Here is a 255,353-nt window from a genome sequence, read left to right as displayed (position 1 = left end):
AAACATGTATATACTGAGGTGAAAATGAGAGGTGTGAGGTGAAAATGAAAAGGTGTGAGTGCAAAATGAGAGGAGTGAGGGAAAATAGTGTAGTGATCGGAAAATGACAGATGTGAGGTCGAAATGACAAGTGTTAGGCGGGAATGAGGAGTGAGGGAGAAAATGAGAGGTGTGAGGGAGAAAATGAGAGATGTGAGGGGGAAAATTAAAGATGTGATTGGGAAAATGAGAGGAGTGATGGGAAAATAAGAGAAGTGACGTGCTATAACTAACCACAGATATTTACTATGCCCAGGCAACGCCGGGCTCTTCAGCTAGTATAATATATATATATATATACACTAAATGGTGGCCCGATTCTAACGCATCGGGTATTCTAGAATATGCATGTCCTCGGAGTATATAGCCCAGCCCACATAGTATATTGCCCAGTACGTAGTATATTGCCCAGCCACGTAGTATATTGCCCAGTTACGTAGTCTATTGCTCAGCCACGTAGTCTATTGCCCAGCCACGTAGTATATTGCCCAGCCTTGTAGTATATTGCCCAGCCACGTAGTATATTGCCCAGCCACATAGTCTATTGCCCAGCCACGTAGTCTATTGCCCAGTCACGTAGTATATTGCCCAGTCACGTAGTATATTGCTCAGTCACGTAGTATATTGCCCAGCCACGTAGTATATTGCCCAGCTACGTAGTATATTGCCCAGCCACGTAGTATATTGCCCACGTAGTACGGTATATTGCCCAGCCACATAGTATATAGCAGAGCCACGTAGTATATTGCCCAGTCATGTAGTATATTGCCCAGTCATGTAGTATATTGCCCAGCACAGAGCCACGCAGTATAGAGACTTAAAAAAAAAAAAAAAAACAACCAACATATACTCACCTATAGCCCGTTGAAGTAATGCTATACTTAGCCTCCGCCGCCTTTCTCGCTCCTCTCCACGCTCCCGGGACCGCTCCATTGCAAGCGGTAGCTTGCGGTCCTGTTCCAAGGCTGGTGTGAGCAGGACCTATGATGACATCGCGGTCACATGATCGACCGTGACGTCACGGCAGGTCCTTGTGTCACACCAGCCCTGGGATGGGAGCGGAACCTGCCGCTTGCAATGGAGCGGTCCCAGGAGCGTGGAGAGGAGCGAGAAAGGCGGCGGAGGGTGAGTATAGCAGTTTTTTTTTTTTATTATTATTTTTAACACGACATATTTTTACTATTGATGCCGCATTGGCAGCATCAATAGTGAATAGTTGGGGACACACAGGTTTAATAGCAGCGGTAACTGAGCGCGTTACATCGCGGGCCGTTACCGCTGCCATTAACCCTGTGTGAGCGGTGAGTGGAGGGGATTACGGAGCGGGCGCCGGGCAGTGAGTGCAGGGGAGTAGGGGAGGGACTAATCGGACTGTGGTTGTCGCTGATTGGTCGCGGCAGACATGACAGGCAGCTGCCGAGACCAATCAGCGAACGAATATCCGTGACAGAAGGACAGACAGACAGACGGAAGTACCCCTTAGACAATTATGTATATATATTATAACATATATATATATATATATATATATATATATATATATATATATATATATATATATATAAAGAAAAAAGGAACAGCACAAGATGTACTTATCTTCAAGTGCACGGCCCCAGGATAACAGTCCTTGTATCCAACTCTATCAATATAAGGCAAAAAAGAGGCAGCACTCCATATTTGCAATGTTCAACGTGCAGGATTTAATCAACCCACTGTTCAGGGCGACGTTTCGGCTCAGACTGAGCCTTTCTCAAGCAATGGGTGGTACAAATGAGTGCATATTTATGGTACTCTCACTAATAATTACAGCCAATACAAATCCATATCATACAGTGCTTAGTCTCTCATTACCATACGTTATAAGGTGCTAACAGTGCAAAGTGCTATGTGCTCCTGTGTACTTGTTTTGTAAACGATTGTTCCCCTTATCTTAATCACCATTTATCATTCATAGATGTTTTACACTTACTTCATAATGTACTGTGGGGGCTCATGTGCCGCATGGAGGACGCCATTCTTCATTCTAAGCGTCCACTGTTTCCTACTGCGCATGTCCGGAAGTTCTAATAGACAAAAATAGCCGATTGCAGATTACTACACCGTCATGGGATGCTGTGCGCTTGCGCACTGGCGCCACCAAACGCCATATTGAGGGTGGCATGTAATCCTGAAATATCGTGCAGTTGCGCACTAGCGCCCCAGACGCCATATTAAGAGTGGTATGAAATAGTATATTTCTGATTCCTAACTACACGGAGCATTCCTACTCCGCAAATAACCACACTTAATCATATATTCATAACTTTCATCTAGGCTTAAGGTTGTATTACACTACACTACACTACGGTGTAGTAATCTGCAATCGGCTATTTTTGTCTATTAGAACTTCCGGACATGCGCAGTAGGAAACAGTGGACGCTTAGAATGAAGAATGGCGTCCTCCATGCGGCACATGAGCCCCCACAGTACATTATGAAGTAAGTGTAAAACATCTATGAATGATAAATGGTGATTAAGATAAGGGGAACAATCGTTTACAAAACAAGTACACAGGAGCACATAGCACTTTGCACTGTTAGCACCTTATAACGTATGGTAATGAGAGACTAAGCACTGTATGATATGGATTTGTATTGGCTGTAATTATTAGTGAGAGTACCATAAATATGCACTCATTTGTACCACCCATTGCTTGAGAAAGGCTCAGTCTGAGCCGAAACGTCGCCCTGAACAGTGGGTTGATTAAATCCTGCACGTTGAACATTGCAAATATGGAGTGCTGCCTCTTTTTTGCCATATATATATATATATATATATATATATATACACAGCGCCCCAGAGATCTGGTCGTTGCAGTAACGTCGCTCTGCCACTAAGGGGAGTGATGGTACGTCTGATAGCACTAAAGGAGTTCTTTGACCAGGTATCACCAGCACACATTACACTTCACACTCCGGCCACTAGGGGGAGTAAAAGGCTTTATTTATTGGGCCACTCTTCACACTGGTAAAACTAGGGGTTGGATAGGAAGTTAGTCAGAAGCTGACTGGGTTGGATTCAGGCAGCATCCCGTGGCAGGGGGTGCTGCAGGGAGAAGATTCAGGGGGGTCCCTGTCAGGCGTGGGAACCTGGCAGGTACCTAGCGAACAGAACAGAACGTTACGGAACCGCGCCTGCACTACCTTGCGGCGGTATCCTAAGAAAGAGACACGAAGCGAAGGATATTGTGGAACAGTGAGAAACGAGATCAGCACAAAGGAGATCCAGTAGGAGTCATGCCCCGAGAACGGCAACATCCTACTGAAGCGCGTAGCCGGTGGCCGGAACACCGAGGAAGTAACTGACTCTATGCCTTACTTCAAACTCCGCAGGACAGTTAATTATAGGTTGGCTGTCTACCTTAAATTTCCTACGAAGATATAGGGGGCAACGCATGGAGAGGGGCGTCTCTAGGGTCCCGGAAGAGCTCCGAGCCTTCCCGTCATACGGGGGCGTCCTAGCCATAACATACCTGGGGGACGAGAAACTAGTAACATCTGGAACGAAATTGAAAGAAAGAGAAAGAACTAGAAAGAACGAACGTACTAGAACAGAAGTTGTGAGGACTATACCGAATGCTCAGCAGGGTAGCACTACAACACACAGGCGCTATTGGTAGGCAACGATTTCCACCTGTAAGGGGAACTCTGGATGTGCCATCGGACCGGCCGGTCTCAGACAGCCCTGTAAATCGTGCTCTGGATTGAGGATCCTGAAGTCTTCGGTAAAGAGACTGCAACCCTGTGTCCTCGTTATTGCCTGCACCTCACACCATCACCATCCACCTTACTGGGAAGCCCTGGGGACATACTTCACCTGTGGGAAGGTTTACCATCTAGCTGCCATCACATCACCCCAGTGGATCCCAAGCAGCGTCGGTCACCCTGACCGAACACCACAGGTGGCGTCATGAAACCTTGACAGACTCCTATCACCTTTTATTGGATGCCCCTTAGCAGGGCCACGCACCGGGTCCAGCCACCGTGACATCTCCAGAACTGAGCCAGCAGAGGACCGGTACCAAGCAACCCACGGCCCTGCGTCTGGGAGCGATCCAACTTGGCGTCACAAACAGGATTGTACTTAAGCCTGAGAAGCAGGTCATGTGTGCCTTGGAACTGTGATTGAATTGTGCTTAAACCGTGATTTATTGCAAGGACTGTGTATTACTGTCTGCTGCAAGATTCCCGCCAAAAGCGCCGCCATTACAGCGCCACGAGGAGCGCAGGAGAAGAAGAAGGGCGTGGAAGTGGGCGTGAAAGAATTGCAGAGCGCGAAAAGTAATGGCCGCCCAGTCTAAGTGTTGCTGCATTCTGAGGGCATGCCCGTCAGCCGCCGAGGTCCGCCTTCTCATCCTCTATGGAGGGTGGGGACAATGAGGACGGAGCCGCCCCCGAAAAAGAGCCCAGGAAGAAGATCCAGAGGAGGGGACAAAGATGGTGACTTCCAGGACCCCGCATGGTGATGTCCCGGCCCAGCGCGGGGCTACAGCACCCGTACCAGCCCCGAAACCACCGACGCTGCAGGGGTTGACAGTGGCGGAGCCGTCTGGAGAGATACCCGGCAGGAGGATGATGCCTGATGGCTGGGTGGCCGCAGCCGAAGCCCGGCGGCTGGCGAATTACCGAGAGGCCTGCACGCGTGTGAGTACCTGGTTGGGTCACCCGACGGAGATCCGTCTTTCGCCTGCGTCCCCTCCTTTACCCACTCCGACCGCGGCAGACCCTCGAACCCAGCCAGGGGATCCTGCCGGTGATGGAACACCAGCGACGCCTGGTGGCGGCATGGAGGAAGCAGCCCCGACCTGAAATCATGATTGACCTCACCGAGGAGGTGAAAGTCCCACCGTCGCAGTGGGGGGTAGTGATCCTCTTTAACCCCAAGGAAGAGAGGGCCGTCATCCAGGAGATCGGAGAGCCCCTGCAGGTCCATGTCACCTGGGGCGAGGTGGAGCCCTGTTATGGAGCAGTCGATGAGGACCGTGACCTGAAGCCTGGGGATGCCGTGACCTACACCTGATGGCAAAGGGGGACTGGCTGGATGGCCCGCAGCGTCCAGCGGTGCGCAGTCCTTCAGGTTGCCGCTGAAGATCCAGGAGGAGAGGCCTCCGCTGCAGACCACCAGAATGACCAGGCCCCTCGTGCAACTGTGGGATCCACCCGGTCCCGACCGAGAGGGGTGGTCTGTGAGGTAAAGCCGCAGCCTTCGCAGAGATAAACCTCGGAAGCCGGCAAATGTACATAGTTAACTCTTTGTTTTCCTTACTCTTCTTGCTGCTCAAACCCGCCCAGGGTTAACTCTTGGGATCCCTTTGTTTACCCGGGATCCCTCTTCCTTTTGTTTGTTCATCATTGTTTCCAAAGACTGCCAGATCATGAACAGTGAATGATTCCAAAACTGTTTTTGTATATAGTTCGCGCCTCATTAAAGGCGCCCTCTATTGGTTTTACATCGAAAGAAGACTTTGCGAAGAGACTACTTTGAGCGCGGCGCAGAAGGTCTTGCTTTCACACAGACTTGCAGACAGAGAGAATCTGCACTACCTCTAAGAGAACTTGGTTCCCTCTTAAAGGGAATGTCAACATGTTGCACTAAGTTATAATGTTGCTTTAATAAAGTTAGAATTGTAATGATGTTGAAATTTTGAAACTGTTGATAATGTTGCTAGAAATTGACGACAGGAAAGATTGAAAGTGAACCCGTAGGGGTTAGAGAAAGAGTCCTCCTGAGAACCGTAGAACGATGATTGGTTGCTGACAGAAAGACAATGATAGTAGGCCCAGCCAAGGAGCTAGGCGGTCCTGCATTGGTGAAGCTAGAAAGAAAAGAAAAAGTTGAGTTATCTTATAGTACTTTATAGTAGGCCTTTAGTGGGTTCAGCTTATACGCCCTTAAAGGAAAAGTTAAATTATTGTTCAGAATTTGCACTTATTAGAATACCCGGAAGGGTACCAGAAGTTATTTATAGTCAAGATGTTGTTTAAAAATATTTAACCTTGTTTTGTTTGTAACGTTCAAGTGTCCTCACCTCCCATAAAGGGAAGCATTGTTCTATTTACTTGTTTCAAGTATTTCAAAATGTTGTATGTCTTTTGCTAACATGTATTGTTGTTCTTCTTCCCAGTCCAGGAGTACTGGATTTAACCGGGGGAGAGTGCAGCGCCCCAGAGATCTGGTCGATGCAGTAACGTCGCTCTGCCACTATGGGGAGTGATGGTACGTCTGATGGCACTAAAGGAGTTCTTTGACCAGGTATCACCAGCACACATTACACTTCACACTCCGGCCACTAGGGGGAGTAAAAGGCTTTATTGGGCCACTCCTCACACTGGTAAAACTAGGGGTTGGATAGGAAGTTAGTCAGAAGCTGACTTGGTTGGATTCAGGCAGCATCCCGTGGCAGGGGGTGCTGCAGGGAGAAGATTCAGGGGGGTCCCCGTCAGGCGTGGGAACCTGGCAGGTACCTAGCGAACAGAACAGAACGTTAAAGAACCGCGCCTGCACTACCTTGCGGCGGTATCCTAAGAAAGAGACACGAAGCGAAGGATATTGTGGAACAGTGAGAAACGAGATCAGCACAAAGGAGATCCAGTAGGAGTCGTGCCCCGAGAACGGCAACATCCTACTGAGGCGCGTAGCCGGTGGCCGGAACACCGAGGAAGTAACTGACTCTATGCCTTACTTCAAACTCTGCAGGACAGTTAATTATAGGTTGGCTGTTTACCTTAAATTTCCTACGAAGACATAGGGGGCAACGCGTGGAGAGGGGCGTCTCTAGGGTCCCGGAAGAGCTCCGAGCCTTCCCGTCATACGGGTGCGTCCTAGCCATAACATACCTGGGGAACGAGAAACTAGTAACATCTGGAACGAAATTGAAAGAAAGAGAAAGAACTAGAAAGAACGAACGAACTAGAACAGAAGTTGTGAGGACTATACCGAATGCTCAGCAGGGTAGCACTACAACACACAGGCGCTATTGGTAGGCAACGATTTCCACTTGTAAGGGGAACTCTGGATGTGCCATCGGACCGGCTGGTCTCAGACAGCCCTGTAAATCGTGCTCTGGATTGAGGATCCTGAAGTCTTCAGTAAAGAGGTAAAGAGACTGCAACCCTGTGTCCTCGTTATTGCCTGCACCTCACACCATCACCATCCACCTTACTGGGAAGCCCTGGGGACATACTTCACCTGTGGGAAGGTTTACCATCTAGCTGCCATCACATCACACCAGTGGATCCCAAGCAGCGTCGGTCACCCTGACCGAACACCACAGGTGGCGTCACGAAACCTTGACAGACTCCTATCACCTTTTATTGGACGCCCCTTAGCAGGGTCACGGACCGGGTCCAGCCACCGTGACATCCCCAGAACTGAGCCAGCAGAGGACCGGTACCGAGCAACCCGCGGCCCTGCGTCTGGGGGCGATCCATATATATATATATATATATATATATATATATATATATATATATATATATATATATATATATATATATAACATACAGTATATATTAGATGCTCTTCCCAGGTCGCACAAGCATAGTCCTGGAGACCATCCAGAAGCCGGTCAGCCAGCATCTGGAAGGTCGCCGAGGCATTCTTAATCCCGAATGGCATAACTCAAAACTGGAATATGCCGAACGGGGTGACAAATGCTGACTTGGGAATAGCATCAGGACTAAGGGGAATCTGCCAGTAGCCTTTGCATAGATCGATGGTGGTCAAATACTTTGCCCCCGCCAGCCGGTCTAACAACTCATCCACACACGGCATGGGATACGCATCCGTCACCGTTTTCTCATTGACCTTACAATAGTCTACACAAAACCATGTAGTCCCATCCTTCTTGGGCACTAACATTAAGGGGGATGCCCAGGGACTATCTGACTCCTCAATGACCCCTAAACGCAACATCTCTTGTATCTCTTGTCGCATCCCTTCTCGTACAGACTCAGGGACGCGGAAGGGGGGTTGTCGCAGGGGGGTCTGATCCTGGATCTCCACCTTGTGTTGTGCCAGGTGAGTGTACCCTGGTCTCCCAGAAAACATCCTCTGTCGTTGCCTCAACAACGCCTCCGCCTGCTGTCTCTCCCGGGGACCTAGGGCTTCACCCAAGTGTACCTGGTCCCATGTTTTAGACTGAGTCCTTTCCCCTAAGACATCAGGCAAGGGAAGTCCGGCTAAATCCTCTGCTTCAGGTGCACAGATGGCCACTACCTCATCAGGGCGCTTCCGGTAGGGCTTCAGCATATTCACGTGGAACATGCGGATAACCCTGGGGTCGTCACAATCAGCGACATTATAGGTGGTGTCGGCTATTTTCCCCACTACCTGGTAGGGCCCCTGCCATGCAGCTTGGAACTTGTTCTGCCTAGTGGGCTCTAACACCAGGACCTTCCAAGGTGCGTTCTCTGGCCCTCCGATCGTACCATACACGCTGGCGCCGCTGGGCCACCTGCATGTTCCCACGTGCAGCCTGGGTCAGCTCCTGTAGGCGGCCCCAGAATTCCAGCACATGGGGTACAATAGGTACCCCTTCTATGATACCCTCCCCTTCCCAGTGTTCTAGCACTAAATCTAGGTGTCCTCTTACCCGCCTCCCGTATACCAGTTCGACAGGGAGAACCCCGTGGATTCTTGGGGCACCTCCCGATAGGCAAACAGGAGATGTGGCAATAATTTCTCCCAGTCCCTGTAGGTCCTGGTAAAAGTCCCAATGAGTTGTTTTAATGTCCCGTTAAAGCGTTCACACAACCCACTGGTTTGCGGGTGGTACGGGGCGCTTCTAATAGACTTTACGCCGCACAGCTTCCACAGTTGGTTGGTCACCTCTGCTGTAAACTGGGTACCCTGGTCCGAGATAATCTCCCGGGGAAATCCAACCCATGAGAAAACCTGGAGCAGGACAGCCGCCACCGTCTCTGCCAGTATGTTAGGTAACGCAACCGCCTCTGGATACCGTGTGGCATAATCTACCACTGTCAATATATACCTTTTCCCTGACGGACTGGGTTTAGCTAACGGCCCTATCAGATCGACCGCTACCCGGCTAAATGGTTCCTCCACAATGGGGAGGGGGCGTAATTTGGCCTTGCATCGATCTCCCCTCTTGCCAATGCGCTGGCAACTGTCACAGGTCTGGCAGTACTGACGAACATCATAGGTTACCCCCGGCCAAAAGAAGTTTTGTGTCAGACGATGCCTGGTGCGACTGACGCCGAAGTGCCCGGCCAAGGGTGTGTCATGAGAGATTCGCAGTAACTCCTGCCTATACTTCTTGGGAACTACCAGCTGTCGTTTTATAGTGGGGCTCGTCCCTGTGTGATGTTGCTCTGTGATCCGGTAGAGGAGTCCCTGCTTCCATACAAACTGTTCCCCTTCCAGTACCCCTCTCCCCTCCTGTGCCTTCCCACGATATCCCTCCAATGAAGGATCCTCAAGTAACTCCCTCTTAAATTCAGCTGGAGTGGCCCAAGAAATGTGTCTGGCTATGGGAATACGTGTAGGGCTGGGATGTCTTACCTGTGCCTCCTCTGAGTGTGATTCCGCCTCTGCAGCTCGAGCTTGTCTCCGGGTGGTCACAGGATATATCTCAGCCAGAGGGGCAACCGAGAAGGCAGACAACATGGGCCCCAAGTCATTTCCCAGCAAGACGTCTGCAGGCAAATCCTCCATCAAGCCTACCTCCTGGTTAGTAGTAGCCCCCAATGCCAGGTCAGCTTCGCCTTGGTAGCAGTGTACAGCGACCCGGCGGAAGGCAGCTGTTCCCGCCTTTGGCCACTGGGTATGCTGAGTCCAGTTGGGACATTGTCTTTGCAGGTGGCCCAGCTGATGGCAGCTGTGGCATCACGTCCCAGGGGGACTGTGGTAGGCCAAGTTTTTAGCTGGTCCCCCTACAATCTTCTGTGGTTTGGGGGCCTCCAGGTCCATGGGCGGACCCCTAGTGACCATCTTTGATCCGGACAGCTGAGGCCTCCTGGCATCATGATGTTCATCAGCCAGACGAGCGGCCTCCTCAAGAGCCATTCCTGTATCTCGGGGGTTAGTCCATTAAAGAATCGTTCTAACAAGAGCTGGAGGACGTCCTCCTTAGTGGTTGCTTGGCTCCCTTGTACCCAGTGACAGCCGTAATTTACAGGCCCATTCAGTGTGGGCATCGGTTACTCATTTTATAAGTCCGCTGAACTTTTGGCTGTATGCCTCTGGTGTCAGGTCAGTGCATACCGGGCCAAGATCACTTCTTTGATCTGCTCATAGTCCATGCAGTCATCAGGTACCGTGCGATAGGTGTCCGCTGCCCAGCCTGTCAGCTTGCTGGCCAGAATCTGAACCCGTTCCTCCGGCTTCACTTGATGAAGGGCACACTGCCGCTCAAAGTCCTGCAGAAAGCCATCAATGTCTTCCTCTGCCCCCCCCCCCCCCCCCCAACTGTCGGAAGGCATTATAGTGGATCTTTTTGTGGCTTACTGTTGAAGGTACCTGGGCGGAGGCCAGAGCTCCCCCTGCTCGCTGACTCTCCATCTTGGACGGCTCCACTTTGGTCCGCTCTGCCATCTCCATCTTGGTTAGCTCTATTCTGGTTCGCTCGGCCATATCTTCCTTCAGATCAGTACACACATCAGCCATCACCTCTCGTATGATCTCAACTGCAGGGTTTGGGCCATAGAACGCCAGTCTGTTCTTTACCTCCCTCTGGAATTCAGTCTCCTCCACGTTCACATTGGGGGGCGCTGCACTGTCGTGTTCCATGATGGCTGCTATCAAATCCGCTGTTTTGTTGCTGGCGATTAACCCTCAAGCTTCCACCAGATCTTTTAATTTAGTCCTCTTTAACCCCTTCCCGACCTTTGACCAGTGTATGCGTCATGAAAACCCGTGCCAATCCGACCTGTGACGCAGCATATGCGTCATGGCCAGATTGGGCTCCTGCAGGCCGGGTGAAAGGGTTAACTCCAATTTCACCCGGCCTTCAGGGACAGGGGGAGTGGTAGTTTAGCCCAGGGGGGGGGTGGCTTCACCCCCCCATGGCTACGATCGCTCTGATTGGCAGTTGAAAGTGAAACTGCCAATCAAAGCGATTTGTAATATTTCACCTAAAAAACTGGTGAAATATTACAATCCAGCCATGGCCGATGCTGCAATATCATCGGCCATGGCTGGAAACACTAATGTGCCCCCATCCCACCGATCGCCCCCCCAAGCCACTGATCCCCCCCCCAGCCCTCCGATCTGTGGTCTGCTCCCCTCCGTCCTGTGCTCCGCTCCCCCGTCCTCCTGTCCGCTCCTCCCGTGCTCCAATCCCACCCCCCGTGCTCCAATCCACCCCCCCTGCACACCGATCCACCCCCCCGCACACCAATCCACCCGCCCGCACACCGATCCACCTCCCCGCACACCGATCCACCCGCCCGCACACCGATCCACCCCCCCATGCTCCGATCCACCCCCCCGTGCTCCGATGCCCCCCCGTGCCCTGATCTCCCCCCCCTTATACTTACCGAGCCTCCCGGGGTCCGTCCGTCTTCTTTCCTGGGCGCCGCCATGTTCCAAAATGGCGGGCGCATGCGCAGTGCGCCCGCCGAATCTGCCGGCCGGCAGATTCGTTCCAATGTGAATTTTGATCACTGTGATAAAACCTATCGCAGTGATCAAAATAAAAAAAACAGTAAATGACCCCCCCCCTTTGTCCCCCATAGGTAGGGACAATAATAAAATAAAGAATTTTTTTTTTCCACTAAGGTTGGAGTTAGAACTAGGGTTAGGGGTAGGGTTAGCGTAGGGTTTCGGTATGTGCACACGTATTCTGGTCCTCTGCGGATTTTTCCGCAGCGGATTTGATAAATCCACAGTGCTAAACCGCTGCGGATTTACCGCGGTTTTTCTGCGCATTTCACTGCGGTTTTACAACTGCGATTTTCTATTGGAGTAGTTGTAAAACCGCTGTGGAATCCGCAGAAAGAAGTGACATGCTGCGGAATGTAAACCCCTGCGTTTCCGTGCAGTTTTTCCGCAGCATGTGTACAGCGATTTTTGTTTCCCATAGGTTTACATTGAAATGTAAACTCATGGGAAACTGCTGCGGATCCGCAGCGTTTTACGCAGCGTGTGCACATACCTTTAGAATTAGGCTATGTGCACACGGTGCGGATTTGGCTGCGGATCCGCAGCGGAATGGCTGCTGCGGATCCGCAGCAGTGTTCCATCAGGTTTACAGTACCATGTAAACATATGGAAAACCAAATCCGCTGTGCCCATGGTGCGGAAAATACCGCGCGGAAACGCTGCGTTGTATTTTCCGCAGCATGTCAATTCTTTGTGCGGATTCCGCAGCGTTTTACACCTGATCCTCAATAGGAATCCGCAGGTGAAATCCGCACAAAAAAACACTGGAAATCCGAGGTAAATCCGCAGGTAAAACGTAGTGCCTTTTACCCGCGGATTTTTCAAAAATAGTGCGGAAAAATCTCACACGAATCCGCAACGTGGGCACATAGCCTTAGGGTTAGGGTTGGGTTGGAATTAGGGTTGTGGTTAGGGCTAGGGGTGTGTTGTGGTTAGGGTTGTGGTTAGGGTTACGGCTACAGTTGGGATTAGGGTTAGGGGTGTGTTGGGGTTAGTGTTGGCGTTAGAATTGAGGGGTTTCCACTGTTTAGGCACATCAGGGGGTCTCCAAACGCAACATGGCGCCACCATTGATTCCAGCCAATCTTTTATTCAAAAAGTCAAATGGTGCTCCCTCCCTTCCGAGCCCCGACGTGTGCCCAAACAGTGGTTTACCCCCACATATGGGGTACCAGCATAGTCAGGACAAACTGCGCAACAATTACTGGGGTCCAGTTTCTCCTGTTACCCTTGAGAAAATAAAAAATTGCTTGCTAAAACATCATTTTTGAGGAAAGAAAAATTATTTTTTATTTTCACGGCTCTGCGTTGTATACGTCTATGAAGCACTTGGGGGTTCAAAGTGCTCACCACATATCTAGATAAGTTCCTTTCGGGGTCTAGTTTCCAAAATGGGGTCACTTGTGGGGGGTTTCTACTGTTTAGCCACATCAGGGGCTCTGCAAACGCAACGTGACGCCCGTAGAGCATTCCAAAACTTCACTACTTCACTTCCGAGCCCCGGCATGTGCCCAAACAGTAGTTTACCCCCACATATGGGGTATCACCATACTCAGGAGAAACTGGACAACAAATATTGGGGTCAAATTTCTCAGGTTACCCTTGGGAAAATAAAAAATTGCGGGCTAAAAAATCATTTTTGAGAAAAGAAAATTTTTTTTTTATTTTCATGGCTCTGTGTTATAAACTTCTGTGAAGCACTTGAGGGTTCAAAGTGCTCACCACACATCTAGATTAGTTCCTTTGGGGGTCTAGTTTCCAAAATGGGGTCATTTGTGGGGGCTCTCCAAACGCGACATGGTGTCCGCTAATGATTGGAGCTAATTTTCCATTTAAAAAGCCAAATGGCGTGCCTTCCCTTCCGAGCCCTGCCGTGCGCCCAGGGCTGCCACTAGAAATTTCGGGGCCCCATACTGGCAAAATTTTCGGGGCCCCCTTGAAACTCCGCCCAGGCTCCACCCCAGCCCCGCCTCCAGGCTCCACCCCACGAACTGTCCACAGTCCCACCGCTCTCTCTTGGAAAAACTCCACTTCTCACCTATCACACATTGACAGTTCCCATCACCAGATCACACATATAGCCGGCAGCTTTTGTTTTGGCCAAAAGATTTTTTAAGCCGCCACCACAACAAGGTAGACACTTTTGGCCGGGCCCTACTCTACTGTAACCTACTAAATATTTGTTAAAATATGCAATACAATTTAGGTATATTTTTATTTATTTTTCAATTTTTAAAATGACCTATAATACTACATACAAGGAACAAATACCACAGCACTATGACCAGATGACATATTACCACCACAGTGATCGAATAATATAAAATACAAGGAACAAATACCGCTACACCATGACCAGACCGCATATAACCACAAATGACTGAATACTACAATACTGATCAGTAATAAAAAAAAAAAAACACAATACTATCACCATCAGTGCCATTATACACAGGAGATCTGTAATTAGTAAGCAGTGTCTGTGTACAGGTAATACAGTGATCACTGGTGACATTGTACACAGGACCTCTGTATAGAGTATACAGTGTATAGTGTCAGTGTATAGGTAACACTGACTCACCAGTGACGTCTCTAGGTGAAGTCCTTCATCTTTCATCCAGCACAGACCGCCATCACTTCATCCAGCCAGGACTCGTCTCTGCAGGAAATAAAACAGTTATCTCGAGTTCCGCTTGTAGAACACATTACTTAATTTTCCCAACTTCTACATTACACCACATGAAGAAGGCAACATAGTATCACTCTACACAGTAACAGGACCGCCCCCCCATTTAAAACAGTATACTCAAAAAATAAAATAAATACATCACTGCAATAATAATATCCCTTAATTAGCCCCTATGGTAATATTCGCCATCCTTGCCCCCGTGTGTCTCATTCCAGGCTCCAGCCATATGTTCTCCCATCCTGCCCTCATGAGTATCCATTCTGCCCCATATGATCTCCCCATCCTGCCCCATCTGTCTCCATCGTATCCATCCTGCCCCATCTGTCTCCATTCTGCCCCATCTGTTTCCAATCCTGCCCCATCTCTGTCCAGCACTCTGCCCCATCTCTGTCCAGCACTCTGCCCCATCTCTGTCCAGCACTCTGCCCCATCTCTGTCCAGCACTCTGCCCCATCTCTGTCCAGCACTCTGCCCCATCTCTGTCCAGCACTCTGCCCCGTGTCCAGCTTTCTGCCCCCCATGTGTCCAGCTTTCTGCCCCCCCCCTGTGTCCAGCTTTCTGCCCCCCCTGTGTCCAGCTTTCTGCCCCCCCCCTGTGTCCAGCTTTCTGCCCCCCCCTGTGTCCAGCTTTCTGCCCCCCCCCTGTGTCCAGCTTTCTGCCCCCCTCCTGTGTCCAGCTTTCTGCCCCCCCGTGTCCAGCTTTCTGCCCCCCCCTGTGTCCAGCTTTCTGCCCCCTCTGTGTCCAGCTTTCTGCCCCCTCTGTGTCCAGCTTTCTGCCCCCCCGTGTCCAGCTTTACTGCCCCCTCTGTGTCCAGCTTTACTGCCCCCTCTGTGTCCAGCTTTACTGCCCCCTCTGTGTCCAGCCTTCTGCCCCCCCTGTGTCCAGCTTTACTGCCCCCCTGTGTCCAGCCTTCTGCCCCCGTGTCCAGCTTTACTGCCCCCTCTGTGTCCAGCCTTCTGCCCCCCCTGTGTCCAGCTTTCTGCCCCCCCCCTGTGTCCAGCTTTCTGCCCCCCCCGTGTCCAGCTTTCTGCCCCCCCTCCTGTGTCCAGCTTTCTGCCCCCCCGTGTCCAGCTTTCTGCCCCCCCCTGTGTCCAGCTTTCTGCCCCCTCTGTGTCCAGCTTTCTGCCCCCCCGTGTCCAGCTTTACTGCCCCCTCTGTGTCCAGCTTTACTGCCCCCTCTGTGTCCAGCTTTACTGCCCCCTCTGTGTCCAGCCTTCTGCCCCCCCTGTGTCCAGCTTTACTGCCCCCCTGTGTCCAGCCTTCTGCCCCCGTGTCCAGCTTTACTGCCCCCTCTGTGTCCAGCCTTCTGCCCCCCGTGTCCAGCTTTACTGCCCCCTCTGTGTCCAGCCTTGTGCCCCCCCTGTGTCCAGCTTTACTGCCCCCCTGTGTCCAGCCTTCTGCCCCCCCTGTGTCCAGCTTTACTGCCCCCTCTGTGTCCAGCTTTACTGCCCCCTCTGTGTCCAGCCTTCTGCCCCCCCCTGTGTCCAGCTTTACTGCCCCCGTGTCCAGCCTTCTGCCCCCCCTGTGTCCAGCTTTACTGCCCCCTCTGTGTCCAGCCTTCTGCCCCCCCGTGTCCAGCGCCCTTCTGCCCCCGTGTCCAGCTTTACTGCCCCCTCTGTGTCCAGCTTTACTGCCCCCTCTGTGTCCAGCCTTCTGCCCCCCTGTGTCCAGCTTTACTGCCCCCCCTGTGTCCAGCCTTCTGACCCCCCTGTGTCCAGCTTTACTGCCCCCTCTGTGTCCAGCTTTACTGCCCCCTCTGTGTCCAGCCTTCTGCCCCCCCCTGTGTCCAGCTTTACTGCCCCCCTGTGTCCAGCCTTCTGCCCCCCGTGTCCAGCTTTACTGCCCCCCTGTGTCCAGTGGCCTTCTGCCCCCTCTGTGTCCAGCTTTACTGCCCCCCTGTGTCCAGCCTTCTGCCCCCCCTGTGTCCAGCCTTCTGCCCCCCTGTGTCCAGCTTTACTGCCCCCCTGTGTCCAGCGGCCTTCTTCCCCCCCTGTGTCCAGCTTTACTGACCCCTCTGTGTCCAGCCTTCTGCCCCCCCTGTGTCCAGCTTTACTGCCCCCTCTGTGTCCGGCCTTCTGCCCCCCTGTGTCCAGTGGCCTTCTGTCCCCCGTGTCCAGCTTTACTGCCCCCCCTGTGTCCAGCTTTACTGCCCCCTCTGTGTCCAGCCTTCTGCCCCCCGTGTCCAGCGGCCTTCTGCCCCCTCTGTGTCCAGCTTTACTGCCCCCTCTGTGTCCAGCCTTCTGTCCCCCCCCCCCCCCCCCGGATCGCCGCTCTCAATAGAAAAAAAAAAAAAGTTCTGCTTACCTGCCGCGCTCCTGATCTCTCCACGCAGCTGCACCTGCACGCTGCGGCTGGCGGCTGTTAACTATTGACGTGCGGGCGCGGGCCCGCATGTCAATAGCGTATAGCTGCAGCGCCGGCCGCCGCTAAGGGCCCGATTCAGCCTGCGGCTGCCGGTAGGGGCCCGGTGAGCAGGTAAGAGGGGGCCCGATGCGGGCCCCCTCTGCTCACCGGGCCCCATACGCCAGTCACTTCTGTAATGCCCTGATGGCGGCCCTGCGTGCGCCCAAACAGTGGTTTACCCCCACATATGGGGTATCTGCGTACTCAAGACAAACTGGACAACAACATTTATGGTCCAATTTCTCCTATTACCGTTGGCAAAATAGGAAATTCCAGGGGCTCTGCAAACGCAACGTGACGCCCGCAGAGCATTCCATCAAAGTCTGCATTTCAAAACGTCACTACTTCACTTCCGAGCCCCGGCATGTGCCCAAACAGTAGTTTACCCCCACATATGGGGTATCACCGTACTCAGGAGAAACTGGACAACAAACATTGGGGTCAAATTTCTCCTGTTACCCTTGGGAAAATTGAAAAATTCTGGGCTAAATAATCATTTTTGAGGAAAGAAAAATTATTTTTTATTTTCATGGCTCTGCATTATAAACTTCTGTGAAGCACCTGGGGGTTTAAAGTGCTCAGTATGCATCTAGATAAGTTCCTTGGGGGGTCTAGTTTCCAAAATGGGGTCACTTGTGGGGGAGCTCCAATGCATAGGCACACAGGGGCTCTCCAAACGCGACATGGTGTCCGCTAAAAATTGGAGCTAATTTTCCATTCAAAAAGTCAAAAGGCGCGCCTTCCCTTCCGAGCCCTGCCGTGTGCCCAAACAGTGGTTTACCCCCACATATGAGGTATCGGCGTACTCGGGAGAAATTGCCCAACAAATTTTAGGATCCATTTTATCCTATTGCCCATGTGAAAATGAAAAAATTGAGCCGAAAAGAAATTTTTTGTGAAAAAAAAGTACTTTTTCATTTTTACGGATCAATTTGTGAAACACCTGGGGCTTTAAAGTGCTCACTATGCATCTAGATAAGTTCCTTGGGGCGTCTAGTTTCCAAAATGGGGTCACGTGTGGGGGAGCTCCAATTTTTTGGCACACGGGGGCTCTCCAAATGTGACATGGTGTCCGCTAAAGAGTGCAGCCAATTTTTCATTCAAAAAGTCAAATGGCGCTCCTTCCCTTCCAAGCCCTGCCGTGCGCCCAAACAGTGGTTTACCCCCACATATGAAGTATCAGCGAACTCACGATAAATTGGACAACAACTTTCGTGGTTCAGTTTCTCCTTTAACCATTGAGAAAATAAAAAAATTGTTGCTGAAAGATCATTTTTGTGACTAAAAAGTTAAATGTTCATTTTTTCCTTCCATGTTGCTTCTGCTGCTGTGAAGCACCTGAAGGGTTAATAAACTTCTTGAATGTGGTTTTGTGCACCTTGAGGGGTGCAGTTTTTAGAATGGTGTCACTTTTGGGTATTTTCAGCCATATAGACCCCTCAAACTGACTTCAAATGTGAGGTGGTCCCTAAAAAAATGGTTTTGTAAATTTCGTTGTAAAAATGAGAAATCGCTGGTCAAATTTTAACCCTTATAACTTCCTAGCAAAAAAAAATTTTGTTTCCAAAATTGTGCTGATGTAAAGTAGACATGTGAGAAATGTTATTTATTAACTATTTTGTGTCACATAACTCTCTGGTTTAACAGAATAAAAATTAAAAATGTGAAAATTGCGAAATTTTCGCCAAATTTCCGTTTTTATCACAAATAAACACAGAATTTATTGACCTAAATTTACCACTAACATGAAGCCCAATATGTCACGAAAAAACATTCTCAGAACCGCTAGGATCCATTGAAGCGTTCCTGAGTTATTACCTCATAAAGGGACACTGGTCAGAATTGCAAAAAACGGCAAGGTCTTTAAGGTCAAAATAGGCTGGGTCATGAAGGGGTTAACTTCTGGTAGTTGTTTTCCATTCATTCCTTTCCTCCTGTAGACTGGGTATCACATCCCGCTGTCTGCCACCAGTGTAACCGGGTCTGCCGTGCTGGAGTACCTCTTTCAGTACCTCCCCGTGTTTCAGGAGGTCCACTCTGCCCAGGGGCGCAGCCTATGGACTGATGCATTAGGGACATGAATCTCACCTGGAACCTATTATACATACATATAACTGCAGAACATATTCTTGGTGCGGTGGGGTTCCGAAACACTGTATAATGGCCACATATGATGCTCCATACTGTATAATGGCCCCACATGATGCTGCGTACAGTATAATGGCCACACATGATGCTCAATACTGTATAATGTCCACACATGACGATGCCAGTGTACAGTCGGGGCTGTAGATGTGTCCTAGCAGCTCTTCTTACAATGCAGGCAAAGATTTCACCACCTGTCGCTGTCCACACTGCTGCCTAACAGATCCTGCACATTGCAATGTAACCCAGCTCTGCAAACTCTGCATGCACTCAGACAACACCACTATCTACTGGCTCCACTCCATAACTGCTGTAGTATATAAAGGATACATATATGTATATACTGTGCCTATGACTAACTGGATTGCTCTGCAATACTGCCGCCACTACTCCTGGTTATAATGCCTTGTACTGTAAGCAGGTCCAGCTGCATGAATGTGTGCAGTGTACACACACACACACACACACACACACACACACACACACACACACACGGAGGGGGTGTGGCCTCTTACAGGGGGCGTGTCAGCTGCTTCTCCTGCTGGCTGTGCGGGACTGCGGGGCACAGCCTCAAAATCGGTACAGTACCGCAGTATGAGGGACGGTTGGGAGCTATGCTCATAGTAACAGCTAGCCGTTAGTGGTTGTAACCATGGATACCTAAGTTACCACAATGCTCTGCGCACATCGACATTGTGAATCAGAAAAACTATACTACATTTCTAACAGGAACTACTACACATTGGGATAGGATCTTAGAGATAGGAATATCCCTTTAAAGGGACACTGTCACCTGAATTTGGAGGGAACAATCTTCAGCCATGGAGGCGGGGTTTTGGGGTTTTTGATTCACCCTTTCCTTACCCGCTGGCTGCATGCTGGCTGCAATATTGGATTGAAGTTCATTCTCTGTCCTCCATAGTACACGCCTGCGCAAAGCAAGATTACCTTGCACAGGCGTGTACTATGGTGGACAGAGAATGAACTTCAATCCAATATTGCAGCCAGCGGGTAAGGAAAGGGTGAATCAAAAACCCCGCCCCTATGGCTGAAGATTGTTCCCTCCAAATTCAGGTGACAGTGTCCCTTTAAAGGTGTGTTCCTCCATAACATCTTGAAAGCTTGGGAAGTATATTTTAATGTAAAGTGATTTGGGTCATTGAAAAACCACAACGTGCCCCACAGAAAACAAACCCTCTTAAGGCTACATGGGCAGAACGGTAAAACAATGCAAACAAAGTTAGGAATGGACCTGTCAGACTCGCAAGGAAACAGTGACAGACAGTCCATAGCAACCAATCACTTTACCAAACCGTTCCCAATACTGAGAGCTGTGAGCTTCCTATTTTCTATAGTCACTATCATCAATCTCCCCAAATGTAACTTTATAGTCACCCCAAATAACAGCTTATCAAGCAAACTGGCACTTGCCAGCAGAAAAGATGGCAGCAAGAGCGGAACTTAACGTTTCTGCGCATCCTCCGCCTCTTCTGGTAGGGGCGTGCCTTAGCAGGAAGTCACGTGCCACCGAGTGTCACGGGGAAGCAGGCGGGCGGGGTCAGTGGTCATCCATCGGTTGCTGTGATGGCGACAACTACCGAAACCATTTCCCCGGAATGGGAGTTTGATCGCTTTGATGACGGTTCTCAGAGTAAGCATGTGACCGCGGCGGGCAGCCGGGTATGACCCCGTGGTGTGGGTGTACACAGAGCCATGCAGGGTGTGATGACTGCTGCTCCATGCCACCAGCTGCTTTCTGCAAAGAGTTGCGGAGCTTCCACTTCGCTTTTGTCCTCTGCTGCTATGTGAGGTGGGGTCAAAGTGACCACCTGGAGTGTAATAATGTGGGGGGGGGGGGGGTCAAGTGACCACCTGGAGTGTAATACTGTGGGAGGGTCAAGTGACCACCTGGAGTGTAATACTGTGGGGGGGGGGGGGTCAAGTGACCACCTGGAGTGTAATACTGTGGGAGGGTCAAGTGACCACCTGGAGTGTAATATTGTGGGGGGGTCAAGTGACCACCTGGAGTGTAATATTGTGGGGGGGGGTCAAGTGACCACCTGGAGTGTAATACTGTGGGAGGGTCAAGTGACCACCTGGAGTGTAATATTGTGGGAGGATCAAGTGCCCACCTGGAGTGTAATAATGTGGGAGGGTCAAGTGACCACCTGGAGTGTAATACTGTGGGAGGATCAAGTGCCCACCTGGAGTGTAATAATGTGGGAGGGCCATTGACCACCTGGAGTGTAATAATGTGGGAGGGTCAAGTGACCACCTGGAGTGTAATAATGTGGGAGGGTCAAGTGACCACCTGGAGTGAAATAATGTGGGGTGTCAAGTGACCACCTGGAGTGTAATAATGTGGGAGGGTCATTGACCACCTGGAGTGTAATACTGTGGGGGGTCAAGTGACCACCTGGAGTGTAATAATGTGGGAGGGTCAAGTGACCACCTGGAGTGTAATAATGTGGGGTGTCAAGTGACCACCTGGAGTGTAATACTGTGGGAGGGTCAAGTGACCACCTGGTGTGTAATACTGTGGGAGGGTCATTGACCACCTGGAGTGTAATACTGTGGGGGGTCAAGTGACCACCTGGTGTGTAATAATGTGGGAGGGTCAAGTGACCACCTGGAGTGTAATAATGTGGGGTGTCAAGTGACCACCTGGAGTGTAATACTGTGGGGGGGTCAAGTGACCACCTGGAGTGTAATACTGTGGGGGGGTCAAGTGACCACCTGGAGTGTAATACTGTTGGAGGGTCAAGTGACCACCTGGTGTGTAATACTGTGGGAGGGTCATTGACCACCTGGAGTGTAATACTGTGGGAGGATCAAGTGACCACCTGGTGTGTAATACTGTGGGAGGGTCAAGTGACCACCTGGTGTGTAATACTGTGGGAGGATCAAGTGCCCACCTGGAGTGTAATAATGTGGGAGGGCCATTGACCACCTGGAGTGTAATAATGTGGGAGGGTCAAGTGACCACCTGGAGTGTAATAATGTGGGGTGTCAAGTGACCACCTGGAGTGTAATAATGTGGGAGGGTCATTGACCACCTGGAGTGTAATACTGTGGGGGGTCAAGTGACCACCTGGAGTGTAATACTGTGGGGGGGTCAAGTGACCACCTGGAGTGTAATACTGTGGGGGGGTCAAGTGACCACCTGGAGTGTAATACTGTGGGAGGGTCAAGTGACCACCTGGTGTGTAATACTGTGGGAGGGTCATTGACCACCTGGAGTGTAATACTGTGGGAGGATCAAGTGACCACCTGGTGTGTAATACTGTGGGAGGGTCAAGTGACCACCTGGTGTGTAATACTGTGGGAGGGTCATTGACCACCTGGAGTGTAATAATGTGGGAGGTCAAGTGACCACCTGGAGTGTAATAATGTGGAAGGTCAAGTGACTGCCTGGAGTGTAATAATGTGGGGTGTCGTGTGGCCGCGTGGAGTGTAATAATGTGGGGTGTCGTGTGGCCGCCTGGCGTGTGGTAAAATGCAGCATCATTGCACTCTTCTATGGCTTCTGTGGTCTGGATACATGTGCAGTGTTCCTTTACAGCTGTCACTCTCTATACTCGTGATTGTTTGTGTGCACAGTATTCCCGTTACCTTCCATACCGGTGATTGGCTGTTCACGCACAGTATTCCCGTTACCTTCCATACTGGTGATTGGCTGTGTGCGCACAGTATTCCCGTTACCTTCCATACCGGTGATTGGCTGTTCACGCACAGTATTCCCGTTACCTTCCATACCGGTGATTGGCTGTGTGCGCACAGTATTCCCGTTACCTTCCATACCGGTGATTGGCTGTGTGCGCACAGTATTCCCGTTACCTTCCATACTGGTGATTGGCTGTGTGCGCACAGTATTCCTGTTACCTTCCATACCGGTGATTGGCTGTGTGCGCACAGTATTCCTGTTACCTTCCATACTGGTGATTGGCTGTGTGCGCACAGTATTACTGTTACCTTCCATACCGGTGATTGGCTGTTCACGCACAGTATTCCCGTTACCTTCCATACTGGTGATTGGCTGTGTGTGCACAGTATTCCTGTTACCTTCCATACCGGTGATTGGCTGTGTGTGCACAGTATTCCTGTTACCTTCCATACCGGTGATGGGCTGTGTGCACAGTATTCCTGTTACCTTCCATACCGGTGATGGGCTGTGTGCACAGTATTCCTGTTACCTTCCATACCGGTGATAGGTTGTGTGCACAGTATTCCCGTTACCTTCCATACCGGTGATGGGCTGTGTGCACAGTATTCCCGTTACCTTCCATACCGGTGATTGGCTGTGTGTGCACAGTATTCCCGTTACCTTCCATACCGGTGATTGGCTGTTCGCGCACAGTATTCCCGTTACTTTCCATACCGGTGATGGGCAGTGTGCGCACAGTATTCCCGTTACCTTCCATACCGGTGATGGGCAGTGTGCGCACAGTATTCCCGTTACCTTCCATACCGGTGATGGGCTGTGTGCACAGTATTCCCGTTACCTTCCATACCGGTGATTGGCTGTGGGCGCACAGTATTCCTGTTACCTTCCATACCGGTGATTGGCTGTGTGTGCACAGTATTCCCGTTACCTTCCATACCGGTGATTGGCTGTGGGCGCACAGTATTCCCGTTACTTTCCATACCGGTGATTGGCTGTGTGTGCACAGTATTCCTGTTACCTTCCATACCGGTGATTGGCTGTGTGTGCACAGTATTCCCGTTACCTTCCATACCGGTGATTGGCTGTTCGCGCACAGTATTCCCGTTACTTTCCATACCGGTGATGGGCAGTGTGCGCACAGTATTCCCGTTACCTTCCATACCGGTGATGGGCAGTGTGCGCACAGTATTCCCGTTACCTTCCATACCGGTGATGGGCTGTGTGCACAGTATTCCCGTTACCTTCCATACCGGTGATTGGCTGTGGGCGCACAGTATTCCTGTTACCTTCCATACCGGTGATTGGCTGTGTGTGCACAGTATTCCCGTTACCTTCCATACCGGTGATTGGCTGTGGGCGCACAGTATTCCCGTTACTTTCCATACCGGTGATTGGCTGTGTGTGCACAGTATTCCTGTTACCTTCCATACCGGTGATTGGCTGTGTGTGCACAGTATTCCTGTTACCTTCCATACCGGTGATTGGCTGTGGGCGCACAGTATTCCTGTTACCTTCCATACCGGTGATTGGCTGTGTGCGCACAGTATTCCCGTTACTCTCCATACCGGTGATTGGCTGTGTGCACAGTATTCCTGTTACCTTCCATACCAGAAGCTGCATGGCTGAGATCACATGAGACACAGGAGTGTGATACTGAGCGTTCCCAATGCTGTGTGTTCTTCCTCTTTGGCAGCTGCTCTTCCCGGTGAATAGGAGTCACATTGAATGGATTTAGAGGGGAGAATTGAATTACTGAATGGACAGACATGGTAGCAATCAGTGAGGCCTTCAAAGGGACGTCTTTGTGTAGAGCGCAATTGTGAAAAGAGTATAGATAACGTGCTGCTTATTCCTTGGTTTTACAAATTTTAAAGTTACTTAGGAACTTATATCTTGTGAAATCGCCATACACCCTCTGCGGAGAAAAGTCATCAGATCTTCAAATCGGCTGCTTATCCTTTCTCCATTGACTTCAAACATGATATATAGGACTTTGTATGTTCTCCTCGTGTTTGCGTGGATTTCCTCCCACACTCCACAGACATACTGATAGGGAATCTAGATTGTGAGCCCAAATGTGGACAGTACCAATATTGTCAGTAAAGTGCTGTGGAATTAATGGCGTTATGTGAGTACTATACAGTGGGTGCGGAAAGTATTCAGACCCTTTGAAATTTTTCACTCTTTTGTTTCATTGCAACCATTTGGTAAATTCAAAAAGTAATTTTTTTCCCTTGACAGCACACCTGAGAGAGGGGAACGGCCCAATCAGGACAGGAACCCTACTGAAAATAGGACGATACCTCTCCGTCGCTTCAGTTGGGTTTCCTGTCTTGACAGGGACCCTTGTGCTGAACATGGTGGAATATTTTTTATCTACTTACCCACTCCCTTCCCTTTTTATCTACTTACCCACTCCTTTGCATGTTTTAGCGCTCAAGTGTGCTGCCTTATTTACTTAACTATATACGAGTTGGCGACTCTAGGTTCAGCACCTGTTCACACTTAGTCTATGTTTGGATGTGACGGTCAGTCTTTTGAAATGTATTCTTTAGCCTTTTGACTGAGCACTCCGCCTCCTAGTCACAGGTGTTTTAATTACAGCAGGTCCATTACCCCTCCATAGAGAGAGAGAATTTTAGTCTAGGAAGAGGTTTCACATGTACCCATTCAGATGGAGACGTTTATTCTAAGCGAGGAAAGGCAAGTTTAGGACCTGGTATAAGAGAGATGCCGTAAAGTGGCTACCAGGTACACATAAAATTGGCCATTTTTATGCGCTAAACGCTCTCATTTTTCATATTTCTAGTGCAGTAACGCAGTTCAATTTTCGTGTTTCATGTTTGCATGTTTTAGCGCTGCAGTGTGCGGCCTTATTTATTTGACTATATATGAGTTGGCGACTCTAGGTTCAGCACCTGTTCACACTGAGTCTATGTTTGGATGTGACGGTCAGTCATTTGAAATGAATGCGGCCAAGTACAGAGATATCCTGAATGAAAACCTCTTCCAGAATTCTCTGGACCTCATACTTAGCCGAAGGATCACCTTCCAACAAGACAATGACCCCAAGCACACAGCTAAATTAACAAAAGAGTGGCTTCAGAACAACTCTGTGATATTCTTGACTGGCCCAGCCAGGGCCTTGACCTAAACCCAATTGAGCATCTCTGGAGAGACCTGAAAATGGCTGTCCACCAACGTTCACCATCCAACCTGACAGTACTGGAGAGGATCTGCAAGGAAGAATGCAGTGGATCCCCAAATCCAGGTGTGAAAAACTTGTTGCATCATTCCCAAGAAGACTCATTGCTGTACTAGCTCAAAAGGATGCTTCTACTCAATACTGAGCAAAGAGTCTGAAGGCTTATCACCATGTGATATTTCAGTTTTTCTTTTTTAATAAATTTTCAAAAATATCTACATTTGTTTTTTTCAGTCAAGATGGGATGCAGACTGTACATTAACCCCTTCATGACCCAGCCTATTTTGACCTTAATGACCTGGCCGTTTTTTGCAATTCTGACCAGTGTCCCTTTATGAGGTAATAACTCAGGAACGCTTCAACGGATCCTAGCGATTCTGAGATTGTTTTTTCGTGACATATTGGGCTTCATGTTAGTGGTAAATTTAGGTCAATAAATTATGCGTTTATTTGTGATAAAAACGGAAATTTGGCGAAAATGTTGAAAATTTTGCAATTTTCACAATTTGAATTTTTATTCTGTTAAACCAGAGAGTTATGTGACACATAATAGTTAATAAATAACATTTCCCACATGTATGCTTTACATAAGCACAATTTTGGAAACAAAATTTTTTTTTGCTAGGAAGTTATAAGGGTTAAAATTTGACCAGCGATTTCTCATTTTTACAACGAAATTTACAAAACCATTTTTTTTAGGGACCACCTCACATTTGAAGTCAGTTTACTGGGTCTATATGGCTGAAAATACCCAAAAGTGACACCATTCTAAAAACTTCACCCCTCAAGGTGCACAAAACCACATTCAAGAAGTTTATTAACCCTTCAGGTGCTTCACAGCAGCAGAAGCAACATGGAAGGAAAAAATGAACATTTAACTTTTTAGTCACAAAAATTATCTTTTAGCAACAATTTTTTTGATTTCACAATGGTAAAAGGAGAAACTGAACCACAAAAGTTGTTGTCCAATTTGTCCTGAGTACGCTGATACCTCATATGTAGGGGTAAACCACTGTTTGGGCACATGGTAAGGCTCGGAAGGGAAGGAGCGCCATTTGACTTATTGAATGAAAAATTATCTCCATCGTTAGCGGACACGTTTGGAGAGCCCCCGTGTGCCTAAAAATTGGAGCTCCCCCACAAGTGACCCCATTTTGGAAACTAGACCCCCAAAGGAACTTATCTAGATGCCTAGTGAGCACTTTAAACCCTCAGGTGCTTCACAAATTGATCTGTAAAAATGAAAAAGTACTTTTTTTCACAAAAAATTTCTTTTCGCCTCAATTTTTTCATTTTCACATGGGAAATAGGATAAAATGAATCCTAAAATTTGTTGAGCAATTTCTCCCGAGTACGCCGATACCTCATATGTGGGGGTAAGCCAATGTTTGGGCACACGGCAGGGCTCGGAAGGGAAGGCGCGCCATTTGACTTTTTGAATGGAAAATTAGCTCCAATTGTTAGCGGACACCATGTCGCGTTTGGAGAGCCCCTGTGTGCCTAAACATTGGAGATCCCCCACAAATGACCCCATTTTGGAAACTAGACCCCCAAAGAAACTAATCTAGATGCATATTGAGCACTTTAAACCCCCAGGTGCTTCACAGAAGTTTATAACGCAGAGCCATGAAAATAAAAAATAACTTTTCTTTCCTCAAAAATGATTTTTTAGCCTGGAATTTCCTATTTTGCCAAGGGTAATAGGAGAAATTGGACCCCAAATGTTGTTGTCCAGTTTGTCCTGAGTACGCTGATACCCCATATGTGGTTGTAAACCACTGTTTGGGCGCACGGCAGGGCTCGGAAGGGAAGGCACGCCATTTGGCTTTTTAAATGGAAAATTAGCTCCAATCATTAGCGGACACCATGTCACGTTTGGAGAGCCCCTGTGTGCCTAAACATTGGAGATCCCCCACAAATGACCCCATTTTGGAAACTAGACCCCCAAAGGAACTAATCTAGATGTGTGGTGAGGACTTTGAACCCCCAAGTGCTTCACAGAAGTTTATAACGCAGAGCCATGAAAATAAAATAAAAAATTATTTTCTCAAAAGTGATATTTTAGCCTGAAATTTTTTATTTTCCCAAGGGTAACAGGAGAAATTTGACCCCAATGTTTGTTGTCCAGTTTCTCCTGAGTACGGTGATACCCCATATGTGGGGGTAAACTACTGTTTGGGCACATGCCGGGGCTCGGAAGTGAAGTAGTGACGTTTTGAAATGCAGACTTTGATGGAATGCTCTGCGGGCGTCACGTTGCGTTTGCAGAGCCCCTGGTGTGCCTAAAACCCCCCACAAGTGACCCCATTTTAGAAACTAGACCCCGAAAGGAACTTATCTAGATATGTGGTGAGCACTTTGAACCCCCAAGTGCTTCACAGACGTTTACAACGCAGAGCCGTGAAAATAAAAAATCATTTTTCTTTCCTCAAAAATGATGTTTTAGCAAGCATTTTTTTTATTTTCACAAGGGTAACAGGAGAAATTGGACCCCAGTAATTGTTGCGCAGTTTGTCCTGAGTATGCTGGTACCCCATATGTGGGGGTAAACCACTGTTTGGGCACACGTCGGGGCTCGGAAGTGAGGGAGCACCATTTGACTTTTTGAATACAAGATTGGCTGGAATCAATGGTGGCGCCATGTTGCGTTTGGAGACCCCTGATGTGCCTAAACAGTGGAAACCCCTCAATTCTACCTCCAACACTAACCCCAACACACCCCTAACCCTAATCCCAACTGTAGCCATAACCCTAATCACAACCCTAACCCCAACACACCCCTAACCACCCCTAACCACAACCCTAACCTCAACACACCCCTAACCCTAACCACAACCCTAATTCCAGCCCTAACCCTAAGGCTATGTGCCCACGTTGTGGATTCGTGTGAGATTTTTTAGCATCATTTTTGAAAAATCCGCGGGTAAAAGGCACTGCGTTTTACCTGCGGATTTACCGTGGATTTCCAGTGTTTTTTGTGCGGATTTCACCTGCGGATTCCTATTGAGGAACAGGTGTAAAACGCTGCGGAATCCGCACAAAGAATTGACATGCTGCGTGGTATTTTCCGCACCATGGGCACAGCGGATTTGGTTTTCCATAGGTTTACATGGTACTGTAAACCTGATGGAACACTGCAGTGAATCCGCAGCGGCCAATCCGCTGCGGATCCGCAGCCAAATCCGCACAGTGTGCACATAGCCTAATTCTAAAGGTATGTGCGCACACTGCGGAAAACACTGCGGATCCGCAGCTGTTTCCCATGAGTTTACAGTTCAATGGAAACCTATGGGAAACAAAATCGATGTACACATGCTGCAGAAAAACTGCACGGAAACGCAGCGGTTTACATTCCGCAGCATGTCGCTTCTTTCTGCGGATTCCGCAGCGGTTTTACAACTGCTCCTATAGAAAATCGCAGTTGTAAAACCGCAGCGAAATGCGCAGAAAAACCGCGGTAAATCTGCCATAAATCCGCAGCGGTTTAGCACTGCGGATTTATCAAATCCGCAGTGGAAAAATCCGCAGAGGACCAGAATACGTGTGCACATACCAAAACCCTAACCCTAACCCTAGTTCTTACCCCAACCTTAGTGGAAGAAAAAAAAAATCTTTATTTTTTTGTTATTGTCCCTACCTATGAGGGTGACAAAGGGGGGGGGGGGGGTCTGTTGTGAATTCTGTTGTTGAACTCCCTCCTGTGGTCGTGAATGGTACTTCGGCGAGTTCTGTCCATGGACTCCCTCTGGTGGCTGTGACTGAAGCTGCTGCTTCTGAGGTTCTTTGCACAGGTGATGTGGTTTATCCTTTGGTTGGCTGCTCTATTTAACTCCACTCAAATCGTTACTCCATGCCAGCTGTCAATGTTCCTGTGCTGGTTCAGTTCTTGGATCTTTCTGGAGACCTGTCTCTTCCTGCAAGAAGCTAAGTCCCCGTTTGTTATTTTCTGTTCATGGTTTTCTAGTCCAGCTTGCTTTCTTGATTTTGTCTTGCTAGCTGGAAGCTCTGGGATGCAGGGTGGCGCCTCCGCACCGTGAGTCGGTGCGGGGGTCTTTTTGCACACTCTGCGTGGTCTTTTGTAGTTTTTGTGCTGACCGCAAAGATACCTTTCCTATCCTCTGTCTATTTAGTTAGTCTGGCCTCCCTTTGCTATACCTGTTTCATTTCTGTGTTTGTGACTTTCATCTTAACTCACAGTTAATATTTGTGGGGAAATTTCTCTGAGGCAAGGTAGGCTTTCTTTTCTGTCTCTAGGGCTAGCTAGTTCTTAGGCTGTGCCGAGGCGTCTAGGCCTGTTAGGTACGCTCCACGGCTATTTCTAGTGTGTGTGATAGGATTAGGGATTGCGGTCAGCAAAGTTCCCACTTCCCAGAGCTTGTCCTGTGAGTTTAACCATCAGGTCATTCCTGGTGCTCCTAACCACCAGGTCATAACAGGGGTCATTCAGTTTTTTTTTTTTTTTTTGATCACTGTGAAACGAATCTGCCGGCCGGCAGATTCGGCGGGTGCACTGCGCATTCGCCCACCATTTTGGAAGATGGCGGCGCCCAGGAAAGAAGAAGGACGGACCACGGGAGGCTCGGTAAGTATGATGGGGTGGGGGGAGCACGGGGGGGGGTGTGGATCGGAGCATGGGGGGGGTAAATCGGAGCACGGGGGTGGATCGGAGCATGGGGGGTCGGATCGGAGCACGGGGGGGTGGATTGGAGCACCGGGGGTGGATCGGACTGCAGGGGGGGTAGTTGGAGCACGGGGGTGGGATTGGAGTACGGGGGTGAATGGACAAGAGCACGGGGGGGAGCGGACAGGAGGACGGAGGGGAGCGGAGCAGTGTAAAGGACAGATCGGTGGCTTGGGGGGGCGATCGGTGGGGTGGGGTGGGGGCACATCAGTGTTTCCAGCCATGGCCGATGATATTGCAGCATCGGCCATGGCTGGATTGTGATATTTCACCAGTTATAATAGGTGAAATATTACAAATCGCTCTGATTGGCAGTTTCACTTTCAACAGCCAATCAGAGCGATCGTAGCCACGGGGTGATGAAGCCACCCCCCATGGGCTAAACTACCACTCCCCCTGTCCCTGCAGATCGGGTGAAATGGGAGTTAACCCTTTCACCGGATCTGCAGGGACGCGATCATTCTGTGACACAGCATACGCGTCACAGGTCGGATTGGCACCGACTTTCATGACGCATACGCTGTGTCACAGGTCGGGAAGGGGTTAAGGAGAAAAAAAAATAACTTTTTTGAATTTACCAAATGGCTGCAGTAAAACAGAGTGAAAAATGTAAAGGGGTCTGAATATTTTCCGTACCCACTGTAAATTGGGTGAAATCGGCTACCTTATGCTTGTGTAACACTTTCATATTTCACTGTGAGTTTTCTATAAAAAATCTGCAGGATCGCAGAAAAATCTGATCTTTGCTGTGATGCAGAAGTTCATAACAGGAAACCTCTGTAACTGTGCTGACCTGATGAAACAGTCCCCCATATCCTCATTTCCCAGTGACCTCAGCATTTTACTACAGTAGAAGGTCCAGTCTACTGCATGTCCTTATCACATCGCCTTGTCACCTTTAGAAATCTGCATGCCAATGACATTTTCAGAAATGAGGGCTGTACTTTCCTGCCTTGAAATCTTTTCTGTTTTTATTTATAACTAGTTGGCCCGTGTGAAATTTTCGCACATTGGTTGTCGGGGGGGGGGGCGCAGGCAATTTCAGGAAAATCAAGCTGGTCAAATGTAAATGTATTTAATGAGATGAACACAGAGAGGTATGTGTCTCACTGACATTTTGCAAGCCGGCAAGAAAATCTCGCCATACGGATGTCACACGCGAGAGAATCGCACCCTCGCACTGCACACGGATGACATACAGATCACTGTTCAGGGAACATTTCTGCGATTCTCGTCCGTGTAAAATGGACCAATTTTTTTCATACGTTGTGTGTGACTCCAGCCTAAAGTAGATCCCCCAACATTAAACATAATGATATTTTACTTAATGATCAGAAGGGGTCTGATTGTCAGGACCTTGCAAAAGAACAGGGGAGCAGCATTTTTTCCTCTCCACAGCAGCACTGCCATCTATCTGCAGTATAGGGAAGTGCAACACAGCCCTATGTATGTGAATGGAGCAGCTCCTTGTACAGCAGTGCCACTTTGACAGTAAAATTGATGGAGAATTGACCCCATAACTGAGCGTATTTACACCATTGTATAATAATTGGGAATATCCCTTTAAATAAAAGTAATATTTGCAGATTATTTTACCCTTTTTTCCCCCTACGGTTGAATTTTTTTTTTTTTTCAAAATAAAAAAGATTTTTTATTTTCACGGCTCTGCGTTAAAAACTGTAGTGAAACGCTTGGGGGCTCAAAGTTCTCACAACACATCTAGATAAGTTCCTTGGGGAGTCTAGTTTCCAATATGGGGTCACTTTTGGGGCTTTCTACTGTTTAGTTACATCAGGGGCTCTGCAAATGCAACGTGATGCCTGCAGACCAATCCATCTAAGTCTGCATTCCAAACGGTGTTCCTTCCCTTCTGTGCTCTGCCATGCACCCAAACGGTGGTTTCCCCCACCCCCCCCACATATGGGGTATCGGCGTACTCGGGATAAATTGGACAACAACTTTTGGGGACCAGTTTCTCCTGTTACCCTTGGGAAAATACAAAACTGGGGGCTAAAATATAATTTTTGTGGGAAAAAAAAAGGATTTTTTATTTTTACGGCTCTGCGTTATAAACTGTAGTGAAACACTTGGAGGTTCACAGTTCTCGCAACACATCTAGATAAGTTCCTTAGGGGGTCTGCTTTCCAAAATGGTGTCACTTGTGGGGGGTTTCAATGTTTAGGCACATCAGGGGCTCTCCAAACGCAACATAGTGTCATATCTCAATTCCAGTCAATTTTGCATTGAAAAGTCAAATGGCGTTCCTTCTATTCCGAGCTCTGCCATGCGCCCAAACAGTGGTTTACCCCCACATATGGGGTATCGGTGTACTCAGGACAAATTGCACAACAACTTTTTGGGGTCCAATTTCTTCTGGTACCCTTGGGAAAATAAAAAAATTGGGGGCGAAAAGATCATTTTTGTGAACAAATATGATTTTTTATTTTTACGGCTCTGCATTATAAACTTCTGTGAAGCACTTGGTGGGTCAAAGTACTCACCACACAACTAGATAAGTTCCTTAGGGGTCTACTTTCCAAAATGGTGTCACTTGTGGGGGGTTTCAATGTTTAGGTACATCAGGGGCTCTCCAAATGCGACATGGCATCCGATCTCAATTCCAGTCAATTTTGCATTGAAAAGTCAAACGGCACTCCTTCTCTTCCGATCTCTGCCATGCGCCCAAACAGTGGTTTACCCCCACATATGGGGTATCGGTGTACTCAGGACAAATTGTACAACAACATTTGGGGTCCAATTTCTCCTGTTACCCATGGTAAAATAAAACAATGACAGAGCTCAGAAGGGAAGGAGTGCCGTTTTACTTTTTCAACGCAAAATTGGCTGGAATTGAGATCGGATGCCATGTCGCGTTTGGAGGCTCCCTGATGTGCCTAAACAGTGGAAACCCCCACAAGTGACACCATTTTGGAAACTAGTCCCCCCCCACCAAGGAACTTATCTAGATGTGTGGTGAGCACTTTGAACCCCCAAGTGCTTCACAGAAGCTTATAACGTAGAACCGTAGAAATTAAAAATCATATTTTTTCACAAAAATGATCTTTTTGCCCCATTTTTTAATTTTCCCAAGGGTAACAGGAGAAATTAGACCCCAAAAGTTGTTGTGCAATGCGTCCCCCCCCCCATAAGTAACCCCATTTTACGAACTACACCTCTCAATTAATTCATCTAGGGGTGCAGTGATCATATTGACCCCATGGGTGTGTCACAGAATTTTATACCATTGGGTAGTGAGGGCAAAATAGCTACATGTTTACCACCAAAATTTAGTTGTGGCCAAAGATTTTACATTTTCACACAAGTGGGAAAAATTGCAAAAAAATGTATCCCAAAATTTCTAATGAACGTGGTAATACCCCATATGTGGCTGTACAGTGCTACTTGTGAGACACGGAGCATTATTTGCTTATTCGAGTGAATGGGTCTGTGTACATGTCATTGTGTTTCCACGGACCGTGTGTCCATGAGCGAAACACGCTGACATGTCCATTTTTTAATGTCAGCACGTGCCATAAAACGTCCCGCACTCGTGCATACATATAACACACAGATGTCATCTATGTGACACATATAAGCGCTGGGGAAGAAGCATTACAGTAAGCGCTGTTCCCCAGCGCCGGGTGCTACACAAGGCTCTCCTCAGTCTTCCCTGCTCTGCCAGCGATCGTCGCGATCAGGGTAGAATGATGAGAATTACATATAAGTAATAAGAGACAACAGGTGGTAGCTGATGGGACTATATAGGAGTGACGGATGGGAGTATTTATCTGCCGCTCCTGGGCTGTAAATAAATAAGGTAATTTAAAAAAAAAAAAAAAAAAGGCGTGGGTTCCCCCTTATTATTGATAACCAGCCAGACAAAACTCACAGCTGGGGGCTGCAACCCTCAGCTGTCAGCTCCAGCAAGGTTGGATATCAAGAATAGAGGGGTTGCCACGCCATATTTTTTCATTATTTAAATCATTTAAAAAAGCAGCCTTGCGTCCCCCCCATTTTTGGCCTTGCTAAAGCTCACAGTTGGGGGTGGTAACGGGGCATGGATATTGCCCAGAAAAGACACAAAAATTAGAAAATTTAAAATTCTGGCGTTTTGCCTGGCTTTTCGAACTTGCCCTGTAGCGGTGGCAAGTGGGGTTGATGTCATCGGTGACATCAAGCCCACTGCTTAGTAATGGAGAAGCGTCTATAAGACACCTATCCATTTCTAATCCTACTAGATGGTGGCCCGATTCTAACGCATCGGGTATTCTAGAATATGTATGTATATAGCAGCCACATAGTATATAGCACAGGCCACGTAGTATATAGGAGCCATGTAGTATATAGCAGACAAATACTACGTGGCCTGTGCTATATACTATGTGACTGCTATATACATACATACATACATATTGTAGAATACCCGATGCGTTAATACACGCCACGCAATATATAACACAGCCCAAACAGTATATAACACAGCCCACGTACTATAAAAACACAGCCCACGCAGTATATAGCCGCCACGCAGTATATAACACAGGCAATGTACTATATAACACAGGCCACGTAATATATAACACAGCCCACGCAGTATAGAACACTGGCCACGTAATATATAGCACAGTCCACGCAGTGCATAACACAGCCCACATAGTATGTAACACTGGCCAGGTAGTATATAGCAGCCACGCGGTATATAACACAGCCCACATAGTATATAGCAGTGTGGGCACCATATCGCTGTAAAAAAAAAAATAGTTCTATACTCACCCGCCGGGATCCAGTCCAGCGAAGCTCTGGCGATAAGGGCGGCTGCCGCCAACTTCCGTTCCCAGGATGCATTGTGAAATTACCCAGATGACTTAGCGGTCTCGCGAGACCGCTAAGTCTTCTGGGTAATTTCGCAATGCATCTCTGGGAACGGAAGATAGCGGCAGCCGTGCGCGGCTCGGCGGACTACGGAAGGTGAGAATAGCAGGTTTTTTGTTTTTTTATTTTTTTAACATTACATCTTTTTACTATTGATGCTGCATAGGCAGCATCAATAGTAAAAAGTTGGGGACACACAGGGTCAATAGCAGCAGTAACGTACTGCGTTACCCGTGGCATGACGCGGTCCATTACCGCTGGCATTTACCCTGTGTGAGCAGGCTGGGCGCGACCAATCAGCGAAGCTGGATTTAAATCCCGCGCCAATGTCAGCTGGGCGTGAGCAATCAGCAAAGCGGGATTTAAATCCCGCGCCAATGTCGCTGATTGGTCGCGCGGTGCCTTGCGGTCTCGCGAGATGATGACATAGTGGTCTCGCGAGACCGCCACGTCAGCATCCCGCGAGATGGCAATGCATGGAGCGGTCACTAGAACGTCGCGAGCCGCAGGAAAGGCCTGTTGTGGATTCGAGGGGCAGATGGACGGTTAGTATATAACGATTTTTTTGTATTATTTTTAACATTAGATATTTTTTCTAATGCATAGGCAGCATCAATAGTAAAAAAGTTGGTCACACAGTGTTAAAAGCAGCGCTAACTGAGTGTGTTACACCGCGGCATAACGTGGTGTAACGCAGCCATTAACCCTGTGTGAGGGCTGACTGGAGGGGATTATGGAGCGGGCGCTGACTGTGGGGAGGAGGAGCGGCCATTTTGCGGCCGGACTGTGCCCGTCGCTGATTGGTCGTGGGCGTTTTGCCACGAACAATCAGCGACTTGGATTTCCATGACAGACAGAGGCTGCGACCAATGAATATCCGTGACAGAAAGACAGACAGACGTAAGTGACCCTTAGACAATTTTATAGCAGATAGTTGTATAGTAAATAAAGACTCGGCTACTATAAAGTCAATTATTTGAAGCTAGAGGGTGGCCCGATTCTAAAGCATCGGGTATTCTAGAATATGTATGTAGTTTATTTATGAAGATTTTAGAATAATACAATGAATACACAGAATTCGGCTGGCTGGGTGCGACCAATTAGCGAAGCATGGTTCAAATCCTGCGCCAATTCGCGGCCGGAGTGCGCCTGTCGCTGATTGTTCTCGGCCGGCCATGTAGTATATACCACAGCCACATAGTATATAGCAGCCCACATAGCATATAAGACAGCCAGCTAGTATATAACAGCTCACGTAGTATATAACAGCTCACGTAGTATATAACACAGCTCACGTAGTATTTAGCACAGCCCACATAGTATATTGCACAGCCCACGTATATATCACAGCCACGTAGTATAGTGGACAACCCACGCAGTACATTACACAGCCACGTAGTATATTACACAGCCCACGTAGTATATAGCACAGCGACGTAGTATATAACAGCCCACGCAGTATATATCACAGCCCATGTAGTGTACAACACAGCCCACGTAGTGTACAACACAGCCCACGTAGTATATTGCACAGTCCACGTAGTATATTGCACAGTCCATGTAGTATATTGCAGTCCATGTAGTATATTGCACAATCCACGTAGTATATTGCACAGTCCACGTAGTATATAGCACAGCCCACTTAGTGTATAATAGAGTCCACGTAGTATATAGCATAGCCACGTAGTATATTGCACAGCCCACGCAGTATATAGCACAGCCCACGCAGTATATAGCACAGCCCACGCAGTATATAGCACAGCCCACGCAGTATATTGCACAGCCGACACAGTATATAACGCAGCCCACGCAGTATATAGCGCAGCGCATGCAGTATATTACAGCCACGTAGTATATTGCACAGCGACGTAGTATATTGCACAGCCAAGTAGTATATTGCACAGTCCACGCAGTATATTGCACAGCCCACGCAGTATATTACACAGCCACGCAGTATATTACACTGCCACGCAGTATATTGCACAGCCCACGTAGTATATAACACAGCCCATGCAGTATATAAAACAGCCACGTAGTCCCACATAGTATATAGCACAGCCAAGTAGTATATAGCACAGCCAAGTAGTATATAGCACAGCCACGTAGTATATTGCAGTCCACGTAGTATATTGCACAGCCACGTAGTATATTGCACAGCCACGTAGTATATTGCACAGCCACGTAGTATATTGCACAGCCACGTAGTATATTGTACAGCCATGTAGTATATTGCACAGTCCACGTAGTATATAGCACAGCCCACTTAGTATATTGCACAGCCGACACAGTATATAACGCAGCCCACGCAGTATATAGCGCAGCCCATGCAGTATATTACAGCCACGTAGTATATTGCACAGCGACGTAGTATATTGCACAGCCACGTAGTATATTGCACAACCACGTAGTATATTGCACAGTCCACGCAGTATATTGCACAGCCCACGTAGTATATAGCACAGCGACGTAGTATATAACACAGCCCATGCAGTATATAAAACAGCCACGTAGTCCCACATAGTATATAGCACAGCCAAGTAGTATATAGCACAGCCACGTAGTATATTGCACAGTCCATGTAGTATATTGCACAGCCGAGTAGTATATAGCACAGCCACGTAGTATATTGCACAGTCCATGTAGTTTATTGCACAGCCACGTAGTATATTGCACAGCCACGTAGTATATTTCACAGCCACGTAGTATATTGCACAGCCACGTAGTATATTGCACAGCCACGTAGTATATTGCACAGCCACGTAGTACATTGCACAGCCACGTAGTATATTGTACAGCCACGTAGTATATTGCACAGCCACGTAGTATATTGCACAGCCACGTAGTATATTGCACAGCCACGTAGTATATTGCACAGCCACGTAGTATATTGCACAGCCACGTAGTATATTGCACAGCCACTTAGTATATAGCACAGCGATGTAGTATATTGCACAGTCCACGTAGTATATTGCACAGTCCACGTAGTATATAGCACAGCCTGCCTAGTATATAGCACAGCCACGTAGTATATTGCACAGCCGACGCAGTATATTGCAGAGCCGACGCAGTATATAGCACAGCCCACGCAGTATATTACACAGCCACATAGTATATTACACAGCCCACGTATTATATTGCACAGCCGACGTAGTATATAACAGCCCACGCAGTATATAGCAGCCCACGCAGTATATAGCAATGTGAGCACCATATCCCTGTAAAAAAAATAAAAAAAAATAAAAAATAGTTATATACTCCCCCTCCGACGGTCCCCGGATCCAACCCAGGCCTTTCCTGCTCCTCGCGCAGGCGCGCAGGGCCTGTGATGACGTCGCGGTCACATGACCGTGACGTCATGGCAGGTTCTTCTCTCATACACTGCACCGGAACCTGCCGCTTGCATGGAGCGGTCACCGGAGCATCGCGAAAGGTGAGTATATAATGATTTTTTAATTTTTTTAAAATTATTTTTAACATTAGATGTTTTTACTATTGACGCTGCATAGTAAAAACTTGGTCACACAGGGTTAATAGCGGCGGTAACGGAGTGAGTTACCCGTGGCATAACGCGGTCCGCACCGCTGGCATAAAACCTGTGTAAGTGGTGACTGCGGGGAGTATGGAGAGCCCGCGACCAATGAATATCCTTGACAGACAGAAGGACAGACAGACAGAAAGACGGAAGTGACCCTTAGACAATTATATAGTAGATGTATCTCTCATCATTCTACCCTGCTTGCGCAGATCACCGGCAGAGCAGGGGAGAATCATGAGAGCCGTGTTCAGCACCCGGCACTGGGGAACAGCGCTTACTGTAACTCTTCTTCCCTGGTGCCGATCCTTTTGGTACTGATACGGCACACGCATGCCACCTGTGCCGCATGTATTACAAACACGGATTCTGATATCTCCGGTACTGGAAATATCAGGACGTGTGAAAGAGACATTATAGCTGGTTTTTATGTTTGGCTGCTGTCACACACTAAAAGACCGTTTTATTGCAAGAAATATTTTTTGCATCACCATATTTTGAGAGCTATCATTTTTTTCATATTTCGGCCGACAGTCATGTGAGGTCTCGTTTTTTGCGGGACGAGTTGACATTTTTATTGGTACCGTTTTCAGGCACATGACCACTTTCTATTCCGATGCTTGGGAGGCAGAATGAACAAAAACAAGCAATTCATGAATTTCTTTGGGGGGGCATTTATACCGTTCTATGTGTGGTAAAATTGATAAAGCAGGTTTATTCTTCGGGTTAGTACGATTACAGCAATACCTCACTTATATCATTTTTTTGTTTTGGCGCTTTTATACTATAAAAACTATTTTATATAAAAAGTTGTTTTTGCATCCTTTATTCTAAGAGCTATACCTTTTTTATTTTTCTGCTGATGGAACTGTATGGGGGCTTGTTTTTTGCAGGACAAGATGAGGTTTTCAGCGGTACCATTTGATCGTGTTATACCACCTTTTGTTTGTGTGTTATTCCACTTTTTGTTTGGCGGTATGTTGATAAAGCATTGTTTTTTGCCTTGTTTAGGGTTGTTATTGTTTAGATTTTTTTTTTCATTAAAATTTTTATTTAGAGATAAAATAAATATAGAATTTTTGTTTGTTTTTTAAAAAATATTTTTTACAATTATTTAAAAATTTTTGTATACTTTGTCCCACTATGGGACAATCATTTTTTGCAGGCTGATCGCTTCTATGGCATGCAGATGATGCAGCATCTGCATGCCATATAAGTTGTGGAGACTTGGTGATCATGCACTGCGAATGATCACCAAGTGTCCTAGCTCTGGTGACCCGGATGTCGTCATGACGACATCGGGTCACCAAAGCAACAATCAGGAGCCTGCGTCACGCAGCGGGGTCTCCGATGCAAAGGCAGAGGGGCTGTCCGCCCCTGTGCCGGCTTTCGGAATGCTGGGATCGTGTTCGATCACAGTATTTCAGGGGGTTAAAGTGCCGGTATCAGTCTGTGACCACTCCTGGCACCTAGTGCCAGGTGCCATCTGTCAGAATCAACTGACACCCGGCGGCAATCGGCCGCGCTTCCCCCGTGTTCGTGGCCGATCGCTGAGACGTATTATTCCGTCCATGGTCAAATTGGACCAGGTCACATGGACGGAATAGTACGTCTGATGTCAGAAAGGGGTTAAAGTGGACTTTAGACAACACTTTACATAAAGACAAACCCATACTCCGCTCTAATTTTTACGATCCTTTCTAAACAGACTGTAACCCTGTAAGTTAACTGCCCAGTTATAGCTTTCATATATCCATGTCTTGGTTATTGCCACTATGTCATGGAAAATCCTATAATTCTGTGACATGACATATAAACAAGAAGCTAAAGCTGACATCTTTATTCTAAGTATTGACTTTATCAAATACAATGAAAACTTCAAGTTGCAGTTAAAGTTTGGCTTATATACAAGTGTATGCCACATGGTGGAACAGAAGCAGTAATCAGCCATGTGCTTGTTACCGAACCAAATGTTCATTTGTTCGCTTATTTCTAAGGCCACGTTCATATGTTGAGTATTTGTTGAGTTTTTTTACCTTAGTATTTGTAAGTCATAACCAGGAGTGGGTAATAAATACAGAAGTGATGACGTGTTTCTATTATACTTTTCCTCTGATTGTTCCACTCCTGATTTTCACTCGCAAATACTGAGGTAAAATACTGACCAAATGCTGAGGTAAAATACTGACCAAATGCTGAGGTAAAATACTGACCAAATGCTGAGGTAAAATACTGACCAAATGCTGAGGTAAGACAGACCAAATGCTGAGGTAAAATACAGACCAAATACTGAAGTAAAATACAGACCAAATACTGAGAATGTGAATGTGGCCTTAAAGTTTAAGGGCACATGTCGTCAGAGTCATGCTGCCCAAACCACAGGCCTCATGAATTAGTCTGGCTGCGCAATCACAGCCAGGAATGAGTTTCCCAGAAGCCCTGCAGCATTTCGTGGAAAACGTGGCTCCAATTCATCAAAACTTTTACTCCCAAGAAGTGATGCAAGTTGGAGTTTCTCCAAAATGTTTAAACTTTTGGAGTTCAAACTCCTTTCTGCCATCGTACAGAATAGTACGTCCGATGGCAGAACCCCTGCTTTGAGGCGGGCTTTGAACAGCTGACATGAGCCTGCAATAGGCGCGGGCGGAATCGCGATATTCCCGTGCCTATTAACCAGTTTAATGCCTCTGTCAAGCTCTGACAGCGGCATTTAACATGCGCTTCCGGCCATCGGGCCGGAAATACGCGCACAGGTGACACCCGTCACGTGATCGGGGGTCGGCGGTGCGTCGGCATGACAACCAGAGGTCTCCTGAAGACCTCTATAGTTGTTGATGCCAGATTGCTGTGAGCGCCACCCTGTGGTCGGCGCTCATAGCAGTGCTGTAATTCAGCTACATAGGGGCGATCTGAGCGGGACAGGGGCTCGGCGGAGGCATCACACCACACCTTCTGTAATTCATAATAAGTTGTGTCATTCCCCAAAAATCTCACTCCGGTCCCTGCAGCAATGGAATGACATTTCTGATGTGTCCCTTTAGATCCCGGCTTTTCGGCCCTGATTCATCAGTATCAACAATTTTTCCCACTGATCTTGATGAGGAGGAGTGGGGAAGTCACACCTCAGTGTGTGAATAAGGGCAGACAGAAGGACCAGATCCCAATCTATGGACACCAGTTTGGGGAAACCTTTAAATGTAATTTCCAGCTCATGAAATGGAGGCCACGCCCCGGCTTGCACAGAATGCAAAAATACAAAGAAAACGCACAAAAATTGAGCTTGGATTATTATTACTCTATATTTTCCATCAGGCTTTTTCAAACTGTGTTTTTCTGAAACAACAATAAAAACATACCTGACAGCAATCGTGCAGCCAGGCTCTGATTCATGCTGCTCGTGGTCCTGGCCGCATGAATCTAATGACGGTTCCCTTTAAGGTACAATGGAGAGATTTATCAATATAAGGGCTTGTTCTCACTCACGTATACATCTTACTAGTGCTTTACCCGATGTTTTACCATATAGCACTCAGACTAATATTTGTCAATGAGCAGTGCTGATGACCGATGTTTTTTTTTTTTTTTTGCAATCAGATCACGCTCACACATTCAAGTTTGTGGGTGTTTGGAAATCATTGGACTGTACTCTGATGACATCTGAGCGCAGTCCAATTTCCATGGACTCACAGAATGGAGAAGATAGAGAATCAGATCACACGAAGCTGGCACTCTGATCAAACGCGGATCAGAGTGTCATTAATCCTTTTCTCTTGGATGAGAGAATCTATGGACTTCTTACGGTACCCTAAGGCCTCTTTCACACTTCCGTCGATTTTTGAAATAATTAAATTGCATTTCATCGCACAAAATAAGTGTTAGATCACCTACCAACCAGCAAGAACTCAGGCTCTCACAGACCTGTTAACTTATCTTTAAAAATCCCTCCTCTGCACTCATTACCTGTATTAATTGTTTGATGTTTTCTGTTCACACACTGAATCACACTCCAACCTCTCCACCATGGTCAACACTAAAGAGCTGTCAAGGGACAACCGGGAAAAAATTGTAGACCTGCAAAAGTCTGGGATGGGCTACAGGACAATAGGCAAGCAGCTTGGTGAGAGGACAACTGTTGTCACCATTATGTTAAAATTGAAGAAACACAAGATGACAGTCAATCTTCCTTGGTCTGTGGCACCATGCAAGATTTTACCAGATGGGGTAAGGATGATTCTGAGTTAGGTCGGGAATCAGCCCAGAACTACACGGAAAGAAAGTGGTCGATGAACTGAAGAGAGCTGGGATCACAGTCTCAAACTAAAATCTTGCAGGGTACGTAAGGTCCCCTTGCTCACGCCAGCACATGTCCAGGCCTGTTTGAAGCTCGACAGTGACCATCTGGATTATCCAGAGAAGGCCACAGAGAAGGTCATGTGGTTAGATGAGACAAAATAGTTTTTTGGTATCGAGTCCACTCGCTATGTTCGGGTTAAGAAGGATGCGTACAACCCCAAGAACAACGTTCCAACCGTGAAGCATGATGGGGTAACATTATACTTTGGGGGAGCTTTTCTGCAGAGGAGACAGGTCACAGCGTATGGAAGGGAGGATGGATGGAGTCATGTATCGCGAGATTTTGGCCAACAACGTCATTCCCTTAGTAAGAGTATTGAAGATGGGTCATGACTGAGTCTTCCAGGATGACAATGATCCGAAACGCGCAGCAATTTGCGGTCAGTTAAGGAGAGGCTCCGTAAGAACAATTTCAAGATACTGGAGTGGCCAAGTCAGTCTCCAGACCTGAACCCAGTAGAAAATCTTTGGCCGAAGATGAAACCCAGCAAACAGTCCTGAAACCTGAAAGATCTGGAGAAGATCTGTATGGAGGAGTGGGCCAAAATCCTTGCTGCAGTGTGTGCAAACTTGGTCAAGAACTACAGGAAATATCTGACCTCTGTAATTGCAAGCAAAGGTTTTTGTACCAAATATTAAGTTCTGTTTTTCTATTGTATCAAATATTTATTTCATGCAATAAAATGCAAATTAACCCCTTTCTACCATTGGACGTACTATTCCGTCCATGTGACCCGGGCCCTAATCCCCATGGATGGAATAGTACGTCTCATTCGATCATCCGCGCTCCTGGGGGGAGCGCGGCCGGGTGTCAGCTGATTATCACAGCTGACATCTGGCACTATGTGCATGGAGCGGTCACGGACTGCTCCCAGCACTTGAACCCCCGGGACACTGCGATCAAACAAGATCGCAGCATTCTGGTGGCATAGGGAAGCATCGCGCAGGGAGGGGGCTCACTGCATGCTTCCCTGAGACCCTCAGAACAATGTGATGTGATCGCGTTGTTACGAGGGCCTCCTACTTGCAGGCTGCCAGATCCAAGATGGCCGCGGGGTCCTTCTGGGTTTTGCAGGGAGGTGGCTTCTCAGTGCCTGCTGAAAGTAGGACCTGAGAAGCCTCCTGCACTGCATGTCAGATCGCTGATCTGACACTGTGCTGTGCAAAGTGTCAGATCAGCGATCTGACACTATATAGTGATGTCCCATCCTGGGACAAAGTTAAAAAAAAAAAAAAAAGTTAACGTGTAAAAAATATATATTTTTTTAAATTCTTAAATAAAGAAACAAAATATTGTTCCTATAAATACATTTCTTTGTGTAAATAAAAAATAAATAAAAGTACACATATTTAGTATCGCTGCGTCCATAACGACCCGACCTATAAAACAGTCCCACTAGTTAACACCTTTAATGAACACCGTAAAAAAATAAAAATAAAAAACAAGGCAAATAACAATGCTTTATCATCATACCGCCGAACAAAAAGTGGAATAACACGCGATCAAAAAGACTGATATAAAAAAAAATGGTACTGCTGAAAACGTCATCATGTGCCGCAAAAAAAGAGCCACCACACAGCGTCATCAGGAAAAAAAAAAAAAAGTTATAGCCCTCAGAATAAAGCGATGCAAAAATGTTTTTTATTGTATAAATGCGCCAAAAGATAGAAAAATTATATAAATTAGGTATCACTGTAATTGTACTGACCCAAAGAATAAAACTGCTTTATCAATTTTACCAAATGCAGAACTGTATAAACTTCACCCCCCAAAAGAAATTCATGAATTGTTGGTTTTTGTTCATTCTGCCTAACAAAAATCGGAATAAAAAGCGATCAAAAAATTGTCATGTGCCCGAAATATTGGGGTTGGGATTAGGGTTATGGGTGTGTTTGGGTTAGGGGTATGGTTAGGTTTGGGATTATGGTTAGGGGTTTGTTGGGGTTGGAGTTAGATTTGGGGGGTTTCCACTGTTTTGGCACATAAGGGGCTCTGTAAACGTGATATGACGTCCTAACTCGATTCCATCCAATTCTGCGTTGAAAAAGTAAAACTGTGCTCCTTCCCTTCCGAGCTCTGCCGTGCGCCCAAACGGTTGTTTACCCCCACATATGGGGTATCAGTGTACTCAGGAGAAATTGGACAACAAGGTTTGGAGTCCAATTTCTCCTGTTACCCTTGGGAAAATACAAAACTGGGCTAAAAAATCATTTTTGTGGAAAAATAAATGATTTTTTAATATTCTCGGCTCTACATTATAAACTTTAGTGAAACAATTAGGCGTTCAAAGTGCTCACGTCACATCTAGATAAGTTGCTTAGGGGGTCTACTTTCCAAAATGGTGTCACTTGTGGGAGGTTTCCACTGTTTAGGCACATCAGGGGCTCTCCAAAGGCGACTTGGCATCCTATATCAATTCCAGCCAATTTTGCATTGAAAAGTCAAATGGCGCGCCTTACCTTCCGAGCTCTGCCATGCACCCAAACAGTGGTTTACCCCCACATATGGGTTATCGGCATACTCAGGACAAATTGTACAACAACTTTTGGGGTCCAATTTCTCCTGTTACCCTTGGTAAAATAAAACATTATGGATCTGAAGTACCGTCATTTTTTTGTGAAAAAAGTTAAGTTATATATATACTGTGTGTGTATGTATATATATATATATATATATATATATATATATATATATTATTATTATTATTATTATTATTATTATTATTATATATATTTTTTTTTTTTTTTTTGCATTCCAAAATTTCCTGTCAAGCACCTGAAGGGTTAATAAACTTCTTAAATGTGGTTTTGAGCACCTTGAGGGGTGCAGTTTTCAGAATGGTGTCACACTTGGGTATTTTCTATCATATAGACCCCTCAAAGTGACTTCAAATGTGATGTGGTCCCTAAAAAAAAAAAACTGGTGGTGTAAAAATGAGAAATCGCTGGTCTACTTTTAACCCTTATAACTCCCTAATAGTGATGAGCGTGTGTACTCCTTGCTCGGGTTTTCCCGAGCACGCTCGGGTGACCTCCGAGTATTTATGACTGCTCGGAGATTTAGTTTTCATCGCCCCAGCTGAATGATTTACAGCTATTAGCCAGGCTGAGTACATGTGGGGGTTGCCTGGTTGCTAGGGAATCCCCACATGTAATCAAGCAGACTAGTAGCTGTAAATCATTCAGCTGGGGCAATGAAAACTAAATCTCCTAGCAGTCATAAATAACTCGGAGGTCACCCGAGTGTGCTCGGGAAAACCCGAGCAAGGAGTACACTCTCTTACCACTACTCCCTAACAAAAAAAAAATGTTGGTTCCAAAATTGTGCTGATGTAAAGTAGACATGTGGGAAATGTTACTTATTAAGTATTTTGTGTAACAACATATCTCTGTGATTTAAGGGCATGAAAATTCAAAGTTGAAATTTTCAAAATTTTCTCCAAATTTCCGTTTTTTTCACAAATAAACAAGTAATATCATAGAAATTTTACCACTATCATGAAGTACAATATGTCGCGAGAAAACTGTCAGAATCATCGGATCCGTTGAAGTGTTCCAGAGTTATAACCTCATAAAGGGACAGTGGTCAGAATTGTAAAAATTGGCCCGTTCATTAACGTGCAAACCACCCCTGGGGTAAAGGGGTAGATTATTAAAAAAATCATACGATGAAATTTTCTGTTTTTTAAATTCGGTATCACTGTTGAAGTGTACCTACAATAAAAATTCCATACCTCTCCACTCTTTGTGGGTGGGAAAACGTGCAAAACTGGCAGTGTATCAAATAACTTATTTTCCCCACTGTAGGTCTCATTATCTTTTGACATTAGTGAATCATCCTGCTTAATAGAAAAGTGTAGTTTAGACTGATCTTTTTTTGTACAGTCATTTATCATCTTGATCAATAAACCCTAACACATTTAGGATGGCTACAGAAATGCTATAGATGGCGGTGACGGGTATTAAGCATTATTCAGATGTCCAAAAAAAGGTCTGCAGCTTAACATTGACTTTGTCTTTTTGTACGTTTACAGAAATTCATGCAGAAGTACAACTTAAAAACTATGGGAAGTTTTTGGAGGAATACACGTCTCAGCTCCGAAGAATAGAAAATGCTCTGGACGATTCTATCGGGGATGTATGGGACTTCAGTTTGGACCCAGTAGTGCTAAAGGTTTGTTAGCTCTTCTGTTCACACTTGTATATGGGACTGTTAAGTCATTTCTGCCCTTTGTCTAATGTCTAATTAAGTAGTTACACAATTATTGTAGTTCTAGCAAAAACTGTCGGAGCTGGCCGGGACGAGCATAAATACGCCAAAAGCCGCAGTATTTTTGCACAATTTCGAGGTGCGACATTTCAAGTTATTTTATTCCCATACTCTGGTGAAAACATCTTGATTAATCAGGTTTGTTTTACTTTATTGGGAAATCCACATTGCTGTTCAAATTTTTTGTTACTGTGGTTTTGAAACCCATTGTCACTTTTTGGTGCAGTTTCTGTGCACATTTCACCTGTATATCATAGAAGGTAGCCACATGTGGCTTAGCCCTACTGAATGGGGCTAATCAATATACAATGCAGTTCAGGCTGCAAACCTGTAGCAGAAACTCAAGATTTCTGCCACGGGCTCCAGCACAAATATTGAGTTTTTCTACTTGAACAGTCCTGTTGGTGATCAAATCCCCCTAAGATTTTGTAGTCTTAGTCACAATTGTGTTTTAGGTGTAAAATTGATGTTTGTAAAGATCACCATGTGTTTAAGCAAATTATGTTCTTTACTTAGAACTTTTCTTTTGCTTTGGTTTTCACAAAAAAGTCTGAAGTGACACATGACGGCATAAAGCAGCAAGGAGCTATAATTCTCCTAGTTGCTTCCTTCACAGACATGTTCAAAATGCCTGAAAGAAAACCCCAAGATTTTACTATGCATTGCAGATGTAGCGCCAGATGAGCATCTTTTAGATTGACAACCAAATCCTATATAAGGAAGCATGGCCCCATAGACCTTGAAACCAGAAAGAGTTAAACCCCTAAACAAATAACTTGTATTAATATATTATTAAAAACATATATAACTCATAAATATTTAACACCTCAGCAACAAAATCTCTCCGGGCACTTCAGGGTCTGATCATGGTTAATCTAATGATCCCAAAGAGTGATATAGACAGACATATCAAGTCCCTAGTTGTCCTTTTCTCTTACCCTACCTGTCAGCAGAGGTCGGCACCCTAGTGTTGTGCGAAATGGTGCCCCCGCTCGACGTCTGTGTCCCTGACCGCCCTAATACATACCCTACTGAAGTTCAGATAGACACAGACAGTAAAGGAATGAAAGCATAGTAGAATATCTCTGCTAAAGATTCCAAATGACAGGCCAACTTATATACCATGTATGGAGCAGTCACCGTACCAAAGTTTCCGGTTCAGAACATGCTGAGAAAAAAACTATTATCTAAATCCCTTTGGTTCAATCCCAAAGGGATAAAAAACTAATCTCCGGTAACTAGTTAAAACAGATGGATACCATATGTGAAGTTGTCACTTTCAGTATTTTAAGTTGAAAGACAGTGGGAAAAATTATTACCGTATATACTCGAGTATAAACCGAGATTTTCAGCCCACTTTTTTGGGCTGAAAGTCCCCCTCTCGGCTTATACTCGAGTCATACCCAGGGGTCGGCAGGGGAGGGGGAGCGGGGGCTGTCTAATTATACTCACTTGCTCCTGGCGTGGTCCCTGCAGGTCCCTGCTTCCCCGGCGCTGCAGCTTCTTCTTGTAGTGAGCGGTCACATGGTACCGCTCATTACAGTAATGAATATGCTGCTCCACCTCCCATAGGGGTGGAGCCGCATATTCATTACTGTAATGAGCGGTAACGGTGACCGCTCACTACAGGAAGAAAATGCGGCGCTGGGGAACAGACGTGCAGCGATGGCGCCAGGAACAGGTGAGTATGACGGGGGCAGTGCGCGATATTCACCTGCTCCTTGTTCCACCGCTGGAACCTTTTTGTCTTCTGCAGTGACGCTCAGGACAGAGGGCACGGTGACGCGATTAGTGCGCGCCGCCCTCTTCCTGAACGTCGGTGCAGATGACGGGAAGACACAGCGGTGGAACGTGGAGCAGGTGACTATAGCAAGTGCCGGGGGCTGGAGAGGTGAGTATGTAATTTTTTTTATTTTTTTAATCGCAGCATATAGGGCAAATATGTGTATGGAGCATCTTATGTGACCAGTGCAGCATTATATGGGGCAAATATCTGTATGGGGCATCTGTATGGGGCCATGTGCAGCATGATATGGGGGCAAATATCTGTATGGGGCATCTTATGGGGCCATGTGCAGCATGATATGGGGGCAAATATCTGTATGGGGCCATGTGCAGCATTATATGGGGCAAATATCTGTATGGAGCATCTTATGGGGCCATAATCCACATTTGTGGAGCATTATACAGGCCAAATGTCTGTATGGAGCATCTTTTGTGGCCATGTGCAGCATTATATGGGGCAGTTATCTGTATGGAGCATCTTATGGGGCCATAATCCACATTTGTGGAGCATTATACGGGGCAAATGTCTGTATGGAGCATCTTATGGGGTCATAATCAACATTTGTGCAGCATTCTATGGGGCATATTTTGTATGGAGCATTATATAGGGCTCCTGATTCAATATGGATATTCAAAAACACTTAACCTACTGATGTCTCAATTAATTTTACGTTTATTGGTATCTATTTTTATTTTTGAAATTTACCAGTAGCTGCTGCATTTTCCACCCTAGGCTTATACTCGAGTCATTAAGTTTTCCCAGTTTTTTGTGCCAAAATTAGGAGGGTCGGCTTATACTCGGGTCGGCTTATACTCGGGTCGGCTTATACTCGGGTCGGCTTATACTCGGGTCGGCTTATACTCGGGTCGGCTTATACTCTGGTCGGCTTATACTCTGGTCGGCTTATACTCTGGTCGGCTTATACTCTGGTCGGCTTATACTCTGGTCGGCTTATACTCGGGTCGGCTTATACTCGGGTCGGCTTATACTCGGGTCGGCTTATACTCGGGTCGGCTTATACTCAAGTATATACGGTGCTCCAGGATATCTCAATTCCACTGGTTGATTTTCTATCTGTACTATTCCATATTGATGGAGCACCAGTTGCATTTGTCTGATTTGGGTCAGGCAGACTGTAACTGTAGCACTAAGGGAGCCAACCTCAGCTGTCAGTAGGGTGAAAGAAAGGACAACTAGGGACTAGAAAGGTCTGTATAATATCAATGTTTAGCATAACGAGATTAATCCTGATCAGATGCCGAAATACAAAGATTGATGTGTTCAATCTTTGACTTTTATATGTTTTTAATATATCAATGAAAGTTATTTTGTAGGGGGTCTAACTATTTTTCTGGTTTCCAAGCATCTTTTAGTTGATATCACATTACTCTGAACAAATGATCGGCACTCAATTCCAGTATTAATTAATTAAATCCAAGGTCCCAATAACTTATTTTGCACTTCAGGCCCAATTTTTAGGCTTAACGAGGTTATCCAGGCACAAAGAAAGAAAAAAAAATTAACTCCCCAAAACACCCTGTCTTTTTATTCCATTTTCTTAGCCTCCCTCCAGCACCCCCAAGCCATTCTTGTGGTCTATTACTGTTTAGATTCTGAGCCCTCCCTCTAGACTATTGTAGACAGTGTGCTCTGGCCTCTCTGCCAGAGCTATATCCGCCCCACAACTTCCTCACTCCCACCTTAATGCACTCCCACTCTACCTACAAAGCACCACCCTGAGACTCCTATACAGTCTCAAGATGGATAAATCACTGGACACATTGTTTTTCCCTTCTAACAAATTTTCCACTTATGTGCTATTCTGAGATTCTCCTGCAGACAATAATGTTAGAGATGCTGGTTCTGGCACCACAAAGGAGCAATGATTCATATCTTGTATTCCTTTATTACAATGTAATATAGCACTCTGGAAAGTCCAGCCCCACCCGCAGATGACCAGAGTCACTTGCTGATAGTGTTACTATAATGTGTGGAGCCTGCATTACTTTTGTGTCTTCTGTACTTCCCTCCCTGTACACATCCTCAGGCACTCTGAACTTGTGAGGAACATCACCGTTCAATGCTCACTGCCCAGAGAGTTGTTGGCTGAGACCTGCCTCCTGTGCTCGATTGATAAGCTATAATTTTGGCATTTTGTTATACTATTTATTTTTTGTATAGCCTTCAATACACTTTGATGGCCTTCTTTCAAACTGTGTTTCTTATTTTTTTTAAAAATGATATAAGTGAGAAATGCTGAGGCCCAGGCTTTGTGTGATAAATGATTGTCTTCCTGTCATGCTGGATGACATGACTGCTCACTATTGCATGATTTATACACTAGGAGAAAGAATCCTGTTTTCTTAGTGCATTAAGAGATTTCCTGTTATCTTTTTGTAGAAATAAAACTCAAATAAGAGGAGCCCTGAACAGAAAATTTGGGAGTGTGTCATGTAGTGTTTACCGTTTAATTGTATCATTTTAATTCTTCTTTGACTTTTGTTTCTATGGTTTAACCTATTACAATCTTGCCCCTATCTCAGCTTGTGCCATATGAACAGTCTTCCCTTTTGGAACTCATCAGAACAGAAAATAAGGTAATGCAACACTGCTGAAGGTGAATTCTTTTAGTTATATGATTAATCTTATGCTGGAATTAAGGATAGTTAAGATCCATACGGAATAAAGAAAAATGTTTTACATTGGCTGTATGTAACCAAAAATTGGGCACGTTAGAAAAATATGGAAACTATTTTCCGCTCTGAGGGATCCATGTGGTTGAACTTTTTTTTCCCACTATGTTCATCCATAGCAAGATGAAATGAAATTGCCACTGTCTACATTCTGAGATGTAACCTACCATATGTTAGATGGCCCGCCCTGTCGGCCCGACGGCCCGCCCGCCCTGTCGGCCCGACGGCCCGCCCGCCCTGTCGGCCCGACGGCCCGCCCGCCCTGTCGGCCCGACGGCCCGCCCGCCCTGTCGGCCCCACGGCCCGCCCGCCCTGTCGGCCCCACGGCCCGCCCGCCCTGTCGGCCCGACGGCCCGCCCGCCCTGTCGGCCCCACGGCCCGCCCGCCCTGTCGGCCCGCCCGCCCTGTCGGCCCCACGGCCCGCCCGCCCTGTCGGCCCCACGGCCCGCCCGCCCTGTCGGCCCGCCCGCCCTGTCGGCCCCACGGCCCGCCCGCCCTGTCGGCCCCACGGCCCGCCCGCCCTGTCGGCCCCACGGCCCGCCCGCCCTGTCGGCCCCACGGCCCGCCCGCCCTGTCGGCCCCACGGCCCGCCCGCCCTGTCGGCCCGACGGCCCTGTCGGCCCGCCCGCCCTGTCGGCCCGCCCGCCCTGTCGGCCCGCCCGCCCTGTCGGCCCGCCCGCCCTGTCGGCCCGCCCGCCCTGTCGGCCCGCCCGCCCTGTCGGCCCGCCCGCCCTGTCGGCCCGCCCGCCCTGTCGGCCCGCCCGCCCTGTCGGCCCGCCCGCCCTGTCGGCCCGCCCGCCCTGTCGGCCCGACGGCCCGCCCGCCCTGTCGGCCCGACGGCCCGCCCGCCCTGTCGGCCCGACGGCCCGCCCGCCCTGTCGGCCCGACGGCCCGCCCGCCCTGTCGGCCCGACGGCCCGCCCGCCCTGTCGGCCCGACGGCCCGCCCGCCCTGTCGGCCCGACGGCCCGCCCGCCCTGTCGGCCCGACGGCCCGCCCGCCCTGTCGGCCCGACGGCCCGCCCGCCCTGTCGGCCCGACGGCCCGCCCGCCCTGTCGGCCCGACGGCCCGCCCGCCCTGTCGGCCCGGCGGCCCGACCGCCCTGTCGGCCCGACGGCCCGCCCGCCCTGTCTGCCCGACGGCCCGCCCGCCCTGTCGGCCCGACGGCCCGCCCGCCCTGTCGGCCCGACGGCCCGCCCGCCCTGTCGGCCCGACGGCCCGCCCGCCCTGTCGGCCCGACGGCCCGCCCGCCCTGTCGGCCCGACGGCCCGCCCGCCCTGTCGGCCCGACGGCCCGCCCGCCCTGTCGGCCCGACGGCCCGCCCGCCCTGTCGGCCCGACGGCCCGCCCGCCCTGTCGGCCCGACGGCCCGCCCGCCCTGTCGTATATCTTGGTAAGACATGCTTCGATGAGGAAAACAGTTGTATAGAAAAAGTCATTACATTTCTGTAATTTGTATTCCATTTTTTTTAAATGTTTTTTTTCCTTTATAGTTTTTTGTTTTTTCCTGAAGTGCTTGTCTATTTTATCATTTTAGGTTTTAAATAAAGTCATCACTGTGTACGCCGCCTTGTGCTGTGAGATTAAGAAACTGAAGTATGAGGTAAGGTATGCTTGTCTTTACTGGTGAAATGTGGTTCCTGTTCAGCCAAGAAGCGTGCTGCCTCCTCCCATTCGGGCTGCTGTAACTTGATCTTCCTGAGATGGGGGTGTCACAGAAAGCTGCAGGATCTTAGACACTACAAACTTGTTTTTCAGAGAAATGACCACTGCAAGGCTTGGGTTATAGCAGTTCTACCATAGAACATAAGTACACTTGGTGCGAATCATTCAAACGTCATTCTTGGTTCTTTGATTAGCCTTCCTGGCACCTTTGATTGTTGTCTTGGCACAACGTCACCTGTGCATCACACTGAAAAGATGACGTCACACCCGGCTAATCAAATGAAGAGGCGCGGATGCTGGGAGGTAGGAGGTGGTTCTCAGGGCTCCCGTTCAACAGCCACAGATGGCTGATGTGGCCGATGGACTACGTCTTGCAAGTCGATTGGCACCAAGTCTACTGATAAAGATGTATGATTAGATTGGGGCTACACAGTGACTTTGCCCTCATTGTGTACCGATGCCAGCGCAGTGCTAAAGATCACGCAGTGCCACTGCTATCTGTGCGTATGGCATGTTGTCGCCAGCAGATAGCTATGATGACGCATAAGCCACAAAAAAATGAAACCCTCATTTGTTTTCTCCTTTGGCTACTTGATCATCCATCATGACAATTTGATGGCAAAATGCCGTCACTTGTATCATGTTGTGATCTAGCAGTGGCATAGTCCTATCTTTCACACTGCAAAGTCTATATGCTGCTGTATTGTGCGAATTCAGACTATTATCATGTTGTAGCTTTGTGTAATTCTGCTTTTTATTAATTCCTTGTGTAACAGGCAGAAACTAAATTCTATAATGGACTTTTATTCTACGGAGAAGGAGGTAAGCCATCCACATAAGCTATACTTCATGTAATGCTTAGTACCAGACCATAAGTGCGCTCAGGAACCTGCGGAGGATTGGCATTACTTTTACCATGAAGAATATCACTAGGATACACTTACATGAATGAAAGGGCTATGCTGTACCAGTTTCTGAAATGGCTATGCCCATTCTTCATGATCCTGTCCTTATGTCTTCAGCATTTAAAGCCATAAATGTTTTCTATGTAGAAGAATCATTACTGTTGGAAGAATAAAGAACAGATAACTGATGTGAATGCAGGTGCTGTGAAATTTAGATTGTTAGCCTCCCCAGATTTAGTGGGCAATCTGATTGCTTGCTGGAACTAACAATATACTAATGTATTTCCTAGTCCACTTTGTAAAGGGATATTTAGCCAGTAAAAAAAACCATTATATCATTGTCAAGATTTATTAATTATCATATTTCCGATTTCCTTACAGCTCCAGAATCCAGTATTGTGGAAGGAGATTCCCAGATACAAATGGGAAGGTTTGTCTCATTCCTGCAGGTAAATTTTCCTCCAGGCAGCAATAAGTTCATATTCTTGTTATCCGTGATTAGATAACTTAATATATTGTGTTTCTCTTTAAAGGGAATTTTTCAACAGGTTTTTGGTACCCCCATCTGAAAGCAGCACGATAGAGGGGCAGAGACCCTGATTCCAGTGATGTATCACTTGCTGGACTGAATGCTGTGATTTTTTATAAAAATCACCATATTTTCTGCAGCAGATCTACCAGTTCTCTGTATAACCCCACCCACATCACTGATTGTTAGCTTTTTGTGTACACTGTGCATAGGCAGAAAGATAATCAGGTGGAGTTATACAGAGCTCATGAATATGGAGGACTACACGTCAGCAGGTTTACTAGTCTTATAGTCTGGACAGAGATTTTATCAAAGCAGCCATCAGCCCAGTAAAGGCCCCCATACACATTAGACTATTGTTGGCTTAACTCGCTTTCATTGACTTGTTTGGCTGACGGTCTATCATGTATGGGGGCGCCTGCCGACGGCAGAGCGAGCGCTCCTGTGTATGAGAGTGTCGGCTAAGGTGAGGTGGCTGTCTTGCAATGATCAGCGAAAGTGTTGTTCTGCAGACATCCAACTTATGTGCATGGCCAGTCTATGACAGCGTACTGCAGCATTCAACAAGGAAATGCTGGTTATGCCTACGCAATACATGTACAGTTCTGTTTTGGGGGAATTTTAACAGTTGAAGTTTTTTTTTTTTTTTTTTAAATGAAAAACACTTTGTTTTAAACAAAAAATTTTATGTGAAGATCTAGGGCTGCAAAATTTCTTATCCGACATCCGCCATACTCATACCCACTAGAAGAGGGAAATAATCTACTGTTAGGTAACTTTAGTAGGAGCATATCTCCTGCGTGAAGTCGCCCGCACACCATGGTGTGAGGGTTCATTCGCTGAGCTCCAAGTTCCACGAGGGTCTGGGTTTCTTTAAAAATCTATTATTACAGGCAGGTTAGTGATGCTATAGATCTAGTAATGGGACGTTGAATATTTTCAGTGGTTGAAATAATTTCCCTTGTAACTGTGGCTAATATACTATCCCCAGTTACAATGGAAATAAGACGGAAACAAAAATGTAAATATTGAAATGCTCCCTCCCCACCCCCAAAGTCATTTATGACCTTATGAGACGCACAATGTGTAAAATATATGACAAAATGAATACATAAAAATGACACTGTCAATTCAAACCGCTGCTACTAGTCCCACCCTCGTTAAAACGAAGTGTTCAATGTATAAAAATAATGTACAGAATGGGGAGCAAATTTTTAAAGGGATTTACTTGGTCCTTTTTGGTCATAAAAAGATAAATGAAGACATGGGAAAAACAGGCAGTTATTTTCCTTATTTTTCCACCGATCTCGCCTGATATCACCAAAAAAAAAGGATTAAAATGAACTATAAAAAAAGTTTCATATAAAACAGGAAAAAAAAAAAAGCAACAAAATTACTTGAATTGCTATGCGAGAAAATCTTTTTAAATTGCATGTACGAATTAACCCAATTATGTGCCTGGACAGGAACTGGTGTAAATGACCTGATCTTGAACTGGTTAAAGACCTTTCAGGAAATGTTTATGTTGAACTGGACACACGATGGCCGCAGAGCAGAGTAATTTTTTGTTTCTTTATCGCCTCTCATTGGGGGACACAGGAACCATGGGTGTATGCTGCTGCCACTAGGAGGCTGACACTATGCAAATAAAAAAAGTTAGCTCCTCCTCTGCAGTGTACACCCCACCGACTGGCATTATACTCTTCAGTTTAGCTTAGTGTCAGTAGGAGGTGGACACGGGTCTTTCATTAGACCCTTATCTACCTCAATGTGCGTCGTTTCCTTTCAGGTTTCCGGAGGGATACAGGGTGAACAGTCACACCTGTAGTCCCACAATGCGGACTATGAGTACGTTGTGTACTGCCACCCCGTATCCTCATAGATCCCTCAGCAGGACCAAGATCCTAGCACACAAGCGTGCTCAGAAGTCCGGTCCTGCATCCGTCCCCCACCCACTCGCCCACCAGAGCCTGTCGGTTGCGGAGACGAGGACATCCATCAGCCCCTGGACGTCTGATACCTTCCAGGTTAGTACCGGCGTGGGATGTCTAAGGTGAGTATATTACCTAACGGTCCACTGTGATACCCATCCCACAAATTCACAAAGGAGTGCCTTATTTAGGGGTTTTCAGGTGCAGGTCACCTTACCTCCTTTCTGGAGCTGGGCCCATTTCTTTCAGCCGCCGCACTGCTTCCTTGGCGGCGGCCGCCTTGCCCCTGTGCCGGCGCGGCTTCTTTACCACTAGCCGCTGCACAGCTGGTCCTGCCGCTCTCAGCGGCGTCCTTGCCATCAGTGCGGCCCTCGCCATCAGTGCGGCCCTCTCGGTCTGCCACACTGCTTGCGGCTGCCCGGCTCCGGCCGCTGCAAGCGGCCGTTCATTATTTTCTTCAGTGCGGCGGCTCTGCTAAACAGCCGCCGCACCGCTGCGGTCCCTGCAGCTACTTTTCCCAGGCCGCTGTATGCGGCCGTCCAGCCCGATTTTTGGCGCGGCGGCTTGCAGGCCGCCACACCGCTTTGTGCCTGCTGCGGTGTGCGGCGTCTCAGCTGCCGCCCCGATCCCTCCCTCAGTCGCCGCGGCCTTTTCCGGCACCTAGCTCTAATTTAGGCCCCGGCTTCGGCCGGGGCCAACTTCCGGTGCCGGACTCCGCCCCCTTCTCCTCTTCGTCGGGCGGGCTTTTCTCCCGCCCGACAACCTCTCTGGGACAGGGGCACAGGTCCCGCCCTTTTCCCCACCCACCGGCGCCATCTTGGAACAAGAGGTTCCTCTGCACCTGTCGCATTTCTCAGCGGTCAGCTTCCTCTGATCAGACTGCAGCAGAAGCCCACATCCCCTGCTAGAGGGACTACCTTTGCCGGAGGTCCATTCATCAAGCCGGACAGCTCTCTTTTACCGTGAGTAGCTCTGCACTGCAGACTGACACCCTCCCCTGCCCCACTGTCCCCTAACCCGCTGGCATTTCTTCAGGGATCTCTTAAAATGTCTACCTCTAAAGGGGGCCGCTCTCGTCCCCTTACTTCATCTTCTGTCTTAGTCACGTACTTTGCATGTTCGTCCTGTAACAGCAAGCTTCCCTCAGGTCAGTCCTCCCCGCTGTGTCAGTCCTGCAGCAACCCAATTGTTCCCACCGCCCAGGATCCCCCGGCTGTTCCGCCCGAGAGTGATCCCCCCCCCCCATCCCAGGCTGGGCCTCCTCTCTGTCACAATCGGTGGCCGATTTAACACGGGTGTCCCAAACCCTGGTGGCCGCGCTGGATCGTTTTCCCCTGCAGACCCCTGCAGTGGCCAGCGGGTCGCAGGAACCGCCGCCCGAGCCCTCCTTGATAAGCCACAAAAGGTCCAGACAGGAACGTCGGTCTGAGTCCTCTTCTCGCTCCATCTCGCCACACGGCCCTCCCCTGCGGTCGGCGTCCCCTCGACCCTTCTCCCCAGAGTCAGGCGAGGCATTCTCTGATGCGCCCTCGGAGGATATTTCAGAGCTGGATTCTAACCAAATCGCCACCATGAGGGAGATGGTCCAGAATCTCATTGGGGCAGTAAACCAATCCTGTGGCATAAAACATCCCTCTACGGAACCCGCAGATCAGGCGGTTTCTTTAGACGGGCCAGACCACCTTCCAAGTTTTTTGCTCCTCATCCTGAATTTGAGGAGATCATGTCCAGAGAGAGAGAGAGAACCCCACTAGGCGTTTTCAGAGGGGAAAACGCCTGGGTGTGCTATATCCCTTTTCTCCAGAACTTACCGCCAATTGGACGGTCTCTCCCTCGGTGGATCCACCTGTGTCCAGGCTGTCCACCAACACGGTGCTTCCTCTGTCCGGCGGAGCATCTCTGAAGGACTCGAACGATAGGGCTATAGAATCCTTGGCGAAGTCAGCTTTTGAAGCGGCTGCAGCGGCTATGTGCCCAGCTTTTGCTTCCTCTTGGGTTTCTAAATCCATCTCCATATGGGCCAAAGGGCTCCGTCGAGGTATCCTGGACGGGGCGCCTCCCGTGCAACTAGCGGAGCTTGCCAACCAGATTTCCCACGCTGGTGAATACCTGGTCTCTGCCTCCCTGGATGTCGCGTCTTGTGCGGCTCAGGCTTCCAGCAATGCCGTTGCCATCCGCTGCACCGTTTGGCTCAAGGCCTGGCAGGCGGACTTATCTTCTAAAAAGTCCCTCACTAGTCTGCCCTTCCAGGGCTCTCGTCTCTGTGGTTCCCAGCTGGATCAAATCATTAAGGACGCCACCGGGGGTACAAGTTCTCTTCTCCCCCAGGCTAAGCCTCGTCGCCCTCATCCTAGACGGCAGTTTCGCTCTTTTCGGCCCTTTCGTCGCTTCGCTGCATCAAACTCCTTTTCCCAGCAGCAACAGAGGCCACAGGCACGTCAGGAGAAGAAGGCGGTGTCCTTTAGGCCCACTCCGTCCTGGCGTCCTCGCTATTCCCAGGGTAGATCCTCCAGGCCCAGGACCGGAAGATCCACCTCGGCATGACTCTCGACAAGACTCCAGCCCAACTCCCAGGTTGGGTGGCCATCTTCTCCTTTTCAGGGACGTCTGGATTTCCGCAGTAGAGGACGCATGGGTCAGGGAAGTTGTATCCTCGGGATACAAGATAGAGTTCGCCTCCCGACCCAGGGATCGTTTCTTCCAATCCCGTCCTCCAGGAGATCCCGCTCTAGTTCCGGGCTTCTTTGCAGCCATCGCTTCTCTGCTCAAATCCGGGGTAATCGTTCCCGTCCTAGAGAAAGAACGGTTCTCGGGTTTCTACTCGAACCTTTTTGTGGTACCGAAATAAGACGGCAAGGTTCGCCCCATTCTGGACCTCAAATTGCTGTACAGGAGAGTTCGCCTGAGACACTTCAGGATGGAATCCCTTCGTTCGGTAATTGCTTCCAGGGAGGCCCAGGAATTTCTATGCTCAATAGATATCCAGGACGCCTACCTCCATGTCCCGATATTTCCCGGACATCACCGTTTCCTGTGCTTCACAGTGCAACGAGAACACTTTCAATTCGTCGCCCTGCTGTTCGGTCTCGCAACCGCGCCAAGGGTGTTCACGAAGATCATGGCGGCGCTGATGGCCATCTTGAGAGTCAGAGGCTTGGTCCTATTTCCATACCTCAACGACATCCTCATCAAGGCTCCGTCCTTTGCTCAGGCTCACGAAAGCCTGTCCATTGTTCTCGACACCTTAGCCCGTTTCGAGTGGCTGGTCAACCGGAAGAAGTCCTGCCTTATTCCCTCTCAGCGCATCATCTTTCTGGGCATGCTTTTCGACACTCATCAGACCAGAGTCTTCCTTCCCAAAGATAAGAGATCCACTCTTTGTCGGGACATACGCTTGCTCCAGGGTCCTCGGCCTCCCTCCCTTCCGATCGGCCATGAAGGTTCTGGGGAGGATGGTAGCTACATTGGAAGCGATTCCCTTCGCCCAATTTCATTCGCGACCCCTTCAGCAAGCCATTCTGTCTTCTCCCTGGATCGGCCGATCAGACTCTCTTCTCGGGTCAAGCGGTCCCTCAACTGGTGGCTGACATCACCTCTCATCTCCCAGGGCAGGTCCTTCCTTCCAGTTCTCTGGCAGGTAGTGACAACGGACGCCAGCCTGTTCGGCTGGGGTGCGGTTTTTTCGCCACCTGACGGCTCAGGGCCGTTGGTCGTCGCAGGAGTCATCTCTGCCAATCAATGTCCTCGAAATTCGGGCCATCTTTCTGTCCCTCCGCCACTGGGTAAGGATCATCAGGGGCCTGCCAGTCCGGATCCAGACGGACAACGCCACGGCTGTGGCATATGTCAACCATCAGGGGGGGACCCGGAGCTCCTTGGCCCTTGCCGAGGTATCCAAGATTCTCCTCTGGGCAGAGGCAACGGTTCCGGTGATATCCGCGGTGCATATCCCCGGCGTGGACAACTGGGCCGCCGACTTCCTCAGCCGCGAGGGCCTCGCGGCAGGGGAATGGTCCTTGCATCCGGAGGTCTTCCATCAGATTTGTCTTCGATGGGGCACTCCGGACGTGGACCTCACGGCGTCTCGAATCAACAGGAAGGTTCTGCAGTTCGTCTCCAGGTCCCGCGATCCTCTCGCAGTGGGCGTCGAGGCTCTGGCCATTCCTTGGTCACAGTTCGAGCTGCCCTACCTGTTCCCACCCCTTCCATTACTTCCCAAACTGTTGAAGAAGATCAAAGCGGAAGGGGTGCCGGTCATCCTGATCGCCCCGGATTGGCCCAGGAGAGCTTGGTTCGCGGAGCTCGTCAACCTTCTCGCGGACGCTCCCTGGCGCCTTCCAGACAGGCCCGATCTGCTGTCCCAGGGTCCGATCTGCCACCCGAATTCTCGGTCGCTCAGTTTAACGGCGTGGCTGTTGAGACCGCGGTTCTAAGAGCGTCCGGCCTTTCGGACCGGGTGATTCACACCATGATTCAGGCTCGGAAGCCTTCGTCTTCCAGGATCTACTACCGTACCTGGAAGGCTTACTTCCGTTGGTGCGAATCCAACCGCGTTCCGCCTATGGTTTTTTTTTTTTTCTTTTCCCTGCCTTCTCTTTTGGCCTTCTTTCAGGCAGGACTGGATTCGGGCCTGGCTCTTAGCTCCCTAAAGGGCCAGGTTTCTGCGCTTGCCATCCTCTTTCAGAAGAGCTTGGCCTCTCGGCCACAGGTTAAGACCTTCTTTCAAGGAGTAGCCCACGCTGTTCCACCGTACAGAGCCCCTGTGGACGCATGGGACTTAAACCTGGTACTGGACGTTCTGAGGGTTTCCCCCTTTGAACCTCTTAGGGAGATTCCTCTATCTGTTCTATCTTGGAAGGTGACCTTTCTTGTGGCCATCACGTCTTTTCGCCGCGTTTCCGAGTTGGCGGCCCTGTCTTGCCGTCCTCCGTTTTTTGGTCATTCACCAGGACAAGGTGGTCTTCCGGCCTCCACCTTCTTTTCTTCCTAAGGTGGTTTCCACCTTCCACCTCAACGAGGACATTGTTCTACATTGTTCTACCTTCCTTTTGTTCAGCTCCGACTCATCCTCTGGAGCGATCGTTGAACAAGCTGGACCTCGTCAGGGCAGTGAGGATCTATCTGGACAGAACGTCCACTTTCCGGAAGACGGATTCTTTTTTTCGTCATTCCTGATGGCACGAGCAGAGGCCAACCGGCTTCTAAAGCGACTATTGCTCGCTGGATCAGAATGGCAATTTTGGAGGCTTACCGGGTCAAGAACAGAGTGCCCCCTCCTGGGATTAAGGCTCACTCTACCCGGGCAGTCGGCGCCTCCTGGGTGGTGCACCACAGGGCTTCCGCCCTACAGCTTTGCAAAGCGGCAACTTGGTCTTCCATCCACACGTTCGCCAAATTTTACAAGGTCCATACCTACACTTCGGCGGACGCCGGCCTAGGCAGAAGGATCCTGCAGGCGGCAGTAGTGAGTCCTCTGGCCTGATGGAAGTCTGTTTTTTCCCGCCCTAGGGACTGCTTTGGGACGTCCCATGGTTCCTGTGTCCCCCAATGAGAGGCGATAAAGAAAACAGGATTTTTGGTTGCTTACCGTAAAATCTGTTTCTTGAAGCCTCCATTGGGGGACACAGCTCCCTCCCAATGTTTCTGTTGTTATCTGTTCTATGACTGTTCTCACGTTTACAGTTCTCAAGTTTGTGGTTATGGTTTTTCAACCTTTTTCTTTTCTCCTACTGCTTTCTCACTAACTGAAGAGTATAATGCCAGTCGGTGGGGTGTACACTGCAGAGGAGGAGCTAACTTTTTTTATTTGCATAGTGTCAGCCTCCTAGTGGCAGCAGCATACACCCATGGTTCCTGTGTCCCCCAATGGAGGCTTCAAGAAACAGATTTTACGGTAAGCAACCAAAAATCCTGTTTTTAATTTTGCCCTCCATTGTGGATATTTTAGCGAATACGTTATATGACCCTTTAAGAATTCATTTTTGGTAAGGCCACGTGGGTTTTATCAGAGAGTTTTCAGTGGGTGCTTGTATTTCTTTCCCTGTATGACGTTGTCCAGTCATAAACGGGCAACAGCACTCAGGAGAAAGAACATGTCCCAAAATAGCTCAGAGTAGAGGTCCGTGTATAAGATGTATAATACCACACAGCCTGATATCCTCGTCTAACCTCCTACGTGAGTCAGTGTGGGGGAGGGCAGTGCACCTGAGTTTAGCTGTGTCAGATTACAAACCCTTCTATCAGCTCTCCTCCTCTCCTTGCGGGGTCACCCTGCTCTGCTGTTCTGCTTGGAAGATCTTACTGAATTTTTCTATATTTCTACATATATCACATAAATTATTGTGTTGTAGATACGGTTATATGAAAAAGTTTGGGCACCCCTATTAATCTTAAGCTTAATGTTTTATAAAAATTGTTTTTTTTGCAACAGCTATTTGTTTCATATATCTAATAACTGTTGGACACAGTAATGTTTCTGCCTTGAAATGAGGTTTATTGTACTAAGAGAAAATGTGCAATCTGCATTCAAACAAAATTTGACAGGTGCATAAGTATGGGCACCCCACCAGAAAAGTGACATTAATATTTAGTAGATCCTCCTTTTGCAAAAATAACAGCCTCTAGTCGCTTCCTGTAGCTTTTAATGAGATCTTGGATGAAGGTATTTTTGACCATTCCTCTTTACAAAACAATTCCAGTTCAGTTAAGTTTGTTGGTCGCCGAGCATGGACAGCCCTCTTCAAATGATCCCACAGATGTTCAATGATATTCAGGTCTGGGGACTGGGATGGCCATTCCAGAACAGTGTAATTGTTCCTCTGCATGAATGCCTGAGTAGATTTGGGCGGTGTTTTGGATCATTGTCTTGCTTGAAAGATCCATCCCCTGCGTAACTTCAACTTTGTCACTAATTCATGAACATTATTGTCAAGAATCTGCTGATACTGAGAGGAATCCATGCGTCCCTCAACTTTAACAAGATTCCCGGTGCCGGCATTGGCCACACAGCCCCAAAGCATGATGGAACCTCCACCAAATTTTACTGTGGGTAGCAAGTGTTTTTCTTGGAATGCTGTGTTTTTTGGCCGCCATGCATAACGCCTTTTTGTATGACCAAACAACTCAATCTTGGTTTCATCAGTCCACAGGACCTTCTTCCAAAAAGAAATTGGCTTCACCAAATGTGCTTTTGCATACCCCAGCCGACTCGGTTTGTGGCATGCTTGCAGAAACGGCTTCTTTCGCATCACTCTCCCATACAGCTTCTCCTTGTGCAAAGTGCGTTGTTATAGTTGACCGATGCACAGTGACACCATCTGCAGCAAGTTGATGATGCAGCTCTCTGGAGGTGGTCTGGGGATTGTCCTTGACTGATCTGACCATTCTTGTTCTCTGCCTTTCTGATGTTTTTCTTGGCCTGCCACTTCTGGCCTTAACAAGAACTGTTCCTGTGTTCTTCCATTTCCTTACTATGTTCCTCACAGTGGAAATTGACAGGTTAAATCTCTGAGACAGCTTTTTGTATCCTTCCCCTGAACAACTATGTTGAATAATCTTTTTTTTCAGATCATTAGACAGTTGTTTTGAGGAGCCCATGATGTCACTCTTCAGAGAAGATACAAACAGGAGAACAACTTGCAAGTGGCCACTTTAAGTAGCTTTTCTCATGATTGCATACACCTGGCTATGAAGTTCAAAGCTCAATGAGGTTAGAAAACCAAAAAAAGTGCTTTAGTAAGTTAGTAAAAAGTAGGTAGGAGTATTTAAAACAAGAAAATGATAAGGGTGCCCATACTTATGCACCTGTCAAATTTTGTTTGAATGCAGATAGCACATTTTCTGTTAGTACAATAAACCTCATTTCAAAGCAGAAACATTACTGTGTCCAACAGTTATTAGATATATGAAACTGAAATAGCTGTTGCAAAAAAAACAATTTTTATAAAACATTAAGCTTAAGATTAATAGGGTTGCCCAAACTTTTTCATATAACTGTATGTGTGTTTTCTATACTTTCATCCATGTACGTTGTATTCCCTTGTATTCTGTCTAGGAAATGTCCTGTTTTGTTACAAGGTGCTATGAGGTGGTGATGAATGTTGTCCATCAGTTGGCGTCTTTGTACACTAGCAGCAGGTAAGATTTGTATTTCACATTCACATTTTTACATGCGGATTTTACTCTTTGCTATGTAAATAGTAAAATCAGCGGTGATTCCACAACATATATGGCAGATTTTAGATGCCCTCTAACAACAATAATGTTCGATGTCTCATGCACATGTATTACGCTTGTGTATTTATACTCCAAAATGCCTCTACATCTCATATTTACTTTCATCTGTCAAATGAAATCAGTCTAAGGCTGCCGTCACACTAGCAGTATTTGATCAGTATTATACATCAGTATTTGTAAGCCAAAACCAGGAGTGGAACAATTAGAGGAAAAGTATAATAGAAACATATGCTCCACTTCTGCATTTATCACCCGCTCCTGGTTTTGGCTTACAAATACTGATGTAAAATACTGACCAAATACTGCTAGTGTGACGGCAGCCTAAGAATTCACCATTATTGCTTATTATATTACAGGAATGAATCCAAGATCATTGAAACTTCTGGGGTTCACTTCCTGGTGAGATACTTGTCCATTTTATTGTTTACTTTGTATTTTAGGTTTCGTATGTGTTAATGGTGGTAATCCTAAAACTGTAAAACCAGGTCCTGATCATGTTTTAGACGCACGTCCATGGCTCCATCTCAAGCTCTGAAAAATGGGATTAAGGCGTATCCCTCGACAGGGTCCATTGACTTTAATGGAACAGATCATTCATTAATGATCTGGTAGGGGGGCGTGTCCTAGCTGGCCATGTGAGTGGAAGCAGGGAAGAGTGCTCCTGCTGCCATAAGGACAAAAATCCTGCTTTAACCCCGATTTTCGGGTAAACTCACCTAAATCCGGCTGGCTGAAGGTCCGGAGAGTGCAGCGGTGCGGAGCAGCAGGTCCGGAGTCGGCAGCGATGACCAGGAGGCGGCAGAAAGACGCTGGCACCAGCGATGCAGGAGCCAGCCAAGATGGCTCCGATGCTAGGGAGGACGCCGAGAAGGAGAACGCCGCATGTCAGCGGCGCATGGAGGTGGCCGCAAAGCTGCAGCAGTATGCCAGAGTGGAGGCTGCTGAGGAGGCAGAACCAGGATCTGGAGCTGACCAGGAGGAGGAGGAAGCAAGCAAGGCTGAGCAGCATGAGGTACAGAGGGGGAAGGAGAGAGGCAGCATGGCTGGGGCTAGTGGGGGACCTGGAGGCATATCACAGGGAGAGGAGCCGACTCTTAGAGATGTTATCACACTGATCTCTTCATGTCAGCAATCCCTGAACTCCTTGGCCCAGCAGATGCAGGAAGTTAAAGGGGACACGGCACAGATTAATGCGGCTCTGCAGAAAATGGACAAACGTATAGGAGTGGTGGAGGAGAGGGTGAGCACGGCAGAAGATCACATAGTTAAGCTACAAAAAGCTGAAAAGAAGTTCACCCAAGCAATAGCCGAGCTCGCTGCCAAAAATGAGGATCTGGAAAATAGATCCAGAAGAAATAATATACGTATAGTGGGGCTGCCTGAAAAGACTGAGGGGAGAAATCCCACTGAGTTTGTGGAGAACTGGCTGCTGGAGAAGATTGGGAACACAGTGTTGACAAAAGTCTTTGCTGTTGAACGGGCTCATAGGGTCCCGCCGCAGCCCCCTGCCCCAGGAGCAAATCCCCGTACCATGCTTGCTAAAATACTCAATTACAGAGACAGAGACATTATCCTCAGAAAGGCTAGAGAGATGGAGGATCTGACGGCTGGAGGTCAGAAAATCGCCATTTATCCGGATTATTCCGCTGCGGTTCAGAAACAGCGGATGAAGTTTACTGGAGTCAAGCGGCGACTGAGGGAGCTGGGAGTGCAGTATTCAGTGATGTTTCCCGCCAAGCTGAGACTGGTGGCTTTTAATAAGACCCACTTTTTCTTGACACCGGAGGACGCTACCCAGTGGCTTGATACTCATGAGAAAAAACTTAAGGGAATGGGCGACTGACATTTCGGCAAGATCCAGTTGGGATTTGTTTTCTCTGTCGATGGAGGAGAGTTCTGCGCTCGTTAGCAATGGTTAAAGAGTTGAGCAACTGTTGGGGGTTTTGCTGGGCCATATTGAAGGAATGGCCGGAGGGGACAGTACCAACTACTAAGTACGGGGGAGGAGGGTTATGCTGGGTACTGTGAACTGGTTTGGTACTTTTTCTATATGTTAATATAAGTTGAAATGTTAAGATACAATAAAGTGAAAGTTGGGGGGGAAATTGTGATTGCTATGGCAGCGGGACACGAATGGAGAGGGTTAAGTAAGGGAGAGTGTTCGCAGTGGGCAGTGGAGCCCCACTCTTGATGAGAGGAAGAATGCGTTATATTGGGGGGGTTAGGGGGGTAAGTTGGGAGGGGGCAGGGGGGGTGGGAGGGTTGGGGCAGCTCATACTTGGGAAATTGGATACTTTAAGAAATGATGAGCCACATGATGGGAGATTGTATTAAAATATTGAGTTGGAATGTGAGAGGTCTGGCGGATAAAACACGGCGGGCGGCAAGTCTGCAGTATGTCCGAGAACAGAAAGTCTCAATGATATGCCTGCTGGAGACACATTTAGTGCGGGAGAGGGTGAACATATTGAATAGGCGCTGGATACAGAGGGCGTATCATTCTACTTTCTCGACGTATTCTAGGGGTGTGTCTGTGTTAATACCTGCGGGGGTGCAGTATGAAGAGGTAATGGTAAAAGAGGATGTCGATGGTCAGTATGTGGTGGTGAAATGTAAAATGAATGGAGTATTGGTATGTATAGTGGCAATGTATATTCCGCCCCCATACTCAAGCAAGAAGATAAGAGAGGTGCTGGAGAGGGTAGAGCGCTGGGGACCGTTACCATTACTAATTATCGGCGACCTTAATAATATATGTGATGACTTTTGGGATAAGAACAAAACCCCCCAGAATAGGACGGCGGGACATATCACTACATTTGGGACTTATGTCGGGGAAGTGGGCATGGTTGATTTATGGAGAGTTAGGCATATCGGGGAAAGGGCGTATTCATTCTACTCACCAGCTCATGGTACGCTGTCCAGGATTGATCTGGCACTGGGTAACCGATTACTAGATACGATGGTAAGGGACGTGAGATATTTACCTAGGGCTCTCTCAGACCATAGTCCAGTTGAAGTGGAATTTCGATCAGTGGGGACACGGAACGGGAGCAGAAGGGAGTGGAAAATTCACCCTAATTGGCTACACAGTATAGACTTGGAGAAGATTAAGAAGGAATTGGTGGAATTTTTTGAGATAAATGAGGGTAGCGTAGATGTGCTTACTGTGTGGGAAACCATGAAAGCGTACTTGAGAGGGCTGTTGTTTAGGGATATTAGCAGGTGTAAGTGGAAATCGAGAGAGGCAGAGAGGCTGGCGATAGATGGGCTGAGGGTGGCTGAAGATGAGATGGTAATAATGGGTACTTTGGAGGCTGGGAGGAGGTTAAAGGCAGCTCAAAGCCAGCTAGAGGCGGTCTTGCTGAGTAAGGCTGAAAGGAAGAGGGAATTCATGAATTTGGCCTATTACCAGGAGGGTGAATCAGTGGGTCATTTGCTGTCGCTGGTGGCATCTGCCCAGAAAAATACTTCCTTTGTTCACTCTTTGGTGACTGGGAGTGGTGTTGCTGTTTCTGAGACTTCAGAGATTTTGGAGACTTTTGCAGATTTTTACGCAGACTTATACTCCTCTCGGGTAGATGGGTCAATGGAGGACACGGTGGTGTTCCTTGAGGAGTTGGAGCTCCCGAGGCTGAGTGACACAGCTAGGGAGGATTTGGAGGCTCCCATTACGGAGGAGGAACTGGGACGGGCATTGCAGTCGATGGCTAATGGGAAGGCGCCTGGCGTAGACGGATTTCCTGCCGAAATTTATAAAAGCTTGGGGGAAGTGTTGATCCCTAAATTGAAGGCGGTCTTGGAAGAGGCTACGAATGGTGGAAGGCTACCGGCATCTATGCGGGAGGCCACAATAGTGGTGATTCCAAAGGAGGGGAAAGACCCGACACAGCCAGATTCATATCGGCCAATTTCTTTGCTTACTATCGACGTTAAACTCCTGGCTAAGGTGTTGGCGATGAGGTTGACAAGTGTTATTTCTGGCCTGATACACTCAGACCAGTCTGGCTTTATGCCTGATAGGTCAACTGCGATTAATCTACGAAGGCTGTATATGAACTTGCAACTCAAAGCCGATAACTGTGGCCAGAGAGTTATTGCATCTTTAGACGCTCACAAGGCGTTCGATAGTGTGGAGTGGGGGTATCTCTGGCAGGTGTTGCGAAGAATGGGGTTTGGACCGCAGTTCATATCATGGATTCAATTAATGTACTCGATGCCGATGGCCAGGGTTAGGGTAAACGGGGAGTTGTCACGGACCATACAATTGGCTAGAGGGACGAGACAGGGGTGTCCGCTTTCTGTTGTGAATTCTGTGGCTGAATTCACTCCTGTGGTCACAAGTGGTACTGCAGCTTCTGAGCTTCCTCCCTCAGGTGTTCTGGTGAGCTCGTTAACTGCTTCATTACTTAACTCCGCCTGATGCTGCTATCCTTGCTCCTTGTCAATGTTTCAGTGTTGGATCTGAGCTTCTCCTGATTGTTCCTGTGACCTGCTGCTCTGTATAGCTAAGTGCTTTTTGTTTTTTTGTTGCTTTTTTTTTTGTCCAGCTTGTCTTTTGTTTTGCTGGAAGCTCTGAGACGCAAAGGGTGTACCGCCGTGCCGTTAGTTCGGCACGGTGGTTTTTTTTTTGCCCCCTTTGCGTGGTTTTGCTTTAGGGTTTTTTGTAGACTGCAAAGTTCGCTTTACTGTCCTCGCTCTGTCCTAGAATATCGGGCCCCACTTTGCTGAATCTATTTCATCCCTACGTTTTGTCTTTTCATCTTACTCACAGTCATTATATGTGGGGGGCTGCCTTTTCCTTTGGGGAATTTCTCTGGGGCAAGTCAGGCCTATTTTTCTATCTTCAGGCTAGCTAGTTTCTTAGGCTGTGCCGAGTTGCCTAGGTAGTTGTTAGGCGCAATCCACAGCCGCTTTTAGTTGTGTTTAGGATAGGATCAGGTGTGCAGTCTACAGAGTTTCCACGTCTCAGAGCTCGTTCTTGTATTTTTGGGTATTTGTCAGATCACTGTGTGCGCTCTGATCGCTAAGCACACTGTGTTTCTGGATTGCCTTCATAACACCTGTCATTAGCAAACATAACAGTACAAGGAGCCTAAACTAATAGTAACATAGTAACATAGTTAGTAAGGCCGAAAAAAGACATTTGTCCATCCAGTTCAGCCTATATTCCATCATAATAAATAAATACCCAGATCTACGTCCTTCTACAGAACCTAATAATTGTATGATACAATATTGTTCTGCTCCAGGAAGACATACAATTGTATGATTCTCAATAGAGGGAAAGAAAAAGTTCTGACATCATTTTTTTTTTCTGCTCTGTGTTCACTTTTTTTTTTCCCCTAGACATTTGGGTGATTCTGGACACAGGTGTGGACATGGATATTCAGGGTCTGTGCTCTTCAATGGATAATCTCGTTATAAATGTACAAAAAATTCAAGATACTATTGATCAGAAATCTATGTTAGAACCAAGAATTCCTATTCCTGATTTGTTTTTTGGAGATAGAACTAAGTTTCTAAGTTTCAAAAATAATTGTAAGCTATTTCTGGCCTTGAAACCTCATTCTTCTGGTAATCCTATTCAACAGGTTTTGATTATTATTTCTTTTTTGCGCGGCGACCCTCAAGACTGGGCATTTTCTCTTGCGCCAGGAGACCCTGCATTGAGTAGTGTCGATGCGTTTTTCCTGGCGCTCGGATTGCTGTACGATGAGCCTAATTCAGTGGATCAGGCTGAGAAAAATTTGCTGGCTTTGTGCCAGGGTCAGGATGATACAGAAGTATATTGTCAGAAATTTAGGAAATGGTCAGTACTCACTCAGTGGAATGAATCTGCGCTGGCAGCTTGGTTCAGAAAGGGTCTCTCTGAGGCTCTTAAGGATGTCATGGTGGGATTTCCTATGCCTGCTGGTTTGAATGAGTCTTTGTCTTTGGCCATTCAGATCGGTCGACGCTTGCGTGAGCGTAAATCTGTGCACCATTTGGCGGTACTGCCTGAGGTTAAACCTGAGCCTATGCAGTGCGATAGGACCATGACTAGAGTTGAACGGCAGGAATACAGACGTCTGAATGGTCTGTGTTTCTACTGTGGTGATTCCACTCATGCTATTTCTGATTGTCCTAAGCGCACTAAGCGGTCCGCTAGGTCTGCCGTCATTGGTACTGTACAGTCCAAATTCCTTCTGTCCATTACCTTGATATGCTCTTTGTCGTCGTTTTCTGTCATGGCGTTTGTGGATTCGGGCGCTGCCCTGAATCTGATGGATTTGGATTATGCTAAACGTTGTGGGTTTTTCTTGGAGCCTTTGCGGTGTCCTATTCCATTGAGAGGAATTGATGCTACACCTTTGGCCAAGAATAAACCTCAATACTGGGCCCAGCTGACCATGTGCATGGCTCCTGCACATCAGGAAGTTATTCGCTTTCTGGTGTTGCATAATCTGCATGATGTGGTCGTGTTGGGGTTGCCATGGCTACAAACCCATAATCCAGTATTGGATTGGAATTCCATGTCGGTATCCAGCTGGGGTTGTCAGGGGGTACATGGTGATGTTCCATTTTTGTCGATTTCGTCATCCACCCCTTCTGAGGTCCCAGAGTTCTTGTCTGATTATCAGGATGTATTTGAAGAGCCCAAGTCCGATGCTCTACCTCCGCATAGGGATTGTGATTGTGCTATCAATTTGATTCCTGGTAGTAAATTCCCTAAAGGTCGATTATTTAATTTATCCGTGCCCGAACACGCCGCTATGCGCAGTTATGTGAAGGAATCCCTGGAGAAGGGACATATTCGCCCATCGTCATCACCACTGGGAGCAGGGTTCTTCTTTGTAGCCAAGAAGGATGGTTCGCTGAGACCGTGTATTGATTACCGCCTTCTTAATAAGATCACTGTTAAATTTCAGTATCCCTTGCCATTGTTATCTGACTTGTTTGCTCGGATTAAGGGGGCTAGTTGGTTCACTAAGATAGATCTTCGTGGTGCGTATAATCTGGTGAGAATCAGGCAAGGAGATGAATGGAAAACTGCATTCAATACGCCCGAGGGTCATTTTGAGTATCTAGTGATGCCGTTCGGACTTGCCAATGCTCCATCTGTGTTTCAGTCTTTTATGCATGACATCTTCCGTGAGTATCTGGATAAATTCCTGATTGTTTACTTGGATGATATTTTGATCTTCTCAGATGATTGGGAGTCTCATGTGAAGCAGGTCAGAATGGTTTTTCAGGTCCTGCGTGCTAACTCTTTGTTTGTGAAGGGATCAAAGTGTCTCTTCGGTGTGCAGAAAGTTTCATTTTTGGGGTTCATCTTTACCCCTTCTACTATCGAGATGGATCCAGTTAAGGTCCAAGCCATCCAGGATTGGATTCAGCCGACATCTCTGAAAAGTCTGCAAAAGTTCCTGGGCTTTGCTAATTTTTATCGTCGCTTCATCTGTAATTTTTCTAGCATTGCCAAACCATTGACCGATTTGACCAAGAAGGGTGCTGATTTGGTTAATTGGTCTTCTGCTGCTGTGGAAGCTTTTCAGGAGTTGAAGCGTCGTTTTTGTTCTGCCCCTGTGTTGTGTCAGCCAGATGTTTCTCTTCCGTTCCAGGTCGAGGTTGATGCTTCTGAGATTGGAGCAGGGGCGGTTTTGTCACAGAGAGGTTCTGATTGCTCAGTGATGAAACCATGTGCTTTCTTTTCCAGGAAGTTTTCGCCCGCTGAGCGTAATTATGATGTGGGCAATCGAGAGTTGCTGGCCATGAAGTGGGCATTCGAGGAGTGGCGTCATTGGCTTGAAGGAGCTAAGCATCGCGTGGTGGTATTGACTGATCATAAGAACTTGACTTATCTCGAGTCTGCCAAGCGCTTGAATCCTAGACAGGCCCGTTGGTCGTTATTTTTTGCCCACTTCGATTTCGTACCTTCCGGGCTCTAAAAATGTGAAGGCGGATGCTCTGTCTAGGAGTTTTGTGCCCGACTCTCCGGGTTTATCTGAGCCAGCGGGTATCCTCAATGAAGGAGTCATTGTGTCTGCCATCTCCCCTGATTTGCGGCGGGTGCTGCAAAAATTTCAGGCGAATAAACCTGATCGTTGTCCAGCAGAGAAACTGTTCGTCCCTGATAGGTGGACTAATAAACTTATCTCTGAACTTCATTGTTCGGTGTTGGCTGGTCATCCTGGAATCTTTGGTACCAGAGAGTTAGTGGCTAGATCCTTCTGGTGGCCATCTCTGTCACGGGATGTACGTACTTTTGTGCAGTCATGTGGGATTTGTGCTAGGGCTAAGCCCTGCTGTTCTCGTGCCAGTGGGTTGCTTTTGCCCTTGCCGGTCCCAAAGAGGCCTTGGACACATATTTCGATGGATTTCATTTCTGACCTTCCCGTTTCTCAAAAGATGTCAGTCATTTGGGTGGTCTGTGATCGCTTTTCTAAAATGGTCCATCTGGTGCCCTTGGCTAAATTGCCTTCCTCCTCTGATTTGGTACCTTTGTTCTTTCAGCATGTGGTTCGGTTGCATGGCATTCCTGAGAATATTGTTTCTGACAGAGGTTCCCAGTTTGTTTCAAGGTTTTGGCGAGCCTTTTGTGGTAGGATGGGCATTGACCTATCCTTTTCCTCGGCTTTCCATCCTCAGACTAATGGCCAGACCGAACGAACCAATCAGACCTTGGAAACATATCTGAGATGTTTTGTTTCTGCAGACCAGGATGATTGGGTGTCCTTTTTGCCGTTGGCTGAGTTCGCCCTTAATAATCGGGCCAGCTCGGCTACCTTGGTCTCTCCATTTTTTTGCAATTCTGGGTTCCATCCTCGTTTCTCTTCAGGACAGGTTGAGTCTTCGGACTGTCCTGGTGTGGATTCTGTGGTGGATAGGTTGCAGCAGATCTGGACTCAGGTAGTGGACAATTTGATCTTGTCCCAGGAGAAAGCTCAACTTTTCGCTAATCGCAGACGCCGTGTGGGTCCCCGACTTCGTGTTGGGGATCTGGTTTGGTTATCTTCTCGTCATATTCCTATGAAGGTTTCCTCTCCTAAATTTAAACCTCGTTTTATTGGTCCGTATAGGATTTCTGAGGTTCTCAATCCTGTGTCTTTTCGTTTGACCCTCCCAGACTCCTTTTCCATACATAATGTATTCCATAGGTCGTTGTTGCGGAGATACGTGGCACCTATGGTTCCATCTGTTGAGCCTCCTGCCCCGGTTTTGGTGGAGGGGGAATTGGAGTATATTGTGGAGAAGATTTTGGATTCTCGTGTTTCTAGACGGAAACTCCAGTATCTGGTTAAATGGAAGGGTTATGCTCAGGAAGATAATTCCTGGGTTTTTGCCTCTGATGTTCATGCTTCCGATCTTGTTCGTGCCTTTCATGCGGCTCATCCTGGTCGGCCTGGGGGCTCTGGTGAGGGTTCGGTGACCCCTCCTCAAGGGGGGGGTACTGTTGTAAATTCTGTGGCTGAATTCACTCCTGTGGTCACAAGTGGTACTGCAGCTTCTGAGCTTCCTCCCTCAGGTGTTCTGGTGAGCTCGTTAGCTGCTTCATTACTTAACTCCGCCTGATGCTGCTATCCTTGCTCCTTGTCAATGTTTCAGTGTTGGATCTGAGCTTCTCCTGATTGTTCCTGTGACCTGCTGCTCTGTATAGCTAAGTGCTTTTTGTTTTTTTGTTGCTTTTTTTTTTGTCCAGCTTGTCTTTTGTTTTGCTGGAAGCTCTGAGACGCAAAGGGTGTACCGCCGTGCCGTTAGTTCGGCACGGTGGGTTTTTTTTGCCCCCTTTGCGTGGTTTTGCTTTAGGATTTTTTGTAGACTGCAAAGTTCGCTTTACTGTCCTCGCTCTGTCCTAGAATATCGGGCCCCACTTTGCTGAATCTATTTCATCCCTACGTTTTGTCTTTTCATCTTACTCACAGTCATTATATGTGGGGGGCTGCCTTTTCCTTTGGGGAATTTCTCTGGGGCAAGTCAGGCCTATTTTTCTATCTTCAGGCTAGCTAGTTTCTTAGGCTGTGCCGAGTTGCCTAGGTAGTTGTTAGGCGCAATCCACAGCCGCTTTTAGTTGTGTTTAGGATAGGATCAGGTGTGCAGTCTACAGAGTTTCCACGTCTCAGAGCTCGTTCTTGTATTTTTGGGTATTTGTCAGATCACTGTGTGCGCTCTGATCGCTAAGCACACTGTGTTTCTGGATTGCCTTCATAACACCTGTCATTAGCAAACATAACAGCTTTCCCCCCTTTTGTTTGCTCTGGCGGTGGAACCACTGGCCGCTACGCTTCGACAGTCTGATGAGATGACGGGGTTTAAATATGGGGTGATTGAAGAAAGGGTGGCGTTGTATGCGGATGATATTTTGTTGTTTCTGGCTGACCCGGTTGCATCCTTGGAGGGAGCCATTTTGATTATTGAACGATTCGGATCAGTGTCGGGACTTAGGATAAATTGGAGTAAGTCTATCTTGTTTAAGGTGGACGATGTGGATGGGGAGCCATTGGAGGACGGGCGACTGGAGGTGACGAGTAAATTTAAGTACCTGGGAATATGGGTATCTATGCCGGTCACTGACTATATACATGAGAATCTGACTCCAATCTTGGGTGCCCTCAAGGCAAAAGCGGATGCATGGCTTAAGCTACATTTGTCTGTGGTAGGCAGGGTGAATCTTATCAAAATGATTCTGATGCCGAAAATATTGTATATTCTTCACAATGCGCCGGTTTGGATACCACGTGGGAAATTTAGACAGATCAACTCTCTGTTTAGGAATCTGATTTGGGGGAGGCAGCATCCGCGTATCAAACTGGAGACACTTCAGCGACCCAAGGATGATGGGGTCTGGCATTGCCTAACCCTGAGTTGTACTTTCTTGCAGCCCAGAGTCAGCATTTAAGGGGCTGGGCGCATGAAGGGTCATCTGGGGCAGTACAGCGGTTGATGGAGGTGGTGACAAAAAGGCCAGTGGTGCAATGTTTGGAGGATGGATCCTTGGAGAGTTTGGGGAAGCTATATCCGACTTTGCTGTTGATACGCAAGCTGTGGAGTAGATTGAGGCACATACGTGGGATCACGGACTTGACTAGATACTCGCCGCTATGGCATAATAACAATCTGAAAGAATTTGAGGCATTGGGGGTACTGATAGAGTTGTTGGGCAAAGGGATTCAGTATGTGTATCAAATAATTGAACAAGGTGAAGTGAAATCATTTTCCCAATTGCAGGCGGAATTTGGTCTTGGGTCTGCAGGGGAGTATCAATATTTGCGGATGAGGCATGCCTTTGGAGCTCAGAGTAGGAACGGAGGTATTAGGATTCAAATGGATATAGTACTGGAGTATATGTGTAATGATGGGACGACTGGAGGAGTCATATCCACTCTGTACAGGGATCTGTTGCACACTTTTCTATTGGGGTTTCCAATAATGGCAAGAGCTAAATGGGAAAGGGATTTGGGCCCAATAGATAACGAGACTTGGGAGTCGGTGTTGGAATGGATCCCAAGACTGTCGCTGAGTGAACCGTATAGACTGTCACAGCTCTATGTGATACACAGAGTTTATAGGTCTCCGATGGTGCTATATAAGGCAGGATTGCGTAATGACTCTGAATGTCCGAGGTGTAAGTCTACGGATGCAGACATTTTCCATATGATGTGGACATGTCCGAGGTTGGCTGCCTTCTGGGTGGTAGTTTTGAGTCGTATGGAAGGTGCGTATGGATGCACGGTGCCAAGGGATCCAGTTGTCTGTTTGTTGGGATGCGTGGATGAGATTGGAGTGGATAAACACCTAAAGATAGCTATAGCCAGATTGTTGTATATGGCTAGGAAGGTGATAGCTAGAAACTGGATTAGGGAAGAGCCGCCGTCAAGAGGAGAGTTCCTCCAGTATGTGAAACAGGGCCTGACACTAGAAAAAGGGATTTATAAGAAGAAAGGGAAAACTGAAACGTTCAATAAAATGTGGTCTCCATGGATTGCTATGGGATAGTAATGTGAAGTGTGGCTTATACGAATGGTTGAGGGATTAGATACTCTATTGTTTTAATGATGGTAGTAATTAACAAGATGAGCTGCTTTGTGGGGTGGGGGTGGGGGGCTTTGGGATCGAAGGGGGCTGTTTGAAGGGGGAGGGGGGGGGAAATACTCTATATTGAAAATGTAAATGTAACATGTTAATTGCCTTGTTATTCTTAATAAAAATTTATTTGAATTAAAAAAAAAAATGATCTGGTAGAAGGTTTACACAGTAAAATATCGATATTTGCAGATGATACAAAACTATGTAAAGCAGTTAATACAAGAGAAGATAGTATTCTGCTACAGATGGATCTGGATAAGTTGGAAACTTGGGCTGAAAGGTGGCAGATGAGGTTTAACAATGATAAATGTAAGGTTATACACATGGGAAGAAGGAATCAATATCACCATTACACACTGAACGGGAAACCACTGGGTAAATCTGAGAGGGAGAAGGACTTGGAGATCCTAGTTAATGATAAACTTACCTGGAGCAGCCAGTGCCAGGCAGCAGCTGCCAAGGCAAACAGGATCATGGGGTGCATTAAAAGAGGTCTGGATACACATGATGAGAGCATTATACTGCCTCTGTACAAATCCCTAGTTAGACCGCACATGGAGTACTGTGTCCAGTTTTGGGCATCGGTGCTCAGGAAGGATATAATGGAACTAGAGAGAGTACAAAGGAGGGCAACAAAATTAATAAAGGGGATGGGAGAACTACAATACCCAGATAGATTAGCGAAATTAGGATTATTTAGTCTAGAAAAAAGACGACTGAGGGGCGATCTAATAACCATGTATAAGTATATAAGGGAACAATACAAATTTCTCTATCGCCTTTCATTGGGGGACACAGGAACCATGGTGTATGCTGCTGCCACTAGGAGGCTGACACTATGCAAATAAAAAAGTTAGCTCCTCCTCTGCAGTGTACACCCTACCGACAGGAAGTAGGATATTCAGTTTAGCTTAGTGTCAGTAGGAGGTGGACACGGGTCTTTCATTAGACCCTTATCTACCTCAATGTGCGTCGTTTCCTTTCAGGTTTTTCCGGAGGGATACAGGGTGAACAGTCACACCTGTAGTCCCACTATGCGGACTATGAGTACGGTGTGTACTGCCACCCCGTATCCTCATAGATCCCTCACCAGGACCAAGATCCTAGCACACAAGCGTGCTTAGAAGTCCGGTCCTGGCTCCGTCCCCCACCCACTCGCCCACCAGAGCCTGTCGGTTGGAGGAGACGAGGACGTCCATCAGCTCCGTGGACGTCTCATTCCTTCCAGGTTAGTACCGGCGGGGGATGTTTAGGTGAGTATTTTCCCTCCCCACCCTGTGGCTTCCCTGGATCCAAAAAAAAGGGGGTTCCTATTTAAGGGGTTTTCTGATGCGAATCGCATCTCTTTTCAGCCGCGCCACTTCCGTGGATGCGGCCTCCCTGTTCCGGCGCGGCTGCCTTTACGGAACACCGCGCCGCTTCTTGTCCGGGCACGCTATCTGCGTGGCTGTGCTCAGGGGGGGACATTTCCGCCTCGGGTCCTGCAGGCTTCCCAGCCCCAGCTTCAGCGCGGCCCTCAGTGGCTCCCCTGCTCCGGCCGCTGTATGCGGCCGTTCTTTTCTTTTCAGCGCGGCTGCCGCATCGCTAATCGGGCCACCTGCAGCTGTGTCCCTCTGGCCGCTTACAGCGCCGCGCATCCTCCCTCAGCGTGGCGGCTTACCCGCCGCCGCATCGCTTCGGCCCTCTGCGGCTTCCCTGCTCCGGCCGCTGTATGCGGCCGTTCATTTCTTTTCAGCGCGGCCGCCGCATCGCTAATCGGGCCCCCTGCAGCTGGGTCCCTCTGGCCGCTTACAGCGCCGCGCATCCTCCCTCAGCGTGGCGGCTTGCCAGACCGCCTCACCGCTTTGGACCGGCGGCTGCACTACTCCCGCCGCTGTAAGCGGCCGCTCACCTATCGCTTTCTGCGGCGCACTGTTCACCGCTGCGGCCCTTCCATGCCGGTCACTGATCGCTAATTTAGGCCCCGGCTTCTGCCTGGGCCTACTTCCGGTGCCTGACTCCGCCCCCTTTCTTGTCTCATCGGGCGGGCTTTTCTCCCGCCCGACATTTTCACTGCGGCCCGCCTTCTCTCCGCCCACTGGCGCCATCTTGGGACTCCTTTACATGCAGTGGGCGGCTCCTCCCCTCCACGACAGACATCCGTCGCCACATCTCAGGAGCTCATACCGCGGTCACATCCGCAGATCGGTCCAATTTGCGGCAGGAGCCCATATCACCCTCCTGCCTAAAAGACGACTTCTTACCGGAGGCCCATCCTATCAAGCCGAACAGCGTCCTCCGGATCCCGTTTTTCGTCTACCGTGAGTAGCTCTGCTCTGCAGACTGACACTCCCCTCTGCCCCCCCCCCCCCCCCTGCCCTCTATCCACTCGGGCAAAAAAAAAAAAAAAAAAGGGGGCCATTCTCGTCTTCCTACTCCTGCAGCAACCCGATTGTGCCCACCGCCCAGGATCCCCCGGCCGATCCGCCCGAGAGTGATTCCCCAATCCCAGGCTGGGCCTCCTCTCCGTCTCAATCGGTGGCCAATCTAACACGGGTGTCTCAACCCTGGTGTCCGTGCTGGATCGGTTACCCCTGCAGACCCCCGCAGTAGCCACCGGGTCGCTGGAAGCTCCGTCCGAGCCCTCCAAGGCTAGCTGCAAAAGGTCCAGACAGGAATGCCAGTCTGAGTCCTCTTCTCGCTCCATCTCGACACTCGGTCCTCCTCTGCAGTCGGCGTCCTCCCGATCCTCCTCCCCTGAGTCAGGCGAGGCTTTCTCTGATACGCCTCCGGAGGATAATTTGGGGCCGGATTCGAACCAAATCGCTAACATGAGGGATATGGTTCAAAGCCTCATTGGAGCGACCAATCAGACCTGTGGCATCAAAGATTCCTCTACGAAACCCGCAGGTCTGGCGGTTTCGTTTAGACGGTCTAAGCTACCTCCCAAGGTATTTGCTCCTCATCCTGAATTCAAGGAGCTTCTGTCCAGAGAAAGAGCGAATTCGACCAGACGTTCTCAAAGAGACAAGCGTCTTGGAGTCTCATATCTCTTTCCTCCGGATCTCATTGCCAACCGGAATGAGAGGCGTTAGAGAACGACCTCTCCCCCTGTGGATCCGTCGGCTGCTAAACTTGCCACCAACACAGTCCTTACGCTGTCCGGTGGGCGGCTCTGAAAGATTCCATCGATAGGATCATGTAATCCTTCGTGAAGTCGGCTTTCAAAGCTGCCGCATCATCCCAATGCCCAGCTTTGGCTTCCACTTGGGTTTCGTAGTCTGTATCCGAGGGGCTAAACAACTCTGTTGGGGCATTCAAGCTGGAGCTCCATCAGGTCGGCTGGCGGAACTTGCCTCCCAGATTTCTCACGCCGGGGAATAATTTGTTCCCTGGACGTCGCGTCTTCTGCCGCACAGGCGCCCAGTAATGTTGTTGCCAGCTGTCGCACTTTTTGGCTCAAGAGTCATCAAAGAAGTCACTTACGAGCCTGCCTTTTCAGGGTTCACGTCCTTTCGGTTCCAAGCTGGACCAAATTTATTAAGGACGACACTGGCGGCACCAGTCCCCTTCTCCAGACCTCGCCTACTTCCCCTTAGGCGGCTACTTCGGTCTTTTTGACCTTTTTCGTAGTTTTGCGGCATCAGATTCCTCTTCGCAACAGCAGAGGCCACTGGCACGTTAAATAGAAGAAGGTATTCTTCGACTCACTCTTTCCTGGCGTGCCTGCTACTCCTAAGGTGGATTCTCCATGTCCAGGACTGGAAGTTCCACCTAGGCATGACCCACGACTAGACCCCAGCCCGTTTCTCAGACTGGGCAACCGTCTCCTGTTCCTCAGGGACGTCTGGGTCTCCTCAGTAGAGGGCGCATGGGCCAGGGCACTTGTATCCTCTAGATACAAAATCTTCATTTCACGGTCCTGGGATCGTTTTCTTCAAATCCCAACCTCCAAGAGACCCCGCTCTAGTCCTGGGTTTCATTACAGCCATTGTTTCCCTCCTTAAATCTGGGGTAAACGTTCCCGTCCCAGAACAGGAACGGTTCATCGGTTCACAGGCTTCTCTTCGAATCTTTCTGTACTGACTGAGGACAGCAAGGTTCGTCCCAGTACGGATCTCCATTTGCTGTACAGGAAGTTTAGTCGGAGACACTTCAGGATGATATTCCCTCGTTCAGTAATCACTTTCATGGAGGCTCAGGATTTTCGGTTTCAGGCTCCCGAAAGTCTATCCATCTTTCCCGACATTCTAACCGTTGCGGGTGGCTCGTCAACAGGAAGAAGTTCCGTCTTGTTCAGCGCCTCGTATCTCTGGGCATGTTCTTCTACACTTGTCGGACCAGAGTCTTCCTTCCCGAGGACAGGATATCCCTCCTTTGTCAGGAAGTTCGCTTGCTCCAGGGTTCTCGGCTCCCCTCCTTTCCGATGGGCCTTAAAGGCCCTAAGGAGGTTTGGTTGCAACATCGGAAGCAATTTTCCCTTCGCCCGTTTCTTTCAAGACTTCTTCAGCAGGCTATTTTATCGCAGGGGACAGGTCTGTCTTCTCCCTACATCGTCCGATCCGGCTTTCTCCCAGGTCAAATGGTTCCTCGACTGGTGGCCGAGGTCACTTCTCTTATCCCAGAGTAGATCCTTCACAGCATATCCTTCCTTCCAGTTCCCTGGCAGGTGGTGACGACGGACGCCAGTCCGCTCGCGGAGGCGCGGGGCTTTGTCTCCTGTTCTTTCAGGGTTGTTGGTCGGTGCAGGAGCCACCTTTGCCGATCAATGTCCTCGAGTCCCGGATCATCTTTCTGTCTTTCCTTCACTGGGTAAGGATTCTCAGCAGCCTGCCAATTCGAATCCAGACAGACAATGACACAGCAGTGGCATATGTCTACCACCAGGGGTGGACTCGGCGTTCGCTGGCCTCGGCCGAGATTCCAGGATCCTCCTTTGGACAGAGGCAACGGTCCTGGTGAGCTCCGCAGTGCATGTCCCCAGCGTGGACATTTAGGCCGCCGACTTCCTCGGCCGCGAGGGCCTCGCGGCAGGGGAATGGTACTTCAGGAGGTTTCCTATCGGATTGCTCTTCGAGGGGGGACTCCAGAGGTGGACCTCATGGCGTCCCCATTGAACAGGAGATCCCTCGGGTCGGCCCAGGGTCCCGTGATCCTCTCACAGTGGTGTTGTCACTCTGGCCATTCCTCGGTCGCAGTTCGGGCTCCCCTATCGGTTCCCACGCCTTCCCTTGCTTTCCAAGCTGTCGAAAAAGATCAAGGCTGGATGGGTGCCGGTCATTCTGATCGTCCCGGATTGGCCCAGGAGGTCTTAGTTTGCAGACATCGCCAATCTTCTCGCGGACACCCCTGGTGTCTTCCAGGCGGACCCGATCTGCTGTCTCAGGGTCCGATCTGCCACCCGAATTATCGGTCGCTCAGTTTAACGGCGTGGCTGTGGACTCCACAGTTCTAAGAGCGTCCGGCCTTTCGGCCCAGATGAGTCACTCTATAATCCAGGCTGGGAAGCCTTTGTCTTCTTCCAGGATCTACTATCGTACCTGGAAGGCTTACTTTCATTGATGCGAGTCCAACCGCTTTTCACCTATGTCCTTTTTCCCTGCCTTCCATTTGGTTTTCCTTCAGGCAGGGCTGGATTCGGGCTTCGCTCTTAGTTCCCTAAAGGACCAGGTTCCTGCGCTCTTCTTCCCTTTCAGAAGACGTTATCTTCTCAGCCGCAGGTTAAGACCTCCCTTCAAGGAGTAGCCCACGCTGTCCCTCCGTACAGGGCCTCTGTGGATTCATGAGATTTAAAGGTTGGGTTGGTTGTGCTTAGGGGTTCCCCCCTTTGAGCCTCTCAGGGAGTTTTTCCCTGTCAGTTCTATCTCGGAAGGTGGCCTTTCTCAGGTCCATCTTTTTGATCCGCCGCGTTTTTGAGTTGGCGGCCATTTCTTGCCGACCTCCTTTCTTGATTTTAAACCAGGACAAAGTGGTCCCAGGCCTCTGCCTTCCTTCCTTCCTTTCACGAGGTGGTTTTCATCTTTCCACCTCAACGAGGACATCGTTATACCTTTCCTTTTGTCCAGCTCCGATTCTTCCTCATGGAGTGATCGTTGAACAGGCTGGGCCTCGTCAGGGCAGTGAGGATCTCCCTGGCTAGCACAGCCGCTTTCCGAAAGATGGATTCTCTTTTCGCCATCCCTGATGGCGTGCGTAGATGCCTGCCGACTTCCAAGGCGACTATTGCTCGCTCTATCAGAACGGCAATTTTGGAAGCTTTACCGGGTCAAGAACAAGAGTGCCCCCTCCTGAGATAAAGGCTCACTCTACCCGGGCAGTCGGCGCTTCCAGTGCGGTACGTCACAGGGTTATCGCTGACGGCTTTGCAAGCGGCACCTGGTCTTCCATCCACACGTTTCGCCGAACTACGGCGGACTCCAGCCTGGGCAGAAGGATCCTGCAGGCGGCAGTGGTGAGTCCTCGGACCTGATGGAAGTCTGTGTTTCCCACCCCAGGGACTGCTTTGGGACGTCCCATGGTTCCTGTGTCCCCCAATGAAAGGCGATAGAGAAAACAGGATTTTTGGTTGCTTACCGTAAAATCTGTTTCTCGGAGCCTTCATTGGGGGACACAGCACCCTCCCAAGTTGAACAGCTCTGTTTACTGTATAAGTTTGAGTTCTTTGCACACTCTTCGAGTGTTTGAAACTGTTAATCTATGGAGCGCCGTAGAATTTGTTGGCGCTATGTAAATAAAGTTTATTATTATTATTATTATTATTATTATTCTTCCTCTTTTACACGTTGCTTCTCCTACTGCTTTCTCACTAACTGAATATCCTACTTCCTGTCGGTAGGGTGTACACTGCAGAGGAGGAGCTAACTTTTTTATTTGCATAGTGTCAGCCTCCTAGTGGCAGCAGCATACACCATGGTTCCTGTGTCCCCCAATGAAGGCTCCGAGAAACAGATTTTACGGTAAGCAACCAAAAATCCTGTTATCTTGCTGAGGATCTGTTTATACCAAGGAAGGTGACGGGCACAAGGGGGCATTCTTTGCGTCTGGAGGAGAGAAGGTTTTTCCACCAACATAGAAGAGGATTCTTTACTGTTAGGGCAGTGAGAATCTGGAATTGCTTGCCTGAGGAGGTGGTGATGGCGAACTCAGTCGAGGGGTTCAAGAGAGGCCTGGATGTCTTCCTGGAGCAGAACAATATTGTATCATACAATTATTAGGTTCTGTAGAAGGACGTAGATCTGGGGATTTATTATGATGGAATATAGGCTGAACTGGATGGACAAATGTCTTTTTTCGGCCTTACTAACTATGTTACTATGTTACAGTCACTTTGTATTTATTATTATTATTTATTATTATAGCGCCATTTATTCCATGGCGCTTTACATGTGTACATTTGTACTCTGTTTAACCTAATTTTCTTCAGTCTCCTTCCTTTTTAAAGCTGGTGCAAAAATGCAGTAAACCACATTTTGGTCTGACAGAACACAGTGACTACTTCTGCTTCATTAAAGGCAATGACCCCAGGGGGAGATACTCCTGGATCCCATTTTAGGGCTTCACATAAAACCCACGTTGGAGCCACTGATGTGTGGGAAAAATGTGATCGGAGCTTGAGCTCTTCAGCAGTATAATGTCTGTGTTCCCTTTGTGTAGACTATGTATGAGCACCTCGGCGAGCTGCTTACAGTTCTGATGACCTTGGATGAAATCGTTGAAAACCATGCCACTCTGAAGGATCACTGGACTATGTATAAAAGGTAGTATGAATGTGGAAATATACATGCAACCTGGGTTCTGATCTAAGAGAGCAATAGGCATTCTGTATCCTGACACCATCGTGTTTTTGTGCTTGCTTGGCTTAATGGTTCTTGCAGTGTATTATGGCTGAATAAATACTAAGAACCTTATAGTCGGTGGACCATAAAATTCACTGTGCCTTTTGTATTTATATCGATCAGGACTTTTTCCTTAAACAGCGCCTCTCTGGTCTTTGGGCCGTATCTAGTATTGCAGCTCTTTTCAGTTGAAGCCCCAGAACCATTAAAGCGCTGTCAATTAGAAATATGGTCTGTTTTTTTTTTCTTCTTTCAATTCCTAATAGCTTTTTCAGACTTATGCCAGAAAGCTTCTGTAGTGGTCTGACTGGCTGATTCTCATTCTTATTACTTTTCTGCAATACATACGACAGTGGTCTGCCTCCTTTTTACGTTTCTCAGAGTTCAGTTTTATTTTCTGTAAATATTACAAAGTATACTTATCCCAAGATTGGTGGTATGTAATATATGATCGGAGGGCGTTCTCCAGCTGTGACCCTCATTATTATTTAGTACAGGTGTTCTTAGTGCACACATATGACCAGCTCTGTCATCACTGTCCGTGGGAATAGTGGTCATTAGTGATGAGCGAACGTGCTCCGATAAGGTCTTAAGCATTGGCGAGTAGTATGTTGGAGACTCCGCGGCTGCAGGTCTCGCGGCTGCCTAATAAACAGGCAATCCAGCATGCGTTGTGGCTCATCTAACAGCTGCAAGACATGCAGCTATCGGGGTCTCCAACATGTTATTCAAGCATGCCAAAGACACTCGGTTAGCACCCGAGCATGCTCGGATAGACCTTATCAGAGTACGTTTGCTCATCATTAGTGGACCACATACGTTCCATCCACCCAAGACTTCGGAGAATGGTAGGGTTCCCACTGGTCGGACCCTCATCAATCATATATTTATAGTCTGTTTACCTGCTGTGAAATTTTAGCTTTATTTTACTAGTGCAACCCTTTTTTCTTAGAAAATGCATCAATTTGTCCCGCAGGTTATTAAAGTCAGTACATCATAACCCAGGGAAGTTTGGGATTCAAGAAGACAAGCTGAAACCCTTTGAGAAGCTGCTCTTAAAACTAGAAGGCCAGTTACTTGATGGCATGTTGTTCCAGGTACTGTGACGCAACAAGAAAATCTGAAGGATTTTTTTTTGTATAGTTTTAATGGGGTTGAGCACTTTATTTTAACAAATGTTTTGGAGACTTGATTTTATGAAAATGGCTAATGTGTTACAGGTTCTACTCCTGCTCTTGTTAGTACAGCTTTTATCACAGACTGCAGTTCTACTTATCCACAAACTGGCTGTTGACAGAAGAACATGTGATCAGACCTGTCCATCAGCTTCCTCCAATCTCACACAGGAAAGCTGTTTTATAATTGTACCGGCCTGGTCACGAGCTCTTCCACCAGAAGTCATTTTGTAGAACAGAAGAGCGGTGCAGTCTGCGATGAAGGCTGTACTAACAAGTAAAGGAAAAGAACTTGTAATGCTTAGTCAGTGTCACAAAATCATGCCCTCAACACATTTGTTGCAATAACGCTAAAGCGAACATCCCCTCTAAGGATTCCCTTACAATGCATTTTTATCGCAGTACCATTATGTTTGTTACCCTGGATCAGTTTTAGAATGTGTTGTAAATAGTTTAAGTGTTGTAGTTGCTGTACAATTGCAATCTTTCCTTCTGCTTTTCAGGGTTGTGTTGAACAGCAGTTTGACTCTAACAATGGTGGAGTGTCCGTCTCAAAAAATGGAACTTTTGCAGAAGAGTTTGTACATAATATTCGCACAATATTTTCTAACGTAGAAGTAAAACTCGGTACGTCCATTTTGTAGTATTATTATAGTCTGACAGCTTCTTGCGTAGGCATTGACTGATGTCTCTTCTTTGGTCTTTAGGAGAATCCTCTGAAATCGATCAGCGAGAGAGATACGTGGCACTATGTGGACTGTTTGTTCTTTACTTCCACATCTTTCGGACGGTGGATAAGAAGTTTTATAAATCTCTCCTAGATGTGTGTAAGAAGGTATACACTATATTACTGCATAATGCTTAGTCGAGGTCACATTCTTTCTTTGATTCGTGGGCATGCATAAAATACTTGTGGCCACTGCATGTTAAGGACAACCTGTCACTTAATAAAAAATGGAGTTAAATCATGTTAAAAAAACCCTGAGTTTCCTTGATTCTGCTGCTGTTTTCAGTTTTGTGCTGCTTTACTCCATTGCAGAGATAATGGCAATTGTTGTTTTTGAGTGCAGTATGTGAAATCTCTTCTTGTAGTGCTACTGAGCATTTTGTCAGCGTCCTTTCTGGGGGGCGTTTTTTCATAAAGGATAAAGGGGTGAAAGCCCACTAGGTAGAATTTCTGGATACTCACTGTAATCTGCTACCAGAGATTTCACATACTGCACTACAAAAGCAACAAGTGTGACACACTCTGCAATGAAGTAACACAATACAAAATGGAAATGAGAGGCAGAATCAAAGGGGCTCAGAGATTTTTACAAGGTATTGAACTAAGTTTTGAGTCATTGACAGGATATCTTTTAAAGTACAGATGAGAGGAATTTACTACATGTTATTACTGTATGCTCAAAAATCCCAATAAATTAATTAGCACATTTATTGAAATGAATATAGATCTGTCTCCAAACTGCTGCATGCTGTTGCTGTATGGTTTTTTATGTCTTCTAGGTACCAGCAATCACATTAACAGCCAATGTAATTTGGTATGCCGACAATTTTCTAATCCAAAAGGTTCCGGCTGCTGCCAAATTAATTGACCGGAAGAGTTTACTTTCCATTAAGAGTCAGAGAGACAGCTACCTCCAAACCAAGGCCCAGTCTCTAACCAAGTAGGTCTGGCTTGTTAGTACACGCAGATGTTAGACTTTGCTGTCTTCCCTGTACAATGTTTTTCATCAGATGTCTTTGAATCTGCTGCGGAGCTCCAACGTAGATGTGACCTCAACCTTAAAGGGGTTTTGGGAGAAAATTTACTAATTGCTAGGGATGCAACCACAGGTACCTCGACCGATCCCGAAGACCAGAGCCCTGTGTGAATTGAGTGGTAGTCTAGTATCTTCTCTCCATTCATTATTTATGGGACTACTAGAGATAGGAGTTCTACTTTTGACTGGTCTTCAGCATTGTCATTAAGAATTAATGCAGCAGCAGTACGCTTGTTCGACCACCGCTTCACTCAGGCTGGTAAACAGTGCTCTTTCTAGCAATCATTTTAAAGGGATTGTCTAGTTTTAACTTTTATCCATAAGCTCAAAGGTATGTAAAATGGTAAACTAAGCTTTATTTGCCCTTGGGTTCAGCGCTTCCTCTTCATTGGTGTTCTGGTCTTTGTTGATTGTGTCAAAAGTTGACATTTTGTCTACTGCACTCGTGATTGCTGCAGTCAATCACTGGGCTTTGCTCCTCTGCCTGTGTAGACCCCATTAGCCGCTGAGCTCAGTGATAGGCTGCAGCAGCCACGAGTACTGTAGACAAGGCATGAATGCTGCAGCCGATCTATAAAGAAAGGAGCGTCCGCAGAGAATAAGCACTGGACACAGAGAGGGGGTGAGTAATAATAATATTTTATGTCTCTGAGCTTATGGAGGGCTCAAAGTTTAAAGGGAGTCTGTCACCCACAAAATGCAAATTAAATTAACTACACTGCACTTAACACCTATAAAAATCATGTTTGCAGTACATATCGCATTGTTATAATTACATTGAAAACTCGTTTTATCCCATGTGCATATTTGGTGTCTTTGGTGCACCTTTGACGTGACCAAGTGCTCAGTTCACCGTTACGCCCCCAATTTGCATTATGAGCAGTTGATTCTGATTGACCGTGCGTGCACACGGACTCTAAAGGAGTCTGTGCTTCTCTCACAATACGGGTGCAGGCCTCCCTTTCCTCATTGCCTACTGTCCGCAGCCGTTAGCTTCACTGATGCATCTGAAAGTGTAGCAAATGGCTTCAGTAAGGAGTAGAAGGTGGAGAGGATCAATCATGTGCTTCACAGAATAGGTCAATGTCCGTGGTGATACTGTGATGGAATGAGGACAAGATGAGCATGTGACTGATCAACTCCTCCTATTTGAAGTCGCTTGGTACACTTCCAGATGTATCGGTTTATAGCGAGCGATGGCTGCAGACGGGAGGCATTTATAAGAGGAGCCTGCCCCCGTAATCTGTGTACTTCTGACTCCTTCAGAGTCTGTGTACATGTGCAGGGCTGTGCTACACACGCTATTAATCAGATCAGGGGAATGGCTCTCAATGGAAATGGGGCTAAACAGGATACTGAGCCCCCCCACCAAGGACGCACCAAAGCTGCCTCATTTGCATATGTAAAAGGTGCACTGCAAGTATGATTTTTATAGTGGCCAAGTCCCCTATAACTGTTTAGTTAGTTTAATTTGTATTCTAGGGTGACAGACGGCTTCTAAAGGGATTGTCAATCAAAAGCAAGACCTCTTTCACACATCAGTTTTTATAGAATCAGTCACAATCAGTCAAAGTGTTGAAAAGACGGATCCTGTGCTGATTGTAAAAAAAACAGATGCACTGGATCCTTTTTTTTGATGGATCCGTTGAAGCAGCTGCTGCAGAAATTTAAAGGAACAGAATTCCAGAGAGCGAGAGATTTTCCCTGAATGGAAAAATGGCTTAAATTAAAGGAATAGAAATTCTTCCAGGCATGCTCAGTTTAAAAAAACGGAATCCGTCGCTGGATTCCGTTTTTTGGCGGACAGCGACGGATCCTGCGCCCATAGGTTTCCGTTATAGCCAACGACGGATCCGTCGCTGTCCGACTTGTCTCCGCCCGACAGACAAAGACTTTACGACGGATCCGTCAAACAACGGATGAAACAGATGGCCATCCGTCACAATCCGTCGCTAATACAATACAATACAAGTTTATGAGAAAAAAACGAATCCAGCAGCAACATTTGCTGGATCAGTTTTTTGTCATCAGTCACAATTCGTCTTTCTTAGAAAAAAAACGGATGTGTGAAAGGGGCCTTACTGTCACTTATCTAACCAATGATTAGCGATGATCGACCGTGCTTGGATAACGTTGAGTGCATGCATGGGTGTTATCCAAGAATCTTGGGTGTGCTCGGATAATATATGGTAGATGGCCTCAACACATGCAGAGATTTCCTGTTTGTCAATCTCGCCTGTGTTGCAGCGCATTGCAGCCGCAGGAACTGGAATATATATCTTGGCACAGCCAACATCGGTAACACCCAAGCATGCTCGGACAGCACGGTATCTGAGCACTAGTGATACCGTATTGACCAGTGAGGGTCCGACTGCTGGGACCTGCACAGATAGGCAGAATGGTCCACCTTTATCCCTGCTAGAATGGTGCTGCAATGCACAAACTCGACCACTGCTCCATTTTTTTATGGGGTTTCCATAGAGTATGAATGGAGTACAGAATGAACACTAGCAGTGCTGCTTCATTCTAGTGGGGACAAAGGTGCTGCCCTGTTCTGCTGATCTGTTCAGGTCCTTGAAGTTGGACTCCCTCTGAAAGATAAGCTATTTCCTAACCTGTGCATAAATGTGCACAACCCCTTTAAGAAAGATCGGACTGTGATCTTTTTTACAGATGTTATTCTCAATTTCTTTATTGCTTCATTGGGGAGGCTCAGGAAACCGTGGGTGTATGCTGCTGTCACTAGGAGGCTGACACTAGGCAATAAACATGTTGGCCTCCTTAGCAGGGTACACCCACCGACTGGCACAAAGCACGTCTCCTTTTGGTGAGAATAGACTTGCATCGCACAACTTTTAGCAGAATGTGCCATGTAAAGTGCAATGTGACACATGTAGACATGCCTTCCATGTTACCGCTTCCATATACACATCCTGCAGTCAACACATTTCTACCTCATGAAATAAATCTGGAAATCTGCTATAAAAAATATATTGGTTGTAAAGATAATATTTGATTACATGAAGATAGGATAACCATATTGTTCTTGCCTGATAATAAAACTGTGCTTTTGTAGGGAAACCTCGTTAAGATGTTAATCAATGCAAGGAACTTAACTTGAGCGCTATGTCTAGTAGAGGCATCCTCTGCATAAGCCGCTTCTCGTACATACTTCATAGAGCCTTTAATGAACAATGTGCACTTTCCGTTAAGTGGTCCCCCCAGAGTACATAAGATAGCAAACTTGTCAGGTACTCGTCCTCCTGGATCCAGCGCCATGCTTTTGCTGAGGTTGATGACCTGGGAAGCTGAGCTCATTGACGCGCGTTGTTGAAATGACGTTACCGCTGTAGTCGCATCACTGGGAACACAACAGGGCCAGGAAGCCGGCGCTTGTCCCGCGGAGGGCGAGTGATTGCGGAGTTTATTGTACTTTGAGGAGCACTTTTCTGAAAGTAGATATCCCCTTAAAAATTGAAACTAGTTCAGCTCTGTTGTCTGGCTTCTAAATACTAATCTGGAAATATCTGTTTCTCTTTAGAGACGTCCAGTCATACTATGTTCTTGTGAGTTCCTGGATGATGAAAATGGAATCCATATTGTCTAAAGAGCAAAAAACAGAAAAATTTGCTGATGATCTGACCAACAGATGTAATATATTTGTGCAGGTATTTTCTACTTGAATTCTGCACAACCTGTATAAGTTTTTCTGTGTATTTGCTGAAGCGTAGTTTCCATGTAATATCATCATCAAGAAGGATGGCAACCCATAACATCCGCCCATCATTCATCTGCTTGTGGTTTTTCAGGGATTTCTTTACGCCTGTGGCCTTAGTAACATCATCAAGACCACCATGAACTTGTATATGTCTATGCAGAAGCCTATGACCAAGACATCTGTGAAAGCGTTATGCAGACTGGTGGAGCTTCTCAAGGTCGGTCGTTTTTTAATGTCATTTTGCTGTTTAGTATAATGCACTTTTTTGTCTATGTTCGGAATTTGCCTCTGCATTTTTAACCATCTTTTTCTGTTAAAAGGGTTCCCTGAAAATATGCTGATCACAGAATCTTTCGCTCTTATGAATCCTCACTGATTCGCTGTAATTTGTAAGGATTCTGCCACCAAATTTCCAGTTATCAAGCAATGCAAACAAAAATGAAATTAAGGCATAACCTTTGTTTTTAATGTTTTCATTCCACTTAAAACAATAATACACCTGGCTGAAAATAAGAAGCTTCGTAATATTTCTTATCAGAGAAATCTGCTTCTTTCTCCTCTTGGATTGATTATTTTATTCACAAATTTCTCAATTCTCGAGTGAAATCGGTCTTCATTGAATACTGACTTTCCAATTAATGAGATGGGAGATGACAGTTGGTGCTCATAAAATTCTATGGAGCGCTGTACCTATGGTTTCAGAAGAAGTTACTGTCATCTAATGGAATGATGGGAAAATCTGTCATCCCTAAATACAGATTTTACATATTTTACCCATGAATTAAGAATGAAAGATCAGTCCAGGATGAGAAAGAAGCAGACTTCTCTGATAAGATGTATTACAGAGTTCCTTATATTCATGTGTACTAGTGATTTATTAAATAAATATTAAGATGGTGAGTTGGCTGACAAATTCACAGTTAATTCAATCTGCAGTAGGAGTGAGCGAACCCGAACGGTAAAGTTCAGGGTTTGCATCGGCAAGTAAGTATTCGCATGGCTGTGATTGGCCGGCACAGCACGTGACCCGGCCTGTATAAAGACTGGATTACGAGTGCCTCCACCATTATGCTCCTATTAGTGTAGGGATTGGACGCAGCTGGAGTGAGGTTCAGATTCTGACTGAACACTGCAAAAAAGCCGCTGTGTGTACCCTGCAACCCATATCTGGGGGAGTACTGTGCCAAAAAGCCGCTGTGTGTACTCTGCCCCCACAGTACCTTTTAAGCTGCTGTGTTTTCTACAAGTCTTGGAAATAAAAAATTGGCATCAGCCGTCTTGTTGCCATTTCTAGGGCAAAGAAATAACTTTTCTCAACCGCGGTGTGTTTTTTAGTAGTGTTGCAAATAAATACTTGGTATCAGCCATTTCCTAACTATTTGTAGGCCAAACAATTAATTTTTCTGTACCGTTGTCTTTTCTAGTAGTGTGGCAAATAAATCTCTGTAGAGTCTTTGTCATTTGTAGGCCAAACAAATTATTTTAATGTACTGCTTTGTCTATACGAGCAGTGTTTATAAGAAAAGTCTCTACTCTGCAGCCATGTTTTTGTGAGTAGTGTATCTAGAAATGTTTGGAGCATGCAGCAGTCTTTCCCATTTGTGGGCAGAAAAAATTGAGTAGTGTTAAAATAAAAAAAAAAAAATTATACTCTGCAGCTCTCTTTCTGTGAGGGTGTGTATATATCTAATATATAATTGCCTAGAATACTACTTCCTGCAATTTGTGCCAACTTCCTGTCCGGAGCTAATGTCCGGAGATAATGTCCGGAGATAAGTGACGTCAACAGTGTCCAGTGTCTGATTGGTTGCCGCCTGCTGCGAGCGACCAATCAGAAACGTGCCGTACTGTGACACACTCCGCCCGCCATTTTGGTGTGGTTTTTGAATTTTTACCTCACAGCAAGTTTCTACTGCGTGGAGGCGGGCCCAGTGACGTTGCTCTTCAAGCTCCTGCCGAATTTCGTCAAAAAAATGATAATACCATTTACCAAAACTATATATATTTAGTTGTGAAGTGGTTCAGTGACATTTTCACACCAATTTTGAACTTTTGTTTGGTGTTTTCTCCATATACTGCCTATTATTCACTGACTGTTATACTGAGAGACTGCCGTTTATTAACCTCTTCTTTGCCACATTGGGTATATTGCTCTATTATTTGCCACATAAGGACATTGTCCATTATTGCCCAGCAATTTCTCTGCAATATAAACTGCCTATTTATTAATATCTGCATTCCTGCAAAGAACTATTGCCTATTATTAACTGGCTATTTTCCTACTACCTGACACTGCCTCTTATTAACCTGTTGTTTGCCACCACCACGCTTAAAGCTGTTTAGCTTAGCCAACATGAGCTCTAATAGTAAGGATACTAATGACACAGAGCCCAAAGCTGCTGATGGCGCACGTAAGATTAGGTCTGATAGAAAGTATACTAATAATGCAGAGCAAAAAGACGCCGCTGCCGCACGTAAGCGCAAACAGCGTGCTAACAAGAGTACAGAGGATAGATGCAAGCGCATGGACACTGTTAAGTATACTAATGACACAGAGTCCAAAGCTTATGATGGCGCACGTAAGATCAGGTCTGATATAAAGTATGGTAATGATGCAGAGCGAAAAGCCGCCGATGCCGCACGTAAGCGCAAACAGCGTGCTAAGTCTGATGTCTTTCATCCCTCCCCTCATAAGCATGTTCATGGATCCTGTGTAACTGTACCTTAAATAACAAGAATTGTCAAGAGCTGGTGAGTGCAGCCATTTTTTGTTCTTTCTTACTATTATTTATTAATTGTATTATTCTTACATTTGAATAAATAAAGTATATATGGATTCTAGACTCCCGATTCTTTAGAATCGGGCTGCCATCTAGTCTAATATATAATTGCCTAGAATACTACTTCCTGCAATTTGTGCCAACTTCCGTGGCTTTGTCCGGAGCTAATGTCCGGAGCTAATGTCCGGAGATTAATTGCCTAGAATACTACTTCCTGCAATTTGTGCCAACTTCCGTGGCTTTGTCCGGAGCTAATGTGCGGAGCTAATGTGCGGAGCTAATGTCCGGAGCTAATGTCCGGAGCTAATGTCCGGAGATAAGTGACGTCAACAGTGTCCAGTGTCTGATTGGTTGCCGCCTGCTGCGAGCGACCAATCAGAAACGTGCCGTACTGTGACACACTCCGCCCGCCATTTTGGTGTGATTTTTGAATTTTTACCTCACAGCAAGTTTCTACTGCGTGGAGGCGGGCCCAGTGACGTTGCTCTTCAAGCTCCTGTCGAATTTCGTCAAAAAAATGATAATACCATTTACCAAAACTATATATATTTAGTTGTGAAGTGGTTCAGTGACATTTTCACACCAATTTTGAACTTTTGTTTGGTGTTTTCTCCATATACTGCCTATTATTTTTGTTCTTTCTTACTATTATTTATTAATTGTATTATTCTTACATTTGAATAAATAAAGTATATATGGATTCTAGACTCCCGATTCTTTAGAATCGGGCTGCCATCTAGTATATATATATTTTTTTAAATTCTAGTATGCAGACGTGTCTTTCCCAGTTGTGGCCAAAAAGGCTCTTTGTGGACTGTGCCAAAAAGCCTCTGTTTCTACTTTACCACAAAGTCTGTAAGTGTATTGTGCCAAAAAGCCTCTGTTGTACTGTACCAAAATGGGGACCGTATCAGATGGTGCTGGATTTTGGTGCGTGCTGAGTAAGGTTTTCCACATTTCTGCCATGCTAACCATCCCTTATGAGGTGCGGTCAGTGCCACAGCTGCATTCGCGACTTCCTCATCCTCTGCCTTGTGCTTCCACTGAGCCAACGCTTTGAGGTGAGGATACCGTTAGTAGTGCGTCTACCAGCGTGTGCTTATATTCCCACATTATCCTATCTCGCTCTAGTGACGGAAGTAAGGATGGCACGGTGTGCTTCTAGCGGGAATCCAGCTGGGTGGCCACCCAGTAATCAGCAATTGTAACAATCCGAGCAACTTGGCGGTCTTTGCGCAGGCATCGCAACATGTATCCGTTTACGAGTGCAAGGCTGCCCAGGGGCAAGGACAAGCTGTCCTTGGTGAGACCTCCGCCTTCTGGTTTAAGATTATAATTTTTTTTTTTTTTAATTCTATGTTGTTTTAAGTAATTTTCCTATCCACATTTGTTTGCAGGGCAATTGTCCTGTTCTTACTGAACTTTCAACTGTAGCTGCGTCGAACCTGTACATCCACGTGTCCCCTCATCACTATTCAGCAGCCATCAATAGACAGTGCAACACAGAGGCTATGGAAGGCAAACTGTGCAAAATTTTTAAAGAAACCCAATTCCAGAAATTATTTTTTTTTAGCTCTGATTACATGCATTTCAGGGAAGCAAAAATGTCCCCAAAAGTGAACAACCTCTTCACGTTATTTACGTATAGTTTCTTTGGTCAGATCCTTCTTAGTTTATAGTGTGACTTCCACATTAATCTTGTCATCTTATCTGCATTGTATGATTAGTTTTGTAATGGTTTTTTTCATATGAATCCTAGTTGCACTACAAATAACACAAATGTCTTTTGTCCAGGCTATAGAGCACACTTTCCATAGAAGAAGTATGGTTGTTGCTGATTCTGTATCCCACATTGCTCAACACCTTCAGTATCAAGCACTTACTGCCATCGCTATCGCAAAGGTAAAAAGTTTTAATATTCTTCGGTTCTTTTTTATTAAAGAGTCACTTCTGCATCAGGAGGTGAATGGTGACAGCGACATGTCAACAGATTCCCATGACCAAGAGCCTCTTACCTGTTGAGATCCACAGCTCTTTTCGATTAGCTTGCCTGACGCGATGAACCATGTACGTCAGCCTGGAACAAAGACATCGTGCCAGGCCGGTTGATCAAACGATGAACTTTGGTGGCCGCCACATAGGCCATTCACAGTGCTCCCTCCCAGCGGCCATGGAATATTGATCTGCCTTCTGGAGGAGGGTTCTGCGAATTGATTCATCTCTATTTCTAACACTTAGACTCTTACATTTAGAGTGATAACATTATACCCAAGCTCCATCCCCTTCCCGACACAGCCAATTTTCTTTTTTGTGTCTCCTTTTTCCAAGGGCCATAACTTTTTAAATTTTTCATCCACATAGCCATATGAGGGCTTGTTATTTGCAGGACGAGATGCAATTTTCGATGGAACAATTTATCTTGCCCTACAATGTATTATTTATTATGCGGCAAAAAATGACCTGGTGTCATGATTCATCATATCAGTAGAATTATGCTAATACAAAACTCATCCAGTTTGTTTTAATTGTCTTGCTATTCTCCAAGAACTGTAAACTTTTTATGTTTACATTGATGGGATTGCGTGTGGGCTTGGTTTTTGTATAGCAAGCTGACAGGTTTTTTTTATACCAGTATGGGGTGATTGTGATGTTTTGAGAGCATTTTATTTTGCAGTGTTGCAGACAAAATAGTTGAAATTTTATCATATATAATTGTTTCACTTTACGTTGTTTACCAGGTTAATTCACTTTTATTTCTTTATAGACCAGACTTTTACATATGCTGTGATACTAAATATGTTTATTTTTTATTGCCTCTTTTATTGAGGGAAAATAGTTTTTATTTTGTTTGATGGGGAACTTATATATATAATAAATAATAATAATTTTTATTTATATAGCGCCAACATATTCCGCAGCGCTTTACAAATTATAGAGGGGAATTGTACAGACAATAGACATTACAGCATAACAGAAATATAGTTCAATACAGATACCAGGAGGAGTGAGGGTCCTGCTTGCAAGCTTACAAACTATGAGGAAAAGGGGAGACACGAGAGGTGGATGGTAACAATTGCTATAGTTATTCGGACCAGCCATAGTGTAAGGCTCAGGTGTTCATGTAAAGCTGCATGAACCAGTTATCTGCCTAAGTATGTAGCAGTACAGACACAGAGGGCTAATACTGCATAAAGTGTATGAGAACATGATGCGAGGAACCTTTTTTTTTTTTTTTTTTATAAATAGGCCACACAGGGATCGTTAGGTTAATGCATTGAGGCGGTAGGCCAGTCTGAACAAATGAGTTTTTAGGGCACGCTTAAAACTGTGGGGATTGGGGATTAATCGTATTAACCTAGGTAGTGAATTCCAAAGAATCGGCGCAGCACGTGTAAAGTCTTGGAGACGGGAGTGGGAGGTTCTGATTATTGAGGATGCTAACCTGAGGTCATTAGCGGAGTGGAGGGCACGGGTAGGGTGGTAGACTGATACCAGGGAGGAGATGTAGGGTGGTGCTGAGCCATGGAGTGCTTTGTGGATAAGGGTAGTAGTTTTGTACTGGATTCTGGAGTGGATGGGTAGCCAGTGTAATGACTGGCACAGGGTAGAGGCATCGGTGTAACGGTTGGTGAGGAATATGATCCTGGCTGCAGCATTCAGGACAGATTGGAGCGGGGAGAGTTTTGCAAGAGGGAGGCCGATTAGTAGAGAGTTACAATAGTCCAGACGAGAATGAATAAGTGAAACAGTAAGAGTTTTTGCAGAGTCGAAAGTAAGAAAAGGGCGAATTCTAGAAATGTTTTTGAGATGCAGGTAAGAAGAGCGAGCCAATGATCGGATGTAGGGGGTGAATGAAAGGTCAGAATCAAGGATGACCCCAAGGCAGCGGGCATGTTGCTTTGGAGTAATGGTGGAACCGCACACGGAGATGGCAATGTCAGGCAAAGGTAGGTTAGTAGAGGGAGAGAACACGAGGAGTTCAGTTTTTGACAGGTTTAGTTTCAGATAGAGGGAGGACATGATGTTAGAGACAGCGGTAAGACAATCACTGGTGTTTTCTAAAAAGGTCGGTGTGATATCAGGAGAAGAAGTGTATAATTGGGTGTCGTCAGCATAGAGATGGTACTGGAAACCAAATCTACTGATTGTTTGTCCAATAGGGGCAGTAAATCTTAAATCTTTTGTCATCACTTGTACTTTGTATTGCTGTATATAGTAAAATTCTTGGTCTCCTATGAAGGCCCAGCTGTAGGCTTGATTTCAACGGAGCACCATAATGGTAGACACAGGGGATCTTCAGCAGACCTCTGGCTATTTAGCGAACCCCGTTCTGTCACGGAGACAGTTGATGGGCATGTGGATCGGCATGCCAGTCAGAGATGAACAGTCGCATTTAAGAGGCTAACAGCAGAGAGTGGAGCTTGATTCCACTTGCTGCTGTTCTAAGCATACGTAGGCTGTGTATTAGAGCCATTATCTGCCCAGAATATGGCTTTTGATTTGAGCCGTACATGTATGGTAGATGTCAGGAAGGAGTTAATATTAATTTATCTTTGCTATTATACAATAGTATACCCGCCATATACAATAGTGTTGGGTATAGAATATATACACTGACATCACCCAATTTCCCGAATGGGATCCGGTACCAATGGTTCTGCAGATCTTTTCTGTACCGTTTGCCCAATGTTGAGTGTTTCTGTTCCTAAGGGGAAGGATTTCTTTATATTAACCTTTTTAATATTTAAATCTATGGATTTGCTTCCTATTCTGCGTTTATATTTCTGTTTTATTAATGCAGAAACGAGTCATTTCTGACAAGAAATACAGTGAACAACGTCTGGATGTGCTTTCTGCTCTGGTCTTGGCTGAGAACACCTTGAATGGTCCAAGTACGAGGCAGAGGAGGCTTGTAGTTGCCCTAGCGTTGAGTGTGGGGACGCAAATGGTAAGAATCCTGTACTTTCCTAGTAGATTCACTCCTAGAGTAAGGTCTTCTCAACTAATATAGCAATTTTCTTGTCTTGTGTCCTAGAAAACCTTCAAGGAAGAGGAGCTTTTACCACTGCAGCTTGTAATGAAGAAGCTGGACCTCATCAGTGAGCTGAGAGAAAAGTATATCCCATTACTATGAATATTCTGTATCTGTATGCTTTGCCATTCCCAGTACTGCGGTAACAGATTGGAAATGCAGCCATCTGATGCATATTCTATTCTTCCTTCTTTTAGAATCCGGGCACAATGTGACTGCTGCTTCCTGTATTGGCATAGAGCAGTGTTTCCTATTTATCTAGACGATGTGTATGAACACGCGGTGGATGCCTCCAGGTTACATGTGAGTAACTACTTAATTGCTGTAGACTCTGACATTTGACAGAACAATATCATATAGGAGAATCTTCATTACATTATGGTTACCGTGAGCTTTATGGCAAAATTGGCCCACTTTGTAATAAATGCACATTTTCTTAGCTTGTGCTAACATGAAGTTTGACTTTTTTAATTTAAAGGGATTGTTTAGCCATAAGGTGTTCATTACCGGGGGGTTGGATACTGTGGGAAATAATAATAATAAAAAAAATCATATTTGCATGCGGTCATCCTCCTGGTTTCAGAACCTTAAGCTCTGTGGTCTGCATCGGAAGCCTTGGCTGCACCATTCAACCAGCCAGAGGACTTCTGCAGGGGTCAGGTCACTTAGAGCATGCATTAGAATAATATCGGAGGACATTTAGTCCTTACCACGGTATCCTCGAAATTGCACAGATTCTGGTGAAATCTGCCATAGTGGCTGTAATTCGTGTAATTGCAATGTTCATTTGCCTCTTTCAGTTTTCTTCCTGTTTTTAAAGAGGACTTTTCACCAAATTATTTATGTTTTATCTGGACACAAGATGTAATAGTGGCTGTATAGTATAATGTACTTTCCGTGGTTCTCCATATAGTATAATGCACTCTCTGTAGTCCTCCATATAGTATTCTGGCCACAACAATATTGTCACTGATTTAGAAAAAAAATACTATACTCTTCTCTACTTCTAGTTCTCCTGCTACTTGAGTCTCTGCAGCAAGTGTTCTGATGCGCCGTACATCTCAGAGCAGCGGGCTCCATGTAATGACATCATCATGCCCGCTGCGCTGTAATGTCAAACACCGAGGAAGAATGATGGGGGAAAGAGTATCAGCTAATGCTCGCTTTCATCATTGCTTTCAATTGTATCTGCATCCAGGATGAACTTGTAATGATGGGATGAGGCCTTTGCGGCTGCTGGCGACAGTGCAGGAAGATTGTCTCTCACTGCTCTGCTGCTATGCGCACGCTGATACGGTGAAAGGTAGCGCAGCTCCGGGTTGCGGAGCTCGGGGTAGTCGCTCTCTCTGCCCCCCTTTCCTTGGTAGCTATGCTCCTGTCTACTGGGCATCCCTCACAATTGACAACTGACATGCTTAGTAGATCAGGGACTAGCCCCACCCCTGCAACATACGTCACTGATGACACTTCATTTCAGGGAGGAGTCAGAGGCCGTAGCAGTGACCACTATGCATCACTAACACATTTTTTTCATTAAAAATAGCACTGTAATCATATGCAAAAAGCCCTTTATATAGTTATATCGTACCTGCTCATTTAGTCATGGGGTGTGCTCAATTGGGTTCAGTCACCGGTGTTACCACCCACGCAGTTTGAATGATGATCATAGGGTTGCGCTGACGTCGCTCAAATCAGATTTGAAAATTCCGCTGGTCGATCAGTAAGCCGCGCATGCGCTGTGTCGAGCAACTCTCCACACGTGCGCGCTATAGCTGTGTGCAGTACCCAGCTTCACTGTGCAGCTGGAACGGCTCATCACGGTATAAGCGAGGGGAGCAGCACGTCACTGCGCATGTGCGGCTCCCCTATCGACGTTATGCAAGCACAGCCCCAAAATCTTTAAAGCGGATTTGAGTGACGTTGGTGCAACACCAGGAACCTTATTCAAATTGCGTGGGTGGTGACAACCGTGACTGAATAAAATGAACCACACCCCTTTGACGAAATGAGCTGATATGATATATAATACTATATAAAAAGCTTTTTACACATGATTTCAGTGCTGTTTTTAATAAAAAAACGTTCTGGAGATGCACATTGCATCACGAACAATGCACTGGGGACAGTTTACATGCTACAAAGGACAAGACAGGTTCCCTTCAAATAGATAGGGCTTTAGAATGAAAATTAATTTGTGTTGTGGACCACCCCTTTGTAAAACAAATAATGTTTTCACACTTTTTTCTTTCAGTATATGTTCAGTGCATTGTGGAGCTGTGTTCCTGCAATGATGCATGCTAGACACTTGGAGTCTTATGATCTATTACTGAAGTGCTATGAGAAGGAAATAATGGAAGTTTTGACAGAGGTATTTACAGCCTATGTGTATTTGTTTCCTTGTTTTTGTTTGCTGTAATATTATGGGATTATCAGTTTTCATATGGGCATCTGTTCTAGAATGTAATGTGTTCCTGCAATTCTTAAAATATTTCTCCATTGGTTTTGGAAACCCATTGTGAATGTTTCTAGATTATGTTTAAAAACATTGGGGTTATTCATTATTCAGTTTGATGAAAATACAAGTTATATTACAAGACAATTTTTTATGTAAAATGCTGAAAAACCCCCTTTCTCCTGAGTACGTACATGTCCTTCTCAGCGCCCACTTCTTCTGCTAATACCAGAGCTAGATGTGATGCCAGCAGTTTAAAGAGAACATGTAACCAGATCAAAAGTGCTAGCTTTGCTCTTATTTTATTAATGTTGCTTATCTGATTATTCAGATTTTCCCTTTCGCCACATTGGGGGACACAGGACCGTGGGTGTATGTCGTTGCCACTAGGAGGTTGACACTAAGTAAATACAAAAAAGGGTTAGCTCCTCATCTGCAGTATACACCACCCACTGGCTCTGGATAGAACCAGTTAATGCTTAATGTCCATAGGAGGCACACTGGGGTCTGCTATTCAGACCATACCTTTTTTATTTTTATATTTTTTAATTCTCTTTGTGCAAGAGGAAGAGTGGAGCAACGGACCCTTTCAAGGGGCCGATCTCCCCCAAACAACAATAGGTGAGCATGGCGAGTGTCGCCTCCCCGTATCCTCTACTGCGATGTGGGATGCCAGGCCTGAGCTATTTTAGGGGCGACTGTTCCCTTCAAAGTGCCGATCTCCCCACACCAGCAACAGACGGGAACACGGAGTGTCGCCTCCATGTACCCCCTTCTGAGCCAGACCACACCCAGACAACCTGCCATTTGAAATCCTAGGGGAGCGAACCCTTAGGATAAACAGAGGCTCTCCTCACCCATGGTGTCCGTGCTGCTCCCATTGCACCACCACTGATGGAACAGCGGTGCTGCAGGGAGCTGGGACAGTCCCTCTCCTCCTCCCTCTCAAAAGGGATGGTGGATTGAGGGTTCCTGCACTGTCCTTATTGCAATCCTGACCTGTGTGCAGTGTAGCAGCTCTGCCCATCGCTTCCTCCAGGAAGAGATCCGGAACCCTCCTATCATCTGGCGGTGAGTTTTCCATCCGGGGGGAGCTCCTGAGTGCGTCGCGGGCCTGACTGTCATTTCCGGCCGGGCACCGCTAATTTAGTCCCCGGCATTGGCCCTTGCTAGGCCACAAGCCGGTAATCCTGCCCCCTTCCGCGCGTCACTTCCGCGGTCCCACCCACCTGCCTGGCGCATCTCGCATGCTGTGAGAAGCGCCTCTCCTGTTCTCCGTGGCCATATTTTGCCACCCAGCAGGCTCAGCACGGCAAGCTCCCTCTACCCTTGAGGTCCGGCGCTGCACGCTTGGGGACAGAACTCTGAGACACAGGTCCTGGGTAAGTGCTCTGCAACACTTCCCTCAGGCTTCCTTCCCATTTTTTCCTCAAGTGCTCTGCTGTTTTTTTTTTGGTTTTTTTTTCAGCCGCAAGATTTGCTTCCTGCAGTATTTTGGAGGTTAACAGGGATACAGCATGTCTCTACCTAAAACATCTAAAAAGACCACTAAAACACATGCAGTGTTTTTCGCTTCATGCACCTTCTGTCAGGCTGCGCTACCAAGGGGGCATACTGCTCCGCTCTGTCAGGGGAACCATTGGCCTGCAGGGGCCGTCCTCGCTTAAGGCACAGACAGGCATCGAGGAAGTGGGTACATTGCTCGTCTCCCAAGCCCTCTCGTTCTTCGGCATCCGTTAGCTCTGTTTCTCGCTCTCCCTCTCCAGGAGTGGACAGCGAATGTGACTCTGAATCTGAGTTGTATGGGCCCCTTGATCTAGTCCCCAGGTTATCAGGCTACTGTGGATAGTCTCATTGAGGACGATAACGAGTCACTGCAGGTCGACAAAGAGCCTACTTCGTCACACATGGATAGTTCTGTGTCTGTCAAAAAGACTAAACACCCTAATAGGGTGTTTGCCAATCACCCTGAGTTCCAAGACATAGTCCAGCTACATAGGGAGCACCCAGACAAACATTTTGCAGGTCCGAGATCGTTGGAGACCAGATATTCTTTCTCCCCTGAACTCTGCAAACCATGTATGGAATCTCCTCCAGTGGATCCTCCCGTATCACGTTTATCATCAAAGACTCTGCTGTCCCTACCGGATGGATCCTCCATTACAGATCCCACAGATCGTCTGATTTGCAGCCTTGCTCATTCGGAGCATCTGGCCTGGCACTTTTTCCCTCCTTTGCAGCGACCTGGGTAGCCAATGCCGTTGCTTACTGGGTAGATTCCCTGCATAAGACCATACAGAAAAATGATCTTCCTTCTGAGGTAGCGGAGTTGGCCAATCAAATTTCTTTGCCAGTGATAATTTAGTAAATGCTTCCCTGGATGCGGCTAATTGCTCTGCGCTTACAGCTTCCAACGCAGTAGCTATTAGAAGGGCACTATGCCTGAGGAACTGGCGAGCGGACACTGCATCTAAAAAGTCCTTAACATCTCTTCCCTATCTCAGCGGTCGTTTATTCGGAGAAAAACTGGACCAACTGATTTCGGACACTACAGGTGGGAAGAGTAAATTCCTCCCCCAGCAGAGAGTTGGGCGTCCTATCCGCCGTCAGCTGCAGACACGGGTGGTCCTCGACAGCTAGTTCCCCCAGTTTGGGGCACCCCACTCACAGGGACAAGAGCCCTCCGTCCTCATGCAAACTCAACCACTTGTGGAAGGGCTGCCCCAAGCAGTCCAGATCTGGGGGATCCAGACCCTTCAGATCCTCGACTAAATAACTCGCAACCTTGCCCCGACGACACCATCAGAGTAGGCAGCCGCCTACTCCTCTTTCGCCATGTCTGGCTCACAGTCATTCACGACGAGTGGGTCAGAGATCTGGTGTCCTTCAGGTACAAAATAGAATTTTCTTCCCCTCCTCCAACCCGATTCTTTTCTTCCCGTCCACCCGAGGCGGGTACGCGAGCTCGGGCCTTTTACCAAGCCATCGAGTCTCTCCGCCGAGATGGGGTCATTACCCCGGTCCCAGACAACGAAAGGTTCCAAACCTGTTCACAGTACCAAAGAAGGATGGTTTAGTCAGACCCATCCTGGACTTAAAACTTGTAAAGAAATTTGTCAAGAGTATGGCGTTTCAGGATGGAGTCCCTCCGTTCCGTCATCTCCTTGGTGGAATGAGGGGAGTTCCTAGCCTCCATCGACATTCGGGATGCCTATCTTCACATCCCAATTTTTCCTCCTCACCAAAAATTTATTTGCTTTGTGGTTCGTGGAGAATATTTTCAGTTCACAGCCTTGCCCTTCGGCCTTGCCACCGCCCCCAGGGTATTCACAAAGGTCATGGCGGCTGCCATGGCCATTCTACACTCTCAGGGCTTAGTTGTTCTACCTTATCTAGATGACTTACTGATCAAAGAGCCATCTTTCCAAGCCTGCGAGGAGTGCGTCCGCATTTTGTTGGATACTCTTTCTTGGTTTGGCTGGTTAATCAACCAGAACAAGTCCTCTCCCGTTCCGACTCAGCAGATTTCCTTCCTGGGCGTGATCCTGGACACTTCCCGAGGGTTGGTGATTCTCTCTCGGGACAAGGTCCTAGCCCTTCAACAAGGAGTCCGGACACTCTATCATTCATCTCCTTGTTCCATCCGTTTCGGCATGAGGATTCTCGAGAAGATGGTAGCCGCAATGGAAGCTTTCCCTTTCACCCAACTCTATCTTCAGCCCCTGCAACACGCACTCTTGGATGCATGGGGCAAGAGTCCTTTTTCCCTCGATCGTCCATATCGACTGACCCCTCGGATCAAGCAGGCACTCCAGTGGTGGACTCTCCAGTCCTCCCTCCTTCAAGGGAAGTCCTTTTTCCCAGTCCATTGGCTGGTGGTCATGACTGACGCCAGTCTCCTTGGCTGGGGGGGCTGTTTTTTGTCATCACACTGCCCAGGGGAGTTAGTCCTCACATGAATTTTGTCTTCCCATCAATGTCCTGGAGATCCAAGCGATTTGTCTGTCCCTGCGTCGGTTCCATCGCTCCTGGAAGGCCGCCCCATCCGTATCCAGTCAGACAATGCCACAGCTGTGGCCTACATCAATCATCAAAGGGGCACTCGCAGCAAAGCCGCAATGCGCGAGGTGGAACACATTCTTCGCTGGGCCGAAAGGAACCACTCGGTCATATCGGCCGTTCACATTCCAGGAGTGGAAAATTGGGCTGGGAATTTCCTCAGCCGTCATGGCCTGGCCTCAAGCGAGTGTTCTCTCCATCAGGAAATTTTCCAGAAGATCTGCCTTCACTGGGGGACTCTGGACATAGCCTGATGGCTTCTTGGTTCAATGTCAAGCACCCAAGTTTGTGGCCCGATCCCGGGACCCGAGAGCCATCAGGGTGGACGCGCTGGTCCTCCCTTGGAGTCTCTTCCGTCTTCCATATCTATTTCCCCCCTCATTCAATTGGTCGCAGACGTCCTTTGGCGACTCCCAGATCGTCCAGATCTGCTTTCTCAGGGACCGATTTACCACCAGAAGTCAGGGGCCCTGTGTTTGATGGCTTGGCCGTTGAATCCTGGGTTCTGACTCAGGCGGGGTTTCCCCGCAAAGTAGTTTCCACCATGATCAATGCTCGAAAGCCGGTGTCGGTGCATATCATCGGATCTGGAAGATCTTCTTCAACTGGTGCAAAAGCAGAGGTCATTCTCCGCTCAATTTCAACATTCCCAACATTTCGGAATTTCTTCAGTCCAGTCTGGACTTGGGTCTAGTGCCGAGTTCCCTCAATGGGCAGGTCTTGGCCTTGTCCGTCCTTTTCCCACGTAAGATCGCTTCCAAACACCAGGTGAATACATTCTTTCAAGGAGTCTCCCACGTGGTACCTCCCTATAGAGCCCCTCTAGATGTCTGGGACCTTAATTTGGTCCAGGGTGTCCTAGAAGTCTCTCCCTTCGAGCCGTTGCAGGACATCTCCCTAGCTCTCCTTTCATGGAAGGTTGCTTTCCTTGTAGCAATTACTTTGATCAGAAGAGTCTCGGAGTTGGCTGCTCTTTCCTACCAAGCTCCCTTTCTTGTTTTTCACTGTGACAACGTAGTCCTCAGACAGTCTCCGTCCTTCTTGCCTAAGGTGGTGTCTTCTTTTCACCTTAATGAGGATATCGTGCTTCCCTGGTTTTGTCCTGCTCCGGTTCACCAAGTGAGAAAGGCTCTTCATTCCTTAGATCTTGTGAGGGCTCTGAGGAAGTACGTATCCAGTATGGCACCTTGTCACCAGACGGATACCCTGTTCGTGCTCCCCGCGGGAACCGGAAGGGATTGGCCGCTTCTAAGTCGACAATAGCCAGATGGATTCGGTCGACTATTCAAGAAGCTTACCGCATCAGAGGCATGCCGATTCCAGTGGGGATCAAGGCACACTCCACTCGGTCGGTAGGTGCTTCCTGGGCCATTCGGCATCAAGCATCTGCGGAGCAGGTTTGCAAAGCGGCAACCTGGTCCAGCCTGCACACTTTCTCAAAGCATTATGATGCAGACGCGAGCCTGGGTAGACATATCTTGCAGGCAGCGGTAGCGCATCTTTAGATGGCAGGTGCCGGGAGTTTTACTCTGTTGTGTTGTTACTTCCCACCCAATGACTGCTTTGGGATGTCCCACGGTCCTGTGTCCCCCAATGTGTCGAAGGAGAACTAGGGATTTTTGTGTTATTACCGTAAAATCCTTTTCTCCGAGCTACTCATTGGAGGACACAGCACCCACCCTTTTGGCCTGTTGCCTATGATAAGCGTTATAGTTTTGAAATGTTGTACCTACAGTTAATTTTTGTTAATCTCCTACTGCTTGGTCACTGAACTGGTTCTATCCAGAGCCAGTGGGTGGTGTATACTGCAGAGGAGGAGCTAACCCTTTTTTGTATTTACTTAGTGGCAGCCTCCTAGTGGCAGCAGCATACACCCATAGTCCTGTGTCCCCCAATGAGTGGCTTGGAGAAAAGGATTTTACAGTGAGTACACAAAAATCGCTATTTTTTGTATTTTTAAAATGCTCCATATGGTTCTAGAGATATGTTGCTTTTTATTTAGATTTGATTTTCATGGTTTGTACCAGCCTAAAGATATACGCTTTAAGCAACACTCCCTTAGTAAAGACCATAAAAATTAACACTAAATAAAAAGGTCCAGATTTCGGGGCCTGTATGGTAAATCTTAAAAAAAAAATTTAAAAAAAACCTCTGGAGCAGGGGGGCTGAAATATGTGCAATTACTGGAGACTTTTGGCCTGATGACAGGTCCTTACATGTTGTGGTTAAAAGCAACTACTGTATTTGAGTAGTTTGACAGTGGGTGAAGTTCCCTCTGTAAGCCCATTGGCACTTAAAAATTTAATTTGCGTCCTAACCAGCTCAGAGGCCTATTAGATCCTGCCACAGTCTGGTCTAGTGGGCAGCCTGTCAGCATAACACCGCCTGGCTGGATAATGCACTGTGCTACATAATGCATTGTATATCTATGCAATAGTTTGTAGGCCAAATAAGCAGTTTAAAAATATATATGAACAAAATCACAGTTTTAGAATAACAAAAAGAAAAAAAAACACAACAAAAAGAGAAAAAAACAGCAAAAAGACACACATTTTTGTATCACTTTGACGTGAACTACCGTATATAAGGAATTATGTATCAAACACAGTGAATGCTGTTGAAAATAAATATTAAAATCTAGAATTGCTGTTTTATGCCTCATCATACAAAAAATGTAAGTACGAGGTTCATAGCCATTTTATAACATTATGTGCACGGACAATGTGAGTAGCATAAAGATTTAAAGAAGTTGTCCACTACTATAACTTTTTTTTTCTTTCATAAATCTTGCTATTATGTGCCACTGAAAACATCCACTGTGTTTATTTTAGCAATATTACCTTTTATCATGCTGTAGCAGCACATCTTCAGTGCTGGATCCAGCTCTCTTGGGGTTAATCGACAACTTCCTTTCTCCTGACTTATTGTGCTCTAATACTACAAGTTCCATGATGCATTGCACTGGCTTCTAAGCCCAATCCTAGCACACCCACTCCAAAACACACTCAAACCCCTCCCTCCTCTATCTTCAAAAAGATTTGTGATTTCATTTCTTGTCCAACCTCCTCTTTTACATTTGTCCAACCCACACTCCATTACACACAGATAGATAGATGGATAGGTAGATAGTTAAATAATAGCTAGATAATAGATAGATGATAGATACAGAGATAGATCTATATATCTATCTATTTCCATAGATATGTCCATATCCATGTTTCTAAACTCCTTCACCCCTGGATCTTTTTTTGTGTTTTTTTCGTTTATCGCTCCCCTTCTTTCCAGAGCCATAATTTTTCCGTCAGTATGGCCATGTGAGGGCTTGTCTTTTGCGGGACAAGTTCTACTTTTGAACGACATCATTGGTTTTACCATGTCGTGTAACAGAAAATCCGAAAAAAATTCGAAGTGTGATGAAATTGCATAAAAAGTGCAATCCCACATTTAGTTTTTTGCTTGGCTTTTTTGCTAGGTTCTCTAAATGCTAAAGCTGTGTGCACACGTTGCAGATTTGATTGCAGATCCGCAGCGTTTTTTGCCGCACGGAATTGCATCAAATCCGCAGTGTAGTGCACAACCAATGTAAGTCTATGGGAGCCGCAGACTTGTTGTGCACATGATGCGGAAAAAGCCACACCGAAACGCAGCTTTTTTTCCACAGCATGTCACTTCTTTTGTGCGGAACTACAGCGTTTCGGCACCCTTAGACTTGCATTGAGTCGGGGACATCCGCAGCAAAACCGCAGATGTAAGGCTACGTTCACATTTGCGTTGTGCGCCGGCGACGCAACGCACAACGCAAATAAAAACGCACCAAAACGCACGCTAAAACGCTGCGTTTTGCGATGCATGCGTCCTTTTTTGCCGAATTTTGGACCAAAAAAAATGCATCTTGCTGCGTCCTCTGCGCCCTGACGCGTGCGGCAAAAAAGACGCATGCATCGCAAAACGCAGCACAACGCATGTCCATGCGCCCCCATGTTAAATATAGGGGCGCATGACGCGTGCGTCGCCGTGGCTGCGCCCGACGCAGCCGGGCGGAACGCAAATGTGAACGTAGCCTAAAAAAGATCTGCAGTTTTGCTGTTGATGTGGGTCCGAGAAACGCTTCATTTCGGGAGGAGGGAAGTGTGTGGGCTGTGACTGTGTGCGTGTATGTGTGTGCGGGCGGGGTCTGCGGGCTGTTCAGATGTGTGTGGGTGTGTGCGGGGCTGTCAGGGTGTGTGCGGATCTGTGCCAGGGGACTTTGGGGGGGTGTGTGCAGGCATCATCCGATGGGACTACAAGTACGCAGCATCCAATCTGCAGCTAATCCGGATGTCATCCGACAGTGGGCACGCACCCTACACTATACATACATCTATCAATAGATATGTCTATCCAGATATATCTGTAGATAGATCTATAGATGCATACATTTATATATTCATATATCTATCTATATGTAGATCTGTCTATCCATCTCATCTATCATTTATGTGTCTTTCTATGTGTGTAATGGAGTGTGGGTTGGACAAATGTAAAAGAGGAGGAACCGCACCAAAAACGAATAAAAAAAATGCATCAAAACCTTGAAAAACCGCACCCAAAACTGCATCAAAAACGCATCAAAACAGCACCAAAAACTGCATCAAAACCGCACAAAAAACGAATAAAAAAATGCATCGAAACCGTGCAAAAACCGCACCAAAAACTGCATCAAAACCGCACCTAAAACTGCATCAAAAAACGCACCAAAAATGCATCAAAACTGCATAAAAAATGCATCAAAACTGCATCGAAACTGCAACAAAAACTGCATCAAAACCACACCAAAAACGAATAAAAAATGCATCGAAAGCGCGCAAAAACCGCACCAAAACTGCATCAAAACCGCACCAAAAACTGCATAGAAATCACACCAAAAACTGCATAAAAATGCATCAAAACTGCACCAAAAACTGCATCGAAAACTGCATAAAACTGCATCAAAAACCACACCAAAAACTGCATCAAAACAGCACCAAAAACTGCATCAGGGTATGTGCACACGTTGCAGATTTGCCTTCGGATTTTTCTGCACTAAGGCTATGTGCACACGTTGTGGATTAGGGTATGTGCACACGCTGCGGATTTTGCTGCGGAACCGCAGCGTTTCCGCAGCTGCGGATCCGCAGGGGTTTCCCATGAGTTTACAGTACCATGTTAACCTATGGGAAACCTATGGGAAACAAAATCCGCAGTGCACATGCTGCGGAAAAAACGCGCGGAAATGCAACGGTTTATTTTCCGCAGCATGTCAATTCTTTGTGCGGATTCCGCTGCGGTTTTACACCTGCTCGAATAGAAAACTGCAGGTGTAAAGCAGCAGCGGAATCCGCAGTAGAAACCACGATAAATCCGCAGGAAAAACCGCAACGATTTTGCACTGCGGTTTTTCCAAATCCGCTGCGGAAAAATCCGCAGTCCTCCAGAAGACATGTGCACATACCCTTAGGAATTTCTGGTGTAGATTCGGCCTCTCCTGGCAGAAAACGCAGCTGCGGATTTGCCGCGTTTTTTGTTCGGTTCCGCAGGGTTTTTTGTGCTTTTTTTGCTGCGGTTTTCTTGCGGATTTGCTATGTTTTTTACCCCTGCAGTTTTCTATAATGGAATGGGAACAAAAACGCTGCAGATTCACAAAAAAGTGACATGCTACTTCTTTTAAACCGCAGCATTTCCGCAGCGGATTTTTCGCAAAGTGTGCACAGCATTTTTTTTTCTCATTGATTTACATTGTACTGTAAGTCAATTGCGGATCTGCGGCGTTTCTGCACTGCGGAACCGCACAAAAAACGCGACAAATCCGCAGGAGCGTTTTCTTCCAGGAGAGGCAGAATCCGCACCAGAAATTCCTAAGCCTAATCCGCAACGTGTGCACATAATCCGCAGGTCTTGGCAGAAAACCCAGGTGCGTTTTGATACGTTTTTTTGTACGGTTTTTGACACTGTTTTGTATGAGTTTTTGAAAGCTAAATAAAGATGTATTATTGAACAGAAAAAAAAGATTTGTGATGTCATGTTTTGTCCAACCTCCTCTTTTACATTTGTCCAACCCACACTCCATTACACTCATAGATGGACAGATAGATACATAGATAGACAGAAGGAATGAGATAGATAGATGTAGATAGATATATGGATAGTTAGGCTACTTTCGCACATCAGCTTTTTGCCTTCAGGCACAATCCGGCAAGTTTTGAAAAAAAAACGGATCCGTTTTTTCTCTCTCACCGGATTCATTTTTTTTCTTCAGAGTTGTATTAGTGACCGGATTGCGCCAGATGGCCACACGTTTCATCCGTTTTTTGCCGGATCCATAAAAAAAAAACTGTTTCTGCCGGACGAAGATTACATACATAGAGAGAGAGAATGAAAGATGTGCATGATTTCAATGGAAAAAATGCATGAAAAACCGGATTTGGAGGCCGGATTCTTCATTTCACATCTCAGTTTCATACATTTTTCGCTGGATCCATCGCTGTTCGTTTTTTCGCTGGACAGAAAAACCGTTCTTCTGTATGTTTTCTCCGTCCGCCGGAAACAGCTTTTCTGAAGGATCCAGCAAAAAACAGATGAAATGTGTGGCCATCAGGCGCAATCCGGCGCTAATACAACTCTATGATAAAAAAAACCTGATCCGGCGGAAAAAACGGATCTGCTTTTTTCAAAACTCGCCGGATTGTGCAGCCACATATAGGGATAGATATATTTATGTATCAATAGATATATCTATCTATAAATATATCTATAGATCGATATGGTCATAGATATATAATAGAATGATTCTTAATGAGCGTTTAATTAAAAAAAAAAAAAAAAAAAGGAAAAAAATGGCGTGGGCTCCCGTGCAATTTTCTGCGTCAGAGGGGGAAAGCCGATGGCCGGGGGCCAATATTTGTAGCCTCGGAAGGGGTTAATACCCATGGCCCCTCCCAGGCTATGAATATCAGCCCGCAGCTGTCTGCGTAGGCTTTACTGGCTATTAAAATAGGGGGACCCCCCAAAAAAAAATTACGTGGGCTCCCCCTATATTTTATATCCAGAAAGGCTACGCAGACCGCTGCGGGCTGATATTCATGTCCTAGAGAGGGGCCATGGATTATGGCCCCCCCCACCTTTCCAGGCTACAAATACCAGCCCACAGCCGCCCCAGAAATGGCGCATCTGTGATATGCGACAATTCTGGCACTTAGCCCCTCTCTTCCCACTCCCGAGTAGCGGTGGGATATGGGGTAATAAGTGGTTAAGGGGACATCTGGTGATGTCACTGCTCTATAGGACCTCCAGTGACACACTGACAGGAGACAATGGCTCCTGCAGTGCATCACTGAAGAGGTTACCTCAGTTCAGGGTCTCACTTTATGGCATTGCTGCGTGGGAACTTTCTCACACAGCAGTGCCACAAGTGAGACTAGAGACTATTTTTTACAGCGGCGGAGGAATACAGTGCGGAAGGATATCCTCCATCATTGTATTCCTGGAGCCCCTGGAGAGCGGTCCCATCAGCTGATGCTGTTGCTTTCCACGGGAGATCGTCATGGGACACTTGTTTTTATTGGATTTCTGCGGATCAGGGAGTATAGTGTTTATTTTAATATTTTTTACAGGTGACACTGGCTTCGGGATCAAAGTGACAAGTGATGGTGAGTATGTACTGTTATATGTACTGTATGTTATATGTATGTAATGTATGAATGTATTGTATGTAGTATGTATGTAGTATGTATGTAGTATGTATGTAGTATGTATGTAGTATGTATGTAGTATGTATGTAGTATGTATGTAGTATGTATGTACTATGTATGTACTATGTATGTACTATGTATGGCCTCTCTCATAGACGTTGGTAATCTCCCTCTATTCTTTGCCTCTTCCAGCATCATTCTAAGTTTGGGTATTAGCACCTCCTCCATACCTTTAAAAATTTCCACTGGTAACCCATTTCCCCCCTGGCGCCTTTCCCTTTGCCATAGACCCTAATGCTCTACTTAACTCCTCATCCGTGATAGGTGCCTTCAAGCTTTCTCTGTCATCATTCTCCAATCTGGGAAGTCTCACCCCCTCTAGGAATGCCACAGTGCCTTCAACTGATGTTCCCACCCGAGAGGGGTATAGATCCTTATAGAATTCAGTAAAAATATTCAAAATGTCCGAATTATCCGACATCTTCGTGCCATCCCTTGAATTCAAAGAGTGCGCGTGTGAGTTACCCCTCTGGGCAGAAGCCACCAGCGATAACATATGGCCCACCTTTTCCCCTTGATAGTAAGCCAGCTGCTGAAATTCCCTCTTCCTCTCTGCCTGTTCCAAAAGTATCTCATTCACATTCTCCTGAGCTTCCCTTAATCTTCTTTTGGCCTTTTGGGTGTTGAGTAGTGTTGAGCAATACCTTCCGATATCCAGAAGTATCGGTATCGGATTGGATCGGCCGATATCCAAAAAATATCGGATATCGCCGATACCAATACCCAATACCAATGCAAGCCCTTTCTGTCCTTCTACATCCTGTTCCGGAGGGGGGAAGAGTGTGGGCGGTGTGTGGGCGGACACTGTGCGTGTCTGTGTGTGCGGGCGGGGTCTGTGTGGCCCTGCCGGGGATCTGTACGGGCCTCTCGGGGGTCTGTGCGGGCCTCTCGGGGGTCTGTGCGTGCCTGCCGGGGGTCTGTGCGGGGCCTGCCGGGGATCTGTGCGTGCCTGCCGGGGGTCTGTGCATGCCTGCCGGGGGTGTGCAGCGTACTAAAGTTTATTTAGTTTCTTGTAGTTGTAATGTAATACAGGTTGAATTATATTGTTCTTCTAAGACTTGCGCCGAATTCTGTTATAAACGGTAGCGGGAGGCGGAAGGAGAAGGTTACGCTAACAAGAGTGTTCGCAATGGGTGATGGTGCCCCACTCTTGATAAGAGGCAGAATGTATAGTATTGGGGGGTGTGGGGGAGGGGGGGGTGGGGTAAGGGTGGGGAGGGAAGTTAGACAGCTCAGAATCGGGAGTAACGACATAATTAAAGATGATGAGTCACATAATAGGAGACCGCTTTAAGATATTGAGTTGGAATGTGAGAGGTCTGGCGGATAAGTCAAGAAGAGCTGCGAGCTTGCAGTATGCGAAGGATCAGCGGGCTTCTATGATATGCTTGTTAGAGACGCACTTGATACAGGAGAAAGTGGATGTACTGAATAGACGGTGGATACAGAAAGGGTATCATTCTACCTTTTCGACGTACTCAAGAGGGGTGTCAGTGTTGGTGCCGATGGGAGTGCAGTATGAAGAGGTGAAAGTATGCGTGGATGCTGAGGGTCAGTATGTGGTGATACAATGTATATTGTATGGAGTGAGATTGTGTGTTGCGGCAATGTATATTCCACCTCCATATTCAAGTAAGAAGATCAGGGAGGTGTTGGAGAAGGTGGAACGATGGGAACCACTACCACTCTTAATTATTGGGGATTTGAACAATATCTGTGACGACTTTTGGGATAAAAATAAGAACACCCAGAACAGGTCGGAGGGGCACACTACAACATTTGGTACCTATGTGCGTGAAATAGGCATGATTGATCTATGGAGAGTTAGACATGTTGGGGAGAGAGGGTACTCGTGCTACTCGCCGGCTCATGCTACGCTATCCAGAATTGATATGGCGCTGGGTAACCGCCTGTTGGACACAATGGTGGGAGAGGTGCGTTATCTGTCGAGGGCCCTTTCGGATCACAGTCCAATTGAGGTGGAGGTTAGGTTGTTGGGGACACGGACCGCAAGTGGGAGAGAATGGAAGATCCATCCTAACTGGTTAGAGTATTGACTTGGACGGTATAGGGAAGGAGGTGACGGAATTCTTTGTTTTAAATGATGGGAGTGCAGATGCTCTAACTGTTTGGGATGCAATGAAAGCGTTCCTGAGAGGGTTACTATTTAGAGACATTAGTAGGTGTAAGAGGAGAACAAGGGAGGCGGAGAGGGTGGGATGGAGGAGCTGAAAGCCGCAGAGGACGAGATGGTAGTGCTGGGGACTTCCGAAGCAGAGAAAAGGCTGAGAATAGCGCAAAATTGTATGGAAAAGATTCTGCTGGGAAAAGCTGAAAGGAAGCGGGAGTTTCAGAGGGTGGCTTATTTTCAGGAGGGAGAAACAGTGGGTCACATGCTATCGGTGGTAGTCGCGGCTCAGCGTAGTACCTCGTATGTGCACTCGTTGGTTTCGGATGGGGGGAGCAGGGTATTTGAAACACCTGAAATTATAAAGGTCTTTGCGGACTTCTACGCGGACTTATATTCCTCCAGGGTCAATGAGTCAACCGGAGATACGGAGATTTTCCTTGAGAGTCTGGGTCTTCCGAAATTGAGTGAGGAGGATAGGGTGAGCCTAGATGCCCCTATCACCGAGGAGGAACTGAGTCGGGCGCTGAAGTCTATGGCCAATGGGAAGGCACCTGGGGTCGATGGGTTACCAGCTGAAATCTATAAAAGTTTGGAGGAAGTGCTGATTCCTAGATTAAAGTTGGTACTGGAGGAGGCTGGACGCCAAGGGTATCTCCCAGCATCTATGAGGGAGGCCACTATAGTGGTTATTCCGAAGGAGGATAAGGATCTGGGGAAGCCTGAGTCATATCGGCCAATCTCTCTGTTAACCATCGATGTCAAGCTCTTGGCCAAGGTGTTAGCTACCCGTTTGTCCAGCGTCATTGCTAACCTTGTACATCCGGATCAGTCTGGTTTTATGCCTGACAGGTCTACAGCGGTTAATCTGCGGAGGCTGCATATGAACCTGCAGCTGAAGTCTGACAACTGTGGCCGAAGGGTTATTGCGTCCTTGGATGCCCATAAGGCGTTTGACAGTGTGGAGTGGGGATATCTCTGGCGGGTGTTGAAGTGTATGGGTATTGGTCCGCAATTTGTGGCGTGGACTCAACTGTTATATTCACTACCAACAGCTAGAATTAGAGTGAATGAGGAACTCTCTCAGCCTATAAAGTTGGCCAGAGGTACGAGGCCGGGTTTGCCCACTGTCGCCCCTTCTGTTTGCCTTAGCTGTGGAGCCACTGGCCGCCAAGATACGACAATCGGATGAGGTCCCTGGGTTCAGATATGGGAGTGTTGAGGAGAAGATCGCGTTATATGCAGATGACATCTTACTGTTCCTGGCGGACCCGGATGAAGCCTTGAATGGGGCTATCGAGATCATTGGGAAATTTGGAGACTTGTCGGGATTGAGGATAAATTGGGATAAATCGGTCCTCTTTGATGTGGATGGGGTGGAGGAGAGCAGAAGTGAGCCATTGGGAGAGGGGCGGCTTAAGGTGGCATCCCTTTTCAAATACCTGGGAATATGGATCTCGATGCCAGTTACAGAGTTTTTGTATAGGAATTTGACACCTCTCATGGGCGCCCTTAAAGCAAAAGTGGATGCGTGGAATAAATTGCACCTATCGGTGGTGGGTAGGGTTAATCTCATTAAAATGGTTCTGATGCCCAAATTACTTTACGTCCTACATAATGCGCCAGTTTGGATTCCACGTGGGAAATTCCGGCAGATTAGTGCTCTTTTTAGAAGTCTGATATGGGGGAGGCGGTACCCACGTATTCGCCTGGAGACGCTTCAGCGACCCAAGGAAGATGGAGGATTGGCTTTACCCAATCCTGAGTTATATTTTCTTGCAGCCCAAAGCCAGCATTTGAAGGGCTGGGCGCGGGAGGCGTCTGCCAGTGCGGTACAGCACTTGATGGAGAGGGTGACGGACCGACGACCGGTGGCGCAGTGTCTGGAGGATGGCACCTTGAAAGTATTGGGGAAATTATACCCAACTATGTTTTTGATACATGAATTATGGACCAGACTGCGACAGATTTGGGGGGTTACGGGGCTGACTAAATTTACACCGATATGGCTTAATAATAATTTGGTTGAGTTTGCGGCCCTTGGAGTGCTGGCGGAGTGGCAGGCCAAAGGAATCCACTTGGTGGCTCAGATAGTTCAACAACGAGGATTAAAGTCCTTTTCGCAGCTGCAAGGGGAGTTTGGATTGAGACCGACTGGGGAGTATCAATATGCTCAGATGAAACATGCTTTTAAAGCTCAAAACAAGGGCGGTGGTATTGAGATCCAGGAGGACATAGTTCTGGAATACGTGTGTGGGGAAGGATCCACAAGGGGAGTCATTACCACCCTTTATAAGGACCTTCTACATGCATATTTGCTAGACTTCCCCCTAAAAGCGAGAGCGAAATGGGAAAGAGATTTAGGCCCAATGGAGGATGAAACCTGGGAGTCGGTGTTGGAGTGGGTTCCACGAGTGTCACTGAGCGAGCCGTATAGACTATCGCAGCTGTACATCTTGCACAGAGTCTATAAATCACCGGAAGTGTTGTGCAGAGCGGGGTTGCGTGCTGACTCTGAATGCCCGAGATGTAAGACTGAGAATGCAGGAATATACCACATGATGTGGACATGTCCAAGACTGGTTGCTTTCTGGTTGGTGGTAATGAGCCGTGTGGAAGGGGCGTATAAATGCAGAGTGCCGAGAGATCCGATAGTGTGTATACTGGGACATGTAGAGGAAATTAGAGTGGACAACACCTGGAAGATAGCAATAGCTAGGCTATTATATATGGCAAGGAAGGTAATAGCAAGGAACTGGATCAAGGAGGAACCGCCTACAAGGGGTGAATTTCTGAAATATGTTAAACATGGTCTCAATTTGGAAAAGGGGGTCTACAAAAGACGTGGGAAAATAGAAACGTTTGACAAAATGTGGTCTCCGTGGCTCGAGCTAGGATGAGTAGTTATGGGAAATGGGAGGATGAGGGCCTCTGAAAGGAAGAGAGTGCTAAAGGAACAAGCGGACATAAGTGAGTCAAATGGCTCAAAGAACCATCAATACTGGTAACAAAAGTATAAATGGGTATGAGCTGTCAGGTGAGGGGGAGGTTCGGGTTTTGTTGGGGATTTGGAACATGTAAAAATTTTGTAAAATAATGGAAAAATGCATAAATTGTATTGTTCATATTCGACTTTAATAAAAACCTATTAAATAAAAAAAAAAAAGGATCTTAAGATGGGTCGTCATTTCATCTCCCAACAAGACAACGACCCAAAGCACACAGCCAAGAAAACCAAGGCCTGGTTCAAGAGGCAAAAAATCAAGGTGTTGCAGTGGCCTAGTCAGTCTCCTGACCTTACCCAATTGAAAACTTGTGGAAGGAGCTCAAGATTAAAGTCCACATGAGACACCCAAAGAACTTGTGCCGGCCTGATCAGGTCTTATAAAAGACGATTATTAGCTGTAATTGCAAACAAAGGTTATTCCACAAAATATTAAACCTAGGGGTTGAATAATAATTGACCCACACTTTTATGTTTAAAATTTATAAAAATTTAACTGAGCAACAAAACATTTTGGTTTTTAAGATTTATAAAGATTTATAAGATTTATAAATCCTGCTCTTGTTTGAAGTTTGAAGGCTCTAACTTATTTGCATCTTATTAAACCTGCTAAATCTGCAGGGGGTTGAATACTACTTGTAGGCATTGTACATGCTACACACATACATGCTACACACATGCATGCTACACACATACATGCTACACACATACATGCTACACACATACTGCATAGAGTTCATACTCACCATTACTTGTCACTTTGTTCTCCAAAGCCAATGTCGTTTTGGGAAAAAAACGGATCCTGCAAATGTGCTCGCAGGATGCGTTTTTTACCCATAGACTTGTTTTAGCGACCGATGGTCACACGTCGCATCCGTCGTGCAACGGATCCGTCGTGTTTTGGCGAACCGTCGGCACAAAAAAATGTAAAAGTGAAGGTTTTTTGTCCGTCGCGTCAGCCATTTTCTACCGCGCATGCGCGGCCGAAGCTCCGCACCCTCTTCCCCGGACTTCAGAATGGGCAGCGGATGCGTTGAAAAACTGCATCCGCTGCCCATGTCGTGCACAAATTTCACAACGTGCGTCGGTATGTCAGCCTGACGCATAGCGACGGTCACGTACTGATGCAAGTGTGAAAGAGGCCTTAATGAGCGTTGAATTTAAAAAAAAAAAAAAACTAAAGAAACGGCGTGGGCTCCCGCTCAATTTTCTGCGCCAGAGGGGGAAAGCTGACGGCCAGGGACCAATATCTGCAGCCTGCTATGAATATCAGCCCGCAGCTGTCAGCGTAGTCTTTACTGGCTATTAAAATAGGGGGACCCCCCAAAAAAATTTTTATAGCCAGAAAGGCTACGCAAACAGCTTCACGCTGATATTCATAGCCTAGAGAGGGGCCATGCCAGTCCGCAGCCGCCCCAGAAATGGCGCATCTGTAAGATGCGCCAATTCCGGCACTTAGCCTCTCTCTTCCCACTCCAGTGTAGCGGTGGGATATGGGGTAATAAGGGGTTAATGTCACCTTGCTATTGTAAGGTGATATTAAGCCGGGTTAATAACGGTGAGGCGTCAATAAGATGCCTATCCATTATTAATCCAGTAGTAATAAAGGGTTAATAAAACACACACATTAGGAAAAAAATATTTTAATATTCTTCATTTAACCATACTTCAGCGCCTGCAAAAAAACATAAAATAATAAACCATATACTACCTGTCCGCCGTAGTCCAATTAATAACGAGTGTCCCACGATGATCTCCCCTATAGAACAGTGACATCGGGTGATGTCACTGCTCTATAGGATCCTCAGTGACACACTGACAGGAGACAATGGCTTCTGCAGTGCATCACTGAGAGGTTACCTTAGGACAAAGTCTTACTTTATGGCAATTGCTGCGTGGGAAAATTTCTCATACAGCAATGCCAAAAGTGAGACTAGGGACTATTTTTTTACAGCGGCGGAAGGATACCTTCCTCCCGTCATTATGTTCCTGGATCCCCTAGAAAGCGGTCGCATCAGCTGATGCTGCCGTTCTCTATGGGAGATCGTCGTGGGACACTCGTGGATTTCTGCGGACAGGGAGTATATTGGTTGTTTGTTATTTTCATATTTTTTTACAGATGACACTGGCTTTGGGGAACAAAGTGACAAGTAATGGTGAGTATTAACTCTGTTTAATGTACTGTATGTCTGTATGTATGTATTGTATGTAATGTATGAATGTACTGTATGTAGCATGTATGTAGCTTGTATGTAGTATGTATGTAGCATGTATGTAGTATGTTTGTAGTATGTTTGATGTTTTGTTTAGTTTTTTTTCATTCAACACATTAGCCGGATGATGGACTACTACTGCCCCATCATTGGCTAATGTGTCAATCACTGTCACTGTAGTGTGCACACAGGCACAGAGCCCCGTCACGCACGCACAGAGCCCTGGCAGGCCCGCGCAGACCCCCAGCAGGCATGCACAGACCCCCCCCCCACCCCCCACGGTCACGCACAGACCCCGCCCGCACAGACGCACACAGTCACCGCCCACACTCCATTATAGTGCATCATTGCACTATAGGAACTTCCGATTCCGGTATCCGATATCGCAAAAGTATCGGAACTCTGTATCGTAATTCCAATACAGCGAATATCGGCTGATAGCCAATATTTGCAGTATCGGAATGCTCAACACTAGTGTTGAGTGTAACCATCTCAGCTTCCGCCTTCCTTAACTTCTCCATAGTTTCGTTCTCTAACTGTTTCGTTCTCGACTTACACCTGCTAATATCTGTAAATAACAGTCCTCTCAAGTATGCTTTCATAGCATCCCAAATGATAGATATGTCAGCGCTTCCTTCATTAAAGGGAACCTGTCACCCCAAAATTGAAGGTGAACTAAGCCCACCAGCATCAGGGGCTTATCTACAGCATTCTGTAATGCTGTAAATAAGCCCCGGATGTATCCTGAAAGATGAGAAAAAGACTTTAGATTATACTCACCCAGCGGTGGTCCCGGTGCGATGGGTGTTGCGATTCGGTCCGGGGCCTCCCATCTTCTTACGTCGTCTTGTATTCACACTGCGGCTCCGGCGCAGGCGTACTTTCTGTCCTGTTGAGGGCAGAGCAAAGTACTGCAGGCGCCAGGAAAGGTCAGAAAGGCTTGGCGCCTGCGCACTGCAGTACTTTGCTCTGTCCTCAACAGGGCAGACAAAGTACGCTGGAGCCGCAGCATGAAGACAAGAATAGGACGTCATCGTAAGAAGATGGGAGGCCCTAGATTGGACCGCGACGCCCATCGGACCGGACCTCAGCGGGACCTCTCCTGTGTGAGTATAATCTAATCTCTTTTTCTCATCTTTCATGATACATCGGGGGCTTATCTACAGCATTACAGAATGCTGTAGATAAGCCCCTGATGCTGGTGGGCTTAGCTCACCTTCGATTTTGGGGCTGACAGGTTCCCTTTAATAACAAAGTATTCGTCCACTTCCCATAGTATGTTCTCTAAATCCAAGCTGTATAGCCAAGCAGGGTGAAATTTCCACTCCCCTATGCCCAGCCTGTGTCCCCGCTGACTGCAGTTCTACCTCATCTGACTATGGTATGAAATGGCCCGAGACAGATATTTCACATTCCTTACCATCGAATCCAACATCACATTCCCAAGGGCCATATCTATTCTGGACAGGGTGCCATGCGCTGGAAAGTAGCATGAATATCCCCGTTCCCCAACATGTCTAACTCTCCATATATCTACTAGCCCAATATCTTGAATATATGTACCAAATGCAGTAATATGGCTCTGAGTCCTATTCTGAGTATTTTTGTTTATATCACAGAATTCGTCACATATATTGTTGAGATCTCCAATAATTGAGAGGAATTCCCCCCTACATCCGGTCAGCTCCATCACTTCCCTTATCTTCCTACTAGAGTAAGGAAGTGGGGGATATACATGGCCACCACACACAGCAGCACACCAAACATTCTACATATCACAACTACGTATTGCCCGTCCGTGTCAGTATGCACCTCCACCTCTCCATACCGTGTACATGAAAGAATCAAGACCGATACTCCGATAGAGTAAGTAGAGAATGTAGAATGATATGCTTTCTGTATCAAATTTCTATGTAATATATCAACCTTCTCCTTCACCAAGTGTGTCTAAGTTACATAACTTAGTGGACTGTAAATTATCCTCCCTTTCCCATACGAGCTGTCTAACCCCCCCAACCATCTAACTCCCAGATCCCTCCCAATCCCTTCCCAGAACATACTGTTCTACCTCTCATCAAGAGTGGGGCTCCTCTTGCCCAGCACAAACACTCTCCGGTAACTAGCTTAGGCTGGGTTCACATTGCGTTAAAGCAGCCCGTTCAACACATGCGTTAAACGGGCTGTGATAACGCAAGTGCTGACATGCTAGCGCAGATAGAGCTAGCAGATGCTTTATCTGCACTAGCGGTGACGGACCCGGAAGCACTGACTGTAGCCCACATCCCAGGGTCCGTCAAAGACAGCATATCGCTAGCGCACGCCCATTTTGGGCATGCGCTAGCGATGCATCCTACGTAGGGCTTAATGGCGGCGTTAAAGGACTGCGTTACACCGCGATATGCCGCAGTGTAACGCAGTCCGTCTAACGGACTGTGGAAACGTAATGTGAACCCAGCCTTAGTCTAAACTAATCCTGTTTCGTACACTCACAATGAGAATTCCTCCGCACTCTTCTTTCCCACCCACCTTCCGCCATATTGTAATCATCAATACGTATCAACATCTTAAATTACACTGATACAAACAGTATAAAAATAATACAATTCACAGTAACTTTTCAATGTCCCGATTTCTCCACCTCCAATTATACTCTTCTTTAACCGCATCCTAAAGCAGACAGTATATTATAAATGCTTTTAGTCCGATAAGGGTTCAAGCCAACAAGTAAAGAACACACACACACACGAGTCAATCTCCATATTCAAGTATGTGGTAAAAACTCGCATCTGCACTGCTTTTGATCCTCAGTCTCTTTTGGCCTGCAATTTCTTGGCATTGAACTCTATCCACTGCGTAGCGTCCTCTGGTGTCAGAAAAAATTGAGCCCTGTCAAAGGCCACTACCTGTAGCCTCGCAGGAAACATCATGGAGTATTGCACACCCAATTCCCTTAGACCTCTCTTAATGCTGGTAAACCTCTGCTTCTGGACTGCAGCAGAATAGTCCGGGTATATGGTAATCCTCTGTCCATTGATTGTGAGGTCTTCTAGGTCCCTGGCTTTCCTCAGGATAATGTCCCAATCTCTATAATTAAGGACCTTTGCAATCATGGTACGGGGATTAGACCCAGGGGCAGGAGGCTGTGGCCGGACCCTATGAGCTCTTTCTACTGCAAAGACTTTTGTCACTGGCGCATCTCCAAACTTGTCCCTCAGCCAATTTTCCATAAACTCAGTAGGATTCCTCTCCTCCGTTTTCTCCGGTACTCCCACCATCCGGATATTGTTCTTTTGGGATCTATTCTCAAGATCCTCATTTTTTGCAGCCAGTTCTGACAGTTGTTGTACAAACTTCCTTTCAGCTTTCTGCAATTTGACTACATGATCTTCTGTGGTGCTCACCCTCCCCTCCACTGCACCCATACGTTTATCTGTTTTCTGCATGTCTGCATTTATATTTGTTATTTCCCCCTGTATGTCCTGTCCCTGCCGAGTCAGCACATTCAAAGTCTGCTTACATGATGTAACCAAGACAAATACATCCCTCAGGGTCGGCTCACCCTCAGGCTCCGTCTCTTCCTGGCCCCCAGCTGCTGCCTCCATGTTACCTGCTCCTGCCCCATACTGCGGCTTAGTCTTCTTATCCGACATCGCTTCCTCCTCCTCTGAATCGGAGTCGGCACCGGTATCAGCAGCTGCTTCCCCCGCGCCCTCCACTCATGCATATTTCTTCAGCTTGGCAGCTGCGCCATCTTGAATGTTGCCTCCTTCTCCCGCGCACGCATCTCGCTGTCTCCTCTACGGCATATCCACTCTCCGTGAACGCAAGTCGATTCCATCGATGCCTGGACCCTTTGGCTGTGCAGGATTAAAGCAGGTTTGTCGGCGGGAGATCACCTTTGTGCATCCTCTCACATAGCCAGCTAGGACACGCCCCACCTGGCACCTCCTTATCGTTCCCCAATAGATCCATGGGATCTTTACCTTGTCCTTGGTGCACTCCAGCGAGCTCCTTTTTTTAGCCCATTCAGGACAATGCCGTTTTCTCTTCTGTCATGGGAAGTTGCCTTCTTAGTTGCCATTATGGCCTTCAGGAGAGTTTCTGAGTTAGCAACATTATCCTGCCGTTCTGCATTCCTGATTCTACATCAGGACAAGGTAGTTATCAGACCTGTTCCTTCCTTTCTACCTAACGTGGTCTTTCATTTCACATTATTAAGACATTCTCCTTGCTTCTCTATTTTCCTCTCTGGTCCATTCCCTGGAGAACTCCTTCCTGGGCAGTTTGTCACCAGGCCTTGGCTTCACAGATTTGTAAGGCTGTGACCTGGTCATCTTTGCACACCTTCGCAAGGTTTTACAGGGTTCATACTCATGACTCATCTGATGCAGACATAGGAAGGAAGGTGCTGCAGGCTTCGGTTACGCATCAGCCGACCTGAGTCTGTTTTTTCTTTGCATTCTTTCTGTTCCAAGCCTTGGGGGCTGCTTTAGGACATCCTGTGGTTACCTGTGTCCCCCAATGAAGCGATAAAGAAGAAAGGATTTTTGTAACTCACCGTAAAATCTTTCTTGAAGCCTTCATTCGGGACACCGCACTCTCCTTAATTGTTTGTACCACTATTGGGCCTAAGTGCCTTTGTTGTTGGGCTGGCACATATGTTGCGTTTTGGTTGCTTCTCCTGCTTTAGCACTAACTGAGGTACTTTGTGCCTGTCTTTGGGTGTATACTGTGGAGGAGGAGCTATTTACTTTTTTTGGCTAAGGATCCTGGGACCTGGTTATGTACTGAGGAACCTTATGGTTCATCCGAGACGCCATCAGGTCCACGTCCAGTGTGCCCATTTTTGGCATATCTGGCCATGGTTACTTGTGCCCCAATGAAGGCTCCAAGAAAGAGATTTTACGGTGAGTACCAAAAATTTTTCTTTTCCTGGTATTCTATTAAAAACATATAGATATATTTTCATTTTTTATATTTTTAAAACTTCAAAAAGAAAAAATGTGCCTATGCAAAGGTTTTGGCACCCTGCATGGTTAGTAGCTAGTAGCACACTGTTTTGAAACGATCACAGTTTGTAAACGCTTTTTGTAGCCAGTCAAGAGTATTTCAATTCTTGTTTTTGAAGAATTTTCATCCATTCTTCCAGTTCTGTGAGATTTCAGGGTCGCCTTGCATGCACTGCTATTTTGAGTTCTAGCCACAGACATTCAATGATGTTCAGATCAGGGGACTGAGGGTTATTGTAAAACTTTCAGCTTGTACCTTTTGAGGTAGTTTTTTGTGGATTTTGACTTGTGTTAAGGATCAATATCCATTTGTAGAAGCCATCCTCTTCTCAGCTTCAGTTTTTTACAGATTGTGTTATATTTGCATCAAGAATTTGCTGCAGTTTCATTGAGTTCATTCTTCGCCTTCCCGTGAAAGGTTCCCGTGCCATTGATTTCAATACAACCACATAGCATGATTGATCCTCTCCCCCCCCCCCCCCTTCCCCATGCTTAATGATTGCTGAGATCTTATTTTCATGAAATTCTGTGCCCTTTTTTCTCCACACTTACCTTTGATCATTGTGGCTGAAGAGTTCTATTTTAACTTATCTGTCCACAGGACTTGTTTCCAAAATACATCAGGATTGTTTAGATGTTCTTTTGCATACTTCTGACTCTGAATTTTTATGGTGAGGACGCAGGAGAGGTTTTCTTTTGATGTCTCCATGAAGGACATTTTTGTGCAGATGTCTCTGAACAGTAGAATAATGTACCACAACTCCAAAGTCTGCTAAATGTTTCTGAAGATCTTTGGCTGTCAAGCGGGGGTTCGGATTGGCCTCTCTAGAAATCCTACTACCAGCTGACTGAAATTTTGCTTGGTCTTCCAGACCTTATCTTGACTTCCACTGTTCCTGTTAACTGGCATTTCTTAATTACGTTTCGAACTGAGGAAAGGGCAACTTGAAAATGCTTTGCTATCTTCTTATAGCCTTATAGTGCTAGGCAGCTGCTTAGCAGAAACAAAATGGCTGCTGTTTTTTTGGCATAAGGATTGAATAGGCTGAGTTTTTATAAAGCTGGGAAATTTGAATCAGCTGTCCTTTTCTAACGATGGTGAACAAGCCATAACCCTAACAAGCTAAGGTCTGAAATCTTTTCAAAGTTATCTGAGCACACAAATCTCCACGAGTCCCCAAACTTTTGCATTGGCCCATTTTCCTTTATGTAAATTTTCAAAAATTAAATTTGACTTTTTTTTTGTCCTAAAACACAAAGGAAACGTCGCTTTTCAGAGATCATTTCATGTTCAACGTGCTTAACTGTTCACAATAACTGTAATTTTGGCCAGGGGTGCACAAACTTTCACATGCCACTGTATAAGATGGGAAATGGAAGACGTCGAGTTTTGTAAATACTATAGATGGTGAAAATGAATTTGCAGGTACTGGTCTAGGAGCCATGTCCGTAACCTTTTTTGATTAGCAAGCCTGTCACTATGTCACATGTGCATCACATCATAACATTGACATCTTGCCAGGCCGGCTAATAAGATGAAGAGCCGCACATGATGTCAGGTAGGAACTGGTTCGTACAGCGACCACATTTATTGACATAAAGAAATGGTACATGGTCTCATCTTAACAGACAAAATTAAGCTGCAGTTGCAAAGTTAGTAAGGGTGTAAATTCTATGCTCGCTTTGTGTACCGTTCTGAAGTAGGCAGCTTTTCACAAAAACTGGCACATCAGTCTGTATCTTGGATGTATTTGCTTTTTTGCTTTCCCTTTTATTGATTTCCTGTTTTACATGTTTAGCATTTGTTAGAGAAACTCTGTAAGGAAATTGAGAAGGACCTCCGTCTGTCTGTTCACACTCACCTACAGTTGGATGAAAGAAATCCGTTCAAAACTGGTATGAAGGACTTGGCCCATTTCTTCTCCCTGACACCCATCCGTTTCTTTGACCGGTTTATTGACATCAAAGGTAATGTTAAGTAAACTCCATATGTAGAACTCCTATATTATCTTGCTACATATTCTGGGGGTGAAGACGTCATTTAACAGGTGTCTCTAATGCAACCAAGGCCTGCAGATATTTTGCATGCTGCCTATTTTAATAGGACAGGTGCCTGATGCCTGCTTACAAGTGTGTGGACAATGTACATCTTTCAAGGAGTAGTTTGTCTTTTTTGCAGACGTGTTTTTAAAAAAGAAAAAAAAAAGCTAATCAGCAGTACATAACAACAGACTCTCATTCTTGAGTGCAACATTAACTCTGTAATGGATTATTGTGTACATGATTGCAGGGGGTGCCCATGTAAGGAGAGGGTTCAGGAGCTGAGATTCCTCCACATGCAGCTGATGCCAGCTATATTCCATAGCCCGCACCTAAGCTCCGATTGCTGCTGTTAACCTTTTTAATGTCACGGACAATCTGAAACAGTGACATTTCAATGGAGCATACCTGCTGAAGGACCTTGTCCCTGCTATATATATTTTTTTAACTCCTGTAAAGCTTAGCGACTTACACTATATTCTGAAATACTGTGGTATAACCATATATTATATAACCCATCGGACTGTCACAGATTAAAGTCCCCAGAGGGGAGCAAAAAATAAAATGAAAAATAAAGCAAAATGTAAAAATCTGAATCAACGACCGATTCCCACATTAAAAATAAATTAGACATTATTAAAGTGTTTGGTATCACCGTGTCCATGAAAGTCTGGTCCATCAAAACATTAGATTGCTTAATCCAATTTGGTAAATGCCATAGCGAGAGAAAAAAATCTGTAAAAGGCAGAATTGTGTATTTTCAGTCAATTCATATGAAAAAAAATAGATCAAATTGTTATATCTATCTCACTTGACATCAATAAGACCATCAGCTTGGCATACTATGAAACAGGTCCTCAAATATCTCCGTCGATGAAATACCGTATATACTCGAGTATAAGCCGACCCGAGTATAAGCCGACCCCCCTAATTTTGCCACAAAAAACTGGGAAAACTTAATGACTCGAGTATAAGCCAAGGGTGGAAAATGCAGCAGCTACTGGTAAATGTCAAAAATAAAAATAGATACCAATAAAAGTAAAATTAATTGAGACATCAGTAGGTTAAGTGTTTTTGAATATCCATATTGAATCAGGAGCCCCATATAATGCTCCATACAGTTCACGATGGGCCCCATAAGATGCTCCATATTAAAATATGCCCCATATAATGCTGCACAAATGCGGATTATGGCCTCATAAGATGCTTCATACAGACATTTGCCCCATATAATGCTCCACAAATGTGGATTATGGCCCCATAAAATGCTCCATACAGATAAGTGCCCCATATAATGCTGCACATGGCCCCATAAGATGCTCCATACAGATATTTGCCCCATATAATGCTGCACATGGCTCCATAAGATGCTCCATAGAGATAACTGCCCCATATAATGCTGCACATGGCCACATAAGATGCCCCGTACAGATATTTGCCCCGTATAATGCTCCACAAATGTTGATTATGACCCCATAAGATGCTCCATACAGACATTTGCCCCATATAATGCTCCACAAATGTGTATTATGGCCCCATAAGATGCTCCATACAGATATTTGCCCCCATATCATGCTGCACATGGCCCCATATAATGCTGCACATGGCCCCATACAGATGCCCCATACAGATATTTGCCCCCATATCATGCTGCACATGGCCACATAAGATGCCCCATAGAGATCTTTGCCCCATATCATGCTGCACATGGCCCCATACGGATATTTGCCCCATATCATGCTGCACATGGCCACATAAGATGCCCCATACAGATATTTGCCCCCATATAATGCTGCACTTGGCCACATAAGTTGCCCCATACAGATTTTTGCCCCATATAATGCTGCACATGGCCACATAAGATGCCCCATACAGATATTTGCCCCCATATAATGCTGCACATGGCCACATAAGATGCTCCATACAGATATTTGCCCCATATGCTGTTGCTGCAATTAAAAAAATTAAAAAATTACATACGCACCTCTCCGGTTCCCGGCACTTGCTATAGTCACCTGCTGACCGCCGCGTGTCATCCCCGTCCTCTGCACCGACGTTCAGGAAGAGGGCGGCACGCACTAATCGCGTCACCACGCCCTCTGACCTGAGCGTCACTGCGGAAGACACAACGGCGCCGACAGCATTTTCTTCCTGTAGTGAGCGGTCACCGTTACTGCTCATTACAGTAATGAATATGCGGCTCCACCCCTATGGGAGATGGAGGCTAATATTCATTACTGTAATGAGCGGTACCATGTGACCGCTCACTACAGAAAGAAGCTGCAGCGGCGAGGAAGCAGGGACCGCGCCAGGAGCAGGTGAGTATAATTAGACAGCCCCCGCTCCCCTCCCATGCCGACCCCTGGGTATAAGCTGAGAGGGGGACTTTCAGCCCAAAAAAGTGGACTGAAAATCTCGGCTTAACTCGAGTATATACGGTAATAAGAATTTTAAATGTCTTGGCAAATGGCCACACAAACGAAAATCCAAGTTGCAATGCCCTGCACATGAGTTAAGTGACATATCTTATCAGAAGAGCTATACTACATTTCTAATTGAATGTATTTACTAATATTAACATTACTACACCTGCTACATATTGGGATAGGTTTTTTGGAGATGGCAATACCAATTTAAGTAAATTCTTCAAGTTTAACCCATTGCAGTAGCTTCCGTATCCATGGTTATGACTGCTGATATAGTGACAGTTAATTAAGGTTAGTGGTTGTAACTATCGAAGCTTGCTACTGCAATGCCCTGCACATATGGAGTAAGTGACATAGCAAATCAGAAGAACTATACTACATCTCTGATCCGATATACTTGCTAATATTCTTATTATTACACCTATGTGATAGGATCTTGGTGATGGGAATACCACTTTAAATAAGTCTCTGCAAGTTTGGTAATGTCGTAATGGTACTAACTTGTAGAATAATGAAGAGTAACTTTTACCATAGAGTGAACAATGTAAAATAAAAAAAAATGCTCGAATTGCATTTTTTTCACAATTTCTCTACACTTTAATTCTCAATAATGAAAGACGTCATTCGAAACTACAACATGTCCTGCAAAAAATAAGCTGCCATATGGATATGTACACAGAAAAATAAAAAAAATTGTAATGGCTCTTTAAGGATGAGGAGAAAGAGAATAAAAATTTGCAGATTAAAATAACTACCCATAAGGCTAGGTTCCCATTGCGTTAATGGGACCGCACTAACGGACAGCGTTCCACGGCGAAATTAACGCCGTGCAACGCGTCTGTTAGTGCGCCCATTAACAGCAATGGGGACGCGCATCACTAGCGTGTGCCATTTTCAGCATGCGCTAGCGATGTGCCGGTGTTTTGTGGCGCGCCGCGGACGCTGCTTGCAGCGTCTGAGGCGCGCCCGCGGTCCGTTCCCCGCTCTCGCAGATCTCCGATCTGCGAGAGCGGGGACATTTAACGCGACCCCTTTACAACACATTGCGTTAGCGCAATCCGCTAACGCTAGGCGCTAAACGGATTGCACTAACGCAATCTGAACCTAGCCTAATGCCATGTAAACAAAAAGTGACTTGTCTTCTGTGCTCCACCACTTACATGCGGTATGGCGGACTAACTACTGGTTGTTCTTTGTTTTGCAGCCTATGTGACCCATTATCTGGATAAAACTTTCTATAATTTGACAACTGTAGCACTCCATGACTGGGCCACATACAGTGAGATGAGGAATTTGGCTACCCAGCGCTACGGCCTAACAATGACTGAGCCTCATTTACCAAGCCAGACATTAGAGCAGGTAAGTACTGTATATGAGATGTACCGTATTTTCCAGCGTATGAGACGACTGGGCATATAAGACGACCCCCAACTTTTCCAGTTAAAATATAAAATCTTCTCAAAAGTCGGGGGTTGTCTTATATGCTGGGTGTCGTCTTATAGGGTGGGTGCGGAGCAATCTGCGGTCGACGTATATAGTGGGGGGGGGGGGGGAAGGGGGGGGGGGGGGGGGAGTGGTCCCGATGACGAGGTGAGGGAGCGCCTCACCAGGAAGGTGTAAGTGAAGCAAACTGTCAGCGTCTGGGATGCCAGGGGTAATGCAAAAAAGAGAGAGAGCGGTGCTGTGCCTAGAAAAACACTCCTCTTTCACTAATCTGGCTCGCCCTTGTATCCTATTATCTCCTTCTCTGCCTCTGCTTCACTTACACCTTCCCGGTGAGGCGCCCCCTCACCTCGTCATTGGGGTCGCTCCCCCAACAATATGCGGCGACCGCAGATTACTCCGCACCTGCCCTATAAGACGACACCTGGCGTATAAGACGATACCCGACTTTTGAGAAGATTTTCAGGGGTTAAAAGGTAGTCTTATACGCCAGAAAATACAGTACCTCCAGGCGCGTTCTGCAGCTGCACACCCACTACACAGATACAGGCCAACTCTGACCCAATTTTCAGTGTATTTGGCATAAATTACAGAACAGTTGCATGTTTAACCCCTTAGTGACCACCAATATGTCTTTTTACTGACCTGCATTATAAGAGACCAATCCTGTAGCTGTCGGCTGTACACTATAGCTGACAATCTGCTGCATCAGCCTTGATCAATGTTGGTATCGACTATAACTGTTTATCCCCTTAAATTCTGTTGTCAATGGCTGCAGCATATAGATGGTTAACAGGGTGTAGGGGATGCATATTTAACCCCATCTGCACCTTGATATCTTAATTGTGTGATCTTGATGTTTGCCATGGCAATTCTTGGCCAAATAATGGCCTTAGAGTCTGCCGACTACAGTGGTCTATTCAGATGTTATCAGCATTTAGATGGTAAAAATACATTTCTTCATTCCTGTTATGCCACTTCGCATTAGTTCCTGAAAAGAGCCTGAAGGGTTAACAAACTACCTGGAAAAAAAATTGAATAGGTTGAGGGGTGTTGTTTTTCAAATCGTATCACTTTGGGGAGTTTCCAACATATTGGACCCCCAAAGTCACTTCAAAACTGAATAGGTTCCTTAAAAAAAAGTTTTTGTAAATTTTCCTTGAAAAAATTAAAGGGGTTGTCCACTACTTTCAATTAACCCCCCAATGTATCCCCCCGGGGCCCCTAATAAATTGACTGGGCTGTGGGTGGTGCTGGGATCTGCGGGCTTGTCTGCGCAGTGGATCTGCTGCCTATGCTGGGATCTGCGGGCGGGGCGGTGCTGGGGTCTGCGGCCGGGAGGGTCTGCTGGCTGTGTTTGGATCTGCGGGCAACAGGCATACAGTACATGCAACAGGCATACAGTACATGCAACATAGGCATACAGTACATGCAACATAGGCATACAGTACATGCAACATAGGCATACAGCACATGCAACATAGGCATACAGCACATGCAACATAGGCATACAGCACATGCAACATAGACATACAGCATACATATAGACATACAGCATACATAGACATACAGTACATGCATACAGTACATACAACATACATATAGACATACAGTACATACATATAGACATATAGTACATGCATACAGTACATGCAACATGCATACAGTACATGCAACATGCATACAGTACATGCAACATGCATACAGTACATGCAACATGCATACAGTACATGCAACATGCATACAGAACATGCATACAGTACATGCAACATGCATACAATACATGCAACATGCATACAGAACATGCATACAGTACATGCAACATGTATACAGTACATGCAACATGCATACAGTACATGCAACATGCATACAGTACATGCAACATGCATACAGTACATGCAACATGCATACAGTACATGCAACATGCATACAGTACATGCAACATGCATACATGCAACATATATAGACATACAACATACATACATATATACATACAACATACATACATATAGACATACAACATACATACATATAGACATACAACATACATACATATAGACATACAGTACATATAGACATACAGTACATACGTATAGACATACAGTACATACAAGACACAAAAGAGCACAGTGAGACCAAAAATACTCTGTTGTAAAAAAAAATCACAGTAATAAGCAAGTGCTAGTCAAAAGATGGAAGAAAAAAAAACAGGGTATTTAGTTGATACTTGTTTTTGCAAAAAAATGTATACTAAGCTGCTCCACCAATCGTCAAGGTATACCCACATAGAGCAGTCCTAACTAATGTATATAATCCCTATCTGATGTATTTATTATGATTATTATTATTTATTTATATAGCACCATTAATTCCATGGTGCTGTACATGAGAAGGGGTTACATCAAAATAAAAATATCACTTACAGTAAACAAAACTAACAATGACAGACTGGTACAGAGGGAAGAGGACCCTGCCCTTGCGCGGTTACATTCTACAGGATTATGGGGAAGGAGACAGGAGGTAGAGGGTTGCACTTGCTCCAATGGTGTTGAGGTGGCCGTGTGGTCTTTATAGGCTGTAAGCTTCCTTGAAGAGGTGGGTTTTCAGGTTTCTTTTGAAGGATCCAAAAGTAGTGGATAACCGGATGTGTTGGGGCACTGAATTCCAGAGGATGGGTGATATTCGGGAGAAGTCTTGGAGGCGATTGAGTGAGGAGCGAATAAGCGTGGAGGAAAGGAGAAGGTCTTGCGAGGACCGGAGATTACGTGAGGGAAGATATTGAGAGATTAGTGTGGAAATATACGGAGGAGAAAGGTTATGGATGGCTTTGTAGGTCAGTGTTAGTAGTTTAAATTGGATACGCTGGGAAATTGGGAGCCAGTGAAGGGATTTGCAAAGAGGTGAATCAGGAGTGTAGCGAGGAGAGAGATTAATTAACGGGGAAGCAGAGTTAAGGATGGACTGGAGGGGTGCGAGAGTGTTAGAAGGTAGGCCACAGAGGAGTATGTTGCAGTAGTCGAGGCGGGAGATGATTAGGGCATGCACGAGCATTTTGGTAGAGTGTGGGTTGAGGAAAGGACGGATTCTGGAAATATTTTTGAGCTGGAGGCGACAGGAGGTGGCGAGAGCTTGGATGTGCGGTTTGAAGGACAGGGCAGAGTCAAGGGTTACTCCGAGGCAGCGGATTTTGGGGACAGGGGAAAGTGTGATTTCATTTATTTTGATAGATAGATCAGGTAGGGAAGATATGCGTGATGGAGGAAAGATAATGAGTTCAGATTTGTCCACATTGAGCTCAAGCTTTAAAAACCTGATTGTCTGTATAGAACCTGCATAAACAGGGTTCAGACAGGGAATATCCATGTGGACACGCTGGATGGAACAGCTTTAGTACAAATGACCCATAAGGAGTGGTGGACTCCCCAGTATTGTAGAAACAAGAGAACAATTATAGAACCAGAAACACATGGGATATTTGCACATTGAACAAGTCTGTAGGAATATGTTCACGCACCACCAAGAAACATGAAGACACAAAAGAGCACAGGGAGGATAAAAATACTCTGTTGTAAAAAAATCACAGTAATAAGCAAGTGCTAGACAAAAGATGGAAAAAACAGGGTATTTAGTTGATATGTTCCTACAGACTTGTTCAATGTGCAAGTAGCCCATGTGTTTCTGATACAGTACATACATGTAGACATACAGTACATACATGTAGACATACAGTGGGGCAAAAAAAGTATTTAGTCAGTCAGCAATAGTGCAAGTTCCACCACTTAAAAAGATGAGAGGCGTCTGTAATTTACATCATAGGTAGACCTCAACTATGGGAGACAAACTGAGAAAAAAAAATCCAGAAAATCACATTGTCTGTTTTTTTTAACATTTTATTTGCATATTATGGTGGAAAATAAGTATTTGGTCAGAAACAAAATTTCATCTCAATACTTTGTAATATATCCTTTGTTGGCAATGACAGAGGTCAAACGTTTTCTGTAAGTCTTCACAAGGTTGCCACACACTGTTGTTGGTATGTTGGCCCATTCCTCCATGCAGATCTCCTCTAGAGCAGTGATGTTTTTGGCTTTTCGCTTGGCAACATGGACTTTCAACTCCCTCCAAAGGTTTTCTATAGGGTTGAGATCTGGAGACTGGTACTATGTAAGAAGAGGCGGCAACACTCACCGGTCCTGTGCGGTCCAAGCATTTATTAACAAAACACAAACATGGTATCTTCACGGCATCGGGAAACAGACGAACAGGGAGGTGAGCAGGATGTGACGACGGCCGTTTCGCGCCGACGATAGCGCTTCCACGGGTCACAGACCCGTGGAAGCGCTATCGTCGGCGCGAAACGGCCGTCGTCACATCCTGCTCACCTCCCTGTTCGTCTGTTTCCCGATGCCGTGAAGATACCATGTTTGTGTTTTGTTAATAAATGCTTGGACCGCACAGGACCGGTGAGTGTTGCCGCCTCTTCTTACATAGTACCAGTGGCGTGACTTGTTTCCAGTGTGCACCTCGACCGGAGAGTCGGATCCATAAGAAGTGACACGCACACCGTGTGTATCGCTGTTGGTTAAGGAAGGGCTGTGCGGCGGCTTTGCTCTAGATTGCTTTTGAGATCTGGAGACTGGCTAGGCCACTCCAGGACCTTGAAATGCTTCTTACGAAGCCACTCCTTCGTTGCCCTGGCGGTGTGCTTTGGATCATTGTCATGTTGAAAGACCCAGCCACGTTTCATCTTCAATGCCCTTGCTGATGGAAGGAGGTTTGCACTCAAAATCTCACGATACATGGCCCCATTCATTCTTTCATGTACCCGGATCAGTCGTCCTGGCCCCTTTGCAGAGAAACAGCCCCAAAGCATGATGTTTCCACCACCATGCTTTACAGTAGGTATGGTGTTTGATGGATGCAACTCAGTATTCTTTTTCCTCCAAACACGACAAGTTGTGTTTCTACCAAACAGTTCCAGTTTGGTTTCATCAGACCATAGGACATTCTCCCAAAACTCCTCTGGATCATCCAAATGCTCTCTAGCAAACTTCAGACGGGCCCGGACATGTACTGGCTTAAGCAGTGGGACACATCTGGCACTGCAGGATCTGAGTCCATGGTGGCGTAGTGTGTTACTTATGGTAGGCCTTGTTACATTGGTCCCAGCTCTCTGCAGTTCATTCACTAGGTCCCCCCGCGTGGTTCTGGGATTTTTGCTCACCGTTCTTGTGATCATTCTGACCCCACGGGGTGGGATTTTGCGTGGAGCCCCAGATCGAGGGAGATTATCAGTGGTCTTGTATGTCTTCCATTTTCTAATTATTGCTCCCACTGTTGATTTCTTCACTCCAAGCTGGTTGGCTATTGCAGATTCAGTCTTCCCAGCCTGGTGCAGGGCTACAATTTTGTTTCTGGTGTCCTTTGACAGCTCTTTGGTCTTCACCATAGTGGAGTTTGGAGTCAGACTGTTTGAGGGTGTGCACAGGTGTCTTTTTATACTGATAACAAGTTTAAACAGGTGCCATTACTACAGGTAATGAGTGGAGGAAAGAGGAGACTCTTAAAGGGACACTGTCACCTGAATTTGGAGGGAACAATCTTCAGCCATGGAGGCGGGGTTTTTGGGTGTTTGATTCACCCTTTCCTTACCTGCTGGCTGCATGCTGGCTGCAATATTGGATTGAAGTTCATTCTCTGTCCTCCATAGTACACGCCTGCACAAGGCAAGATTGCCTTGCGCAGGCGTGTACTACGGAGGACAGAGAATGAACTTCAATCCAATATTGTAGCCAGCATGCAGCTCGCGGGTAAGGAAAGGGTGAATCAAACACCCAAAAACCCCGCCTCCATGGCTGAAGATTGTTCCCTCCAAATTCAGGTGACAGTGTCCCTTTAAAGAAGAAGTTACAGGTCTGTGAGAGCCAGAAATCTTGATTGTTTGTTTCTGACCAAATACTTATTTTCCACCATAATATGCAAATAAAATGTTAAAAAAACAGACAATGTGATTTTCTGGATTTTTTTTTTCTCAGTTTGTCTCCCATAGTTGAGGTCTACCTATGATGTAAATTACAGACGCCTCTCATCTTTTTAAGTGGTGGAACTTGCACTATTGCTGACTGACTAAATACTTTTTTGCCCCACTGTACATGTAGACATACAGTACATACATGTAGACATACAGTACATACATGTAGACATACAGTACATACATGTAGACATACAGTACATACATGTAGACATACAGTACATACATGTAGACATACAGTACATACATGTAGACATACAGTACATACATGTAGACATACAGTACATACATGTAGACATACAGTACATACATGTAGACATACAGTACATACATGTAGACATACAGTACATACATGTAGACATACAGTACATACATGTAGACATACAGTATATACATGTAGACATACATGTAGACATAAAACATACATGTAGACATGCAGTATGTACATACATATACAACATACATATAGACATACAGTACATACAACATGCACTGTGTGCAGAATTATTAGGCATTATTTTAGAGGATTAGTTTTAATATTGATCAACAACTATGTTCTCAAACAACCCAAAAGACTCATAAATATCAAAGCTTAATATTTTTGGAAGTTGGAGTGGGGATTTTTTAGATTTGGCTATCTTAAAATGATATCTGTTGTGATTTCTGTGGCTGAGTTCACTTCTGTGGTCACAAGTGGTATTGCAGTCTCTGGGCTTCCTCCCTCAGGTGTTTTGGTGAGCTCGTTGGCTGCCTTGCTATTTAGCTCCACCTGAGTCTGTCTTCCTTGCTCCTTGTCAATGTTCCAGTGTTGGATCTGAGCTACTGCATCTTTCCTTGGGCCTGCTGCTCTGCTAGATAAGTGCTTCTAGTTTGTTTTCTGTTTTTTTCTGTCCAGCTTGCTATTGTCTTTTGCTGGAAGCTCTGAGAAGCAGAGGGGTGCACCGCCGTGCTGTTAGTTCGGCACGGTGGGTCTTTTTGCCCCTTTGCGTGGTTTTCGTTTTAGGGTTTTTTGTAGACTGCATAGTTCTCTTTGCTATCCTCGCTCTGTCTAGAATATCGGGCCTCACTTTGCTGAATCTATTTCATTCCTACGTTTGTCTTTTCATCTTGCTAACAGTCATTATATGTGGGGGGCTGCCTATTCCTTTGGGGTATTTCTCTGAGGTAAGTCAGGCTTGTATTTCTATCTTCAGGCTAGTCAGCTCCTCAGGCAGTGCCGAGTTGCATAGGTAGTTGTTAGGCGCAATCCACTGCTGCTTATAGTTGTGTGAGGATAGATCAGGTACTGCAGTCTACAGAGATTCCACGTCTCAGAGCTCGTCCTATTGTTTTTGGTTATTGCCAGATCTCTGTATGTGCGCTGATTACTGCACGCTGTGTTGCCTGATTGCCAGCCATAACAGTACAAGGAGCCCCACCAATGATTCCCAATAGAGGGAAAAAAGAAATCCTGACATCATTTTTTTTTCTTAGCTCTGTCTTCAGTCTTTTTTTTCCCCTAGACATTAGAGTGCTTCAGGACACAGCTGTGGACATGGATATTCAGGCTCTGTGCTCCTCAATGGATAATCTCGTTGTAAATGTACAAAAGATTCAAGATACTATTGATCAGAAATCGATGCTAGAACCAAAAATTCCGATTCCTGATTTGTTTTTTGGTGACAGAACTAAGTTCCTGGCTTCAGAAATAATTGTAAGCTATTTTTGGCCTTGAAACCTCATTCTTCTGGTAATCCTATTCAACAGGTTTTGATTATTATTTCTTTTTTGCGCGGCGACCCACAGGACTGGGCGTTTTCTCTTGCACCAGGAGATTCTGCATTGAGTAATGTTGATGCATTTTTCCTGGCGCTCGGATTGCTTTACGATGAGCCTAATTCAGTGGATCAGGCTGAGAAAAATCTGCTGGCTTTATGCCAGGGTCAGGATGATGTAGAAGTATATTGTCAGAAATTTAGGAAATGGTCAGTACTCACTCTGTGGAATGAATCTGCACTAGCGGCTTTGTTCAGAAAGGGTCTCTCTGAAGCTCTTAAGGATGTAATGGTGGGATTTCCTATGCCTGCTGGTTTGAATGAGTCTATGTCCTTGGCCATTCAGATCGGTCGTCGCTTGCGCGAGCGTAAATCTGTGCACTATCTGGCGGTACTGCCTGAGAGTAAACCTGAGCCTATGCAGTGCGACAGGACTATGACTAAAGTAGAACGGCAAGAACACAGACGTCTGAACAGACTGTGTTTCTATTGTGGTGATTCTACTCATGCTATTTCTAATTGTCCTAAACGCACTAGGCGGTTCGATAGCTCTGCCGTTATTGGTACTGTACAGTCCAAATTCCTTTTGTCCATTACCTTAATGTGCTCTTTGTCATCGTATTCTGTCATGGCGTTTGTGGATTCAGGCGCTGCCCTGAATCTGATGGATTTGGATTATGCTAAACGTTGTGGATTTTTCTTGGAGCCTTTGCGGTGTCCTATTCCGTTGAGAGGAATTGATGCTACACCTTTGGCCAAGAATAAGCCTCAGTACTGGGCCCAGCTGACCATGTGCATGGCTCCTGCACATCAGGAAGTTATTCGCTTTCTGGTACTGCATAATTTGCATGATGTGGTCGTGTTGGGGTTGCCATGGCTACAAACCCATAATCCAGTATTGGATTGGAACTCTATGTCGGTAACCAGCCGGGGTTGTCAGGGAGTACATGGTGATGTTCCATTTTTGTCTATTTCGTCATCCATTCCTTCTGACATCCCAGAGTTCTTGTCGGACTTTCAGGATGTATTTGAAGAGTCCAAGTCTGATGCCCTACCTCCGCATAGGAATTGTGATTGTGCTATCGATTTGATTCCTGGTAGTAAATTCCCTAAGGGTCGTTTATTTAATTTGTCCGTACCTGAACACACCGCTATGCGCAGTTATGTGAAGGAGTCCCTGGAGAAGGGACATATTCGCCCATCGTCGTCACCATTGGGAGCAGGGTTCTTTTTTGTAGCCAAGAAGGATGGTTCGCTAAGACCGTGTATTGATTACCGCCTTCTTAATAAGATCACTGTTAAGTTTCAGTATCCCTTGCCATTGATTTCTGACTTGTTTGCTCGGATTAAGGGGGCTAGTTGGTTTACTAAGATTGATCTTCGTGGTGCGTATAATCTGGTGAGAATCAGGCAGGGAGATGAATGGAAAACGGCATTTAATACGCCCGAGGGTCATTTTGAGTATCTGGTGATGCCGTTCGGACTTGCCAATGCTCCATCTGTTTTTCAGTCTTTTATGCATGACATTTTCCGTGAGTATCTGGATAAATTCTTGATTGTTTACTTGGATGACATTTTGATCTTCTCAGATGATTGGGAGTCTCATGTGAAGCAAGTCAGAATGGTTTTCCAGGTACTGCGTGCTAATTCCTTGTTCGTGAAGGGATCAAAGTGTCTCTTCGGTGTGCAGAAAGTTTCATTTTTGGGGTTCATCTTTTCCCCTTCTACTATCGAGATGGATCCGGTTAAGGTTCAGGCCATCCAGGATTGGACTCAGCCGACATCTCTAAAAAGTCTGCAGAAATTCCTGGGCTTTGCTAATTTTTATCGTCGCTTCATCTGTAATTTTTCTAGCATTGCCAGACCATTGACCGATTTGACCAAGAAGGGTGCTGATTTGGTTAATTGGTCTTCTGCTGCCGTGGAAGCTTTTCAGGAGTTGAAGCGTCGTTTTTGCTGTGCCCCTGTGTTGTGTCAACCTGATGTTTCTCTTCCGTTCCAGGTCGAGGTTGATGCTTCTGAGATTGGTGCAGGGGCGGTTTTGTCACAGAGAGGTTCTGGTTGCTCAGTGTTCAAACCATGTGCTTTCTTTTCCAGGAAATTTTCTGCTGCTGAGCGTAATTATGATGTGGGCAACCGAGAGTTGCTGGCCATGAAGTGGGCATTCGAGGAGTGGCGTCATTGGCTTGAGGGTGCTAAGCATCGCGTGGTGGTATTGACTGATCATGAGAACTTGACTTATCTCGAGTCTGTCAAGCGCTTGAATCCTAGACAGGCCCGTTGGTCGTTATTTTTTGCTCGTTTTGATTTTGTGATTTCATACCTTCCGGGCTCTAAATGTGAAGGCGGATGCTCTGTCTAGGAGTTTTGTGCCCGACTCTCCGGGGTTATCTGAGCCGGCGAGTATCCTCAAGGAAGGAGTCATTGTGTCTGCCATCTCCCCTGATTTGCGGAGAGTGTTGCAGAAATTTCAGGCTAATAAACCTGATCGTTGTCCGGCCGAGAAACTGTTCGTCCCTGATAGGTGGACTAGTAAAGTTATCTCTGAACTTCATTGTTCGGTGCTGGCCGGTCATCCAGGAATCTTTGGTACCAGGGAGTTGGTTGCTAGATCCTTCTGGTGGCCATCTCTGTCACGGGATGTGCGTGCTTTTGTGCAGTCCTGTGGAATTTGTGCTAGGGCTAAGCCCTGCTGTTCACGTGCCAGTGGGTTGCTTTTGCCCTTGCCGGTCCCGAAGAGGCCTTGGACACATATTTCGATGGATTTCATTTCTGACCTTCCCGTTTCTCAAAAAATGTCGGTCATTTGGGTGGTCTGTGATCGCTTTTCTAAAATGGTCCATCTGGTGCCCTTGGTTAAATTGCCTTCCTCCTCTGATTTGGTGCCTTTGTTCTTCCAGCATGTGGTTCGTTTACATGGCATTCCTGAGAATATTGTTTCTGACAGAGGTTCCCAGTTTGTCTCGAGGTTCTGGCGAGCCTTTTGTGGTAGGATGGGCATTGACCTATCTTTCTCCTCGGCCTTCCATCCTCAGACTAATGGCCAGACCGAACGAACCAATCAGACCTTGGAAACATATCTGAGATGTTTTGTTTCCGCTGACCAGGATGATTGGGTGTCATTTTTGCCGTTGGCTGAGTTCGCCCTTAATAATCGGGCCAGCTCGGCTACCTTGGTCTCTCCATTTTTCTGCAATTCTGGGTTCCATCCTCGTTTCTCTTCAGGACAGGTTGAGTCTTCGGACTGTCCTGGTGTGGATTCTGTGGTGGACAGGTTGCAGCAGATCTGGACTCAGGTAGTGGACAATTTGACCTTGTCCCAGGAGAAGGCTCAGCTTTTCGCTAATCGCAGACGCCGTGTGGGACCCCGACTTCGTGTTGGGGATTTGGTTTGGTTATCTTCTCGTCATATTCCTATGAAGGTTTCCTCTCCTAAATTTAAACCTCGTTTTATTGGTCCGTATAGGATTTCTGAGATTCTCAATCCGGTGTCTTTTCGTCTGACCCTCCCAGACTCCTTTTCCATACATAATGTATTCCATAGGTCGTTGTTGAGGAGATACGTGGCACCTATGGTTCCATCTGTGGAGCCTCCTGCCCCTGTTTTGGTGGAGGGGGAATTGGAGTATATTGTGGAGAAGATTTTGGATTCTCGTGTCTCTAGACGGAAACTCCAGTATCTGGTCAAATGGAAGGGTTATGCTCAGGAAGATAATTCCTGGGTTTTTGCCTCTGATGTCCATGCCCCAGATCTTGTTCGTGCCTTTCATGTGGCTCATCCTGGTCGGCCTGGGGGTTCTGGTGAGGGTTCGGTGACCCCTCCTCAAGGGGGGGGTACTGTTGTGAATTCTGTGGCTGAGTTCACTTCTGTGGTCACAAGTGGTATTGCAGTCTCTGGGCTTCCTCCCTCAGGTGTTTTGGTGAGCTCGTTGGCTGCCTTGCTATTTAGCTCCACCTGAGTCTGTCTTCCTTGCTCCTTGTCAATGTTCCAGTGTTGGATCTGAGCTACTGCATCTTTCCTTGGGCCTGCTGCTCTGCTAGATAAGTGCTTCTAGTTTGTTTTCTGTTTTTTTCTGTCCAGCTTGCTATTGTCTTTTGCTGGAAGCTCTGAGAAGCAGAGGGGTGCACCGCCGTGCTGTTAGTTCGGCACGGTGGGTCTTTTTGCCCCTTTGCGTGGTTTTCGTTTTAGGGTTTTTTGTAGACTGCATAGTTCTCTTTGCTATCCTCGCTCTGTCTAGAATATCGGGCCTCACTTTGCTGAATCTATTTCATTCCTACGTTTGTCTTTTCATCTTGCTAACAGTCATTATATGTGGGGGGCTGCCTATTCCTTTGGGGTATTTCTCTGAGGTAAGTCAGGCTTGTATTTCTATCTTCAGGCTAGTCAGCTCCTCAGGCAGTGCCGAGTTGCATAGGTAGTTGTTAGGCGCAATCCACTGCTGCTTATAGTTGTGTGAGGATAGATCAGGTACTGCAGTCTACAGAGATTCCACGTCTCAGAGCTCGTCCTATTGTTTTTGGTTATTGCCAGATCTCTGTATGTGCGCTGATTACTGCACGCTGTGTTGCCTGATTGCCAGCCATAACAGATATCTGTTTGTGCAGGTAACTATTACTGTGCAGAATTATTAGGAAACTTAATAAAACGTAATAAAAACCAAATATATTCCCATCTCACTTGTTTTTCACCAGGTAAACCAATATCACTGCACAAAATGTAGAAATAAACATTTTTGGCATGCAGAAACAAAACCCCAAAAAATTAGTGACCAATATTGCCACCTTTCTTTATGATGACACTCAACAGCCTTCCATCCATAGATTGTGTCAGTTGTTTGATCTGTTTACGATCAACATTGGGTGCAGCAGCCACCACAGCCTCCCAGACACTGTTCTGAGAGGTGTACTGTTTTCCCTCCCTGTAGATCACACATTTTGTGAGGGACCACAGGTTCCCTATGGGGTTCAGATCAGGTGAACATGGGGAGCATGTCATTATTTTTTCTTCTTTGAGACCCTTACTGGCCAGTCACGCTGTGGAGTAGTTGGAGGCATGTGATGGAGCATTGTCCTGAATGAAAATCATGTTTTTCTTGAATGATACCAACTTCTTCCTGTACCATTGCTTGAAGAAGTTGTCTTCCAGAAACTGGCAGTAGGTCTGGCAGTTGAGGTTCACTCCATCCTCAACCCGAAGAGGTTCCACAAGTTCATCTTTGATGATACCAGCCCATACCAGTACCCCACCTCCACCTTGCTGGCGTCTGAGTCGGAGTGGAGCTCTTTGACCTTTACTGATCCAGCCTCTGGCCCATCAAGAGTCACTCATTTCATTAGTCCATAAAACCTTTGAAGTGTCAGTCTTAAGATATTTCTTGGCCCAGTCTGGCCCAGTCTTGACGTTTTATCTTATGCTTCTTGTTCAAAGGTGGTCGTTTTTCAGCCTTCCTTACCTTGGCCATGTCCATGAGTATCGCACACCTTGTGCTTTTTGTTACTCCAGTAACGTTGCAACTCTGAAATATGGCAAAACTGGTGGCAAATGGCATCTTCACGCTTGATTTTCCTCAATTCATGGGCAGTTATTTTGCGTCTTTTTTGCCCAACGCTTCTTGCAACCCTGTTGGCTGTTTGCCATGAATCGCTTGATTGTTCGGTGATCACGCTTAAAAAGTTTGGCAGTTTCAAGACTGCTTCATCCTTCTGCAAGACATCTCACAATTTTGGACTTTTCAGAACCCTTCAAATCTCTCTTCTGACCCATTTTGCCAAAGGAAAGGAAGTTGCCTAATAATTAAGCACACCTTATATAGGCTATTGATGTAATTAGACAACACCCCTCCACATTACAGAGATGCACATCACCTGATTTACTTAATTGGTAGTTGGCTCTCAAGCCTGAACAACTTGGAGTAGGACAACATGTATAAAAAGTATCATATGATCAAAATACAACTTGCCTAATAATTCTGCACACAGTGTACATATAGACATACAACACACATATAAACATATACAGTTCATGCAGCATACATATAGACATACAGTACATATAACAGACATATAGACATACAACAGACATACAGTACATGCAACATACATACAGTACATATATATATATATATATAGACATACAACATACATATAGACATGCATACTGGACATACTGCATGCATACTGGACATACTGCATGCATACTGGACATACCGCATGCATACTGGACATACCGCATGCATACTGGACATACCGCATGCATACTGGACATACCGCATGCATACTGGACATACAATATAGAGTACATACTCACCAATCACCTTGATCCCCGAAGCCATTGCTCACCTGTAAAAAATATTAACCCCTTCGAGACGCAGCCCTTTTTCGTTTTTGCTTTTTCGTTTTTCGCTCCCTTCCTTCCCAGAGCCATAACTTTTTTATTTTTCTGTCAATATGGCCATGTGAGGGCTTATTTTTGGCGGGACGAGTTGTACTTTTGAACAACACTATTGGTTTTACCATGTCTTGTACTAGAAAACGGGAAAAAAAAATCCAAGTGTGGTGAAACTGCAAAAAAAGTGCAATCCCACACTTTTTTTTTTGTTTGGCTTTTTTGCTAGGTTCACTAAATGCTAAAACTGACCTGCCATTATGATTCTACAGGTCATTACGAGTTCATAGACACCAAACATGTCTAGGTTATTTTTTATCTAAGTAGTGAAAAAAAATTCTAAACTTTGCTAAAAAATAAAATTGCGCCATTTTCCGATACCCATAGCGTTTCTATTTTTCTGGATCTCGGGTCGGGTGAGGGCTTATTTTTTGCATGCCGAGCTGACATTTTTAATGATACCACTTTTGTGCAGATATGTTCTTTTGATTGCCCGTTATTGCATTTTAATGCAATGTCGTGGCGACCAAAAAAATGTAACTCTGGCATTATGATTTTTTTTTCTTGCTACGCCGTTTAGCGATCAGGTTAATCTTTTTTTTCAATTGATAGATTGGGCAATTCTGAACGTGGCGATACAAAATATGTGTGTGTTTTATTTTTTTTTTATTGTTTTATTTTGAATGGGGCGAAAGGAGGGGTGATTTAAACTTTTATATATATTTTGGTTTTTTTTTCCATATTTTTTTAAAACATATTTTTTTAACTTTTCCCATGCTTCAATAGCCTCAGCTGGCACAACTGGATTGGCTCTGCTCCATAGGAGCGATCATCAGATCGCACCTATGCAGCTGAATTACAGACTTGCGCCGACCACAGGGTGGAGCTCATAGCAAGTCTGCATCAACAATCATTAAGGTCTCAAAGAGACCTCAGGTTGTCATGCCGACACATCGCTGACACCCAATCACATGACGGGGTCAGCAATGCGTGCATTTCCGGTCCGATGGCCGGAAGCGGTAGTTAAATGCCGCTGTCAGCGTTTGACAGCGGCATTTAACTAGTTAATAGTGGCGGGTGGATCGCGATTCCACCTGACGCTATTGCGCGCACATGTCAACTGTACAAAGCAGCTGACATGTCGCGACTTTGATGTGGGCTCAGCGCCGGAGCCCACATCAAAGGGGTAGACACGACATGCGCTGTACTAGTACGGCGCATGTCGTGAAGGGGTTAAAATAATAAATAATAAACAATATACTCCCTGATCCGCAGATATCCAATTAATACGAGTGTCCCACGACGATGTCCCGTGGAGAGGAGCCACATCAGCTGATGCGTCCGCTCTCCAGGGGCCCCAGAATACAATGACAGAAGGTATCCTTCCGCACTGTATTCCTCCGCCGCTGTGAGAAACAGTCCCTACTCTCACTTGTGGCACTGCTGTATGGGAAAGTTCCCACGCAGTTTTGCCATAAAGTGAGCGCATCTGAACTAAGGTAACCTCAGTGATGCACTGCAGGAGCCATTGTCTGGGACATTCGTTATTAATTGGACTACGTCGGAAAGGTAGTATACGGTTGGTTTATTATTTTTAGTTTTTTGCAGGCGAGCGAGTATGGTAATTGTGGTAAAATTAAGAATATTAAAATACTTTTTTTCTGGCTTTTTTTTTTTTTTTCTTTTTAACTCTTTCAGTTTTATAGGATTAATAATGGATAGGCGTCTTTTTGACGCCTCTCCATTATTAACCGGGCTTAATGTCACCTTACAATAGCAAGGTGACATTCACCCCTTATTACCACATATCCCACCGCTACAGGGGAGCGGGAAGAGAGGGGCTAAGTGCCATTTTTGGGGTGGCTGCGGGCTGGTATTTGTAGCCAGGGGGGAACAATGTCCATGGCCCCTCTCTAGGCTATGAATATCAGTACGCAGTTGTCTGCGTAGCCTTTCTGGCTATAAAATATAGGGGACCCCACGTAATTTTTTTTTTGGGGGGGGGTCCCCCTATTTTACTAGCCAATAAAGGCTACACAGACAGCTGCGGGCTGATATTCATAGCCTGGGAGGAGGCCATGGGTATTACCCCCTTCCCAGGCTGCAAATATTGGCCCCTGGCTGTTGGCTTTCCCCCTCTGGTGTAGAAAATTGCGCCCGGAGCCCACGCCATTTTTTTTTTTTACATATTGTTCATTAACCTCTTTTTGCCAGCTGATATACTATTCTGTCAGCTGGCAGAAAGGGGTTAATGAACAATATGTTCAGTTAAAAAAAAAAAAATGAAGAAAAGAGTATCCCCCACTTTGAGATGTGCTCCGGCAGTGAGCCCACTTCAAAGCCGCAACATGTCAGCTGGTTTCATTAAAAAAAAAGAAAAAGGATTAACCTGATCGCTAAACGGCGTATCTATCCCATATCTATCTATCCCATATCTATCTATCCCATATCTATCTATCCCATATCTATCTATCTATCCCATATCTATCTATCCCATATCTATCTATCCCATTTCTATCTATCCCATTTCTATCTATCCCATATCTATCTATCCCATATCTATCTATCCCATATCTATCTATCTATCTATCTATCTATCCCATATCTATCTATCTTATCTATCCCATATCGTCTATCTATCTATCCCATATCTATCGATCTATCTATCCCATATCGTCTATCTATCTATCCCATATCTATCGATCAATCTATCCCATATCTATCTATCCCATATCTATCTATCCCATATCTATCTATCCCATATCTATCTATCTATCCCATATCTATCTATCTATCTATCTATCCCATATCTATCTATCTATCTATCTATCTATCTATCTATCTATCTATCTATCTATCCCATATCTATCTATCTATCCCATATCTATCTATCTATCCCATATCTATCTATCCCATATCTATCTATCCCATATCTATCTATCCCATATCTATCTATCTATCTATCTATCTATCTATCTATCTATCTATCTCATATCTATCTATCTATCCCATATCTATCTATCTATCTATCTATCCCATATCAAATTCAAATTCAAATGAGCTTTATTGGCAGGACTAAGTACATGTTAGCATTGCCAAAGCATATGGTAAAAATACGGGGGTGGGGGAGGGGGGGCATATAGAGGTCCAGGGAATATCAAATTCCTTTTAGAGGATAGGGGATGTTTCCAGGGTGGGGTATAGGAGTCCATGACATATCGGGCTCTTTAGTCGGGGGATAGGGATATGTCCAGTGTTGGGGTACGGGAGTCCATGACATATCAGGCTCCTCTTAGTCTGTGGCAGGCACTGACATATTCCGCTGCTACGGCCACTGCACTTTCCTCTTCCCCCAGTATTATCGGCAGTTTCTCTTCCTCCTCCTTGGAGGTGAAATCTGGGAGGAGATCAGACAGCCTCTTGAAGTGAGTGTCCCTCACTGCGGAGTATTTGGGGCACCTCAGCAGGAAGTGGGCCTCATCCTCCACGGCCTCCTGGGGGCACTGCTGGCAGAGTCTGTTCTCTCGAGGCTTGTAGTTCTGTCGGTGCCGCCCGGATTCGATGAGTAGGCTGTGGGCGCTCAGTCTGTACCGGCTCAGGATCTGTCGATCTTTGGGGTTTTCTAGTTTCTCTAGATATGGGGCCAGTTTGTACTCCCTCTGTAGATTCCGGTATATTGTCAGTTTCTGGGATTTGTTTATGTCGTTCCTCCAGATGCTGAGATATTCCTCTTTGACTTTGTGTACCATTTTCTGGATTTCACCTTTTGTCAGGCCATGGAGGTTGATGGCTTGGTCAGACTGGCTTTGGGTACTTTTCCTTGGGAGGCTTCCTGAGGCTTCCTGGTGTAGGAAGGCTTTGTGATGGTAGGAGCTGGGACTGCTACTTTGTAGATGAGCCTTGAATGACAGCGCCTTCTTCTTTATTGCGATGTGTAGTGGGAATCTGCCCAGCTCTGCTCGGCAGGCGCTATTTGATGTGCTCCGATGGACTTGGAGAAGATGCTTGCAGAACTCTAGGTGGAATATTTCTGTCGGCCCAGCGTCCCACTTTGACCAGTTTGGGTATGAGACTGGGCCCCAGACCTCACTACCGTATAGAAGAATTGGGGCAATGATGGAGTCAAAAATTTTTAGCCATACGGTTACTGGTGCCTTGAGGTGGTACAGACGCCTTCTGATGGCATAGAAGGCTTTGGATGCCTTGTCTTTTAGTGACTCTATGGCTTGCTTGAAGCTCCCTGACTGGCTGAGTTCTAGGCCCAGGTAGGTGTACCTGTTGGTTTCAGTAAGTGGACGGTTGTCTATCATAAAGGTAGGATTGCCAGTGGGTTTCTGCTTTCTTTTCTGGAACACCATGATATTAGTTTTTTTCTCGTTGATTGGCAGTGCCCATGTGCTGCTGAAGGTCTCTAGGATTTTCAGATGATCTTGGAGGCCTTTCTCAGTTGGTGATAACAGCACGAGGTCATCTGCATACAGCAGAAATTTCACCTGGGTGTCATGGAGGGTGAGTCCTGGTGCTGAGGAGGACTCTAGGGCCACTGCCAGCTCGTTGATGTAGATGTTAAAGAGCGTTGGACTGAGGCTGCAGCCCTGTCTCACTCCTCGACTTTGTTGGAAATAGGCTGTCCTCCTTCCGTTGACCTTCACACTGCAACTGTTCTCTGTGTAGGAGCTTCGGATGACATCATATGTTTTGCCTCCTATTCCGCTCCCCAGCAATTTTAGGAATAGTCCTGGGTGCCACACTGAGTCGAAGGCCTTCTTGAAGTCCACAAAACAAGCGTATATCTTCCCGTTCTTTGTATTGTGGACGTGGCTCTTGATGAGGCTGTGCAGAGTGTAGATGTGGTCAGTGGTGCGGTGGTTTGGCATGAACCCTGCTTGGCTCTTGCTGAGGACGTTGTGCTCGGTGAGGAAGGTGAGGATCCTCTTGTTCAGGATGCAGTTGAAGAGTTTACCCAGGTTGCTGCTGACACATATCCCTCGGTAGTTTGCTGGGTCGTACTTGTCCCCATTTTTGTGTATAGGGGTTATGAGGCCTTGGTTCCAGTTTTTGGGGAAGCAGCCGGCCTGCAGTACAATATTAAATAGTTTTGTTATCGCAGCCTGGATGTCTGGAGGGCTGTATTTCAGCATTTCTGGGAGGATCCCATCTGGACCACTGGCTTTTTTACCTTTTATCTGTGTGATCCTTTCTGTTATTTCTGTCAGTGTGATTGGTGTATCCAGAGGATTTTGGAAATCTTTGAACTTTTCCTCCATATCTTTCAGTTTTTTCACAAGCTCTTTTTGTGCCAGGTTCAGGTCTTCACTTGGGATGTCATTGTAGAGGTCCTTGAAGTACTGGAGCCAGATGTTGCCGCTCTGGATGTGGAGGCTGTTGCTTTTCTGGTTGGATCCAAGGTGATTCCACAGTTCCCAAAATTTGTTGTCTTCAAGGGCATCTTGGAGTTGGAGGAGTTTGGCAGAGATGTCGTTTTGCTTTTTCTTTCTGAGGATGGCTTTGTAATTTCGTTGTACGGTGTGGTAGGCTTCTCTCAGAGTGGGGTTATTGGGGTCTCTGTGTTTTTTATTTGAGGCCATTCTTAGGGCCTTCCGTATGGTCTTGCATTCTTTGTCAAACCAGTTGTTGGGATTTTGTTTACTCGGTCTCTTGTTGATGATTCTTTTCAGGTCAGACATTTCTGCCATGGCATATAGAATGTCGTTAAGGTCTCTTACCGCTAGGTGTACTCCTTCTGGGTTGAGTTCATACACGTTATTATGGAAACATTGGAGCTTCTCCTTGATCTCTGGTCTGTTGATGGTATCTTTGTATTTTGGGGCCGACATCTTGGACCATTTGAAGGATGGTGGCAGGCTAAAGAGGCCGGTCTTTTGCGGGGTTTGTGAGGGTGATTTCTTTGTGGATTTGATGTATAGGAGCAGTTGGTTATGGTCTGACAGATGTGTTTGTGGGGTGACTATAAGGGCGCCAATATTTGTAGGGTCCATATCTGTGATGGCATAGTCTATCACACTGCTGCCCACATGGGAGTTTAGGGTATGTCTTCCCAGTGAGTCTCCCTTGGTGCGGCCATTGAGGATACGAAGTCCAAGGCTTCGGCATAGGTTCAACAGCGTTCTGCCACTTTTATTAACTGTGCAATCATAGCTGTTCCTGTCGGTGTGCACTGGGTTGTCACAGTCGGTATCTGCTCCAAGTATATAGATGTTTCCATCAGTGGTCAGGTAGTCTCTTTCTCTTCCCGTTCTTGCGTTGAGGTCTCCGTAGATGAGAACGTTCCCAAGAGTCTGGAAATGGGCAGCTTCAGTCTTTAGGGTCTCAAAGCTGTCTGGGTTGAAGTATGGAGACTCTGGAGGAGCTACGTACACTGCACAGAGGTAGATGTCGGCCACGGATGTGAGGATGGAGCGGCTTATTCTTATCCAGATATGGCTGTCTCCTCTCTTCACTGCTCTGATATGTTCATGGAGCTCTTCTTTGTACCATACTAATATTCCTCCTGAGCTCCGGCCCTGTTTGATGTTTTTGTTTTTCAGGGCGGAGACAGAGAATTCCCTGTATCCGATGGGGACATAGGATTCATTATTGGCCTTAGTCCATGTTTCAAGGAGGATCTGTATATCAATGTCTTTCAGTCTTTGGTTAAAGTCTGGGTCATTTGTCTTGTATCCAAAGGCTGAGGTGTTCAGGCCCTGGATGTTCCAGCTACTAATGATTAGAGTTGACATTGTGTAGCTGTATACCTTGTAATGGGCTGTCCTGCATAGGACATCTTGGGTTGCTGACTGGTGAACTTGTTGTAGGCAATTGGTCCAGTCGCGTGAGTTTCTTGCATATGGAGCTGATCATGGTCTTTATTTCTGCCAGCTCACTGCTCTGTTTCACTCTGTGTGGGGAGGGTGGTGTCTTCCATGGTTTGTGTCTCTCATAGACTGGTTTTCCATACAGGTTGCAGTTTTCAGTTCGTTGAGCATATTCCATATTAGGTCTGTTAGTTGGTGCTCTTCCTATAGGTTTTCGGTTTGTATGGGTTCTTGGTCCAGGGACTCTGTTGAGTACAATGTCTTTAAGTTCTTTGGCAAGAAGGCTGACTCCTTGGTTGTTAAGATGTTTGTCATCATACAGGTGGTGGAGGTTTATGATGGGATGTTGTGCCAGGGTGATGTCTAGCATCGTATTGATCTTGGCTATTAGTTCTCTGTTGACGTCTTGGGTGATGTATTGGAAGGAATCTTTTCTTGGCAGCAGAGATGACAGGATGATCTTGCTGCTGGGGAACTTCTGTTGTGTGGTCTCTGCCAGCTGACACAATTGTCCTGCTACCTGCTGGTGTTGGTCCTGGAGATTGTTGGTGCCAGTATGTATGATGATGTGGTTTGGGTTGGTGAAATATGGATTGTCAATTACGGCCTTTGCTTGTTCTATAGTTGAGCAGCGGATTTTGGAGACCTTTTTTCCTGGGAAGAGTCGCCTTGTATTGAGGTATTTTCCGTTGGAGTCTATAATCAGGACTATATCCGGACATGTTGGTTGGCTGCTCCTATGGGAGATTCTGTTTACGTTCTTCTTGTTGCTCTGTCCTGTTGTTGTGGTCTGCTTTTGTTCTAGACTTGGGGTTTGTTTGGTGCTTGGGTCTGGCCCATCCTGTGGTTCTTGGTTATTTTCTCTTTTGCCCTCAATATATAGGCAGTTATTTAAGTTAGTGGTGGTTTGGCTGTTAGCTCTCATTGTGTCTTCACCTGTCTCCTTCCCTGGGTCCCCCTCCTGTGTTAGGGGTGGTGTCTGGCTCTTTAGGTTTTCTATTTCTCCTTTTAATTTAGCATTTTCTTGCCGTAGTTCATATAGTTCATGTTTGATTTCCTGCACCGCTGAGTCCAGTACACACCTCAGTTTGGTTATCTCTGCATCTGTTGGGTCATTTGTCTGTCTTTGGATCTGTTCCTTAAGCAGTGTGAAGTCCCTCTCCAGCTGGGACAGGCATTCTCTGAGGGTGTCCAATGAGGGGAGTGCATTATTAGGGCTTTGGGCTGCAGGGGGGTCCCTGGTGGTCTTTTTTGTACGTGTGGGCCCATCACTCTTTCTACGTGCTGGCTTTACTATTTTATATTTTTGAGCCTTGAGTTTGATATGAGGGAAGATTTCCTCAAATGCCTCGAGGTTGTCCTCATTGCCCTGCATGACTATTATGCCAGAGTGGTATAGATTGATGGTGAGTGAGATATCCTTGTTTTGTGGGTCTTTTACTCTGATTTGTCGGCCCCTGTTGATGCCATTTTTTAGAATGTTTTTATAGTATTTGCACAAGGCTGTGTGCCATGCCTCAGGCTGCTCACTATAGAAGAGATAATTTGTTTTTCTATTCTCTTTCTTAGTAAAGTCTACAAAGAGAGTTTCTGGTTCCTCTTTGATGATGGAATGTTTTATGGCCTTTTTTTCTCTCAAGCTCCTGTGATCTCTGGGATATGTTATCTCCTTGACGCCTGAGACCCTGCCATCTGCTGGAGCTGAGGCACTGACCTCTATAGGGGGCTTAGCTATAGTGCTGGGATTTTCATTATCCAAAATATTATTTCTTTCCATGTTGCTTATTTTATATTGTGCTTGTTTTCTGGGGAGATTCTATAGGTTTTGATTCTATAGAGTTCAATGCTAAAGGGTTTGAGATGCAGAGAGATGGCCTTACCTCTTGGTGTTTAGCTCTGGGGTCTTCCAGCTTTCATATGCTCTGCTGCTTGAATCCTGTGCAGGGGGTAGATCTTCCTTATCATCGAAATTCCTCTTTTATCCTGGTTTATATTTTTCTTTCTTGGGTGTATTTTAGTCCTGCTCGCTTTTGCCTTCCATGGAGCACGTATTTTCCAAGTTTCGTCTTACAGGTTGCCCATTACAAGGTATAAATTGCTTAAATTTCAGGAGCTCATGTCAAATGCAGCTTACTCCTGGGAATGGTGGGCGGATCTATCTATCTATCTATCTATTTATCTATCTATCTATCTATCCCATATCTATCTATCTATCTATCTATCTATCTATTTATCTATCTATCTATCTATCTATCTATCCCATATCTATCTATCTATCTATCCCATATCTATCTATCTATCTATCTATCTATCCCATATCTATCTATCTATCTATCCCATATCTATCTATCTATCTATCCCATATCTATCTATCTATCTATCTATCTATCTATCTATCATCTATCTATCTATCCCATATCTATCTATCTATCTATCTATCTATCTATCTATCTATTTATCTATCTATCTATCTATCTATCTATCTATCTATCTATCTATCTATCTATCTATCTATCTATCTATCTATCTATCTATCTATCCCATATCTATCTATCTATCTATCTATCCCATATCTATCTATCTATCTATCTATCTACAGTTAGGGCCAGAAATATTTGGACAGTGACACAAGTTTTGTTATTTTAGCTGTTTACAAAAACATGTTCAGAAATACAATTATATATATAATATGGGCTGAAAGTGCACACTCCCAGCTGCAATATGATAGTTTCCACATCCAAATCGGAGAAAGGGTTTAGGAATCATAGCTCTGTAATGCATAGCGTCCTCTTTTTCAAGGGACCAAAAGTAATTGGACAATGGACTCTAAGGGCTGCAATTAACTCTGAAGGCGTCGCCCTCGTTAACCTGTAATCAATGAAGTAGTTAAAAGGTCAGGGGTGGATTCCAGGTGTGTGGTTTTGCATTTGGAAGCTGTTGCTGTGAGCAGACAACATGCGGTCAAAGGAACTCTCAATTGAGGTGAAGCAGAACATCCTGAGGCTGAAAAAAAAGAAAAAATCCATCTATCTATCTATCTATCTATCCCATATCTATCTATCCCATATCTATCTATCCCATATCTATCTATCCCATATCTATCTATCTATCTATCTATCTATCTATCCCATATCTATCTATCTATCTATCTATCTATCTATCTATCTATCTATCCCATATCTATCTATCCCATATCTATCTATCCCATATCTATCTATCCCATATCTATCTATCCCATATCTATCTATCCCATATCTATCTATCTATCTATCCCATATCTATCTATCTATCTATCTATCTATCTATCTATCTATCTATCTATCTATCTATCTATCTATCTATCTATCCCATATCTATCTATCCCATATCTATCTATCCCATATCTATCTATCCCATATCTATCTATCCCATATCTATCTATCCCATATCTATCTATCCCATATCTATCTATCTATCTATCCCATATCTATCTATCTATAATAATAATAATAATAATAATCTTTATTTTTATATAGCGCTAACATATTCCGCAGCGCTTTACAGTTTGCACACATTATCATCACTGTCCCCGATCGGGCTCACAATCTAGAATTCCTATCAGTATGTCTTTGGCATGTGGGAGGAAACCGGAGTGCCCGGAGGAAACCCACGCAAACACGGAGAGAACATACAAACTCTTTGCAGATGTTGTCCTGGGTGGGATTAGAACCTATCTATCTATCTATCTATCTATCTATCTATCTATCTATCTATCTATCTATCTATCTATCTATCTATCTATCCCATATCTATCTATCTATCTATCTATCCCATATCTATCTATCCCATATCTATCTATCTATCTATCCCATATCTATCTATCTATCTATCCCATATCTATCTATCTATCTATCTATCTATCTATCTATCCCATATCTATCTATCTATCTATCCCATATCTATCTATCTATCTATCTATCCCATATCTATCTATCTATCTATCTATCTATCTATCTATCTATCTATCTATCCCATATATATCTATCTATCTATCTATCCCATATCTATCTATCTATCTATCCCATATCTATCTATCTATCTATCTATCTATCTATCTATCCCATATCTATCTATCTATCCCATATCTATCTATCTATCTATCTATCTATCCCATATCTATCTATCCCATATCTATCTATCCCATATCTATCTATCCCATATCTATCTATCCCATATCTATCTATCCCATATCTATCTATCTATCTATCTATGTATCCCATATCTATCTATCTATCTATCTATCTATCTATGTATCCCATATCTATCTATCTATCTATCTATCTATCTATCCCATATCTATCTATCCCATATCTATCTATCTATCTATCTATCTATCTATCTATGTATCCCATATCTATCTATCTATCTATCTATCTATCTATCTATCTATCTATCTATCTATCTATCCCATATCTATCTATCTATCCCATATCTATCTATCCCATATCTATCTATCTATCTATCTATCTATCTATCTATCTATCTATCTATCTATCTATCTATCTATCTATCTATCTATCTATCCCATATCTATCTATCCCATATCTATCTATCTATCTATCCCATATCTATCTATCTATCCCATATCCGCTGTGCAAGTATTGAACAGGTGACAGAGGTCATCAGTAGACCACGGTTTACCAACCCAAAGCACATTATTATACACACGGGTACAAACAATCGGCCAGACCAGCAGATCGCAGAACAACTGATCAACCTGGCAAAGATGGCAAACCTAAAATTCCGGGACAGTAAAATCATTCTGTCATCGCTGCTTCCAAGAAAGGACATACCCAGGCAAACCACCCAAGCCATCAATGCAGAACTGACTGAAAAGATCAAGACTGTGCCAAACGTGACCCTGGCACAACACCTCTCCATAAACAACAGTCACCTGCACGATGATAAACACCTCAACAAACAAGGGGTCAGCCTCCTGGCCAAAGAGCTGAAGGACATCGTGCTAAACAGAGACCCCGGGCCTGGATTCAACAGTGGCCATAATCACACTGAAAGACCCCCGAGAACGATAAAGCAGAAAACCCCAAGGCTACCTCCTGGAGCTGGAAACAAAGCTCTTCACCCAGTGTCAGACCATCGGAGGTGGAGACCTCCACCGAGGACACCACCAAGCCCACACAGATACATGCAGAGCAGAGATAGGGATGAGATAATAAACCTGCTCAATGCACTGCGCAGAATAATAATGTGACCGGATGGAACCAAGCACCACTATAAAACTGTCAGAAATCCAGTTTGTCCCACACAGCCATACTCATTACAAGGTATATACACACAAACCACACAGAAGAATGTCTTCACTTACAATCAGCAGCTGGAATATCCAGGGTCTCAACGCCTCAACCTTTGGATCTAAAACAAAGGACCCTGATTTTATACAAAGTATGAAAAATATAGACATTCAGATCCTCCTGGAAACATGGACCAGAGCCGAAAACGAATCCCTGGTGCCTATTGGATACAAGGAATTCTTGGTCCATGCCCAGAAAAATAAAAACATCAAACAGGGCCGGGGCTCAGGAGGAGTAGCGATCTGGTATAAAGAGGAGCTCCACCAGTACATCAAACCGGTGAAGAAAGGAGGCAGCCACATATGGATCAGAATCAGCAGCTCCATCCTCACCTGCCAGTCTGATGTCCACCTCTGTGCCACCTATATACCACCGCCAGAGTCCCCCTACTTCAATCCAGACTGCTTCGAAATCTTACAAAGAGAAGCCGCCCATTATCAGGCCCTGGGCAAAGTTCTCATCTTTGGAGACCTCAATGCAAGAACAGGGAGAGAGAGAGACTTCCTGACCATGGATGGAAACATCTACATACTTGGAGCAGAGAATGACGGCCAAGAACCTGTACACACTGAGAGAAACAGCTATGACAGTACAGTCAACAAAAGTGGCAGAAAGCTCCTGAACGTATGTAAAAGTTTAGGACTTCATATCCTTAATGGACGATGCAAGGGTGACTCCTTAGGAAGGTTTACACTAAACTCCCATGTAGGGAGGAGTGTAGTTGATTACGCCATTACAGACATGAACCTGGCAGATGTCAGCGCCTTCATAGTCACCCCACAAACGCACCTGTCAGACCACAGCCAACTTCTTCTGTACATGAAATCTACAGAGAAACCATCCACTCAGAAGCCACAGCAGAGCGGCCTCTTCACCCGGCCTCCATCCTATAAATGGTCCAAAATATCGGCACTAAGATATAAAGAAGCTTCCAGAAGACCTGAAATACAGCGGATGCTCCACCACTTCTACAACCTTGAGTACATGCCAAACCCAGAGGGAGTGAACCAAGCAGCAAAGGACCTCAACAATATATTCTACGCAATGGCCAGACTGTCCGACCTTAAAAAAGTCGACTACAAGAGACCAAAAGAAACACAGGTCAATGGCTGGTTTGACAGAGAATGTAAAGCTGTACGGAAGACCCTGAGAACAGCCTCCAACAAGAAACACAGAGACCCCAACCACCTGGGTCTGAGGGAAGCCTATGACTCCATACAAAAGCAGTACAAAACCATCCTCAGGAGGAAGAAGCAGAGTTACATCTCTACGAAGCTCAATCAACTCCAAGACGCCCTCCAAGACCACTCCTTCTGGGAACTATGGAACCACATGGACACCAAAGACAAGAAAAACAACAACCATATCCAAAATGGCAACCTCTGGCTCCAATACTTCAGAGACCTCTATAAAGACATTCCAAAGGAAGGACTAAGCCAAGAACAGGAAAACATAATGGCGAAACTAAAAGCAATGGAGGAAAAAATCAAAAACTTCCAAAACCCGGTGGATACACCTATAACACTACAGGAAGTAACCGAGAGACTCTCCTCCATAAGAAGTAGAAAAGCCGGTGGCCTAGATGGAATCCTACCAGAAATGCTGAAGTACAGCCCACCAGAAATACAGGCTGCAATGGTTAAACTCTTCAATATTGTACTGAGTGCCGGCTACTTCCCTCGTACCTGGAACCAAGGCCTCATCACACCCATCCACAAGAGTGGGGACAGGTATGACCCAGCCAACTACAGAGGCATATGCGTCAGCAGCAACCTGGGAAAACTGTTCAACAGTATCCTGAACAAGAGGATCCTCACCTTCCTCACCGAGCACAACGTCCTCAACAAGAGCCAAGCAGGGTTCATGCCGAACCACCGCACCACTGACCACATCTATACTCTGCACAGCCTCATTCAGAGACACATCTACAATACAAAGAATGGGAAGATATACGCCTGCTTTGTGGACTTTAAAAAGGCCTTTGATTCAGTGTGGCACCCGGGCTTATTCCTGAAACTGCTGGAGAGTGGAATAGGAGGAAAGACCTACGATGTCATCAAAAGCTCCTACACCGAGAGCAGCTGCAGCGTGAGTGTGAGCGGCAAAAGAACGGCTTTTTTCCAGCAGAGCCGCGGAGTAAGACAAGGCTGCAGCCTAAGCCCAACGCTCTTCAACATCTACATCAACGAGCTGGCTACCGCCCTGGAATCCTCCTCAGCACCAGGACTCACCCTCCACGACGCTCAGGTGAAATTCCTGCTGTATGCAGATGACCTGCTGCTGCTGTCACCAACCGAGAAAGGCCTCCAGGACAACCTGAAAATCCTAGAGAAATTCAGCTCCACCTGGGCCCTACCGGTCAACCTAAAGAAAACCAACACCATGGTGTTCCAGAGGAGAAAGAGAAGATCAGACCAACACCCATCATTTATCCTCAACAACTGCGACCTCACAGGAACGGACAAATATACCTACCTGGGCCTAGAGATTCACCGGTCAGGGAACTTCAAACAAGCCATAGAGACCCTGAAAGACAAGGCCTGCAAAACCTTCTATGCCATCCGAAGGACACTCTACCATCTGAAGCCACCAGTGAGGGTCTGGCTAAAAATCTTCGACTCCATCATCGCCCCAATCCTCCTGTATGGCAGCGAAGTCTGGGGTCCTCACACCTACCCAGACTGGTCAAAGTGGGACTCCAGTCCAACAGAAATATTCCACCTGGAATTCTGCAAGCACCTTCTCCAGGTCCATCGGAGCACCTCCAACAGTGCTTGTCGGGCCGAGCTGGGCAGATTCCCTCTACACCTGACAGTTCTAAAGAGGGCGCTGTCATTCCGGGCTCACCTGCATAGGAGCAATCCAAGCTCCCATCACCATAAAGCCCTGATACATGAAGGTGAAACAGAAAAACCAGAACCCCCGGAACAGCCCAGCCAAACCCAACCGGAGCAGAACACCAATCACAACAACCTGACAAAAGCCGGAATTAGGAAGATGGCAGATGAAGGCCAGGAGAGGTATGTCAGTGACTGGAAGAATGATATCATCAGCTCACAGAAACTGACCATGTACCGGAGCCTACAGAGAGACTACAGACTGGCCCCATATCTGGAGAAACTCCCGGACCCCAGAGACCGCCAGATCCTGAGCCGATATAGACTCAGTGCCCACACTCTGGCAATCGAATGTGGCCGACACAGGCAGAGCTACAAGCCCAGGGAGGAAAGACTGTGCCAACACTGTGACCAGGAGGCCATAGAGGACGAAACCCACTTCCTGCTACACTGCTCCAAATACTCAGCAGTGAGGGACACTCACTTCAGGAGACTCTCACATCTCTTCCCAGACTATATCACCATGAAGGAGGAAGAGAAAACATATATCTTGCTGGGAGAAGAAGAGAGAGCGGTGGAGATAGCAGCGCGGTATGTGAGCGAATGCCATAGACTGCGAGAAAGAGAACTATGATGCCATGGACTATAGCCCCCAACCTGGATCTGCCCCATCCACCTCCCCTATGCCATGGACTATAGCCCCCACAATGGACCTGCCCCATCCACCTCCCCTATGCCATGGACTATAGCCCCCAACCTGAACCTGCCCCATCCACCTCCCCTATGCCATGGACTATAGCCCCCAACCTGGATCTGCCCCATCCACCTCCCCTATGCCATGGACTATAGCCCCCAACCTGGATCTGCCCCATCCACCTCCCCCCACAGCTCCTACCCAACATCCCCTCAGTCCCTATCCCTATTGCCTCTATACACTTGCTTTGGCAAATCTGATGTGTATCTGGTCCTGCCAATAAAGCTTCTTTGAATCTTGAATCTATCTATCTATCCCATATCTATCTATCCCATATCTATCTATCCCATATCTATCTATCCCATATCTATCTATCCCATATCTATCTATCTATCCCATATCTATCTATCCCATATCTATCTATCCCATATCTATCTATCTATCTATCTATCTATCTATCTATCTATCCCATATCTATCTATCTATCTATCTATCTATCTATCTATCTATCTATCTATCCCATAGCTATCTATCTATCTATCCCATATCTATCTATCTATCTATCTATCTATCTATCTATCTATCCCATATCTATCTATCTATCTATCCCATATCTATCTATCCCATATCTATCTATCTATCTATCTATCCCATATCTATCTATCTATCTATCCCATATCTATCTATCCCATATCTATCTATCTATCTATCCCATATCTATCTATCTATCTATCTATCTATCTATCCCATAGCTATCTATCTATCCCCTATCTATCTATCTATCCCATATCTATCTATCTATCTATCTATCTATCTATCTATCTATCTATCTATCTATCTATCCCATATCTATCTATCCCATATCTATCTATCCCATATCTATCTATCCCATATCTATCTATCTATCTATCCCATATCTATCTATCTATCTATCCCATATCTATCTATCTATCTATCTATCCCATATCTATCTATCCCATATCTATCTATCTATCTATCCCATATCTATCTATCTATCTATCTATCTATCTATCTATCTATCTATCTATCTATCTATCTATCCCATATCTATCTATCTATCTATCCCATATCTATCTATCCCATATCTATCTATCCCATATCTATCTATCTATCTATCTATCTATCTATCTATCTATCTATCTATCCCATATCTATCTATCTATCTATCCCATATCTATCTATCTATCTATCTATCCCATATCTATCTATCTATCTATCCCATATCTATCTATCTATCTATCCCATATCTATCTATCCCATATCTATCTATCCCATATCTATCTATCCCATATCTATCTATCCCATATCTATCTATCTATCTATCTATCCCATATCTATCTATCTATCTATCTATCTATCTATCCCATATCTATCTATCTATCTATCTATCTATCTATCTATCTATCTATCTATCCCATAGCTATCTATCCCATATCTATCTATCCCATATCTATCTATCTATCTATCTATCTATCTATCTATCTATCTATCTATCTATCTATCTATCTATCTATCTATCTATCTATCCCATAGCTATCTATCTATCCCCTATCTATCTATCTATCCCATATCTATCTATCTATCCCATATCTATCTATCCCATATCTATCTATCCCATATCTATCTATCCCATATCTATCTATCTCATATCTATCTATCTATCCCATATCTATCTATCCCATATCTATCTATCTATCTCATATCTATCCATCTATCTATTTATCTATCTATCTATCTATCTATCCCATATCTATCTATCTATCTATCTATCTATCTATCTATCTATCTATCTATCTATCTATCCCATATCTATCTATCTATCTATCCCATATCTATCTATCTATCTATCTATCCCATATCTATCTATCTATCTATCCCATATCTATCTATCTATCTATTTATCTATCTATCTATCTATCTATCCCATATCTATCTATCTATCTATCCCATATCTATCTATCTATCTATCTATCTATCTATCTATCTACAGTTAGGGCCAGAAATATTTGGACAGTGACACAAGTTTTGTTATTTTAGCTGTTTACAAAAACATGTTCAGAAATACAATTATATATATAATATGGGCTGAAAGTGCACACTCCCAGCTGCAATATGATAGTTTCCACATCCAAATCGGAGAAAGGGTTTAGGAATCATAGCTCTGTAATGCATAGCGTCCTCTTTTTCAAGGGACCAAAAGTAATTGGACAATGGACTCTAAGGGCTGCAATTAACTCTGAAGGCGTCGCCCTCGTTAACCTGTAATCAATGAAGTAGTTAAAAGGTCAGGGGTGGATTCCAGGTGTGTGGTTTTGCATTTGGAAGCTGTTGCTGTGAGCAGACAACATGCGGTCAAAGGAACTCTCAATTGAGGTGAAGCAGAACATCCTGAGGCTGAAAAAAAAGAAAAAATCCATCTATCTATCTATCTATCTATCCCATATCTATCTATCCCATATCTATCTATCCCATATCTATCTATCCCATATCTATCTATCTATCTATCCCATATCTATCTATCCCATATCTATCTATCCCATATCTATCTATCCCATATCTATCTATCCCATATCTATCTATCCCATATCTATCTATCCCATATCTATCTATCCCATATCTATCTATCCCATATCTATCTATCCCATATCTATCTATCCCATATCTATCTATCTATCTATCTATCTATCTATCTATCTATCTATCTATCTATCTATCTATCCCATATCTATCTATCTATCTATCTATCTATCTATCTATCTATCTATCCCATATCTATCTATCTATCTATCCCATATCTATCTATCTATCCCATATCTATCTATCTATCTATCTATCCCATATCTATCTATCTATCTATCCCATATCTATCTATCTATCTATCTATCTATCTATCTATCCCATATCTATCTATCTATCTATCCCATATCTATCTATCTATCCCATATCTATCTATCTATCTATCCCATATCTATCTATCTATCTATCCCATATCTATCTATCTATCTATCCCATATCTATCTATCTATCTATCCCATATCTATCTATCTATCTATCCCATATCTATCTATCCCATATCTATCTATCCCATATCTATCTATCTATCCCATATCTATCTATCTATCCCATATCTATCTATCCCATATCTATCTATCTATCTATCTATTTATCTATCTATCTATCCCATATCTATCTATCCCATATCTATCTATCCCATATCTATCTATCCCATATCTATCTATCCCATATCTATCTATCCCATATCTATCTATCCCATATCTATCTATCCCATATCTATCTATCCCATATCTATCTATCCCATATCTATCTATCTATCTATCTATCTATCTATCTATCTATGTATCCCATATCTATCTATCTATCTATCTATCTATCTATCTATCTATCTATCTATCCCATATCTATCTATCTATCTATCTATCCCATATCTATCTATCTATCTATCTATCCCATATCTATCTATCTATCCCATATCTATCTATCCCATATCTATCTATCCCATATCTATCTATCCCATATCTATCTATCCCATATCTATCTATCTATCTATCTATCTATCTATCTATCTATCTATCTATCTATATATCTATCCCATATCTATCTATCTATCTATCCCATATCTATCTATCTATCTATCTATCTATCTATCTATCTATCTATCTATCTATCTATCCCATATCTATCTATCTATCCCATATCTATCTATCTATCCCATATCTATCTATCCCATATCTATCTATCTATCTATCTATCTATCTATCTATCTATCCCATATCTATCTATCTATCCCATATCTATCTATCTATCTATCCCATATCTATCTATCTATCTATCTATCCCATATCTATCTATCTATCTATCTATCTATCTATCTATCCCATATCTATCTATCCCATATCTATCTATCCCATATCTATCTATCTATCTATCCCATATCTATCTATCTATCCCATATCTATCTATCCCATATCTATCTATCTATCTATCTACTTATCTATCTATCTATCTATCCCATATCTATCTATCTATCTATCTATCCCATATCTATCTATCCCATATCTATCTATCCCATATCTATCTATCCCATATCTATCTATCCCATATCTATCTATCTATCTATCTATCTATCTATCTATCTATCTATCTATCTATGTATCCCATATCTATCTATCTATCTATCTATCCCATATCTATCTATCTATCTATCTATCTATCTATCTATCTATCTATCTATCTATCTATCTATCTATCTATCTATCTATCCCATATCTATCTATCTATCTATCCCATATCTATCTATCTATCCCATATCTATCTATCCCATATCTATCTATCCCATATCTATCTATCCCATATCTATCTATCTATCTATCTATCTATCTATCTATCTATCTATCTATCTATCCCATATCTATCTATCTATCTATCCCATATCTATCTATCTATCCCATATCTATCTATCCCATATCTATCTATCCCATATCTATCTATCTATCTATCTATCTATCTATCTATCTATCTATCTATCTATCCCATATCTATCTATCTATCTATCCCATATCTATCTATCTATCTATCTATCTATCTATCTATCTATCTATCTATCTATCTATCTATCCCATATCTATCTATCTATCCCATATCTATCTATCTATCCCATATCTATCTATCCCATATCTATCTATCTATCTATCTATCTATCTATCTATCTATCTATCCCATATCTATCTATCTATCCCATATCTATCTATCTATCTATCTATCCCATATCTATCTATCTATCTATCTATCCCATATCTATCTATCTATCTATCTATCTATCTATCTATCTATCTATCTATCTATCCCATATCTATCTATCTATCTATCTATCTATCTATCTATCTATCTATCTATCTATCTATCTATCTATCTATCCCATATCTATCTATCTATCCCATATCTATCTATCTATCTATCTATCTATCTATCCCATATCTATCTATCTATCTATCTATCCCATATCTATCTATCTATCTATCTATCTATCTATCTATCTATCTATCTATCTATCTATCTATCCCATATCTATCTATCTATCTATCTATCCCATATCTATCTATCTATCCCATATCTATCTATCCCATATCTATCTATCCCATATCTATCTATCCCATATCTATCTATCTATCTATCTATCTATCTATCTATCCCATATCTATCTATCTATCTATCCCATATCTATCTATCTATCTATCTATCTATCTATCTATCTATCTATCTATCTATCTATCTATCTATCTATCCCATATCTATCTATCTATCCCATATCTATCTATCTATCCCATATCTATCTATCCCATATCTATCTATCTATCTATCTATCTATCTATCTATCTATCTATCTATCCCATATCTATCTATCTATCCCATATCTATCTATCTATCTATCCCATATCTATCTATCTATCTATCCCATATCTATCTATCTATCTATCTATCTATCTATCTATCTATCTATCTATCTATCTATCCCATATCTATCTATCCCATATCTATCTATCCCATATCTATCTATCTATCTATCCCATATCTATCTATCTATCCCATATCTATCTATCCCATATCTATCTATCTATCTATCTACTTATCTATCTATCTATCTATCCCATATCTATCTATCTATCTATCTATCTATCTATCTATCCCATATCTATCTATCCCATATCTATCTATCCCATATCTATCTATCCCATATCTATCTATCCCATATCTATCTATCTATCTATCTATCTATCTATCTATGTATCCCATATCTATCTATCTATCTATCTATCCCATATCTATCTATCTATCTATCTATCTATCTATCTATCTATCTATCTATCTATCTATCTATCCCATATCTATCTATCTATCTATCCCATATCTATCTATCTATCCCATATCTATCTATCCCATATCTATCTATCCCATATCTATCTATCTATCTATCTATCTATGTATCCCATATCTATCTATCTATCTATCTATCTATCTATCTATCTATCTATCTATGTATCCCATATCTATCTATCTATCTATCTATCTATCTATCCCATATCTATCTATCTATCCCATATCTATCTATCCCATATCTATCTATCTATCTATCTATCTATCTATCTATCTATCTATCTATCTATCTATCTATCTATCTATCTATCTATCTATCCCATATCTATCTATCCCATATCTATCTATCCCATATCTATCTATCCCATATCTATCTATCCCATATCTATCTATCCCATATCTATCTATCTATCTATCTATCTATCCCATATCTATCTATCTATCTATCTATCTATCTATCTATCTATCTATCTATCTATCTATCTACAGTTAGGGCCAGAAATATTTGGACAGTGACACAAGTTTTGTTATTTTAGCTGTTTACAAAAACATGTTCAGAAATACAATTATATATGTAATATGGGCTGAAAGTGCACAGTCCCAGCTGCAATATGATAGTTTCCACATCCAAATCGGAGAAAGGGTTTAGGAATCATAGCTCTGTAATGCATAGCGTCCTCTTTTTCAAGGGACCAAAAGTAATTGGACAATGGACTCTAAGGGCTGCAATTAACTCTGAAGGCGTCTCCCTCGTTAACCTGTAATCAATGAAGTAGTTAAAAGGTGGATTCCAGGTGTGTGGTTTTGCATTTGGAAGCTGTTGCTGTGAGCAGACAACATGCGGTCAAAGGAACTCTCAATTGAGGTGAAGCAGAACATCCTGAGGCTGAAAAAAAAGAAAAAATCCATCAGAGAGATAGCAGACATGCTTGGAGTAGCAAAATCAACAGTTGGGTACATTCTGAGAAAAAAGGAATTGACTGGTGAGCTTGGGAACTCAAAAAGGCCTGGGCGTCCACGGATGACAACAGTGGTGGATGATCGCCGCATACTTAATTTGGTGAAGAAAAACCCGTTCACAACATCAACTGAAGTCCAGAACACTCTCAGTGAAGTAGGTGTATCTGTCTCTAAGTCAACAGTAAAGAGAAGACTCCATGACAGTAAATACAAAGGGTTCACATCTAGATGCAAACCATTCATTAATACCAAAAATAGACAGGCCAGAGTTAAATTTGCAGAAAAACACCTCAAGAAGCCAGCTCAGTTCTGGAAAAGTATTCTATGGACAGATGAGACAAAGATCAACCTGTACCAGAATGATGCGAAGAAAAAAGTTTGGAGAAGAAAGGGAACGGCACATGATCCAAGGCACACCACATCCTCTGTAAAACATGGTGGAGGCAACGTGATGGCATGGGCATGCATGGCTTTCAATGGCACTGGGTCACTTGTGTTTATTGATGACATAAGAGCAGACAAGAGTAGCCGGATGAATTCTGAAGTGTACCGGGATATACTTTCAGCCCAGATTCAGCCAAATGCTGCAAAGTTGACTGGACGGCGCTTCATAGTACAGATGGACAATGACCCCAAGCATACATCCAAAGCTACCCAGGAGTTCATGAGTGCCAAAAAGTGGAACATTCTGCAATGGCCAAGTCAATCTCCAGATCTAAACCCAATTGAGCATGCATTTCACTTGCTCAAATCCAGACTTAAGACGGAAAGACCCACAAACAAGCAAGACCTGAAGGCTGCGGCTGTAAAGGCCTGGCAAAGCATTAAGAAGGAGGAAACCCAGCATTTGGTGATGTCCATGGGTTCCAGACTTAAGGCAGTGATTGCCTCAAAAGGATTTGCAACAAAATATTGAAAATAAAAATATTTTGTTTGGGTTATGTTTATTTGTCCAATTACTTTTGACCTCCTAAAATGTGGAGTGTTTGTAAAGAAATGTGTACAATTCCTACATTTTCTATCAGATATTTTTGTTCAACCCTTCAAATTAAACGTTACAATCTGCACTTGAATTCTGTTGTAGAGGTTTCATTTCAAATCCAATGTGGTGGCATGCAGAGCCCAACTCGCGAAAATTGTGTCACTGTCCAAATATTTCTGGCCCTAACTGTATCTATCTATCTATCTATCTATCTATCTATCTATCCCATATCTATCTATCCCATATCTATTTATCTATCTATCTATCTGTCTATCTATCTATCTATCTATCTATCCCATATCTATCTATCTGTGTGTAATGGAGTGTGGGTTGGACAAATGTAAAAGAGGAGGTTGGACAGAAAGGACTTCACAAATCTTTTTGAAGATAGAGGAGGGAGGGGTTTGAGTGTGTTTTGGAGTGGGTGTAGTAGATTCGGGCTTATAGGCCAGTGCAATGCATCATGGAACTTGTAGTATTGAAGCACAATAAGTCAGGAGAAAGGAAGTTGTCGATTAACCCCATGAGAGCTGGATCTAGTACTGAGGATGTGCTGCTACAGCATGATAAAAGGTTAATATTGCTAAAATAAACACAGTGGATGTTTTCAGTGGCACATAATAGCAAGATTTCTGATGGAAAAAAAAGTCATTGTAGTGGACAACTTCTTTAAGAATTGCTGCTACATTGTTAAACCTTCTAAAATGCTAACAAAATAAAACACAATTTTACAAATGCTGCTGATGTAAGTCTAAATGCACACGTTGCAGAATTGCCGCAGAAATTTCCGCTGCAATTCCGCATCTTCTGCCGAGGGTATATCGCATGCGGAATTGGCATGCGTATTCCCGCTAAACACTAGCGTTTTACAAGCGTAATTAGCTTGCGGAATGCTGATTGACAGGTTGGTCACACTTGTCATGCATAGTGTTTGACAAGTGTGACCAACTTTTTACTATTGATGCTGCCTATGCAGCATCAATAGTAAAAAGATCTAATGTTAAATTTTTTTTTTTAAAAAAATGGTTATTCTCACCTTCTGACGGCCCCCGATCTCTTCAGCGGTGCACGTGGCAGCTTCCGTTCCCAGGGATGCTGTGTGCGAAGGACCTGGGATGACGTCACAGTCACGTGACGTCATCCCAGGTCCTTCGCACACAGCATCCCTGGGAACAGAATCCGCCGCGTGCACCGCTGAGAGGCGGGAGGACTCCGGGGGCCATCAGAAGGTAAGTATATCACTATTTTTTTATTTTAATTCTTTCTTTTTTTTTTTTTTTTTAACAGTGATATGGTGCCCAGTCTGTGGAGGAAAGACCAACTGCACATGATCAGCTTACTTCCCGCATGGTGGGCATAGCCCATGCGGGAAGTAAGCGGATAAATGCATTCCTATGTGTGCGGAATCCCTGCAATTCTGCAAATTAATGAACATGCTGCGTTTTTTTCCAGAATGCGTTTCCGCTCAGGAAAAAACGCAGCATGATTGCATTCTTTTAAAAGGATGCTTAATGTGAACATTTTTTTTGCAGTTTTATCGCTTTTTTATAGCAAAAAAAAAACATGAAAAATCCGGAACGTGTGCAGACATGAGGGGACTGTTGTTTATTAATGTTTTGTGTGGTCTGACTATTGCGCTTTTTTTCTGATAATAATCTTTATTTTATAATAATCTTTATTTTTATATAGTGTTAACATATTCCGCAGCGCTTTACAGTTTTTTGCACACATTATCATCACTGTCCCCGATGGGGCTCACAATCTAGAATCCCTATCAGTATGTCTTTGGAATGTGGGAGGAAACCGGAGTGCCCGGAGGAAACCCACGCACACACGGAGAGAACATACAAACTCTTTGCAGATGTTGTTCTGATGTTTTTATAAACTCAAAACTTAACCTAAATTTACCATTATCTTAAAGTACAATATGTCATGAAAAAATAAATAGTCTCAAAATCAATGGGATATGTTAAAGCATTTCAGAGTTGTTACTACATAAAGTCACACTGGATAATAACGAACCCAGCTACATATTAAATGCCAGGGAGAAGAGCACCAGTAGTGACCCACCCTATATACCGTACCTATACCAACTCCAGAAAGCATGGATAGTCAAGAGAAAAAGGAGTACCAGGTGATAATTAAGCAAAACTCAGTATACATTTTGAGTATCAAAAAATAAAGATAAAAACAGTACAATACAGTAACATACACTTTAAGACCATACAGATAGATTGGAGTCACCCATTAGAAGTGAAAGAATCATATATCGGTCAAATGGCAGTACGGAGCTTTGGTTAAATTAGTTTCAAGGAAGCCATCCCACATGAGTAAAGCAAGTAAATCACAAAGTATAATGTGCATAATCACTGAGGGAACAGCTTACCAATGGTTTTGAGGCAATATGGTGGTGACCCCCTGCCAGATGTCAGACCCCGACGCGCGTTTCACTGGCTCAAGCACAGCTTTCTCAAGGGGATAGTATTGGTGCATCGATAGGACCTTCAAATAGCCCCGGTAAACCATCACGTGGTCACAATTGACCAATCACATAGGCGCGTTCGGCGTATGCACAGTGTATGCAGCTAGTCCTGCAACAGCAGCACAAGATGCCATGTGTTACAGCGCACGCACGGGGAGGGAAATCCCCAATCGAAATCATAAAGTGACACTGGTGGGATTTCAAAAATTTGCCTCGGTCACAAAGGGGTTAAAGAAGTCTCCTCAACATTTTTGTTGTGTACCGTAATTCGCCTGAATTATCTATGTAGTATAGTATAAGTTTATTACGGTGAATACTTGCCGATCACCGAATTCCATAGTTTACATAGCCGCTCTGGTCCTCTTCTAAATTCTGACTAACCGGCTCACACAAGGGTTTGTGTCGACTGGAAGTCGCAGTTTGTCAATGTAAGTCTGTGGCAACTCATAGATTTACATTTGGAAATCAGCACCCACCCCTTCCCCCCTAGAAGTAAGCACAGTGTGAGCCGGAAAAGATGCAGTCGTATGGGGCTAGCGAGACGCTGGGACCCGGAATAGGAGGAGATTGGTAAGTATTTTAATACACTTACTAATGCATTGATCAGTTGTATTATGTAATGCAGTCTAACTTTGATGAGACTTCTTACTTGAAATCAAGATTTCGGACAGATATTCCAAAATACTTTATGTAGCTCAAATGTGTGGCTTCCTGCTCTATAAAAATGGGTATAGCTAAATGTCTCTAGAAAATTGATAACCACTATGAATTATCTTGTCTTCATTGTAGGGTTTGGATGTTCTGGAGATCATGAGGAACATTCATGTGTTCGTATCCCGCTACCTGTACAACCTCAATAACCAGGTATGAGATTATTTGTTTTCCATCACATGTTTTTTTGTTAGAGATTATGGCTTATATTTCAAGAGAACTGCAGTAACAATTCTGTTTGCTTCAGAGCTGAAATCTACAAACATTCCTTGCTGGTTTAATGTCTGCAAATGAAAATGTGGTGTTTGCCTCAGAGACTTTGCAGAGCTATTCCACTGCTCTATAAGTGCTTTGGCTACACTGTTAAGCATTTTGCTGAAAATATATGTCTGAGATGTCAGTCAGCAGAATTGTGAATGCTGCTCTTGATTACAATGCAAGCTTTAACTCAAAACATGTTAAGACAAAATCTCAAGTTTGAAATTTATTCCCTATATATGATCTGGGATAACTTTCTGATTGCTGGTGGTCCAACCGAGCCCCGCATGAATGGAGCATGGGGCAATCACTATCGTTCCATTCACTTCACTCTAATGGGAGTGCTGAAGATCAGCTGAGTGCAGCACTTGGCAATCTGTGGCGCTCCCATAAAGAATGAATGGAGCAACAGTTCACGTGATCAACCTCCACTCTATTCAGCCGGGGCTCTTCAGAACTTGGGATCACTGATTGGACCCTCAGCGATCGGAAAGTTACTCCCTATTGCTTGTGTAGGGTATAACATTCAAACTTGAGAACACCCATTAAATAATGAGCTATACATTGTGCTTATCAAGGTACACAATTTTTATGTAGAATTCTTTTTATGACCTCTAAAATGATATTTTAAAGGGAAAATGTAAGTGTAAATGTACAACTTGTCCATTGCCAGGTCACTAATATTTCTATTCTTGCTGTACCTCTTTCTCTGCAGATCTTTGTAGAGAGGACCAGTAACAATAAACATCTGAACACCATTAATATCCGACACATTGCAAATTCTATCCGAACACATGGTACTGGGATCATGAGTACAACCGTAGGCTTCTTTTCTTTTTTTTTTTTTCTATAGATAGCTGTAGTGTAATTTTGTATTATTGTCCTTTACCTGTATTATTATTGGGCTTCTCACTCTAGTGTACTATTCTGCACCCCTTGCTAACTTTTGGACTTTATGAATGCATTTCTGATAGTAGTCTCAACACTTTATTGTGAATTGTTTTATGATCACGGTGTTTATTCTGTTATGACTACAATAGTACATACAGTGGTTTGCGAAAGTATTGAACCCTCTTCTCCCCCTTGACAATTTTCGGGTTTTGCTACCTCCAACCTGACTTGTCAGTTTTTTGAGGGTTTGCATCGGTTCATGTAAAAAACATGTCTACAAATGTGAACATTTGCTTTTCTTTTTATTGTGAGGCAAGGAACAAATAGAACAAAATAACTGTAAACTTCAGTGTGCATAACTATTCACCACCCCGTAAAATCAGTATTTTATAGAGCTTACTTTTGCGGCAATTACTGGATACATCTCTGTGAGCTTTCCACATCTTGCCACTGGGACTTTTTACCCATTCCTCAATGCAAAACTGCTCCTACTCCTAAGTTAGATGGCTTCCTCTGGTGAACAGCAATCTTCAAGTCTTACCACAGATTCTCAATTGGATTAAGGTCTGGCCTTTGACTAGGCCACTCAAACATTTACACTTTTTCCCTTAAACCACTAGAGTGTTACTTTAGTAGTATGGTTTGGGTCATTGACTTGTTGGAAGGTGAATCTCCATCCCAGTCTGAAATCACTGACAAACTGAAAGGTTTTGCTCAAGAATATCCTTGTATTTCACACCATCCATCTTACCCTCTACTCAATTGTCCCTGTCCCTGCTTCCTAAAAACCTCTACCCAGCATGATGCTGCCACCACCATGTTTCACTGGGGGGATGGTGTTCTTGGAGTGACAACCTGTGTTGGTTTGGCGACAGACCTGGCATTTACGTTGGTGACCAAAATGTTCAATTTTGGTCTCCTCTGACTACTGCACCTTCCTTCATATATTTGGGGATTGTTCAACATGTCTTTTGGCAAACTCCAAATGAGCCTTACAATTTGTGTGTTAGTAAATGCTTTTTTCACAATTATGGGGAAGACTGCTGACTTGACAGATGTCCAGAAGGCAGTCATTGACACACTCCACAAGGAGGGTAAGCCACAAAATGTCATTGCTAAAGAAACTGGCTGAGTGGAAGGAAAACATGTGGTAGAAAAAGGTGCACAAGCAACCGGGATAACCGCAGCCTTGGAAGGATTGTTAAGAAAAGGCAATTCAAAACTTTAGGGGAGATTCACAAGGAGTGGACTGCTGCTGGAGTCATTGCTTAAAGAGCCACCACACACACACACATACATCCAGGACATGGGCTACAAGTGTCTCATTTCTTGTTTCAAGCCACTCATGATCAATAGACAACACCAGAAGCGTCTTACCTGGGCCAAGGAGAAAAAGAATTGGACTGTTGCTCAGTGGTCCAAGGTGTTTTCAGATGAAAGTAAATTTTGCATTTCATTTGCAAAATCAAGGTCCCAGAGTCTGGAGGAAGAGTGGAGAGGCCGCAATCCAAGCTGCTTGAGGTCTAGTGTGAAGTTTCCACAGTCAGTGATGGTTTCGGGAGCCATGTCATCTGCTAGCGTAGGTTCACTGTGTTTTATGAGACCCAAAGTCAGCGCAGCCGTCTACCAGGAAGTTTTAGAGCACCTCATGCTTCCCTCTGCGGATAAGCTTTTTGAAGATGGACATTTCATTCTCCAGCAGGACTTGGTACTTGTCCACATTGCCAAAAGTACCAATTCCAGGTTTAAAAACAACAGTATCACTGTGCTTGATTGGGCAACAAACTCACCTGACCTTAACCCCTTAGAGAATCCATGGGGTATTGTTAAGACTAAGATGAGAGACACCAGACCCAACAATGCAGATGAGCTGAAGGCTGCTATCAAAGCAACCTGGGCTTCCATAACACCCCAGCAGTGCCACAGGCTGATCGCCTCCATGCCACACCGCATTGATGCAGTAATTGATGCAAAAGGAGCCCCAACCAAGTATTGAGTGCATTTACTGAATATACATATCAGTAGGCCAATATTTCAGATTTTAAAATAATTTTTCAAGCTGGTGTTATAAAATATTCTAATTTACTGCGATAATGACTTTTGGGTTTTCATTGGCTGTAAGCCATAATCATCAACATTAACAGAAGTGAACACTTGAAATAGTTCACTCTGTAATGACTTTATATAATATGAGTTTCACTTTTTGTATTGAAGAACTGAAATAAATTAACTTTTTGATATTCTAATTTAGTGAGAAGCATTTGTATTTAAGCACATGTTGTAATGTTCTAAAATAGTTAAAAAGCCAAGGTGGTGAATTATTTTGCAAGCCACTGTATAACTGCAAGCTGATGTGGAAGTGTAGGTTAGAGGTGGTTATATTCTGCCATACTATATGAAAACTTTGGATGAAATGAATAGAGAGATATTCAACACAACCTAAGATCCTTTCAGGCCAAATGTATTCATTGTGTTATACCTCTTGTGACCTGTGGGGGCAGTGTAATACCAAAGAGAAGCTCCCTGTGTCATCTGTTGCTTCTCAGGACATATTCAATCTTGAGTTTTACCCAGTGTCGGCTCCTTATTTTTCCATCTGTCCTCAGGTAAATTTCACATACCAGTTTCTACGGAAGAAGTTTTATATATTTAGCCAATTTATGTACGATGAACACATAAAGTCCAGATTGATCAAAGATATTCGCTATTTCAGAGAAGTTAAGGACCAAAATGATCAGAAGGTAAATTAAGATGTTGAAATGTTTTCTTTCTTTACCACAGATGTAGATAATTAATTACTTATAATATTTTTATTTGTGGATAATTCTTAGTCTTTTTTTTTGTTATTCCAGTACCCGTTTGAGAGAGCAGAAAAGTTTAACCGTGGAATCCGAAAGCTTGGCCTCACCCCGGATGGACAGAGCTATCTGGACCAGTTCAGGCAACTCATCAGCCAGATTGGTAAGACTCGATGTCTTAACGAAAATAAATAGAAATAAAATCCCTGTTGATATTTTTTGTTTTTACAAAATTGGCAAATAAGAAAAAATTTGAGCAATGTGGATTGGGTGGTTCTTTGTGAATTGTGGCAGCCACTCTTCCCCATTTCTGGCCCTTCCTATGACTGCCAATATTGATTGGTACCTTTTTTTGCAGGGAATGCAATGGGCTACGTCAGGATGATCCGGTCAGGTGGTCTTCACTGCTGCAGTAATGCAATCAGGTATACCTATTAATTAACAAATTTGTGGATACGCAGCATTTACTAGTAAGACTTTCTGATCAGTTATAATAAACCTAAACCTTTTGGACCTGTACAGAAAACAAAAAGTTCAATGGTTTGTAGAGGTTTGTAACCATTTTTATAGTTCCAATGCATCTAAAACTTTAAATAACGGAAAAAATGTCATAATCAAAAATGTTTGATTGCAGTTGTGTTGAGTTATGTCATCATAGTAGCAGACGACAAGCAAAGCCATCCTGTTCTATATTCCCAGTAATATACCTATAGTTTTTTTTTTATTTGATCTACCAAGTGTACATCTTCAAGAAACAGAAGGGAGTATGGCGGCCAAATCAGGCGACATGTTGCTTTGATTGTAGCCTCTTACCATAGAGACTCCAGTTCAGCAAAGGAGCTGCCGTTAAAACATAGTAGGACATTTTAGATGAAGACCGTTTGCAAAATTGTTTCATTTTAAATGAAATCGAGCAATTAAAGGGAATCTGTCACTAGGCATTTTTCTGTCACCTATCTGAGAGCAGCATGATGTTGGGGCAGAGAACCTGATTCCAACGATGTGCCACTTACTGAGCTGTTTGCTGACATTTTGATAAAATAGAGATGGAGATAAATTAACCAGCTCACCCTCCACCATGTGTGTAATTTGATTCCATTGTTATAGTAGAATATCCAAAAAATTTCATAAGCATCCATAATAGGAAAATTCACACCAAGTCTAAGAACATGCTCTGTTCGAAACGCGTCTGGTGATATTCCCTTCTTCTTTCTCCCAATTTCCATTTTCCTATTATGTATGCTTGTGAAATTTTGGGGGATATTCTACTTTTTAGTACGTTATGAATAAATTATTGGTTTTATCTACTACGTACCGGGAGCTGGATCTTTTCTTCCTTTCTTGTATTTTGATAAAATCCCTGGTTTTTTTCTGCTGCAGATTTAGCAGTTATCTGATTGAATGCGAGCTCTGTATAACCCACATCATTGATTGGCAACTTTCTGCACAGTGTACACCGAAATCTGCCTTTCAGTGGTGTGAGCGGGGTTATACAGAGCTCATGAATATGGAGGACTACACTGCAGCAAATTTACTAGTCTTCTAGTGATAATCTCCTGCTCAGAAAGCACTAATTTCTCCTTCGCCTCATTGGGGGACACAGGACAGTTGGTGTATGCTTCTGCTGCCAGGAGGCTGACACTAAGTAAACATAAAAAAAGTTTAGCTCCTCCTCTGTCGTATACACCCTGACACTGGCTACCAGAGAATCCAGCTCATGCTTAGTGTCTGAAGGAGGCACACCTCTGGGTCCCGGATCCTTCAGACCCTTGTTTCATTCCTACAATATGGATTGAGAGGGGCGACGGACCCTTTTGAGGGTCCGATCTCCCCAAACCAGCAACGGGCGAGCACGTGCGAGTACCTCCACGTATCCTTTCCCGCGACGTGGAATTACACGCCGGACTTGGCCCTGACCACTCTGAGGTATTCAGACTATAGGCTGTACAGGTGTCCTCAGATGTCCGTGTGTCCCCCCTGTTTTTCTACACCTATGCTTTGGGCTGCGGTGGTAGAGGGGTGGTGGACGGTCCCTCTCCTTATCCCACGGCGGAAATGGAGTTTTTGGGTTCCTGCACCGTCCTGCATCATTCTCTCCCCTGCCGGAGAAGTGCTCAGTTTGCTAAAGCAGGGAGAATAAAAATGGGGGGCTCCTGACAGCATTAACCTTTAAGACAGGCATCCCCGCGCCACAGTTTTCCTAAACCCCGGTGTGTGCTGCGGTTTCTCCAGCGCTTGTCAGCATTGCAGCGGAGGACGGCCGGCGCGGCCTTTCCGGAGAGTCCAAGCTCCGGTCCGGCTTTCTGCTAACACTTCCGGGTCATTCGGGTCACCTTCCGTCCTGCTCAGCCGCGCTGTGAGGCTCCGCCCCCTCCGGCCCGTCTTCTTCCGATCCTCCCCCCTCCTCTCCTCGCTGGGGAAAATCGAGGCCCCGGCTTCGGCCTGCTTCAGGCTGCATCAGCACTGCAGGACTCGAGGCGGCTGAGAGGCAGGAAACCCAAACTGTTCCGCCCCCTGAAGGCAGCTAAGGATAATTATGGCGCATTTACTCACCCTTTGGTGCTCAGTCACTGTATGCGGGGGACACAGGACTGGGGTAAGTGCTTCTCCCTCCAGACTGACAGCAGAAGCATTATTTTTTCCCAGTCTAAGGCCCTGGGTAGAGCATTTTTTACGGATCATTATGTCTAGAAGGTCCAAAACTCACACGGTTCTATATACTGTTTATGTAGCCTGTCGTTCTGCCTTCCCGCATGCACAGAGCAATCGTCTCTGTGAGGCCTGTGAGTCCGAATGCGCTCAGGAGCCCCCCCCCCCCCCTCCCGCTAGCTCCCCATCATTCCCCCCGGCGGTTACTCCTGCCTCTCAGGCAGACACTAGGGTGGTTCCACCAGAATGGGTCACGTCATTGTTGCAATCCATGGCTTCCCTAACTAAGGCAATCGAGTCCCTTCAGACCCCAGCTGGAGTCAGGGACAGCAATTCATCTATCTTGGAGCAAGATTCAGATTCTCAGGGGCCTCCGGCCTGCAGGGGCCGCGCTCGCACTAGGCAGACGTGAGAGAAGCGAAATCTCACAGCGTCTCCCGGGCCATCAGGTGCATCAGCATCCTGGAGTTCCGTCTCTCGCTCGCCTTCCCCGGCAGAAAGTGGAGAACTTGGGTCAGACTATGAGTCAGAGGGGTCCCTTAATTTAGAGACTCCTGGGTTTCAGAAGTCAGTCAATCAGACCCTGGGAATAGATGATGAACCCGTTTTACTTTAGGATCACAAGGTTTCTTTTAAGCGGGCCAGACTATCCCATAAGGTTTTTTTTCCTCTCACCCCGAGTTCGAGGACCTGGTTCAGCGAAACCGGGAGCACCCGGACAAACGTTTTTCAGGGCAGAAAGCCTTGAAGGCAAGATACCCTTTTTCTCCTGAGCTACGTAGTAAATGGGCGGAATCTCCTTCTGTAGATCCGCCGGTGTCCCGCTTAGGCTCTAACACTCTCTTATCCCTTCCCAACGGCTCTTCTATTAAGGATCCCACGGATCGTCTTATAGAAAGTTTGGCTCGTTCAGTTTTTGAATCTTCGAGTTCAGCCCTTTTTCCCTCTTTTGCGGCAACTTGGGTCGCTAAGGTCATGATATCTTGGTCAGAATCCTTGACAAAGGCTCTCCAAGAGAGAGACTTGCCAGCAGAATTTACAGAAATGTCAAGTCAGATAACCCTTGCTGGGAGCTATCTGATTAATGCATCCTTAGATGCAGCAGACTGTGCTGCCTCTGCAGCAGCAAATGCAATTGCCATAAGAAGGGCTCTCTGGTTAAGAACATGGCGGGCAGACTCTACCTCTAAAAAAATCTCTTACAACCCTCCCGTATCAGGGGGGTCGCTTGTTCAGGCAGAAGCTGGATCAGCTTATTGCTGATACCACAGGAGGGAAAAGTAACTTTCTTCCACAGCAGAGGTCTAGACAGCCATTTCGTCGTCAATTTCAGGCCCGTTTCAATCCTTTTCGCAATACCAGATGGACCCTAGCGTCAGGTTTCGTCGCACAGGTTCGACCCAATCTGGCCCTGTTCAACTCTATAGAGTCCCTTCGTCTTCGTGGGGTCATCACTCCTGTTCCAAGGGAGGAGAGATTTCAGGGGTTCTACTCCAACCTGTTAGTAGTACCCAAAAAGGACGGATCGGTAAAGCCCATTCTATACCTGAAAAACTTAAACAGGTTTGTCAAAATCTGTCATTTTTGGATGGAATCTCTCCGGTCAGTTATTGCGTCTATGGAAAAGGGGGAGTTCTTGGCTTCGGTAGACATTCAGGACGCCTACCTGCATGTTCCCGTTTTTTCTGCCCATCAAAGATTTCTCCAATTTGCCATAAATAACTTACACTTCCAGTTCACGGCTTTACCCTTCGGGCTGGCCTCCGCCCCCAGGGTGTTCACAAAGGTCATGTCAACTGTGGTGTCCATTCTGCACTCCCGAGGCATAGTAGTCTTGCCATATCTAGATGATCTTCTCATCAAGGGGCCGACCTTTCAGGCCTGCGAGGAGAGTGTCAGCATTTCTCTAGACACTCTGTCTCGTTTTGGCTGGCTGGTGAATCTAAAGAAGACTTCCCTGGTACCATCCTGGAGAATCTCATTTCTGGGGATGATTTTTGACACCTCTCGCCCTCTCGATCCTGCCCCAGGACAAGGTTCTAGCCCTTCGGCGAGAGGTGAGGAACCTTCGGCAGCCATACTTTCATACAATCCGGTCCTGCATGAGGGTATTGGGAAGGATGGTTGCAACAATAGAAGCAGTACCATTTGCACAGTTTCATCTTCGGCCCCTCCAGCATGCGCTTTTAGCAGCATGGGACAAAAAGCCATTCTCCCTCAACCACAGGTTCCGGCTGTCTCTCCGGGTCAGGCAGGCTCTTTCATGGTGGTTAAACAGCCCGTCCTTACTAAAGGGGAAACCTTTTCCTCTAACCAATTGGCTAGTGGTCACAACGGATGCCAGTCTCCTAGGTTGGGGAGCAGTGTTCTTTCACCACACTGCTCAGGGGCGCTGTTCCCCTCGGGAGTCAGGTCTTCCCATCAATCTCTTGGAGATTCGGGCGGTTCGCCCGGCCTTGCAGTATTTCCTTCATCTTTTGGCGGGTCGCCCTGTCCGGATTCAATCGGACAATGCCACAGCCGTGGCATACATAAATCACCAGGGGGGCACCCGCAGCAGGCTATGCAGGAGGTAAAACAAATTTTGTACTGAGCCGAGAAGAATCACTCGGTGATTTCGGCAGTCCAAATTCCGGGCGAGGAGAACTGGGCAGAGGACTACCTCAGTCGGCAGGGCCTGGCTTCCTGGGAATGGTCTCTCCATCCCAAGGTATTTCAGCAGATATCTCATCAATGGGGGACTCCCGACGTGGATCTAATGGCGTCCGGGAGGAATGCCAAGGTTCCCAGGTTTGTCGCCCGGGACAGAGATCCACAGGCGGTCGCCGTGGATGCGCTAGTTCTGACCTGGAACCAGTTTCATCTCCCTTATCTGTTTCCCCCTCTGGCACTGCTCCCGAAAGTAATCAAGAAAATCAAGTCAGAGAGAGTGGCAGCTATTCTGGTTGCCCCGGATTGGCCGCGGCGGTCGTGGTACGCGGACCTGGTACAACTTCTCGCCGGAACTCCATGGCGGCTCCCCGACTGTCCAGACCTTCTATTGCAAGGGCCGATTTACTACCAGAACTCAGGCGCCCTGTGTTTGACGGCCTGGCCGTTGAATCTTGGGTGTTAACTCAGGCCGGGTTCTCCCAAGAGGTGGCTGATACTATGATCAGCGCCCGAAAAACCGTTTCGGCTCGGATTTATTATCATACTTGGAAAATTTTTCTTTCATGGTGCAGAGAGCGCGGGTTGCCTCCTCTGCGTTTTTCTGTTCCAAATATTCTTGCCTTTCTCCAGGCAGGCCTGGATTCAGATGCATACATATTAATCCCTTTAACCTAAGCTAAACATAGCCTGGTCACATTCCGTAGAAATACCTCAATACACTGTACAATAAAAACTATGGCACCAAGAATGTAAAACAACAAATTTTATTGGCAAAAGTATATATACATATATAAACAGTAACACCTAAGTACCTTAAAAGACTAACTAGAGGTCACTCGGAATTGGACACAATATACATCAAATGCTGTACCGTATACATAAGGCAGAGGCTAATACAAAGTGGTACATGATTCATGTGATCCCCAATACTGCATCTATACCAAGCCACTGACAATAGCCTAAATGGCAGGAAGGCTATGAGGAGCACTAATCCAAGCTATAATAAAACCTCAATACTGCCAAAGCCCCGGTTTAAACATGCATATCAAAGTGTATTCCCTGTGGCGTGCCCGAGACCAAGTAAACGACCCACCCCGACGCGCGTTTCGCCAGTTCTTCTTCACGCCCCCGGACAATTAGAATGTATAGCCATGTCTATCCTTCAGCAGCCACTTGAGACTTGCTATGGAGAGGAGTAGGTTATTTTATCTTTATATTATTTTTCTATTTTTCATGTCTGCATCTGTTCATTTATTCGTTTTTCACCTAGATTTGTTCCAGACTTAGAAGATATAGTGAATTTTGAAGAACTGGTGAAAGAGGAGGCTTTGTCAGAGGAAACTCAGAAGGCTGCGAGGTGACTTATAAACCTTTTATCATGTTCGTAAAATAACTGTAATCCGTTCAGTCGTTTTATTGTACTAAAAGCTGAATATTAAATAATAAACTTTCTCTTTCCAGGCAGCTAGATTTTGTGCTCGGTGACCTAACCAGAAATTCAGCAGAAGGAACAGAATACTTCAAAATGTTGGTGGATGTATTTGCTCCTGAATTTCGCAGTGCAAAGAATATTCACCTCCGGAACTTCTACATCATCGTCCCACCTTTGGTGTGTGCGGCACTGATTGTAACTCTGTTGCTGTACCTGCTTTAATTTTTATTTCTATCTTTTGTCTATAGAAAGCAATTCTAAACATTAGTGACGAGCGAACATACTCTAAGATAAGGTGTTATCCAAGCACTCTCCTGTGCTAACCGAGTGTCTTCAGCGTGCTCAAAAAGTATGTTAGACAGCTGCAACACTTGCAGGGATTGCCTATCAGACACGGGGACTCGAACATATTTTTTGAACCTGCCGAAGACGCTCGGATAACACCTTATGTGAACACATTCGCTCATCACTGGTAAACATACCAAGGTTGACAAATGAAGCCCTGTAATTTGATCTGTAAACCCTCTCAAGCAACTCCACTTGACAGCTTCCTCTGAATCATTTAGTGCGGGCCTAGAACGTGTTCAGAGCCTTTTTCTTCTGTGAGTATTCACTTCAGTGACATACTATATATGCATCCACAAACTGAATGCTGACATCTAAAAATGTCAGTCAGAGCCAGAGGTGAAAGATTTAGTGACTAAACCTCAGGATTCTAAATGCCAGCAGACAGAGTCAGAATAACATTTATATTTACCATTATCTAATTGCTTTGGTATGTGTAAACTTGCTTTCATGTTGTCTATTTAGCGACGTGAGATGTTGGCTTTAAAGGGAGCTTGTCAGCACAGATTCACTTTTGGGGAACCCATGCCATACATACAGCATTCTCTTATACTGTTTGATAAAAATTGTCCCTTACGGTGCTCAAATAATCAAAAAATTGAATAGACAATTCAAATTTTCCTCTGCAGCGGTCAAAACTTCTGCTGTTTGTGATTGGACTGTTAGAATGGGGTGTCATCATAAAAGGGGAAAGGCTTGCAACTTGAGACCCCCCCCCTAATTAGCCAAAATGGAAAATTGGTAGAAGAAACAACTTCTCCTTTTAGTGGACTTGACAGTAATAGCTTTTCTGTTCCTGCCTTTCTGACTATTAGAATATTGGATATCCAAAAAATAGCTCACAGCACTGTCCTTTGTGAAAGAAATGCAGCTCAAAGCGCTCGCCTATGTAAGGACGCACAGTCCAAAGCACCAAGGAACCCACTTAGAAGCAACGTAAGCAAAGACATAGTAGACAGCGTCCAAATCAGGTGAGCAGAAAACAAGACCTCCTTTATTCTGCCCTATACAGGATGCAACGTTTTGACACGTAGCATGTCTTTTTCAAGAAACGTATCCTGTATATGGCAGAATAAAGGAGGTCTTGTTTTCTCATCACCTGATTTGGACGCTGTCTGCTATATCTTTTCTTTGTTTGAATATGCAAATTCTGAAAAATTAGTTTCCAGCTTGCTAACGAGATTCTTCCTTTTTCTCTACAGACGCTTAACTTTGTTGAGCATTCTATAAATTGCAAGGAGAAGCTAAACAAGAAAAATAAAGTCGGTGCTGCTTTTACTGATGATGGGTTTGCAATGGGTAAGTGACTTATGTCGTGTTGTTCTGACGTGCCTGAAATGTTCCCACTCGTTGTGCTATGGCCGGTAAGTGGTTGTACACACTGACCTTTTATACAGTTCAATGTATGATGGGTCCCCTACTAACCAACCCGGTACTCTTAGTTTGGAAACCGAATATTGGCTATCATTGGGTAAATGTCATAGAGGACAAGCCAGGATTTTGTACCCATTTGTGAGCTAACACGGAGAGACACTTTGTATTCCCTGCAAGGAAAATATATAGCCTGACATTGCTTCCCCTAGTGACAATAGCAGATTGCCAGTGGTTGGGATGTCGACTCCTTTCAGCTTCTCTTCTTGAGACAAGCCTGTTAACTTTTATTTACCTATTATGTTAACATTTTTGACATTTGCCCCCTTGTTTTTGCTTGCAGGTGTTGCCTATATTCTGAAGTTATTGGACCAGTACCAAGAATTTGACTCATTGCACTGGTTCCAGTCTGTAAGAGAAAAGTACATGAAGGAGAAAAGGGCAGTGTCGAAGCAGCAGAACGTGCAGTCTAATAATCAGGATGAGAAGCTGCTTCAAACAATGAACCTCACTCAGAAAAGACTAGACATCTATCTGCAGGTGAGGAAGCTTTTCTTTATATGTATTTTTTTTCGGAAACTAATTGAAAAACATGTATTGTTCAGCACAAGAGCTTCTCTGAGAAATTTGTTAGGTTTTGTAGACAATAAGCTTTTCATCTCTCATAGTAGGAGCCCAATGAATGTTTCTAAAAGTGAGGCACAGTGCTTCCTTGTCAGGCTATAAGATTAACCCCTTTACCACCTTGGGTTTTTGCTCCCCTTCTTCCCAAAGCCATAACTTATTTATTTTTCTGTCAACATCGCCATGTGAGGTCTTGTTTTTTAGCGGGACGAGTTGTACTTTTGAACAATACCATTGATTTTACCATATAGTGTATTGGAAAATCGGAGAAAGAAACTTCAAGTGCGGTGAAATTCCCCCCAAAAAATGCAGCTTCACAATAGCCCTGCTATGTGTAGCAAAAATGCTCATCTGCTATGAGCGCCGGCCACAGAGCTGTGTTGACAGCAGTTCGGCAATGACAACCACAGGGGACTCCTGCAGAATCCAGGTTGTCATGCCAACCCATCGGTGCCATGCCATCATGTGGCATTTAACATGTTAACAGACACGGGTGGATCGCACGATTCCACCAGTGTCTGTTAGGGGCACATGACAGCTGATGAGATCAGCTGTCTTGTGTCAGAAAAGGTGCAGAGCCTGCATCAAAGAGGGGGAGGCGACCTAGGACGTACCTATATGTCATAGGTCATAAAGATGTTAAAGGGGTTTTCCCGTGAACAAAATTGATTTTAATCAATAGATTTTGAAGGGAAGGAAGCAAAAGAGTATACAGACAGGACAGGATGGGATCACAGCTGATTCTGTCTGTGAGATAAAATATTTCCCTGCCTGTTTTTAAACCATGTTTTACCCCAAATAAAAAAACAATTTGTGATCCTGTGCTGTCCTGTCTGTATGCTCTCTTTTGCTTCCTCCCCTGCCCAGGAGCTGTGGTATGATCAGACCATATATTCCTGCACGGTCAGACACAGTCATTACACAGCACACAGCAGGGGCACATTTATAAGATTATCTCAGCAGAGGAACATTTTATTTTAACACATCCAATTGTGGAAATTACTATTATTCCAAGATCTAATGATTAAAATCAACTTTGTTCATGAGAAAATTATTTTTTAACGGCGCTGGCTGAACCACAAGGCTTGAATCTGTCCAATTTAACAAGCATGTACAATTTAATCTCCAATCCTATAATATTTTATGATTTAATGTATAACTAAAGACATCAAAATGGTGGAATAGGACAAATGCTAGATGTTAGGGGTTGTAGCAGAGGAGTGTGCATGTATCCTTGGTGGCTTCTTACTTCAAGGCCTTTATGCTGCCAAAAAGGCTGTGTGATGCCGTATTTGTTCTCCTAGAAGCACAGAGGCTTTTATAAATCTGAAAGATGAAACAGAAGAAAATTTGTAGTATGCTGTGCGTCTCTGGATTAAATCGGAGACTTGCACATTAAAGAACTTGTGCACGTTTTTGGCAGCCCTATAATTTTTCTGTGCACAACTGACACAAAATATGCCCATGTGCTTGAGCGTTTCTTTGATTACTTGTGTCATACTTTTTGGTTTATTGCTCTTACAAATAATGACTCCAAATTGTATCTTTGCTTTTTGTTTAGGAGTTTGAGTTCCTTTACTTTTCACTGAGCAGCGCAAGAATCTTCTTTAGAGCAGATAAAACTGCCGCGGAGGAAAGCTTGGAGAAGAAGGAAAAGGAAGGTCAGTGTAACACAAGAACTTATTTGATTATCTAAGCACAATCTATTGCAACTGTATATATCCCTGTTAATCCTCCTTTCATGTCTTTGGCTCTTCTTTGAAAGAAATACACACAATTGATCAAGCATGAGCGGAGATAGAAAGCAGTCTGCAAAGGAGTGTTCATTCCCTTTCTACTATCGGATGTACTATCCCGTCCATGTGACCTGGGACTTAATTCCCATGGGCGGAATAGTACATCATAAGCGTTAAGCCACGCTCCCGGGGGAAGCGCGGCCGATCGCGGCTGGGTGTCAGCTGATTATCACAGCTGACACCGGGCACTTTAACCCCCCGGAAAACTGCGATCAAACAAGATTGCAGCGTTCCGGTGGCATAGAGAAGCATTGCGCGGGGAGGGGGCTCCCTGCGTGCTTCCCTGAGACCCTTAGAAGTTTCGAAGGTCTCCTCCCTGCAGTCACCCGGATCCAAGATGACCGCGGGGTCCTGCAGGGAGGTGGCTTTCTCAATGCCTGCTGAGATCAGGCGCTGAGAAGCCTCCCTACACTGCCTGTCAGATCGCTGATCTGACACATTGCTGTGCAAAGTGTCAGATCAGCGATCTGACTTTATACAGTGATGTCCCACCCTGGGACAATGTAAAAAAGTTAATATATATATATATATATATATATATATATATATATATATATATATATATATATATATATATATTATACTGTGTAAAAATACTTTAAAAAAAATCTTAAATAAAAATAAACAAATATTGTTCCAATAAATACATTTCTTTATGTAAATTAAAAAAAACAATAAAAGTACACATTTAGTATTGCCGCGTCTGTAACGACCAGCCCTATAAAACTATCCCACCAGTTAACCCCTTTAGTGAAAACCGTAAAAAGGCAAAAAAGCAATGCTTTATCATCATATCGCCTAACAAAAAGTGGAATAACACGCAATCAAAAAGACGGATATAAATAATCATTGTACCGCTGAAAACATCATCTTGTTCTGCAAAAAACAAGCTGCCATACAGCATCATCAGCGAAAAAATAAAGTTATAGCCATCAGAATAAAGCGATGCAAAAATATTTTTTTTATATAAAAGTTTTTATTGTATAAAAGCGCCAAAACATAAAAAAATTATATAAATGCGGTATCGCTGTGATCATACTAATCCGAAGAATAAAACTGCTTTATCAATTTTATCACACGCGGAACGGTATAAACGCCCCACCCAAAAGAAATTCATGAATTGCTGATTTTTGTTAATTCTGCCTCCCAAAAATCGTAATAGAAAACGATCAAAAAATGTCATGTGCCCAAAAATGGTACAAGTAAAAACATCAACTCGTCCCGCAAAAAACACCTCACATGTGGACCAAAATATGGTAAAATTATAGCTCTCAAAATGTGGTGATGCAAAAACTATTTTTTGCAATAAAAAGCGCCTTTTAGTGTGTGACAGCTGCCAAAGGCAAAAACCCGCTATAAATAGTAAATCAACCCCTTTTTATCGGTCGTCCATGACAGCACTACGGAGAGAGGGGATCCACCCTTCAGGAACAGGAAACCTACAGATACATAAGGGCGGCACCTCTCCCACGCATCAGTTGGTTTCCTGTTCCTGGAGGACAGGATTCCCTTCAGATACGACTTCGTTCTCCTATCAACACCCAGGCCGGCTGTCCGACCCAGGTAGCGAGGGGGTCTCCTACCTCGGGCAGTGCGGGTCCCTGGAAGCGCCACGGTTGGTCCGGGTAGGACTCCACGACAGTGAGCGGTGCAGCGTGAAGCGGCGTCCGGTGGAGGTCCATCCCCAGTGGCGAGGTAAGTATATTCACCCCCCTAGGCCTCGGTCTTCCCCACCTCTGATCCCCGTCGGTGCGGTGCAGCGTCCTGTGCGCTCCTTCCGGTTCGGGGGGGCGAATGGGGGCCGCTCCGGAGCCGGGGGTCGGTCGCCGGCTTTTGCCGCAATCGCCGCTATGCTGCGGCCGTGGGCGGCGATAGTGTGGCGACGGGCGGCTGGGGGGACCGGCGGTGCCGTCCCCGGGCTTCCGGGCGCGTCCCTGAGCTCTCTGCCCGATACCGGAAGTGAAACGCCGGCCGGTTTTTTTTTTTTTTTTCGAAAAAACGCTGCTATCCTGCATGCGGCGGGGGGTGGGGTTGGGGGGGTTTTGGGGTGGGGGGGTTGAGGGCGGGGAGGGGGTTTTGGGGTGGCACAAGGATCTGCAGGTGTGAGGGTGGATTTGGCCACGCACCTGCACATGTCCGGATCTGGGGGAAGGGCTATATATAGCCATACAGAGCGCTGCAGGGCTGCTTGTGAGCACATCCGCAGCTATGGATGAGCCGGAAGCTACCGTCGGTCTGCTGGAGGAGCAGGACAGATCCTCGGAGAGGTCCCATGCGAACCCCCAGCCGAAGACCCGCGGACGCAGTAATCAGCCCAGTCGCAAATCTAAACAAAAAGATCTGGACCGACCCCCCAGTGATCCGGTACCTACCGCTACTGCCCGGGTAAGAGATCTACGTGAACGTACCCTGATGCAGTTTTTTCCTATGTTTATTTCCGTAGGGGAAAAAATGCGCTGGTAAAGTTAAAAACAAGGAGTGCGCGCTATGCGCTTGCCCTTTGCCAGACGCCTACCCTAAGAGACTTTGTCAGTCGTGTGTGCGGCAGACGGTAGGAAATAAATTGATGGGAACACGGTATAGCGGTAGCACCGGGGTAAAATGACATAGTCCTTTTCTCCGCTCCCATAGGTGGCGGAAGAATCTCCTGATTTTACGTCAAACCTTAGGGTGATTATCAGGAAGGAGGTGAAAGATTCCCTGAAATCCCTGTCTCGGGGGTAGCCTTCCAAAAGAAGAAAGGAGCCTAGCGCCTCAGATTCGGATTCGTCCGCTGGCCCTAGTAGGGTGAATGATTCAGACGCCTCTGGCTCCTCAGCGTCCTCTTCGGAAGAGGACTCTAACCGTTTCTGTTTTCCGTTGGACCAAATGAACAAACTGATTAAATCAGTTAGATCCACCATGGGGGTGGCTGACGAAAGGCCAGAACTTTCAGCGCAGGACCTGATGTTTGGCGGTCTAGACCCAAAAAAGCGTAGGTCTTTTCCGCTCAATGACAAGGTTCAGAACCTCGTCAAAAGGGAATGGAAGAGGCCAGAGAAAAAAGGCTCCTTTCCACTGGCCTCTAAACGTAGATATCCCTTTGAGGACCCCATGGTGAACACATGGGATAAGGCACCAAGATTGGACGCAGCGATGGCTAAGGCGTCTAAAAAATCATCTATCCCCTTTGATGACATGGGTTCCCTAAGGGATCCTCTCAATTAGAAGGCTGACTCGTTCCTTAAAGGGACATGGGAGATGTCGGCGGGTTCCCTGAGACCTGCTGTAGCTGCGACATGTGCAGCCAGATCAATGATGGTCTGGCTGAATCAGCTAGGATCTAAATTGGAAGAGGGAGTCTCCAGAGATTCTATGTTGAAATTCCTACCATCAATTCAGAATGCCGCTGCCTTTCTGGCGGATGCATCTGCGGATTCTGCAAGAATGGCGGCTAGAGCGGCAGGACTATCAAACGCAGCACGCAGGGCCCTATGGCTGAAATGTTGGCCGGGTGACCTTCAATCCAGATCCCGTCTCTGCTCTATTCCGTGCGAAGGGGAATACCTGTTTGGTCCAGTCCTAGACGAACTGCTGGAGGAAGTTGGAGACGAGAAGAAGTTGTTTCCCAATCTACTTATTAACCTTAGGGCTCTTAAAGGGACACTGTCACCTGAATTTGGAGGGAACAATCTTCAGCCATGGAGGCGGGGTTTTTGTGTGTTTGATTCACCCTTTCCTTACCCGCTGGTACATGGTACCGCTCATTACAGTAATGAATATGCGGCTCCACGTCCCATAGCGGTGGAGCCACATATTCATTACTGTAATGAGCGGTAACGGTGACCGCTCAGTACAGGAAGAAGCTGCGGCGCGGGGAAGCAGGGACTGCACCGCGCCAAGACCAGGTGGGTAAAAATGGGAGGGGAGCGCTGCGCGATATTCACCTGCTCCTCGTTCCGGCGCCGCTCCGTCTTCAGCGTCTTCTGCAGTGATGCTCAGGTCAGAGGGCGCGATGACGTGGTTAGTGCGCGCCCTCTGCCTGAACGTCCGTGCAGAAGACGCTGAAGATGGAACGGCACCCGGAACAAAGTCAGGTGAATATTGAAAGTGCCAGGGGCCTAAGCGACGGAGAGGTGAGTGTGTGATTTTTTTTTTTTTTTTTTTTTTTTTAACGCAGCAACAGCAAATGGGGCAAGTGTCTGTATGGAGCATCTTATGGGGCCATAACGTTTGTGCAGCACTATATGGGGCAAGTGTCTGTATGGGGCCAAAATCAGCGTTTGTGCAGCACTATATGGGGCAAATATCTATGTGGAGCATCTTATGGGGCCATAATTAACGTTTGTGCAGCACTTTTTGAGGCAAATATCTTTATGGAGCATCTTATGGGGCCATAATCAACGTTTGTGCATGATTATATGGGGCAAATATCTTTATGGAGCATCTTATGGGGCCATAATCAACGTTTGTGCAGCACTATATGGAGCAAATATCTTATGGGGCCATAATCAACATTTGTGCAGCATTATATGGGGCAAATGTGTCTATGGAGCATCTTATGGGGCCATTATTAACCTTTATGCAGGTTTATATGGGGCATATTTTAATATGGAGCATCTTATGGGGCCATCATAAACTTTATGGAGCATTATATGGGGCTCCTGATTCAATATGGATATTCAAAAACACTTAACCTACTGATGTCTCAATTAATTTTACTTTTATTGGTATCTATTTTTACTTTCGACATTTACTGGTAGCTGCTGCTAGGCTTATACTCGAGTCATTAAAGGGAACCTGTCACCCCCAAAATCGATGGGGAGGTAAGCTCACCGCCATGAGGGGCTTTATCTACAGCATTCTGTAATGCTGTAGATAAGCCCCCGATGTGACCTGAAAGAGGAGAAAAAGAGGTTAGATTATACTCACCCAGGGGCGGTCCCGCTGCTAGTCCGGTCAAATGGGTGTCTCATGTCCGCTCCGGCGCCTTCTATCTTCATTCCATGATGTCCTCTTCTGGTCTTCACTCTCCGGCGCAGGCGTACTTTGTCTGCACTGTTGAGGGCAGAGCAAAGTACTGCAGTGCGCAGGCGCCGGGCCTCTCTGACCTTTCCAGTGTTTGCGCACTGCAGTACTTTGCTCTGCCCTCAACAGGGCAGACAAAGTACGCCTTGCGCCGGAGCCGCGGTGTGAAGACCAGAAGAGGACGTCATGGAATGAAGATGGGAGGCGCTGTACCGGACCTGAGACACCCATCGGAGCGGGACCGCCCCTGGGTGAGTATAATCTAACGTCTTTTTCTCCTCTTTCAGGTAACATCGGTGGCTTATCTACAGCATTACAGAATGCTGTAGATAAGCCCATGATGACGGTGAGCTTACCTCACCATCGATTTTGGGGGTGACAGGTTCCCTTTAAGTTTTCCCAGTTTTTTGTGGCAAAATTAGGGGGGTCGGTTTATACTCTGGTCGGCTTATACTTGAGTATATACGGTAAGTATTTTGTGTGACATATCTCTGTGATTTAAGGGCATGAAAATTCAAAGTTGAAAAATTTTCCCAAATTTCTGTTTTTTTTTTTCACAAATAAATGCATTTATCAATTAAATTTTACCACTAACGTGAAGTAAAATATGTCACGAGAAAACCGTGTCAGAATCACCAGGATCCATGGAAGCGTTCCAGAGTTATTACCTCAAAAAGGGACAGTGGTCAGAATTGTAAAAATTGGCTCGGTCATTAACATGCAAACCACCCTTGGGGGTTAAGAGTACCTTTCACAATTTGAACATGTTAAACTGGCCATATAATTTAGAGCTGAGTAGAACACAGTTTTAATTGTTGCGACCAATCACAAGCCGCAACGTCATCGAAAGTCCCTAACGCGCTCATTCTTAGGAACGGAAGCATGGCGGTTGCAGTGGTGACAACCAGGGCGCGTCCGAGGGTAAGTATATCAATATTTTTTATTTTTATTCTTTATTTTACACCTGAATCTTAATCCCGATACCGATTCCCGATATCACAAAAATATCGGAACTCGGTATCGGAATTCCGATACCGCAAATACCGGCCGATACCCGATACTTGCGGTATCTGAATGCTCAACACTAAATATAACATTTTCAAGCGAAGACCAAGGATTTCTTAGCTTAGATTTGTTTCTGAAAGCATTGACTTTTCTTTTCTGCATGACGTTGAAACATAAGCAGTAGGCACCATTAAGGGAAAAAAACACCCACTTAGCTTCTCCCCAAGAGAATGTCAGACCAAACTTTCTTTATATGATACTTATAGCTGTGTTTACCTCTGTCATCTCGCTGCCAGTATCTACTGCTGTTATAAGCAGGGAAGGAGAGGAGAGCAAAGCAGAGTTGTGTGTCATTACAGGCACCTCTGCATCTACAGCTCTCATCCTACGGCACTGATAGCTCTGCTCTATTCACCCTCAACCCACACTGACAGCTGCAGATGCAAGAGGTGTGTTTGTAAAAACTCACAACACTGCTCTTACAACACACAGACACACTGCTGCAAGAATAGAGCTGCAGATTCAAGAGGTGTGCATTAAGACTCACAACAATACACACATGCACACACTGCTGCAGATGCAAGAGGTGTTCGTAAAGACCCACAACACTGCTCTTATGCACGCAGACACACACTGTTGCTAGAATAGAGATATTTATAAAGACACACTGCCCTGCTCTAACTCACCTTCCCTGCTTGTAATCACAGAGCCTTTATTTTGAACAGGTACAGCTGAAGCTTGAGATGAGACAATTGGTGTATTTAGCCCCTTAACTCCCACGCAGTTTTGCGTTTTTCGCTTCCCTCCTTCCCAGAGCCATAACTTTTTATTTTTTTCATCAATATGGCCTTGTGAGGGTTTATTTATTGCGGGACGAGTTGTACTTTTGAACGACACAATTGGTTTTACCATGCTGTGTACTAGAAAACGGGAAAAAAATTCCAAGTGCCGTGAAATTGCAAAAAAAGTGCAATCCCACATTTGTTTTTTGTTTGGCTTTTTGCTAGGTTCACTAAATACAAAAACTGACCTGTCATTATGATTCTCCAGGTCATTACGAGTTAATAGACACCAAACATGTCTAGGTTCTTTTTTATCTACCGTATATACTCGAGTATAAGCCGAGATTTTCAGCCCAAATTTTTGGCCTGAAAGTGCCCCTCTCGGCTTATACTCGAGTCACGGTCAGCTGGTGAGGGGGAGAGAGGTCTGTCGCATACTTACCTGCATCCGGCGCTCCTGGCGCTGTCCCTGCCTGTTCTTCGGGTGCCGCAGCTCTTCCCCTATTCAGCGGTCACGTGGGACCGCTCATTAAAGTTATGAATATGGACTCCACTCCCATAGGGGTGGAGCCGCATATTCATTCCTCTAATGAGCGGTAAGGGTGACCGCTGACAGAAGAAGCTGCAGTGCCCGGAGACCATCTGTCCGGGATAAGGAGCCAGGGACAGTATGTCATATTTACCTGTCTGCGTTCCACCCGCCGGGCGCCGCTCAGTCTTCCCGTCCTCTTGCTCTGACTGTTCAGGTCAGAGGGCGCGATGCCCTCTGCCTGAACAGTCAGTGCGGAGAGACGCCGCGACGGGACGCTGAGGAGCAGCAGGCAGCAAGAGAGGTAAGTATGTCATTTTTTTTTTTTATTGCAGCAGCAGCAGCATTATATATGGGGCACAGCTTTATATGGAGCATCTTATGGGGCAATTATGAACGGTACAGAGCATTATATGGGGCACAGCTTTATATGGAGCATCTTATGGGGCAATAATGAATGGTACAGAGCATTATATGGGGCACAGCTTTATATGGAGCATCTTATGGGGCAATAATGAACAGTATGGAGCATTATATATGGCACAATTGATGTCTCAATTTTACTTTTATTGGTATCTAATTTTATTTTTGAAATAGCTGCTGCATTTCCTACCCTAGGCTTATACTCGAGTCAATAAGTTTCCCAGTTTTTTGTGGCAAAATTAGGGGGGTCGGCTTATACTCGGGTCGGCTTATACTCGAGTATATACGGTAAGTGGTGAAAAAAATTCCAAACTTTGCTTAAAAAAAAAAAAATTGGTTTCTGTAACCTGTAGCGTTTCCATTTTTTGTGATCTGGGGTTGGGTGAGGGCTTATTTTTTGCGTGCCGAGCTGACTTTTTTAATGATACCATTCTGGTGCAGATACGTTCTTTTGATCGCCTGTTATTGCATTTTAATGCAGTGTCACGGCGACCAAAAAAAAGTAACTGACATTTAACACTTGTTTCGCTACGCCGTTTAGCGATCAAGTTAATCCTTTTTTTATATATAGATCGGGCGATTCTGATCGCGGCGATACCAAATATGGGTAGATTTGATTTTTTTTTTTTTTTATTGTTTTAGTTTAAATGAAAGAGGGGTGATTTCAGTATATATATATAAAAATTCCCCCCCCATATTTTTAAAAACTAATTTTTTATTTCGGCATGCTTCAATAGCTAGAAGCTGCCTCTGCTACATAGAGGCACTGCTCGGATCGCCCCTATGTAGTAGGATTGCAGCACTGCTATGAGCGCCGACCACAGGGTGGCGCTCATGTCAATCTGGAATCAACAACCATAGAGGTCTTCAGGAGACCTCTGGTTGTCATGCTGATGCACCGATGATCAGGTGCGGTGTGCGCATTTCCGGCCGGATGGCGTTTGTCAAATGCCTCTGTCAGTTTGACAACGGCATTTAACTAGTTAATAGTTCAAAACAGCTGACATGTCCCGGCTTTGATGCGGGCTCACCGCCGGAGCCTGCATCAAAGCGGGGGTTTTGCCATTGGATGTACTATTCCGTCCGATGGCAGAATGGAATTAACAACTGCCTCTTACCTCCCTTTGAAAGTGGAGCTATATGTACACCCATATGCAGCCACACTGTATGAAAAAAAATGTAAGGACCTTTGCACAGTGCCCTTACAAGAGGTTTTATGGTTTTCCAGTTTAAAACCCATAGGCATTAATATGGCGTTAGGCTACTTTCACACATCAGGTTTTCGCTGTCAGGCTCAATCCGGCTAAATTTTTAAAAAATGGATCCAGCGAATGTTGCCGCCCATCTGTTTTTCCCCCCATAGACTTGTATTAGTGCCGGATTGTGCCGGACAACATTGCGTTTCGTATGGTTTTCGCCGTATCCGGCAAATCTGCAGTTTCCGGTTTCTGGAAAAAACATTGATAGTAACCTTTTTTTGTCTCTGGCGAAAAAGCTGTTTGCTAGACTAGTAGCCTATGGGAGTCGGAAGGTGCCGGATTAGGAAAATGACGGATTCAGGTGACGGATTCAGGTGCCGGATTCCGCTTTTTTAAACTGAGCATGCTCCAATTTTTTTTTATCCAATTATCTGGATATGCTAGTCTGATCCGTCAATAAAACGGATCCGTCGCATCAGTTTTTCACAATCTGCGCCGGATCCGTTTTTACCAACATTCGCCGGATTGTGCCTGATGCAAAAAACCTGATGTGTGAAAGTAGCCTTAGTCTCCTTTACAGCTAAAACAGCTTCCATTCTTTTGGAAGTATTTATTTTACAAGATTTTGCACTCATTTATCATGAAAAGCATTTTTGGGGTTAGACATTGACGTTGGACGTTAGATGTGAGAGATTTGCTTGCCGTCTTTTCTTGTTGCTCACAAAGGTGTTGGAGGTTTAGGTGAGGACTCTCTGCAGACCAGTCAAGTTCCTCCATACCAAACTCACTCAGCCATGTCTTTATGGATCTAGTGCAATGGGGCACAGTCAGGCCTTCCCCAAACTTCTCCCACAAAGTTGGATGCTTACAATTATACAAAATGTATTGGTATGTGGAAGCATTAATATGTCCCTTTATGAGAACTAAGGGCCTATGCCAACAACTGAAAAAAATGTCATGGCAATTTTTTCCCCTGCCATCAAAATTTACCTGCTGACTGGCAAATGGCAGGAAAACTTTAGCACAAAGCAAACATAGACTCCTCCGTCAAACTGCCAGATAGATAAGCATGGTTTGTCACTCTACAGAACATATTTCCACAGCTCCAGAGTTCAGTGGCAGCATGCTTTACACCAATCCATCCTGTGCTTGGCGTTCTGCTTGGTGATGGAAGGCAGCTTCGGAGCTATGGAAGCTTCCCGTTCAGTTTTTGTACTAATGTTAATACCAGAGATTTGGACTCAGTCCTACTACTTTTTTTTCATATGTTTTAATGCAGCCAAGCTCAAAATAATCTGTGAGAACAATCGCTGAGAAAAATAAGCATATATATATTCTATTATATTAAGGTATATTTAAAGATCCCTTTAATCTTTTAACCTTTTTATTTAACACCCGCCTTATTGTTCAGTGCTGCATGCTATAATCTACCAAGTGTCTAGTGTGTGATGTCTTGTAAAATTACCTTTTTTTTTTTTACATCCTTAAAGAAACGTCTAAAGCCAGCAACGACAACCTTTCAGTTAATTCTGCAGCAGATTCCATCATGAAATGATGTCCCGGGAAGATTCAGAAAGTGTCTAATCTGTAGCTTGGACAGCTACATACCCACAATGGCAACCTGAAGAAACTGGACACAGACAATGCAAATCACTAAGAAGTCGTTATGATGACCAACCAGGCCCAAATTATTTCTTATAAGTATGGCGGCAAATCTGGGTATCTCACAAGGAGCCACTGATGAGGAACTGAAAGCCATCAGATGTAAATGGATTTTATTACACTTTGTGCAATTTAACATGAAGGATAATAGATCTAACAAAGTAGATTCTCAGGATCCTGCGGTTTTAGCGAGCACCCAGGGCTTCACAACAGCAAGACTTAACCATTACTGTGATGAATATGCAGGAGAGTAATAGTAACTTCTAATTGTATATTAAGATGAAGGATTTTGCAAATTTGAGTGACACGAGAAGGATGTGAGCGTGTATATGTGTAAATGCGCACTTTTTGTACATCAAATGTGTATTGTAAATGTCATATCCTCAGATGTAAAAATGTATAAAATATATATACAAAATGTAAATGTGTCAGGTTATTTGAAATCATCCATTATTAAATTGTGGTTGGCTTAAAAATTGAGGGGTAAAAAAATCTCTCTCCTTAACGGCAATATTAATACATGGAGTTAAAAATTTAAATTCTGGGGAGTAACACACACAGGGATAAGAAAGTGCACAACAAATGTATCACAGCTACATATTTGAAAAGGTTTCAATAAAAAATACTGTTATGTTCTCAGTAGAACATCAATATAAAAGTGAGATATAAAATAAATATATATATATATATATATATATATATATATATATATATATATATATATATATATATATATATATATATATATATATATATATATATATTTAGTAAAACCGGAGAAAGACACACGGAGTACAAGTCCCAAATTGAAAAATACACGTTTTTATTCAACAATATTTAGGAATACATAATCATAACAAATACAAAATGTACAGCAAGGAAAACTCAGCACTGAAAAATCAGAGCAGCGGCAGCCCCCATGAACCGCTGATACTATTTTTTTGAACAATAAATTTTTATTGAAATTCACATATAAAGTACAGGAAAAGAAGGAACAATGATATTATCATCAATTACATTGCTCCATAAAGAAGGGGTAACTGTCCTTCAATTATGTTCCGGTAAACTAACAGTAAACTTAACACAGTAACATCAAAGGGAAGAGAAAGAAAAAAACAAAAAAACATCAACATCAAGGTGGGGGTCAAGGGTCTGGGAGGAAGGGAAGGGATGGGAGACCCGAGGAGAGATTATGTTAGATCCTTTCCCAATTGGGTAAGTTAGTCAGAAGCCTAAGGACTAGAGTTGGACTGCCGAGATACCGGAATAGCGAAGGGGGTATGGCTTGCATAGTCCGCCCATGGGAGCCAAATAAGTTCGAATCTGTCCACTTTGTCGGTCAGTATGGCAGACAGTTTTTCGTTTACCATGTACCATGATAAACGAGATTTAACTCCCAAGAGATTCAAGTTTGTTTTTTTCCAAGCCGAAGCTATAGTTTGTTTAGCTGCTAAAAATATAAATGCAATAAGGGCTCGGGAATGTCTGGGCAAATTGGGGATACGCACGGTGGCGCAGTGGTTAGCACTACAGCCTTGCAGCGCTGGGGTCCTGGGTTCTAATCCCACCCAGGACAACATCTGCAAAGAGTTTGTATGTTCTCTCCGTGTTTGCGTGGGTTTTCTCCGGGCACTCCGGTTTCCTCCCACATGCCAAAGACATACTGATAGGAATTCTAGATTGTGAGCCCCATCGGGGACAGTGATGATAATGTGTGCAAACTGTAAAGCGCTGCGGAATATGTTAGCGCTATATAAAAATAAAGATTATTTATTTATTATTATTATTTAGTAGAGCTTCCCAGTGGTTCTTCTTAAGGTTGATATTCGTTATATAGAGAATCAAGAAGTATACCCTGGTCCAAAACCTTCGTACTGTTGGGCATAACCACCAGATATGAAGCATATCACCTATGGAGCTGCATCCTCGAAAACAGTTTGGGGAATAATTAGCAACTGCCTTTGCTACCCTGGCTGGGGTCAGGTACCATCTGGTTAGTACTTTATAATTAGTTTCTAGCATGAGGGTGTTTAGAATACCTCCAGTGGAGGAAGACCAAATCTGGGCCCACTCCGAGTCCGTCAGGGTTGAACCAATATCGGACTCCCAGCAAGAGGTGTAGCTTGTGGGTTGGTGAGTTGATGTGTGAATAGAGAAGAGATATGATACCTGGAGCATGTGTGTTTTGACGGCATCTCTGTTCAAAAGGGGTAAAGGAGTAAGGGGGGTGGAATTTCTTAGCAGAGATTGAACAAAATTTTTAAGTTGTAAGTAGCGAAATATTTCTCTAGGTGGGAGATGGTGTTTTTCGCTCAAAACAGAGAACGGGATTATCCCATCCACATTGAAGAGATGGTGGATTCTCGTTACTCCTGCTGCCACCCATAGACGGAAGTCCAAAATCATCAGTATTAAAACAATAAAAGACCTGACAAATTTCAGTTGGTGGATAATGAATCTATAATATATGAAAGTTTAATTGTAATCATTACATTATGGTAAATAATGAAATTTAACACTATATGCTAATTTTTTGAGAAGGACCTGTATCTCTTCATGAAGCAACTCCATATCTTTTTCATGGGTAGCGAGATTGGCTAGAGTAGAGTCCATTTTATCTTGTAGGTCAAAGGTACGAGATCCCAGCTCCCTAATCTTTCGTTAAGTCTTTAGTCAGTTTTTCGGACATTTTGGATAATTCCGTATGTAAAATAGACTGAAATTGTGAGAGTAGGGCATTATGATCCGGAGTTGGAGTACTTGGGATCCTGGTGGTAGAGGCTGGAATTGCATCTGGCTCCGCTCCATCCATTATGGAGGAGTTGGAGGATTCAGACTGGGAATGTGGCCCTGGAGACATAGTGTCCTCCAGATCAGTCAGCGCCTGGAACCTATTGCTAGCATACCTGGAGTTAGTTCTGCGCTGCTTAGTCATGGGAGCGGTGAGATTGGATAGAGGACCGCAGTATTATACGACCAGCTTAAAAAGATAGTCAAGGGAAGTGCATGCTGTACGTTGTCCCTTACAAGGATTAGGGGGGTGTTGGATTTAAGCCATTAAATCAGACTCAGTAAACTTCCAGGACTGAGGCCCAACAGGCCAGATCTCATGGGAGCGAGACTGTAATAGTGACCAGAGAGATGGCAGTTCCAGAGTCACTGGGCCCGTGGAGGTATTTTATGTATAAAGACAGTCTGCTGTTCTTACTTCAATTTATTTTACAGGGACTCACAGCCCAGGGCCTGTCACGGCCGCTCTGGAGGGGCACAATCCCTCCCTGCCCTGCAAATGAGCAGGTAATGGGAGGAGAGTGCAGCCGAGCCACAAGCCAGGGAGTCAGGTGGGGAAACCAGGGATGCGGTGCCAACTAGTCGCCCCCTGTGGCGGTCCCAGGACCACCCTGCGAGGTGAGCCTGGAAACCCGCAGTCGGAGGTATGCCCCCCTCCCGGAACGCCGCAATGTATGCAGCCGCAGCTTCAGCTTCAGGCCGTGGGGCGCACGGCACCAGCGCTCCAACGCCCCTGCACCTCAGCGCCTCGCCCAGAACTCTGCGGGAATGAGGCCTCCGAGAGGTATGTGAGTGGCCCGCAGGGGGATGGTACCGGAGTCCCCGCTATGGCGGTGGACGCCGCTGGTTACCTCTTCTCCAGTTGTCCTCTCACCGGCCGCTGTGCCTGCAGCCCGGGCCCGGCGCAGGAATGGAGGAGGGGGAGGGCGGGAAGGCCCCCGCCAGCGCGCCGAGCGCCGCTTGTCCACCGACTGTCTCTCCCTCCACCTGTTGATCCCGAATTGCTGCCGACGGGTCTCGAGGGACAGGGGCAGGCCCCGCCGCCGTCCCACTGAGTGCGCCCTTCTATCTGGAGACTAGGGAGGAGCGGGAAATCAATCGCAGATTGCAGGCTTCAGGCCTGTAAGTAGGCCCCTGGGTCTCCCTGTGGCTGTAGTACCAATATGTGGCAAATATGGCTCAAAAAAGTGTCCAGGGCTTTTAGGCTGCTGAATTAAGCCTACTGAACTGAAGGATGGGTCTCCTAGGTAGTTAGATTAGGCGTATTTTATCAGTTCTTAGAGGAGCTTGGGGAAAATGCGTCCTGCTCCTTCTGCAGCTAGCCACGCCCCCAACCACTGATACTATTTAAACCTAAAGTGCCATTAGTGCATGTTAAAAGGTAAGGATACCACCACAGCCGGAAATCTAAAAGTCAATCCCTATCACTCCCCCAGTGGGGTGCCGCTCATCCAAACGGCATGTGTCGTAATCTAACCGGTCAGCAGCTCTTACCCATTCAGTCGGTACACTGGTCACCGCCGCAGCCCCAACGTGCGTTTCGCGTCGGCTTCGTCAGGGGGCAGTTAACACACACAGGGATAAGAAAGTGCACAACAAATGTATCACAGCTACATATTTGAAAAGGCTTCAATAAAAAATACCGTTATGTTCTCAGTAGAACATCAATATGAAAAGTGAGATATAGTGTATATATATATATATATATATATATATATAAATTAGAACAGCATCATATTACCAAACTTGTAGTGCAAAGCTCTCCAAACCAATATTCCAATGGTTCCAATAATATAAGAAAAAAAGGAAAACAGCACACAAAAATAATAGAAAAAATGGGCTTTTAATGCCTGAACGGCGTGGCAACGTTTCGGATTTCCAATACTTTTTCAAGCCTTGAAAAAGGATTAGAAATCCGAAACGTTGCCACGCCGTTCAGTCATTAAAAGCCCATTTTTTCTATTATTGTTGTGTGCTGTTTTCCTTTTTTTCATATATATATATATATATATATATATAGTAAACAAATAATTTTTGATATAGATAAACTGCATATATTCATTAGGAAACATACCATGTAAAGAAAAGATCAGCATGTAAATCAAGAACCCAGGACTCCAATGTACGTTTTGCCCTTGGCCTTCTCAAGGAGTGAGCACGTGGAAGGAGAGGAACACGTCCCCAGGTGTGGGATTGTGCTGATTACCGAGCACAGGCAGACTAGGACAGTAGGTGGACCCATACATTTAGATTACAGGATTCCCACACCACTGTGAGGATGCATCCTGCAGATAAGCCGGTGACCAGGCTTTACAATATTTATCATTAACCTGATGAATCAAGCTTCTTGAGGAAACAAGTCTGGAGAAAACCAGGGGATTTTCAGATCATTGCCTCCCCTGTTGTGATGAGGTAATTCAGTACCACAATGGACATAGAAGTCAGAGCACATACAGTGATCTGACAATAACCCAAAAACATAGAACGAGCTCTGAGACGTGGGAACTCTATTGACCGCAATCCCTAATCCTCTCCAACCACAATAGAGGCAGCCGTGGATTGCGCCTAACGCTCCCTATGCAACTCGGCACAGCCTGAGAAACTAGCTAGCCTGAAGATAGAAAATAAGCCTACCTTGCCTCAGAGAAATACCCCAAAGGAAAAGGCAGCCCCCACATATAATGACTGTGAGTAAAGATGAAAAGACAAACGTAGAGATGAAATAGATTTAGCAAAGTGAGGCCCGACTTACTAAACAGAGCGAGGATAGGAAAGGTAACTTTGCGGTCAACACAAAACCCTACAAACAACCACGCAAAGGGGGCAAAAAGACCCTCCGTACCGAACTAACGGCACGGAGGTACACCCTCTGCGTCCCAGAGCTTCCAGCAAGCAAGAAAAAACAAATAGACAAGCTGGACAGAAAAAAACCGCAAACAAAATAGCAAAGCAGAACTTAGCTATGCAGAGCAGCAGGCCACAGGAACGATCCAGGAGGAAACAGGTCCAATACTAGAACATTGACTGGAAGCCAGGATCAAAGCACTAGGTGGAGTTAAATAGAGCAGCACTTAATGACTTCACCACAACACCTGAGGAAGGAAACTCAGAAGCCGCAGTACCACTCTCTTCCACCAATGGAAGCTCACAGATTCAGCCGAAGTACCTCTTGTGACCACAGGAGGGAGCTCTGCCACAGAATTCACAACAGTACCCCCCTTGAGGAGGGGTCACCGAACCCTCACCAGAGCCCCCAGGACGACCAGGATGAGCCATATGAAAGGCACGAACAAGATCGGGAGCATGGACATCAGAGGCAAAGACCCAGGAATTATCTTCCTGAGCATAACCCTTCCACTGAATCAGATACTGGAGTTTCCGTCTTGAAAGACGAGAATCCAAAATCTTCTCCACAATATACTCCAACTCCACCAAAACCGGGGCAGGAGGATCAGCAGATGGAACCAGAGGTGCCACGTATCTCCGCAACAATGACCTATGGAATACGTTATGTATGGAAAAAGAATCTGGAAGGGTCAGACGAAAAGACACAGGATTAAGAACCTCAGAAATCCTATACGGACCAATGAAACGAGGTTTAAACTTAGGAGAGGAAACCTTCATAGGAATATGACGAGAAGATAACCAAACCAAATCCCCAACACGAAGTCGGGGACCCACACAGCGTCTGCGATTAGCAAAACGTTGAGCCTTCTCCTGGGACAAGGTCAAATTGTCCACTACATGAGTCCAAATCTGCTGCAACCTGTCCACCACAGTATCCACACCAGGACAGTCCGAAGACTCAACCTGCCCTGAAGAGAAACGAGGATGGAACCCAGAGTTGCAGAAAAACGGCGAAACCATGGTAGCCGAGCTGGCCCGATTATTAAGGGCGAACTCAGCCAAAGGCAAAAAGGACACCCAGTCATCCTGATCAGCAGAAACAAAGCATCTCAGATATGTTTCCAAGGTCTGATTGGTTTGTTCGGTCTGGCCATTAGTCTGAGGATGGAAAGCCGAGGAAAAAGACAAGTCAATGCCCATCCTACCACAAAAGGCTCGCCAAAACCTCGAAACAAACTGGGAACCTCTGTCAGAAACGATATTCTCTGGAATGCCATGTAAACGAACCACATGCTGGAAGAACAATGGCACCAAATCAGAGGAGGAAGGTAATTTAGACAAGGGTACCAAATGGACCATCTTAGAGAAGCGATCACAGACCACCCAAATGACTGACATCTTTTGAGAGACAGGAAGATCTGAAATAAAATCCATAGAGATATGTGTCCAAGGCCTCTTCGGGACCGGCAAGGGCAAAAGCAACCCACTGGCACGAGAACAGCAGGGCTTAGCCCGAGCACAAATCCCACAGGACTGCACAAAAGAACGCACATCCCGTGACAGAGATGGCCACCAAAAGGATCTAGCCACCAACTCTCTGATACCAAAGATTCCAGGATGACCAGCCAACACCGAACAATGAACCTCAGAGATAACTTTATTCGTCCACCTATCAGGGACAAACAGTTTCTCCGCTGGGCAACGATCAGGTTTATTAGCCTGAAATTTTTGCAGCACCCGCCGCAAATCAGGGGAGATGGCAGACACAATTACTCCCTCTTTGAGGATACCCACTGGCTCAGACAAACCCGGAGAGTCGGGCACAAAACTCCTAGACAGAGCATCCGCCTTCACATTTTTAGAGCCCGGAAGGTACGAAATCACAAAGTCAAAACGGGCAAAAAACAGCGACCAACGAGCCTGTCTAGGATTCAACCGCTTGGCAGAGTCGAGATAAGTCAGGTTCTTATGATCAGTCAAGACCACCACGCGATGCTTAGCTCCTTCAAGCCAATGACGCCACTCCTCGAATGCCCACTTCATGGCCAGCAACTCTCGATTGCCCACATCATAATTTCGCTCAGCAGGCGAAAACTTCCTGGAAAAGAAGGCGCACGGTTTCATCACCGAGCAATCAGAACTTCTCTGTGACAAAACAGCCCCCGCTCCAATCTCAGAAGCATCAACCTCGACCTGGAATGGAAGCGAAACATCTGGTTGATACAACACAGGGGCAGAAGAAAAACGACGCTTCAACTCTTGAAAAGCTTCCACAGCAGCAGAAGACCAATTGACCACATCAGCACCCTTCTTGGTCAAATCGATCAATGGTTTAGCAATACTAGAAAAATTGCAGATGAAGCGACGATAAAAATTAGCAAAGCCCAGGAACTTTTGCAGACTTTTCAGAGATGTCGGCTGAGTCCAATCATGGATGGCTTGGACCTTAACAGGGTCCATCTCGATAGTAGAAGGGGAAAAGATGAACCCCAAAAATGAAACCTTCTGGACACCAAAGAGACACTTTGATCCCTTCACAAACAAAGAATTAGCACGCAGGACCTGAAACACCGTTCTGACCTGCTTCACATGAGACTCCCAATCATCCGAGAAGATCAAAATGTCATCCAAGTACACAATCAGGAACTTATCCAGGTACTCTCGGAAGATGTCATGCATAAAGGACTGAAACACTGATGGAGCATTGGCAAGTCCGAATGGCATAACCAGGTACTCAAAATGGCCCTCGGGCGTATTAAATGCAGTTTTCCATTCATCGCCTCGCTTAATACGCACAAGATTATACGCACCACGAAGATCTATCTTGGTGAACCAACTGGCCCCCTTAATCCTAGCAAACAAATCAGATAACAACGGCAAGGGGTACTGAAATTTAACCGTGATCTTATTTAGAAGACGGTAATCTATACAAGGTCTCAGCGAACCATCCTTTTTGGCTACAAAAAAGAACCCTGCTCCTAATGGCGACGATGATGGGCGAATATGCCCCTTCTCCAAGGACTCCTTCACATAACTCCGCATAGCGGCGTGCTCAGGCACAGACAAATTAAACAGTCGACCTTTTGGGAATTTACCACCAGGAATCAAATCGATAGCACAATCACAATCCCTATGCGGAGGTAGGGTATCGGACTTGGGCTCATCAAATACATCCCGGTAATCAGACAAGAACTCTGGAACCTCACAAGGGGTGGATGACGAAATAGTCAGAAATGGGACATCACCATGTACCCCCTTACAACCCAGCTGGACACAGACATGGATTTCCAATCTAATACTGGATTATGGATTTGTAGCCATGGCAACCCCAACATGACCACATCATGCAGATTATGCAACACCAGAAAGCGAATAACCTCCTGATGTGCAGGAGCCATGCACATGGTCAGCTGGGTCCAGTACTGAGGCTTATTCTTGGCCAAAGGCGTAGCATCAATTCCTCTCAATGGAATAGGACACTGCAAGGGCTCCAAGAAAAACCCACAACGCCTAGCATACTCCAAGTCCATCAAATTCAGGGCAGCGCCTGAATCCACAAATGCCATGACAGAATACGATGACAAAGAGCAGATCAAGGTAACAGACAAAAGAAATTTAGACTGTACCGTACCAATGGTGGCAGACCTAGCGAACCGCTTAGTGCGCTTAGGACAATCAGAGATAGCATGAGTGGAATCACCACAGTAGAAACACAGCCCATTCAGACGTCTGTGTTCTTGCCGTTCAACTCTGGTCAAAGTCCTATCGCACTGCATAGGCTCAGGTTTAAGCTCAGGTAATACCGCCAAATGGTGCACAGATTTACGCTCACGCAAGCGTCGACCGATCTGAATAGCCAAAGACATAGACTCATTCAAACCAGCAGGCATAGGAAATCCCACCATGACATCCTTAAGGTATTCAGAGAGACCCTTTCTGAAAATAGCTGCGAGCGCACCTTCATTCCATTGAGTGAGTACGGACCACTTTCTAAATTTCTGACAATATACCTCTATATCATCCTGAGCCTGACACAGAGCCAGCAAATTCTTCTCTGCCTGATCCACTGAATTAGGTTCATCGTACAGCAATCCGAGCGCCAGGAAAAACGCATCGATATTACTTAATGCAGGATCTCCTGGCGCAAGAGAAAATGCCCAGTCCTGAGGGTCGCCACGTAAAAAAGAAATAATGATCAAAACTTGTTGAACTGGGTCACCAGAGGAGCGAGGTTTCAAGGCCAGAAATAGTTTACAATTATTTTTGAAACTCAGAAATTTAGTTCTATCTCCAAAAAACAAATCAGGAATAGGAATTCTTGGTTCTAACATAGATTTCTGATCAATAGTGTCTTGAATCTTTTGTACTCTTGCCGAGAGCTGATCCACACATGAAGACAGACCTTTACTGTCCATCGCTACACCTGTGTACTGAACCACCCAAATGTCTAAGGGAAAAAAAAGGCAAAACACAGTGCAGAGAAAAAAAATGGTCTCAGAACTTCTTTTTTCCCTCTATTGAGAATCATTAGTACTTTTGGCTTCCAGTACTGTTGTGATGAGGTAATTCAGTACCACAATGGACATAGAAGTCAGAGCACATACAGTGATCTGACAATAACCCAAAAACATAGAACGAGCTCTGAGACGTGGGAACTCTGTTGACCGCAATCCCTAATCCTCTCCAACCACAATAGAGGCAGCCGTGGATTGCGCCTAACGCTCCCTATGCAACTCGGCACAGCCTGAGAAACTAGCTAGCCTGAAGATAGAAAATAAGCCTACCTTGCCTCAGAGAAATACCCCAAAGGAAAAGGCAGCCCCCATATATAATGACTGTGAGTAAAGATGAAAAGACAAACGTAGAGATGAAATAGATTTAGCAAAGTGAGGCCCGACTTACTAAACAGAGCGAGGATAGGAAAGGTAATTTTGCGGTCAACACAAAACCCTACAAACAACCACGCAAAGGGGGCAAAAAGACCCTCCGTACCGAACTAACGGCACGGAGGTACACCCTCTGCGTCCCAGAGCTTCCAGCAAGCAAGAAAAAAACAAATAGACAAGCTGGACAGAAAAAAACAGCAAACAAAATAGCAAAGCAGAACTTAGCTATGCAGAGCAGCAGGCCACAGGAACGATCCAGGAGGAAACAGGTCCAATACTAGAACATTGACTGGAAGCCAGGATCAAAGCACTAGGTGGAGTTAAATAGAGCAGCACTTAACGACTTCACCACAACACCTGAGGAAGGAAACTCAGAAGCCGCAGTACCACTCTCCTCCACCAACGGAAGCTCACAGAGAGAATCAGCCGAAGTACCACTTGTGACCACAGGAGGGAGCTCTGCCACAGAATTCACAACACTCCCCAGCATCTAAGGATCTTTCTGTTGGAACTACTCAGGATTGTCTGGTGGCACATTGGTGAGATTGTTTCTAGTCATTATATGGCATTGTCTTTTTATATTTATAGGGCTTTGATTTAGGTCTAAAAGGCACGTTATGAATTGGTGGCAGCATTGACTTGATGTTTTTATATCCCTAAACAGGGTTTGTGTTTTTAAAAGTTTATTAAAAGTTACGTTTTATACCTACTTTTTTGCTGAATATAACAGTTGATTAAGAATGGTTACTATTGATCCATAATATTTGTTATGCTGAGTAGTTATTGTATACATTACTAGATATGGCAGGATTTGTATCCATGGGGTTAAATACAGAGCAATAGATGAAGGTCAAAGATAATTTTTCAAATTGTAATTTCACACACCAAAGATATATCCCCTCTTTCAATGCGGCTTTTAAAAATTGCACTAAAATCTATAAAGATCAGATTAGTTTGTGGTGGGAAGAACAATGCCTTAAAAGTTACATCAAGGCTGGCATAGTACCTAGGGGTCTTCGAATAACTAACACCAGGGACTTGCCGCAGAAATTCTGACCTTTATGGCTAAGTGGGAAAGTGAGGCAACAGCTAGCTCACGAAGACTGATGCGGTTACTCCTTGATGTGGAGAAAGTTCTGAATGCAGAATCTGAATGATAAACTCAGGAAACATATTTATGTTAAAAAAAGACATTTTCTGCAGAACCAGATTTTGCATGCAGAGAAACTAACTTACAAAACATCCTGGAAAGGTCCCATATAAGAGATGGAAAGCATAAAAATTTTATTAGGTCCTGCAAGATTTCAGAGAGAATAAGGTATTGTATGCAAACAATACACCAATAGGCACAAACATTGAAACAGAGTTGTCATTAACAGACACTGAGGTTTCCAGACACGAATGTGAGAATCAAAACTATCCACTAAGGAATCTCTACCACCCACAAAATGTCTACAACGCCCAGGAACCACCCAGATTATAAATGTATCGTCAAAACAACTTGATGAGGTACAATTGGCGGTTTTGAGTAAAGGTCTCTCCTTTGTTCCCATATCAGATGTTGACATTTTTTAAAGTACAATGTTCAAAATAATATCAGTTTAATATGACTAATCAGATTAATCACTGTTTTTGGTATAAATTATATTACCACATGTCAAACAATTTACCAGTTGTTGCAGTAGATTCTAAGAAAACCAACAGACTCCGCATTCATGATCTGCATGTTTTTAAGTCTATTAGAATAATTGAAAGGGTCTGTTCAAAATAATAGCAGTGTGGAGTTGATTTAGTGAGGTCAATCATTCTGTAGAGAAATAGGTGTAAATCAGGTGACTCTTATTTAACCTATTCATGACCCTGGCTGTTTTCGTTTTTCGCTCCCCTCCTTCCCAGAGCCATAACTTTTTTTATTTTTCCGTCAATATGACCATGTGAGGGCTTATTTTTTGCGGGACGAGTTGTACTTTTGAACGACATCATTGGTTTTAGAATGTCATGTACTAGAAAACAGGTAAAAAATTCCAAGTGTGGTGAAATTGCAAAAAAAATTGCAATCCCACACTTGTTTTTCGTTTGACTTTTTTGTTAGGTTCACTAAATGCTAAAACAGACGTGCGATTATGGTTCTCCAGGTCATTACGAGTTCATAGACACTAAACATGTCTAGGTTCTTTTTTTATCTAAGTGGTGAAAAAAAATTCCAAACTTTGCTAAAAAAATAAATAATTGTGCAATTTTCCGATACCCGTAGCGTCTTCATTTTTTGTGATCTGGGGTTGGATGAGGGCTAATTTTTTTTGTGTGCTGATCTGACGTTTTTAATGATACCATTTTGGTGTAGATACGTTAGTTTGATTGCCCATTATTGCATTTTAATGCAATGTCGCGGCGACCAAAAAAAATTGGCGTTTTACATTTTTTTCTCGCTACATCGTTTAGCGATCAGGTTAATGTTTTTTTCTCTGCCACGACAGCACCCACTGAGAGAGGGGATCCGACCCTAGGAACAGGAAACCTACAGAGAGATAAAAGGGGCGGCTCTCTGTTGTGAATTCTGTTGTCGAACTCCCTCCTGTGGTCATGAATGGTACTTCGGCGAGTTCTGTCTATGGGCTCCCTCTGGTGGCTATGAGTGAAGCTGCTGCTTCTGAGGTTCCTTACACAGGTGACGTGGTTTATCCTTTGGTTGGCTGCTCTATTTAACTCCTCTCAGATCGTTACTCCATGCCAGCTGTCAATGTTTTTGCATTTGTTCAGTTCGCTCCTGGATCTCTCTGGTGACCTGCCTTCTCCTGCAGAAGCTAAGTTCCTGAAAGTCATTATTTGTTCACTGTTTTCTTGTCCAGCTGGTTATCATGATTTTGTCTTGCTAGCTGGAAGCTCTGGGATGCAGAGTGGCCCCTCCGCACCGTGAGTCGGTGCGGAGGTCTTTTTTGCACACTCTGCGTGGTCTTTTGTAGGTTTTTGTGCTGATCGCAAAGTTACCTTTCCTATCCTCTGTCTATTTAGTAAGTCTGGCCTCCCTTTGCTGAAACCTGTTTCATTTCTGCGTTTGTGACTTTCATCTTTACTCACAGTCAATATATGTGGGGGCTTCCTTTACCTTTGGGGAATTTCTCTGAGGCAAGGTAGGCTTTATTTTCCATCTCTAGGGCTAGATAGCTCTTAGGCTGTGACGAGGCGCCTAGGTCTGGTCAGGAGCGCTCCACGGCTATTTCTAGTGTGTGTGATAGGATTAGGGCTTGCGGTCAGCAGAGTTTCCACATCCCAGAGCTCGTCCTGTATGAGGTTTAACTATCAGGTCATTCCGGGTGCTCCTAACCACCAGGTCATAACAGTACAGCTGGCCAAAAATATTAATGCATCTCAATAGAGGGATAAGAGAACTTCCGAGACCATTTTTTTTTCTTTGCACTGTGTTCTGTCTTTCTTTTCCCCTAGACCTTTGGGTGGTTCAGGACACAGGTGTAGATATGGACATTCAAGGTCTGGCCTCTTGTGTGGATCATCTCACTGCAAGGGTACAAAACATTCAAGATTTTGTGGTTCAGAATCCTATGTTAGAGCCTAGAATTCCTATTCCTGACTTATTTTCTGGGGATAGATCTAGGTTCTTGAATTTCAAAAATAATTGTAAACTGTTTCTAGCTTTGAAACCCCGCTCCTCTGGTGACCCCGCTCAACAAGTAAAAATCATTATTTCTTTGTTGCGTGGTGACCCTCAAGACTGGGCATTTTCCCTTGCGCCAGGAGATCCTGCATTGCGTGATGTTGATGCGTTTTTTCTGGCGCTTGGATTGCTTTATGATGAACCAAATTCAGTGGATCAGGCAGAGAAAATCTTGCTGGCTTTGTGTCAGGGTCAGGATGAAGCGGAGGTGTACTGTCAGAAGTTTAGAAAGTGGTCTGTGCTTACTCAGTGGAATGAATGTGCCCTGGCGGCAATTTTCAGAAAGGGTCTTTCTGAAGCCCTTAAGGATGTCATGGTGGGATTTCCCACGCCTGCTGGTCTGAATGAGTCTATGTCTTTGGCCATTCAGATCGATTGGCGCATGCGTGAGCGCAAAGCTGTGCACCATCTGGCGGTGTTCTCTGAGCTTAGGCCTGAGCCTATGCAGTGTGATAGAACTTTGACCAGAGCTGAACGGCAAGAACACAGACGTCGGAATGGGCTGTGTTTCTACTGTGGTGAATCCACTCATGCTATCTCCGATTGTCCTAAGCGCACTAAGCGGTTCCATAGGTCTGCCACCATTGGTACGGTACAGTCTAAATTTCTTTTGTCCGTTACTCTGATTTGCTCTCTGTCGTCCTATTCTGTAATGGCATTTATGGATTCAGGCGTTGCCCTGAATTTGATGGACTTGGAGTTTGCCAGGCGCTGTGGTTTTTTCTTGGAGCCCTTGCAGTATCCTATTCCATTGAGAGGAATTGATGCTACGCCTTTGGCCAAGAATAAGCCTCAGTACTGGACTCAATTGACCATGTGCATGGCTCCTGCACATCAGGAGGATATTCGCTTTTTGGTGTTGCATAATTTGCATGATGTGGTCGTTTTGGGGTTGCCATGGCTACAGGTCCATAATCCAGTGTTGGATTGGAAATCTATGTCTGTGTCCAGTTGGGGTTGTCAGGGGGTACATGGTGATGTTCCATTGCTGTCAATTTCGCCTTCCACTCCTTCTGAAGCCCCTGAGTTTTTAGCAGATTACCGGGATGTATTTGTAAGTTTCCTAAGGGCCGTCTGCTTAATTTATCTGTGCCAGAGCACGCCGCTATGCGGAGTTATATAAAGCAATCCTTGGAGAAGGGTCATATTCGTCCGTCGTCGTCACCATTGGGAGCAGGGTTCTTTTTTGTGGCCAAGAAGGATGGTTCTTTGAGACCTTGTATTGATTACCGCCTTCTTAATAAGATCACAGTCAAATTTCAGTATCCTTTGCCGCTGCTGTCTGATTTATTTGCTCGGATTAAGGGGGCTAGTTGGTTCACCAAGATAGATCTGCGGGGTGCGTATAATCTTGTGCGAATTAAACAGGGTGATGAATGGAAAACGGCATTTAATACGCCCGAGGGCCATTTTGAGTACCTGGTTATGCCATTCGGGCTTTCTAATGCTCCATCTGTGTTTCAGTCCTTTATGCATGACATCTTCCGAGAGTACCTGGATAGATTCATGATTGTATATTTGGATGACATTTTGGTCTTTTCGGATGATTGGGAGTCTCATGTGAAGCAGGTCAGAATGGTGTTCCAGGTCCTTCGTGCGAATTCCTTGTTTGTGAAGGGGTCAAAGTGTCTCTTTGGAGTTCAGAAGGTTTCATTTTTTCCCCTTCTACTATCGAGATGGACCCTGTTAAAGTTCAGGCCATTTACGATTGGACTCAGCTGACATCTGTGAAGAGCTTGCAGAAGTTCCTGGGCTTTGCTAATTTTTATCGTCGCTTCATCGCTAATTTTTCCATTATTGCTAAACCGTTGACTGATTTGACCAAGAAAGGTGCTGATGTGGTCAATTGGTCCTCTGCGGCTGTGGAGGCTTTTCAGGAGTTGAAGCGACGTTTTGCTTCTGCCCCTGTGTTGTGCCAGCCAGATGTTTCGCTCCCTTTTCAGGTTGAGGTTGATGCTTCTGAAATTGGAGCAGGGGCTGTTTTGTCGCAAAGAAGTTCTGATGGCTCGGTGATGAGACCCTGTGCCTTCTTTTCTAGAAAATTCTCCCCTGCTGAGCGCAATTATGATGTGGGCAATCGGGAGTTGTTGGCCATGAAGTGGGCATTCGAGGAGTGGCGACATTGGCTTGAAGGAGCTAAACATCGCGTGGTGGTCTTGACGGATCACAAGAATTTGACTTATCTCGAGTCTGCCAAACGGTTGAATCCTAGACAGGCTCGATGGTCGCTCTTTTTCTCCCGTTTTGATTTTGTGGTTTCATACCTTCCGGGATCTAAGAATGTGAAGGCTGACGCCCTGTCAAGGAGTTTTGTGCCTGACTCTCCGGGTGTTCCGGAGCCGGCGGGTATTCTTAAAGAAGGGGTAATTTTGTCTGCCATTTCCCCTGATTTGCGGCGTGTGCTGCAAAAATTTCAGGCTGATAGACCTGACCGTTGTCCTACGGAGAAACTGTTTGTCCCTGATAGATGGACTAGTAGAGTTATCTCTGAGGTTCATTGTTCAGTGTTGGCTGGTCATCCTGGAATCTTTGGTACCAGAGATTTGGTGGCTAGATCCTTTTGGTGGCCTTCTTTGTCACGGGATGTGCGTTCTTTTGTGCAGTCCTGTGGGACTTGTGCTCGGGCTAAGCCCTGCTGTTCTCGTGCCAGTGGGTTGCTTTTGCCCTTGCCGATCCCGAAGAGGCCCTGGACGCATAGTTCCATGGATTTTATTTCAGATCTCCCTGTTTCTCAAAGGATGTCGGTCATTTGGGTGGTTTGTGATCGCTTCTCTAAGATGGTCCATTTGGTACCCTTATCTAAATTGCCTTCCTCCTCTGATTTGGTGCCATTGTTTTTCCAGCATGTGGTTCGTTTGCATGGCATTCCAGAGAACATCGTCTCGGACAGAGGTTCCCAGTTTGTTTCGAGGTTTTGGCGGTCCTTTTGCGCTAAGGATGGGCATTGATTTGTCTTTTTCTTCGGCTTTCCATCCTCAGACTAATGGCCAAACCGAACGAACTAATCAGACTTTGGAGACATATCTGAGATGCTTTGTTTCTGCTGATCAGGATGATTGGGTGTCCTTCTTGCCTTTGGCTGAGTTCGCCCTTAATAATCGGGCCAGCTCGGCTACTTTAGTTTCTCCTTTTTTCTGTAATTCTGGTTTCCATCCTCGTTTCTCTTCAGGGCAGGTTGAGCCTTCGGACTGTCCTGGTGTGGATGCGGTGGTGGACAGGTTGCAGCAGATTTGGACTCATGTGGTGGACAATTTGACATTGTCCCAGGAGAAGGCTCAACGTTTCGCTAACCGCCGGCGTTGTGTTGGTCCCCGACTTCGTGTTGGGGATTTGGTTTGGTTGTCATCTCGTCACGTTCCTATGAAGGTTTCCTCTCCTAAGTTTAAGCCTCGTTTCATTGGGCCTTATAAGATTTCTGAAGTTCTTAATCCTGTGTCATTTCGTTTGGACCTTCCAGCTTCTTTTGCCATCCATAATGTGTTCCATAGGTCGTTGTTGCGGAGATACGTGGCGCCTATGGTTCCCTCCATTGATCCCCCTGCCCCGGTGTTGGTTGAGGGGGAGTTGGAGTATGTGGTGGAGAAGATTTTGGATTCTCGTGTTTCGAGACGGAAACTTCAGTACCTGGTCAAGTAGAAGGGTTATGGTCAGGAAGATAATTCCTGGGTTTTTGCCTCTGATGTTCATGCTGCCGATCTTGTTCGTGCCTTTCATCTGGCTCATCCTGATCGGCCTGGGGGCTCTGGTGAGGGTTCGGTGACCCCTCCTCAAGGGGGGGTACTGTTGTGAATTCTGTTGTCGAACTCCCTCCTGTGGTCGTGAATGGTACTTCGGCGAGTTCTGTCTATGGGCTCCCTCTGGTGGCTATGAGTGAAGCTGCTGCTTCTGAGGTTCCTTACACAGGTGACGTGGTTTATCCTTTGGTTGGCTGCTCTATTTAACTCCTCTCAGATCGTTACTCCATGTCAGCTGTCAATGTTTTTGCATTTGTTCAGTTCGCTCCTGGATTTCTCTGGTGACCTGCCTTCTCCTGCAGAAGCTAAGTTCCTGATAGTCATTATTTGTTCACTGTTTTCTTGTCCAGCTGGTTATCATGATTTTGTCTTGCTAGCTGGAAGCTCTGGGATGCAGAGTGGCCCCTCCGCACTGTTAGTCGGTGCGGAGGTCTTTTTTGCACACTCTGCGTGGTCTTTTGTAGGTTTTTGTGCTGATCGCAAAGTTACCTTTCCTATCCTCTGTCTATTTAGTAAGTCTGGCCTCCCTTTGCTGAAACCTGTTTCATTTCTGCGTTTGTGACTTTCATCTTTACTCACAGTCAATATATGTGGGGGGCTTCCTTTACCTTTGGGGAATTTCTCTGAGGCAAGGTAGGCTTTATTTTCCATCTCTAGGGCTAGATCGCTCTTAGGCTGTGACGAGGCACCTAGGTCTGGTCAGGAGCGCTCCACGGCTATTTCTAGTGTGTGTGATAGGATTAGGGCTTGCGGTCAGCAGAGTTTCCACATCCCAGAGCTCGTCCTGTATGAGGTTTAACTATCAGGTCATTCCGGGTGCTCCTAACCACCAGGTCATAACAGCTCTCCTCGCTCCTCAGTTGGTTTCCTGTTCCTAGAAGGGAACTTGCAGAGATTGTTCTCTGACGACTACGATTAAGAAGAGGAAAACTCGCCTGGATACCCACCTGTGCAGTTTCTGGTAGAGCGGCAGGGCCTCCAGTGCTGGTGGCAGGGTCGGGGGAATGTTCCTGCTGGCTCCCCCCTCCACTCTGAAAACATGACAGGTGGAAAGTTCCTTGTCCACATGGTGGCAACGGTCTCCCTGCTGGGACACTTTGCGGAAGATACCTCGCCAGGCGTGCGCTGCCTCAGAGTACCGGATGGTAAGATGTGCCCTGCAAAAAACTGACCACAGGCGCCTACCTGAATCAGGAGACCGGGAGCGCGATGGTGAGTGCTCAGCCAGGTCCGGTAAGAGCCACTGCTGGTGTGACGCTGAGAAGCAGCGTGGGTATGCGCGCATGTGCGGTAATCGGAGCACCCCGGAAGTAGTTGGGTATACTTCCGGGAGCGCGATGGTGATACGTGATGTAGCCTTGGGCGACCGCTATTCTAGAAGAGGCGGCACAGCGAAAATGTAAGTAACATTACCGAGGTGTGTGTGTGTGGATGACCTGGTGCTATATAAGGCACAAACTAAGGAATGTGTGTGCGTTAACATGTCATCCCCTAGTGACAATACCGTGCGCCCAATGGAGGAGCTAATGTTACCTGTGCGTGATAGCAAGAAAGGTAGTGGACATTCTAAACAGAGTGATTCCACGGATAAAACGGAAGGAGAGAAGATCAACCCGGTCCACACCTCAGTCTAAACAATCATCCCTACAGCTGGTATTTTTTTCAAGCTTATTTAGCAGGGTGAGTTTGTGGAAAAAATTTCGCTAAGCTGATGGTCGCCTATTTTTTTTGTTTTATATGTTCATAGGCCCAAAAAACTGGGAAAACCAAACATAAGCAATGTGCGTTAGGTATCTGGTAGGGGTTCAGAACATATCTCAAAAGATTATGCCAGTTTTGTATAAGTAGCACCTTACAGGAGAAGTGTTCAGTCAAGATGGAGGACATTCGCTTAATGATCCAGGAAGAATACAGTCCTTAAGTGGACCAAGTACTAAATTAGAGAAAGTCCAGCAGAAAATTGACCTCACCCAGAGCAGAGTCTTCTTCTGAGAGTGGGTAGATAAATTCAGATGTTTCACAGGCATTCATATCCTCAGAAGAAGAATGTGTATGTTTTCCAACAGATGGTATCAATAATTTAATTAAATCTGTAAGAGACACAATGGGTCTATCAGAATCCAAAGAGCCCCAAACTCCACAAGAGGTTAGGTTCGCAGGCCTTTCTCAGCGGAAGGGTCGTATTTTTCCGGTAATTCAAACAATCGAGGATCTTGTAAAGAAAGAGTGGGACAAACGGGCAAAAAGGTTTTGTGCCCATAGCATCCAAAAGATGCTACCCATTTGATGATGAGGATCTAGCCTCCTGGGCTAAAGTACCGAAGGTGCATGCAGCTGTGGCCTCTACTTCTCGTCGGTTCTCCTTGCCGGTGGAGGATGCTGGAACTCTATATGATCCAATGGATTGGAAATCGGATGCACTTTTAAAAAGGTCCTGGGAATCTTGCATAGCTGCGTTCAAACCAGCAATCTTGGCCACGTGCTCGGGGAGGTCCATGCATGTTTGGCTGAATCAGCTGGATCAAAATATACAAAATTGAATATCTAAAGACAAGTTACTTTCTGCTATTCCCTTGATTAAAGGAGCTGTGGCTTTTTTGTCAGACGCTTCTATAGACTCTCTCCGTTTGGCAGCCAGAATGGCTAGTTTAACCAATACAGCTCGCAGAGCATTATGGTTGAAAAATTTGAAGGGTTATGCCCAATCCAGATCTAAGCTTTGAGCGATACCCTGTCAGGGTTAGTACCTTTTTGGGACCGTTTTAGATGATATCCTGATTAAAGCGGGTGAGAGGGAAAGAGAGTTTCCGAAAACATTTATTCCCTCCTACAGAAGAGCATTTAGGAAGCCGGCATCTGGCAGGAGAAAGGACTATAAAGACCGTTGGAACAATAAGGATTTCAGGCAGAAGGGGAACCTCTTTGACAGACGTCCATTCAAGCCGGCCGGTAGATTCTGCTAGTTCTTCCCTGTCAGTAGGGGGTAACTGCATTTCGGTCACCAATGGAGAAAAATAACTGCTAATTCCTGGGCCATTGTCATTGTAACATCTGGCCTAGCCTTAGACCTTATCCGGAGACCTCCGGACTCCTTCCTATTGACTTCCATAAAAACCCGGGTACAACAGGAAGCGTTAGAGGTGGAAATTTGGAGTCTTTTATCTAAACAGGTGTTAGTAGAAGTCCCGGCTTCCGAAAGAGGAAAAGGCTTTTACTCTCCCTTATTTCTATTTCCCAAGCCTGATTGGTCATTGAGAACCATAATAAATCTAAGGAAATTAAATACCTTTTTAAGATCTAAAACCTTTAAAATAGAGTCTATACGTTCAGCCATTAAAGTTTTGTTTCCTGGTTGTTATATGGCTGTTTTAGATCTTAAGGATGCGTATTACCATCTGCCCATACAGATTTCACATCAACAATTCCTTCGAGTAGCAGTCACATTGGGAGGTCAGATCTGTCACAATTTAGAGCAATGCCTTTCGGGTTATCTATGGCTCCCTGAGTCTTTACTAAATTGTTATTGGAGGTAATGTCCTATTTACAGGTTAAAGACACCCTAATTATTCCATACCTAGAAGACGTCATAGTAGGAAAATCCCCCCTTCAATGTGAACAGACTAGGGGATATAGTTTCTTCTTTCCAATCACTGGGCTGGATTATCAACTGGGAAAAATCCAGACTTCAACCTGTGACCTGCCAAACATTCCTTGGGCTTCTTCTGGACTCAGTAAGTGTCATGCAGCTGCAGTGCAGTACAGCGTAACCTCCACCAGGGGGAGCTTGGTAGGGAAGCCAGACTGCACACACAGAGCAACTGAACAGACGCCACCTAGTGGCGAGAGGGAGGTCAGGAAAACCAAGTCAGAGCACAAGACAGCACAATAGTACAAAAGGATTTAGAAAGAATGGATAGTCAGGACGAGCAAGGGATCAGTAAACCAGGACGGGCAAAATACGGTACAATAGGGACAAACTGAAACTGAGTCAAAAGCCAAGCCAGAAGGTCAGAACCAGGGAGTCAAGCAGAACGACAGACAAACAAAGAGACACTGGGAAAGGGCAGGCAGGGGGAGATAACAGACACAGGACAAGTCAGGGTTCACAGTAGGACAAACCAAGGGCTTCCAGAGTCAGGTTCACACGACAAAGACAGAGCTATAGCTAACACCACCCTCAGGATACCTGGGAGCTAAATAGCAAACCCGAGCCCAGAATGAGGCAGATCAAAGTTAACCTTTAACATGATCCACCCAGAGAAAGAGCAGACAGGACTAAACTCCGGAACGGATCATAACAGTAAGCCAGAAATGTCTGCTTCCTGATTCAAAAAAGACATCCATAATTAATAAAGTAAGCTTAGCTGTTGGCAGGCGTAGTATGTCCTTAAGAAAAACCATGTCCTTACTAAGTTCATTAATCTCTTGTATTCCCGCAGTAAGGTGGGCTCAGCTACATACTAGGAAATTACAGACATTTGTGTTACAGGAAGATAGCAAAGTGTAGGGACATTTAGAATGCACACTATTCCTCCCATGAGATGTAGTTCACTCCCTTAGATGGTGGTTAAACCCGGTTAATCTCTCGGGCGGAGTTCCTTGGGTGGTTGTTCCTTCAAACATAATTATTACAGATGCTACTCCTTGGGGCTGGAGTGCACATTTTAGGGATGAAGTAGTTCAGGGTCGATGGTCTAGAGCAGAAACTAGTAACTCTTCTAATGTGAAGGAATTAAGGGCAATATATTATGTCATACTTAACTTTCTTCCGCAGCTACAAGGCTCCCATACAAGGATTCAATCCGACAACACAACCTCGGTAGCTTACCTAAACCATCAAGGAGTTACGCGGTCAAACACCCTCATGAGCATTACAACAACGATCATGAATCTAGCTGAGAAACATCTTTTGTGCCTGTCAGCCGTACATATCAGGGGTATAGACAATTTCTGAGCAGATTTTCTCAGCCACCACACCCTACATCAGGGAGAATGGATGCTCAGCAGGCGGATCTTCAAGATGATAACTACCCGATGGGGAGTACCTCAGATAGACTTGTTTGCAACAATATGCAACAGACAGGTCAAAAGATTCGCCTCGTTGTGCAGTCAGGACAATTCGGACATATTTGACGCCCTGCAGATCCCATGGACATTCAATCTGGCTTATGCCTTTCCTCCATGGAATCTTACCCTATAGTCATCAGGAAGATAAGAGAAGAAGGGGCAAGAGTTCTGTTATTAGCACCTTTTTGGCCCAAAAGGCCATGGTTCTCATGGCTAAAAGCAATGTCGATTTCTGATCCTTGGATTCTTCCAGAGACCTACTCTCACAAGGCCCCTTCTTCCACCCTCAGGTCAAGGGCATGAACTTAACGGTATGGAATTTGAGAGGCAATTATTAAAACTTAGAGGTTTCTCTGAAGGTTTGGTAAATACCCTCTTAAAAAGTAGAAAACCATCCACTACTAAAATCTACACTAAAGTCTGGAAAAAATTCTTAGAGTTTTATACAGGAGATGTAGCTACGAAAGTTCCTATATTTCCCATATTAAAGTTCCTACAAAAGGGACGTGAATTAGGTCTTTCAGTAAATACTCTAAAAGTTAAAATTTCAGCTCTAGGGGCCCTTTATAATCACGGATCATAATCAAACATGATCGCGATGTGCCGGCGGTGCAGGGAGGGGCTCCCTGCAGCAACGCGATGTGATCGCGTTGCTGCGAGGGTCTCTCTACCTCCCTCCCTGCTCCAGGCCCGGATCCAAGATGGCTGCGGCATCCGGGTCCTGCAGGGAGGGAGGTGACTTCACAGAGCCTGCTTAGAGCAGGCACTGTAACATAGTAACATAGTAACATAGTTAGTAAGGCCGAAAAAAGACATTTGTCCATCCAGTTCAGCCAATATTCCATCATAATAAATACCCAGATCTACGTCCTTCCACAGAACCTAATAATTGTATGATACAATATTGTTCTGCTCCAGGAAGACATCCAGGCCTCTCTTGAACCCCTCGACTGAGTTCGCCATCACCACCTCCTCAGGCAAGCAATTCCAGATTCTCACTGCCCTAACAGTAAAGAATCCTCTTCTATGTTGGTGGAAAAACCTTCTCTCCTCCAGACGCAAAGAATGCCCCCTTGTGCCCGTCACCTTCCTTGGTATAAACAGATCCTCAGCGAGATATTTGTATTGTCCCCTTATATACTTATACATGGTTATTAGATCGCCCCTCAGTCGTCTTCTTTCTAGACTAAATAATCCTAATTTCATAGTAACATAGTAACATAGTTAGTAAGGCCGAAAAAAGACATTTGTCCATCCAGTTCAGCCTATATTCAATCATAATAAATCCCCAGATATCATAATAAATCCCCAGATTTCGCTAATCTATCTGGGTATTGTAGTTCTCCCATCCCCTTTATTAATTTTGTTGCCCTCCTTTGTACTCTCTCTAGTTCCATTATATCCTTCCTGAGCACCGGTGCCCAAAACTGGACACAGTACTCCATGTGCGGTCTAACTAGGGATTTGTACAGAGGCAGTATAATGCTCTCATCATGTGTATCCAGACCTCTTTTAATGCACCCCATGATCCTGTTTGCCTTGGCAGCTGCTGCCTGGCACTGGCTGCTCCAGGTAAGTTTATCATTAACTAGGATCCCCAAGTCCTTCTCCCTGTCAGATTTACCCAGTGGTTTCCCGTTCAGTGTGTAATGGTGATATTGATTCCCTCTTCCCATGTGTATAACCTTACATTTATCATTGTTAAACCTCATCTGCCACCTTTCAGCCCAAGTTTCCAACTTATCCAGATCCATCTGTAGCAGAATACTATCTTCTCTTGTATTAACTGCTTTACATAGTTTTGTATCATCTGCAAATATCGATATTTTACTGTGTAAACCTTCTACCAGATCATTAATGAATATGTTGAAGAGAACAGGTCCCAATACTGACCCCTGCGGTACCCCACTGGTCACAGCAACCCAGTTAGAGACTATACCATTTATAACCACCCTCTGCTTTCTATCACTAAGCCAGTTACTAACCCATTTACACACATTTTCCCCCAGGCCAAGCATTCTCATTTTGTGTACCAACCTCTTGTGCGGCACGGTATCAAACGCTTTGGAAAAATCGAGATATACCACGTCCAATGACTCACCGTGGTCCAGCCTATAGCTTACCTCTTCATAAAAACTGATTAGATTGGTTTGACAGGAGCGATTTCTCATAAACCCATGCTGATATGGAGTTAAACAGTTATTCTCATTGAGATAATCCAGAATAACATCCCTCAGAAACCCTTCAAATATTTTACCAACAATAGAGGTTAGACTTACTGGCCTATAATTTCCAGGTTCACTTTTAGAGCCCTTTTTGAATATTGGCACCACATTTGCTATGCGCCAGTCCTGCGGAACAGACCCCGTCGCTATAGAGTCACTAAAAATAAGAAATAATGGTTTATCTATTACATTACTTAGTTCTCTTAGTACTCGTGGGTGTATGCCATCCGGACCCGGAGATTTATCTATTTTAATCTTATTTAGCCGGTTTCGCACCTCTTCTTGGGTTAGATTGGTGACCCTTAATATAGGGTTTTCATTGTTTCTTGGGATTTCACCTAGCATTTCATTTTCCACCGTGAATACCGTGGAGAAGAAGGTGTTTAATATGTTAGCTTTTTCCTCGTCATCTACAACCATTCTTTCCTCACTATTTTTTAAGGGGCCTACATTTTCAGTTTTTATTCTTTTACTATTGATATAGTTGAAGAACAGTTTGGGATTAGTTTTACTCTCCTTAGCAATGTGCTTCTCTGTTTCCTTTTTGGCAGCTTTAATTAGTTTTTTAGATAAAGTATTTTTCTCCCTATAGTTTTTTAGAGCTTCAATGGTGCCATCCTGCTTTAGTAGTACAAATGCTTTCTTTTTACTGTTAATTGCCTGTCTTACTTCTTTGTTTAGCCACATTGGGTTTTTCCTATTTCTAGTCCTTTTATTCCCACAAGGTATAAACCGCTTACACTGCCTATTTAGGATGTTCTTAAACATTTCCCATTTATTATCTGTATTCTCATTTCTGAGGATATTGTCCCAGTCTACCAGATTAAGGGCATCTCTAAGCTGTTCAAACTTTGCCTTCCTAAAGTTCAATGTTTTTGTGACTCCCTGACAAGTCCCCCTAGTGAAAGACAGGTGAAACTGCACAATATTGTGGTCGCTATTTCCTAAATGCCCAACCACCTGCAGATTTGTTATTCTGTCAGGTCTATTAGATAGTATTAGGTCTAAAAGTGCTGCCCCTCTGGTTGGATTCTGCACCAATTGTGAAAGATAATTTTTCTTGGTTATTAGCAGAAACCTGTTGCCTTTATGGGTTTCACAGGTTTCTGTTTCCCAGTTAATATCCGGGTAGTTAAAGTCCCCCATAACCAGGACCTCATTATGGGTTGCACTGTGAAGCCTGCAGTGCTGTAAGTAAGATCGGTGATCTGACAGAGTGCTGTGCAAACTGTCAGATCACCGATCTGTGATGTCCCCCCCTGGGGCAACGTAAAAAAATAAAAAATAAAAAATCCAAATGTGTAACAAAATAAAAAAAAAAAAAATTCCTAAATAATGAAAAAGAAAAAAAATGATTCCCATAAATACATTTCTTTATCTAAATAAAAAAAAACAATAAAAGTACACATATTTAGTATCGCCGCGTCCGTAACGGCCCTACTTATAAAACTGGCCCACTAGTTAACCCTTTCAGTAAACACCGTAAGAAAAAAAAAAACGAGGAAAAAAACAACGCTTTATTATCATACTGCCGAACAAAAAGTGGAATAACACGCGATCAAAAAGACAGATATAAATAATCATGGTACCGCTGATAACATCATCTTGTCCTGCAAAAAACGAGCCGCCATACAGCATCATCAGCAAGAAAATAAAAAAGATATAGTCCTGAGAATAAAGCGATGCAAAAATAATTATTTTTTCTATAAAATAGTTTTTATCGTATAAAAGCGGCAATACATAAAAAAATGATATAAATGAGGTATTGCTGTAATCGTACTGACCCGAAGAATAAAACTGCTTTATCAATTTTACCAAACGCGGAACAGTATAAACGCCTCCCCCAAAAGAAAATCATGAATAGCTGGTTTTTGGTCATTCTGCCTCACAAAAATCGGAATAAAAAGCGATCAAAAAACGTCACGTGCCCGAATATGTTACCAATAAAAACGTCAACTCGTCCCACAAAAAACAAGACCTCACATGACTCTGTGGACCAAAATATGGAAAAATTATAGCTCTCAAAATGTGGTAACGCAAAAAATATTTTTTGCAATAAAAAGCGTCTTTCAGTGTGTGACGGCTGCCAATCATAAAAATCCGCTAAAATACCCGCTATAAAAGTAAATCAAACCCCCCTTCATCACCCCTTATTTAGGGAAAAATTAAAAAAATGTATTTATTTCCATTTTCCTATTAGGGTTAGGGTTGGGGCTAGGGTTAAGGCTACAGTTAGGGTTGGGGCTAAAGTTAGGGTTAGGGTTGGGGCTAAAGTTACGGCTAGGGTTTAGATTACATTTACAGTTGCCATGACTAAGACCTGATGGTCGAAACGCGTCGGCGTTGACCACCTGGGACCCCCATCTCTTTTTTGCAAATGTTTGCATTTTAAAGTGTTTTCAATAAATTGACTTTTTAGAAGATCCATGCTGGAGATTATTTTTTCTTTTACATTTACAGTTGGGAATAGGGTTGGGATTAGGGTTAGGGGTGTGTCAGGGTTAGAGGTGTGGTTAGGGTTACTGTTGGGATTAGGGTTAGGGGTGTGTTTGGATTAGGGTTTCAGTTATAATTGGGGGGTTTCCACTGTTTAGGCACATCAGGGGCTCTCCAAACGCAACATGGCATCCGATCTATATTCCAGCCAATTCTGCGTTGAAAAGGTAAAAAAAGTGCTTCTTCCCTTCCGAGCTATCCTGTGTGCCCAAACAGGGGTTTACCCCAACATATGCAGTATCAGCGTACTCAGGACAAATAGGACAACAAATTTTGGGGTCCAATTTCTCCTGTTACCCTCGGGAAAATACAAAACTGGGGGCTAAAAAAATTATTTTTGTGGGAAAAAAATTTTGTTTTATTTTTATGGCTCTGCATTATAAACTTCTGTGAAGCCCTTGGTGGGTCAAAGCACTCAAAACACATCTAGATAAGTTCCTTAGGGGGTCTACTTTCCAAAATGGTGTCACTTGTGGGGGGTTTCAATGTTTAGGCACATCAGTGGCTCTCCAAACGCAACATGGCGTCCCATCTCAATTCCTGTCAATTTTGCATTGAAAAGTCAAACGGCGCTACTTCCCTTCCGAGCTCTCCCATGCGCCCAAACAGTGGTTTACCTCCACATATGGGGTATCAGCGTACTCAGGACAAATTGTACAACAACTTTTTGGGCCCAATTTCTTCTCTTACCCTTGGGAAAATAAAAAATTGGGGGCGAAAAGATAATTTTTGTGAAAAAATATGATTTTTTATTTTTACGGTTCTGCATTATAAACTTCTGTGAAGCACTTGGTGGGTCAAAGTGCTCACCACACCTCTAGATAAGTTCCTTAGGGGGTCTACTTTCCAAAATGGTGTCACTTGTGGGGGTTTCAATGTTTAGGCACATCAGGGGCTCTCCAAACGCAACATGGTTTCCCATCTCGATTCCAGTCAATTTTGCATTGAAAAGTCAAATGGCGCTCCTTCGCTTCCGAGCTCTGTCATGCGCCCAAACGGTTTTCCCCCACATGTGGGGTATCGGCGTACTCCGGACAAATAGCTTACAGGCCTTGGGTATAAAAAGACTCAGATATCACATCCTGAGAGTCTGAAATAATACAGAGCTACCAGCCGGACATTCTGAAAACCAGACTACAGACAGAAGAAAGGACTGCAGCCAATTCATCATGGCACCATCACGAGGGACCCTGGTCTAGGATTCTATAGGATACAACCTAGGAGTTTTCGGCTCTGGTTGAAAGGACACATCTGATCCAGTGACCATCTCTGCACCATGGATATGTTTGGAGAAAGCCAGGGTTGGGACCCGCTGGTCACCTGGTTCCATGGAGATGGTCCGATAAGACAGGTGGTGACTCTCGTGTCAACTGGCTTTGGCCCTTGTATAGACTCTATGGACAGTTCTTGGTCATCTCCCTATGCTTGTCGCTGCGCCTTCTTTGTGCGTTCATCCACAGATGTAGTAGCGACCCTGGGAGCTCTAACATCATGTCAACTGGTTTTGGACCTTGTATGGACTCTATGGACAGTTCTTGGTCATCTCCCTATGCTTGTCGCTGCCCCTTCTCTTTGCGTTCATCCACAGATGTAGTAGCGACGCTGGGAGCTCTGATATGTCAACTAGCTTTGGACCTTGTATAGACTCTATGGACAGTTCTTGGTCATCTCCCTATGCTTGTCGCTGCCCCTTCTCTGTGCGTTCATCCACAGATGGAGTAGCGGCCCTGGGAGCTCTGACATCATGTCAACTGGCTTTGGACCTTGTATGGACTCTATGGACAGTTCTTGGTCATCTCCCTATGCTTGTCGCTGCCCCTTCTCTGTGCGTTCATCCACAGATGGAGTAACATAGTAACATAGTAACATAGTTAATAAGGCCGAAAAAAGACATTTGTCCATCCAGTTCAGCCTATATTCCATCATAATAAATACCCAGATCTACGTCCTTCTACAGAACCTAATAATTGTATGATACAATATTGTTCTGCTCCAGGAAGACATCCAGGCCTCTCTTGAACCCCTCGACTGAGTTCGCCATCACCACCTCCTCAGGCAAGCAATTCCAGATTCTCACTGCCCTAACAGTAAAGAATCCTCTTCTATGTTGGTGGAAAAACCTTCTCTCCTCCAGACGCAAAGAATGCCCCCTTGTGCCCGTCACCTTCCTTGGTATAAACAGATCCTCAGCGAGATATTTGTATTGTCCCCTTATATACTTATACATGGTTATTAGATCGCCCCTCAGTCGTCTTTTTTCTAGACTAAATAATCCTAATTTCGCTAATCTATCTGGGTATTGTAGTTCTCCCATCCCCTTTATTAATTTTGTTGCCCTCCTTTGTACTCTCTCTAGTTCCATTATATCCTTCCTGAGCACCGGTGCCCAAAACTGGACACAGTACTCCATGTGCGGTCTAACTAGGGATTTGTACAGAGGCAGTATAATGCTCTCATCATGTGTATCCAGACCTCTTTTAATGCACCCCATGATCCTGTTTGCCTTGGCAGCTGCTGCCTGGCACTGGCTGCTCCAGGTAAGTTTATCATTAACTAGGATCCCCAAGTCCTTCTCCCTGTCAGATTTACCCAGTGGTTTCCCGTTCAGTGTGTAATGGTGATATTGATTCCCTCTTCCCATGTGTATAACCTTACATTTATCATTGTTAAACCTCATCTGCCACCTTTCAGCCCAAGTTTCCAACTTCTCCAGATCCATCTGTAGCAGAATACTATCTTCTCTTGTATTAACTGCTTTACATAGCTTTGTATCATCTGCAAATATCGATATTTTACTGTGTAAACCTTCTACCAGATCATTAATGAATATGTTGAAGAGAACAGGTCCCAATACCGACCCCTGCGGTACCCCACAGTACCTGGGAGCTCTGGGAGCTCTGACATCGTGTCATACTAGAAATACGTGGAGACGCAGTGATATTTTATATGCGCCCATGTACCCATACAATTCCATGCATGTTGGGAATGCTCTGTTTGCTATTGTGTGTTGTGGTTCAATAAAGTATTGCCACCTGGGTTTACCTTAACCCTGTGTGGTCGGTGTAGTGTATTGCCCAGTGGGAGATAGAGCGGGCGTTCAGTGGTATGAGCCGTGGTCCATGCAGTCTTGCTAAAGACAGCTGGGCCAGCAGACAAGAGCACCCACTGACCCCGCTTCTCCGTAACACATGTCCATATACCTCAGGTCCCACCATGGGATTTAAATTTAGTTCTAGATGCATTAACAGACAGCCCACTCGAACCTCTCTAGATATATTTTATTGCGGCTATCTCGTTAAGGACTATATTATTTGTCAGGTGTCGAGTTCCCACCTCTGCACAGGGGGAATCTCGAACCATCTCTGCTGCGGTCTCCCATTCTTCTCCAGCCGCAGTGGAGTCTGCTCAGCGGAGACGTCGGTTCCAGCGTATTGCTCAGTCTCACTCTGTGCATAGGGTTATTGCTGCGTTTCCAGCTTCTGCCATTGAAGCCAGTGCTGGGCAGCGGCGAGCAGACGCCTTTGGGACTAAGTCCTGCTTTTCCTCTTCTGAGCATGCCCAGGGCAAGATCTCCCATTGGAGATCGAGGGTCACATGCTCAGAAACAGCTGCAGCATGTACATGACCTTCCCAGAAGGACTAATGGGAGGCTGCCACAGAAGTTGCGCACCTTCAGGACCTTCCTGGAGGACCAATGGGATCTGCTGCAATTTAAGGTTCGCATGACCACATGGCCATGCGCTAGTGTACATTTGTAAACGTGTGTGTTGTGAGTGAAAGTCGTTCTTTAAAATCCCCTCCCTATTGGATGACTGCTCGCGGAAGGTGGATGATTGCTATCTAGCGCGCGACTAAGCCATCAGCACATAACACCTTACAGCGTCTAATTGCTGTGACCGCCAGTGCGGCGCCGTGCGCTTTCACAACGCTTTCCTGACCCAAGCCTGGGTGGTTAGTGGCGTCCGTCAGTGCGGCACCGCACGCACTCTCGTGCACCTTTAATTATTATTGTGGTTACGCTGACACCCCATTAGCGGTGTCGAGCGCAAGTAGTCTAGACGGACTCGGATCCCAAGTCTTGGGACTGAGCTCGGTGACTCCTTGCTTGCGCTCTTGTGTGCGGTACCACGGCCCTGTGACTTAACAGGGTTCGCTTCCTTCACACAGGGTGAAGTTAACCCGCGTGTGTATTCACATTGTACCGCCATATAGTCCGTCATTACTTGGCAGCAGGTTCCATCTCTGCACGGTGGACCCCGGGCTGCGAACGCACCTTGTTCTATCTTTCTTATTATTTGGTGCGTTCCGCTAGTCCTAACATTATTATTAACCAAATAATGAGCCTAACTCAAAAAGGCACTCCATAAATACAAAATCAATCACAGAGAACAATCGGAAGCCTGAATGCCAATAAAAAATATCAAGTTTTATTGAATCACAAAAATGAATAAAAACAAGTCTCATAGTAGCCAGTGGAAATACATGTGACAGAATAATACTGTCTGCATACAGTAAAATGCCAGATCTAGTAATACATATACATATGCCAAAGGTAATAGCCACACATAAATATGAAGAAAGGGAAGATATAAATAAATCTCCTATATATTATAACCTATCAAATATAACCCACTCCTTAGTATCACTGCAAAGAACAAAGCATATGCCAGTGTGTTGCTATAAAAGCTTATACCTATAGATACTATAATATCATATACCACAGTGGGAAAGAAAAAGCCTATAAATACCAAAAAAATGGCTCACAATAGTAATAAGGAGAGGGCTAAAATATGCACAACAAAGTCCAATATGTCTACCTATAGTTGATAATATCACAGTGAACAATGAAAGAAAGGGTTAATACCATCAGGCACATAACATAGCAAAGTTGCACATAAGAAAGAAACCCCATCCAGTAGAGCAGGACATATCATATGTTGCACCAGTAGTAAAAAAGTGCATATAGTGCATATAAGCAGCCTAAAAATAGAGAGAGGGCATATTACCTAGATATGCAGCTCAGTATAAAGGACCCCGACGCGCGTTTCGCGGTATGCTTCGTCCAGGGGGATAGTCACAGCACAGTGGCCATTTCAGGGTTTATATAGTAGGTGTAATCAGTGGTGGCAGCGGTTTCAAATGGCGCTTATCTCAAACAAACCGGCTCGGACGTCACTGCCGGTCAGCGTCACATGCGGCCTGTCCAATCCCCTCCCCGACGCGTCAGGGCAGGGGGCGGAGTCAGTCACATTACAGACGCGTCTCCACAGCGACCCAAAAACCGGAAGTATCCACAAGCGCACACCGCAGGATAGTAAGTATAATAAGGATACTAGCGGAATGGATCATACCTGCATCTAGTGCCTAATAAAGTGCATAACCAGTGCCTCTATGTGAGATGCGGATAGCCACACTACAGCGCATATCCATGGCAACCCGAAACCGGAAGTGTCCACAGACATACATCGCAGGATAGTAAATATCATTAGGATACTGGTAGAATGGCTCATACCTACATGAATAAAGTGTCTAGTGCTAAAATAAGTGCATATCTAGTGCCTCTGTGTAAAAATACAGATAGCCACACCATAGTACGTATCCATGGCAACCCGAAACCGGAAGTGTCCACAACCGCACATCACAGGATAATAAATATAATTAGGACAATGGCAGGATAGTTCGTACCTGCATAAATAAAGTGTCTAGTGCTAAAAAAGGACATAACTCGTGCCTCTATATAAAAATACAGATAACCACACTATAACGTGTATCCATGGCAACCCGAAACCGGAAGTGTCCACAAACGCACATCACAGGATAGTAAATATGAATAGGACACTAGCAGAATGGTTCATACCTACATAAATAAAGTGTCTAGTGTTAAAAAAATGCATGACTGGTGCCACTGTGTAAAAAACGGATAGCCACACTATAAAGCTTATCCATGGCAACCCGAAACCGGAAATATTAAAAAGTCCCCTCGACAGAAAAATAAGTGTCACCGGGATACTAACAGTGCATACGGGGCCAACCCATATCCTACAGACACGTATCCATAGCAATCAGAAAGGTTTGTAAGTGCACACCGCACAAAAATAAATAATGCTAGGATACTAAAGGGGTATACAAACACCTGCCTGTTCAAAGATGTCTAGAAAAAATATAAATGCTCAACTAGTGCCTAAGTGCAAAGTGTAAGATAATGCAAAAAGAGCAGCATATATCAATTTAGAAAAAACACCCTTATAAAGTGCCAATATATAAAAATAGTGTCAATGGTTACCTATATACAAAATAATGCGCTATACTAATTAGTGACTTTCCAACTACATAAAAAATATAAAAAATATATTATATATGTAATATTGAATATCATAGTGTAGATACACTGCCAATAAAGCATTGTGTTAATAGATATGGCTATGTTACATCTACTCCCCATAAAATATAAATCAACACACAATAAATACAAAATATTGGTGATATTTGTAATAAACATAAATAATAAATAAATGTGTGAATACAATAATATACAAAAATAATACCATATTTCAAAGAAAAACATATGAACATATAATACAATATATATAATACAAAAAAGAATAATTTTCCAAAAATGATAAAAAAATGTTGATAGATGCAGGTCCCACTCCAGATGAAGAATATCCTAGGATGCCAAAGCCAGAGCACTGTGTTGGTCAAATCAAGTGTTATGGAGACAATATCAGGAGCTAAAAACTAAAAAACACAAAATTAAAATCAAGCAATAAAAACACCACTGCAATAAAATAAAATATACATTAAAGAAAGGGGGCAAAGCTAAGCACCTCATTCAGACCACACGGCTGAACAGAATTAATTTTAGAGATCCAACGAGCTTCCATTTGCGCCAGAGTTTTTCTCCAATTTCCTCCTCTCTGGTCCACATACACCTTGTCTATCCCAATTACTCTAAGAAGCCTGGCATCGCAATTATGATGGGACTCGAAATGTCTCGGTACAGGTTTGAGCAAGGAAAGATCATCAATTGCCTCTGCATTGGTAATGTCTCTGAAATGTTCCCTCACTCTGATTTTTAAAGCTCTAGACGTTAGTCCCACATAAATTTTGGGACATGGACACTGTGCATAATACACCACTCCCAAAGTGTTGCAAGTGATATGTTGGGTTATGTTAAAATTCTTCTTCCCATCACTTGAAGTAAACGTTGAAGCCTGTAGAACAGTGGTCCCCAACTCCAGGCCTCGAGGGCCGCCAACAGTGCAGGTTTTCAGGATTTCCTTAGTCTTGCACAGGGGTTGGAATCATCACCTGTGCAGATGATCACATTACCACCGATGCAATACTAAAGAAATCCTGAAAACCTGCACTGTTGGCGGCCCTCGAGGCCTGGAGTTGGGGACCCCTGCTGTAGAATGTTCGGACAAGCAATGCAGTTCTTGCAAGGAAAACAACCCCATTTTTGTCCTCTAGATCCAAAGGACTTATTGATGTTAGGGCCTGCATAGTAACTGTGTACCAATACATCTTTCAAGTTACTGGATCTTCGATATGTGATCGATGGATTTGTAGGTAAGTATTTAGTCAAATCTTTATCTGTCTGTAGCAAAGGCCAATATTTCCTCAACACTTCTCTCATCTGGCTCCATTGTTCAGTGTAGGTAGATATAAATCTCACATTTTGTTCTACCATTGGTTTAGATTTGGTCTTCATTAATGCAGAGCGTGTCAATCTCTTCGCCTTGTGGAGTCCTCTCTGAATACTACGCCTTGAGTAGCCCCTATCCTCAAATCTGGATGAAAGATTGTCCGCCTGTTCAGAGAAAAATTTTGTCTCCATAACACTTCATTTGACCAACACAATGCTCTGGCTTTGGCATCCTAGGATATTCTTCATCTGGAGTGGGACCTGCATCTATCAACATTTTTTTATAATTTTTAGAAAATTATTCTTTTTTGTATTATATATATTGTATTATATGTTCATATGTTTTTCTTTGAATATGGTATTATTTTTGTATATTATTGTATTCATACATTTATTTATTATTTATGTTTATTACAAATATCACCAATATTTGGTATTTATTGTGTGTTGATTTATATTTTATGGGGAGTAGATGTAACATAGCCATATCTATTAACACAATACTTTATTGGCAGTGTATCTACACTATGATATTCAATATTACATATATAATATATTTTTTATATTTTTTATGTAGTTGGAAAGTCACTAATTAGTATAGCGCATTATTTTGTATATAGGAAATCATTGACACTATTTTTATATATTGGCACTTTATAAGGGTGTTTTTTCTAAATTGATATATGCTGCTCTTTTTGCATTATCTTACACTTTGCACTTAGGCACTAGTTGAGCATTTATATTTTTTCTAGACATCTTTGAACAGGCAGGTGTTTGTATACCCCTTTAGTATCCTAGCATTATTTATTTTTGTGCGGTGTGCACTTACAAACCTTTCTGATTGCTATGGATACGTGTCTGTAGGATATGGGTTGGCCCCGTATGCACTGTTAGTATCCCAGTGACACTTATTTTTCTGTCGAGGGGACTTTTGAACATTTCCGGTTTCAGGTTGCCATGGATAAGCTTTATAGTGTGGCTATCCGTTTTTTACACAGTGGCACCAGTCATGCATTTTTTTAACACTAGACACTTTATTTATGTAGGTATGAACCATTCTGCTAGTGTCCTATTCATATTTACTATCCTGTGATGTGCGTTTGTGGACACTTCCGGTTTCGGGTTGCCATGGATACGCGTTATAGTGTGGTTATCTGTATTTTTATATAGAGGCACGAGTTATGTCCTTTTTTAGCACTAGACACTTTATTTATGCAGGTACGAACTATCCTGCCATTGTCCTAATTATATTTATTATCCTGTGATGTGCGGTTGTGGACACTTCCGGTTTCGGGTTGCCATGGATACGTACTATAGTGTGGCTATCTGTATTTTTACACAGAGGCACTAGATATGCACTTATTTTAGCACTAGACACTTTATTCATGTAGGTATGAGCCATTCTACCAGTATCCTAATGATATTTACTATCCTGCGATGTATGTCTGTGGACACTTCCGGTTTCGGGTTGCCATGGATATGCGCTGTAGTGTGGCTATCCGCATCTCACATAGAGGCACTGGTTATGCACTTTATTAGGCACTAGATGCAGGTATGATCCATTCCGCTAGTATCCTTATTATACTTACTATCCTGCGGTGTGCGCTTGTGGATACTTCCGGTTTTCGGGTCGCTGTGGAGACGCGTCTGTAATGTGACTGACTCCGCCCCCTGCCCTGACGCGTCGGGGAGGGGATTGGACAGGCCGCATGTGACGCTGACCGGCAGTGACGTCCGAGCCGGTTTGTTTGAGACAAACGCCATTTGAAACCGCTGCCACCACTGATTACACCTACTATATAAACCCTGAAATGGCCACTATGTGCTGTGACTATCCCCCTGGACGAAGCATACCGCGAAACGCGCGTGGGGGTCCTTTATACTGAGCTGCATATCTAGGTAATATGCCCTCTCTCTATTTTTAGGCTGCTTATATGCACTATATGCACTTTTTTACTACTGGTGCAACATATGATATGTCCTGCTCTACTGGATGGGGTTTCTTTCTTATGTGCAACTTTGCTATGTTATGTGCCTGATGGTATTAACCCTTTCTTTCATTGTTCACTGTGATATTATCAACTATAGGTAGACATATTGGACTTTGTTGTGCATATTTTAGCCCTCTCCTTATTACTATTGTGAGCCATTTTTTGGTATTTATAGGCTTTTTCTTTCCCACTGTGGTATATGATATTATAGTATCTACTAGATTGTGGCCCGATTCTAACGCATCGGGTATTCTAGAATATGCATGTCCCCGTAGTATATGGACAATGATGATTCCAGAATTCTCGGCAGACTGTGCCCGTCGCTGATTGGTCGAGGCAACCTTTATGACATCATCGTCACCATGGCAACCATTATGACATCTACGTCGATACTGTGCCCGTTGCTGAATCAGAAACGTGGGATTTCTACGTCCTTTATGACATCATCGTCGCTGTGCCCGTCGTTGATTGGTCGAAGCAACCTTTATGACATCATTGTCGCCATGGCAACCATTATGACATCTACGTCGATACTGTGCCCGTCGCTGAATCAGAAACGTGGGATTTCTACATCCTTTATGACATCATCGTCGCTGTGCCCGTCGCTGATTGGTCGAGGCCTGGCAGCCTCGATCAATCAGAGACGCGGGACTTCCAGGACAGACAGACAGACGGAAAAGCCCTTAGACAATTATATAGATATATATATATATATAAATATACTGACATCCCGCGTCTCTTATTGGTCGAGGCCACCATGTCTACGTCCTTTATGACATCATCGTCGCCATGGCAACCATTATGACATCTTCGTCGCTGTGCCCGTTGCTGATTGGTCGAGGCCTGGCAGCCTCGACCAATCAGAGACGCGGGATTTCCAGGACAGACAGACAGACGGAAAAGCCCTTAGACAGTTATAGATATAGATATATATATATATATATATATATATATATATATATATATATATACACTGACATCCCGCGTCTCTGATTGGTCGAGGCCACCATGTCTACGTCCTTTATGACATCATTGTCGCCATGGCAACCATTATGACATCTTCGTCGCTGTGCCCGTTGCTGATTGGTCGAGGCCTGGCGGCCTCGACCAATCAGAGACGCGGGATGTCTACGTCCTTTATGACATCATCGTCGCTGTGCCCATTGCTGATTGGTGAGAGCCGGGATTTCCAGGACGGACAGACAGACAGACAGACGGAAAAACCCTTAGGCAATTATATATATAGATAGGTATAAGCTTTTATAGCAACACACTGGCATATGCTTTGTTCTTTGCAGTGATACTAAGGAGTGGGCTATATTTGATAGGATATAATATATAGGAGATTTATTTATATCTTCCCTTTCTTCATATTTATGTGCGGCTATTACCTTTGGTATATGTATCACTAGATCTGGCATTTTACTGTATGCAGACAGTATTATTCTGTCACATGTATTTCCACTGGCTACTATGAGACTTGTTTTTATTCATTTTTGTGATTCAATAAAACTTGAGATTTTTTATTGGCATTCAGGCTTCCGATTGTTCTCTTTGATTGATTTCCTAACATTATTCGTAGCTCTGGTGTCTGCTAGGAGAGTGAGTGACCTCCAAGCATTATTGATTGATCCACCTTTTTTATCAATATTGCCTGATAGGATGGGTCTGTTTAAGACTATTCCATCTTCCCAAAGTTGCTACTAAATTTCATAGGTTACAAGAAATCTTCCTTCCTACTTTTAATGAAAATCACTCGACACCAGAGGAAGAGAAACTACATACTCTGGACATAAAAAGGACCGTTTTGGCCTACTTAGATAGGACTAAGGCCTGGAGGCAGAGCAAGGCTCTCATTGTGTCTTTCCAGGGTAATAAGAAGGGTTCCAGGGTCACGAAAAATATGCTGTCTCGCTGGATTAAAGATGCCATAATGCTGGCATATAAGGCCAAAGGAAGAGATCCACCAGAAAATGTGGGAGCACACTCTACAAGGGCCATATCGGCCTCCTGGGTGGAAAAGGCGGACGTTCATTTTGATAATGTGATAATCAACTAATAATGTCAATCATTTTGAAGTTGTCCCAATCAACAGATGTCATAATCATTTTGATGATGTCATAATAAGTTGATGATGGCATAATCATTTTGATGATGTCACAATCATTTGATGGTCAATCATTTCGATATAATCATATTGATGAAGTCATAATCAACTGATGATGTCAATCATTTTGATGATGTCAATTATATGTCAATCATTTTGATGATATCATAACCATTTAATGATGTTATAATCAACTGCTGATGTCATAATCAACTGATATCAATCATTTTGATGTCACAATCAACTGATGTCAATCATTTTGATGATGTCAATCATTTTGATGATGTCACAATCATTTGATGTCATAATCATTTTGATGTCACAATCATTTGATGATGTCAATCATTTTGATGATGCTGTAAGCATTTGATGATGATAATCATTTTGATGATGTCATATTCATTTTGATGATGTAATCATTTTGATGTTACAATCAACAGATGTCAATCATTTTGATGATGTAAGAATGATGTAGAATGTAAGTCCGCAAGGACAGGGTCCTCTCCCCTCTGTACCAGTCTGTCACTGTAAACCTGTTTACTGTAAACGATATCTATAACCCTGTATGTAACCCCTTTCTCATGTACAGCACCATGGAATTAATGGTGCTATATAAATAAATAATAATAATAATAATGTAATAATCATTTGATGATGTCATAAACATTTTGATAATGTCACCATCATTTGATGATGTCAATCATTTTGCTGATATAATCATATTGATGATGTCAAAATCAACTGATGATGTCAATCATTTTGATAGTGTCATAATCATATGTCATAATCATTTTGATGATGTAATAACATTTAATGATGTCATAATCAACTGAAGTCATAATCATTTGATGTCATAATCAGTTTGATGATGTCACAATCAACTGATATCATAAATCATTTGATGATGTCATAATCATTTTGATGTCATAATCATTTGATGCCATAATCATTATGATGTCACAATCAACTGATAATGTTATAATCATTTTGTTGATGTCAATCATTTTGATGGTGTCATAATCATTTGATGATGTCATAATCATTTCATAATCATTTTGATTATGTCAATCATTTTGATGATGTCACAATCATTTGATGTCATAATCATTTTGATGATGCCATAATCAACTGATATCATAATCATTTTGATGATGTCATAATCATTTCATAATCATTTTGATTATGTTAATCTTATGTTAATCATTTTGATGTCATAATCATTTCAATGATGTCTCAATTATTTGATGTCACAATTATTTTGATGATGTCACAATCATTTTGATGATGTCATTTTCATTTTGATGATGTCATAATCAACTGATGATGTCAATCATTTGATGTCATAATCATTTGATGAGGTCAATCATTTTGTTGTCATAAGCATTTGATGTCAATCAAACTCAGGCAGTGAATAGCCAGGCCTTTCACCGGGAAGGAACAACCTGCGTTGAGAAACACGTGATGGTGTCTCCACAGCTCCTCTACTTGCATTTGCATATTTGGGGGCAGTGTTCTGGATCACTGCGTTGAGAAACACGTGATGGTGTCTCCGCGGTGTTGGATGTTTTGGTCTCCACGAGGTCAATCATCCTTGCCTTTATAGACTTTCTACTAGGCACTGCTCCTGATAGCCAGTTTCCTACTCCACACTGATGAGGGGCAAAAACCCCGAAACAGCTTTTTGTGGATGGATACCATGCTTGGCATAGGTGGTTTTCCTTTATTGGATGTTTTCCTTTATTGGATGCTGCCCTTCCCTTGGTTGTTCCTTCCCGGTGAAAGGCCTGGCTATTCACTGCCTGCGTTGAGAAACACGTGATGGTGTCTCCGCAGCTCCTCTACTTGCATTTGCATATTTGGGGGCAGTGTTCTGGATCACTGCGTTGAGAAACACGTGATGGTGTCTCCGCGGTGTTGGATGTTTTGGTCTCCACGAGGTCAATCATCCGTGCCTTTATAATCATTTTGATAATGTCATAATCATATGTCATAATCATTTTGATGATGTAATAACCATTTAATGATGTCATAATCAACTGATAATGTCATAATCAGTTTGATGTCACAATCAACTGATGTCATAATCATTGGATGATGTCATAATCAGTTTGAGGATGTCACAATCAACTGATATCATAAATCATTTGATGATGTCATAATCATTTTGATGTCATAATCATTTGATGCCATAATCATTATGATGAGGTCACAATCAACTGATAATGTTATAATCATTTTGTTGATGTCAATCATATTGATGGTGTCATAATCATTTGATGATGTCATAATCATTTCATAATCATTTTGATTATGTCAATCATTTTGATGATGTCACAATCATTTGATGTCATAATCATTTTGATGATGCCATAATCAACTGATATCATAATCATTTTGATGATGTCATAATCATTTCATAATCATTTTGATGATGTTAATCATTTTGTTGTCATAATCATTTCAATGATGTCTCAATTATTTGATGTCACAATTATTTTGATGATGTCACAATCATTTTGATGATGTCATTTTCATTTTGATGATGTCATAATCAACTGATGATGTCAATCATTTGATGTTATAATCATTTTGATGATGTCACAATCAAATTATGTCATAATGATTTTGTTGGTCATAATCAGTTTGATGACGTCATAATCATTTTGATGATGTCAAAATCAACAGATGTCAATCATTTTGATGATGTCACACAATCAACTGATAATGTCAATCATTTTGTTGATGTCATAATCATTTTGTTGATGTCATAATCATTTTGATGATGCCATAATCAACTGATGATGTCATAATCATTTTTATGATGTCATAATCATTTCATAATCAATTTGATTATGTCAATCATTTTGATTGTCATAATTAAATGATGATGTCATAATCATTTTGATGATGCCATAATCATTTTGATGATGTAATCATTTTGATGATGTCATAATCATTTCATGATGTCATAATCATTTTGTTGATGTAATAATCATTTGATGTCATATTCATGTTGATAATGTGATAATCAACTAATAATGTCAAAATCATTTTGAAGATGTCACAATCAACAGATAATGTCAATCATTTTGATGATGTCATAATAATTTGATGATGTCATAATAATTTTGATAATGTCACAATCATTTGATGGTCAATTTTGATATGATCATATTGATGATGTCATAATCAACTGATGATGTAATAATCATATGTCAATCATTTTGATGATGTCATAACCATTTAATGATGTCATTATGAACTGCTGATGCCATACTCATTTGAAGATGTCAATCATTTTGATGATGTCATAATCAACTGCTGATGTCATAATCAACTGATGTCAATCATTTTAATGATGTCATAATCAATGGATGATGTCACAATCATTTGATGATGTCAAAATCATTTAATGATGTCATAATCATTTTGATGATGTCACAATCAACTGATGTCAATCATTTTGTTGATGTCATAATAATTTTGATGTCACAATCAACTGATGTTGTAATCATTTTAATGATGTCATAATCGTTTTGATGATGTCATATTTTCATTATGTCATAATCAACTGATTATGTCAATCATTTTAATGATGTCATAACTAAAAATGTCATAATTATTTTGATGTCACAATCATTTGATGATGTCATAATTTTTATCATGTCATAATCAACTGTTGATGTCACAATCATTTGATGATGTCTTAATCAACTGATGTCATAATCATTTTGATGATGTCATAATAATTTCATGATGTCATAATAATTTTATGATGACAATCATTTTGATGATGTGATGTAATAATCATTTGATGTCATAATCAACTGATATCAATCAACTGCTGATGTCATAATGATTTGATGATGTCAATCATTTTGATGATGCCATAAGCAATTTGATGGTGTCAATAATTTTGATGATGTCACAGTCAACTGATGTTATAATCATTTTGATGATGTCATAATCATTTGATTCTGTGATAATCATTTCATTTTATTATGTCAATCATTTAATGTCAAAATATTTGATGTCATAATCATTTTGATGATGTCACAATCAACTGATGTCACAATCATTTGATGATGTCATAATCATTTTGATGATGTTATAAAAAATTTGGTGATGTCATAATCAGCTGATAATGTCATAATCATTTTGATGTCACAATCATTTGAGGGTCATAATCAGTTTGATGCCATAATCATTTGATGATGTCATAATAATTTTGATGATGTCATAAGCATTTCATGACATTATAATCATTTTGATGGTCATACTGATTTTGATGATGTCGTAATCATTTTGTTGATGTCATATTCATTTTGATGTCATAATCAACTGATGATGTCATAATCATTTTGATGATGCCATAAGCATGTGATCTTAGAATCATTTTGATGACGTCATATTCATTTTGATGATGTCGTAATGATTTTGATGATGCCATAATAATTTCATGATCAACTGATGATGTCAATCATTTTAATGATGTCATAACTGAAAATGTCATATTTATTTTGATGATGTCACAATCATTTGATGTCATAATAATTTTTATGATGTCATAATCAACTGATGATGTCACAATCATTTGATGATGTCTTAATCAACTGATGTTGTCATAATTATTTAGATGATGTCATAATCATTTTATGATGTCATAATCATTTCATGATGTCATAATCAACTGATGATGTCATAATCAACTGATGTCATAACCATTTCATGATGTCAAAACCATTTCATGATGTCAAAATCATTTGATGATGTCAGAATCATTTGATGATGTCAATCATTTTGATAATGTCACAATCATTTGATGATGTCATAATCATTTTGATGATGTTATATTCATTTTGATGATGTCATAATCAACTGATGTCATAATCATTTTGATGTCATAATCATATGTCATAATCATTTTGATGTCAATCATTTTGATGATGTCACAATCATTTCATGTCATAATCAATTTGATGTTGTCATAATCAACTGATGTCAATCATTTTGATGACGTCACAATCATTTGATGGTCATAATCAGTTTGATGATGCCATAATCATTTGATGATGTCATAATCATTTTGATGATATCATAAGCATTTGATGAAGTTATAATCATTTTGATGATGTCATATTCATTTTGATGATGTCATAATCAACTGATGATATATTAATTTGATGATGTCATTCATTTTGATGATGTAATGATTTTGATTGTCATATTCATTTGATGATGTCAATCGTTTTGATGATGTCATAATAATTTCATTATTTCATAATCAACTGATGATGTCAATCATTTTAATGATGTCATAACTGAAAATGTCAATCATTTTGATGTCACAATCATTTGATGTCGTAATAATTTTTATCAGGGGTGGATTAAGGGTAGCCAGGGCCCTGGGCTGTTCAGACACTGTGGGCCCCCCCCCGGGTCATGTGACGGGGATCATGTGATGGGGGTCATGTGACGGGGGTCATGATATACCCGAACCAGATTATTCCAGAAAAATGGCCGGGCCCTACTCTACTGTAACCTATTAAATATTTGTTAGAATCTGCAATACAATTTAGGTATATTTTGACCAATAATATCACATACAAGGAACAAATACCACCGCACCATGACCAGACCACAAATTACAACCACAGTGATCGAATAATATCACATACAAGGAACAAATACCACCGCGCCATGACCAGACCACAAATTACAACCACAGTGATCGAATAATATCACATACAAGGAACAAATACCACCGCGCCATGACCAGACCACAAATTACAACCACAGTGATCGAATAATATCACATACAAGGAACAAATACCACCGCACCATGTCAAGACCACATATTACCACCACTTGGTGACCAAATAGCACATACAAGGGACAAATACCACAACACCATTTCCAGACCACATATTACCACCACATAGTGACTGAATACTACAATACTGATCAGTAAAAAACAACAACACAATAATATCACCATAAGTGCCAGTATTCACAGGAGATCTGTACTTAGTATACAGTGTCTGTGTAGAGGTAATACAGAGATCACTGGTGGTATTATACACAGGAGCTCTATATAGTATACAGTCTATAGTGTCAGTGTATAGGTAACACTGACTCACCAGTGACGTCTCTAGGTGAAGTCCTTCATCTTTCAGCCAGCACAGACAGCCATCATTTCTTCCAGCCAGGACTCGTTTCTGCAGGAAAGTTATCTCGAGCTCCGCTTGCAGAACACATTACTTAATTTTTCACAACTTCTACATTACACCACATGAAGAAAAAAAGGCGATATAATGTCACTCTGCACAGTAACAGGACCGACCCCCATTTAAAACAGTATACTCAAAAAATAAAATAAATACATCACTGCAGTAATAATATCCCTTAATTAGCCCCTATGGTAATAATATTCCACATCCTGGCCCTGTGTGTCTCATTCCTGGCTCCAGCCATATGCTCTCGCATCCTGCCCTCATGAGTATCCATTCTACCCCATATGATCTCCACATCCTGCCCCATATGTCTCCATCGTATCCATCCTGCCCCATGATACAATCCTGCCCCATGTCTTTAATTCTGCCCCGTGTCTCCAATCATGCCCCGTGTCTACATTCTGCCCATGCCTCCAGTCCTGCCCCCATTGTGTCCAGCAATCTGCCCCAGTATGTCCAGCATATTGCCCCAGTGTGTCCAGCAATCTGCCCCAGTGCGTCCAGCATTGCCCCCAGACAGTGTGTCCAGAATATTACCACCAGTGTATCCAGCAATCTGCCCCAGTATGTCCAGCATTTCCCCCAGTATGTCCAGCATTTCCCCCAGTATGTCCAGCATTTCCCCCAGTGTCTCCAGCATTGCCCCAGTGTCCTCCAGCAATCTGCCCCAGTGTCCTCCAGCAATCTGCCCCAGTGTCCTCCAGCATTGCCCCAGTGTCCTCCAGCAATCTGCCCCAGTGTCCTCCAGCAATCTGCCCCAGTGTCCTCCAGCCATCTGCCCCAGTGTCCTCCAGCCATCTGCCCCAGTGTCCTCCAGCCATCTGCCCCAGTGTCCTCCAGCATTGCCCCAGTGTCCTCCAGCATTGCCCCAGTGTCCTCCAGCATTGCCCCAGTGTCCTCCAGCATTGCCCCAGTGTCCTCCAGCATTGCCCCAGTGTCCTCCAGCATTGCCCCAGTGTCCTCCAGCAATCTGCCCCAGTGTCCTCCAGCATTGCCCCAGTGTCCTCCAGCATTGCCCCAGTGTCCTCCAGCAATCTGCCCCAGTGTCCTCCAGCATTGCCCCAGTGTCCTCCAGCATTGCCCCAGTGTCCTCCAGCAATCTGCCCCAGTGTCCTCCAGCATTGCCCCAGTGTCCTCCAGCAATCTGCCTCAGTGTCCTCCAGCCATCTGCCCCAGTGTCCTCCAGCCATCTGCCCCAGTGTCTTCCAGCCATCTGCCCCAGTGTCCTCCAGCCATCTGCCCCAGTGTCCTCCAGCCATCTGCCCCAGTGTCCTCCAGCCATCTGCCAGTGTCCTCCAGCCATCTGCCAGTGTCCTCCAGCATTGCCCCAGTGTCCTCCAGCATTGCCCCAGTGTCCTCCAGCCATCTGCCCCAGTGTCCTCCAGCCATCTGCCCCAGTGTCCTCCAGCCATCTGCCCCAGTGTCCTCCAGCCATCTGCCCCAGTGTCCTCCAGCCATCTGCCCCAGTGTCCTCCAGCATTGCCCCAGTGTCCTCCAGCATTGCCCCAGTGTCCTCCAGCATTGCCCCAGTGTCCTCCAGCATTGCCCCAGTGTCCTCCAGCAATCTGCCCCAGTGTCCTCCAGCAATCTGCCCCAGTGTCCTCCAGCATTGCCCCAGTGTCCTCCAGCATTGCCCCAGTGTCCTCCAGCAATCTGCCCCAGTGTCCTCCAGCATTGCCCCAGTGTCCTCCAGCATTGCCCCAGTGTCCTCCAGCAATCTGCCCCAGTGTCCTCCAGCAATCTGCCCCAGTGTCCTCCAGCCATCTGCCCCAGTGTCCTCCAGCCATCTGCCCCAGTGTCCTCCAGCCATCTGCCCCAGTGTCCTCCAGCATTGCCCCAGTGTCCTCCAGCATTGCCCCAGTGTCCTCCAGCATTGCCCCAGTGTCCTCCAGCATTGCCCCAGTGTCCTCCAGCATTGCCCCAGTGTCCTCCAGCAATCTGCCCCAGTGTCCTCCAGCATTGCCCCAGTGTCCTCCAGCATTGCCCCAGTGTCCTCCAGCAATCTGCCCCAGTGTCCTCCAGCATTGCCCCAGTGTCCTCCAGCATTGCCCCAGTGTCCTCCAGCAATCTGCCCCAGTGTCCTCCAGCATTGCCCCAGTGTCCTCCAGCATTGCCCCAGTGTCCTCCAGCAATCTGCCCCAGTGTCCTCCAGCAATCTGCCCCAGTGTCCTCCAGCAATCTGCCCCAGTGTCCTCCAGCAATCTGCCCCAGTGTCCTCCAGCCATCTGCCCCAGTGTCCTCCAGCCATCTGCCCCAGTGTCCTCCAGCCATCTGCCCCAGTGTCCTCCAGCCATCTGCCCCAGTGTCCTCCAGCCATCTGCCCCAGTGTCCTCCAGCCATCTGCCCCAGTGTCCTCCAGCATTGCCCCAGTGTCCTCCAGCATTGCCCCAGTATCCTCCAGCATTGCCCCAGTGTCCTCCAGCAATCTGCCCCAGTGTCCTCCAGCATTGCCCGTGTCCTCCAGCATTGCCCCAGTGTCCTCCAGCAATCTGCCCCAGTGTCCTCCAGCATTGCCCTCAGTGTGTGTCCACCGTTATAAAAAAAAAAAAAAAAACTCCTCACCTGTCCTCGCTCCAGCGACGAGCTCCCTCCAACAGAGCCCACTCGCCGGCGACTGACAATGACGTCAGACGCCGGCGACGTGTGCGCCTGTGGCCGACATCAGCCGCCAGCCTCCAATTGGCTGGCGGCTGTTGTTAACTATTGACGTGCGGGCGCGCGCCCGCACATCAATAGGAAACCGCCGCAGCGCCGGAAGGGGCCCGGTGAGCAGATGAGACGGGGCCCGATGCGGGCCCCCTCTCTCTGCCCACCGGTTACGGCAGGGGCACATAAATGCCGGCTGCGGCGGCATTCACAGATGATCATCAGAGGGTCAATCTGTGCGGTAGCCCAGGGCCCCCCCAGACCACTGGGCCCTGGGCTACCGCCCATATTGACCCTCTGATAATCCGCCCCTGATTTTTATGATGTCATAATCAACTGATGTCGTCAATCATTTTGATGATGTCATAATCAACTGATGTTGTCACAATCATTTGATGATGTCTTTTTCCAAAGATTTTATTTTGAGATAAGTAGGGAATGGAGGTGGGAGAGGAAGGGGGGAGGGAGGATAGGGAAAGGAGGGGAGGGGAAAGGGGGGGCATAGGGAAATATATCAATGTAACAACAATGTAACAAGCGTAGTAATTTACATTATGGAGTGAGTAAGTATACATAGTGCCCAGTGCTCTGGGGATATGTGAGGTATAAATGAACAGACAAGCTAAACAAACCGACGAACAAACAAACAGACAAACAAACAAGAAAACACACAAAAGATTGCAAGCCAATTAAGGCCAATCAAATGGGAACTTGGATTTAACAGGATTAAACAGTTAAATAATAGTCAAAGTACACAAATAAATGGTACTGCACCTAGAAGTTAGTGGTGAAAGAAATTAAGTTATGGGTGATGGAAAGGCCTTGTCCCATTTGTTCCATTTTTTGTAAAATTTTCCAAACTGATTATTGATCAGAGCAAAATTCAATTCATGTGATCTATGTTGCTGGGATAGATGGAAGATGAGATCTGGATTTGGGAGTGTTTTGTTTTTCCAGTGGAAAGTGATGATATTTTTTGCTACAAGGCATAGGTGAATAAATATAGGTTGAAGTGCCAAGTCTAATTCGTCCAGGTTAAGGGATAGAAGGGCCATTTGAGGGGTGAGGGTTAAGGTTTTGTTGGAGATTTTATTGAAAGTGGTAGAGACCCAAGACCAGACCGTTTTGACTCTGGGACATTCCCAAAACATATGCAGTAGGTCTCCCTTAAAGCCGCAATCTCTCCAGCAAAGAGGTGAGGTTGAGTTTGATGAACCGAAGTGTGCTAATTTTGCCGGAGTAAAATACCATCTGCTAATAGTTTTAAAGTATGTCTCTTGGAGTGGAAATGAGATTGTGGAGTTGTACGTTTTGGACAGAGCCTCTTCCCATTGTTCTGGGGAAAAGGTGGATTTCAGGGTTTTTTCTCAGGTAACCATATAAGGGCTTTTTGACAAACTATCGTCATTGTTGAAGGAGTCGTAAAGAAAGCCATGGCTCCAGAAGATTATATGGTGCGGGTTGAATAAGACTTTTATGGAAGCGTGAGTGAAATTCATTTTTGAATTGAGAAATGCGAGGACATTGTCGTTTAAGAGAATGAACTCTGTAAATAAGGAATGGGGGACGTTAAAGTTTTTCCTCAACGATGCAAAGTCTAAAAAATTGGAGCCGTTGTAGATACGAGGGGCGATCCAAAAGTAATGATAATCAATACTAAACACAATGAATATAGTCAAAACAAAATTTATTTTTCTACATAGTCTCCTAACAAGTCTATACATTTAGTCCATCTCTTACCTAAACTTAGAATTCCCTTTGAACAAAATTCTTGCTCTTGACCCTCAAAAAAATCCCCAACAGCGGTTATCACGTCGCTATTGTCGTCAAATTTCTTGCCCCGGAGGTGTTCCTTGAGCCGAGGAAAGAGAAAAAAACCCTAACGCACCTCTTCAACCTCTCACTCACAACAGGTGTCTTTCCCTCATCCTTCAAGCATGCCAAGATCACACCCATCCTCAAAAAGCCCTCCCTCGACCCATCCTCTGTGTCTAGCTATCGCCCAATATCTCTTCTCCCTTATGCCTCCAAATTGCTGGAGCAACACGTCCATCTTGAACTGTCCTCCCACTTCTCCTCCTGCTCCCTCTTTGATCGGTTATAATCAGGCTTCCGTTCCCATCACTCAACTGAAACTGCCCTAACTAAAGTCACCAATGACCTACTAACTGCCAGGAGCAAGCGACACTACTCTGTCCTCCTTCTCCTGGACTTGTCTTCTGCCTTTGACACTGTAGACCACTCCCTTTTGCTACAAATCCTCTCATCCCTTGGCATCACAGACTTGGCCCTTTCCTGGATCTCGTCATATCTGACAGACCGAACATTCAGTGTCTCCCTCCCCCACACCACCTCCTCACTTCGCCCCTTGTCAGTCGGTGTTCCTCAAGGCTCTGTTCTAGGACCCCTACTCTTCTCCATCTACACTTTCGGCCTGGGACAGCTCATAGAATCCCACGGTATGCAGTACCATCTCTACGCTGACGACACGCAGATCTACCTCTCCGGACCTGACCTCTCCTCCTTGCTTACCAAAATCCCGCACTGTCTGTCTGCCATTTCAGCCTTCTTTTCTGCTCGCGTTCTACAACTGAACATGGACAAAACAGAATTCATCATCTTTCCCCCATCTCACTCTACCCCTCCACCAGACCTATCCATCAATGTCAATGGCTGCTCACTATCCCCAGTCCCACACGCCCGGTGCCTCGGGGTGATCCTCGACTCTGCCCTCTCTTTCAAGCCACATATCCAAGCCCTTGCCTCCTCCTGTCGTCTCAAACTCAAAAATATTTCCCGGATCCGTGCTTTCCTTGACCGCAACACTGCAAAAACGCTAGTGCATGCCCTTATCATCTCCCGCCTCGACTACTGCAACCTCCTACTCTCTGGACTCCCCTCTAGCACTCTGGCACCACTCCAATCCATCCTACACTCTGCTGCCCGACTAATCCACCTGTCCCCCCGCTATTCCCCAGCCTCTCCCCTGTGTCAAGCCCTTCACTGGCTTCCTATCGCCCAGAGACTCCAGTTCAAAACCCTCACACTGACATACAAAGCCATCCACAACCTGTCTCCTCCATACATCTGTGACATGGTCTCCCGGTACCTACCTGCACGCGACCTCCGATCCTCCCAAGACCTCCTTCTCTACTCCCCTCTCATCTCTTGTTCCCATAACCGCATCCAAGACTTCTCCCGTGCTTCCCCCATACTCTGGAACTCTCTACCCCAACACATCAGACTTGCGCCTACCATAGAAACCTTCAAAAAGAACCTGAAGACTCATCTCTTCCGACAAGCCTACAGCCTGCAGTGATCCTCAACCTACTGAACAGCCGCACAGCCAGCTCTTCCCTCTCCTAGTGTATCCTCACCCACCCCCTGCAGACTGTGAGCCCTCGCGGGCAGGGTCCTCCCTCCTTATGTACTCGTGTGCCTTGTTATCTGCTCATGTTTAATGTATTTGTCTATATTTGCCCGTATTCACATGTAAAGCGCCATGGAATAAATGGCGCTATAAAAATGTATAATAATAATAAAATAATAACTAGGGGCTAGATCTGGCGAATAGGGGGGGTGTTCCACCAGTTCAAAGCCCGCGTCTTGAATGGTAGCCATGGCAACTGCAGCTTTGTGAGCCGGCGCGTTATCTTGGTGAAACAGCACTCCAGCCCGCAGTTTGCTGCGCCTTTTCTCCTTGATAGTCTCCCGCAATCTTCTTATTTGTTCTGCGTAGTAGGAGCCCATAATAGTGGCTCCTTTCTCCAAATAGTCCACCATAATTCCTTCAGCGTCCCAAAAAACGGATGCCATAACCTTCCCTGCTGAGCTTGACACTTTGAATTTCTTTGGCGTCGGTTCGTTGGCTCGTTTCCATGTCATCGATTGTTGTTTAGTTTCGGGATCAAAGTGGTGGATCCAGGTCTAGTCCATGGTCAAAAAACGTGACAAAAAATTTTCCTTGTCTGCTTGGAATTTTTTGAGAATTGCTATTGAAATGTCAACTCGTTTCTTCTTTTGCTCATTGGTTAACATTTTTGGCACCCAACGCACGGAGACCTTTCTCATATGCAATTCTTTTGCAAGGACTCTTTGAATACTGCCATTTGAGATCCCTGTGACCTCAGCTACATGCCTGATAGTCACTCTTCGATCTGCCAATACAACTTCTTCAACTTTTTTCACGTTTTCTTCATTGAGGGACGTGGATGGGCGTCCTTCACGATGTTCATCTTCCGTCGATATTCTTTCCAGCTTAAATTCCATGGCCCAGCGTGCAACTGTGGAATATGGAGAAGAGTCCCCCAATGTTTCCACCAAGTCGCTGTGTATGTCTTTGGTAGTCATTTTTTTCAAGCAGAGGTATTTGATGACAGCTCTGAGCTCGTTTTTTTCCATTTTGATGTTCACTCCTCGGCAGTTCATATTCAAATGAATGTAGCTCCCGAGAATCGTGGTCTATTTAAGTGATTTTTTTTCCTGGACTAGTGGGTACCTAAGAGAGAAGAAAACATTTTATTTCAATTTCTGTGTGCAATAGAAATAACCGATCATTACTTTTGGATCGCCCCTCGTATCTCCCAATTTTGTGATTTTTTAAATCTGGCCAAATAGCAGGGAGAGTTACGTTAGTGAGGCTAAAAATAAGAGTGAGGGGTATGTTTTTTAGAATAGAAAATTTGTGTACCTGTCTACTTGGTTTGGAGAATTTACGCCAGGCTTGGGCAATGGCAAGGAATACAGGGTGGGTATTAAAGTTAGGGAGATGATTTGAGATTGCTTTAGTGATGATGTTACTTAGCTGTTTACCATAATTTAAAAATACTTCTAAGAGAAATCCAGTGAGCACTTTGCTTAATCAACAGAGTTTGGTAATGGGCAATAATGTTGGGAAGGCCCATCCCCCATTCCCTTTTTTCCTGTGTAGTGATGAGGAAGAAGTCCTAGCTTTTTTTCGTCCCCACAAGAAGGTGTTAAACAAGATTTGGATATTTGTCAGAAGTATGACCGGAATGGGCAAGGGCAGGCATCAGAGAACGTATAAAATTTTTGGAAGGATATGAGTTTTAAGAATATAATTTTTTTCCCCACCAAGAAAGATTTTTCTCTTTAAAGATTAAGCAATCCTTACTTATTGGATCTGTCAAGTTTCTCAGATTTATCTTCACCATATGATGGAGATTATTACAGAGAGTAATGCCTAGATAAGGAATCTCTCTGTCACACCAGTTAAGAGATGTTTTTTCCTTTATTGCATTTATTTGTTTAGTATCAAGATTAAGGGGAGGATGTTCGATTTTTGCTGGTTTATTTTGTAGTTAGATAAATCTGAGAATTTGTCCAGTTCGCTGAAGACCTCAAGTGAAGATTTTTGAGGGTCAGTTAGAGTCAATATTATATCATCTGCAAATAAGCTGATTTTGTGTTCCTTGTGTTGGGTGTGGATACCTTTGATGTGGTCGTTGTTGCGGAAGTGGTCGGCTAGTGGTTCGAGGGCTAGGTTGAAAAGTAAGGGTGACAGAGGGCACCCCTGCCTGGTGCCATTTGTGATAAAAAAGGGGTTCGAGGTATGATTATTGGAGATTATTTTCACGCTTGGGTTTGAGTAAAGTGCCATAATGATGGTCACAAGTTTTTGGTTGAAACCGAATTTGAAGAGTGTGTCTAAGGAAGTCCCAATCCATGCGATCAAAGGCCTTCTCGGCATCTAGAGAAATTAGAGCTGTTGGAGTTTTTGTTGAGTTAGTGTATCTAATAGCGTTTATTAATCTCCTTGTGGCGTCTGAGGGTTGTCTCCCACGGGTGAATCCTGTTTGGTCGTTGACCAGTAAATACGGGAGAAAGTTACTCAATCTATTAGCTATTATTTTGGAGAACAGTTTTATGTCTGTGTTGATGAGGGAGATGGGGCGATAATTGTTCATAAGTTCAGGGTTACCTTTAGGTTTCGGGATCAGGACAATGGAGGCCTCGAGCATTTCCTTTGGGAATAGTCCCCGGTCTGCAGCGAAGTTAAATACTTCTGCGAGGTGAGGAGATAAAAGTTTACTGAAGGTTTTATAGTATGAGTTATTAAATCCGTCTGGGCCTGGGGATTTGTGGAGGGGTAACTTATTAATAGTATCTTCTATTTCCATAGGGGAGAAAGGGGCAGACATATAAGCTAGATCGTCGGTTGAAAGAGAGGGGAGATTAATTGAATTGAGGTACTCCTTAATAGCTGGAAGATTGGGTTGTGGAAGAGGGGAGGTTTGTTTGAGGTTGTATAATTTTTGGTAAAATTGTGCAAATTCGTTAGCTATATCTTGGCGATGTGTTAAAATATCGTTTTTGGAGGTAGCTACTATTCTGTTGATTCTATTGTGAATTCTTTTGTTCTTTACCCTATTTGGCATAAAAGAAGTCTGTTTATTTAGTGCGGAATAGTACTTATATTTTGAGGATTTAACTTCGGCATCATAGGGAATGCTGATGAGTGTCTTGTGCCAGAGACGGACTACACCTCAACAAACCTGGGAATCACACATTCGCCAGAAGACTCGCTACACTCATCAGGAGAGCGTTAAACTAGAAGAGGGGACGGGAAGAAAAACATTAGACTCGAACAAAGAAGACCCAGGAAAACATACTCAGAAGGGAGGTAAGAACATTTCTAAAACAATCCACAGCGAGGAGATTGGATCAAAACAAAATCCTCTAAACTGCATGCTCGCAAACGCCAGAAGCCTGACAAACAAGATGGAAGAACTAGAAGCAGAAATATCTACAGGTAACTTTGACATAGTGGGAATAACCGAGACATGGTTAGATGAAAGCTATGACTGGGCAGTTAACTTACAGGGTTACAGTCTGTTTAGAAAGGATCGTAAAAATCGGAGAGGAGGAGGGGTTTGTCTCTATGTAAAGTCTTGTCTAAAGTCCACTTTAAGGGAGGATATTAGCGAAGGAAATGAGGATGTCGAGTCCATATGGGTCGAAATTCATGGAGGGAAAAATGGTAACAAAATTCTCATTGGGGTCTGTTACAAACCCCCAAATATAACAGAAATCATGGAAAGTCTACTTCTAAAGCAGATAGATGAAGCTGCAACCCATAATGAGGTCCTGGTTATGGGGGACTTTAACTACCCGGATATTAACTGGGAAACAGAAAACTGTGAAACCCATAAAGGCAACAGGTTTCTGCTAATAACCAAGAAAAATTATGTTTCACAATTGGTGCAGAATCCAACCAGAGGAGCAGCACTTTTAGACCTAATACTATCTAATAGACCTGACAGAATAACAAATCTGCAGGTGGTCGGGCATCTAGGAAATAGCGGCCACAATATTGTACAGTTTCACCTGTCTTTCACTAGGGGGACTTGTCAGGGAGTCACAAAAACACTGAACTTTAGGAAGGCAAAGTTTGACCAGCTTAGAGATGCCCTTAATCTGGTAGACTGGGACAATATCCTCAGAAATAAGAATACAGATAATAAATGGAAAATGTTTAAGAACATCCTAAATAGGCACTGTAAGCGGTTTATACCTTGTGGGAATAAAAGGACTAGAAATAGGAAAAACGCAATGTAGCTAAACAAAGAAGTAAGACAGGCAATTAACAGTAAAAAGAAAGCATTTGCACTACTAAAGCAGGATGGCACCATTGAAGCTCTAAAAAACTATAGCGAGAAAAATACTTTATCTAAAAAACTAATTAAAGCTGCCAAAAAGGAAACAGAGAAGCACACTGCTTAGGAGAGTAAAACTAATCCCAAACTGTTCTTCAACTATATCAATAGTAAAAGAATCAAAACTGAAAATGTAGGCCCCTTAAAATATAGTGAGGAAAGAATGATTGTAGATGACGAGGAAAAAGCTAACATATTAAACACCTTCTTCTCCACGGTATTCACGGTGGAAAATGAAATGCTAGGTGAAATCCCAAGAAACAATGAAAACCCTATATTAAGGGTCACCAATCTAACCCAAGAAGAGGTGCGAAACCGGCTAAATAAGATTAAAATAGATAAATCTCTGGGTCCGGATGGCATACACCCACGAGTACTAAGAGAACCAAGTAATGTAATAGATAAACCATTATTTCTTATTTTTAGGGACTCTATAGCGACGGGGTCTGTTCCGCAGGACTGGTGCATAGCAAATGTGGTGCCAATATTCAAAAAGGGCTCTAAAAGTGAACCTGGAAATTATAGACCAGTAAGTCTAACCTCTATTGTTGGTAAAATATTTGAAGGGTTTCTGAGGGATGTTATTCTGGATTATCTCAATGAGAATAACTGTTAACTCTATATCAGCATGGGTTTATGAGAAATCGCTCCTGTCAAACCAATCTAATCAGTTTTTATGAAGAGGTAAGCTATAGGCTGGACCACGGTGAGTCATTGGACGTGGTATATCTCAATTTTTCCAAAGCGTTTGATACCGTGCCGCACGAGAGGTTGGTACACAAAATGAGAATGCTTGGTCTGGGGGAAAATGTGTGTAAATGGGTTAGTAACTGGCTTAGTGACAGAAAGCAGA

At 44.9% G+C, this 255,353-nt stretch overlaps 1 protein-coding gene across 1 annotated transcript; it reads left to right on the top strand.

The window, feature by feature from the left end:
* Window positions 1–20,466: 20,466 nt before the first annotated feature.
* On the top strand, window positions 20,467–198,905 carry WASHC4 (WASH complex subunit 4). Its single transcript, XM_069764473.1, has 33 exons — window positions 20,467–20,588; window positions 47,279–47,418; window positions 51,844–51,897; window positions 53,528–53,593; window positions 54,432–54,477; window positions 54,942–55,009; window positions 65,074–65,156; window positions 65,612–65,654; window positions 84,954–85,057; window positions 86,112–86,232; window positions 86,814–86,937; window positions 87,018–87,145; window positions 87,817–87,977; window positions 91,615–91,741; window positions 91,883–92,008; window positions 96,366–96,473; window positions 99,373–99,519; window positions 99,607–99,686; window positions 99,801–99,906; window positions 101,855–101,971; window positions 128,034–128,202; window positions 131,905–132,059; window positions 173,137–173,211; window positions 174,032–174,136; window positions 176,814–176,948; window positions 177,060–177,168; window positions 177,364–177,430; window positions 183,577–183,663; window positions 183,768–183,915; window positions 185,286–185,382; window positions 185,798–185,994; window positions 187,640–187,739; window positions 198,310–198,905. Exons 1-33 carry the CDS (start codon window positions 20,522–20,524, stop codon window positions 198,372–198,374), a joined length of 3,525 nt encoding a protein of 1,174 aa, XP_069620574.1. The 5' UTR covers window positions 20,467–20,521; the 3' UTR covers window positions 198,375–198,905.
* The last annotated feature ends 56,448 nt before the right edge of the window (window positions 198,906–255,353 follow it).

The sequence above is a fragment of the Ranitomeya imitator genome, chromosome 4 (genome assembly GCF_032444005.1).
Source record: "Ranitomeya imitator isolate aRanImi1 chromosome 4, aRanImi1.pri, whole genome shotgun sequence".
Taxonomy (NCBI): Eukaryota; Metazoa; Chordata; class Amphibia; order Anura; family Dendrobatidae; genus Ranitomeya; species Ranitomeya imitator.
The sequence above is the reverse complement of the archived record's forward strand: the minus strand, read 5'-3'. Positions and strand labels throughout refer to the sequence as shown.

What these genes read in the sequence shown, in the direction of transcription:
- WASHC4 (XM_069764473.1), top strand. Translation starts at nt 20,522, where the DNA reads ATGGCGACAACTACCGAAACCATTTCCCCGGAATGGGAGTTTGATCGC. An exon ending in TTAAGAAACTGAAGTATGAG is followed by an intron (nt 53,594 to 54,431) that starts GTAAGGTATGCT and finishes CTTGTGTAACAG; the next exon opens with GCAGAAACTAAATTCTATAA. An exon ending in TAATGGAAGTTTTGACAGAG is followed by an intron (nt 101,972 to 128,033) that starts GTATTTACAGCC and finishes TTACATGTTTAG; the next exon opens with CATTTGTTAGAGAAACTCTG.